General features: G+C 44.9%; 13 protein-coding genes across 39 annotated transcripts; 5 read left to right on the top strand and 8 right to left on the bottom strand.

Annotated features, from left to right (window-relative positions):
* The first annotated feature begins 6,524 nt into the window (after positions 1–6,524).
* Positions 6,525–10,859, top strand: AP5S1 (adaptor related protein complex 5 subunit sigma 1). The gene is made up of 3 exons (XM_083571975.1): positions 6,525–6,616; positions 7,928–8,116; positions 9,176–10,859. Exons 2-3 carry the CDS (start codon positions 7,944–7,946, stop codon positions 9,600–9,602), a joined length of 600 nt encoding a protein of 199 aa, XP_083428101.1. The 5' UTR covers positions 6,525–6,616; positions 7,928–7,943; the 3' UTR covers positions 9,603–10,859.
* Positions 10,678–32,146, bottom strand: LOC310742420 (C-type lectin domain family 4 member F-like). The gene is made up of 7 exons (XM_083571918.1): positions 31,909–32,146; positions 23,152–23,259; positions 19,281–19,388; positions 18,006–18,104; positions 16,619–16,770; positions 15,283–15,395; positions 10,678–12,447 (listed from the first exon to the last, which is right to left on the bottom strand). The coding sequence occupies exons 1-7, from the start codon at positions 31,955–31,957 to the stop codon at positions 12,309–12,311; spliced, it is 768 nt and encodes a 255-aa protein (XP_083428044.1). The 5' UTR covers positions 31,958–32,146; the 3' UTR covers positions 10,678–12,308.
* LOC310742391 (uncharacterized protein) lies at positions 30,545–47,181 on the top strand. 2 transcript variants are annotated; one of them, XM_083571825.1, is made up of 7 exons: positions 30,545–30,717; positions 35,269–35,442; positions 37,410–37,517; positions 39,111–39,197; positions 44,091–44,257; positions 46,318–46,421; positions 46,910–47,181. In XM_083571825.1, the coding sequence occupies exons 1-7, from the start codon at positions 30,648–30,650 to the stop codon at positions 47,064–47,066; spliced, it is 867 nt and encodes a 288-aa protein (XP_083427951.1). In that variant the 5' UTR covers positions 30,545–30,647; the 3' UTR covers positions 47,067–47,181. The 2 variants fall into 2 exon arrangements, with proteins under 2 accessions (XP_083427951.1, XP_083427952.1); XM_083571826.1 differs by lacking the exon at positions 30,545–30,717 and adding an exon at positions 33,586–33,763.
* A 6,710-nt stretch (positions 47,182–53,891) lies between these two features.
* On the top strand, positions 53,892–65,181 carry LOC310742397 (C-type lectin domain family 4 member F-like). 3 transcript variants are annotated; one of them, XM_083571866.1, is made up of 8 exons: positions 53,892–54,037; positions 54,119–54,243; positions 55,852–56,070; positions 58,293–58,400; positions 60,178–60,264; positions 62,273–62,433; positions 63,754–63,857; positions 64,875–65,181. In XM_083571866.1, exons 3-8 carry the CDS (start codon positions 55,854–55,856, stop codon positions 65,038–65,040), a joined length of 843 nt encoding a protein of 280 aa, XP_083427992.1. In that variant the 5' UTR covers positions 53,892–54,037; positions 54,119–54,243; positions 55,852–55,853; the 3' UTR covers positions 65,041–65,181. The 3 variants fall into 3 exon arrangements, with proteins under 3 accessions (XP_083427992.1, XP_083427993.1, XP_083427994.1); XM_083571867.1 differs by lacking the exon at positions 54,119–54,243; XM_083571868.1 differs by lacking the exon at positions 54,119–54,243 and having other exon boundaries at positions 53,892–54,046; positions 55,873–56,070.
* A 4,737-nt stretch (positions 65,182–69,918) lies between these two features.
* Positions 69,919–85,190, top strand: LOC310742421 (C-type lectin domain family 4 member F-like). 4 transcript variants are annotated; one of them, XM_083571921.1, is made up of 7 exons: positions 69,919–70,049; positions 71,968–72,105; positions 74,272–74,379; positions 76,374–76,460; positions 81,284–81,444; positions 83,836–83,939; positions 84,651–85,190. In XM_083571921.1, the coding sequence occupies exons 2-7, from the start codon at positions 71,970–71,972 to the stop codon at positions 84,814–84,816; spliced, it is 762 nt and encodes a 253-aa protein (XP_083428047.1). In that variant the 5' UTR covers positions 69,919–70,049; positions 71,968–71,969; the 3' UTR covers positions 84,817–85,190. The 4 variants fall into 4 exon arrangements, with proteins under 4 accessions (XP_083428047.1, XP_083428045.1, XP_083428048.1 ...); XM_083571919.1 differs by having other exon boundaries at positions 81,281–81,444; XM_083571920.1 differs by lacking the exon at positions 69,919–70,049 and adding an exon at positions 70,056–70,264 and having other exon boundaries at positions 81,281–81,444.
* Positions 85,191–92,934: 7,744 nt separating this feature from the next.
* On the top strand, positions 92,935–109,586 carry LOC310742393 (uncharacterized protein). 3 transcript variants are annotated; one of them, XM_083571854.1, is made up of 7 exons: positions 92,935–93,128; positions 96,611–96,838; positions 100,573–100,680; positions 103,711–103,797; positions 107,095–107,255; positions 108,496–108,599; positions 109,299–109,586. In XM_083571854.1, the coding sequence occupies exons 2-7, from the start codon at positions 96,613–96,615 to the stop codon at positions 109,462–109,464; spliced, it is 852 nt and encodes a 283-aa protein (XP_083427980.1). In that variant the 5' UTR covers positions 92,935–93,128; positions 96,611–96,612; the 3' UTR covers positions 109,465–109,586. The 3 variants fall into 3 exon arrangements, with proteins under 3 accessions (XP_083427980.1, XP_083427979.1, XP_083427981.1); XM_083571853.1 differs by having other exon boundaries at positions 92,937–93,186; XM_083571855.1 differs by lacking the exon at positions 92,935–93,128 and having other exon boundaries at positions 96,592–96,838.
* Positions 109,587–113,927: 4,341 nt separating this feature from the next.
* On the bottom strand, positions 113,928–141,227 carry LOC310742426 (CD209 antigen-like protein C). 2 transcript variants are annotated; one of them, XM_083571929.1, is made up of 8 exons: positions 141,073–141,207; positions 139,615–139,688; positions 128,527–128,625; positions 128,010–128,108; positions 124,971–125,057; positions 117,329–117,480; positions 115,002–115,111; positions 113,928–114,433 (listed from the first exon to the last, which is right to left on the bottom strand). In XM_083571929.1, the coding sequence occupies exons 2-8, from the start codon at positions 139,643–139,645 to the stop codon at positions 114,268–114,270; spliced, it is 744 nt and encodes a 247-aa protein (XP_083428055.1). In that variant the 5' UTR covers positions 139,646–139,688; positions 141,073–141,207; the 3' UTR covers positions 113,928–114,267. The 2 variants fall into 2 exon arrangements, with proteins under 2 accessions (XP_083428055.1, XP_083428056.1); XM_083571930.1 differs by having other exon boundaries at positions 114,230–114,433; positions 115,002–115,139; positions 141,073–141,227.
* Positions 141,228–143,902: 2,675 nt separating this feature from the next.
* LOC310742383 (secretory phospholipase A2 receptor-like) lies at positions 143,903–166,493 on the bottom strand. Of its 3 annotated transcripts, none has more exons than XM_083571810.1 (10): positions 165,670–166,493; positions 164,773–164,851; positions 164,607–164,670; positions 163,199–163,354; positions 162,605–162,724; positions 161,908–162,009; positions 150,424–150,510; positions 149,367–149,518; positions 146,694–146,800; positions 143,903–144,256 (listed from the first exon to the last, which is right to left on the bottom strand). In XM_083571810.1, exons 3-10 carry the CDS (start codon positions 164,632–164,634, stop codon positions 144,097–144,099), a joined length of 912 nt encoding a protein of 303 aa, XP_083427936.1. In that variant the 5' UTR covers positions 164,635–164,670; positions 164,773–164,851; positions 165,670–166,493; the 3' UTR covers positions 143,903–144,096. The 3 variants fall into 3 exon arrangements, with proteins under 3 accessions (XP_083427936.1, XP_083427937.1, XP_083427938.1); XM_083571811.1 differs by having other exon boundaries at positions 146,694–146,797; positions 165,670–166,490; XM_083571812.1 differs by lacking the exon at positions 162,605–162,724 and having other exon boundaries at positions 165,670–166,485.
* A 522-nt stretch (positions 166,494–167,015) lies between these two features.
* Positions 167,016–178,014, bottom strand: LOC310742382 (uncharacterized protein). 5 transcript variants are annotated; one of them, XM_083571808.1, is made up of 10 exons: positions 177,841–178,014; positions 177,305–177,383; positions 177,139–177,202; positions 175,733–175,888; positions 174,690–174,740; positions 173,262–173,363; positions 172,602–172,688; positions 170,578–170,729; positions 168,171–168,277; positions 167,016–167,369 (listed from the first exon to the last, which is right to left on the bottom strand). In XM_083571808.1, exons 3-10 carry the CDS (start codon positions 177,164–177,166, stop codon positions 167,210–167,212), a joined length of 843 nt encoding a protein of 280 aa, XP_083427934.1. In that variant the 5' UTR covers positions 177,167–177,202; positions 177,305–177,383; positions 177,841–178,014; the 3' UTR covers positions 167,016–167,209. The 5 variants fall into 5 exon arrangements, with proteins under 5 accessions (XP_083427934.1, XP_083427932.1, XP_083427931.1 ...); XM_083571806.1 differs by having other exon boundaries at positions 174,690–174,809; positions 177,305–177,408; positions 177,841–178,009; XM_083571805.1 differs by having other exon boundaries at positions 174,690–174,809; positions 177,841–178,008.
* A 3,059-nt stretch (positions 178,015–181,073) lies between these two features.
* Positions 181,074–206,530, bottom strand: LOC310742365 (uncharacterized protein). Of its 3 annotated transcripts, none has more exons than XM_083571767.1 (10): positions 206,378–206,530; positions 205,840–205,918; positions 205,675–205,738; positions 204,038–204,211; positions 202,322–202,441; positions 200,718–200,816; positions 190,333–190,419; positions 183,659–183,810; positions 182,085–182,218; positions 181,074–181,513 (listed from the first exon to the last, which is right to left on the bottom strand). In XM_083571767.1, the coding sequence occupies exons 3-10, from the start codon at positions 205,700–205,702 to the stop codon at positions 181,345–181,347; spliced, it is 963 nt and encodes a 320-aa protein (XP_083427893.1). In that variant the 5' UTR covers positions 205,703–205,738; positions 205,840–205,918; positions 206,378–206,530; the 3' UTR covers positions 181,074–181,344. The 3 variants fall into 3 exon arrangements, with proteins under 3 accessions (XP_083427893.1, XP_083427895.1, XP_083427894.1); XM_083571769.1 differs by having other exon boundaries at positions 182,085–182,191; positions 206,378–206,529; XM_083571768.1 differs by having other exon boundaries at positions 206,369–206,435.
* An 8,587-nt stretch (positions 206,531–215,117) lies between these two features.
* On the bottom strand, positions 215,118–229,178 carry LOC310742370 (CD209 antigen-like protein 2). 8 transcript variants are annotated; one of them, XM_083571782.1, is made up of 11 exons: positions 228,786–229,171; positions 227,884–227,944; positions 227,719–227,782; positions 225,588–225,621; positions 225,430–225,551; positions 223,352–223,471; positions 221,605–221,703; positions 220,020–220,106; positions 219,133–219,284; positions 217,219–217,325; positions 215,118–215,553 (listed from the first exon to the last, which is right to left on the bottom strand). In XM_083571782.1, the coding sequence occupies exons 3-11, from the start codon at positions 227,744–227,746 to the stop codon at positions 215,385–215,387; spliced, it is 918 nt and encodes a 305-aa protein (XP_083427908.1). In that variant the 5' UTR covers positions 227,747–227,782; positions 227,884–227,944; positions 228,786–229,171; the 3' UTR covers positions 215,118–215,384. The 8 variants fall into 8 exon arrangements, with proteins under 8 accessions (XP_083427908.1, XP_083427905.1, XP_083427909.1 ...); XM_083571779.1 differs by having other exon boundaries at positions 225,430–225,621; positions 229,075–229,178; XM_083571783.1 differs by lacking the exon at positions 225,588–225,621 and having other exon boundaries at positions 225,430–225,578; positions 227,712–227,782.
* A 3,842-nt stretch (positions 229,179–233,020) lies between these two features.
* LOC310742390 (C-type lectin domain family 10 member A-like) lies at positions 233,021–251,903 on the bottom strand. Of its 3 annotated transcripts, none has more exons than XM_083571822.1 (10): positions 251,772–251,903; positions 250,854–250,958; positions 250,674–250,737; positions 248,869–249,033; positions 245,788–245,883; positions 243,615–243,713; positions 242,605–242,691; positions 241,568–241,719; positions 237,685–237,788; positions 233,021–233,462 (listed from the first exon to the last, which is right to left on the bottom strand). In XM_083571822.1, the coding sequence occupies exons 3-10, from the start codon at positions 250,699–250,701 to the stop codon at positions 233,303–233,305; spliced, it is 891 nt and encodes a 296-aa protein (XP_083427948.1). In that variant the 5' UTR covers positions 250,702–250,737; positions 250,854–250,958; positions 251,772–251,903; the 3' UTR covers positions 233,021–233,302. The 3 variants fall into 3 exon arrangements, with proteins under 3 accessions (XP_083427948.1, XP_083427950.1, XP_083427949.1); XM_083571824.1 differs by having other exon boundaries at positions 233,021–233,403; XM_083571823.1 differs by having other exon boundaries at positions 251,782–251,880.
* A 3,040-nt stretch (positions 251,904–254,943) lies between these two features.
* On the bottom strand, positions 254,944–271,045 carry LOC310742396 (CD209 antigen-like protein D). The gene is made up of 9 exons (XM_083571865.1): positions 271,022–271,045; positions 269,375–269,458; positions 266,623–266,700; positions 265,675–265,785; positions 264,464–264,562; positions 263,501–263,587; positions 258,765–258,916; positions 257,592–257,701; positions 254,944–255,316 (listed from the first exon to the last, which is right to left on the bottom strand). The coding sequence occupies exons 2-9, from the start codon at positions 269,427–269,429 to the stop codon at positions 255,166–255,168; spliced, it is 843 nt and encodes a 280-aa protein (XP_083427991.1). The 5' UTR covers positions 269,430–269,458; positions 271,022–271,045; the 3' UTR covers positions 254,944–255,165.
* Between the last annotated feature and the right edge of the window lie 7,955 nt (positions 271,046–279,000).

Below are 279,000 nucleotides of genomic sequence, written 5' to 3'. Positions count from 1 at the left end.
CATTTTATACACTGACGGAAGCTCCAAGATTGTAGATGGCGAGCGGAAAACTGGATATGCTGTAGTGACTGACAGCGAGACCCTAGAGGCACGACCTGTGCACCCAAAATACAGCGCACAGGCCGCCGAACTTATCGCCCTAATCAGAGCTTGTGAATTAGGCGCAGGGCAACGAATCAATATCTACACAGACTCAAAGTATTGTTTTGGATTAGTGCATGCCACTGGGCAAATCTGGCTACAGAGAGGCTTCCTGACGGCAGCCGGTACCCAAATTGCACACGCTCCCTTAGTGCAGCGACTTATGAACTCCATACACCTACCCGAAGCCATCGCGGTAGTCCACTGTAAAGCACATACTAAGGGGCGAGACCAGGTCTCCATAGGGAATCGATGTGCCGACCGGGCAGCGCAAGAAGCAGCCCTCCTACCCCTCACTACAGACAACGAATTCCAAGGACCCCAAGTCCCATCAGATATAGACTTTACCGAGATGTACGAAACAGCGACCCCAGAAGAGATTACAGGTTGGGAAGAGCAAGGAGCCCACTTACAAAATGGTGTTTGGTATTTCCCAGACAAGAGACTCATAATGCCCAGATTGTGGGTACCCAAGCATTTGAGAATATTACACCAACGTACACATTGGGGAAGAGACAAACTTATTGATACAATGCAGCGCTGTTGGTATGCGCCTGGGCTCACCCAGGCTGCTAAAGCTGCCGTCAAAAATTGCCATACTTGCCAAGCCTTTAACCCAAAACACGCCGCTAGGTGCCCTCCGGGAGCCAGGCCATGGGCTTTCGTCCCTTTCGAAAGTCTCCAAGTAGATTTCATAGATCTACCCCCCTGCCACGGCTACAAACACGCTCTGGTCATCATCGATCAATTAACAGGGTGGGTAGAGTGCTTCCCTACCCGCAGAACAACTGCCCAGATAGTCGCAAAGATCCTATTACAAGAAATAATACCAAGGTTCGGTGTCCCCAGACATATAGACAGCGACAGGGGTTCACATTTCACATCCGATATAATTCAACAGGTAGCCACCGCTCTAGGAGTAAAATGGAAGCTCCATACCCCATACCACCCCCCTTCTTCCGGGCAGGTGGAGAGAATGAACCAACAACTAAAGTCCCAATTAGGAAAACTCTGTACGGACACAGGGATTAAATGGTTAAATGCTCTTCCCTTAGTCCTACATAATTTAAGGGCATGCCCCCGCGGTAGCCTTAAACTATCACCATATGAATTACTGTTTGGCAGACCCTCTCCCGTATACAACACTCAATTCCCTACCTCAGAATTGGAGGTCGGTGAATCTGAACTAACCAAATATGTAACGCAACTCCAGAAGCAACTAACCCTTCTTCACAAATATGCAGCTGCAAGCCAGAACATCCCACTGGATGAGAATGTTCACCCATACCAGCCAGGTGACTGGATACTAGCCAAAACCTATCAAAAGGTACCCCTGCAGCCCACCTGGGAGGGCCCCTACCAAGTACTTTTAACCACCCCAACTTCTGTTAAGGTAGCGGAAAAGACAGCTTGGATACACCATACCCGCTGCAAGCCCGCGTTGCCACCCGAGCCTTCCACGGACGACTCACCCTACTGCACCCCAACTACACCGGGGGACGGCGATACCGACTCAGAGGAACAACAGACCGGACCTGATCGGGGCACGAATCGGGCCCAACAGACCGGACCTGATCGGGGCACGAATCGGGCCCAACAGACCGGACCTGATCGGGGCACGAATCGGGCCCAACAGACCGGACCTGATCGGGGCACGAATCGGGCCCAACAGACCGGACCCGAACCACCAACTTCACCCGCCCATTGGTCTTCTGAACTCATCACGACTACAGAAAACGCAGAGCAACCTTCAATCCGCCTCCGACTCCGTAAAATCCCCACAGCTCCATCTGACAGCTCCATTTGACAGCTCCATTTGACAGCTTTATTTGACAGCTCCATTTGACAGCTTCATCTGACAGCTCCATTTGACAGCTCCATTTGACAGCTTTATTTGACAGCTCCATTTGACAGCTTCATCTGACAGCTCCATTTGACAGCCCCGTCTGACAGCTTCACCAACTGACACGCTATGGACACCAACGCACCCAAACTCCTCCTCTTCTCCATCCTCATCGCAACCACTCTTTCCCATCCCACCACCGCCTCACATGCATCATGCCCTGGATTACAAACTCAATACAAATATCTTCATTTCGGGATTATTGACATGGTGAAACCCGGAACATTGGATCGCTTGGGGGACTTCGACTTCTGTCTACCTGAGACCCGCACCCTTCTCCGACACTCCGTACTACCGACTCTTGCTACACACCAATCCTGGGAACTCTTTATTCGCTCTACCTCCTACACGCCACTCGGAAAACTCATCCTCACCCGAGATGGCCCGTGGTACCGCGCCCACTGCATCAATGGCTCTTATACAACCTTTTCCGACGGCACCCCCCAACAAACAATTAACTGGACACTTCTGGACAATGGTGGCGGTGAGTCGGTCTATACTGACAAAAATCACCCCACAGACCACCTAATCTACGGCTTCTATTGCCAGAGAGTCGACACTGCCCCCCGTCACACCACCTTACAAGGAGTCTGTCTCCGACGATATTGTTGCATTTGGGACATTGGCACCGCTGCCACCTGGGACGGCAAGGCATACCTAGAAGGCTGGCATCACTCCACTGCACCACCAGCTCAATGGGATACCACCGGGCCACAAAGATGCGGAGGTTTGACCACAAACCTCACCTACTTGCTCCGACAAGATCCACTTCACCCTGCTGGGACCGCACCTCGACAAAGGGGGGAACTGTCAATATCTGAAAACCCCACCACCCATAATGACCTTCTGTCCACCTGGCATTCAAATACCTACGTAAAACTAATCTCTCAAATTGGGGGGAACTGTCAATATCTGAAAACCCCACCACCCATAATGACCTTCTGTCCACCTGGCATTCAAACACCTACGTAAAACTAATCTCTCAAATTGCCAAACAAACTACCACGGACAATTGCTGGATCTGTGCCAATGCCCCCGCACACCTCCACAGTGGCATACCATTCCTCGGAATACCCCTTACTCTGCAACAACACCTCTCCGCGGACATACGGTCTTGGAACCTGACCGCTGTGAATCTGACCCACCAGTACATCTACCTCAACGGACCCACTAAAGGCGACCTCTGCCGGAAGTTCAGCGGCAAAGACAAAGTCATTGGCGAGAGCACCTGTAAGTACACCATTGATATTACTTTGACTGGCAGAATCACCCTATGGCAACAAGGCAACCCCTCCACCCATCCCAGCCTGCTGTCTGCGTGGAGGCGCGTTATGAGTTTGCCCGACTCCTGGGACCCCTCCCCCGTCTCCCAATGCTTCTTTCGCACCTTCCTTACCGGTCGTATAGACTCGTGCCTGCAAGGGTTGTTCTGGGTATGTGGCCACCGTGGCTATGTATGGGCCAGCCCCCATTCCCAAGGAACTTGCTACCTCGGACTGATCTTGCCTGGGATCCGAGTCACCCGCGATCTCCCTCCCGGAAGAAGGCGAAACAAAAGGGCTAAGGACTTGTCGAAACTCTCCGACGTGACAGCCAATGGAGAAACTTATGGCCGGGCCCTTTTTCCCGCCTACGGGGCTGGTTCCAACCATGTTGACATTCTCAAGCTAACGGACATTCTCCTAAATTTTATGGAAGAGTCAAATGCTGCCACCCAATCTATCCTAACGGAATTAACAGAGGTCAGACAAACGGCGATCCAGAACCGGTTGGCTTTGGACTATGTTCTTGCTTCGACCGGAGGAGTATGTGCCCTTGTGGGAACCGAATGCTGCACATACATCTCCGATCAAACCCTAAATATTACTGGACACCTCAACAATATTCATAAACTAACAGATGAACTAAAGGACATTCAGCATGAGGGACTGTCGGATGCTCAGTTCTGGAATTGGCTGCCGGGGTCCGCGTGGATAAAACAACTCATGGGAAACGGACTCCTGATTCTGATCACTGTTACCATCTGCATTGCTGTTTTTTGCTGCGCCATTCACTGCTTCCCGATGTGCTGTCAAAACTGCGGCTCTTGCGCTTCAGCTCTCCGTCCGCGAACATCCATGCCTGCCCCAAGGACCTCATCAACCCTCATCGAAATGGGACCCCTGAAGAACACGCAGAGCCTAAGTCCTAGGTATGATTTGTCAGACTTTTATTGATTTGTGCGGAGAGAAGGATTGCGCGGTCTTGCACCTTCGCAATCTTATCTCCGAAGGGGGGAACTGTGGCCGGAAACCCCCCCCCCGTCCTTTCCACACGCTCACCCGTAATGCACAAGCACCACACGCACACACACACACCTATCCCCATCCAGGAGACGGCCCTTTAGAGGGTTGTCTTCCTTAAACAAAGCCTTCCGTAAATAAGGAAGCGCTATTTTGACAAAACTATATAGAATCCCGATCTTCCTTCTTGCATTTCCCTTCAGTAGACCGGGCGAACGAACTCGAGGTCAGCCGGCTGCCGTCTCGACCAATCAGCGTTAGCGAACAGCGCCCCTAGCGGCGGCTACGCTGGTACTGCAGCCGGCATCCACCGCTTCCCTACTTTGACAGCTCACTAATACAATGTTTCCGGACTCAATTGACCGTGACTGATCTAATCAAATGTTGCTACATTGTATCTAAATTTGGGAAGTGCTTTGAACTTCAACAACCCTTTCTTCGGAAATTCACCAAAAATCAACGGTACCTTGGATTTTCATCGGACCACTTTTATTCGGCTCCAAATCACAAGGACTATCAAAGGGGGGTGGCTTGATACCAACCAGCCATAATCCCCCGACCGAGCAGGCACGTACACAGCGCTCCACCCGGATGACCTGAACACCTTGATAGCCGGCTTGATGGGCTTAGACGGCCAACCGACGGAAGACACAATAGCCTGCATATGATCGTGTATTCGGCTTCGGTCATAACAAAAGGACTATGACCGGGTTCCCTCCAGGGGGCAGGAAGCGGCGCCCTTTCCCTTTGTTTCTCCACTAGTAAGGGGGACGGGGGCATTCGCCAGGTGTGAAGATGCTCGAGTTACCTGCCCGACTCCTCCCTTGACTCCTCCTGTTCTCTATGTAATCATGATGTAAATATGATGTAATTTGAGGGTGTATCCAAGGGGATTAGCAAGTAATAAAAGTGAAGGTCTCCCTTTGTTCGGGGCTTCCATCTTGCTTCACCTCGTGGGCGGTGGGGGCCCTGTCGCGACAGTCTTTTGCTAATAAAGACCAAGCCTACTGGCTGCTGTTTTGCTCTGATTTTGCTCTGGTTGGTGTCTTCATTTCGTCCAAGAGAGCCCTCTGCGTTTCCGTTAACAACAACAACAACAACAACAACATGTGCTTTATGTGTGTTCAATGTGTGGTGTGTGTGGATGTGACCTGGGTCACTTAGATCTTACAAATTAGTTAGAATAATAGAATTGTAGAGTTGGAAGAGACCTGGAGGGTCATCTAGGCCAACCCCCTGCAATGCAGGAATCTCAACATACTGTCTCCCATCCACTTTGAAACCATACAGGACCCTGCTTAGCTTTGCAAATGTGCTAGCCGTTTTATTGCTGGGTGCTGTGGGTCATTTAGATAGCACAAACAAGTTGTTATATATATATAAAATTTATCAGATCCCCCCCCCTCCCCGACGGATAAATTTTGATTAAAGCAGGAGAGAGAGGGAAAGGCTGGGATTTGGATGATTCTGAGCCATCTGGCTCAGGGGAGGGTCTCCTGCTGCTCTTGCAAACCTATTCCCTTGCAAGAGTTCATTTTGGGGAGGAATTTACTTCAAAATGCATCCAAAACCCACCCAAAGCTGTGAAAAGGAAAAGATCAAAGGCAGGCATAGCCAAACTCGGCCTTCCAGATGTTTTGGGACTACAACTCCCATCATCCCTAGCTAACAGGACCAGTGGTCAGAGATGATGGGAGTAGTAGTCCCAAAACATCTGGAAGGCAGAGTTCGCCTATGCCTGATCAAAAGGCTCAAACCCATCAAAGGGGCAGACCGCTCCAAAATCCAGCCTAAATTTGCATTCTGAAGGACTAGCCAATCGTTGGAGGGTACAGCCTTGTCTATCAGAACCGCGGCCCAATCAGCGCCTGCTCCCTTTGGGAGACTTTCCCCGCCTCCTGCCCCCTAAGCCTCCCCTTTCCTCCTATTGGCCGAGCGCCTGCCACTCGCACTTGGGATACGCCCACCGCTCTGTGGACCCGGAAATTGTGAAGCCGCGCCTCCTTTAGCCCTTTAGCCAATCATAGTAAGAATAGCAGGCAGACGCATGCGCATTTGGCGAAAGGAAGCGGCAGTCAGGACGGGCGGCCAGCTTTGTGCCACAAAACTACATTTCCCAGAGTGCATAGCGGAACGTTCCAGCGGGCGGCTGCGCCCACTTTCAACCCGCGCGGCATGCTGGGAAATGTAGTTTCTCCAATTCCTCCCCTTTAGAAGCCGCTGTCTTGCAGCTTCGCCTTCGCTTCTCGGAGGGTCCGGGAGCCTCTGGCCGCTGCCGCCGGGAAGACGGGTCAGTGGGGGCGTCTTGGGGGGGGGGCTGGCAATGCTCCTGTGGCAGAAAGTTCCGCGGGCGGCTCTTCGCAGGAGAGGCAGTGTTGCTCAGTGGTTAGAGCTGAGAGGGAGCGGGGTCAGCCCCTGCGTCTCCCATTTCACAGTGTTACTGCTGTGGGGATCAGATCTAGTTCTGCAATGAAGGGATCTCAGCTACGGAATTCCCAGCAGATGGCCGCCCAGTGTCTGCCTCTGAACCTGGAGAGGAAAAGGTGCATGTCAGTGGATATTTAGCCAAGGTTGCTGCAAGGAACCTCCTAGTTCAGAAACAAATTCATGGAGCATAAGGCTGTGACTGGAATCATAGAGTTGGAAGAAGCCTGAGGGTCCTCTAGTCCAACCCCCTGCCATGCAGAAATCTTTTCCCCAACGTAGGACTCGAACTAGTGATGTATGGAAGTGAGAGCTGGACCATCAAGAAGGCTGATCGCCGAAGAATGGATGCTTTTGAACTCTGGTGCTGGAGGAGACTCTTGAGAGTCCCATGGACTGCAAGAAGATCAAACCTATCAAACCTATCAATTCTTAAGGAAATCAGCCCTGAGTGCTCACTGGAAGGACAGATCCTGAAGCCAATACTTTGGCCACCTCATGAGAAGACTCCCTGGAAAAGACCCTGATGTTGGGAAAGATGGAGGGCGCAAGGAGAAGGGGACGACAGAGGACGAGATGGTGGGACAGTGTTCTCGAAGCTATGAACATGAGTTTGACCAAACTGGGAGGCAGTGGAAGACAGGAGTGCCTGGCGTGCTCTGGTCCAGGGGGTCACGAAGAGTCGGTCACAACTAAACGACTGAAGAACAACAACCATACATTCTTCAACATATAGACTCAGGGAGTCTTCTCTTCTCATGAGGTGGCCAAAGTCTTGGAGCCTCAGCTTCAGGATCTGTCCTTCCAGTCAGCACTCAGGGCTGGTTTCCTTCAGAATGGAGAGGTTTGATCTTCTTGCAGTCCATGGGACTCTCAAGAGTCTCCTCCAGCACCATAATTCAAAAGCATCAATTCTTCGGCGATCAGCCTTCTTTGTGGTCCAGCTCTCACTTCCATACATCACTAGTGGAAAAACCATAGCTTTTGTTATATGGACCTTTGTTGGCAAGGTGATGTCTCTGCTTTTTAAGATGCTGTCTAGGTTTGTCATTGCTTTTCTCCCAAGAAGCAGGTGTCTTTTAATGTATGGTAAGAAAGCATATGCAAAGAAAACAATAAAAAATTATTGGAAAAAGAGTCTACTTTACCGACTGAGCTATCCTGTGTTCTCTCCCAGTGACCAGCCTCCTGCCATGGTCCATGCCTTCTTCATCCAGACGTTACGCTGCCGACCCGGGGAAGAGGCTGGCTGCTGCCGAGTGCTCTATTCCAGGGTCTTCGGCCCTGAAGGGTTGGAAGATGCTGGTCCCCAGGATCGCGAGAAGGAGCGGCTGCGCAAGAAGGAGCAGATCCTGGCCGTCGCCAGGTAACACAACTCTCGTGCTGTGCTCTAGAAGAGTGTACGTGATTCTGACCAAACTCAGCCTCCTAGGGGAAAATGTACACCAGGCGGCTTAGTTTGGTCAGAATGGAATATAAACTTCCAGAATTAATGTTAAATACGTCACTTCTGGTGAATGAGCCACCATAGCCGCTAGAGGGCCATGAAAATTTGTGTCCCGGGCTTTTAAGACTCGTCTACGCATGTACTGTCTGGAACCAAAGGGGCGCATTGGTTGACAGTGGTACCTTGGTTCTGGTTTTCGAACGTTTTTCCGAAGCCAGACGTCCAACGCGGCTGTTGGCTATTGTTTCCAGGGTGCCTGCACCAATCAGAAGCTGCACCTTGGTTTTGACATTTTGGAAGTCAAACGGACTTCCGGAATGGATTAAGTTTGGCGTTGTTGGGGTTTTTTTGCTATTTATTTTGCGTTTTTGTTTTTGAGGCTTTTTCGGTTCATTTGTTTTTGTGACTGTGTGTAACCCAGTTCAGCTATTGATTGATTGATTGTATGACTGTGGAAATGGATAAAAGCCCCCCATCCAAACAATGTCTATCATCAGAGCAGGTAAGAAAAAAATAATAATTTTAATTTTTATCATCTACAATACTGTCTTATTTATTTTATAGTACAGTACATTGATTATTCCTTTCAGTTTATGGATCAATGGTCTCATTAGATAGTAAAATTCATGTTAACGCTGTTTTAGGGGTTCTTTTTAAAAGTCTGGAACGCATTAATCCGTTTTGCATTACTTTCTATGGGAAAGCGCACCTTGGCTTTGGAACGCTTTGGTTTTGGAACGGACTTCCGGAACGGATTAAGTTTGAGAACCAAGGTACCACTGTAGTGGTTTGTTGGTTTCCCACAGGTCAGCCCCTGTGAGAACAGGATGCTGGACAAGGTGGGCCATTGGCCTGATCCACCAGTGCTCTTTTTATGCACACCACTTTTCTGCGTCTCTCTCTCTCCCCGCAAGCTCCTTCATGGAAGGAAAGCTCCCTCCGATAAACTTCAAAACTCTGCATCCTCTCTATTCGCAGGCAAGTGGAGTCAGCCTGCAAACTCCACCAGCAAGCCTCCGGGAAGCTTCAGTCCGAGCACCTAGCCCAGCTCCCTGACGAACCCGTTTCTCTCCAGGATGCCCCGTCGGGGGTCTTCCGCCTCCCCATGGGGGACCCCTTTTCTGAGGACAAGACCGTTCTGTGGCTGGGCATCCAGTGCCTGGGCTTCGCTCTGGTCTGCGACCCCCACGAGAACCTCCTGCTGGCCGAGAGCACCTTGAAGCACCTCGCCAAGACTCTCGTCGACCACCTCAAGCTGCTGAGCTCAGGGAGCGACGTCGTCCTCAAGGCCGACAGGACAGAGGTCCTTCTCCACAAGTTCCTGCCGCACGGGCAGCTGCTCTTCCTGAACGACCAGTTTGTGCTGGGCCTGGAGAGAGAGGCGAGCGCGGCGCTTTGCAAATGAAGGATCTCCAAAGGGATGGAGGCTTGAACGGCCGCGGGCAGCTGTGGATGGGTCAGCTGGTGTGCTGCGTACTGCGTATGCCAGCCTGGACCTGCCTGCAGCCCCTCCGAGCGCTTGGGACTACAATTCCCATCGTCCACAGCCAGCACTGGACGATGGGATTTGTAGTCCCAAGCACCCAGAGGGGCTGCAGGTGGGTGAAATGTGCTCTGTGCGACAGCAACGGCACATGGCACACTGCATGATGGAGAAGAAACAGGAGGAAGAAGAGGAGATGCGGCTTCAGAGACTTATTACCGCTTCTCTGCCAAAAAACTTGAGTTCTTTCTCCCCCTTTTTAATTGGTTTTCACATATTACATTACAATACAGATGTACCAAAGCCAACACCATTTCCTCCCCATTACATTTATATTTCCTCCGTCATATTATTCTTTTCTACTTTCTCCCACTTCCCTCCGCCCCCACTCGATTTCCTCCACATTATACAATTTACAATAATCTTTGCATTCTACAACCTTCTCAAATCATCTACATATTCTTATTATCTTTCCTTACTAATTTTTCTTCCATCCAGTACTTCACGTTTTAATCTAGGCATATTAGCGTATATTTTTTTGAGCAATATTTTGCCATATATTCATCAAAACACTTCCACTCCTTTTTAAATTTTTGATTTGACTGATTTCTTATTATAGCAGTTAGTTTTGCCAAAATTAAATATTCATTTAGTTTACATATCCATTCCTCCATTGTGGGTATAGTTTGTGACTTCCACCTAGTAGCAATCACTATTCTAGCAGCTGTACTTGCATATAGAAAAATTCTTTCTTCCCCCTGTGGTATCTCTTCATCTATCAATCCAAGGAGATATGTCTCTGGTTTCTTTGTTACTGATATTTTCAACATCTTCTTTAGTTCTTCATGTACTACTACCCAAAATTTCTTAATTTCCTCACACCTCCACCACATATGTCTTGTTGTTCCTATTTCTCCACCACATCTCCAACAGAGGTTGGATTTCAATTTGTATATCTTTGCCAACTTAACTGGCGTTAAGTACCACCTATAGAACATCTTTACAAAATTTTCTTTAATTGTATATGAGGCAGTAAATTGTATATCCTTTCGCCAGAGTTTCTCCCATTGCTCTAGATGGATTGTATGTCCGAGATCCTGAGACCATTTAATCATCGTTTCTTTCGCTTCTTCCTCCATCAGTTCCCAGTCCAATAAAATATTACATGACAAAACTCGAGTTCTGATTTCCTCTCTGCTCCCTTGAAACAGGCCCTGACTGGGGAAATTGTAATTGCCTCGAATAATAAAACATAGCTGTGGTTTTTCAGTGTTCAAAGCATATGGCATAAATCAGGGATGGAGAACCATCAGGTCTCAGGGCTGGGGGGCTAGGTGAGGAAATGCGGCCCTCCGAGCCTTTCTGCCTGGCCCTCGAGACTCTGCCACACCCATCTCCAGCCCTGCTTCGTGCCTCCTTGAGGGATTTTGCCTGGCTGCAATTGGTCCTTGAGCTCTGATCATGCTGCTTGGTTGCCTGTGTGGAGGACAGAGAAGTAGAATCGTAGAATTGGGACCCCAGCAAGGGTCATCTAGTCCAACCCCCTGCAATGCAGGAATCTCAGCTAAAGCATCCTGGACAGATGGCCATGTGTGTGAGAAGAAACTAGACTGGTGGTTTGCAGAGTGGTTGGCACCGCCCCCCTGGGCAGGAGGGGTTATCTGATGATGATGATGATGATGATAATGATAATAATAATAATAATAATAATAATAATAATAATAATAATAATTTATTATCTTTACCCTGCCCATCTGGCTGAGTTTCCCCAGCCACTCTGGGCGGCTGCCAGTCGAGTGTTAAAAACAATACAGCATTAAATATTAAAAACTTCCCTAAACAGGGCTGCCTTCAGATGTCTTTTAAAGATAGCTACTTATTTCCTTCACATCTGAAGGGAGGGTGTTCCACAGGGTGGGCGCCACCACCGAGAAGGCCCTCTGCCTGGTTCCCTGTAACCTTACTTCTCACAATGAGGGAACCGCCGGAAGGCCCTCGGCGCTGGATTTTAGTGTCCGGGTTGGATGATGGGGGTGGAGATGCTCCTTCAGGTATACAGGAGCGAGGCCGTTTAGGGGGGCAATAAGGTAGCAGGTGGGTGCGGGAGCTGTAAATCAGACTTTGCAAAGCTGGTCTCCCTGGATCAAGTTTGTTGAATTAATCAAACTAAATAGCTTTATTTGGGTTTCGGATAAATTGCCGCTGTATTGAATTCTGTTGTGTTATTGTCTTCCTTCGTGGGCTGTGCAAAGTGCTCTTCTGAATAATCCTTTTTATGGGGTAGGGGGCTCAGTGGGCACTAAAAGTTTGGGACTTTGGTACAAAGGCAACTCTCAAATTGATTGCTCGACCTGCTTTTTCCGTCTGGCAAAAGTCCATCAAAGGCAGCCTTGCCTCCTCCAGGCCTTTAAAATTCTGACATGCGGATTGGGGGAAAGGAAGAGGGTGGAGGGTTTTCCTGCAGTGTTCCCATCGATTAAGAAAATCCGGCAGTCATGGGGCTAGGCCTCTCCTGGAGTGACAGCTGCTTATGAGCTTCCGGAGACCTTTGGCTGTCCTCTGCTGGATCCAGAACACTGGGTTTGGTGGCCCCTTAGTCCTGTCCTGGAAAGGCAGTGGGGCATCTGCTCAGGAGAAGACCTTCTTACAGAACCATTTATAGTTGTATGTGCAGCTGATGTCGTTCCAGTGTGTTGTGAAGTGAACACAGTCTTCCTCGTGTTGTGGTGCTCCATGCCAGTTGTCTGGTTGTCCTTGTCCCCAGAAACTGGAAAAGAAGGCGAGAGGCTGTGATTATATAGCTGGCATGCTTTAAAAAAAATATATATATATATATATATATATATATATATATATATATATATATATCTTAGGGACGCGGGTGGCGCTGTGGGTTAAACCACAGAGCCTAGGAGTTGCCGATCAGAAGGTCGGTGGTTCGAATCCCCGTGACAGGGTGAGCTCCCGTTGCTCAGTCCCTGCTCCTGCCAACCTAGCAGTTCGAAAGCACGTCAAAGTGCAAGTAGATAAATAGGTACCACTTCAGCGGGAAGGCAAACGGTGTTTCCGTGCGCTGCTCTGGTTTGCCAGAAGTGGCTTAGTTATGCTAGCCACATGACCCGGAAGCTGTACGCCGGCTCCCTTGATAAATAGAGCGAGATGAGCGCTGCAACCCCAGAGTCGGCCACGACTGGACCTAACGGTCAGGGGTCCCTTTACCTTTATGCATGCAGGGCAACAGATTCCTTGTTGGCCTCTGTCTGTCTCGAGAGACAACGGAGTGCACCTCTCCGGGTGAAGTCAAACTGCTATGTTAGCAACACCAAAGTGACCCCCCAGGATGCAAGCCTGGGCCGCGTGTTTGGAGGTCCTGGGCTGCCCAGACGACAAGGGAACGCAGTGGTTGTCGCCTACCTTGATTTCAGCAAGGCATTTGACAAGGTGGCCCATGATATTCTTGTAAAGAAGCTGGTAAAATGCGGTCTTGACTATGCTACCACTCAGTGGATTTGTAACTGGCTGACTGACCGAACCCAAAGGGTGCTCATCAATGGTTCCTCTTCATCCTGGAGAAGAGTGACTAGTGGGGTGCCACAGGGTTCTGTCTTGGGCCCGGTCTTATTCAACATCTTTATCAACGACTTGGATGATGGACTCAAGGGCATCCTGATCAAATTTGCAGATGACACCAAACTGGGAGGGGTGGCTAACACCCCAGAGGACAGGATCACACTTCAAAACGACCTTGACAGATTAGAGAACTGGGCCAAAACAAACAAGATGAATTTTAACAGGGAGAAATGTAAAGTATTGCACTTGGGCAAAAAAAATGAGAGGCACAAATACAAGATGGGTGACACCTGGCTTGAGAGCAGTACATGTGAAAAGGATCTAGGAGTCTTGGTTGACCACAAACTTGACATGAGCCAACAGTGTGACGCGGCAGCTAAAAAAGCCAATGCACTTCTGGGCTGCATCAATAGGAGTATAGCATCTAGATCAAGGGAAGTAATAGTGCCACTGTATTCTGCTCTGGTCAGACCTCACCTGGAGTACAGTGTCCAGTTCTGGGCACCACAGTTCAAGAAGGACACTGACAAACTGGAACGTGTCCAGAGGAGGGCAACCCAAATGGTCAAAGGCCTGGAAACGACGCCTTATGAGGAACGGCTAAGGGAGCTGGGCATGTTTAGCCTGGAGAAGAGGAGGTTAAGGGGTGATATGATAGCCATGTTCAAATATATAAAAGGATGTCACATAGAGGAGGGAGAAAGGTTGTTTTCTGCTGCTCCAGAGAAGCGGACACGGAGCAATGGATCCAAACTACAAGAAAGAAGATTCCACCTAAACATTAGGAAGAACTTCCTGACAGTAAGAGCTGTTCGACAGTGGACTTTCCTGCCAAGGAGTGTGGTGGAGTCTCCTTCTTTGGAGGTCTTTAAGCAGAGGCTTGACAACCATATGTCAGGAGTGCTCTGATGGTGTTTCCTGCTTGGCAGGGGGTTGGACTCGATGGCCCTTGTGGTCTCTTCCAACTCTATGATTCTATGATTCTATGATTCTATGATTCTAAGACCCCTCTCTCGGCCCTGCTGATGGGGTCCAAAGGAAAGCACAGCAATGCTTTTGGCACCCACTTGGCTGTAGCATTTGCTGGAAGGAGGCGTGCAAGGCGCCAGCCAACCGTCTTAGGGACTCCACTCTGGAATTGTGTAGAGTTTACTCCTTGGCCTTTTCTTTTCTGGAAGATGTCCCACAAGGCACCAGAAGTTTAGAATCAGAGTTTTCCTTCTCCTAGATGGGCTGCCTTCCCAGATGGATGAGCCCCATCTGCCCCTCTCCTCCCTCTACAGCAGGGGTCAGCAAACATTTTCAGCAGTCCACTGTCCCTCAGACCTTGTGGGGGGCCGGACTATATTTGGGAAAAAAAACTATGAACGAATTCCTATGCCCCACAAATAACCCAGAGATGCATTTTAAATAATAGGACACATTCTACTCATGTAAAAACATGCTGATTCCTGGACCGCCCGTGGGCCGGATTGAGAAGGCGGCTGGGCCGGATCCGGCCCCCAGGTCTTACTTTGCCTACCCATGCTCTACAGCATGTGCAGAAACCGCCTTCTTGACCGTTGGACTCACTATTAGCCTCGTCCGCTCAATTCCCAGAGCCTGTCTTTGCATGCAGGGGAAGTCCCTAACTCACGGAGGGCTGGAGACCCATCAGCTCCCCTCTCCTTGTTTAGCCGGCCAGTCAAAGCCATTCCTGGGGTGTGTCCGCTGTCGCATGCTAACACATTCTAGGAGCCACAGGTGAGAGCTGAGTGCGACCAAAGGTGGTCAAACTATCCCAGAAGAAGGAGCATGATGTGTTCCTATTAGTCAGGGTCCCTATTACTCAAAGATCCCTATTGGTCAGGGATTATCTTTCCTGATTTCGGTTTGTTTTAGGAAATCACAGAGTAGCACTTTTCCAGGGGTCTCCAGGGACGGAGGCGAGGACTATATGAAAAAGTCTGTTTTGTAGGGGCACCTGAAGTGAAAGAATACAGAAAGCCACACACTGTGTTTTCTTCTTTTTTAAAGAGCTGATCAGACCCACCTAAGCTTTTCGTTGTACTTTGTGCCGTCCACCCAGGTCCAAACGCCTTCTGTATTTCGGTCAGAGAGTCCGATCCAAAACTGCTGATTTCTGGCTTCCCTGACAAGGTATTCCTGCAAAACAGTTTGTTCAGGGTTGCAGAGAGAGAGAGAGAGAGAGAGAGAGAGAGAGAGAACGAACCAGGCTCAGGGACGGGATACCATTCTCAAATCCTGGCTCAGCAGCAAATGGCCTTTGGATTTGCAGCTGGGCAGCTTGATCCTGCGCACATTTACTCAGAAGTAAGCCCCACCAGTTCCCAGAGGCAGTCTGGGACTTCAGGAATCAGCGAGTTGTGCCTAACCCCTTCTGTGCAAAGGACCCTCAACTCTAGAAATGCCAACTGACCAAGAAAACAAACCCTTGTGTCTCTAGCAGCTGCTTGATGCGTAGAGAGCAGCAGCAGCTGGTTTTCCCAGGAAGGGGACTGGCCTGGTAATATTGGCAGGCTAAGTTGCTGGCAAAGGCGCAGGAGCAGAGGCCAGCAAAGAAGGTGGCAGTGCTGTCTTGAGGCAGCTGCTTGGGCCAGGAAAATGTTTCGGGCCGGCCCAGGTGTTGGTGTTTTCGTTAGCTGAGCAGGTAAATCCAGGTGTTTTGAAGTGTGTGTGCAGGGCTGTCTTAAGCATATGTGGCTCTGGGGTGCAAAGATCCGCCCAGCGTCTCCCCCAGGTTGCCCAGTCCCAGGTGCGCAGGAGGGTAGAGCCGGCTGGCCGCCTCAGCGTCTTGCTGGCTTGGTTGTCCCTGAACTCGCGGCGCAGAGCCACCTACAGAAGAGCCCACTGTAGCGCTCTGACCGACAGACGGGCTCTTCCCTGGACTCAACTCTCGGATCCCGGACTCTCAGCCTGGTGCCCGGGTGCCCCATGTCAGCATCTCCGCTCGGCCAAGCTGATAAAGCTCATCTTCCTCCGGCCGAGTCCTTCGGAATCGCCTCCATCAAATAATTAACGACCTGAGCCTTTGATGAGGCCTCAGGCACATTCCCGTTCAGCAGAGTTTTCAGCACACGGAAGTGATGAGATTTATGGCTACATCGCTATGCTTTATTTCTTACTGCACAGACAGCAAAGAAAAATACACCCTCCCTCTATGAAAGCAGAGAGCAACTGGAACAAAGGAACAGGAAGCCGGTAAACATCACATCCGTCTCCTGCCTCCGTGAGACTTCCAACAGCCTGGAAGGTCTCTGGAATGTAAACAGAGCCTTTGACTCTAAGCAGCTGCTCAGTGGCAAACAGAAACTAACACCCTGCACTCCTAGCGCCTATGGGTAAGACGGCCCTGTGTGTGTGCTCACCATCTCTTCCTTTGACGTGATGGAGACCAGGTGTGCCCCCTGGGCTCTACAGGTGTCCTCAGCTTCCTGCCAGGGCTTTGCCTTTTGGGAAAGGAAATAGACGCTGCCGTTGTAAAACTTCCAGCCTGTGGAGAGGAATGCCAGGAGTTCCCCTTTGGGAGAAAAAACGGGAGTGGGTCTCAGGAACCCTGAACTGCGGGAAAGGCTGATTGGAGGGGCTGGATCTGAGCATCGTCTGTTCGAGGATGTAGCATGGGCATCTCAAAAAAGGGAATGGATGTGTGCTAGAGAAGGGATGGGGGCTCAAGCATGGTGTGTGTGCATAAATATTATTTATGTATTGCATTAAAGCCAACTTTCCCCCCCCCCCCATTCAGTTCAAGAAGGAGCTTGTCATGCAGAGGCATGAAAAACCACAGTTCTTGAACATTCTTACGTGTTCATTACATGTACAAGGTGTGACCGGAAAGTTTGGTGAATGGTCACGGAAATCGGACAGTGAGAAATATTTGAACATACATATCTTAAAGGTAAAGGGACCCCTGACCATTAGGTCCAGTCACGGACGACTCTGGGGTTGCGGCACTCATCTCGCTTTATTGGCCGAGGGAGCCGGCGTACAGCTTCTGGGTCATGTGGCCAGCATGACTAAGCCGCTTCTGGCGAACCAGAGCAGTGCATGGAAACGCCGTTTGCCTTCCCGCCAGAGCGGTACCTATTTATCTACTTGCACTTTGATGGCTTTTAAAGATAAGATAGCTGCTTATTTCCTTCACATCTGATGGGAGAGTCTTCCACAGGGCAGGCGCCACTACCGAGAAGGCCCTCTGTCTGGTTCCCTGTAACCTCATTTCTCGCAATGAGGGAACCGCCAGAAGGCCCTCGGAGCTGGACCTCAGTGTCCGGGCAGAATGATGGGGATGGAGACGCTCCTTCAGGTATACTGAACCGAGGCCATTTAGGGCTTTAAAGGTCAGCGCCAACACTTTGAATTGTGCTCGGAAATGTACTGGTTACAAGAAGGAGATTCTGACTAAACATCAGAAAGAACTTTCTGATGTTAAGAGCTGTTCAACAGAGGAACAGACTCCCTTGGGAGGTGGTTGCCCCAGGTCTGGCCAGGAGGATCGCCATAACTTAAGTTGGGGTGGGGACTTGGTTTTGCCCCTGCAACTTTAACTGGATCGTGATATGCAGAAATCATGTGGCAAAGTCCTTTAATTGAATAAGGACCAACATTGCCACCTCCTAATATGTTTCAATTACAGGAGCAGTAGGCGTTTAAGAAGTTGGCAACGCTTATGTCCAGAACCGGAGATGGTTTGGGATGCTGAAGGAAAGGTGGGATTGGAAGAGGTCTTCGTCACTGATTTTGACCCCTACTTACTGTGACGATTCTGGATAGCGGTTTTTGACGCACTGACGTTCCCCAGGCGGGTTTGGATCTTGTAGAAAGCCTCAGAGATGTTTTGGAGCAGCTGAACACCTGGAAGGGCAGAGTTCGGTGTAGTGTCAGACCAAAGTGAGCTTTGTGAAATGGGAGACTAGGAGAAAAGTGTCAGGAGCTCGTCCTACACTCGAGTAGGACCCTGGCAGAGACACATGCCCGACTGCATGTTCTCTCCCTCCTGGTCGATCGTTCGGGAGCTTCAAAGCTTTCTTCAGCCCGAACATCACAGCGACTGATGTGAACAGATACCAGCACACTTAGGGATCCACAGAGTTTGTGCAGCTTGCATAACAGACCTCAGCAACTCAGCATTTTGGCTAATCTACTTTATTTACATATAAACACACATGGAGCACTGCAACATGGCTCCCTCTCTCTCTAGCATCAGACAGCAAAGAGAAAAAGAACAAAGGACAACAGGCTTGACAACCATATGTCAGGAGTGCTCTGATGGTGTTTCCTGCTTGGCAGGGGGTTGGACTCGATGGCCCTTGTGGTCTCTTCCAACTCTATGATTCTATGATTCTAGTCCCACTTCACGGAGCACAGTAACACAAACATCCTGCCTCTGTCACTTCCCACTCTGTGGAGTCAAAACATATACCGTCATGTGACAGACAACAATCCCATGACTGCAGTCACGGAGCAGGAATTCTAACAAAAAGTAACATTTTCATAAACTTCTCTCTGGCTAAGAAAATCACTGAGATGCAGTGATTGGGGCAGCTGCATCTGTTGGGTTTCTGTTTAAAGGCACAGGGTACTCTAATCAGAGAAACAGGTGTTCCTTATCCCTGAAGGAGGTATTTAAAATCTGCCAGTTGCTGGAAACTACAGGAGAGGAGAGTGTTTCTCTTGTGGTCGGATCCTGCTTGCTGCTTTCCCATAGGGGCATTGGTTGGCCACTGTGAGAAGAGGATGCTGGACTAGGTGGGCCATTGGCCTGATCCTGCTAGATCCACTTCTTATGCCATAGACGCATTGTGTGGCCTATTATCACAGCCTCAGTTTCCCAACTGTAAAATGGGCACAACAATAACCCACCGTACTTTCCTAGCTTGGCTGTGAGAACAAACACTTTTCATTATGCAAATTAAATGATGAAGAGCACAAATCATCTGGAGGAAAGGAAGGGAAACGATTAAAAATCTGAACCCTTCCCATGCTCACATACTCTGAGGGTTTTCCTCATTTCTGGGTTTTGCAACTTACTCTCAGATGCTTCCGCTGGTGAAAGAGAGATATTGCTCAGAAAGAGGGAGGTTCTGATCTTCTCCATCGCTCCTTCGATTTCCTGGCGTTTCTTCTCCTTCTGGGAATCTACAAACCATATGAACATCATAAGAGCATGCTGGATCGAGCCAATGGCCGACCTGTGGGAAACCCACAAGCAGGATTCGAACACAAGAGCAGCACTCCCCCTTCTTGTGGTTTGTCTAATATTATTAGACAATTATTTTTAAAAGCCATCCAAATTGGTGGCCATCACTCTGTCCTGTGGCAGGGGGTTCCACAGGTTATCTGTGCGCTGCATGAAGAAGGACTTTCTTTTATCTGCCCTGACATGGCAGACATGCAGGATTAACTTCCAAATAAAAGTGCCAGTGAAGGAAAGAAGTGTGAAGGGGGCGTGCAAAGTAGGAAATCCAAAAATCTGAAAATGCTGAACAGATTTCAGAGTTTGGAGTTTTGCTCAGAACTCCCTGCTACCCCTTTTCTTTTTAACAGGGTCGGAACTTTTTTTTGTTCTCCTCCCAACTGCAGCGGAGGCACAAACGGAACTGCGTCGGCCCACAATCCATTTGAGTATCCTTGCCTCTCCTACCTGCCCTGCCAAATTCTAGATTTTGTAAGCTCCACGGGGCAGGGACCTATCATTCATGTTCTCCTGCAAATTCCCATGTACTTCTAGGGCAGGCATAGGCAAACTCTGGCCCTCCAGATGTTTGGGACTACAATTCCCATCATCCCTAGCTAACAGGACCGGTGATCAGGGATGATGGGAATTGTAGTCCCAAACACCTGGAGGGCCAGAGTTTGCCTTTGCCTGATCTAGGGAGCCTTGCAGTATCTTCTGGGATGTTACAGGCCATCCTTGATCATGCCTCTTGAATACCAATGGCACTTTGGCCCTTCCAAGATTTTGTTCTGCTGGTCTTCCTGGCAATGGGGCCGGTGGCATTTTCTGCAGGCCAGCCAACTCTTCCCTATTTAGATCAAATCCCTTCCTTCCCCACCATTGCTTTTCAAGGCTAATTTCCCTCCCACTTGGAAAAACCTCACCTTTGCTCTGGTTCTCTCATTTTTGAGGGGTATTTTCAGGGGTGGGCAGTGACCAGCATTTAGCTTTTAATTGTCGTAAACAAAACCTGCCCTTATTCCCTTATGGGGGACACAAGAGCCCTTATAGAGTCCGTTGTAGGTTCTCCATCAGTAGGAGACAATAACAGAGGCCAACCAGAGAAAGCCCTAAACGGCCTCGGTCCAGTATACCTGAAGGAGCATCTCCACCTCCATCTTTCTGCCCGGACACTGAAGTCCAGCGCCGAGGGCCTTCTGGCGGTTCCCTCACTGCGAGAAGCAAAGCTACAGGGAACCAGGCAGAGGGCCTTCTCGATGGTGGCACCCGCCCTGTGGAACGCCCTCCCATCAGATGTCAAAGAGAACCACAACTACCAGACTTTTAGAAGACATCTGAAGGCAGCCCTGTTTAGGGAAGCTTTTAATGTTTGACAGACTATTGTATTTTAATATTTTGTTGGAAGCTGCCCATCTGGCTGGGGAAACCCAGCCAGATGGGCAGGGTATAAATAAATAAATAAATAAATAAATAAATAAATAATAATAATAATAATAATAATAATTACTATTACTACTATTTTGAGAAGCAAAGCAGTTCATAAGCCTGATCTTTATTGAACTATTGCAACAGGGTGCTCCCCTCACATGCAGAAAAGGAGGAGGAACCCCGAACCAAGGTGTGCCTGCCTTTATATAGACATTTTAAATTGCCCGCCCTGGAGTCCAAGACCACCCCCAGAAACATCATCTATACATCACAGAAGGGGTGTAGCTGAAGACCACCCTCCCGATATATCATCCATTTCAGTCCGGTTTCCGTCCTGGTTTTGGGACCGAGACGGCTCTGGTTGCCCTCACAGATGATCTCCGTAGACAACTGGATCGAGGCGGGTCAGGACTGCTGATCCTTTTAGATTTGTCAGCAGCCTTTGACATGGTCGATCATGATCTTCTGGACCACCACCTCACAGATGTGGGGATACAGGGCATAGCCCGTAACTGGCTGTGCTCTTTTATCTCTGGTCGGGGACAGAGGGTGGCACTAGGGAGGGAAATGTCGTCGCGCCACTCCTTGGTGTGTGGAGTGCCGCAGGGCGCAATTCTCTCCCCGATGCTTTTTAACATCTTTATGCGCCCCCTTGCCCACATTGTCCGGAGCTTTGGGCTGGGCTGTCACCAATATGCTGATGACACTCAGCTCTATCTGCTGATGGATGGCCACACCGACTCGGCCCCGAACACACTGACCAGATGCTTGGAAGCTGTGGCTGGATGGTTTCGTGGGAGCTGATTGAAACTAAATCCTTCGAAGACAGAGGTCCTATGGCTGGGTCGGGATGGCATGGGGATGAGGGACCAACTCCCTTCTTTTGCATGGGCCCAATTAGTGCCATTGCCTTCCATTAAGAGTTTGGGTGTAATCCTTGACACCTCCCTTTCCATGGAGGCGCAAGTTGCAGCAACAGCTAAGGCAACATTTTTTCACCTTCGCCGCATCAAGCAGTTGGTCCCTTACCTTTCCCGCCCCGACCTGGCCACAGTGATCCATGCGACGGTCATCTCCAGGCTTGACTACTGTAATTCGCTCTACGCGGGGCTGCCCTTGAAGCTGTCCCAGAAACTCCAGCGGGTACAGAATGCTGCAGCGAGGCTCCTCACGGGGTCTCTGCCATGGGAGCATATTCACCCAGTGCTTTTCAAGCTGCACTGGCTCCCGGTGGAGTACAGGGTCAGATTTAAGGTGCTGCTTTTGACCTTTAAAGCCCTTCACGGCCTTGGACCCTCGTACCTACGGGACCGCCTCTCCTGGTATGCCCCACGGAGAGCCTCAAGGTCCATAAATAACAACACCCTTGTGGTCCCAGGCCCTAAGGAAGTTAGATTAGCCTCAACCAGAGCCAGGGCCTTTTCAACACTGGCCCCGGCCTGGTGGAACGCTCTGCCTCACGAGACCAGGGCCCTGCAGGATCTGATTTCTTTCCGCAGGGCCTGTAAGACAGAGTTGTTCCGCTTGGAACCAATTTGATTCCCTCCCTCCCTTTCTTTCTTTTTTCCTTTCCTTCTCCTCCTGCGATGAGGCTACATTTTAATATTTTAATGTTTCCATATTTTAATGTTGCATTTTAATTTTGTTTTTAAGTTGTAATCATTCAATTTGTTTTTATTATTGCTTGTAAGCCGCTCTGAGCCCGGCCTTGGCTGGGGAGGGCGGGGTATAAATTATTATTATTATTATTATTATTATTATTATTATTATTATTATTATTATTATTATAATATTATTATTATTATTATTATTATTATTATTATTATTATTATTATACCTACATCACAGAAAGGGCGGTCTACAACAGAAATCTGAGTGCGTTGTTTATCTCCTGTCTGGCAGGTTATCTGATAATGCCTTTATCAGATGGTAGTCTGGCCATTCCTTTGAGATGGTGATTACCCAATCCCTGAGACAATGGGAAGGTTCCCTCATCCCCTCCCTCCTTGCAGAGAAAACATTTGGTCAGTTTGGGAGTCAAAATAGTTTCCGGGCGGTCTTCCTGTGCTGCTCCAGACATGTGGTCCACACATCTATGTACGTGCTTGGTTGGTACATTTATGAACATTTAAAAGACCTTAAATTTTTTATTACATAATGGAAGCCTGTGTGTGATCGCCCGAAGCAGCAAAATGGTTGCGTCGTTCTGCACGTCCTCAGAGGCACTCTCACCACCCATTGGGGCCTGGACAGATGTAATTGAGATCAAAGTAGGAAACGTGTGGTTGTACTTACAGAGAAGGGCCATTGCAATGAGGGAGGTGGCCAGCAGTAGCAGCAGCAGAGTCAGGAGCGTCACGATGATGGGGGTGGAGATGTCTCTCTTGCGAGATGGAGAAGAAGCTGAAAGAGGCAGAGGATGGTGGGAAAGATTAAAATTTCATCCCCCCCCCCGCTTTCTCTTAAACGTGAGGCTCCAGGGGACTACGACCCCCTTAGGCAGGTAAGGTTTCTTGCCTGCCCTCCATCAACAGGTCTCAGGCAGGGCAGGTTAGAACCATACTATTAAAAACAAGCAAAGCAGTTTACATAAAACTCGATGGAAAAAAACCTGAGGGGCTGAGTAGCACTGAGTGGTGCCCCAGTGAAGAATAGGGATTGGGGCGGGGAGAGAAATCCATGTATGGTCTTGCTGAGATTCCTCCATTGCAGGAGGTTGGACTAGACGACTCTCAGGGTCCAATTCTACAATAATAATAATATAATAATAATTTATTATTTATACCCCGCCCATCTGGCTGGGTTTCCCCAGCCACTCTGGGCGGCTTCCAACAAAATATTAAAATACCGTAATGCATCGAACATTAAAAGCTTCCCTGAACAGGGCTGCCTTCAGATGTCTTCTAAAAGTCTGGTAGTTGTTGTTCTGTTTGACATGTGGTGGGAGGGTGTTCCACAAGACATGTGCCACCACCAAGAAGGCCCTCTGCCTGGTTCCCTGTAACTTGGGTTCTCGCAATGAGGGAACCGCCAGAAGGTCCTCGGCGCTGGACCTCAGTGTCCGGGTAGAACGATGGGGGTGGAGATGCTCCTTCAGGTATACTGGACTGAGGCTGTTTCGGGCTTTAAAGGTCAGCACCAACACTTTGAATTCAGCCCGGAAACGTACTGGGAGCCAATGTAGGTCTTTCAAGACCGGTCTCGGCAGCCGCTCCCCATCATCAGTCTAGCTGCCGCATTCTGGATTAATTGCTGTTTCCAGGTTACCTTCAAAGGTAGCCCCACATAGAGCACATTGCAGTAGTCCAAGCGGGAGATAACTAGAGCATGCACCACTCTTGCGAGACAGTCCGTGGCCAGGGAGGGTCTCATCCTGCATACCAGATGGAGCTGGGAGACAGCTGCCCTGGACACAGAATGGATCTGCACCTCCATGGACAGCTGTGAGTCCAAAATGTCTCCCAGGCTGTGCACCTGGTCCTTCAGGGGCACAGTTACCCCATTCAGGACCAGAGAGTCCTCCATACCTGCCCACCTCCTGTCCCCCAGAAACAGTACTTCTGTCTTGTCAGGGTTCAACCTCAATCTGTTAGCCGCCATCCATCCTCCAACTGCCTCCAGGCACTCATAATTCTATGATACTATGATTCTAGTTCACATCCAGAGGAGGGCAACCAAAATGGTCAAAGGCCTGGAAACGATGCCTTATGAGGAACGGCTAAGGGAGCTGGGCATGTTTAGCCTGGAGAAGAGGAGGTTAAGGGGTGATATGATAGCCATGTTCAAATATATAAAAGGATGTCACATAGAGGAGGGAGAAAGGTTGTTTTCTGCTGCTCCAGAGAAGCGGACACGGAGCAATGCATCCAAACTACAAGAAAGAAGATTCCCCCTTTAAATCCATATCAACGAAAAGAAAAGAACTCACACTGAAACTCACCTACAGGTGGTACCTAACACCAAGGAAACTAGCGCTAATACACCCAGGAACCTCACCCAAATGCTGGAGAGGGTGCACCTCCACAGGCACATACCTCCACATGTGGTGGGAGTGTCCCAAAATCCAACTATTCTGGACAACAGCCATACAAGAAATATGTAAAATAACTAAACAAGTATTAGACGTCACCCCAGAATTGGCCCTACTAAACATCTTCCAAGACAACAATGCCCATTTACACCACAAAGAACTCATAACCCACCTACTTTCAGCAGCCAGAAACACCATAACCAGACACTGGAGAGACCTGTCAGGAGTAAGCATGGACCAATGGTACCAAATAGTATGGGAAACAGCCCTACTAGAAAAATTAACTAATAAACTGAAACTGACACGGGGACAAACAGAAGAAGACACCTTCACCCCGGTATGGCTCCCCTTTATCACATACACAGCCCAAAAGGACAACGACAATAATCCACCAACAGCATACAAATCAGTATGGCTAACCTGATCCAAAACACCCACCCACCTCACTCACACACGAAAACAAAGATCACCACAGCCAATCACAAACAAACAATCACACCCTAGGCCAACCCCAACCTCTCTCACCACCAAAGGAACACAAGTGAACCACACAAGCACGCTGACACCAAACTCTACATACATTAAGCATAATAGAAACACCGCTACCCGACCCCACCCCCATCCATCTCCCCCCCTCCACCCCATTTCTTTTTCTTTCTTTCTTTTTTCTTCTCTCCCTAATGCCTCATCAAATGAAACAGATTTGTAAAAATGTTACATGGAAGAAAAAAAAATACGAGGCATTACACTTACACTGTAAAACAAGAAAACCCTTAATAAAATATTTCTTAAAAAAAAAGAAAAAAAGAAAGAAGATTCCACCTAAACATTAGGAAGAACTTCCTGACAGTAAGAGCTGTTCGACAGTGGAATTTGCTGCCAAGGAGTGTGGTGGAGTCTCCTTCTTTGGAGGTCTTTAAGCAGAGGCTTGACAACCATATGTCAGGAGTGCTCTGATGGTGTTTCCTGCTTGGCAGGGGGTTGGACTCGATGGCCCTTGTGGTCTCTTCCAACTCTATGATTCTATGATTTAAAGCCAATTTACCCCCCCCCCCATCTAATTCACACTTCCCAAAACAATATGAGAAGTGAAAGGAGGGAAGAGTGTTCTTGGGCTCAGATCCTGCTTGCATGTTTCCCACGGGCAGCTGCTTGACTGCTGTGAGGACAGGATGCTAGGCTGAGGGGGGGGGAACCCCCCTTGGGCCTGATCCTGCAGGGCTCTCCTTATGTGCTCTTATGAGATGCGTTTGAAATGGAGTTGCTCTGGTCCATTGTGGGATTGCACTTCATTCTGCTTTTAGGTTCATACGCTATGCAAATCGGCAGTCTATAAGTATATATTTTTGAATAGAAACAAATAATAAATTCCCCACTAAAAAAGAGAGTAAAAAAACCCGCTCTGGTGCCTTTGCAAAACACAATGCAAAGGAATACAGAGAGATAAAGAAACACAGCTCACACAACTATGCAGTCAATTATATAGAACTTCCCAAAGACAAAAAATGTCAAAAATATAACATAATATAAATGTCTTATTTTTTACATTTTGTCTCTAGTCCATTTGCAGGTGTGTTCTGCAGTGTGTCTCGCTTGATGCCTGGTTTGGGTGGGGTACACGAGTTGGTGTGGGAATCAGGAGGGAGGGATGTTTCTTAAGAGCTTATTTATTTTCATCTGTGAAACTCTGCAAGCTCTGCAGTTTCACAAGAGCTTTATTGCAGATGTTGAGTTCCACCCCATCGTTTCCGGCCATCTTTTCAGAGGAGGATGAGAGTCCAGCAACTGCATCCCGCAGGAGGACCGTAGGTGTGTGTTTGGTCCCTCACCTCACCCCCAGCCCCATATTATGGATTAAATTCAACTACAACATTATTATGATGGGAGATATGAATGGAGTGGTATCTACAAGTATGGATAAGTCGCAGAGACAGGTTGTAACTAAAGATGGCAGACTACCAAAAACCTTTTTTGAACTGACTGACAATATGGACTTGATTGACATTTGGAGAACCAAGAACCCCCTTGGAAGAGAGGGAACATTCTTCTCTGAAGATAACATGACATGGACAAGAATTGACCAAATATGGATAACTAGAGGACTGGCACCTAAGACTCGAAAAGTGGAAATTTGCCCAAAAACTTGCTCCGACCATAATGCGGTGAAGTTGGAGATGAAACTAACACCAATCGGTTCCTTCAGATGGAGGATGAATGACACCTTATTTAGAGATCAAGAGGTTACCAAGAAGGCCCAAAAAATCTTGAGAGATTATTTTGAGATAAATTTGAATACCACGGTTGAAAAAAGAGTAATCTGCGACGCAAGCAAAGCGGTCATGAGAGGGTTTCTGATTCAACAGAATGCAATAAAGAAGAGAATTCAAAATGAGAAAAAAGATAAAATCTTGGAAAAAATAAAAGAAGGAGAGAAGAAATTAAGAGCGAAACCAAAGTCGCAAGAGATTCTGAGAGAAATAAAGCTATATCAAGTACAATACATGAAAATGATAAATCAGGAAGTAGAATGGAAAATTAAGCAGATGAGACAAAAGACATTTGAATCGGCTAATAAATGCGGGAAACTGCTAGCCTGGCAGATGAAAAAAAGACAAAAATTAAACACCATCACAAATTCGGAGGTGGAAGGAAAGAACATACAGAATCCATTGGAGATTAGAAAGTGCTTCCAGAGATATTTTAAACAACTATACACACAAGGGCCACAGAAAGAGACTGATTTAGACCAATTTTTAAGAACAAATGGATTATAAAAAATCTCTCAAGAAAATAAGATAATGTTGAATTACAAAATTACAGAACAGGAGGTTGAAGGTGCCATCCAGAACATGCAGTTGGGTAAATCTCCAGGGCCGGATGGTCTAACCTCCAAATACTATAGATCTCTGAAAGACTGGTTAATTCAGCCACTAAAGGAGGTCTGTAATGAAATTTTGGAGGGGAAAAAGGCGCCAGAGTCATGGAAGGAAGCTTACATTACACTTATACCGAAAACTGAAAAGACACAACTTAAGAACTACCGCCCCATATCCCTGCTTAATGTGGATTACAAAATTTTTGCTGATATCTTGGCTAATAGATTAAAAAAGGTATTAGCTGAAGAGATACATAAAGATCAAGCCGGCTTTCTCCCAGGTAGACATTTGTCTGACAATACGAGGAATATAATTAACATTTTGGAGAAGCTGCAAGTGAACATCAATACCAAAGCAGTTTTAATTTTTATAGATGCGGAAAAAGCTTTTGATAATATTTCTTGGAATTTTATGAAGAAAAATCTTCAGGGAATGGGGGTGGGCCAAGGGTTTGAAAATGGTATAAGTGCAATTTACTCAGAACAAAAGGCTAAGTTAATAGTTAATAATGTGATGACAGAGGAATTTAAGATAGAGAAAGGGACACAACAAGGCTGCCCAATTTCCCCATTGCTTTTTATTTCGGTTCTGGAGGTTTTGCTGAATATGATTAGAAGGGACCGTCTGATTAAAGGTATTCAGGTCGGTGCTAAACAATATAAATTGAAAGCTTTTGCAGATGACCTAGTTTTGACGTTACAGGAGCCAGAATCTAGTACGAAAAGAGTATTAGAATTGATTCAAGAATTTGGTCATGTGGCAGGATTTAAGCTCAACAAGTCAAAAACTAAAGTGCTTGAGAAAAACTTAACACCGATTGAGAAAGAGAGGTTTCAGAAGGAGACTGGTTTAACATTAGTTAAGAAAGTAAAATATTTGGGGGTTAATATGACTGCTAAGAACTTAAACTTATTTAAAGATAACTATGAGAAATGTTGGATAGAAGTGAAAAAAGACTTGGAAATATGGTCAAATTTGAAGCTTTCCTTGTTGGGTCGAATTGCAGCTATAAAGATGAATGTATTGCCAAAAATGTTATTTCTGTTTCAATCATTGTAAATATTGGACAAGATGGACTGTTTCAAGAAGTGGCAGAGAGACATTTCCAGATTTGTCTGGCAGGGCAAGAAGCCTAGAATAGAATTTAAAATATTAACTGACGCAAAGGAAAGAGGTGGATTTGCCCTGCCAGACCTTAAACTTTACTATGAATCAGCAGCATTCTGCTGGTTGAAAGACTGGCTGCTTCTTGAGAACACAGACATTTTGGACCTAGAAGGATTTAACAACGTTTTTGGTTGGCATGCATATTTGTGGTACGACAAGGTTAAAGCACATAAAGCATTTAAAAACCATATTGTCAGGAAAGCATTGTTCAATGTCTGGATAAGATACAAAGATTTACTGGAAAATAAAACCCCAAGGTGGTTGTCACCAATGGAAGCGAAGGCTCAGAAAAAGCTCAATATGGAGGTCAAATGGCCGAAATATTGGGAAATATTGGAACAAGAAGGTGACAAACTGAAATTACAGTGTTTTGAGAAATTAAAAGATAAAGTGCGAGACTGGCTTCATTATTATCAAATAAGAGAGGCCTATAATTTGGATAAAAAAATTGGCTTCCAGGTGGAAAAATCAAAATTGGAAACAGAACTGTTAGATCCCAAAACTAAGATACTTTCAAGAATGTATAACTTGCTGTTAAAATGGAATACGCAGGATGAAACGGTTAAATCTGCTATGATTAAATGGACACAAGATATTGGTTATAACATTATGTTTGCTGACTGGGAACAGTTGTGGACCACCATTATGAAATTTACGGCATGTAATGCCTTAAGAGAGAATATTATGAAAATGATGTACAGGTGGTACATGACACCAGTCAAGCTTGCAAAAATTTATCATTTGCCCGATAATAAATGTTGGAAATGCAAAGAAAATGAAGGTACATTCTTTCACCTTTGGTGGACGTGCCCAAAGATTAAGGCTTTCTGGGAGATGATCTATAATGAAATGAAAAAGGTATTTAAATATACCTTCCTGAAGAAACCAGAGGCCTTTCTCCTGGGCATAGTCGGCCAATTGGTGCCAAAGAAGGATAGAACTTTCTTTATGTATGCAAGAACAGCAGCAAGAATACTTATTGCAAAGTATTGGAAGACACAAGAGTTACCCACCCTGGAAGAGTGGCAGATGAAGGTGACGGATTATATGGAATTGGTGGAAATGACTGGCAGAATCCGAGACCTGGGAGAAGAGTTGGTGGAAGAAAACTGGAAGAAATTTAAAGACTATCTTCAGAAATACTGTAAAATTAATGAATGTTAAAATGATGTTGGATTGAAAATAAGTGGCATTAGCAAGAAAGTTAATAAGAATATGCAAAAATGAATTGATAATGGATGAAAATATAGAGTTATAATATGTTAAGATACAGAGTTAAGATAAACGAAAGAGGGTAAGGATTTGCTGATTTGATTATTTAAATGGGAATACAAAAAGGGGAGGTGTGAGGAGGCCAAGGAAATAAGCTAATGAGTTCAAAGTTACAAAAAACGGATTTGTTTTTAATTCTTTTTTAGCTATTTGTCTTTTGTATTTTGTCTTTTTATTCTTCTTTTTTCTTTTTCATGTATTTTTCTATGTTCTCTTTTTTGTATCTTTTTCTTTTTATATGACCTTTTTTATTTTGTAAACTTATGTTTTTGTAAAACTTCAATAAGTATCTTTTTTTTAAAAAAATGAAATAAATAAATAAATTCAACCTTCACAGAACAGGAAGCCACTGTGGACTCTGGGGATAAGCAGAGAGGAAGCAGGATGTTGACAAGCCCATTCTTGCAAAAGATGCCTTGCACCAGACTTCACATCGGGCACCAGCAATGGACCTTACGACTCTTTACGTTCCTGGTACCGGACCCAGGACTGGCTCTCAGGATTGCGTTGCCACAGGTAAGAGCAATTGCTCAGGTAAGGCAATTGTCCTCCACAAGGAAAGCCACTCCCCTCAAATTTACCAGATGGATGGCCTGATCCAGCAGGGTCTTCTGATATTCTGGTGCCTGGGGAATTTCAAACACTGCAAGGGGCAAAGAGGAGCAGACAGACCTCCTCCCCAATACCCCCCACTTTGATATTCACTTTGGACAAAGGTGCATTACAATTCCTGCTGGATCAGGCCAGAGGGCTCCCATTCATCCTGGTCTCACGATGCCCCAAAGGGACGTGGGTGCAGCAGCAACACTCCCCAGAAACTGGTGCTATTCAGAAGCACTACTGCACCCCAGAGCGCAGTGATAACATAGCCATTGCAGACCCTCCAAGTGTCCCTATTTCCCAGGGACCATGTCAGATTTACAGAAGCCTTCCACATTTCTGATTTGATCCCAGAATGCCCTGCTTTTCCCTAAAAAAAGGTAAAGGGACCCCTGAGCATAAGGTCCAGTTGTGTCCAACTCTGGGGTTGCAGCGCTCATCTCGCTTTATTGGCCGAGGGAGCTGGCGTACAGCTTCTGGGTCATGTGGCCAGCATGACTAAGCCACTTCTGGCGAACCAGAGCAGCGCACGGAAATGCCGTTTGCCTTCCCGCTGGAGCAGTACCTATTTATCTACTTGCAATTTGACGTGCTTTCGAACTGCTAGGTTGGCAGGAGCAGGGATTGAGCAACGGGAGCTCACCCCGTCGTGGGGATTCGAACCGCCGACCTTCTGACCGGCAAGTCCTAGGCTCTGTGGTTTAACCCACAGCACCACCCGCGTCCCCTAGGACGTCCCTATTTTCGTCAGAGAAATGTTGGAGGGCATGGAATAGGATGTCCCCAAGGATTCCCCCCAAGCTGGAACTCGCTGGAACTGAGTTCCAGCACCTCTCAGATGGGCACCATTGCCATTCAAAGAGAACGAGAGAGTCCATGAGTTCCAGCCCCGTTTTCCCCCTAGAAAAATAGCACTGGACGTCCTTATTTTCATTGGAGAAACTCTGGAGGGGATGCAATTGTGGTTAGTAGCCATTGATAGCACCTTTCCTCATGAAACTATCTAATCCGCTGCTGTAATGCCTTTGCTCCTCAACCAAGCCCCGATTCAAAATGTGAGACATTTCTTAAAAGGGAAGGGAGCCTGTCATTAAAGTGTGCCCTTACCACCGACTTCAAACTTCGTTGTATTCGCATAGATGATCTCTTGCGCCATCCTTCTCTGGGTGCTGCCAGCCTTGCCTGTTCTTCTGTAGCTGCTCCCTCTAAGACAAACGCCTTTCTATTAAGCCTTTTGTTCCGGCCTCCTGCTCAGCTGTCCCGGCTGCCACGCCCCCTGGCAGCCAACCAATTGGGCAGAGGCTTGGGGGCGGGGTTTAGCTGCTCAAATGCGGCCACGGCAGCACTGCCCTCTCATTCTGCTGCTGGTTTTCGTTGGATCACGCACGCACCCTCCCTTTAGTTCATTGCTATGTTTTTGACCTTGCCATGGACCTGCAGTTGGTCGCCTTGGTTGTCCAAGGGGCCTGGTAGGAACTGGCAAATTGGCACTGGCCACTTGGTTTTTTGCCTAAAAGGTAAAGGGACCCCTGACCATTAGGTCCAGTCGTGGCCGACTCTGGGGTTGCGGCGCTCATCTCTCTTTACTGGCAGAGGGAGCCGGCGTACAGCTTCCGGGTCATGTGGCCAGCAGGACTAAGCCGCTTCTGGCCAACCAGAGCAGCGCACGGAAACGCCGTTTACCTTCCCGCCGGAGTGGTACCTATTTATTTACTTGCACTTTGACGTGTTTTCGAACTGCTAGGTTGGCAGGAGCAGGGACCGAGCAACAGGAGCTCACCCCGTCGTGGGGATTCGAACTGCCGACCTTCTGATCGGCAAGACCTAGGCTCTGTGGTTTAACCCACAGCGCCACCCGCGTCCTGGTTTTTCGCCTACCTTGTAGCAAATCGTCACAACTTTTTGGGTATTGGCGGTTAGGCATTGGAATATGTTTGTGTATTGGAGGGCAGGATGTGGCCATCCCCTACCCCTCCACTTTTTGGGTATTCCGTTAAAGGAATCCGGTGGTTTGTGGATCCTGTCCAACGCCCTTGTTGTATTTGCATCAACAGGCTCCTTCTACTGGTGGTTAACCCTTGATAGACTCACCCCTTCCTGAGGGTATGGAGTCAAGCTCTGTTGTTTTATCCAATGCCTAAGCCAATATCACTCACATGCTGTAATCAATAAAGTTGTGGCCTTTTTTTAGCCTATTAACCTAATATACAGCGTCCTTGTGTCTTTCTTATCGTCAAGTGGGTGGCGGGTCCTCGACTCACAACTGTCATGCTGCCAGAGAGAGGCTTTGTGGTTAAAAACCCAGTGACTTTGCAACTTTGCCGTATTGTTTTTAATATTCGGTTGGAAGCCGCCCAGAGTGGCTGTGGAAACCCAGCCAGATGGGCAGGGTATAAATAATAATAATAATAATAATAATAATTATTATTATTATTATTATTATTATTGGATTTCCCTTGCCAGCTCTGCTCACTTGGCACAAGGCTGGAAGTAGCATTCAGGGACACCTGGCTTACTAGCAGTGTGTGTGAAAAGGATCTAGGGGTCTTGGTGGACCACAAGCTGAACACAAGTCGGAGGATCACAGCTGGGGTCAGAAAGTTGATGAGGAGTTTCCTGGTACCTTCACCTACTTAGATGCCAAAGTCTGCTGCCTCACAGGCCCAGCGCCATCACAATCTGCCTTACCTTTCAGCCACAGGTGTGCTTGTGATGGTGAATGGTGGCAGGGCAGGGCAGGCAGCCAATCAGCAAGCGGCTTGTGTCACAGGGCTGCTGCTTGCACCATCTTGGGAGGACAAAGAAAGCGAGTATAAGGCCGTGGGAGGGAGGCATAAGAATCCATGGGAAATACAGAGCAGAAATAGCGTAGGGTTCAGGAGAATCAAACTCGGAAGAAGAGCAAGCGAAATCCTTGAAAAATACTCTGGAAGGGAATCCTAAAGTGAACAACAAGCAGAAGGTACAGTAGTTGCCTCGACACTACAGCAGATTATCCAATGTTGGGAAGATTTTCTTATGCCAGGGTTGCCATCCGTCCAGAATTTTCTGGACATAGCCGGAATACCGCAGGCAGAAGCAATGTCCGGGCAAAGAATCACAAAAAAACGTCCGGGAAAATCTGATCATATGGCAACCTATGTCGCTAGTGTTGTTTTCGGCTATTTTCCTTTAAAAATAGCTCAGAAACCTCTCTCTTTTTTGGGGTGGGGGTGTCAATTTTGCCCAAAAAGCTCAACAACCTTTGTGTACAGATGTTCACTTTTTGAAATATGGCAACCCTAATTTAGGCAATCCCTGATTTTTTTTAACCTCAGCTCTCCATTATTGGAGGGACGCGGGTGGTGCTGTGGTGTAAACCACTGAGCCTAGGGCTTGCCGATTGGAAGGTTGGCAGTTCAAATCCCCGCGACAGGGTGAGCTCCCGTTGCTCGGTCCCCGCTCCGTCCAACCTAGCAGTTCTAAAGCGCGTCAAAGTGCAAGTGGATAAATAGGTACCTGTTATGTACTGAGTTGAATAGGATCCAAACTGCAGCAGTCTGATTGGTCCTAGAACAATAGGATCCAAAAGGCAGCAGTCTGATTGGTCCTAGAACAATAGGATTCAGAATGCAGCAGTCTGATTGGTCCTAGAACAATGCAGCAGTATGATTGGTTGGCAGGAACCACCCAATCATGCTCCAGATAGAAGTGAATCCACAACCTGATTGGCTTACAGTAGAATTCCGGAATTAGCCAATCATGTGCAGCCCATTGTGTAAATAATGTATATAAAGCAGATACTTTGAGGGGACATTCATTCATTCCTCCTCACCACTATGAGCTGAATAAAGAGCATGAAATCACTTTGCGACTTTGAGTATATTTCAGTACCGCTCCGGCGGGAAGGTAAACGGCGTTTCCGTGCGCTGCTCTGGTTGGCCAGAAGCGGCTTAGTCATGCTGGCCACATGACCCGGAAGCTGTCTGCAGACAAACGCCGGCTCCCTTGGCCTATAGAAAGAGATGAGCATGCAACCCTAGAGTCGTCCGCAACTGGACCTGACGGTCAGGGGCACCTTTACCTTTACCCCATTACTGGAGCTTAAACTGTTCCCATTCCGCAGTGAATGTCATTATTTGAGAACTTAAAAGAACAGTTAAAATCTGTTGGGCAACTGGCCCTCCTTTCCCACCTTCTCCAGATGATTCTGAGCCCCCCGCCCTAAGATTTGCCTCCTTTGAGACCCCCGTGGTCTCCATTGCATCGCGACAGATTTGTCTGAATTTGAAATGCAGTATCAGCCATGAATCGCAGGTGTGACTGCCTGTCGCTCAGCTACCTCCAAATGCTAGGGGGTCCCTCTGCCTATTGGGTCCTGAGTGCAGCGCCCAAATCCCTGAATAGGCAAAAGGCAGGGGGCCTGATGATGAACTTGCCCCTCAATTTGTTGTCTTCATGGGTCTTTCTTCCTTCTTGTCATTGCAGCCATGGCCCCCAAGAAACCACCACCACCACCTGCAAAGGCGGCGGCGGCAGCACCACCACCACCCGCACCAGAACATTCTGGCATGACACCGCAACGTTTAAAGATGATATGGATGTGCATTGGTGGGACGGTATTGGTCTTCGGTACCATAGCTGCAGTGATGGGCTATCTCTGTAAGTTCAACTCTGTCTGCTGACACACACCTTCCCCAATCTGCTCCTGAACAAACTGTGCCGCTTGGTTTCTCCTGCCGAAGAAGGACAGAGGGTTGAACAAGGTGCCCTCGCGCAGTGAACAGGCGAGGAGGGCTGGGCACAGCTAAGATGCGTCTGTTGGCACCCCGCACCTGGCGGCAGGCTTGTTGAAGGGCCCCTTAGCATGTACAGACACTCCAAGCACCCTTGTTTTCCAGGGCTGGATCTACGCTGAACTTTTAAACGTTATTAGAACGATATTAGATACTTTGTTCTAAAACATCACAGGACATACTGGTACAGTCATACCTCGGGTTGAAGTAGCTCCGCGGTGACCCGGAAGTAATGGAGCGCGTTACTTCCGGGTTTCGCCGCTTGCGCATGCGCAGACTCTCAAAATGACGTCATGCGCATGCGTGGAAGTGGTGAAACGCGACCCGCGCATGCGCAGATGCGCAGTCGCATCTTATGTTTACTTCAGGATGCGAACAGGGCTCCGGAACGGATCCCGTTCGTATCCAGAGGCACCACTGTACATTAAATAATATCCCTTACCTGTTTTTTGTTGGTAACAATGCAGTTTGCCTATTGCCTGGTTCCTGGTTGCTCTGCAGAAACCTCTGGCATCAAATTTTAATAACATATTGTTAACATTACAAGCAACACGTAATGTGTCCATCTATGTTATGAAAAGCATTCCTTAATTCTTCCTATTTTTATAAACCATGAGTGTATATCAATCACGGGGACAATCACAGATTTACAGAAGCTGTCCCGATTTCTGATTTGATCCTGGAATGTCCCATTTTCCCTTAGGACGTCTTTATTTTCATTGGAGAAATGTTGGAGGGTGTGCCGTTCTGTGACCCCCCCAAGCCAAGCAGATAAGTAACTATACAGCATTCCATCAGCTTTGGCTGGTGTCCCAGCTACGCCCCTATCTGGACAGGGATAGCCTAACTACTGTTGTCTAAGCTCTGGTAACCTCAAGGTTAGATTACAGTGGTACCTCGGGTTAAGAACTTAATTTGTTCCGGAGGTCTGTTCTTAACCTGAACTGTTCTTAACATGAGGTACCACTTTAGCTAATGGGGCCTCCCGCTGCTGCCACGCCACCACCACACAATTTCTGTTCTCATCCTGAAGCAAAGTTCTTAACTTGAGGTACTATTTCTGGGTTAGCGGAGTCTGTAACCTGAAGCGTCTGTAACCTGAGGTACCACTGTACTGCAATGCGTTATACGTCAGGCTGCCTCTGAAGACGGCTCGGAAACTTCAGCTGGTGCAGAATTCAGCGGCCAGGTTGCTCACCGGAGCAAGATGGTTTGAACATATTACACCAATCCTGGTCCGACTGCACTGGCTACCGATTAGTTTCTGGGCCCAATTCAAAGTGCTGGTTTTGACCTATAAAGCCTTAAATGGCTTGACCACAGTACCTCAAGGACCGCCTCTTTCCATATGAACCTACCTGGACCCTGAGATCATCTTCTGAGGCCCTCATTCGTGTGCCTCCTCCTCGAGAGATACAGAGGGTGGCAACATGAAAACGGGGCCTTCTCTGCAGTGGCTCCCCGTCTATGGAATGCTCTCCCCAGGGAAGTTCGCCTGGACTCTCCTTCCTTGGAGGTTTTAAAGCAGAGGTTGGATAGCCATCTGTCATGGATGCTTTAGCTGAGATTCCTGCAATGCAGGGGGTTGGACTAGATGGCCATTGGGGTCCCTTCCAACTCTATGATTCTGTGATCTCAGGCTGGGTAGCTGGTAGAGGGCTTTGCAGGAGTCTCTGAAGAGCTACTACCTGTTGAGAAGACAGTCCAAGGCTTGGTGGAACACGGCTCAACCTCTGAATATGGCAGTTTCATGTGCTTATTATGGGGTTATTGAGGGGGCAGTTGTTTGGCAGCTGGAAATCTGAGTTCCCGTCCTTGTCTTAATACCTTTAGATAGCAATATGCTAGCGGAACCACCCCATCACCTCGAACCGTCGTTGAACAGACTCAGAAGCTCAATGGCCGCTTCGTACAGACGCCCTAAGCTCAATTACGGAAATGGTAAGTGGGATAGGAATAACTCTTTATTTCCAATTCCGGTTTCGAAATGCGGGGCGCGGCACAGTTTCCATAGCTCTGAGGACTGAAAAGAAAAGGCGGAAATCTCCTGAAGATTGTTTTTATTTAGTCGTTTAGTCGTGTCCGACTCTTTGTGACCCCCTGGACCAGAGCACGCCAGGCACTCCTGTCTTCCACTGCCTCCCACAGTTTGGTCAAACTCATGTTCGTAGCTTCCAGAACACTGTCCCACCATCTCATCCTCTGTCGTCCCCTTCTCCTTGTGCCCTTCATCTTTCCCAACATCAGGGTCTTTTCCAGGGAGTCTTCTCTTCTCATGAGGCGGCCAAAGTCTTGGAACCTCAGCTTCACGATCTGTCCTTCCAGTGAGCACTCAGGGCTGATTTCGTTCAGAATGGATAGGTTTGATCTTCTTGCAGTCCATGGGACTCTCAAGAGTCTCCTCCAGACCATAATTCAAAAGCATCAATTCTTCGGTGATCAGCCTTCTTTATGGTCCAGCTCTCACTTCCATACATCACTACTGGGAAAACCATTCCTTTATCTATATGGACCTTTGTTGGCAACTCCTGAAGATACAGATGTGGACGTTTGGCTAGCCTTTATAGGAAGTTTGTGGGTTCTTTGTATATAGAAATACCCACCATAATATCAAATCATGATAGGATGTCCCCAGGGCTTTCCCCCCCAGCTGGAACTCACTAGAACTGAGTTCCGCCACCTCTCAGGTGGGCACCATTGCCATTCTAAGAGAACGAGGGGAAAGTTGATGGTGAGTTCCGGTAACCCTTTCCCTAGAAAAATAGCACTTATTCTTATAATTTACATATAGACCCCCCAGCTTCCTCCAAAGGAGGTCAGAGCAGCGAACATGCCAGCACTAATATTTATTGACAATGCTAGCACAACTGAAACTTCTTAATAACAGTTTAAAACAACTTTCTAAGGAAGGAATGTTGCATTCGATTACATCCCACAATTGTAACCTAGTTATCCTGGAAAAGGTTTAAGTTCTTTGCTGATATCCATTTTCCCAAATATTTAACCCCCCTGTTTTAATTCTCGTAATATTCTCAAGTCTTTCTTTCGCCTGTGAGTCTAGATTTTTAACTATCATTCCCCCCTTCCCCTTATTTATATAGAATCCTGCTAAGTTGCCAAATTTTGTTATAGTTTCTACTGTCCTTGGGACACTTTCCATCAGATTTTCCAATGTCGACGCAACGTTGTCCGCAAGGCTTTGACTTCATAGTCTCTCAGCCCAACCTTAATTCCTGTTATTTCATCATTTCCCCGTATTTCTCTAGTTAACACTTCCAATGTTGGGATTAACAACAGTGGAGACAGGGGGCATCCCTGCCTTGTCCTTATTACTGGGATTTCAGTCTGGGGAGAGGGGAATTTCCGAAAGGCAGCACTTTGGATCTTAGGCAAATCAATTAAAAATTTGTGGGGTTTTATTGGCGTTTTTCTCAAATAAAAATATGGCAACCCTATAACATGTTTAAATGTGTCTGGGTCTGGGTTGGGCTGGTGCTAAAGAAACTCTCATTCTAATTTTGGGAATACTTTCAGCCATAAAGGTATCAGATTTTGCTTTGACGTTGATGGACACATTGAAAAGCAACCAGCATGAATATGCAGAGCAGAAGAAAAACTACCGTAAGTACCTGCATGTCTAAATACGGGGCACACTTTGAGAACGCAAGGGGGCAAATGGATATGACGGTGAGCCAGAAACTGAAAGGGTGGTGAAATATTCTTGGAGTCGAGAGTGGATTTCATGCTCTTGATTCAGCTCATAGTGGTGAGGAGGAATGGAAGTTCCCCCAGAATGTCTGCTTTATATACATTATTTACACAATGGGCCCCATGTGATTGGCTAATTCCGGGATTCACCTGTAGGCTAATCAGGTTGCGGATTCACTTCCACCTGGAGCTGGATTGGGTGGCTCCTGTGGATCAATCAGACTGCTGCATTCTGGACCCTATTGTTCTAGGACCAATCAGAATGCTGCATTCTGAATCTTATTGTTCTAGGACCAATCAGACTGCTGCATTCTGGATCCTATTGTTCTAGGACCAATCAGACTGCTGCCTTTTGGATCCTATTCAACTCAGTACATAACGCCTGGAATGCTGGAATTACAAAAAAGGGGGGGCACACCCTTAGCTTCCACAAAGATTAAAGGCCACCCTGAATGAACATTAAATGCTGGCACAGAGCACTGGCTAAGGGAAGGAGCTGGGACATATCAGTGTTCAATCTCAGCCATTCGGCAGCTTTCTCTTGTGTTTTACTCAGGCCCTGCTCTGTCAGTTTTGGTTTCTTTCTTCATCTTCTCAGTTTCCCACATTTCCACAGCAGTTTGCATTTATTTAAAATAGGTTGTCATGAAAATGCACGAGCATTTCAGCGCACGTTTCTCCTCAGTAATGCCCAGTTTTGCTTGCAATTTTGCTTCAGATGCAATTATTATTATTATTTTTTGCAAAGTAATTTCCTCTTAAGAGGATGCGGTCCCCGCCGTCCCCCGTTGTCATCACAGACATAGGCATTTCAACACTCCCTTCACCCTAGTCTATGCCTTTTTCCAAAGTTCCTTGGCTGGTGAACTGCATTTCAAAACCCAGAGGAGTGTAACTTTTGAGGAATGGTCGTGTTTCAGGTCATTTCGGAGAGTGCAAATCGGGCAGGTTGGCCTTTAAATCAAATTCCCTCCTCCAGAAAGATGGACTTATGAAGATCTGTTAGTAAAAACAGAAAAAGGATGGAAGATTAGACCATATGGAGAGATAAAAAACAAGCTAACAGGTTGGATTCAATTTCATCAAATTAACGCTTTATGGACCGAAGACAAAAAGATTGGGATAAATGAAAAAAAATCCAGATTCCAGGTAGAAATGTTGGAAAGTAAATCAAAACTCCTATCCAAAATGTACAATCAATTGTTAGAATGGGACACTGAAGATGAAGAAGTAAAAGAAGTAATGGTGAAATGGGCGATAGACTTTGGATACAATATAGAATTTGATAGTTGGAGGAAACTTTGGAATAAAGGTATGAAATTCTCAGCTTGTACAACACTTAGAGAGAACATGGAAAAAATGATGTATAGGTGGTACATCACGCCTGTAAAATTAGAAAAAATGTATAAAACCGGAGACAAAACATGCTGGAAATGTAAAATTAAGGAAGGCAACTTTTACCATATGTGGTGGACTTGTGAGGTAATCAAAAAGTTCTGGGAGCTTATTTACAATGAATTAAAAAAATACTTAAATATACAAAAAAAAAAATTTCCTTCCAGTAGCACCTTAAAGACCAACTAAGTTAGTTCTTGGTATGAGCTTTCGTGTGCATGCACACTTCTTCAGATACCCACCATGCACACGAAAGCTCATACCAAGAACTAACTTAGTTGGTCTTTAAGGTGCTACTGGAAGGAAAAAAAATTTTTTGTTTTGACTATGGCAGACCAACACGGCTACCTATCTGTAACTTAAATATACCTTCACAAAAAAACCTGAGGCCTTCCTCTTGGGGATAATTGGAGGAGAAATCAAAAAGGAGGACCAAATATTTTTCCAGTACGCAACAGTGGCTGCTAGAATATTAATAGTACAAAATTGGAAGACACCAAAAATCCCAACGGTAAATGATTGGCGAATTAAATTATTTGAATACATAGAATTGGCAAAAATGACACAAAAAATAAGAAACCAAAAAGGTACAAAGTTTAATAATGAATGGAATAAATTTATGACATATATTGAAACAGATGTAAGAAATTTAAAAATCACAGCAGGCTCGATATAGCGCCTGCGACGTAAAGAGATTTAAGAAAGTGAAACTGCAGATAGAAAACTTTTTGTAACATATTCCAAAACCGAGTTGAAGGGAAGTCAATCATTGTTGTGTTATTTAGTTACTGTAAGTTTAATTTGTTGGTGTGTTTTTTTGTTATGTAATGTTTTTCGTTACTTTTTTGTTTTTTTATTTTGTCTTTTTTGTTGTATTAGTGTTTGGTGTTGTATGGTGAATTGAAACTAATAAAAAAGATATTTTTTTTTAAAAAAATAAATAAATCAAATCCCCTCCTCCATTGAAGCAACCACTTGTGGAGCCACAGGTCAGCAGAAAAGCCCAAGCGTTGCAGGGAAATAATCTTTGGGCGAAACAGGGAGTCCAGGAATCCTTGTCTTGTCTGCCTGGGCCAGCATCCATCAGTGCCATTAATTTACCGTATTTTTCGCTCTATAAGACGCACCAGACCACAAGACGCACCTAGTTTTGGAGGAGGAAAACAAGAAAAAAGATATTCTGAATCTCAGAAGCCAGAATAGCAAGAGGGATCGCTGCGTAGTGAAAGCAGCAATCCCTTTTGCTGTTCTGGCTTCTGCATTTGCTCCATAAGACGCACACGCATTCCCCCTTACTTTTTAGGAGGGAAAAAGTGAGTCTTATAGAGCAAAAAATACAGTAATTTGATTTTGAATTGATTTTAAAATGAATTGATTTTAGAATGCTGTGTTACTTTTATTGTTGTTAGGCGCTCTAAGCCAGGCTTCGGCTGGGGAGGGCGGAATATAAATTTTTATTATTATTATTTTTTTATTTTGTCTGCCAACCCAATCATCTTCATTAGACACTTCAAAGATTATTTCACGCCACTCTTCTAAGGAATACAACAGACAGAAAAATACAAGAGAAGATGAATAAATTAGAATGTAGAATGTAGCATGGAAGTGACAATATAGGACTTGTATTTTGTACATAATGAACTTGGTGGTCAACTGGAAAGCTACATTTTAATATATTATATGTTGATTTTGACATTATAAGAAGCTGTGTTGAATTTTTGAGAAGTAGTTTCTACTAACTAACTTTGTAATTGTTACTATACGGCCTATTACGTTTACGTGTTTTTTCAATTGGATTTGCGTAATATAGGCATTCTGGTGGTTTGTGGTTTGTGGTGCCCCCTGCAGGACACCTAGTGTGACTGCACCGGGCACACTAACCTCAAACCACCTCTGTGTGCTCGATGCATATGATTTCTTCAGTCAAGAACCAGTCCTAGCCACTTGGCAAAACTTGTGCATGAGGCTGATCCTGATAAACTTTACTGTCATAATAGTGATAATCTATGCTGGAAATGTAAAGAAAAAGAGGGTACCTTTTATCACATGTGGTGGACCTGCCCCAAGGTGAAAGACTTCTGGGAGACGATTTATAATGAATTGAAAAAAATGTTGAAATATACATTTATTAAGAAACCAGAGGCCTTTCTTCTTGGAATAACAGGTCTGGAACTGCCCAAGAAAGATGTTAGATTGCTTTTGCATGCCACAACTGCAGCTAGAATTTTGTTAGCTAAGAATTGGAAAACAAAAGAAGTCCCAACAGTGGAGGAATGGCAGATGAAGATGATGGACTTTTCGGAGCTAGCCGACCTCACCGGAAGAGTCTGCAACCAGACGGAGGAGTACCAGGAGGAATGGATGAAATTCAAAGACTATTTAGTTAAATATGCCAAGATAACTTAATTGGAAAAACTTGCAAATACCAGATAGGCCTAGGATTTAAATATGCGATGTTAGAGAATAATATGTTTAAAGTTAAAATGAAAAGAAAGAAAGATGTTAAGTGATTAAGTTAATTTTATGAGAAAAACAGTCACAATGAAATACACTGAAACTCAGCTAGGGGGGATTTGAGGAAGTCACTTAACGATGTTACTAAGATTGGATTAAGTACAGTTAAGATGTATGTGTGTTTGTTTGTTTAATTTTTTTGGGAAAATCAATAATTTTTTTTGGGAAAAAAAAGAGCGAATGAAGCGCCCCACATCACACATGGGATGGACAGGGTTTTGAACACAACTTGTGCTGGTCCTGGGGGCTAACAGAGAGGCGAGGTCTGAGTCCAGTCCGAGGTTGATGGTGCAGTATGGAGGCTGTCCGTCAAAGCTGTAGCTGCGTCCAAGGCAGGGAGTTGGGTGGAGTCAGGAACTCTGGCAGAAGAGCAGGACAGGGCCCAGGCAGGAACTGGCAACCAACAATGTTGCTCCTGCAACCTGGGACTGGGGCTGGCTAGCTTTTATCTGCCCCGAGGCACAGGGCGACCCCTGTCCACAGGTGACTCGCCTCTCCTGGCCTGGAGGCGAGCACTCCTCCTGCAGGAACTTAGTTCCCTCCGCCTCTCTGCCCTGAGCCTCTGCAGCTCAGGAGAGGCTGGAGGGTTCCTGGACCCAGAGGCAACCTCCGCTTCCCCTGACGGGGCTGAGAGTGGAGCACCTGCAGGCAATGGATCCTCCATCACCTCAGGGGCCAGAGCAGACTCAACTGGTGCCTGCACCTGAGGATCCAGCACAGGTGAGGACCCTTCAGGCTCAGGCCCCAGTCCCAGCTCAGCTCGTTCTGGAGGTGGGGACTCCTGCGCAGGCTGGGATTCCTCAGGTTCAACCTCTGAGTCTGAATCCCAGGCCGTCACACAACTGCTTGCAGTCCATGCGCCATGCAATAGCAGCATTTTTTCTCTCTCACTCATAGAAAGTCTCTACAAGAAAGATACTAAAGCCAGATCTGCTGGTACCTGGGATACTTTTGGGAGGAATCTCTACTATGTTTCAAAAGGAAGAAAGACCTGGTATGATGCGGAGAACTTCTGTGTGTCCAGAGATTCCCACCTGGCCTCTGTCTTAAGTGATGAAGAACAGGTTATATATATTTTTCTTTCTCTCTTCCACAAAGTGGTCAACCTCTCTAGTGCCCAATCCTCCTTTCAACCTTGGTTGTTCTTGCCCTCGCCTGCAAATGTGTTATGATTTCTTGCAGCTATTGCCATGGCTGCCTCGTTTTTTGTTTTTGTTTTCAATAATTTCTATTCATTTTCAATTACGAAAATCCAATATGCGTCAAATTATATTAATTTGTTGTTGTTGTTGTTTAGTCGTTTAGTCGTGTCCGACTCTTCGTGACCCCATGGACCAGAGCACGCCAGGCACTTCTGTCTACCACTGCCTCCCGCAGTTTGGTCAGACTCATGTTTGTAGCTTCGAAGACACTATCCAACCATCTCGTCCTCTGTCGTCCCCTTCTTCTTGTGCCCTTCATCTTTCCCAACATCAGGGTCTTTTCCAGGGAGTCTTCTCTTCTCATGAGGTGGCCAAAGTATTGGAGCCTCAGCTTCACGATCTGTCCTTCCAGTGAGCACTCAGGGCTGATTTCCTTAAGAATGGATAGGTTTGATCTTCTTGCAGTCCATGGGACTCTCAAGAGTCTCCTCCAGCACCATAATTCAAAAGCATCAATTCTTCGACGATCAGCCTTCTTTATGGTCCAGCTCTCACTTCCATACATCACTACTGGGAAAACCATAGCTTTTACTATACGGACCTTTGTTGGCAAGGTGATGTCTCTACTTTTTAAGATGCTGTCTAGGTTGGTCATTGCTTTCCTCCCAAGAAGCAGGCGTCTCTTAATTTCGTGGCTGCTGTCACCATCTGCAGTGATCATGGAGCCCAAGAAAGTAAAATCTCTCACTGCCTCCATTTCTTCTCCTTCTATTTGCCAGGAGGTGATGGGCCCAGTGGCCATGATCTTCGTTTTTTTTATGTATCCAATAGTAATACCAATTCAGATACAAATCAATTACATAGCCAATTATAAATTTTGTATGGCTTCCCATGTGCTGTACTTCAGGGTCTGGTTCTCTTTAGTTCTGACTCCAGACTATTGCTCAAACCAAATGCAATCCATTCTTGATAAAATCCCTTATACCACAGCTACAATGATTAACTTCAGTTCGTATTATCACATATAGTAGTTTGTAAATTTGCAAACAAAGTTCTCTTTTCTACTTCCTGTGTGAGGTTTTAAGTTCCATCAATTGTTCCGTTATCAAATATTATGTCCATATTAATTAGTTCCTGATCTCCTTTGATGACTCGGAGTTACTCTGGAGAGGTACTGTATTTTTTGCCCCATAGGACACACTTTTCCCCCCTCCAAAAATGAAGGGGAAATGTGTGTGCGTCCTATGGGGCAAATGCAGGCTTTTGCTGAAGACTGGAGAGTGAGAGGGGTCGGTGCGCACCGATGCCTCTCGCTCTCCAGGTTTCAAGAAGCTATCCGCAAGCCTTGCAAGCTCGGCGGGAGTTCCCGCGGGCTCACAAGGCTTGCGGGCAGGGCAGCAGCCTGCAGCCCGAAGCACAGGGAGCCCTCCAGAGGGCGCCCCGTGTTTCGGGCAGGTGTGCGCAAGGCTTGGGGCTGCAGCCGCGGCTGGGGGGGAAATAATTTTTTTTATTCATTTCCCCCCCAAAAAACAAGGTGCGTCCTATGGGCCGGTGCGCCCTATAGGACAAAAAATACGGTATCTCCCTTTGTTCTCATCTCTTCTGATGTGGCTGTAAAATTCCACTTTCAATTTCTAGCCGGGAGTCACCCAATGTTTTGCCAAAGTCCTGCCTGGCTGGCCTCCAGGTTCTCCCCTCCACGTCCAGTCAAAGCAATTAATTATAATTATAATTATGCCCCACCAGAGCCCCGGCAAGTCTTCGAAGTCCAGTCCCTCCTACCCTCAATGAGGGGGCAAGTGAAAAAATTAACTCCGCAGAGGTTCCAAGCCATTTTTATTATCTCCCTCGAAGTACATGTTTCCGTCTGCCTCGCAGCAAGTCACAGCATTCAATGTGCAGTTCCTTACTGCCACATTGCTCAGGCTTAGGTAGCTGAATTTGGGCATTTTGTCAGCTGAGGTCGTTCCTTCTTTCCTCAGAATTACATCACTTCTCAGCTCAAATACCCCGCCTGGATTGGTTTTACAGATGAAAAGGAGGAAGGCAAATGGGAATGGACAGATGGCTCCAGGGTAACAAAACAGTAAGTCTTTTTTAAAAAGGGGGGTGTTATTTCAAGAGGTGTTGGGCAACTGTTCTTGGGCATGTAAGGGAGTTAAGTTATCTTTACAACATAATCTAATCTACAACATAATTTACATGCATATGTGATGCACCCCCAAACTAACCAGGCCAGCTGACCCCTGATTTACACAATGGGTCCTGCGTGATTGGCTATTCAACTCCCCTCCTGGAGCCTGATTGGACTGCTCCTGCAGGCCAATCCGGTTGCTGATTCACTTCCTCCTGGAGCTGGATTGGGCGGCTCCTGCAGACCAATCAGGTGGCTGCCTTCTAGGATCCTACTTGCCTATTGTTCTAGGATCCAAGCTCAGTACATAACAGTGTCACAGCCCATTTTGCCTCAACAGGTCTTGCCACCTCTCACATCCTCCTCATTCTGTTGCCTTGGTAGACCCAGCCTCTCTGTATGTCTTCGATTTAATGGAAGTCTTTCCTCTCTGGTCCCAGGTATTGGCACGAGGAAAACACTTACTTCACAGAAAGCAAGAGAAGACTGGAGAAGGACTGCACATCCATAGTGCCTTCGCTGGCTGGAAACAATTGGCGAGATACCTATTGCCACGAACTACGGAACTGGGTTTGTAAGGAGAGCGTAGAAATTTAAGTTGGCAAAACCTGGGCCAACGCTTGACTGAAGACAGAATGGGTTCCATCCCATGGTTCAACTTCAGGAGACGTCTGCTTAGAAAGAATGAACAGAAATATACTATTCCACGCAAGCCTTGTTCTTTGTGCTCCCTGAAACCAAGAGAGTTGAGAGGTTGTTTCAGGGGCGTCTTACCCATAGACGTTAGTGGCACAGGGTGCCAGGGCGCCAGATTTTGGAGGGCACCACAGGCTCAGTGTCCAGGAAGGAGAGTCGGGGCTCGCTCCCTTCCCTGCTGTGGGGCAGCCCGCTCTTCTCCTCTCAGCCACCCATCGGAGCACGCTGCATCCGGCTCAGGGAAGCCCCTTCACGTCCCCTCTTGCCATGGCTGCCTGGGTATCTGACGGGCGTGATCGGGAGCGGTTGTGGGGCACCCCTTTCTGGCCGAGTCGCTGCCTGCACGCCTCCCTGCGGAGTCTGTGAGCGGAGCAGGGAAGCGCCCTGTGCGATCCTGGCGCCAAGCAAGGATGGCACAGCCTGCAAGCCACCTGATCTGCTTGCTGGCACTCCTGTGGCGCAGACTTCCCCGGATGGGGGCAGGTAAAGGGCACCGGGCGCTTAGAGGGAGGCTTCGCAGGAGGCCATCTGGGCTGTGATCTGGGCGCCTCTTACTTATGTGCAGTGCCGAGCACACGCCGGACCACGCGATGTAAACGAGCCGGGCCAAAGTCTGTCCCCCCACTTAAAAATTACAGTTATTATTTGTTGTTCCCTAATACAATTTTTTCCCAAATTCTTAGCCTCCTCTTTCTTTATCCTTTTTAAAGACATCACTTAGTTGAAAATATTGAAACCAATCTATAATCCAATTTGGAATCCCTTCCTTATTTTATTTTTTTAAATCTCTTAAAATTAAGGAAATCCTTATAAGTACCCCAATTCTTATCCAAATTTACTTTTTTCACTGCCACAGCCCCAGTAGCGGATATCCAATCAAGGGTCTTCCTTTCTAGAAGGTCTTTGTGTCTTGCCAAAACACTACATTAATTCTTCCTTATTATGTGGTTTAGGAATCCCTTATGCAGCTTAGTTTTTCCATAGTAAAGGTAAGCATGCCATCCAAAAGATAGGTTGAACCCCTCTACATCTGGGATGTTGGCATTTTTTAGTTCCACCCATTCCTTCATCCAACACAAACATGCCGCCTCGTTATACAATTTCAGGTCTGGGAGAGCAAACCCCTCTCTTTGGAGAGGAGAAAGCAATAGAAAAAGAAATAAATAAACAAAGAGTAGAAAAGAGGTTACAAGATAAAGATAAGACAAATAAGATGCCAAAGTAAAGGGTTTTCGATTCTTCATATGTCCACTATATAAAACCAATATTTGCTTCATCCAATCAAATATAACACCCAACAAAGCCACTTTTTATAAACAAACATGTTCAATCCTCAAATGGCGCTGGACACTTTCTGCAGTTTTAAAAGTTGTTCCTGGCTTTGTTGAGGGCTCTTTCTCTTCCTTTTGTTGGGGGCGGGGGGTGACTTTGTTGCAGCAGATCAATAAAGATGAATCTTAAAGAGCCTGCCTTGCTTTATTTTACCTGGTTGTCATCTCTGATTTATTTCTCTGACCGAGAGCAGACCTGTCATTCCTCCTCAATGATTCCTTATCATTTGCAGTAGTAACTTTTTGTTGGTAAGCTGGATCAATTCATTTCAGGCTTCGCTTCCCTGTTTCCTCTTCTCCTGCTTAGCTAGTTCAAGGGTGTCTGAGCATGTGTGTTAACCTCTTCACTCCATATTGGCCATTAGGGCTGGGCGATATATCGTCCAAAACTGGTTTGAAGTCCATATTGTGGCATTGGTTTTTGGCCTGGCAATATATTGCGAATCATGACGTGTGTGCCATGCGAAAATCACAAGGTGGGGAAAACTGTGAAGCCAGTCAATGTTTCTCTCAGTTCCTGCAGCCCCTGTGAACTCTGCTGGCTCAGCTCTCCCTGCCTTTTGCAGCGGGGCAGCAAATCCCTAGAATTGACACCGGCAAAAATCACAATGTAGGAAAAACTGTGAAGCCAGGCAATGCCTCTACATTGCTCCCTCCTTACTTCAGACGTTGTGATATATCGGTATATCGCAATGCTTAGCTGGTGATATACCACGATGATGAAAACCAGATATTGCCCAGTCCTACTGGCCATATGCCAAGTCTGTTCTCAGAATGGCTTTGTCTGCCAGGAATAATAAAACTTAAGTTTCTTCATTCTTTCATCCAGCACTCATACCAGACTCCTTATGTCTGCACAGTATATATATACCAAACTTCAGCAGAACGCACAATAAAAATAAATTCTGGGGCCACCCCAAGACATGTGCTGGTAGCGTCCATTGCGAAGTGACCATTTTAAACCTGTACAAAGTCACCTCCTAGGAAGTGACCTCGAGATTCCTAATAATTTGTCCCCAGAGAGGAGCACTTTGGAACGGCAGAGGGTTCTATTTCATTCTATTTCTGCAGCTATTTCCACAGGATTGCTTCCTTTTCTAATGCTTTGCTGAGCTAATCAGTGTACAGGATCCAGCATGAAATTCAATTGCCTACCAGGAAATGGCACAAATAGATGTGCTCAAAGTATTGATCTGAGGGGCACCTGGTCAAGTAGACTTCTGGCTCCCCAAGAATACTTATCCCTTCTATATCTATCATGGATGCTTTAGCAGAGATTCCCACATTGCACAGGATTGGACCAGAGGACCCTTGGGGTTCCGACTCTACAATTCTATGATTCTATATGGCATATAGCAAAAGTACATTCTCAACTCCCTTTTATTTCACCAGCTTAATTGCTTTTGCTGCTCACATTACAGTTCTAACATTTTCTGCATGCCACTCTAATCTCAGAGCGGTGCAAAATCCCAGGGGTTCTAGGCTCTCATCCAGGGTCCAGATTCCTTAGAATGAGCAACAGCTGAGACTGCGGTGTCTTTATATTATGTGGTTTATTTACACATACACACAATCTGAGCCTAGGATGGAGGGGGTCACAGCATCAACACCCCAAAAGATCTTGCTGTTGGGATATTCCGTTCCACCTTAAGGACAGACGTGTGGAATTGTGTGTCACATGTCTGTTTACACTCCAGCACAGCTTGCTGGGAACTTCCGTTTGTGTATAGCTTTTGCTTTTAGCTGCTTGCTTTGGACACGAAGGAGATCAGACATGTTTCCTTTTGTCCTGATGTATGCTGAATAAAAGGGACGTGGGAGGTGCTGTGGGTTAAACCACAGAGCCTAGGGCTTGCTGTTCAGAAGGTCGGCGGTTCGAATCCCCGCGACAGGGTGAGCTCTCGTTGCTCGGTCCCTGCTGCTGCCAACCTAGCAGTTCGAAAGCACACCCAAGTGCAAGTAGATAAATAGGTACCGCTCTGGCGGGAAGGTAAATGGCTTTTCCGTGCGCTGCTCTGGTTCGCCAGAAGCGGCTTACTCATGCTGGCCACATGACCCGGAAGCTGTATGCTGGTTCCCTCGGCCAATAAAGTGAGATGAGCGCCGCAACCCCAGAGTCGGTCACAACTGGACCTAACGGTCAGGGGTCCCTTTGCCCTATCTATGCTGAATAAACTGCTTGTAAATATGCTCACACAACTTCTCCTGCCACTTCTGTTGTGTAGCGTTTACTCTGTTGAGTAGCGTGCCCTAGCTTTTGAAGCTCGGGTCGCTGATGCTGCACCAAGGACTGGAGATCTCCTGGCACACCGGCCGGTGGGCTGGAGCCAGCTGGGGGCCTGCCAATTGCCCCTGTTTCCTTGGTTGCATGCCAACACTTGCTTCCCCCCTAGTCAAAGCCTTGGAATCCCACAGAAAGCAAACATGGCTCTCACACCCTGGCTTCTGCCTGCAGCCTTCTTCCAGCTCTCTCACAACCCCTGCACCCACTGTTGCGCTTCTCGCTACTTGCCAGGGGAGGGAGGGGGCCCACCCATTTGTCCTCTGGCACAGAGCAACTTCCTTTGTTATACTAATGATGGCACTTAGGGCCATAATCTCAGCGAGAAACCTGCCCGGCTCCTTCAACAGTGGGATCCTCTATTAGGTTTTAACCCTTGCTTCATCCAGGACCCCAGGGACTGGGAGGAACTCAGGCACCATGCAGGACCCCCCAAACTCACAACAATATTGATATGCTGTTGTCGTTATGGTGGCAATTTAGGCAAAATTCCATGATGCTTATTGGGGCAGCAGTGTAGCTGACCACTTGCAACTTCTAGACCAAGGGAAGTTCCACAAAGACTGCAAGGTAGTAATCCATTCTAGAAGCTACCAGTTCCAGGTTCATTATATTTATTTATTTATTGTTTGTTTGTTTCATAAATATACCACAAAGTTTTACAGTGAAGCAAAATATACAAGAAGTTAGGCACAACAGGTGCTGTCACTCTCCAGTGGTTTGACTTCACCTTTGAAGGTGAGCTCTTCTGTTGTCCCCCAAGACAGATGGGATGCCAGCAGTAAAATACTTAAAAAGTTCAAGCTGCCATGGCCAAGCTATCTTGGTCCATAAGTGCCCTAGGAACCAGTGGCGTAGCGTGGGTTGTCAGCACCCGGGGCAAGGCAAGTAATTTGCGCCCCCTAACCCGTGGATTTGCGCCCCCTAACCTGTGGATTTGCGCCCCCTAACCCGTGGATTTGCCCTAACCCCAGATGTTGCGCCCTGTGCGGCCGGCCCCCCCTGCACCCCCCACGCTACGCCACTGCTAGGAACTGAAGCTGGAAGAAGGCACTCCCAGCTACTGATAGTTGGTTAGAATATGGTGTTGACAAAGCCAAGGTTGCAGGTTCGATTCTCATAAGGGGCAGCTGCATGTTACTGTTAGATTTCTGTTATGCCACTGTGCAGTTTTTGGAGTCACAAGACTCTACTGACATTCCAGACATTCCAGACTGCTGGAGGTCGCACGGGAGGTGGGAGACGGATGTTGATGTTACTGGTTTCCTGTTCCTTTGTTCCAGTTGTTCACTGTCTCTTACAGCTCACAGAGAGCAGATGTATATTCTTTTCTATCCTGCGTAGTTAGGAATAAACGTAGCAATGGAGCACATTTCTCGGCTCCTTCTGCTGTTTGGATACTCTGCGTAACAGGGGAGCGTGCCTGAGCCTCATCAAAGGCTTAGGTCATTAATCATCATTGGAGGAGAGCCTGGATGGATTCCGAAGATACAACGAGGAGGAGAGCCATTACAGCTCGGTCGTATGGAACCTCCGACAATTCCTGCATTGGGCTAGCTGATTCTCAGGGCCCCGTCCTACTCTACAATTCTATGATTCATTGTCCCTCAAGTGACAGAGATGTTAGTTTCTGTTATCACTGTGCAGCTGCGTGGAGTCACAGGACTCTGTTTACATTCCAGAGACCTTGCAGTCTCACGAAAGGGAGACGGGGTGTGACGTTAGTGGTTTCCTGTTTCCTTTGTTCCTTTGTTCAGTTGCTCTCTGCTTTCATAGAGAGAGGATGTCTTTTCTGTTCTGCGTAGTTTAGAAATAAAACTCTTTACAATGTAGCCCAAACCTCTTGTCTCTTCTGCATGCTGCTGGGAACTCTGCTGATTGAAGAATGTGCCTTGGAGCCTTATCAAAGGCTTGGCTCGGAGGAAGGTGAGGCCTTATCAGCTTGTTTGAACGGAGATTCCAACAAGGGATGGATCTAGAAGTATCTGCAGACTACATGCTTCTCTCTTCTGAAGCAGTTCAACCCTGTCCAAAAAAGGTTACTAACCTATCTCTGTGGGATGCAGCCAAGGAATTGGGGGCAATTGGCAGGCCCCCAGCAGGCCCCAGCCCACCGGCCGGTGTGCCGAGCGATCTCTAGTCCTTGGATCAGCATGAAACTGCGACCCGAGCTTCAGAAGCCTTCAGAAGCTGGGCACGCACACTCAGCAGAGTACATAACACTGCGCAACAGAAGTGGCAGGAGATGGCTGTGTGAGCATATTTGCAAGCAGTTTATTCAGCGGACAGCAGGACAAAAGGAAAACATGTCCGATCCCTTTTGTGTCCAAAAGCAAGCAGCATAAGCAAAAGCTCTACACAAACGGAAGTTCCCAGCAAGCTGTGCTGGAGTGTGAACAGGCATGTGACACACAACAGTCATGCCCCTGGTGGAACGGAATATCCTAACAATCTCCAGGACACAGGAGCCATTAACCCACAGAGCCAGGATTTAAAACCAGTTGGTTGAATATGAGTATGTAAGGAAAGAAAAATAGATTATGGATGCAATTGTAAAGAGAAAAGATGTTGTAAGATCTGTAAAGTTTTTAAATGGCAATAAAAATCATTTAAAAAAATTAAAACCAGTTGATTGACCTCCATCCGGTCCACCACTGCACTCAGGTATCAATGCAGAACCAACCAACTTCACTTCCACTTCCAATTCAGATGGTGCAAAGAAAGAGCAGAGTGTCATCAACATACAGATGAAACTTTGCTTCAGATCCCCCAATGACTGCTCCCCAACTGTCTCATACACCCACAAACCTCATCTCAGCCCCAAAATATTTCCGGAGACTAGGAAGATGGGAGACGGCTAGTTTCACCAAGCAGGTGAGGAGCTTGTTGATACCATTGCCCATGATGGGTGGGGATGGTCTTGCCCCACTTTCTTTGACATGGGATGCCAAAGACTGCTGCCTCACCCTGCCTCCCCACCCCCAAATGCCATCACAATTCACCTTACCTTTCAGCTACAGGTGAGATTGTGAATGGTGGGAGGGGAGAGCAGGCAGCCAATCAGCAAGCAGCTGGACTCCCAGGGCTGTCGCATGCACCACATTGAGAAAACAAAGGAAGTTAGTAAGGCAGGAGGAGGGAGTTGTGATGGGCAATGCGGATGAGAAGTATTGCAGGAATCAATTGCATCAAACTCGGAGGAAGAACAAGTGATAGCCTTTAATGGTATCCTGGCAGGGAATCCTAAGATAAAGGAGAAGGTACAGTATGTGGCCCCCAGAGTATTTCACTTCAGCCTCCAGTTACTAGAGTTTAGACAGTTTCTTTCTGGCCCTTTGCAGAGAGAACAATTTCATCAGATAACTTTTTAAATTGCTAAAAGCAGCCGCTCTTTTCCAGGCTTCTGCAGCTTAACGATGTTTCCCTTCTAAGATCTGCCTCCCGTGAACCACCCTGAGACCCCTGGGTACAGGGCGGTATATGAATTCAAATCATCATCATCATCATCATCACCTTTGCACATGCAACCGGCCACTGCTTAGTGAGTGACCACCCAATGTTGACACAGTTCCCACTGCTGATTGGGTGTTGTGCACAGTGCCAATTTCCCCGTTGTTCCCCGACCCCGTGTTAGCCGTGCAGTCAGTGGAAAGCCATATCAATCCAAATGTTAAGCGTAAAGAGTTGATCTTCTTTCTTATGACAGCAGCGAGACAAATAGTTGCTTCCAACTGGGGGAGAAAAGCACCACCGAAACTTGGACCCAATGTATGTGGAATATAGCACTTACGGAACGCTGAACTGAGCATCGGAGGGTGATAACAAGAATAACAAAGAAAGATGGTTTTGTCTTCCTAGGGTCTCGATTTATATCGTTTTGTAACAATGATACAGTAATCTGTCTTCTGTCTGATGGCTCATTCACACATGTTCCACCTGCAACTTTCCCCCTGGGCAAACTGTGGTTTACCTCTGAATCAGAACCAGCAGCAAGCAGGTTCCCCAAAGGGTGCCGTTTATTCCGATTCAGTGTTAAATCGGAAAGCAGCAGGGCAAAGGGGAAACCACTCAGACCTGTATCTAGAAATCAGGGAACAAGCAGAAGTGTGTGCCATGACTTGTAGAAGCCAACTGGCCCAGAAAATGTTAGCCTTGGGCCCACTGTTGGTTGTTGATACCACACCATCCTTTGACCAGTGCGACCAGTGGAGTATGCACTGCTCCAGAACACCAAAGTCTGTAGTCGTCCTTTTACAGAGTTCCCGGCTAAGGGAGCTGGGCATGTTTAGCTTGGAGAAGAGGAGGTTAAGGGGTGATATGATAGCCATGTTCAAATATATAAAAGGATGTCACATAGAGGAGGGAGAAAGGTTGTTTTCTGCTGCTCCAGAGAAGCGGACACGGAGCAATGGTTCCAAACTACAAGAAAGAAGATTCCACCTAAACATTAGGAAGAACTTCCTGACAGTAAGAGCTGTTCGACAGTGGAATTTGCTGCCAAGGAGTGTGGTGGAGTCTCCTTCTTTGGAGGTCTTTAAGCAGAGGCTTGACAACCATATGTCAGGAGTGCTCTGGTGGTGTTTCCTGCTTGGCAGGGGGTTGGACTCGATGGCCCTTGTGGTCTCTTCCAACTCTATGATTCTATGATTCTATGATTCTATGATTCTAACTCAGTCCAGTTTAGAGTATGAAATGAAGTCTCCGGCCTTCTATCTGTCAGCCTTCCTAACAAGGCTAGAGAGGCTAGCAAATAGAAGGCTGGAGAGCCTCTTTCTGTTCTTCCCTTGAGAGATATGCATTTGGGCTGATCTGCCCATTTTTCCAAACTATTGATTGTATACCGCTTAGACTTCACTGTACAGCCCGATGATTACAAGGTTTAACATCTGTACACGCGTTTGTCGCAGAAGGCAACACTTTACATTTGCTATGGGTTTTTTTTTAATTCAAAAAAAGTTTGTAAATAAGTAAATAAACCCCAGATGGGCAAAAGTGAACCTGATGGTAAATCTTTCCCTCGATGAGTCATCTTCACACTCAGTTTTTTTGGTTTAATTTCTTCTTGTCATTCAAGCTATGGCACCTAAACCGAAAGCAAAACCGAAAGCAAAACCAAAAGCAAAAGCCCCTCCAAAGAAAAAAGCACCCACACCAGGATCGCCACCGCCACCGCCACCGCCACGAAAACCTATCGTTCTTCTCATGAATGAAACCCGTGTGAAAGTCGTGTGGACTGTCATCACTATCGCTATAATAACCTTAATTGCCGTGGCAATCGGGATGGGTGTTTCCTGTAAGTTCAGCTCCCCCTGATCATGCACTCCCCTGAACAATCCTGAATAAATTGTCCTGCTTGGGTTTTCCTGCTTAAGGGGGACTAGATTCTCATTGCAGGGTTTGGTGCTCGATGACCCTTTCATAGCTGTCAACGTTTCCCTTTTTTAAAGGGAAATTCCCTTATTCTGAATAGGATTCCTCACAAGAAAAGGGAAAAGTTGACAGCTATGGACCCTTTGGGTCCTTTCCAACTCTACAGTCACTATGAGTATATAGGCCAGACTGTTACCTAGGGCTGGGCGATGTCTGGTTTCCAACATTGTGATATTGTATATCGCTAGCTAAGCATTTCGATATACCAATATATCACAATGTCTGAAATAAAGATGGCGCATTGGCTGGCTTCATGGTTTCCCTGACATTGTGATTTTTGCATACCACACACATCATGGTTCGCAATATATGTTAGGACCGTCCTACCCTCGTGTAGAACCCTGGCAGAGACTGGCATGCCTGACTGGCATGTTCTCTCCCTCCTGGTTGATCATTCGGAAGCTTCAAAAGCTTTCTTCAGCCTGAACATCACAGCGACTGATACCATGAAGCATCAGCACACTTAGGGATCCACAGAGTATTCACAGTTTCCGTAACAGACCTCAGTAGCACAGCATTTTGGCTAATCTACATTTATTTACATATAATACACTCGGAGCATTCTGATTTAGTTCCTTCTTCTTTCTCATCAGACAGCAAAGAGAGGAAGGACAAAGGACAATAGTCCCACTTCACGGAACACAGTAACATTAACATCCTGTCTCCGTCACTTCCCACACTGTGGAATGAAAACATACACCGTCATGGGATATATTACAATCCCATGACTGCAAACATGGAGCAAGAATCCTAACAAGGTCAAAAATTATGAAACCGATATCACGATATGGACTTCAAACTGGTTTTGGACAGTATATCAATATATCTCCCAGCCCTAGTGAGCAAGGAAGCGCAGGGTTGGGCCTGAAGGCCACTCCACATCTAGAATGCATCTGTTGGCTGTGCCCTTGGTGAATATGAGAAGGGACGGTTGGCAGGATCCCTGGTCATGTGGCCAGAAGAGCTGGGTGTTCTTCATGCACCAGAGATGAGGCTTTCCCAAGTGGCCCCCTCAAGCCCTTTGCACTTTGAGGGGTTCAAACCCAAGTCCCCACTGCTGGCCTCTACAGCTGATGTTGCATGGAGAGAGTTGCCATATGTCTGGAATTTCCTGGACGTAGCCGGCAAAACTAAAGGTGATTTGAGATTTTGCAAACAAAACACACCAACCTTTTGTATCCAGATTTCCACTTTTTGAAATATGGCAACCTTATGCATGGATCAACGGCAGATGAGAGCCATGGAGCCATCGCTTTGCAGACTTCAGTGCTAAACAGGTGGACATGGGGAGGGGACGGGGCAGTGAGAGTCACAACCCCTGGAGGGGGTGAGTGGCAGACAGTGCTTCCCTTCAAGCTGTAGAACTCCTTCACACATGCAATGCACCAAGAGAACTTCATTTAAGACCTCGTGCTGGGTTTAAAACCCAACCAGTAATACAAATATTCTTTGTTGGGTCCAGCGATGGGGGAGAAACTCAGTCCAAGTAACATTTGACACTGAATCTATCTGCACCAACATACAGCCGCTCTCAGAAATTAGCACATCTCTGAATTTTTCGATGCCAGCATTTATGAAAATGTATAGAACACAGGAAATGTGCATAAAAATGAATGTCCCATTTAAAAGTCATTGTAGGAGAAATTTGTAAGATATTAGGAGAAAAAATGTGTGTGCATTACTCAAAACAGCATACACAAATGTGCTTATTATGAGCGATTCACAGGAGAAAGCTGAAGAATTTTCATGAGTCTTTAAAAATAATAATAATAATTGCAAAATGCGTCAGAGAGATGGAGCATTGCATTTAAGATTAGAAAAATGGAGGGTATTGAAATGAAGATGATGCAAATAATAATAATAATAATAATAATAATAATAATAATAATAATAATATAATGCTCCCATCTGACTGGGTTGCTGCAGCCACTTTGGGCAGGGCAAGAGGTCCTCAGTGGGGTATTCTCCTTTGCCTCCTGGAAGTGAAAAGTCCTTTGTAGGCTCCTAGGTATCAAATGAAGCAGACTGGGGCAGAAATTGGGCACCTGCAAATCTTAGCGCTCATCCTTGTCTTTATAACTTTAGATCACAAGCTGAAAAGAGCACCTAAAGATCCTCGCACAGATCCATTGATCACGCTGAGGAGCACAATGGCTGCCTCACTAAACCGTCCTAAGATCAATTCCGAAAATGGTAAGTGGAAAAGCAAGGATGGCTTGTTCCTGACTGGGTTTTAAAAGGGGATGGGGGCTGCTTCCATTCCACTGAAGCAAATATGAAGGACTGCCTTGAAGGCATCGCAGATAAGACACAGATGTAGACTTTTGGTCAGGCTTTATGGGAAATGTCACTTCTTCTGTGTACTCCAGGTATACAAGTAATTTGCAACTTACAAGCATTTAACTTGCAAGATTTCAAATTTATGTGCTGGATTGGCCAGTCAGTTGAAATTACATGAATTGAATGCGTGTAAGGCATAGCGCTTAAAAACTCTTTTTGCACTGAGTTTTCCTGGCACAAGAATAGCTTTTAACCTCTCTACTTTGCTTACTGGGCTCTGGGCATCTTCTCCCATGTGCTCTAGAGTCTCTTTTGAGATCTCTCATGGCCCTGTGAGATCTCATGAGAGCCTCCAGAGACAGCAGGAGAGGCTTCTACAGCCTGATAATCAAAGTGAAGAGCCTAATAGTTATCCATCTTGTGTGTGTTCACAGGGAGTAAGGTCCACAATGTGGGAATGTTCAGGGATGCAGGAGAGGATATATTGTTTGATTATAGCCTTTCCAACTTGTGTAAACAAGTTCACAATTTAGCAGAGTAACATTCCCCTTTTTAAACTTGCAGCGGATGCGTTTGCTCAGGCTCGCTAAAGCCTCTATAATAACTGTTCTGGTATTTCCCCCTTATTCCCTCATAAAAGATAAGGCACAACACAGTCTTCTATAAAAGTATAAAAAGAGTTTACTCACATTCTGTTCACAATGGGATCCCAGAAGGCAGACTTAGCTTAGAAAAGTAAGCTAAACTATCTCATAAGGAGACAGTCCCTTTGTCCTCTTTTGGCTGGAGGCCAAGAGAGCATCTTTGGCTAAGCAGATGTTGCTTCTTCGATGCATGTGGTGAAAGAGAGAGAGATGGCTGCCCTGCCCTGTGCTTTTGTCGTTATCTGCACAGGTGAGGCCACGCCCACCTCTAGTCACATGCAGAGGAAGGCTGGGCTGGGTGGGTTCTGTTATCTATATCTATATCTATATCTATATCTATATCTATATCTATATCTATATCTATATCTATATCTATCTATCTATCTATCATCTATCTATCTATCTATCATCTATCATCTATCTATCTTTTAAAAAATATATATTTATTAATTTTTAAACATATAAGTTCCAACAATCATTTAACATAACTTCTTATTCAATGTTTTAGACTTCCATCAACAACCTCTGATGATTTTCCGTTCTTTATCACTTATTCTCCATTTCTTAATTTCTCTTTTACTTTTAATTGTCCTTAACTAATAATTCTTTTCAAAGCCTTCCTTGCAATATTTCAAAAAGTCCTCCTTGCAGAACTTCTTGCAGTCCTACTAGCGTAATCTGTTTATCACAATTGCTTTTCAAATAATTCAAATATTTACTCCAGTCCTCTAAGAATCTCTGATCCCACAAGTTTCGAATCCTTCCTGTTAATTTATCTAATTCTGCATAGCCCATTAATTTCATTTGCCATTCTTCTTTTGTCAGTAATTCTTCTTGATTCCATTTTTCTGACAATAATATTCTACCATCTATCTATCTATCTATCTATCTATCTATCTATCTATCTATCATCTATCATCTATCTATCTAGTTTTGTTCTCACACCAGACTTCCCTGGTTGTAAGGCTAAGATGTAAATAACAAGCAAATGTGTCTGTGGTGGTGAAGGTGAAGAAGAAACCTTCTAACTGTGGGAATGCGTATAGCCATGCAGGTAGCAGAAGAAGTGAAGACATTGCCAGACCTTTTAGAAGAGGCTGAACAGGCCTACAAGAAACGGAAACTGAAGTACCGTAAGTAGCTGCATGCCTGAACTCAGCACTTTTTGAGAATGCAAGGGCGATCAAATGGCAAGAGGCGCATGCTTAAATTGCAAAAAGGACACCCCCCCCCCCCGGCTGGCAGGCACAAAGATTAGAGGCCACTTTGGTTGAACGCCAGATGTGGCACAGAGAGGAAGTTATGAAACACATCTGTTGGCTCTTGCGCAAACAGATTGCACAAACAGGCAGAAGCGCCTGCGTTTGAATATTTGATGGCATTTTATTGAAAGACAGAAAACTATATACAAAACAGAATCCTTTTCTTTGTTGCTTTTCTCTCTGTTGCATCCACCACCCCTACTGTTCACCTTGAACTGCCTGCCACGCAGGAGTGCAATCTTGGCCCCACAACTGTGGGTGCCCAGGGCCATGGGTGCCATGCAGTGTGCATGGCTCTGGCACCGAAATTTGTGAGTGCCCAGCCGCTTTGTGGGGAATTTTGTGGGTGCCCGGGCACTCAGGGCCCCAAGGAGTTGGCACCTTTGCTGCCACTTACTGCACCAAGGCCAAACTGTATTTACGGCTTCTGAGCTCCAGTGTCCTTGAGCTTAATAATAATAATAATAATAATAATAATAATAATAATTTTTATTTATACCCCGCCCTCCCCAGCCAAGGCCAGGCTCAGAGCGGCTTACAAGCAATAATAAAAACAAGTTGAATGATTACAACTTAAAAACAAAATTAAAATACAACATTAAAATATTGAAACATTAAAATAATAAAATGTAGCCTCATTGCAGGAGGATAAGGAAAAGAAAAAAGAAAGAGGGGGAGGGAATCAAATTGGTTCCAAGCCAAAGGCCAGGCGGAACAACTCTGTCTCACAGGCCCTGCAGAAAGAAATCAGATCCCGCAGGGCCCTGGTCTCATGAGGCAGAGCGTTCCACCAGGCTGGAGCCAGAGTTGAAAAGGCCCTGGCTCTGGTTGAGGCTAATCTGACTTCCTTAGGGCCCGGGACCTCTAGGGTGTTGCTATTTATGGACCTTGAGGCTCTCCGTGGGGCAGACCAGGAGAGGCGGTCCCGTAGGTACGAGACAGACCATGTGCATGGCCCTGACCAGGGTATTTCAATTAAATGTTGCAGAGTGCATAAATTACTGACAATATCAGCATTCAGATCCCTGGGCAGATGTATGCAAAACCCTCTCTCTCACGGTCAGACCTCTCTCAGCTTCTGCCCTCTGGGGATGGAAGCATGTGTCAGTTTTGGTTTGTCTCAGCTTCTCATTTTTCTTGTCTTCTCAAGATTTCCACATCCACTTGCGATTTGTTTTTTGTTTTGTTTTTTAAAGAAAAGGTTCTCACGAAAACAAACCAGCATTTTGGAGCAAGCTTCTTCCTCATATGCACATAGTCATATGAAATTGTGCTATATATATATATATATATATACTTTGGCAAAATGATTTCAGCTCACAAGATGCATTCTTGTGTGCTACCTCCGCAAGACATAAGCATTTAACACAAACTTCACTTTAGTATATGCATTTTTGCGAAATTCCTTGGCTGGAGAACTGAAATTCAAAATTCAGAAAATTCGGGGAATGGTTGTGTTTCAGGTCATGCATTATTTCAGAAAGTGATGGCTGGGAGGGTTCTGGATCTGCTGCAAGAGGACCTTGGCTCCACCTCACTGTGGAGCAGAGCTCTAGATTTTAAGCATGTGCTGAAGTGATCGGTTGGTGTTCCCGGGCTCACAGAAAATGGGGAGATATGAATTCAGTTCTAATGGGACCCAGAAGTGGGTTCTGCAGCAATTCCCAATATTTCTTATATTTGGGGTCCCTCCCTTCCCATAAGGAGCTCAGAGCAGCGTGGATTGGGTTATCCAATTTATCGGCGCAAGAACCCTTGGAGGTAGGCTAAGCTGCAAGAATTACCCCACGTCACCCATTGTTCCTCAGGGATGAGCTTGAATTCAACTATGTACAGAAGAGAATACATTATCCTCTTCTTCCTACTTATTTCTTCTTAGAATCCTTCTTCATTAAAGGTGGGAAGTCTTCTGGTAGGTGGGATGCTTTTGGGAGGAATCTCTACTACATTTCAAAAGGAAAAAAGAGCTGGTATGATGCTGAGAATTTCTGCGAGTCCAGAGATGCCCACTTGGCCTCCATCCTGACGGATGAAGAACAGGTTATAGACATCTGCTTCTCTTTTTTCTGTTCTCGCATGCAAATATTGTACGATTTCTTGCCTGCTTCCTATCCACACATCCCAGCTGGATAGCTCGGTTGGTTAGAGTGTGGTGCTAATAACGCCAAGGTTGCAGGTTTGATCCCCGTAAGGGACAGCTGCTTATTCCTTCATTGCAGGGGGTTGGGCTAGAAAATCCACAGGGTATCTTCCAACTCGATGATTTTGCTACTATTCTGCCTTTGTAGCATCAATGCAATGGCTTGAAAATTCTGTCCCAAATAGTCCCGGGCCTCCATGAAAGCTTACAAGAGGCTCCTCAATTGTTAGAAATGACAGGCAGGCTTCACTGAAAGGCATTTGTCCCTCCACGTCTGACCTTTCTGGAACAGGAGAACATGGTGCTTTGGCACAATCCCATTGCACATGCAGCGATGGTGAAGCCCATTAGGCAATGGTAGAATCTCAATGTAAAGTCATTATAGAACACAGCCCAGAATATTTTGCAACCTGCAGAGGCTCCATTACAGTTGTGTAAGCAGTTTCTTGGCTCAGAACCTGAGGCGGAGAATTTTTTAAAATGAAAATTGTTTATGTGGGTTACACTGAACCTGTTGCAGATATTAACGTTGCGCAGTTTGAAGCGACTGGAAACATAAGAACTGAGGCCTTTGGCAATGAAACCTTGTGCAGGCCCATAAAAATGTTATTCAAAGTTTTACTGGCAGAACTCTTCAAAAACAGAACACAAGCATCAAAGATACAATCAAAATATCTATACATTGTCTTGTGCTGTCCAGCACAGGCTTAGCATCTTAGAAAAGGTGAAATGATCCAAGCAGACCGAGAAGCAGAGGTCTGTTTCTCCCTACAGCCTTCATTCTGGCCTACATTGGCTTTAGGCTGCTTATTCTCCCTTCAGAAGAGCTTCATTTGCAGCCTCATTCCATAGAGTTTAGGAGACAAAGGAAGCTTTCAAGATGGAAAATTTGCAACCCAACACCTCTCACATGATCTAAGGTTACAACACTCACATGTTAGCTACCAGTTAATCAGTTAATTCTCAACTCAGCAAGAGCTCAGAGTGCTCTTCTTGGCTTTAATATAGCCCCATGTTAAACCTTTCAGCAATATACTTTAGCCATTCTCCATCTCTGTGACAATTAAACCAATTATACTTAACAGAACCTAACTTTTCTTACCACACATTTAGGGTTACGTTGGCAAATCTGTGAAGGCTTACCCCAGGCAGGCTGTTGTCTCTTTCTTGCCGCGATGACCTGACCCAATGTCAAGTGAGGTTGTTCCTTCTTTCTACAGAACTTTGTCACTTCCCTGCTCAGTGACCCCACTTGGATAGGCCTTACAGATGAAATGGAGGAAGGCAAATGGGAATGGACAGATGGCTCCCGATTTAAAAATGAGTAAGTCTGAAATAGGCGGTGTCAAGGAATTGTTCCCAAATGCTAGAGGAAAAGTCAAGTCATCTTGCAGAATTTGCTACAGCATTTCACACAGGAGTGTTTCCTGTGTCACGGACATTCGTGGACCAGGGTGCGTGTATATATGGGGAGGGGGGAGGCACATAATGGAGTAAACCCCTGAATACCTCCTTTCCATGTTCTAAGATATGCACTGTATTATGGTCTTCAGATGGTTCTTTCCCAGGTATAGACGAGCACACTTACGTGCCTGTCAAATGTCCTGCACTATTCAGAATCTTAAAAGGTAAAGGTAAAGGGACCCCTGACCATTAGGTCCAGTCGTGGCCGACTCAGGGGTTGCGGTGCTCATCTCGCTTTACTGGCCGAGGGAGCCGGCGTACAGCTTCCGGGTCATGTGGCCAGCATGACAAAGCCGCTTCTGGCGAACCAGAGCAGCGCACGGAAATGCCGTTTACCTTCCCGCCGGAGCGGTACCTATTTGTCTACTTGCACTTGGGTGTGCTTTCGAACTGCTAGGTTGGCAGGAGCTGGGACCGAGCAACGGGAGCTCACCCCATCACAGGGATTCAAACCGCCGACCTTCTGATCGGCAAGCCCTAGGCTCTGTGGTTTAACCCACAGCGCCACCCATGTCCCTATTCAGAATCTTGCAAGGGTCCAAATACAGTCTGATGCAGCCTCTCCTCTTCCTGGGAAAAGGAGACACCCATCCCATAGTTATTTTGAGGTGTGGTTAAGTTTCTGTGTTACGCTTCCCAACTTGCAGGGATTTCTTTTTTATAATAATAATAATAATAATAATAATAATAATAATAATAATAATAATGATGATGATGATGTTGGGGAGCGTCTAAAAATGTGGCCCTCCTGCCTCCCGCAATCCAAGGGGGCTGCATCCCATTCTCACCCCACAGGTCTCAGCACGCCTTGCTTCCTCCTCATTGGTAGACCCAGCCTGTCTCTATCTTTCCTGTTTAATGGGAAGTCTTTCTGCAGGTACTGGTCTCACAATGAGCCTCCCCACAGACAGCAAAACAGAGAAATAGAGGAGGACTGTGTCTCCATCGTGCCTGCAAGTAACAAATATAACTGGAACGATGCCTACTGTCATGAACAGCGCAGATGGGTTTGCAAGGAAAACCTGGATATCGAAGAACTGTAAAGTTGGGGGAACCAATGCTTGTGTGAAGACAGAATGCTTTGCATTTCACCATCCAACCCCATGGAAAGCCTTCAGAGCTACAGAATAAACATAAACGTCCGATTCCATCCAAGCACCGTTCCTTCAGCTGCCTGAAACCAAGAGAGATTAGAGTGTGCTTTGTTACTACCTGTTGGCTGTGGGGATCTGTTTCTCAGGTGATGGGTACCTGGAAACTGGCACCTACTGGACCTTGCAGGCCTGCTAGCAAGTCACAGAGCATGACCAGTTGTTCTGGTGCTCTTCTCAGATACGATGGACACTTAACATACCCTCCAACATTTCTCTGATAAAAATAGAGACAATCCCTCAATATATCTCTGATGAAAATAGGGATGCCCTAAGGAAAAGTGGGACGTTCTGGGGTCAAATCAGAAACTGGGACAGCTTCTGTAAATCCGGGACTGTCTTTGGAAAACAGGGGCACTTGGAGGGTCTCCGTTTAAGCACTGCAGTTGCACTAATACCTAACTAAATTAAGAAATGTCTTAGTTTTCTTGGGAAGGGATCCCTGCTGTCACAGTTGCTTCCTTGCTGCTTCTACGGGACCGCCTCTCCTGGTCTGCCCCGCAGAGGACCTTAAGGTCAATGAACAACCATAGTTTAGAGGTCCCGGGCCCTAAGGAAGTCAGACTATCCTCCACCAGGGCCAGGGCCTTCTCAGTGATGGCTCCGACCTGGTGGAATGCTATGTCCCATGAGACTAGGGCCCTTCAGGATTTAAGCTCCTTCCATCGGGCCTGTAAGATAGAGCTATTCCGTCTGGCCTTTAATTTGAATTCAGCCTGATCTTTTATTTCCCTTCTCTTCCCTCCCCCTCCCCTTTTATGAAGATTACCGTATTTTTCGCCCTATAGGACGCACCATCCCATAAGGTGCACCTAGTTTTTTTTGGGGGGGAAATAAAGGGGAAAAATTATTTCCCCCCCAGGCACGGGGCTGGGGCGGGGGAAGCCTGAGCTTCCCCCGACCCCAGCCCCCAGAACAGGCAACTCTCCGCAAGCCGTGGGAGCCGGCGCCGGGCTCCCGCGCCTTGCGGAGAGCCGCACGAAGTCTGGGCGCGCTGAGTTCAGCGCGCCCAGCCTTCGGCATGCAGGCAACTCTCCGCAAGCCGTGGGAGCCCAGCGCACCGATCCCTCTCGCTCTCGAGGCTTCAGCGAATGCCTGCATTCGCCCCATAGGACGCACACACATTTCCCCTTCATTTTTGGAGTCCTCCAATGGCTGCGCTCGTTTCTCTCTGGTCGGGGACAGAGGGTGGCGCTTGGGGGAGGAATTGTCATCGCGCCACTCCTTGGTGTGTGGAGTGCCTCAGGGTGCGATTCTCTCCCCGATGCTTTTTAACATCTTTATGCGCCCCCTCGCCCAGCTTGCTCGGAGTTTTGGGCTGGGTTGCCATCAGTATGCCGATGACACCCAACTCTATCTGTTGATGGATGGCCATCCTGACTCGGCCCCAGACACACTGACCAGATGTCTGGAAGCTGTGGCTGGATGGTTACGTGGGAGCCGGTTGAAGTTAAATCCTTCGAAGACAGAGGTCCTCTGGCTGGGATGGGGCGATATGGGATTGAGGGGGCAACTCCCATCTCTTGCGAGGGTGCAATTAGTGCCAGCATCGTCCGTTAAGAGTTTGGGTGTAATCTTCGATACCTCCCTCTCTATGGAGGCGCAGATTACAGCTATAACAAAGGCGGCATTTTTTCATCTCCGCCAAGCTAAGCAGTTGGCCCCTTATCTCTCTCGCCCTGACCTAGCCACTGTGATCCATGCAACGGTCACCTCCAGACTGGATTATTGTAACTCGCTCTACGTGGGGCTGCCCTTGAGGCTGACCCAGAAACTCCAGCGGGTGCAGAATGCCGCGGCGAGACTCCTTATGGGGTCTTCGCTGCGAGACCACATTCATCCGGTGCTATATCAGCTGCACTGGCTCCCGGTGGAGTACAGGATCAGGTTTAAGGTGCTGGTTTTAACCTTTAAAGCCCTATACGGCCTAGGACCCTCGTACCTACGGGACCGCCTCTCCTGGTATGCCCCACAAAGAAACCTACGGTCTGCAAATAACAACACCCTGAAGGTCCCAGGCCTCAGAGAGGTTAGGCTGGCCTCAACTAGAGCCAGGGCCTTCTCGGCTGCGGCTCCAATCTGGTGGAACGCTCTGTCACAAGAGACTAGGGCCCTGCGGGACCTGACATCTTTCCGCAGGGCCTGCAAGACAGAGTTGTTCTACCAGGCCTTTGGTCAGGGCGCAGCCTGACTCCCTCCTCTGGCAACCTGCACAGAGTTTTGCTTAATGGTTGCCATTAACTTGATTTTAATTAACTTTTATAATGAAATATTTTTATAATGTGGGTTTATCTGATTGTTTGATTATTTGATTGTTGTTAGCCGCCCTGAGCCCGGCTTCGGCTGGGGAGGGCGGGATATAAATAAAATTTATTATTATTATTATTATTACAAACACAACAAAATTAGTCATAAACAATAAAAAATACACTAACAGAACACAACCAATAATAATAAGGTCTAAAATGAAGATACAAAAATTAAGTGCCGCCTGTCTCAGAGGACAATGGAGGAGTGTGCCTTTGGGGGGTGAAGTCAAACCGTTGGAGCGTTACAGCTGTGGCCATAGAGATCAATATAGGAGAGACATGTTTTGTTGCAGCTGGGGCAGATGAAGGCCTCCGGCTGTGGTGCTGCAGATGTACCATGGTGTTTCTTCTCTCTGTGTTTCTCCCAGCAGTCATTTGTTCTCTGATCACTGCACAGCTGACCATTGAGACACAATGATCTCTCCTACTGGTGGAGGCAAACCATGGTGCTCATATCTTATGCCAATCAGGTTGAGCTTATAACTCGTAACTGCTGCCTCCTGTGTTGTTTTTGATGTGTTTGCAGCACCCAAGTGACCTCTCTGGAGCCCAAGCCTGGGCAGTTTGTCTGGAGGTCCTGGGCGGCCGAGACGACAAGGCCTCCCTCTCGGCCTCGCTGATGGGGGTCCAAAGGAAAGCAGAGCAATTAATCTGGCTCCACCTTGGCTGCAGGAATTGCTGGAATGAGGCGTTCAAAGCGCCGTCCAATTGCTGTAGAGACTCCACTCCAGGTTTGTGTTGGGTTTACTCCTTCGTCTTTTCTTCTCATGACGATGTCCTGCAAGGCACGTATTAATATTGATATTAATATCAATAATACCAACAGCTCCCTCCCCCAACAGAACCTGCTAAATGGTTCCCTAACCCAAGAGGTGCATTTGATAGAGCTTTAAAAGAACGTGTGGCTCTCCAGCTGTTGCTGAACTGCAGCTTCCATCAACCCTGATTTTTGGCCATGATGGCTGGGGGTGGTGGGATTGATAGCCCTCCAATATTTGGAAAGGCATAGCCCCCATCCGTGTCCCAAATCTGCTCCACTTCCCCGTGGGGAGGAGTTGCGGTGGACCGCATGACCACCCACTCCCCTCTGGGGGCGGGGGACTTAGTCCCCCGTTGCCTGGGGGATCCCGGCCATGTCAGAGCCTGGCCAGCCAATCCACTGGCCAGGGGTGTGTGGCCGGGACCATTTAACCAGAGGCGTGAACTGGAAGGCTTCCTCTTTGGCTCGCTTCTTCTGTCCATAGGGACAGATGTAAGGTTCTGCACTTAGGCAGGAAGAACCTGCTTCACAAATATAAGATGGAGGACACCTGACTTGCCAGTAGTGCATGTGAAAAGGTTCTAGGTGTCTTAGTAGACTATAAGCTTAACGTAAGTCAACAGTGTGATGCTGCAGCAAAAAAGGAGCCAATGCTATTCTAGGCAGCATCAACAGAAGTCTAGTATCCCAATCAAGGGAAGTAATTATTATTGAGGAGAAGTGCGTGGAACAGGTCTCGGTGTTTCGATTTCTGGGAATGGAGTTGAGAGATGACCTAACCTGGGGAGAAAACAGCAAAGACCTGATGAAGAGAGCACAGCAGAGGTGATATTTTCTGAGAATCCTCCGGAAAAACAATCTCTCAAAGGACCTACTGATGGCATTTTACCATTGTACTGTGGAGAGTGTATTAACTTGTGTGGTTTGGGAGCTGCACGGTCAGGGGAAAAACAATGCTGTCCAGGGTTGTAAAGACTGCGGAAAGAGTAATTGGGTGCACTCTTCCCACCTTGGTCAAATCTATGCTTCCAGGTGTCACAAGAAAGCTGCAGAGATAGTGCAGGATAGTGCGCACTCTGGAAATGATCTCTTTCAGCTTCTGCCTTCTGGAAGAAGGTCCAGGGTTATAAAGACTAGGACTAGACGCCTGAGAAACAGTTTCTATCCAAATGCGATTTGGTTTTAAATGCAGTGTAAGGAGTCTCTATGGGAGTATATTGTATTTTAAAATGGGGTATCAGAGTTTTTAGGGGGTTAACCAGGTTGGGATAGCAGGGATAGCAGTCTTGTTGGTTTTTGAATGTCTTATTTGGATATTTTCAATTTCGTTGTTCTGTATGGGACAATGACAATAAAGATTATCGTATTGTATTGTATCGTAATAGTCCCACTCTATTTTGCCTTTGTGAGACCACACCTGGAATACTGTGTCCAGTTCTGGGTGCCACAATTTAAGAAGGATGTTGGCAAGCTGGAACATGTGCAGAGGAGGGCAACCAAATTGACCAAGGGTCTGGAAACCAAGCCTGGTGAGGAACAGTTGAGGGAGTCGGGTATGTTTTGGCTGGAAAAGAAGAGACAGAGAAGAGAAACTTGCTGGTATCTACACCCACAATGGGTGAGGATCCTCTTGCCCTGCTTTGTTTGACACGGGATGCCAAGGTCTGCAGCCTCACCCCCCTCAGTGACATCACAATGCATTTTACCTTTCAGCTACAGGTGTGCTTGTGATTGTGTATGGTGGAAGAGGAGAGCAGGCAGCCAATCAGCAAGCAGCTGGACTCACACAGCTGCTGCTTGCACTATGTTGGGAAGATAGGAAAGTGAGAAAGGTAGGTGGGGAAAGGTGAAATAGGCCTCGCCAAAGACTCATGAGAAAACTTAGAAGTCATGAACTGAGAGGAGACTTCCTCTTGTGGACCAGGAATTGGTTAAGTAGCATAAAGTAGAGAGGGGGAAGAAATGACCTGCTCCCCGAATGGAGAAATGGAGAAAGTGGAGGCCCCAAAGGATCAGTGTTGGGATCTATGCTTTTAAACGATCTAGAGTAAGCAGTGAGGTGTATGAAGCATGTTGATGTCAACCAATTGTTCGGGGGCAATTACAACAAAAAGACACTGTGACGTGCTCCAAACAGACCTCTCCCATTCGAGTGAATGGTGGTAAAATGGCAAATGTAATTCAGTGAAAGCAGGTTGATAGACACTGGGGTCAAAACCCCTTAGTTTCACATATGTGCTGTGAAAAAGACAAATTCCATACTAGGGATCGTTAGGAAAGGAAGTGAAAACAAAACTGCCAGGACTCAGGAGGATCATAATGTCATTATACAAATCTATGATGTGAAAGCACTTAAGAGTACTGGGCACAGTTCTGGCCGCCACACCTTAATAATAATAATAATAATAATAATAATAATAATAATAATAATTTATTATTTATACCCTGTCCATCTGGCTGAGTTTCCCCAGCCACTCTGGGCGGCTTCCAATCAAGTGTTAAAAACAATACAGCATTAAATATTAAAAACTTCCCTAAACACCTAAAAGGTGTTGTAGGGTTGGAAAAGGCTCAGAAAAGGGCGACCCAAAATGAGTAAAGGCTGCAGCATTTGGGACTTTCTAATTTAGAGAAAAGGTGATTGAGTTGTGACGTGATAGAAGTTCATAACATTTTGCATGGCATGGAGAAAGTGGATAGAAAAAAGTTTTCCAACTCGCTCTCTCATAATGCTAAAACTCCTGGGCATTTTATTTTTTTAAAAAATATGTACTGCCCTTCATTGAAGGATCTCAGAGTGGTTCATGGAATAAAATACAAGATGAAACACAATAAAGAATTAAAGCAAAACAACAACACAACAATCGCCCCTTCTCACAGATAAATTTAAAAGGCTGAAGAATATTATTATTATTATATTATTATTATTATTATATTTGCATTACAATGCAAGAAAAAAACAAAACAAAACCTGAAAATAATTACATATTACATATTCTATTACATTTTTAAAAATTCAGTTATTGTCAGACTTCCCTTCCTCTCAATACATGGTTCCTTTTAACTTCCACTTCCTCTCATGTCTTCTTAGTTTCCCCAGTCTTTCTCTGCTCTTCCCATTAACTCTAGTTCTAACTTACACTGCTGAAAATATTACCATCCTGCTAGGCTAATTGTCTGCTTATAATATTTCTTCATATAATCAGTAGATAGTGTCCAGACCTTGTGGGCATTCAATGAAGCTAAATGTTTGAAGATTAAAAGGAAGTTCTTCTTCACACAGTGCATAGCTAAACTATGGAACTCCCTGCCACAGCAGGCAGTGATGGCCACAGTGATGACTTGAAAAGAGGATCAGAGAAATTCATGGAAGAGAGGGCTATTGATGGCCAGGGGCGTCACAAGGGAGGTGCAGGGAGTGCGGTTGACCCCGGGTGTCATGCTGGGGTGTGTATGTGACAAAATCCCCTGGGCGGACTGGCGTGGTGGTGCTCACACCCCTGGCGGGTGGATTTTCACAATCGTCACGAAAATCTGCTCACTGATTGCGCAAATACGCCCAGCGTGTGGTACTGGCTGCCAGAGATGCACCTCCCGGAGGCCGCGTGCATGCCCTGGGATGTAGAACTTTGCGGGTGCCTGGGCACCCATGGCTCTGCATAGATGGCGCCTATGTGTTCGAGGCTTGATGGTGAGCTTGTCTCTTGAGCTAGTCTCTTCGTGGGTGTTTCCTTCTGCTTGTCTCTCTAGCCATGGCCCCAAAGAAACCTGCAGCGCCGGAAAAGCCAGAGGAGCCACCAAAACCACCTCCCGGGAAGCTCAAATGGACATTCTATTCCACCTTTGGAACCATCTGCGTTATCAGCTTCTTCACTATGCTTGTTCTCTGTAAGTCTAGCTCGAGCTGCTGTTGTGCAACCTCTGTTGAATAAGCTGCGCTGCCTGCTTTCTCTTGCCACGCACTAGAATAACCGCAGGAGGATTAAACAAACCAACCTGCGTTTGGCACGCACAAAAACCGTGGACCAGTTTGCCTGAGGCATTGCTTCACTCTGTACATGCCGACACCAGTTTACTTCCATCTTCATAACTTGCACGTTTCCAAATGCCACACGGTGCCCCTTCTGCACTTCTAAGAAGCCACTCGTTTAGTGTGGTGGCACCTGAACTTTGGAAATCCTTGCCTATTAATATTAGGCAGGTACCATCTTCTTTGAGGGATGCGGGTGGCGCTGTGGGTTAAACCACAGAGCCTAGGGCTTGCCAATCAGAAGGTCGTGGTTCGAATCCCCGTGACGGGGTGAGCTCCCGTTGCTCGGTCCCAGCTCCTGCCAACCTAGCAGTTCGAAAGCATGTCAAAGTGCAAGTAGATAAATAGGTACCACTCTGGCGAGAAGGTAAATGGCGTTTCCGTGCACTGCTCTGGTTCACCAGAAGCGGCTTAGTCATGCTGGCCACGACCCGGAAGCTGTACGCCAGCTCCCTTGGCCAATAAAGTGAGATGAGCGCCACAACCCCAGAGTCGTCCACAACTGGACCTAATGGTCAGGGGTCCCTTTACCTTTACCATCTTCTTTGAGACACCTGGCAAAAACACAGTGGCGTAGTGTGGGGTGGAGAGAGGTGACATGGCCCCGGGTGCAGAATTCTGAGGGGGCGCAACCTGGCTCCCTCACCAAGGCTGTGTGACTGTTGCCTTCTGGAGCCATGGGGAGGTGAGCTGCACCTAGGCCAGGTCTTTGGGGCTGTGAAGGTGCCTTCTTCTCCTCATGGCTGGTGAATGGACACCTGTCCCTGGGTGGAACTTCCACTGGCCGGAGCCCAGACTTTTCCCAGCTTGTGCCAGTCTTTCCGTAGGGCCTCCATCTTAGCATGTGTCCTTGGGGAGGCAAGTACCTTGCAGTGGGAGCATAGTGGTGAGGGAACTGTGTGTATATTGCTTTTGATCGTTGCTTTATTCATCAAACCTTTTATTGGCATCACATACAACATCCAAAACAAATCAGTACAGAATTACCACTTCCCCAGTGGCACAAAACATTTGCTAAAACAAAGGAGGCAGAGCAGTCTATCGTCACATCTCTTGGTCTCCAGGGAGATCAGACGTCTGCAGTGTATTTCGACGACAAAAAACCAAATAGAGATATTTAGCCACTAACTTGGTGAGCTCCTGATCATTCCTCAGTAATAGAAAATGTATGACCTCTGACTCTGGTTTCCATTTGGGGATACAGAGTTGATCTAGAAATTGCTGACGGAGATCAGCATATAGTTTACAATTGAGAACCATATGTGTGAGGGTTTCCACCAGGTGGTCTTCACCTGGGCAAGTTCTTTCTCCTTCCACCCTGCCTGAGAACCTTTCCCAAAGGAGGTTTGATGGATTTGAATTAAACCTGGCCAGCAAAAATGCCCTTCTTTCTTGAGGGTTAAGCAGAGGTTCAAGGTAATTGTGGTTAGTTTTATGTGCCCAAGAAAGTTGGAAATAAAGAGGGGGACATGTGTTCTCTGCTGCTACTGTTAGTTCTTGGCGTTCAGTATCCCACAACCTAGTTTTTATTATAGCCTTGGCAGATGGTAGGGACATCGATCACAAAAGTTCCACTGACAACCCAAGTTGCTGTACCTCCTTGCTAAACTGTTGTAGCCCTGGGGAAAGAAAGGGGTCTGACAAAACTTTGCTGAGGAGAGGATATTTATCTGATGTAAGGCAGATGTTTAACCAGCATAGAAGAAATCTCAACCAGGCGACAGTCTCTACCTTGTGTTGACCTCCCTCCAGACACAAGGCTGCATAGGGTACACAGCGTGAGACAGTAAAAATCTTGAAGAGGAAAACTGCCTGCACTTGTTCTACCAACTGGGTAAACCCTGGCAGCCAGACTGGAATACCATAGAGCTTTATTGAGATTGCTTCATTCTTATTTTTTATAAGCCAGCCTGAACATTTTGTCATGGGAATTTTGTCATAATAATGTACAGACATTATTAGTAAGTAAGCAGATATTAGGCAGCTGGAAATCTAAGCACCCTCCCATGTTTCAACAACTTTAGATATCAGGTTGATCACAGATTCCGAAAACCCGCTTCTATTACCAATGAAAAAACTGAGGATCAATATGGCAGATGGGCTCAGGAATCCGAAGATCGCTCACACGTCTCGTAAGTGGAACAGAAAGACTGGTTAATTTCTCATTGGTTTAAAAATAGCTGCCCACTTTTAAAATCTCAGAAGAAAGAAAGTAAAATGGAAGAATCTTCTGAAGGTGGAGAGGATGTAATCTTAAAGGCACAATCCTCCACATGTGCTGAGACTGTCTGCTGCTTAAAGGTTTCAGGATCCAATTTTTTTCATTGTCATCCTTAAGGGGCAACATCTTGTACCCGATCCCATGTTAGCCCTGCTTTCAAAAGAAAACAATATCAATGCAAGTGTCAAACATAAAGAGTTAGTCTTTTTTCTTATGACAGCAGTGAGACAAGTTGCTTCCAGCTGAGGGGAAAAACACCCTCTCCCACCACAGAAACTTGCAACCAGTATGTGTGAAATAGAACAGTTATGGAATGCCAAACTCACCATCAGAGGGTGATAAAAGGAATAACATAGAAGGATAGGTTTGGCTCCCTATGGTCTCAGTTTATATTGTTTAGTAACAATCAGTCACAGAAGCCACTAGGGAGAAATTATCCTAACCCTTAAAATTGAAGTGCACGATGTGGATTTAATAGAATAGAATAGGATAGAATAGAATTTATTATTTATAACCTGCCCATCTGGCTGGGTTTCCCCAGCCACTCTGGGCGGCTTCCAACAAAGTATTAAAATACAGTGGTCTAAAAAATGTATATATATATATAAAATACAGTGGTCTGTTACACATTAAAAGCTTCCCTTAACAGGGCTGCCTTCAGATGTCTTCTAAAAGTCTGGTAGTTGTTCTTCTCTTTGACATCTGGTGGGTGGGCTTTCCACAGGGCAGGCGCCACCACCGAGAAGGCCCTCTGCCTGGATCCCTGTAACTTGACTTCTCGCAATGAGGGAGCCACCAGAAGGCCCTCGGCGCTGGACCTCAGCGTCTGGGCAGAACGATGGGGGTGGAGACGCTCCTTCAGGTATACCGTATTTTTCGCCCTATAGGACGCACCGGCCCATAGGACGCACCTAGTTTTTTTTTTGGGGGGGGGAATAAAGGAAAAAAAATTATTCCCCTCCCGCGCTCTGGCCAGCAGGCTGCTATCCACAGCCTAGGGAGCCCTGCGGGAACTCCTGCGGGCTCCCCAGGCTTGCTGATAGCTTCCTGAAGCCTGGAGAGCGAGAGGGGTCGGTGCGCACCGACCCCTCTCTCTCTCCAAGCTTCAGCGAAAGCCTGCATTCGCCCCATAGGACGCACACAGATTTCCCCTTCATTTTTGGAGGGGGAAAAGTGCGTCCTATAGGGCGAAAAATACGGTAATCAGTAATATAAAAGATTTCCCATGGTGACATGTGGGTCAAGGCTTAGCACCTGCATTCATCCTGGAAGGCAGCACTTTATGCTTGGTAATTGTTTAAATATTGTTTATAAAACATTCTATAAAGTTTGTAATTTAAAGAAGAAAAGAACAACTTGCTTGCTCCCCTTATCTAATATTCATTCTGGCTTCTTTCATAATTTTCTTGCTGTTTTCTTGCTGTTGCAGACATTGCTTTCAGCACTTAATGGTTCAGGTAGGTAGCCGTGTTGGTCTGACGCAGTCGAAATAAAGATTTTTATTAAAAAAATTGTCCAGGAGCACCTTAGAGACAAACTAAGTTTGTTCTGGATATAAGCTTTCGTGTGCATGCACTGAAGTGTACCTGAAGAAGTGTGCATGCACACGAAAGCTTATACCCAGAACAAACTTAGTTTGTCTCTAAGGTGCTACTGGACAATTTTTTAATTTTAGCACTTAATGGTTTTAGTTTTATGAGGAGGGGGGAAGGTTGTGCATTGTTGTTGTTTTTTCGGGGGGGCGGGGAATATGGTGTTTTGTTTTATACCTGACTTGTTGACTCCCTTGGGCACCCTACATTGTGAGATAGGAAGACAGGTTATTTAAATAAACTAGCAAATGCATCTATGTATATAGGTTGGTGATAGCAAAAAATAAACTCCTAACTCTAAGAATGTTTTTAGCCATAGCTTTAGCAGAAGAAGTGGCAAAGTTGCCAGCAAAAATAGAACAATCGGAAAAGACCTTCCAGGCACGGAAAGGGAAGTACAGTAAGTATCTAAATGTCTAAATACGGATGAATTGAAAAAGATGTTTACGATAACTTTTATTAAGAACCCAGAGGCCTTGCTTTTGGGAATTATGGGACTAGTGTTACCTAAATAATATAAAAATGTACTTATGTGTGCAACCACAGCCGCTTGAATGATATTTGCCCAAAGATGGAAAGAAGAAAATGTTCTGACTAAAGAGGAATAGAAACAGAAACTACTGGACTATGCAGAAATGGAAAAACTTTCTGGAAGAATAAGAAACCAAGATGACAAAGTTTTTTTTTAAATAAAGAATGGAAATAGTTTATTGAATATTTTACAAGATTATTGTAAACAGATCAAGACATTAGCAGGATTAATGTAAAAACGTGCAGTGAAATGAAACATACATTGGATATATTGGATAAATAATAAATAGGTTTAATTTGGAAATGCAGTAAAAATATCATAAACATAAGGAACCGCAGAAAGAGGGGGTGTCAAAATAGGACACATGTAATAAGTTGCTTTTTAAGGGATTTCGCTTTTGTTTGTTATAAAATGAAAATTATAATTTAACAAATAAATGTCTAAATCTGACACATCTTGAAAATACAAAGGCGAGCAAATATATGTGAGTTGAAGTTTGTCTGTCACACGCTCTGATTACAGCATGGGAAATTGGCAGTCCATTAACTGTCACCAAAATCAAAGAATACCTTAAATGAAAGTTAAATGCTGATAATCAGAGTTTACGGTGGGCTCGGGAACCAAACTCTATTGGGAATTAATAACTAGAAGATTTGAAACAGCCCTGTATAGTCTTCAGTCCAGTTCACAGTGATATTTTCTCCCCCATGGGCCTTCTAAGATGCTCAGGAAAGGAACTGTTCCAAGGTCTCATCTGTTTATTTTTTGTTGCAGGGGTTTGTTTGTTTGCTTTGTGTGTCTGTCAATCTGAATTATGCCAAGTCTCTTCTGATACTTCGGGTGTTGCAGCCAGTGAGGTTAGAATATGACAAGAGGAGTTTGTTGAACGGGTCAGACATTGGCCTTACCTGGCCACATAAGTGTCCTTATCAGCATCCCAAAAGAATGGGCTATGCTGCCAGAGCTACAACTAAGTGATAGTGCCCCCCATTAATGGGTGGGTTCCCCCTCCCCAATTGTCAGGTGGAGAGAACAACAGGAGTGTAGTGTGTGTGACTGAGGAAAAAGCAGACTAGAAGCTAGAGATGCAGAAGAGGCAAGAGATTTTGCACTAGAATAATAGAACTGTAGAGCTGGAAGGGACCATCAGGGTCATCTAGTCAATGTAGGAATCTTTTGCCCAACGTGGGGCTCAAACCCACAACCCGGAGAGTAAGAGTCTCATGCTCTACAGGCTGAGCCGTCTTAGTACTAATGCTGCGAGCCCCTCAGCCTCGTGCTCAGGTTGTTGTTGTTTAGTCGTTTAGTCGTGTCCGACTCTTCGTGACCCCCTGGACCAGAGCACGCCAGGCACTCCTGTCTTCCACTGCCTCCCGCAGTTTGGTCAAACTCATGCTGGTAGCTTCGAGAACACTGTCCAACCATCTCGTCCTCTGTCGTCCCCTTCTCCTTGTGCCCTCCATCTTTCCCAACATCAGGGTCTTTTCCAGGGAGTCTTCTCTTCTCATAAGGTGGCCAAAGTCTTGGAGCCTCAGCTTCAGGATCTGTCCTTCCAGTGAGCACTCAGGGCTGATTTCCTTAAGAATGGAGAGGTTGGATCTTCTTGCAGTCCATGGGACTCTCAAGAGTCTCCTCCAGCACCAGAATTCAAAAGCATCAATTCTTCGGCGATCAGCCTTCTTTATGGTCCAGCTTTCACTTCCATACATCAGTACTGGGAAAACCATAGCTTTAACTACGGTACATGGACCTTTGTTGTATATATGTGTAAATAAAACTATATGCCATAAAGATAGAGCAGTCTCCCCTAACCTTCGTTTCAGGAGATCCAAACCCTGGGTAACCTCTCCTACTCTTTCACCCTTAAATGGCCCCTTACTCCCATCCACCCCATACTGCCCGTTTGTTTCATTCTTCCTTCCTGGTCCTTTCACTTTCACTTTGTCCTGTAGCAACTTCCCTCTCTTAGCTCATTTCTCTCTATCTCCCGTGGTACCTTGGTTTACAAACAGTCTGGTTTGCATACGTTTTGGATTACAAACACGTCAAACCCAGAAGTGCGTGTTAGTTTCTGTGTGTTGCCACTGTGCAGTGCTCTTGGAGTCACAAGACTCTGTTTTGCATTCCAAAGATTCCAGGCTGTTGGAATTATCACGGAAGACAGGAGACGGATGTGATGTTGCTGGTTTCCTGTTCCTTTGTTGTTCGGTTGCTCTCTGCTCTCACAGAGAGAGGATGTATTTTATTTTCTGTCTGCGTAGTTAGGAATAAAACGCTCTTTAGCCATGTAGCTTATGCTATCTTGGCTCCTTCCCTGTGCTGGATACTCTGCATAAAGGGGAAACATGCTTGAAGCCTCATCAAAGGCTCAAGTCGTTAATCACGTCGGAGGAGCTCGGGTGAACGCAAGTCCGACAGTGCGTGTCCCAGTTTGCAAACTTTTTTTTATTACAACCCATTTTTTTTTGGATTATGAACAATTTTTTTTGGGAGGCCCCATTAGCGAAAGCGCGCCTTGGGTTACAACCTGTTTTGGTTTACAAAAGGACATCCGGAAAGGATTATGGTTGTAAACCAAGGTACTACTGTATTAATACCACCAGCGCCTACTTTCAGCTCACTTTCTAATTTCCTTCAACACTTCCTCTGGCCTTTTCCCCTCCGATGAGGTAGACCTTCTTTCCATCCTTGAACGTCTCTGTCTCCCAGCCACCTTCACAGCGAGATAGGGAGCTGTTGGTGCTGGCTTGGTCCAGACTATGAGTGGAGCAGGTGAGTGAGGAGGCACTGGGCAGACTTTGGCAGAGAGGTCCACCTAAGAGTGGTCCAAGTTCTACTGGTGGGCCCCAGCCCACAGTTTGAGAAGCCTTGACCTAAGAACACCAGGGAGACATTCTTCACCAATCTCAGAATAGAATGGAAGAATAGAATTTATTATTTATACCCCGCCCATCTGGCTGGGTTTCCCCAGCCACTCTGGGCGGCTTCCAACAAAGTATTAAAATACAGTGGTCTGTTAAACATTAAAAACTTCCCTGAACAGGGCTGCCTTCAGATGTCTTCTAAAAGTCTGGTAGTTGTTCTTCTCTTTGACATCTGGTGGGGGGGTGTTCCACAGGGTGGGTGCCACCACCAAGAAGGCCCTCTGCCTGGTTCCCTGTAACTTGGCTTCTCGCAGTGAGGGAACCGCCAGAAGTCCCTCGGCGCTGGACCTCAGTGTCCGGTCTGAACGATGGGGGTGGAGATGCTCCTTCAGGTATACTGGGCCTTTGAGGCCATTTAGGGCTTTCAAGGTCAGCACCAACACTTTGAATTGTACTCGGAAACGTACTGGGAGCCAGTGTAATAATAATAATAATAATAATAATAATAATAATAATAATAATAATAATAATAATTTTTTATTTATACCCCGCCCTCCCCAGCTAAGGCCAGGCTCAGAGCGGCTCAGAGTGTAGGTATTTCAAGACCGGTGTTATGTGGTCTCAGCAGCCGCTCCCAGTCACCAGTCTAACTGCCACATTCTGGATTAGTTGTAGTTTCTGGGTCACCTTCAAAGGTAGCCCCACATAGAGCGCATTGCAGTAGTCCAAGCAGGAGATAACTAGAGCATGCACCACTCTGGTGAGACAGTCTGCAGGCAGGTAGGGTCTCATCCTGCGTGCCAGGTGAAGCTGGGAGACAGCCGCCCTGGACACAGAATTGACCTGCGACTCCATGGACAGCTGTGAGTCCAGAATGACTCCCAGGCTGCGCACCTGGTCCTTCAGGGGCACAGTTACCCCATTCAGGACCAGGGAGTCCTCTACACCTGCCCGCCTCCTGTCCCCCCAAAACAGTACTTCTGTCTTGTCAGGATTCAACCTCAATCTCAGGATTCAACTTCAACCTCAGCACCCTTCCTGGCCTACAGAACCTCTTCCAATGCAGAGGGTTCCATTATCCACCCTAACCTCAAATATGGTGATGATAAACAGCCCTGAAGTGCTTATCAAAAACTACTCACTTGATCCTTTGCAATGGAAACACTATTGATATAATGTTTATTCTCACTGGGGTTCTTTCCTTCCTCCAAGAAGCTCAGAACAGCATGCATTAGATCCCCCATTTTGTCCCTGCAACAATCCCATGAAGTACAGAAAGGAATATGAGAATAACCTCAGGTAACCCAGAATGCCTAAGGCCTGAGCAGGGATGTCAACCCCTTGCTCAAATATTTTTTTATTTGTTTTTAAACCCAAACAAAAATACAATAACCACGAAACACTTATCTAGTAGCCTATCTCACTGGGTCTGTTTTATCCATGGACTGAGAGGAGATATGATAGACACCTTCAAATATCTGAAGGTCTGACACATGGAAGAGGGAGCATGCTCTGGAGGGTAGGACTTGAACCCAGGGCTTCAAGTTACAAAAAAGGAGATCCTGGCTAAACATGAGGAAGAACTTTCTGACAGTAAGAGCTGTTAGAAAGTGGAACAGTCTCCCTTGGGTGGTGGTGGACTCTCCTTCCTTTGAGGTTTCAAAGCAGAGGTTGACTGGCCATCGGTCATGGATTATTTAGCATTGCAGGGGGTTGGACTAGATGACCCTGGGGGTCCCTTCCAACTCTACAATTCTATGATTCTATGAATGAATCAACTCAATTCAATGCCTGCTATTTCAAAAGCCTTTCTTTTCCTCCCAGAAGACCTCTTCAAGAAAGGTAAACCGAAGACTGCTGGTGGCTGGGATTTTTTTGGGAAGAGTTTCTACTACATTTCTAATGAGGAAAAGACCTGGCATGATGCCGAGAGCTTCTGCCTGACTAGAGACTCCCACTTGGCCTCCATCCTAAGTGACGAAGAGCAGGTCTTATATGTTTCTTCCCCCCCCTCCTCACCCCTTGATATTTGGGATTCAAAGTGTATTGTTCCGTCCACCTCTGTTCTTCTTCCTTTCACATGCAAATATTTCATGACCCACAAAGTGCAACTCCTTGCATTATCTGTGCTTTATTTATGATGCTTGAATGCTAACTCATAATGTAAAGCTCACTTTATATTCCAGTTATTTTTTACTTGATGGAAGACATGGAACTAGTGCTTTTCCCCCCTAAAAAATGTTTAGGGTTATTCTCATTTTCCTACTCGTATTGAATACTGCCCCTCAATGAGGCCAAACTTTGATTCATCATCATCATCATCAAACCTTTATTGCATTAGCATACAGCCATAGCAGGATAAGACAAAAATGCTAGAGAGAAGCAACCTAACAAGATTCAAACGATATTACTGGCATTGTGACATTTAAATTACCCTAAAACAATAATGTAAAAATTTAGTTGCCAGCGCCGGGAATCTAAAACTTTGATTCACAAAATGTTTAGGGGTATGCGTAACCCCCAGAAAAAAGTACTGCACAAAACTATTAAAAAAAGAAATGTATCTATATAAATACAATACACCACACACACTCCAGAAGCCCAGAAACAAAACAGAACACCCCCAGAGGTTAAAAAACAGAGGCCCAGATTCAGCAGTGTCATGTGCCTGGTTGGCACCTTGGGTGAGCAGGCACAGGGGCGTAGGAATTGGGGGAGGTGGGGGCGGTCTGCCAAAATCCCCCATGGGCAGATTGCCGCAGCACTGATCGCACCCCCCAGCGGATCGCCCAGCTCCTGGGTGCATCACATGTGTGCCACTCCGGGTGCCCGAGCGGCTAGCTCTGCCGCTGGGCAGGCAAGCACCCCAGGGCAATACCTTGAGCTTCCTGTTCTGGGTGCATGTATGTTACATCTTCCTCACACAGCCCTAGAACATCGCAAAGCGGCAACAAGCATGCTGCCCTGCCAGGCCCGTGCCGCTTTGCGATGCTCTAGGGCTGTGTGAGGAAGATGTAACACACATGCACCCAGAACAGGAAGGTCAAGGTATTTCACATCTGGCAACCAAGGAGCCCCTTTGGTTACGGATAGTAGAGGAGTAGTTGAGTCTTAAAAGTCTAAAATGTGTATACAGTGGTACCTCTGGTTGCAAATGGGATCTGTTCCGGAGGCCCGTTTGCAACATGAGCAGAACGCAACCCATGTCTGCACGTCTGCACGTGCGCGGGTCGTGATTCGCCGCTTCTGCGCCTGAGCGTGACGTCATTTTGCACGTCTGTGCATGTGCGAGTGGCAAAACCCAGAAGTAACCCTTTCTGGTACTTCCGGGTCACCGCAGGATGCAACCCTAAAACGCGCAACCTGAAGCAAATGTAACATGAGGTATGACTGTACTCGATTTTGACCAAACTCAGTCTCCCAGAGCAAAACATACATCAGGAGGCTTACTTTGGTCCAAATCGTTTTTACACCTCCAGAGTTAACGCTAAATACATTGCTTCTGGTAGATGAGTCCCCCAAGCCACCATTTCTCCAATGAAAATAGGGACGACCCGTTCCATAAAGAAAATTTTCCTATTCATACCCCTCCCATCTGACTGAGTTTCCCCAGCCACTCTGGGCAGCTTCCAACATATATAAGGTAAAGGTACCCCTGACCATTAGGTCCAGTTGCCGACGACTCTGGGGTTGCGGTTCTTGGAGAACTGCAAATGGATGACAGTGAGGTAGCAGATGGTGGTGGTGACAGAATTAATGCAGTATCTGTGCAGTGGCTTTCAAATTGTGTCCTCGAGAACCTGAGTTCCATGGCAGCTTAAGACGGGACCTTCAGTTGGAAGATGAAAAAGAGGCTTTTGTGAAATTCACTTCTCCACCACTACTGAAATTTCTTGCAGTGAGTCACCACAAGAAAATGTCAGGGAAATTCTCTAGCATGTTCCCACTTAACGTAGGGTGAAATTAAACAGGTTCCTGGCAAGAAAGGTTGAGGTGATTCCTGAAGTGTGTTATTTATGCAATTCAGATTGCTTTGCCAATATACACAATACTGTATTGGCCCAAATATAAGCCTCAAGCAAAAATAACCCGCACATTTAAAATTCATGGAGGGGGAATAAAAGACAGTACCCAAATATTAGCAGCTCCTTTAAAATTCACTCACACCTGTTCCGTTCTACTGCATGTCTGTTTCAGCAGCGATATCGTAAAAGCCAATTTTAGTAAGGTCGCAAATTTAAGCCGTACTTTAACTTTTCATGGTCAGAATTTGAGAAGGGGGGAGGAAGTGCAACTTATATTCAGACCAATAGGGTACTTATGCTTCAGTAGCTGAGTTTGGGCATTTTGTCATGCGAGGTTGTTCCTTCCTCCTGCAGAACTACCTCACCTCTCAGCTCAGTGATCCTACCTGGATTGGCCTTACAGATGAAAACGAGGAAGGCAACTGGAAATGGACAGATGGCTCCAGAACTAAAGCACAGTGAGTCTTCAAAAGTTTGCTCAAGTTCAAAAGTGCTGCAGGACCCTCATTCTTCTGCTTTGGTAGACCTAGCTTCTCTCTGTCTCTCCAGTTTAATGGCCTAGGACCCTCGTACCTACGGGACCGCCTCTCCCTGTATGCCCTACGGAGGACCTTAAGGTCCATAAATAGCAACACCCTAGAGGTCCCAGGCCCTAAGGAAGTCAGATTAGCCTCAACCAGGGCCAGGGCCTTTTCAGCACTGGCTCCAGCCTGGTGGAACGCTCTGTCTCATGAGACCAGGGCCCTGCAGGATCTGATTTCTTTCCGCAGGGCCTGTAGGACAGAGTTGTTCCACCTGGCCTTTGGCTTGGAATCAACTTGATCCCCTCCCCCTCTTTCCTTTTTCCTTTCTCCTTCTGTGATGGAACTTCTATTTGGGGACTTCCCTGGCCTTTTTCTGGCCCACGTAGGACCAGCCTTGGTGAAGACTTGATGTTTTCATCCCCCCAAAAGTTTTTGATTTGAGTTTCTATTGAAATGAGGCTGCATTTTACTGTTGTATTTTAATCTTGTTTTTAAGTTGTATCTTAATCAATTTTTTTATATCTGGTGTTAGCCGCCCTGAGCCTGGTCTTGGCTGGGGAGGCCGGGGTATAAATAATGATGATGATGATGATGATGATGATGATGATGATAATAATAATAAGTCTTTCCACCTTTTGCCCCCAGATATTGGTCTCTCGGCAACCCCAGCTACTCAGAGCATGATGGAGCGCTGGAGAAAGACTGCACATCCATTGTGCCGTCATCTGGCGGATATAACTGGAATAACGACTACTGCCACAAACTACATAAATGGGTGTGTAAGGAGAACATAGACATTGAAGAACCATAAAGTTGGGGAAAACTGGGCCAATACCTTACTGAAGGCAGAATGGTTTTCATTCCATTGTTCAACTCCAGGAGAAGTCGGCTTAGCCACAGAACGAACAGAAACATCCAATTCCACCCAAGCCTTGTTCTTTGTGCTCCGTGAAACAAAGAGAGTTTGAGAGGTTGTTTGCTATTATCAATTGGTTAGAGAGATTTGTGTCCCCGGTGATGGGTGCCTAGGAAGAGTTGCCATTTTCCTTCAGGGCAGAGTTGATAACGGCTGCTGTCTTATCAAGGCAGATCCTTGGGATGGGAATAGCTGCCCTTGGCAGAGCTCTTAAAGGAAGGAAACTCATGTCCTGAATTAAAGATGGCAGCTCTGTTGTGGTTAGCAAACAGGCCTTTTCATTTCTTTCATCGCGCCCGCCAGTTATCTCTTCCAAGAGAGGGGAGGACGTGAAATAGCCAAATTACAGCCTTCTGACAACTGCAGGATAGCCCGTGCCCAGAACCCATTTACCGTACCTCCTGCCACTGTTCCTGAAGAGGCATCAACGGGTTTAGAAAGGAAAGTGCATGGGGGAGAGTCTGTTCTGATTGTGACTTCCCTGATGCATGCATTAAAAGGAAGAAAGAAAAAAGATTTAAGACACCCAAAAAGTGCCCCAGTTAATAAAACAGCAGATAGCAGGCTTGTCTTAAGAATGGTGTTCCTTTATTTTTAACCATTGCATGCAGGTTGGCACGCCTATTTTAAGATAGGCTTGCTGTGACACACATGTGTAATAAATAGTGGAAATCAGACATTTTTTTCTGGGGGTACTCAAGGGTTCGCAGCACCAGCAAAACCTGCCCCCCCCAATTAAAAGTGTGGCCCTTACTGTAACAACTAAATCATAGAATCATAGAATCATAGAATCATAGAGTTGGAAGAGACCACAAGGGCCATCGAGTCCAACCCCCTGCCAAGCAGGAAACACCATCAGAGCACTCCTGACATATGGTTGTCAAGCCTCTGCTTAAAGACCTCCAAAGAAGGAGACTCCACCACACTCCTTGGCAGCAAATTCCACTGTCGAACAGCTCTTACTGTCAGGAAGTTCTTCCTAATGTTTAGGTGGAATCTTCTTTCTTGTAGTTTGGATCCATTGCTCCGTGTCCGCTTCTCTGGAGCAGCAGAAAACAACCTTTCTCCCTCCTCTATGTGACATCCTTTTATATATTTGAACATGGCTATCATATCACCCCTTAACCTCCTCTTCTCCAGGCTAAACATGCCCAGCTCCCTTAGCCGTTCCTCATAAGGCATCGTTTCCAGGCCTTTGACCATTTTGGTTGCCCTCCTCTGGACACGTTCCAGTTTGTCAATGTTTCTTTCTAAACTAAATGCTGAGTGCAGGCAGCTTCCCCCCCTTTTTCTTCCTAACTAAATGTTATTAGAGTTTATAAAGAGAAATACAAAACTTAATCTCAAATATCTTTTTTGTCCAACATTCATCCGAGAAAGATAAAAACATGGCAAAAAGGGAAAAAAAGAAGAGAAGAAGAAAAAAGAGACTGAAAAGAGTTTTTAAGAGGCAATAGAAAAAATACAGTTCAGAGATGAAAGAACTTCCAATTCTTCATCTGTCTGCTATAAATAAATACTAATCACTTCATCCACTCCGATATAACACTTAAAAAAACCACTTTCTATAAACATTATCTTCAATCCCCAGATCCAAATGTCATTATTTCATATTCTTTTTCACAAAAATAGTCTATGGGAGGTTTCCAGTATTTAGTCAATGTTAACAATGACCTTTTCCTGTCAATATTGTCATCTCAGCTGAGTCCGTTAATTTTAGCAACCATTCTTCCGTTTTGGTGTCAGGGAACTGCCATCAGCTCAGAGGTGAGAGGTGGAAGGGCAGTTGGGTTACAGGGAGCCTCCGAAGATCGTGAGAAGCAGCTCTTCTTCCGGGGAGGAAGGAAGCCCCGCTGTTAAGTTGTGGGTGAACATATCAGACGACACAGCGATTCTCCAAACAGCTCTTGTTTATTCACAGGCCAGGACAGAACTGAACTGAAGGGTTCAGCCAGCCTGCTTATATAGAGCTGCAGTACAACGTAACTGTAACAATTTTCTAAAACTGTCCAATCACTGAACGTCACTTTCGATCCCTTATTTGCATAACTATCTACAGTATCCCCCTGCTGGCCCAGGGTGAGAACTTCAGTACATAACACCCGCCTCCAGTGGGGAAAGGATGCAGGGCTTGGAAGATGCTAGAGAGAGCCACAACACGGAGCCTGAGCATAGCGGGGGGGGGGGCGGGGGGAGGCAGGTCCCCCTTTGCCCACGCCCTCTCTGTGCAGTCGGTTTACGCACAGAGAGGGGAGGCGTAGGATGGGGGTCATGAGACTGCTCTGCTGGGGAAAGTTTAAGGACCGCCCACTCCCAGATTCTGCTAGTGACTGAGCAGACATGGAATTGAGTCGTTCTGCACTGTGAATGCTTTTGCACCGATAATAAAGCCTTCAAAAGGCCAGTGGGGGGTCATGCCTGTTCGCTCTCGAGCAACCACACCGGCATACACCTAACAGTTGGTAATGAGGAAGCTTTCTATCTTTGTTCATATAATCGTCTCGGTCAAAGGAATGCTCTGGTAGAAATGTTATTCTTGCTTCAGGAATAGCTCCACTCCACCCCAATATGTAAATATGGGAAAATCAAATTAATCTACAAAACCTCTGATACATACATACATATATATATATATATATATATATATATATATATATATGTATGTATATATATATGTATATATATATTCCATATAACCCAAATAACAAAACAGAGCTTCACATAACTAAGACATAAAAACTAAGACATAAAAACTAACCCAAAACGAAGGCTGACGAGATGTTAGTTTCACAAGAAGAAATGCTAAAGCTGGTTGCCTGGATATTTGCCATGAGATACAAGACAGGTCAGTGGAGAGTACCGCTGAAATATACTCGGAGTCGAGTGTGGATTTCATGCTCTTTATTCAGCTCACAGTAGTGAGGAATGGAAGTTCCCCCAAAATATCTGCTTTATATACATTATTTAGACAATGGGCCGCACATGATTGGCTAATTCCGGGATTCTCCTGTAGGCCAATCAGGTTGCGGATTCACTTCCACCTGGAGCTGGATTGGGTGGCTCCTGCAGACCAATCATACTGCTGCATTGTTCTAGGACAGGGGTCTGCAACCTTTAAGACAAAAAGAGCCACTTGGACCCGTTTCCGAAGAAAAAAAAACTGGGAGCCGCAAAACTCGTCATTATAAAAATAACTTTTTTGTCACTTTTTTATTATTTCTTTGTTTGACCCCTCAGAATTACTCCTCCTCATAGAAATAAATGTTAAATTAACAAGTTACCTTTTTTGTGTGTGTGTGTTCTTCACTCCCCTTCAAAACAGTGACCAGCGTACATGCCCCCTTTCAATGCAGTGACCAGCGTACATGCCCCTTACAATGTAGCGGGCGGGCGGGAAGGTGACGTCGGGACGGTGCGTGACTAACGCATGCACCGCCCCCATGCGACGTCACAGCCAGTACAGCACCTGCCACAGTGGGGAGTGTCGGGGCGCACAATGCGCCTCCTCCCCTCGCTAGTATCCGCCCCGGAGCCGCGGCAAAGGTGTAAAAGAGCCACATGCGGCTCCGGAGCCGCGGGTTGCAGACCCCTGTTCTAGGACCAATCAGACTGCTGCATTCTGAATCCTATTGTTCTAGCACCAATCAGACTGCAGCATTTTGGATCCTATTCAGCTCAGTACATAACAACCGCCATAGGAATTGAAGAGAACACAAGGTGTGGCACACATGACTTAAAAGATATGCAGAAACTGTTACCAGAAAATAAGGGCCTGCTCTTCGATGGCCCAACTCCCCAAGTTCTCTATCAGTCAGAGATTAATGAGCTGAGGCAGAAATCCTGTGAAAGCAAGGCTGATTTTTATTATCTGTTGCAACAGAGTCCCCCCCTGCCCCCGCTGTGAAGAAAGACCCAGAGCCAAGAAAAAAACACTCTTTTAAAAGGTTTGCCTTTCCTCCTGGAGAAGGACATCCCCTTTTGCAAACGTCAGAAATGCGTCACACATAAAGTGGGGTTACAGTGGTTCAGGCGTTAGGAGTATAGCATCTAGATCAAGGGAAGTAATAGTGCCACTGTATTCTGCTCTGGTCAGACCTCACCTGGAGTACTGTGTCCAGTTCTGGGCACCACAGTTCAAGAAGGACACTGACAAACTGGAACGTGTCCAGAGGAGGGCAACCAAAATGGTCAAAGGCCTGGAAACGATGCCTTATGAGGAACGGCTAAGGGAGCTGGGCATGTTTAGCCTGGAGAAGAGGAGGTTAAGGGGTGATATGATAGCCATGTTCAAATATATAAAAGGATGTCACATAGAGGAGGGAGAAAGATTGTTTTCTGCTGCTCCAGAGAAGCGGACACGGAGCAATGGATCCAAACTACAAGAAAGAAGATTCCACCTAAACATTAGGAAGAACTTCCTGACAGTAAGAGCTGTTTGACAGTGGAATTTGCGGCCAAGGAGTGCGGTGGAGTCTCCTTCTTTGGAGGTCTTTAAGCAGAGGCTTGACAACCATATGTCAGGAGTGCTCTGATGGTGTTTCCTGCTTGGCAGGGGGTTGGACTCGATGGCCCTTGTGGTCTCTTCCAACTCTATGATTCTATGATTCTATGAATCATGGAGGATTTCCCACAATGCAAAGAGGCAAGAATACATTGTTCCACGGGGAAACTCAGTTCTTCCTTGTTTTCACAGGCTAGAGTGAAAGTATCTGGCATAAGTATACAGTGGTACCAAGCTTAATCCGTTCTGGAAGTCTGTTCCAAAATCAAAGCGTTCCAAAACCAAGGTGTTCTTTCCCATAGAAAGTAATGCAAAACAGATTAATCCATTCCAGACTTTTAAAAACAACTCCTAAAACAGCAATTTAACATGAATTTTACTATCTTAACGAGACCATTGATCCATAAAATGAAAGCAATAATCAATGTACTGGACTATAAAATAAATGAGACAGTATTGTAGATGATAAAAATAAAAATTATTATTATTTTCTTACCTGCACTGATGATAGTCATTGTTTGGATGGGGGGCTTTTATCCATTTCCACAGTCACACAATCAATCAATCAATCAATCAATCAATTAGCTGAACTGGGATCCACACAGTCACAAAAACAAATTAACTGAAAAAGCCTCAAAACAAAAAAGGCAAAATAGGTAGCAAAAACAAAAGAACCAAATATAAGCTCCAAATATCACCTCAGAACACTGCAATTGGAAATGGAAGGCTTGAATTACAATGGGGGGATGCAAATGAGCAGCGCAACAAGAAACACAGGGGGACGCAAATGAGCATATACTTCTGGGAGTGAGACCCCTTCCACCAACCCACTCGTCTCCACCCAAGATGGGACCATGTGATGAGCAAATGGGTATCTGAGTCTCTGTGTCCCCCCAGTCTCTCCTCTGCCCTGCAGCTGTCCCTTTGGCATCTGTGCTTCTGCCCCCCGCCCCGAGTTCTCAGTCCACCTTCTAACTGATCCTCCTCTCTCCCCTCCCACATTTTTGGTCCCTCTACCTCAGAGCATTTCCTATCTGAAGAAGGGTGAGTTCTACCACCACCAGACCAATGGGACACAGCACAATGCCCTCCACTGTTCTGAGAAAACCCTTAATTCTGATTTTATTTTATTCTTTGGTAGATTTACAAAAAGAAACACATACACCAATAAATACATTTTAGAAAGGGGCAAGATTGGACACTGAATTTATTTATTTTAAAAAAATCAAGACTCCTTGCACTCTGTCCTTTTTCCCTGCCCCCCACCCTTTGACAATATAGGCTCTTAGTCTCCCTTTCTGCTCAGAAGTTCTGTCTCCCTTCTGCTCTTCAGAAATACGCTATCCATGAGTTGCAGATGCAAGGTGTGGGCTTATCTCTGCATATTTTCTGCCTAGCCTTTCCTAACAACACCCTTAGCAAGAAGCAGAGAGGTCATGCAGACCCTCATAACAGCCAACTTAGAGAATGCTTATTTATTTTGCCAATTAAAAGACTGACTGGAATCAGCTAGAGGGTGATGACACCTGGGTAAGATCGGTGAGTTCCAAGGTAAAAACAACAGTTCCGTAGTTGGAACATCCAATTGAAAGTTAACTCGAAGGGCCCATAAGCTGTTCATGAGTTCAGATAACCAATCATATTATTAGGAAGGCCTGTGCACAAGGCCATCATTTATAGAGAATGTTATGAAGGTGCCTTGAATGTTGTATTCTAAGCCCAGCTTTTGGAGAAATCCTCTGGACCACTGAATAAAGTTTAATTATTTCCACGTTCTGTCTGTCTTCTTTTGGCTTGAAGAACCGGTGAAACCAAGATCCTCCTTTGTAGGGTAACAGTGTTCCACTCCTCCTTTCTCCCCACCTGGGGCGTGTTAGGATGCAGTTCTGTTCCACCTTAAAAGGAACAGGCATGACTGTTGTGTGTCACATGCTTGTTTACTTCCAGCACAGTTCTGCTGGGAACTTCCGTTTTGTATATTGCTTTTGCATCGCTGTTTTGCTGGACACGAAGGGAAGCAGACATGTTTTTTCCTTTGTTCCTGAACTATACTGAATAAATGCTGTAAATATGCTTACACATGACTCTGTCCGCCACTTCCGTTGTGGAGATTTATTCACTCTGCTAATTAGCGTGCTCAGTAGGTTCAGAAGGCTACTGAGGCTCGAGTCACTGATTGATTGATGCTGTTCCGTGACCTGGAGATCGCCCGGCTGCTGGCCGGTGACTGGAGCCAGCTGGGAGCCTGCCTGATGCCCCTGTCTCCCTGGCAGCATCCCAACAGGGCGGCCCTGCCCTCTGCCTGCCCTTCAGAACCAGCATGTCATGCAGTGCTGGGCCTCATTGGTGGCAGCCCCTCTCCTTCCCCGCCTGCTCTTCAGCCGCCGCTATGAGCTGCCCAAAGAGGAGGCTGGCAGCAGCAGCCATGGAGAGGTCATGGAGAGGCAATGGGATGTTGCCTTGCCTCCACCGCTTGAGACAAGTGCCTGCTCACCCTCCTCTCTGAGGTCAGTGTCAGCAGTACTGGCAGGGAAAATAGGGACATTCCAGGATCAAACCAGATGCCAGGACGGCTTTCGTAATTCCAGGGCTGTCCCTGGAAAACTGGGACACTTGGAGGGTATGAAATCTGAATCACTTTGTAGGTTACAAAGCTCTAGTACTGCAGAGCTGAAATACAAGATGAGAAATGCTGCAGCCCGTGGCTTCTTGGGCCTTGCTTTTTGCCCTGGTTTGTCTTAGTCCTCACCCAAAGTGTAGGAGGTGGTTCTTCAGTGGTAAGAGAAACACACCACGCCAATATTAATCTCGGTAGTGGCCTTCTCGGTGGTGGTGCCTGCACTGTGGAAAACTCTCCTATCATATGTCAAGGAAATAAGCAACTATCTGACTTTTAGAAGACACCTGAAGGCAGCCCTGTTTAAGGAAGTTTTTAATGTTTGATGCTTTATTGTATTTTTAATATTTTGTTGGGAGCCGCTCAGAGTGGCTGGAGAAACCCAGCCGGATGGGCAGGGTATAAATAATAACTTGGCTCAGAGCTGTCCAGCAAAAGCCAGCTGCGGACAGGACAGATTGGATAGTGCCCCTGTAGTCACCAAGAAGCCTTCCCATTATTCCTAAAAGTTTTGAAAGTATTCCTCTTTCAACACACACACACACACACCCTAACACATGCATAAATAGCTTAATGTATGAAAATAAAACCACACAGTGGCTGATAGTAATAGTGGCATTCTAGGAACAGTGCTGGGTCAAATTTCATCTGAGCCGCAGACTCCTTCTAGGAGATTCTGAAGGTGGGAGACAGCTAGGCTCACAGAGCCAGTGAAGGACCTTTCTTTAGCCACAAGGGTCTTGCCCCGCTTGGATTGACCTGGGATGTCAAAGACTGCTGCCTCACAGGCCCAGCGCCATCACAATCTGCCTTACCTTTCAGCCACAGGTGTGCTTGTGATGGTGAATGGTGGCAGGGCAGGGCAGGCAGCCAATCAGCAAGCGGCTTGTGTCACAGGACTGCTGCTTGCACCATCTTGGGAGGACAAAGGAAGCGAGTATAAGGCCGTGGGAGGGAGGCATAAGAATCCATGGGAAATATAGAGCAGAAATAGCGCAGGGTTCAGGAGAATCAGACTCGGAAGAAGAGCAAGCGAAATCCTTGAAAAATACTCTGGAAGGGAATCCTAAAGTGAACCACAAGCAGAAGGTACAGTAGTTGCCTCGACACTACAGCAGATTATCCAATGTTGGGAAGATCTACTTAGGTAATCCTTGAATTTTTAACCTCAACCTCCCATTAATGGAGCTTAAACTGTTCCCTTTTCACAGTGAATGCTTTTATTTGAGAATTTAAAAGATAGTTTAAATCTGTTAGGCGACTGCTCCTTCTTTCCCACCTCCTCCAGATATTTCTGAGTTTCTTCCTAACCTTTGTCTCCTTTGCATCACGGCAGATTTGCCTTAATTTGATGCAGCGCCAGCCACGAATCGCAGGTGCAACTGCCTTTTGCTTGGTGGCCACCAAATGCTGCTGGTTCCCGCTGCTTATCGGGCCTTGAACGCAGCACCAGAATCCCTGAAGAGGCAAAGCTCTTCACACAGTGTGTAGTTAAGCTATGGAACTCATTCCTAAAGGGGCCAGTGATAGCCAGCAACCTTGAAGGTCTCAAAAGAGAATTAGCAAAATTCACGGAGGAGGAGGGCTATCGATGGCTCCTAGCCAGGATGACTATGCTTCTGAAGGACAGTGGCTGGAAACCGCAGGAGGGGAGTGCTGCTCTTGAGTTCGAATCCTGTTTGCAGGTTTCCCAGGGCATCTGGTTGGCCCCTGTGAGAAAAGGATGCTGTGCTAGATGGGTCATTGGTCTGACCCAGCAGCCTCTTCTTAGGTCCTTGTGTTGCAGGAGGGTATTCAGTGTTGGGTAGATACACACAGGTAATTCCTGAATAGTTAACCTTAGCCACCAATTCAAAGTGTTGGTGCTGACCTTTAAAGCCCTAAATGGCCTTGGTCCTGTATACCTGAAGGAGCGTCTCCACCTCCATCGTTCTGCCAGGACACTGAGATCCAGTGCTGAGGTCCTTCTGGCGGTTCCCTCACTGCGAGAAGCCAAGTTACAGGGAACCAGGCAGAGGGCCTTGTTGGTGGTGGCATCCGCACTGTGGAACGCCCTCCCATCAAGATGTCAAAGAGAAAAACAACTACCAGACTTTTAGAAGACACCTGTTTTGTTGTTGTTTAGTCGTGTCCGACTCTTCGTGACCCCATGGACCAGAGCACATCAGGCACTCCTGTCTTCCACTGCCTCCCGCAGTTTGGTCAAACTCATGCTGGTAGCTTCAAGAACACTGTCCCACCATCTCGTCCTCTGTCATCCCCTTCTCCTTGTGCCCTCCATCTTTCCCAACATCAGGGTCTTTTCCAGGGAGTCTTCTCTTCTCATGAGGTGGCTAAAGTCTTGGAGCCTCAGCTTCAGGATCTGTCCTTCCAGTGAGCACTCAGGGCTGATTTCCTTCAGAATGGATACGTTTGATCTTCTTGCAGTCCATGGGACTCTCCAGAGTCTCCTCCAGCACCAGAATTCAAAAGCATCAATTCTTCGGCGATCAGCCTTCTTTATGGACCAGCTCTCACTTCCATACATCACTACTGGGAAAACCATTGCTTTAAGTATACGGACCTTTGTTGGCAAGGTGATGTCTCTGCCCTGTTTAGGAAAGCTTTAATGTTTAATATATTATTGTATTTTAATATTCTGTTGGAAGCCACCCAGAGTGGCTAGGGAAACCCAGCCGGATGGGCTGGGTACAAATAATAAATTATTATTATTATTATTATTAGCCTCCTGTTGATGGAGCTTAAATTACTTCCTTCTTTTTCTTTCCCTAATTATCAATTTTATCTGAGAGCTTTAAAAAAATGGTTAAAAGCTATTAGCAGCTGCTCTTTCTCAGCTTTGAAGATGTTTCTGATCACCTGAATGTAATAGAATCATAGAATTGTAGAGCTGGAAGGGACCCCGAGGGCCATCTAGTCCAACCCCCTACACTGCAGGAATTTCACATAAAGCATCTGTGACAGACATCCAACCTCTGCTTAAAAACCTTCAAGGAAGGAGAATCCACCACCTTCTGAGGGTGTCTGCTGATCAGACCATAAGAAGAGCCTGCAGGATCAGGCCAAGGGCCCATCTAGTCCAGCGTTCTGTTCTCACAGGGGCCAACCAGGTGCCCTGGCAAACCAAGGAGCATGACATGAGTGCAAGACCCCTCTCCCCTCCCGTGGATTCCAGCAGCTGGTATTCAGAAACACTGCTGCCTCAAACTGTGGAGGTGGAGCGTAGCCATTGTGGCCAGTAGTTGTCGGTAGCCCTCTCCTCCGTGAATTGGATTAACCCTTCTTTTAAAGCCACCCAAGTTGGTGGCCATTGCTGCCTCCTGTGGCAGGGAGTTCCACAGTCCTTTTGTTTCTCCCGAATCTTCCAACACTCAGCTTCATTGGATGCCCATGGGTTCTAGTGCTAGGAGAGAGGAAGAACATTTCTCTGCCTACTATCTACATGCCATGTGTAATTTTTACAAACTTCTGAGTTTCCTCCTAAGATTCCACCCCCCCTTTTTGAATCTCCCTCTTTGCTGGCCGAATCCCCAGAATTAGATGCTGCCTCAGCCATGAATAACAGTGCAATGGGCTGATTCTTAGCAATCACAGTGTGCCAGTGCTTCCTGCTACCTGTTGGGTCTTTGGTACCATGACAAAATTGGCAAATGGGGAGATGTTAGAGGCCTCGGAACGAGTCTGCCCCTGCGGCTTGATGGAGGTAGAAACTGTATCCCATGCCTTGTTATGCTGCCGTTTCTACGGGGATATACGCTCGGTATTTATTACCCCTGCTATGCAAAAATCTCCAAATGAATCCGAACTTCAATGTCTAAAATCCCTGGTAGAGGACAAGGATCCTGAGATCACGTTAAAAGGTAAAGGTGAAGGGACCCCTGACCATTAGGTCCAGCCGTGGCCGACTCTGGGGTTGCGGCGCTCATCTCGCTTTATTGGCCGAGGGAGCCGCGTACAGCTTCCAGTTCATGTGGGCAGCATGACTAAGCCGCTTCTGGCGAACCAGAGTAACGCACGGAAACGCCGTTTACCTTCCCGCTGGAGCGGTACCTATTTATCTACTTGCAATTTGACGTGCTTTCGAACTGCTAGGTTGGCAGGAGCAGGGACCGAGCAACGGGAGGTCACCCCGTCGCGGGGATTCGAACTGCCGACCTTCTGATCAGCAAGTCCTAGGCTCTGTGGTTTAACCCACAGCGCCACCAACGTCATCATGTTAAGATCACGTTAAGGGTAGCCAGATTCTGTGTGTTTGCCATAAAACTTAGGGAACAAGCTGTGCTATTATAATGATTAAGGCCTTAAATGATAATTTTAGGTGATATGTTAGTGAGTACCGTAAGTTTTAACTTATATATATTTTTAACTGTTGCTATATCTGTAGTGTCCCTGTTATACCTAATTGCAAATTCAAATGTATCCCTATTGTGTTTTATGACTTCCTTGATATTGTATGTGGGCTGGAACTGGTCTGTGACCGACATAATAAATTCAGTTCAATGTTAGAGGCCTGATGGTGAGCTTGTCCTTTGATCCATTGTCTTCATGGGTGTTTCTTCTTGTCATTTGAGCCATGGCCCCCAAGCCGGCGGCGGCAGCGGCGGCACCAACACCACCAGCAGCAGGAGCAGCGCCACCAGCAGGAGCAGCGGCGGCAGCGGCGGCCAAAGGGAAACCCGGTGCTGCTCCTCCGACCAAACCGAAACCACGCTGGCGAATTCCTCTCAAGGTTGGATGGATATTTCTCGGGATTTTCGCCTTCATCTGCTTTTGTGTCTTGGTCACCACGGCTTTCCTCTGTAAGTTCACTCAAATCACCTCTTGACCAATCTGCACTGCCTGCGTTCTTGTTGACTTTACCTTGTGCTGTATATTGGTGTGTGTGCTGGTCCCGGGGGGGTTACCGTGCGGCATGGTCTGAGTCCGGTCCTAGGTCGAGGGTAAGGAGGTTGTTCATCAGGGGCGAAGCGAGGTCCAAAGCGAGGAGTTGGGCATGGTCAGGAACTCAGGAGAGCAGGTCAGGGTGCTGGCAGGAACAGGTTACCAGTGATGTTGCTCCCGCAACCTGGAACTGGGCTGACTGGCCTTTATCTCCTCTGAGGCATAGGGCGGTCCTGGCCCACAGGTGACTCGCCTCTCCTGGCCTGGAGGTGAGCACTCCTCCTGTGAGAACTTAGTTCCCTCCGCCTCTCTGCCTTGTGCCTCTGCAGCTCCGGAGAGGCTGGAGGGTTACTGGACCCAGAGGCAACCTCACCTTCCCCTGAACAGGGCTGGGAGAGGAGCACCTGCAGGCAATGGGTCCTCGATCACCTCCGAAGCCAGAGCAGATTCAGCTGGTGTCTGCTCCTGAGGATCCGGCACAGGTGAGGGCCCTTCAGGTTCAAGCCCCAGCCCCGGCTCAGCCGGCCCAGGAGGCGGGGACTCCTGTGCAGGCTGGGATTCCTCAGGTTCAGCCTCTGAATCCGATTCCCAGGCCATAACAGTGTGTTAGCAAGTGGGCGCCGCACTTTCTTCCTGGCTGACGTTGCGCACGTCAGCGATGCCCTCCATAAACCGTGCGGCTGATCAAGCACATATTGATCCCTCCTTGTGCGGAGGAGCTCTGCGTGACCACGAGAGTCTGAGCAGAACAGTTCAGGCATTGGTGACCAAGGCTGGATTGCTACAATGCAATCTATCTGGGGCTTCCCTTGTGCTTGATCCGGAAACTGCAGTGAGTTCGGAAGACTGTAGCCGCACTTGCTGATAGGAGTGAGTTCCGTTTGGATGTAAACCCTCTGCTCAGAGATTTGCACTGTTTGCTGTGTTGTTATTATGCCAGATGCAGAGATGTAGCTTTAGGGGCGAGGAGCTAGCCATGTTTTTTTGCCCTGGGTGAAGTCTTCAGATGGGTGCCATTGAGGCTCCCAGACTCTCTCTCTCTGTGTGTACTAAACTGGGTCTTTGATCCATGTGAAAGAAGCCTAGTTTTGCCCGCCAAGTGCAAAGTTTTACTTATGGTATGAAAAGCCCTTAACAGCTTGGGATGGGTTTACTGGTGGGATATGTGGCCTAGGACCCACGTACCTATGGGACCGCCTCTCCTGGTATGCCCCGCGGAGGACCTTAAGGTCCACAAAGGACAACACTTTGGAGGTCCCAAGTTGCAAGGTGGTTAGATTGGTTTCAACTAGGGCCAGGGCCTTTTCAGCACTGGCCCCGATGTGGTTGAATGCTCTGGCACAAGAGACTAGGGCCCTGCAGGACTTGACATCTTTCCGCAGGGCCTGCAAGACAGGGCTGTTCCTCCTGGCCTTTGGTTTGGACTCAGTCTGACCCTTCTGTTTCCCTCACCTTATGGTTTTGAACTATGGGCTACTATTAAAATGAGGCTGCATTTTAAATTGTATTTTAACCCCTATTTTAAATTGTTTCTTTCCCCCTCCCCTATTATGTTTTTATTGTGATTTCACTGGTGTTAGCCGCCCTGAGCCCGGCTCTGGCCGGGGAGGGTGGGGTATAAATAAATTATTATTATTATTATTATTATTATTATTATTATTATTATTATTATTATCGTACCCAATATATGCCAATTCTGCTGCTTTGAATGGAAGAACATACACTTTACAGGTGCTAAACTAGGGTTACCAGACGTCCCCCTTTCCTGGGGACAGTCCCCGGATTTGCGAATAAGTCCCCGGACAAATTCCATCCCCGGAATGTCCCCGGATTTCATCTAATGTCCCCAGGAAACACAGCAGCGGCAGTCTCAGCAGCCCGGAGCAGTTGGCTCTGGCTGGCTTCAGGAGCTGCTCAGAAGTCCCCATCTGATGGCGGTGCAGGGGCTCCAAGATGCAGCTTCCGGGCTGCCTCCACCTTCCCTGACCCCAGCAACTAAGCTGCGAAGGGAGGCTTCATGCTGCCTAACGGAGCAGCCTCCCAGCTCCTACTTGCGTGCAAGCAGGAGGGGGCAGGGATCTCTCAGCTGGGAAGGGAAGCTTCACACTGCCTATCAGAGCTTGCGTGCAAGCAGGAGGGGACAGGATCTCTCAGTTAGGCAAAGGGAAGCCTCCCTTCCCAGCTGAGGGATCTCCGCCCCCTCCTGCTTGCACGCAAGTAAGAATGGGATTGGAGCTACTCCGATGGGAAGGGAGGCATTGCACTGCCTGAGAGATCCCTGCCCCCTCCTGCTTGCACGCGAGTAGGAGTTGGGATGGGGCTGCTCCGACAGGCAGTATGAAGTCTCCCTTCCCTCTGCCACCACCATCGCTGCAGCATCAACATCCTGAACGTTAGTATGCATGCATGCATGCATTTATTTATATATTTAAAGTGTCCCCGGATTCATTGAAAAAAATCTGGTAACCTTATTGTTATGTACTGAGTTGAATAGGATCCAAACTGCAGCAGTCTGATTGGTCCTAGAACAATAGGATTCAGAATGCAGCAGTCTGATTGGTCCTAGAACAATAGGATTCAGAATGCAGCAGTCTGATTGGTCCTAGAACAATGCAGCAGTATGATTGGTTGGCAGGAACCACCCAATCATGCTCCAGATAGAAGTGAATCCACAACCTGATTGGCTTACAGTAGAATTCCGGAATTAGCCAATCATGTGCAGCCCATTGTGTAAATAATGTATATAAAGCAGATGCTTTGAGGGGACTTTCATTCATTCCTCCTCACCACTATGAGCTGAATAAAGAGCATGAAATCACTTTGCGACTCTGAGTATATTTCACTTATGCTAAACAATACTCTTTCCATATTTTTAAGAAATCATTATTTTAGTGTGGCAGCACCTGCACTTTGGAATTCCCTGCCCATTGATATCGGGCAAGCTCCTTCGCTGTATTCTTTTTGCTGCCCACTTACAACATTTTTGTTTAGGCAAATGTAGATGCTGATGTTTCTTGATTTCTTTTTGGCTTTTGGCTGATTTTAATTATTTTTAAAAAATGTTTTAATTTACTTGTTTTGAACTGTTTTCATTGACAGTCTTAACATTTCTTGCAAACCACTAAAGTGTTTGGTTACAATCATGTCGTATATAAATTCTATTTATTTATTTAATTAAAAAGGGTCTTTTTAAAAGGATATTGGGTAAAGATCCCTGTTTGAGACCTTTCTCCCTATGTAACAACAACAACAACAACAACAATGTACTATTTATATCCCGCCCCTCTAGCTGGGTTTCCCCAGCCACTCTGGGCAGCTCCCAGCAGAATATTAAAAACACGATAAAACATCAAACATTAAAAACTTCCCTGTACAGGGCTGCCTTCAGATGTCTTCTAAAAGTCAGATAGTTGTTTATTTCCTCGATGGGAGGGCGTTCCACAGGGCAGGGGCCACCACTGAGAAGGCCCTCTGCCTGGTTCCCTGTAACCTCACTTAGGCAGTCCTGGGCATAGTGAAGCAAACTCTGAAGAAGGTATCTTCACTTTTTTTGGGGGGGGTGTGTATGCAGGGAGATGGGGAAAGGTTATTTAGGTGTAAGCTTTTAACAGCTTCACATTAAAATTACCTGCATTTGTTTCAATGCCTTTAGTTTATAAGATGAATAAAGAAAAGGAGAGCCCACTTGATCAGCCAATGGACAAACTGAGGACCGCAATGGCAACTGGGCTAAGAAATAACGATCTCATGACTGAAAATCGTAAGTGGAAGGACAATAATCATCTGTTTCTGGTTGTTTTAGAACACCCCCTGCCCCCCCAAAAGCCCCAACAGAAGATAGAGAACAAGAGAGAAGCTAGAAAGAACACTGAACATCTTGACCTGGCTGTGTGGGAACTATGCCACAAGACATCCAGTACAAACTTAAAAGAAGCTTAGGATCTCACCTTCCATCAATAGGAAATATGGAAGACATCTTTGGAATGAATACTGAAGAAATGGACCTCTGCTGCCAATTCTCGTAGTAGACCAGTATGAAGCAAGCAGCACATAAGCAGCACACAAAACCATTCTACGTTCTAAATCTGATATTAATAATCCAAAAATTGAGAGAACAAGGTACAAGATCTACTACAGAAGCCACAAACAGAAAACTCATTCAAATTGTGTCCAAAAGGAAAATTCAGTCTTTAAATTCCGGCATTTGTCACCTGTTTCGCCCATGAAGAGTCTTGGGCTTCGTCAGTAAATTCTCTTTCACGGTTTTGATATATTTGTAGACATACATTTACATACATTGGCTTAGCAAATGAATAAATGCTTAAGTCAAGAAAGAACAGGCTTCCAGGTGGAAAAATCTAAATTAGAAACAGAAGTGCTAGAACCTAAAACTAAAATTATGTCAAAAATGTATAACTTGCTGCTGAAATGGAACACACAGGATGAAACGGTTAAGACAGCTATGATTAAATGGGCACAAGATCTTGGACATAACATCATGTTTGCTGACTGGGAACAGTTATGGACCACAGGTATGAAATTTACGGCATGTAATGCCTTAAGAGAGAATATTATGAAAATGATATACAGGTGGTACATGACCCCAGTCAAGCTTGCAAAAATATATCATTTGCCCGATAATAAATGTTGGAAATGCAAGGAGGTTGAAGGTACATTCTTTCACCTTTGGTGGACGTGCCCAAAGATTAAGGCTTTCTGGGAAATGATTTATAATGAAATGAAAAAGGTATTTAAGTATACCTTCTTGAAAAAACCAGAGGCTTTTCTCTTGGGCATAGTCGGCCATTTGGTGCCAAAGAAGGATAGAACTTTTTTTATGTATGCTACAACGGCAGCAAGAATACTTATAGCAAAGCACTGGAAGACTCAAGATCTACCCACTCTGGAAGAATGGCAGATGAAGTTGATTGACTGTATGGGACTGGCAGAAATGACTGGCAGAATCCGCGACCAGGGAGAAGAGTCAGCAGAAGAAGATTGGAAGAAATTTAAGGACTATTTACAGAAATATTACAAAATTAATGAACTCTGAAAAGATGTTGGATTGAACTTTTGTGGTCTCTAGCTGTTATGACAAAGATAATAGGGATTAAAATTGTTTAAGTCATTAAATTTAAAAAAAAAGTTGAGTGGAAAATAAGGTGTTATTATAAAAGGAATGTTAAGAGATTAGGATTTGCTGGATTAACAAGTTGAATTAGAAAACAAGAAGGGGAGGTATGAGGAAGTCAAAGAATCATGTTATTGAAAAACTGTTATTGAAATTGACTTGTTTTTAATATTTTTCTTTTTCTTTTTCTTTTGTGTTTATATAAAATTGGAAAATCTAATAAATATTCATATAAAAAAAAGAGTTATAATCGGAAAAAAAGAAAGAACTTAGCATATGAAGTTGAATGTATGTAAATACACCAAAATCTTGAGGGAGAATTTCCTGAAGAAAGAAACTAAATTTTGCAGCTTAAGCCAAGAAGGAATGTAACATATGGACTTGAATGTTTATAAATATATCAAAACCGTGAGAGAGAATTTACTGAAGAAGCCCAAGACTCTTCATGGGCGATACAGATGACAAACGCTGGCACCCTGTCTAACTCTCGTGCGTAACATCGCTGACGCTTCGTTTGATCAAACGTACCTTTGTTGATATCTACAGGAGCGTGGCTAAAGGAACTTTAAAGACTGAATCTTCCTTTTGGACACAATTTGAATGAGTTTTCTATTTGTGGCTTCTGTAGTAGATCTTGTACCTTGTTCTCTCAATTTTTGGATTGTTAATTTAAGATTTAGAATGTGGAATGGCTTGGTAGTGTTTTGTGTGTCACTTATGTGCTGCTTACTTCATGCTGATCTTTTGAATGAGGGCTCACCCACAATTCCACTTGCCTCGCCATTTCCCCCCAAGGGAAACTGGCTGTTTGCCACTGAATCAGAGCAAACGTCAATCTGGTTTTCTCCAGACTGATGTTTGCACCGATTTAACACTTGGGTGGGTTTCCTGGGGGAAAGCGGTGCGCCAAAGGCAAAATTGCTTGGACCCAAGGGGAAAAAAAACACTCAGAGCAGTGTTTTTTAGGCACGACTCACATGGATGTGTGGATGAGCTCTACGTCTGTATAAAGGCCCCTTCCTTCTTGTGCTTTGGCTCTGCTTCAGGATTCTAGTCCTTAGTGCTGATTATTGGTGGATACAGTGAACTATCTTCTTTAGGATAACTATCTTTTCCTTTAGCTTTCTGCATGTTGCGGATGGAAACAGGGCAGATGCAGATTTAGTCTAGGTAGAGAAATTGTATCTGTAATATTTAGACAGCAAGGTGAAATCAGTGCAAACTCTGTTCATATTTGGGGGTAGGAATCACACAATCATATTTTCTAGTCTTTGTCTAATGATCTTAATAAGGAGTAAGGTGAATATCTAAAGTATCATCCTCTGACACATGATTCTGATTGGCCTATGACTTCAGAACAGCTGAAGAACTTATTTGTCCACCTTAAAAACCACCACCACCAATTTTATTATTTGTACCTCACCCATCTGGCTAGGTTGACCCATCCACTCTGGGGATCCTTATTTTGATTTTGGAGGCTATTTTGGGTTTTTGCTAATGTTCTTTAAGCTATCAACTGTTTTAGCTTTGGGGGAGTTTTTACACTTGATTTGTTTGTTTCCTTGGGTGAGATAGGAAGGTGGGAGACAGTTATTTAAATAAATGGAAGTGTTGGGTGGGAGAAAAGAAACCCTCATCTAAGTTTGGGGATGCTTTCAGCCATGAAGGTAGCTGAAGAAGTCACGAACCTGCCACAGCACATAGCAGATGCCGAAAACCTCTACAATGAGCGGAAAGTAAAGTACCGTAAGTGCCTTCAACCCTCAATATGGTGCCGTGGCACATTTTGGGAATATAAAGGCGAGCAAACTTAGATGAGCTGAAATGTGATACTGTGGGTTATATTGCAGATATTAACCGTGTGCAGTTTGAAGTGACTGGATGCATAAAAACTGACTCTTTTTTGCCCAGACCCATTAGATATTATTCAAAAACTTTACTTGCAGAACTGTCTTCAAAACAGATAAAAAGCATCAAAGATACACCCACATAATTCCATTAATGTCTTGTGCTGTGCAGCAAAGACCAAGCATTTTAGAAATAAAATATAATTCCAAACAGAACTATTTTTAAAAAGGTCTCTCTCCTTACGGCCTCCATTTTGCCTGGAGTTGTTTTCCTGCAGAGACATTTAAACCTCCTTACTTCCTCAGAGATCTGGAAATGAAGACTAAAGGCAACTCCCTTTCAAAATGGAGATTTTCAGCCAAATACCTTTGTCACCTGATCTAAGGTTAAACACTCACGTGTTAGCTAGCAGAAAACAACAGTGCTTAACATCTTGAAGCTGTTGGGCGAGGTCTTTAGGGGATTAGGGTCATGGTGTTACCAGTATGCTGATGATACCCAGCTCTATTCATCCTTGTCATTTGAGTCAGGTGGAGCAGTGCATGTGCTTGATTAGTGTTTGGAGACAGTGATGGGCTACATGGATAGCGACCAGTAAATGGAGGCTGAATTTTGGCAAGATGAAGGTGCTATGGGATGATAGTTCCTCAGTGTGGGAATTGAGTAGGCAGCCTGTTCTGAAAGTATGCCCCTCCACCCCTGGGAAGGATTAGGTCTGTAGTCTCGGGATACTATTAGAATCCAGCTTGTTACCAGAAGCTCAGATGTCTTCAGTTGTGTGGAGCCTGGTTGTTCCAGGATGGGGATGGTTCACCCTCTAGTAACCTCCAGGACAGACTTTTTCAATGTGTTCTATGTGGGGCTGTCCCATAGCTGTCAACCGTCCCTTATTTGGTGGGAAACTCCCTTATCCCAGGGCCGTGTCCCTTATTGATGATGTCCCTTAAATTTCCCGGGTTTCAAAGGAAGCAACTCCTCTCCCGCCCTCCCTGCCAGCCAGGGAGGAGGGAGGTTCCAACTGTGTTGCTTGGCTGCGTTGCTCACCCAATAAGGAGTCTAAGAACTACTGGGGGGTGGAGCTTGCATGCCTTGTGCCGATCAAATCGGCCACGTTGCCTGGGGACTCGCCTTTTGCTCAGCGCTTCCCAGCAGAGAGGTGACGGTGGTTTTCCTTGCTGCATCCCCTTTGCTGGGTTGCTGCGCTGTGGGAACCACCGCTTGAGGCTTCGTTTGGCTGCTGGCTGGGCTTTCTGCCTTTGGCTCGGAGGGGCTCAGAAGTTGAACATACCTGTGCCAGGAAAATCCCTTATTTTGGCTGCTGATCCCTTATTTTCGAGGCTGCTGGTCCCTTATTTTCAAATCTGTAAGTTGACAGCTATGGGCTGTCCTTCAAGGTTCAAAGGTTGCAGCTAATCTCACATGCAGCCATCAAAGATCATATAGCTCAAGCAGCCAGGGCAACTCTTTTAGAGTCTATTTAATATTCAAGGTTTTGGTTTGACATAAATCCTCTAAACCAGTAGCAGGGAACCCACTGGCCTATTTATTTCAACAATGTATATACTGCTTAGAATCATAGAACTGTAGTGTTGGAATGGATCCTAAGGAATCTCAACTAAAGCATCCACTGTAGTCTCTAAGCAGGCTACGAAAAGGTTATAATATTGATACGATAGAGGTAAAAATAGTTAAAATTAGCTTTAAAATCAGTAAGATGCTTGCTGAAATAAAAAAGGTCTTCATTGATAAGGGCTGATATGGGTCCCAGTGAGGTCATTCTCCACAAACAACTTCTACCTGCCTCACAGCTGATGTCATACACAACACCAGAAACTTAAAGTGAGCTCCCGGTTGTTCCTTTAAAGGCAAGGCACCTGGTCAGTGCCAAGCAGCTGAAATTGGGAGTGTGCCTTCTCTGAAAACAGTGTGATGATAGACATGGGATTCTAGAAGCTTCTAGTGAGCAGGCCGTGGTGTTCAGTAATCTGAACTGGGTCAGGTTGTTGCAATCAAAGCTTGCCCTGTCTTGTTGATATACCAAATATCACATGAGTCAGTGGGTGGAGAAGGCGTTGTATTTGTATTTTATTTCTGTGCAGAAAGTACCAGCAGGGATGTTTCCCCAAATTAACTGGCCCCAGACAAAGCGTTCCAAACAGTTTTATACATTTGGCACAAATTCCACACATTCCATTAAGTTTAAACTTCCTATCCAATAGTTTCCCTCACCCCAGCTGTCTCCCTATGAGCAGTCCAAATTACAAACAGTGTGAGCATGCGTGCTGACTACCATTTTAAACAAAGGAGCTTCCTCATGGTCTGCTAGACTTTTACTGCAGGATTAGATTTCACCTCAGTACAGTGGATGCTCGGGTTGCGAACGTGATCTGTGCGGGATGCACATTCGCAACTTGCAGCATTCGCAACCTGCAGCACCACGTCTGTGCACGCATGGGTTGTGATTCGGTGATTCTGCGCATGTGCAAAGCAAAATTTAGTGCTTCTGCGCATGCACGACCACCGAAACCCGGAAATAACCTGTTCCGGTACTTCTGGGTTTCGGCAGGTCTGTAACCCAAAAAAACGGAACCTGAAGCTTCTGTAACCCGAGGTATGACTGTATAGTATTTCATTCCAGTTACTGAGCATAGTCTGACCACAGTCCAAGCATGCTCAGTAGGTCAAAACCTTACATGGTATGGTTTTCTTTATTTCATTACTACAAGGTGATGAAGGAAGCATGGGGCCCGTGATCTTATCACTGCTGTCGCAGGAGAGGTTTCTTCAGCAATTCCCCAACACAAGAGCTCTAGGGAATGTGTTTCCACCAGTCTTTAAACTCTTTCTGGGATAGAGTCTTCTATTGCTGAGGATTCTGAATCCATATCCTGGGTCATGACCATCCCCAGCCTCATAGACAATGATTATAAGTGCCCCTCAAGTTTGCTCAAAATCTTCCCACCTGAACCTTTCAAACGAAAACATTTTGAGACAATGTTTATTGTCTTGGGGGTCATTTCCTTCCTCCTAAAAGCTCCAAGCATGTGTTGGGTCAACCGAGTCCATTCCCCAAGCAAAATGTTTTGAGGTAAGCCAGGCTGAGAGGGTGACTCTTCCCCAAATCCCAGAACTGTCCTTAGTCTACATGCAACACAGTGCCGGGTATGTTAAAGTCTTTGCATTAATTCCTCCTAGAAAACCTCTTCAAGAAAGGTGCAAAGTCTTCTGGTGGCTGGAAGCTTTTTGGGAAGAATCTCTACTACGTTTCAAAAGGGAAAAAGACCTGGTATGATGCCGAGAACTTCTGCATGTCCAGAGATGCCCATTTGGCCTCCATCCTGACTGATGAAGAACAGGTTATATAATAATAATAATAATAATAATAATAATAATAATAATAATAATAATAATGTATTCCCCTGCCACTCTGGGCAGCTCCCAACAGAATATTAAAAACAATGAAATACCAAACATTAAAAACTTCCCTTAACAGGGCTGCTTTCAGATGTCTTCTATAAGTCAGATAGTTGTTTATTTCCTTGACATCTGATGGGAGGGCATTCCACAGGGCGGGCACCACTACCAAGAAGGCCCTCTGCCTGGTTCCCTGTAGCTTCACTTCTCACAGGGAGGGAACCGCCAGAAGATTCTCAGAGGAGGACCTCAGTGCCCAGACTGAATGATGGGGGTGGTGATGCTTCTTCTTCAGGAATACTGTTATATCTCATGTATACTGAACAATATATATATTGTTCTTCTTTCTCTCTTGCTGTTTGGGGTTTATTAGCATCTTCTCCAATGCCTGTATTTTTCTGACTGTCTTTTAACTGTCACATGCAAATACCTCATGACCTCTTGCAAATACTACTGTACCTTCTTCCTATCCACACACCACAAACCCTGGTCTGCCAGAGATCCTGTCCTGAAATGTATCACCACAAAAGAATGTGGTCTTGAGCACGATCCCATTTGCGCATGAAGTGATGGTGAATCTTAGCAGGTGATGGTGGGGCTTCATTGCTTGGGCGCCCTAGAACAGGGGCCAGCAAACTTTTTCAGCAAGGGGACGATCCACTGTCCCTCAGACCTTGTGGGGCGGACGGCGGACTCCATTTTGGAAAAAAATAATGAACAAATTCCTGTGCCCCACAAATAACCCAGAGATGCATTTTAAATAAAAGCACGCATTCTACTCATGTAAAAACACCAGGCAGGCCCCACCAATAACCTAGAGATGCATTTTAAATAAAAGGACACATTCTACTTATGTAAAAACACGCTGATTCCTGGACCGTCCATTGGCAGGATTGGCAGAAGGTGATTGGGCCGGATCCGTCCCCTGGGCCTTAGTTTGCCTACACTACATTCTCCCTAATTTTTTGGCAATTCCGAGATTTGGTGATGGATGTGCAAGTGGTGTGAATTGTTCATGCAGGTCATGGAGCCCATTTAATTGCTTACCACATAACGTGGGTTTACTTGTCAAGGATTATGAACTTTGCAAAGACATCATGGAGCAAAGGACATATGGAAGCCCAGGAATGCTTGTATCTCTTTATTGCCACGATGCTGAATTTCAGTTCCCTCTTTCTGCAGACCTACATCACTTCTCAACTCACCACTCCTGCCTGGATTGGCCTTACAGATGAAAGTGAGGAAGGCAACTGGGAGTGGACAGATGGCTCCAGATTAATAACACAGTGAGTCTACAAAAACCATACCCCAGGAGGTGATGCTTCTGCATGTCTGAGACGACTGCACCATTTATTGCAAACTCTGTAGCAGAACTTAGGGTCCCCTTCATTTGGGGTGCCGGTCCCAAGTGCTCCGGCCCCAGCAAGAGAAGAAGTTACCTTTAGAATTTGCTGTAGGATCTCATTGACACAAAAGAGAGTGTTCTTTGCTGGGGAGGGTTGTGGATGGGAGATCTCTGAGCATTACCTCCCTAGGACCACCATTTTACTGTCTCCTTCAAAGTCTACATGGCTCCTCCACAGGGAGTGGACATAACGCAGAGATCAGGTGTAGAAGAAATGTACACTTGCCTGCCACAATATGGGCATAGACAGGATTTATGTTGGGGGTGTCTGTCACGCACCTGTGCTGTTCCAGAACTGAGCTACCTACGATGTGATTGGTCAGTTTGTGGAAGTCACACCTATCATTCAGTTGGGTTGCCAGTTGCAATGCTTTGGCTAAACTTCGGGGGGGGGGGGTGGAATAAAAACCAAAAACATGGACATTTTGCAAATTTTAAAAAACCCACCCGGACAAAAAAATTAACCATGAGAAAGAGGATGTGTCCAGGAAAATCTGGACATATAGCAACCCTAGCTTTGTTAGGCTCAGCCTCTTTTTTCCGACTTTCCTATATAATACAAGCCCTCCTGCACCCCCAGGTACTGGTCTGCTGGCAATCCCAACAGCTGGGAGAACTATGGAGACTCAGAGGAAGATTGTGCTTCCATTATTCCTTCATCTAGAGAAAAAAATTGGAGCGAGTGTAACTGCCACGAACTTCACAGTTGGGTTTGTAAGGAGAGCCTAGATACGGGAGAATTGTAAAATTTGACAAACCCGTTGCCTGGAGCCACACTGGAGTGAAGATGGAACGTGTTTCATTTCACTTCATGGGAAGTCTGCTCAGCCACAGAATGAACAAGAGCGAACAAGAAAATTCTATCTCATTCAAGGACCAGTCCTTCAGTTGCCTGACGCCAAGAGAGATGGGAGTATGTGTGCTATTATCAGCTGATTGTGGATATCTGTGCCCTGAGTGATGGGTGTTGAGGAAGGGTTGCAATTTTCCTCCCCGGGAAGGCTGGCTGGGTCTACTCTGTTGGCAAGGCAGAGCTCTGGAGCAGGGCAACATTCAGCAGATGTGTTGTGTTTCCTTCCTCCAGATGTAGCCTGGGTCAGGGGCATAGTGTGATGGGGGCAGGGGGACCACAGCCTTGGGCACATAATTTTAGGGGCTATGACCAGGTGCCCCCACGCAGGGATCCCCCATCCTGCTCTGCCCTGGCCCCCTCACTGAATGTCTGCCTGGCCATCATCGGAGGGCGTGAGATTTGCCTGCCAGGTTCCTCCCTGCATGGGTGGCCAGGGCTAAGCTGGTATGCGGGCTCCAGGAATCCTCCAAGCCTTGTGCGTGGGCACCTGGCAGCATTGGAGGCAAGGTTCAGTGGGTTCTGTTGACCCTCTGTGCCCCTTCCCTGCTGGGCTCATGTGCCAGAAATTTATGCACATTCCAGCCAATGAAAAACTGGGGGTACAAAGTAGGAGAATAAAGGATTCCAAGGGCCAGGTAGAGAAGGCTTAAGGGCCACATGTGGTCCCTGGGCCTAAGGTCTCCCATCGCTTTAAGAAGCAGAAATCTGCTCCCAAGCTTCCAGATTTGATTGCTTTTGCAACATCGTGTGCTTCACCACTGAGCTATGGTTCCTTCCCCTTCTTTTTCAAGCAACCCCTGCAAGAAAGGAATCAGAAGCAAAAACTTTCACGCACTGGACAAGCGGAAGTGCAGACAAGCCCTCTGCCTTTGGCAGAGCTCTAATGCATGGGTGCAGTGGCGTAGCGTGGGGGGTGCAGGGGGGGCCGGCCGCACCGGGCGCAACATCTGGGGTTAGGGCAAATCCATGGGTTAGGGGGCGCAAATCCACGGGTTAGGGGGCGCAAATTACTTGCCTTGCCCCGGGTGCTGACAACCCACGCTACGCCACTGCATGGGTGGGAACTTGTGGCTTTCCAGATGTTGCTGCACTGCACAGAATCGCAGAATCATAGAATTGTAGAGTTGGAAGGGACCCTAAGAGTCATTTAGTCCAAATCCTTGCAACACAGGAATCACAGGTAAAGAATCTGTGACTGATGGCCATCCAACCTCTGCTTCAAAACCTTCATGGAAGCTGCCACCATCTCTGACCGTTGCCCATGCTGGCTGGGGCTGATGTGAGTTGTAGCCCTCCAACATCTGGAGGGTCACAGGTCACTCATACTTGTCCTAAAGGAAGGAAACCCACATCCTGGACAGAGCATGTAGGAGCTCTGTTTTAGAGGATTTTATGTGGTCAGAAAATGGGAATTTTAATTTGCTCAATCACATCTGCCAGTCATTTTCCTAGGGCGGAAAGGGACCAAGTTACAGCATCCTAGCAATTGTAGCATGAAGTTCCCAAGCACTGCCTTGGGAACATTTTTAACAGCTGCTGTTGTTCATGCAGAGATGTACCAGGGAAAGAAGTGTTTGCCCTTCAGGTACAGAACGGCAAAACGTGGATACTCTCTTCCGATGGTGGCTTCTCTAACTCAGGCACACGTGGTAAGAAAGGGTTAGGCATGGATATTTGGGCTGCAAGCCACTTTGAACGCAACCGTCAGATTAGACGAGAAGGTTGTCTGAGTTAATTGAGCAGAGGATTTAAAACAATGCTAGTCCTATTCAGAGTAGATGCATTGAAGTTAATGGACATGACTGGCAGTTTCATTCATTTCAATGTATCTATCAATGTATAGGACTTAGTGGACTACAACCCAATATATTATTTGTAAGTGCTTATATTCAGGTAGCAAAGCCCCTTCTTAAGAGAGGCCTCCCCTTTCCCACATCTTGTCTTGGATGGAATGTCTTTTCTAAAGCACCTGTGTGACATCTAAAAACAGAGGAACCATAAAGCTATGGGACCAGTTTAAAACAGTTTGAACAGCTGGCCACGAGAGCAAATGAAAACATCATTGGAAAATGCATCTATCTAAACCTGGCCCATTTTTCTACTCAAGCCAACACTGGGCAATAATTTGGTTTCAGTAATCAGAATCAGAGTTGCAGAGTTGACCCCTAAGGGTCATCTGGTCCAGCCCCTGCAATGCAGTAATATGCAGCCATTCCATATGCGGATCGAACCTGCAACCTTGGTGTTATTCCGCTTCTCAGAGTGTAAGGGCCCCTCCAGGCAGAGTTTTCAGGCAAGTGCATTATGCAACATGTTATTAACACAAAGATAGCGCAATAGTGGTGGTTTTATTCTGCCTCGTTAGCAGTTCAGGGATCCTTCCTCAAAAATATTATATTATTGCTGTCAGGAGGGACTACAGATGCACGTTTTTTACCCTGGTCTTTGACTCATGAGATGTGTGCTTTCAGGCTGCATCCTATTCTTGTGACTGCAATCTGTTTTAACTGATTTTAATTCTCAATTTTAAGTTTTTATAACCCGCCCTGGGACCTGCTGTGGCGAAGGGCAGTTGTTGTTGTTGTTTGTTATTTCAACAACAATAAAGAACAGCAAACACAGGGCAACACACACACACACACACACACACACACACACACACACAGGAATGTTTGTAGTATGAAAAGTTGTAGGATATGCACTGATTGGACATGAAGCAGAGTCTGTAGGCCCTGGCTGGCGATGCCACACAAAGATGGAAGGAATGGGTGCTGGAATCACTTGGGTCCATATACTTGGCCACTCCAATGAATGGGTCTGGGGATGGGGCAGTTGTGTGGGGTGCCAGGATGGACGCACAGAATATATAACAACTACACACAGACACACACACTAAAACACGGGTCAGCAAACTTTTTCAGCAGGGGGCCGGTCCACTGTCCCTCAGACCTTGTGGGGGGCCGGACTATATTTTTTTGTGGGGAAATGAACGAATTCCTATGCCCCACAAAAAACCCAGAGATGCATTTTAAATAAAAGGACACATTCTACTCATGTAAAAACACACTGGTTCCCGGACTGTCCGTGGGCCAGATTGAGAGGGCGATTGGGCCAGATCTGGCCCCCTGGGCCTTAGTTTGCCTACCCATGCTCTAAAACTTAGCTTCTCATCTTCAGCCATGGCAGCAGGTATGGAGCGTGGCCTCTCCTGCCTGTCATGGACTGGTTGGATGCAGAAAAGTGGTCGGAGGCATCAGTCAGGAAACCCCCCAGGGAACCATCAAGGGAAGAGGGCTCAGAGCCAGGGGATTGGTGTTGGGCTGACGATGAGTGGTCAGCGGGAGAAGACTGGGGGGAAGAGGCATGGAAGCTGGAAGGGCAACAGAGTTTAGTGAGCAGGAAGAGGTGGTGGCAGACTGCAGTCCAGACTCTGAGGCTGAAGCAGAGGCTGGAGAGGAGGGCGGCCAAGAGGCTGTTGAAGAATCCAGGGAGTCTCCGCCTCCTGCTGCGACCAGCTACTCTCCCCTCTGGCCTATGAGAATGTGCAGAGAAATATGAAAAGAGCAGAACAGAGATTAGTTGTGTGCAGGTGCAGTTTGAGACTGCGTGGGGAAAACCCAGAAGAGGAGGAGCCCTAGAGGGGTGGGAAGTTGGGGACCTTCAGTTGCTGAAACCACTGGGCCTGAGCTGTGGTTTGTTTCTTTGGATAAAGATTTAACTTCATTGGCCTTGGGTGATTTATTGCTTTTTGTTGCTGACCTGCGCCAGGCTCAAGCCCCGACATTGCCTGTCCCAAACACCCGAATGAACGAGGACAAGCGACTGGTTCTTTAATTTGTTATTGGTGAAGCACTCTGTTACATCAGATCCTAATGTGCAAGTAATACACAAGAACACTCCCTGCTAACTAGCTGTCTAGGCAACCTATGGCCTCAGACCTATACCCCACATTGGATATTTGGGACAGCAGCCTAGCTCTGCCCCCTATTCCTTCTTAAACCTCCTTGGCTGACATGGTTCCCTTCCCTTCAGTACTTGGCCCCACAATCAGGACCGATAGCAACTGTGGGATACAGTGGTACCTCGGGTTAAGAACTTAATTCGTTCCCAAGGTCTGTTCTTAACCTGAAACTGTTCTTAACCTGAAGCACCACTTTAGCTAATGGGGCCTCCCGCTGCCGCCGCACAATTTCTGTTCTCATCCTGAAGCAAAGTTCTTAACCCGAGGTATTATTTCTGGGTTAGCGGAGTCTGTAACCTGAAGCGTATGTAACCTGAAGCGTATGTAACCCGAGGTACCACTGTATTTTGTTCAGCCCCCGTAGGGCTGCCATAATCGATGCCAACAACAAAGCATTGCTTTTTCACAACTTTTAATGCATGGATTCTCCAGATCTGAAGGAAAAGTCAATATCCAGGGAAGGGGAATGTTCATGAATACTCACTCTGCACTGATTTGTTGCCATGGAGAGTGGGATATGACTGATGTAATTCATGCATTATTTTTTGGTGTCCATCTTTGTGGGATTCAAAATAAGTTCTATTTTTCCAGCCTTGAGGAAGCAGGGTTAACTAGGAGTGGAGTTTTTTCACACACCGTTTTCATAAGGTGGTAAGCTGACTTTTGCAGTGAAATGGCGCCCTGTCCATTCCCCCCCCCTTTTGCCTGTAGATCAGGGAGAGCAGCACTCAAGACTTACGCCATCCACCTTTCATCTGGACTCACCCTACAAACTGCAGCTTTTCTCTCATCGCAGCTAACATTGTTCCAGCAGTTTCCTGGGGTTGCACAATTCATTCGAATTTCAACACAATCTTCGCTTAAGGGACCCCACGAGTCTGGCTGACCTGGCTCCCAAAAGCTGAAAAGAAGAGGCAATACAAATCAATCCAGAATGGGGCTCTACTTTTGCTATGGGGAAAAAAAAAGCTCTGTGCAGTGTGCAGACTCTTAGCACTAAAGTAGAAGCAGACTTCTCACATTAAGTAGATGGTTTGAGAATTTGAATTTGAACCAATGGATTCAAGTTACAAGAGATTGCAGCTCAACATCAGGAAGAACTTTCTGGAAGTAAGAGCTGTTCAACAGTGGAACTGTCTCCCTTTGGAGATTGTCAACTTCCTTGGAGGGGTTAAGCAGAGGCTGGATGGCCACCTGTCAGGGATGTTAGGGGGTTGGACTAGATGACCCTCAGGGTCCCTTCCAACTCTACAATTCCATGATTCTATGTTACCGCAAGCAAGCGTTATCAAACACTTTCCTTATTACAGAAGTCCATTTCAAGGAGAAACAGGTTGAATTGCACAACCTGAATTTGTCAATTGAATGCCACCCGAAAATAGTGACAGCCTGGAAGAGCTCTTATTAACATTATTTTTGAGAAAGTCTATACAATAAAAGGCTGCAGAGAAGGTTTCTCATGGACCCACCTGGTTTTGAATGGCGTCTTACCATCAATCCACTTCCAGCTTTCGCCATCTTTTATGAGTCCAATCCATACACTTTGTTTGGATGCCTTGGACAGTGATTCCACAAAAGTCTGCAAGACAGAAATAGAGTGTCTTCACCTGGAATAAGGGGTAAGGGGGAAATTCAACTGAGTTCACATTTAAAGGCAAATCAATCTGATTCACAGTTTCTGATACAACACATCAACCAAAACACAGCCGTTCAACAGTGACCAACCTAGGTCCATAGCAAGGCCACTGAAGAAAAACCTGTAAAACGAGGGAGGGAGTTTGAAGAAACGAGCCAAGAGGAAGCCCTCTGGCTCGCGCCTGATTTTAAATGTTCCCAGCCACGCCCCCACCAGCTGCTGGATTAGCTGGCTGGTCAATGACATGACCGGGATCCCCTGGGCAACGCGGGACTTCGTTCCCTGCCCCCGGAGGAGAGTGGGTGGCTACATGGTCCACCGCAACTCCTCCCCACAGGGAAGTGGAGCGGATTTGCTGGGGCAGAAGCACCGCATTGGTTTTTCTACTTCAGCATCTTTCTGAGAAACCAACCATCCATGCTGACGTGTGACAGGGAGCATTTCCCAGATTGTACCACTTCAGGTTGCAGGGAAGGGGCTGTGTGTCTTGAGTGGCGCATCTCCACATGCAAGGTGGATTTCAAGTAAGGCAAGGGTGACCAACTCCCAAGAGACTGCAATCTACTCACAGAGTTAAGAACTGGCAGTGATCTACCCCATTTTTTAGGGGTTCGGGTCAAAGTTGTTGAGTTTTTTCAAGGAGGAGATTGAGCTTTTTTAAGGGGAGCCACAGTTGTTCAGCTTCTTTGGGGGGGGGGGGAGCCAATGATCTACCAGTTTGTCAGAAAGACACTGACAAACTGGAACGTGTCCAGAGGAGGGCAACCAAAATGGTCAAAGGCCTGGAAACGATGCCTTATGAGGAACGGCTAAGGGAGCTGGGCATGTTTAGCCTGGAGAAGAGGAGGTTAAGGGGTGATATGATAGCCATGTTCAAATATATCAAAGGATGTCACATAGAGGAGGGAGAAAGGTTGTTTTCTGCTGCTCCAGAGAAGCGGACACGGAGCAATGGTTCCAAACTACAAGAAAGAAGATTCCACCTAAACATTAGGAAGAACTTCCTGACAGTAAGAGCTGTTCGACAGTGGAATTTGCTGCCAAGGAGTGTGGTGGAGTCTCCTTCTTTGGAGGTCTTTAAGCAGAGGCTTGACAACCATATGTCAGGAGTGCTCTGATGGTGTTTCCTGCTTGGCAGGGGGTTGGACTCGATGGCCCTTGCGGTCTCTTCCAACTCTATGATTCTATGATTCTATGATTCTATACCAGTGATCTACTGCAGACATCCAGTGATCATGATCTACCTGTTGGGCATGCCTGAAGTAAGGCAATAAAGGCTTTCTGGGAAATGATATACAATGAATTGGAAAAAAAAAGTTTAAAATAACTTTTGGAAAAAAACAACAACCCAGAAGCCTTCTTCTTAGGAATTGTAGGTACCAACATCCCAAAGGAACAGAAAAGACTCTTCATGTATGCGACAAAAGCAGCACGGATGCTACTAGCCCAGAGATGGAAAGAAGAAAGAGTCTCTATCAGAGAAGAATAGCAAACCAAGACTACGCTGAAATGGCAAAACTGACCGGAAAGCTCAGGAACTAAGAAGAGAAAAACTTCAAGAAAGAATGGGGAAAATTTAGAATTTATTTAGGAGACCCTGGAAACAGATGAAAACATTAGCAGGATTTTAATCTCGCTTGTAGTGTAACAAATACTATGGACAATATGGATAGATATAAAATATAGACTAGGAAATAATATGCAGTTGAAAACGTTCACAATAAGACCCATGGAGGGGATGGGGGAAGTCTCGAGATTCAGAGAAATCTCTACATGGATATGTATTTGGTTTTGTTATAAATTTATATCTGTAAAATCAAATACAAAAGATCAAAACAAAACAAAACAAGGTGGCTTCAGAGTAAAGCACCACCATGCTAAGGCATCATAAAAGCACTCAGAAGCACAAAACATAAGTGCGAATATAACCCAGCAGAGGAGCTACTCTGCTTGGCTTCTGTCAAATAGTACCATTCAGAGGGTGCCCCTCTGATAAGCACACTGTGCTTATCTGTTTGTCCAGTTGGTCCCCCCTCTATGGTCCTCCTCAGCGACATGGAAGGGTGTTTTGGGCCCCCCACTTCACTCAAAGGGTCAGGTTGTAAAATCAGGTTGTGTTATGAATGCATTTGCCTTCTAGCATCCCATTGTTCGGCTTACCTCCTCGCTAGCAGTGGTGATGGGAGTCAAAGTAGCATTTCTGTTTTTACATGCCCTTCGGGCATAAAAAAATGCCGTTTCAAAAGCGTCGAGGTAATAGAGGTGGCCATCATGTTGCTTCCACCCAGTGGATATCCTTTCAATGAAGGCGTCTTTGAGCCAACGTGGCCGGATCATAAAAGGAACCCACCGAGAACAAGAAGGGCAGACATTAGGAACCAGCTTTTAGATCTCTTCAGATTTTAATATGCATCTCAGAAGTACATATACTTCATTAAGTGCCAATATGATACAAGACAGAGTTTTGACGTAATCCAACCCTGCAACATTCCAGTACATTCCCAAGAACATTTGTGATGTCTCAAAACAGGGAATCAAACCTGGTCAAAACATTATAGATTTATTGTTTACATCTAATTAGGAAATGCTGTAACAGACACAGTTGGGAGGGGGCAAAGGGACGTTAGCCCCCGGAAGTTGGCTTCTATCCTGCACCAGTCGTTAGAGCTGGTGAGGAAGAGGAGCAACATTATCATCTTTGAATCTCACAACCAGCTTGAGGTTCTAGGGCTCTCCCAGTTTGTTTCGGGCCCCACACATCAAGCAGGCCTCACGCTGGATTTGATCTTTGGTGCAGGCGTAGATGTGATCATGTCCCCCTCGATGGAGGTGCCATGGTCTGATCACTATGCCCTGAAAGCCAGGATTGACTCCCCCACCTCCTTAGGTGGCGAGCCTATTTGGGCTCACCCGCGGAGGCTGATGGACCCTGATGGATTCTGTCAGGGCTTGCAGGACCCTGCTCCCCCTGGCGACTCATTGACTGAGCTTGGCGGCCATCGATGAGATCGCACCTAGGTGTCCTCTGAGACCCCGCAGAAACCGGGTTCCCCGGTTTACCGAGGAGCTCCGGAAAATGAAGCGGGAGCTCAGACGGCTAGAGCAAGTATGGCAGGGTGCCTGCGATGGAGCCACAAGAACATCTTATAGGGCGTTTATGAAAACCTATGAGATGGCAGTGAAGGCTGCGAAGAAGTCTTACTTCTCAGCCTCCATTGCATCCACTAGCTCTTGCCCGGCACAACTTTTTAGTTTGGAAGCCGTGGCTGGATGGTTACGTGGGAGCCGGTTGAAGTTAAATCCTTCGAAGACAGAGGTCCTTTGGCCGAGTCGAGATGATATGGGGTTGGTGAGCCAAATCCCATCCCTTGTGGGGGTACAATTAGTGCCGGCGCCTTCCCTCAGGAGTTTGGGTATAATCTTTGACGCCTCCCTTTCTATAGAGGCGCAGGTCACAGCTATTACACAGGTGGCATTTTTTCATCTCCGACAAGCTAAGCAGTTGGTCCCTTACCTCTCTCGCCCTGACCTCGCCACTGTGATCCATGCTATGGTCACCTCCAGGCTTGATTATTGTAACTCATTCTATGTGGGGCTGCCCTTATGGGATCCTCACTGCGGGATTACATTCACCCAGTGCTATACCAGCTGCACTGGCTCCCGGTGGAGTACAGGATCAAGTTTAAGGTGCTGGTTTTAACCTTTAAAGCCCTGTACGGCCTAGGACCCTCGTACCTACGGATCCACCTCTCCTGGTATGCCCCACAGGGGACCTTACGGTCTGCAAATATCAACATCCTAAAGATTCTGGGCCCCAGAGAGATCAGACTGGCCTCAACCAGAGCCAGGGCCTTTTTGGCTGTGGCCCCGGCGTGGTGGAACGCTCTCTCACAAGAGACAAGGGCCCTGTGGGATTTGACATCTTTTTGCTGGGCCTGCAAGACAGAGCTGTTCTGCCAGGCCTTTAGTCAGGGTTCAGTCTGACTCATTTTCTCCTTGTATAAGAACAAGCACGAAGGAGGGTCCCAGCCCACTCACAGGTACTTATAATATCAGTGGAAACAGTTGGTAACCACCTTCAATTTTAAACTGAAGATTGCCACTTGTCCAGTTTGTTTGAATTAATTGTGGGATGTATCTCAATTTATTGATTGCAGTGGTGCTCCGCAAGACGAATGCCTCGTAAGACGAAAAACTCGCTAGACAAAAGAGTTTTTCGTTTTTTGAGGTGCTTCGCAAGACGAATTTCCCTATGGGCTTGCTTCGCAAGACGAAAACGTCTTGCAAGTTTGTTTCCTTTTTCGTAAAACCGTTAATACCCAGGGTGCATTGCTTGAAGAGGTGCAGTTGCGACTTGACTTTGAGGAGCAACTCATAGCACGCGGTGTGGTAGCCTTTTTTGAGGTTTTTGAAGACTTTGGTGATTTTTGAAGCTTTCCCAAAACTTCTTTTGCAGCCATTTGGTAAGTTAAACTTTTAAAACTTTTTTGGGGTTTTTTGGATTTTGGGTTGGGGTGTTTGGAATTCAAGGACTTGGTGTTGGGGAGGGGTTTGCAAGAATCTGGAAGCTTGTGTGTTTTTTCCTGCATTTTTATGATTTTTTGTGACCATTGGGCCACTCTGCTGTTTTTTTTAAAAAAAATTCTGGGTTTGAATTTCTGTGTGGTGGGTGGATGGGGGAACAGTTGAGGAGGGGTTTGCAACAGTTGGGGAGGGGCTGGGGGAACAGTTGGGGAGGGGTTTGCAACAGTTGGGGAGGGGCTGGGGGAACAGTTGGGGAGGGGTTTGCAACAGTTGGGGAGGGGGTTGCAATTTCTGTGTGGTGGGTGGCTGGGGGAATAGTTGAGGTTTTTGAAGACTTTGGTCATTTTTGAAGCTTTTCCAAACCTCTTTTGCAGCCATTTGGTAAGTTAAACTTTTAAAACTTTTTTGAGGGTTTTTGGATTTTGGGTTGGGGTGTTTGGAATTTAAGGATTTGGTTCTGGGTTTGAATTTCTGTGTGGTGGGTGGCTGGGTGCTTTTGAATTTTTTGGATGTGAAGCACTGATTATTTTTTTGGGGGGGGTTGTGAAGGTAGGAGCTGTGCTGCCATGGGGCCCAAAAAGACTGCTGCTGCAGAGGCCAGCGAGAGGAAGAAGGAGAAGGTTACGCTGGAAATGAAGAAGGAGATCATCCAGAAGCACAACGGTGGAATGCGTGTGACAGACCTCGCCAGGGAGTACGGGAGGAATCCATCGACCATCGGGACCATCCTGAAGATGAGGGAGAAGATCCTTGTGACTGATGCAGCCAAGGGAGTCACCAGGATCGTGAAGAACCGCCCAGCTGTTCTGGAGGAGGTGGAGAAGTTGCTGCTCATCTGGTTAGAAGAGAAGCAGCGTGCAGGGGACACAGTGACTGAGGCCGTCATTTGTAAGAAGGCCAAGGCCTTGCACGCAGACCTCGTCCGGGAACAGCCAGGAACCTCAGGCGAGCCAGAAGTCTTCAAGGCAAGCAGAGGCTGGTTTGACCGGTTCAAGACAAGATCTGGAATCCACAGCATGGTCAGGCATGGAGAGGCTGCCAGTTCTGATGTTCCTGCGGCTGAAGACTTTGCAGCAGAGTTCCTGGAGGTTGTGAAGACGGAGGGCTACGTTCCACAGCAGGTCTTCAACTGCGACGAGACCGGGCTGTTTTGGAAGAGGGTGCCCAAAAGGACTTTCATCACACAGGAGGAGGCCAAGTTGCCTGGCCACAAGCCCATGAAGGACCGTCTGACCCTGCTCTTCTGTGCCAATGCAAGCGGCGACCTGAAGATCAAGCCCCTGCTGGTGTACCACTCGGAGAACCCACGGGCCTTCAAGAAACACAAGGTCAACAAGGAGCAGCTGAGTGTCATGTGGCGATCCAACAGCAAGGCTTGGGTCACACGTGTGCTGTTTGTGGACTGGGTCAATCTTGCTTTTGGCCCTGCTGTCAAACAGTACCTGCTGGACAACGACCTGCCACTGAAGGCTTTGCTTCTGATGGACAATGCTCCTGCTCATCCTAAAGGCCTTGAGGAGGACTTGGAGGAGTTCAGTTTCTTTTTTTTTTTTTTTTTAAATATTTTTATTTTTCCATAAAACACAATACAACAAACATAAACATACAAAAACAAAAACAAAACAAAAAACATGTATCATTTCATATCCTAATTTCATATCCTATCTTCCCCGACTTCCTCATGCTTCCCCTTTCTGTATTCCAAATTCTTATCGATTGTTCAGCAAATCTTCCCTTGTTTTAATTTAAATTTAGACTAATCTTCCTTATTTTCCTTGTCTTAACCATTGCTAATAGTAACCATTTACTTTCCAGTCCAACATCATTCTAACTTTCATTAACTTTATGATATTTCTTTAAATAGTCCTTGAATTTTTTCCATTCTTCTTGCGCTGCTTCTCTTCCCTGGTTTCGGATTCTGCTCGTCATTTCTGCCAAGCCCATATAGTCTATCACCTTCATCTGCCATTCTTCCAGTGTGGGTAGTTCTTGCGTCTTCCAGTACTTCGCAATGAGTATTCTAGCTGCTGTTGTAGCATACATAAAGAAAGTTATATCCGTCTTTAACACCCCTTGGCCGACAATACCCAAGAGAAAGGCCTCTGGTTTCTTGGTGAAAGTATATTTAAATACCTTTTTAAGTTCATTATAGATCATTTCCCAGAATGCCTTAATCTTCGGGCAGGTCCACCAAAGATGAAAAAATGTACCTTCAGTTTCTTTACATTTCCAACATTTATTGTCAGGCACATGGTAAATCTTTGCAAGCTTGACTGGGGTTATGTACCACCTATATATCATTTTCATAATGTTTTCTCTTAAGGCATTACATGCCGTAAATTTTATCCTGGTGGTCCACAACTTTTCCCAATCAGCAAACAAAATATTATGACCAATGTCCTGAGCCCATTTAATCATGACCGATTTGACCGTTTCATCTTGTGTATTCCATTTCAGCAGCAGATTGTACATTTTGGACAAGTTCTTAGTACTGGGTTCTAACAGTTCTGTCTCCAATTTTGATTTTTCCACCTGGAAGCCAATTTTACTGTCTAGTTTAAATGCTTCATTAATTTGGTGGTAGTGAAACCAATCTCTCACCTTCCCTTTTAATTTCTCAAAACTCTGCAATCTCATTTTGTCCCCTTCCTTTTCCAAAATTTCCCAGTATCTTGGCCACTTGGGCTCCATATTTAACTTTTTAACTGCCTTAGCTTCCATTGGCGACAGCCACCTTGGAGTTTTATTTTCCAGCAAGTCTTTATATCTGTCCCAGACATTTAGTAGTGCTTTTCTGACAATATGATTTTTAAAACTTTTATGTGCTTTAACCTTGTCATACCACAAATATGCATGCCACCCAAAAATGTTATTAAAACCTTCCAAATCCAAAATGTCTGTGTTTTCAAGAAGTAGCCATTCTTTCAGCCAGCAGAAAGCTGCCGCTTCATAATAAAGTTTAAAGTCTGGCAGGGCAAACCCCCCTCTTTCCTTTGAATCCGTTAGTATCTTAAATTTAATTCTGGGCTTTTTGCCCTGCCAGACAAATTTAGATATGTCTTTTTGCCACCTCTTGAAACAATCCATTTTATCAATTATTTGCAATGCTTGGAACAAAAACAACATTCTTGGCAATACATTCATCTTTATAGCTGCAATACGGCCTAACAAGGAAAGCTTCAAGTTGGACCAAATCTCCAAATCTTTTTTCACTTCTCTCCAAGTTTTTTCATAATTATCTTTAAACAAATTCACATTTTTAGCTGTCATATTTATACCCAAATATTTCACTTTTTTAACCACAGTCAACCCTGTCTCATTCTGGAACCTTTCCTTTTCTATCTGTGTCAAATTTTTCTCCAAAACCTTTGTCTTAGACTTATTCAATTTAAATCCTGCCATTTGACCAAACTCTTGAATTATTTCCAAAACTCTTTTCGTGCTAGCTTCTGGCTCTTGCAATGTAAGTACTAAGTCATCTGCAAATGCTCTCAGTTTATATTGTTTGGCTCCGACCTGAATCCCTTTAACCAACTGGTCCCTCCTAATCATATTAAGCAAAACCTCCAGGACCGATATAAAAAGTAATGGGGAGATAGGGCATCCCTGACGTGTCCCTTTTTCAATCTTGAACTCTTCTGTAGCCACATTATTTACAATTAGTTTGGCTTTCTGTTCAGAGTATATTGCACCTATACCATTTTCAAACCCTTGGCCTACCCCCATCCCCCGGAGGTTCTTCAACATAAAACTCCAAGAAATGTTGTCAAAGGCTTTCTCGGCATCCACAAATATCAAAACAGCTTTAGTGTTTATGTTCACTTCCAGCTTTTCCAAAATGTCAATTATATTCCTTACATTGTTCGACAAGTGCCTTTTTGGGAGAAAACCCGCTTGGTCCCCGTGAATCTCTTGGAGGAGTTCAGTTTCATCAGCATCATGTTCCTGCCGTCTAACACCACGCCACTGCTCCAGCCGATGGATCAGCAGGTCATCGCCAATTTTAAAAAACTCTACACCAAGGAGCTTTTCAGGCGATGCTTCGAGGTGACAGATTGCACCACCATCACCCTGCGGGAATTCTGGAAGGACCACTTCGACATCGTCACCTGCTTGAAGATGATCACCACGGCCTGGAACGGGATCAGCCAGAGAAATTTGAATTGCGCTTGGCGCAGCCTGTGGCTGGACTGTGTGGCACCAAGTGACTCTGATGCACCAGAGTCAACAGTGGTGCAGGACATTGTTGCCTTGGGGAGGACCATGGGCCTGGAGGTCACAGAGGAGGACGTCAGCGAGCTGGTGGAGGAGCACGACCACGAGCTGACCACCCAGGAGCTGGTCGAACTGCAGGCAGAGGCTGCGCAGGAGCAGGCCTTGCTGGAAGAGGAGGAAGCAACTGAGGAACGGCTGTCCTCCAAAGAACTGAGGGACATTTGCCTGAAGTGGAAAGATGTGCAGGCTTTTGCACAGTGGCACCACCCTGACAAGCACGTGGCACGTGACCTTGCGAACACTTTTGATACGAGGGTCATGTCGCCTTTCAGGGAGGTGCTGAAAAGGCGGATGAAGCAGCAGACCATGGACAGGTTCTTCAGCAAGAAGCAAAGAGTGGAAGAGGAACCTTCTTCGAGTTGTCCCCCAGAGTCTTAGAAAATGTACTGTACACTTCGTTGATTTTTAAATGTTTTTCTGTCATGTTTAGAAACTTAATTTATTGTTCCTTCAATTTTTGAAATGCTCTTTACAGTATGTGTGACTTTAAAGAGCACTTAATAAACTCTTGTTGTACCAAATTTGGCTTTGTTTGGACTTTTTTTGACCATAGGAATGCATTAATTGAATTTCAATGCATTCCTATGGGATTTCGTGCTTCGTAAGACGAAAAATTCGCTAGACAAAAAAAAAACTCGCAGAACGAATTAATTTCGTCTTGCGAGGCACCACTGTGCTTGTTTTTATGCATTGACTTACTTGTATGATGTTAGCTGCTCTGAGCCCGGCTTTCGCTGGGTAGGGCGGGATATAAATAAAATTTATTTATATCCTTACCCAGCCTGGTAAGCTCCTATGCTGGCTGAAGCTGATGGGAGTTTTGCTCCACGTGCTTTGGACTACATGGGAAGGGACGTGGTAGAGCCTCAAGAGTGGCCAGATGCAAAGAGGGGCCACCACCATGTTCAGAGGCTGTGGGACTTTCAGGAGGTACAGATTCAGCTGGGCGAGGTTCTCCTTGTGCTCTGATTTGTTTGCATCACAGTCGCATGGAGTAACTTACCAATTGATAGCTGTAATTCAAAAATTTTAGAATCTATCTTGACCACTTCCTGCAGTAACTTCTGAGCTTCATTGAGTATTGCCGAATCTAAAGAGTTGTAGTGGATCAAGTCAGGGAGATCTCAAACACACACACACACACACACACGTAAAGTGCTGTATTTTTCTGGGTATAACACACCCCCATGTATAAGACGACCCATATTTTTGGGGACAAAAAATAAAATTTTGGAGGGGGAGACTGCCCAGAGTTGTTGAGTTTTTGGGGGGGGTGGCATGCCCACCTGCACACTCAACGAAACCACAGCAGATGGCACACACGCCACAAATCAAATGCCCAATTGCTGCAGCCGCAGCCAATCATCAGCAAGCCTTGCCTCAGCAACCAAATACGCGCCAAATCGCCCATCACCCCTCAGCTTTCCATGTATAAGAAGACACACAGTTTTAGCCAATTGTTTCTACAGAAAAAAATCACCTTAGGATCAGAAAATTACGGTAATTGCATTACATTCTGTTGCGCTCTGGCATAAGACAAGAAGCAGATCCCAAGGTTATGCTGAGGGGAGCAGTCCTGATTCTCTGCAGCAGGGATCACCAAGAGGGAGGGATCCTGGTTAGACTATGCCATTATATCAGTATCCCTTTGTCTCAACCCCCAAGATTGTGTGTGGGAAATGGCTCTTATGGACATGGCACATACATGTTAGTTATATCTATCCCTAGTCCCCCCCACCTGCAACTCTGCTTGGTGAAGCTCTCACCCCTCCAACTCTGCCCCCAAACCCTAGAGATCACCTTGCAGTGACTACAGCTATGATCCTATAGATCAGGGGTAGTCAACCTTTTTATACCTACCACCCACTAATGCATCTTTCTTGATGGTAAAATTTCCTTACCACCCGCCAGTGCTTGATGGAAGGAGGATTCTGCTTGTGCCATAGAACCCCCTACTGCCCACCTAGAATCTTGAAATGCCCACTAGTGGGCAGTACGGACCAGGTTGACAACCCCTGCTATAGATCTTCCAGATGCAATGGGATTTACTCCCAAGTAAGAGAGAAAAAGTATATATAAATGCATCACTGAATTGAAGTTTAAACTGTTTATTAGCAATTCTAGCCCTTCCTTAAAAAGGGACGTGGGTGGCGCTGTGGGTTAAACCACAGAGCCTAGGACTTGCTGATCAGAAGGTCGGCGGTTCGAATGCCCACGATGGGGTGAGCTCCCGTTGCTCAGTCCCTGCTTCTGCCAATCTAGCAGTTCGAAAGCACGTCAAAGTGCAAATAGATAAATAGGTACTGCTCAGGCGGGAAGGCAAACAGCATTTCCGTGCGCTGCTCTGGTTCGCCAGAAGTGGCTTAGTCATGCTGGTCACATGACCCGGAAGCTGTACGCCGGCTCCCTCGGCCAGTAAAGCGAGATGAGCGCTGCAACTCCAGAGTCGGCCACACCTGGACCTAATGGGCAGGGGTCCCTTTACCTTTACTTAGCCCTTCCTTACACAAACACACACTTCCCTCCATGTCCCTTTTGAAAAAGCCAGCAATAATTAAAAATGGGCTGTCTAAGAGGAACCCTACCCAGTAACTGGCCACTACATTTTGGACCAGTTGAAGTTTCTTCCAAGGGCAGCCGCGCATAGAGCACATTGCAGTGCTCTGTGTGAGAAGTTTTGATGAGTTCAAACAAAATGGACCAAAGAAAGGGGAATCAGCTAGTGAACTTCTGCTGCAATTCATCAGGACTAAACTTTATCAGATTCTTCAGCAAAGAGGTATGTTGGACTTACTGTGAACTTCCTTTCTCTTCAATAGATGGAAGTTACCCAGGAATGACTTGCTCCTCCCACTTGCCTCAGAAGCAGGGCTATGCAAATGACTTTGGGATTGGTCTAAGCCAGTAGGAGAACTCTCCCCTGGTTTCAGGACACAATGCAGCTGAATGAAAAAAGGCATTATGGAATATTTCTTGCAGTTCAAGAAACCATTACCTTCTGTTCCCGTAAACACAAATAAGTGGGCATATAAATAACCCCTGCCTGAAGAAGATTAGACAGAATGTCACCCCCCGACCTTAATCTATCCTAATAATTGGCTCCTGAAGTCAACCCTAACCCTAACCTCTTGTACTGTGGCAGGGAGACAATTCTTGGGTGATTCATCTACTGAAGAGAATTAACATTCATGGGAAACCCAGTCTTCCCGGCTTGGAGTAATCTAGGAACAGCATGTTTAAAAAAATGGCAAAGCAGTATACTGTACAGTGTTCGCAACCCGCAGCGCCGCATCTGCGCACGCGTGGGTTGAAATTCAGCACTTCTGCGCATGTGCAAAGTGTGATTTAGTGTTCCTGCGCATGCGTGAGCGCTGAAACCTGGAAGTAACCCATTCTGGTACTTCCAGGTTTGGCGCAGTGCACAACTTGAAAACGCACAACCTGAAGCGTCTGTAACCCGAGGTATGACTGTACACCCGCCCTGGAGAGCTGTCCAATTCAGACAACAGACAGAGCCTCACAAATTACATTATGTCTTGGTCTGGGTGGAGTTGTAGGACCTTGGACAGCTCTAATAACAAGAGGAAGAAAGTCTGACGTTAACCTGTGCCGTCTCTGGCTGGCAATGCAGAGTTTGGCTGCCATTTACATTTCTGTTGTTCGTTTGTATATATAGGTTAATGGGAGGGTTTTGCAGAGGAAATGGAACGAATTGGCCTCTAACTATAGACTGGCATTTAAAGGTACTGAGCCCAAAGTCATTTGATAGCCCTGCCTCTGGAGCAAGTGAGGAAAATGGCCTGCTCCTAAGTGCTCTCCAAAACTGAAGGGGGAATCTTGCGTTCCATATGGGGTTACACAACTGCTGAATATTGGGAATGGAATAGAAGGGTATTCTTAGAGAAGAGGCATTGGAAGACAGGTGGGCAATAAAACACTCCCTCTTTACATGACTGTAAGCCCTCCTTCAGGTATGGGATGATGACCCAGCGTGGGAGAGAGGGAAAGGACTTGAGCATCAACACTGCAACTCATTACTTACCGTTCATGTGTTCAAAGGACTGATTTCGACTGACCATGAATTCCCGAATCCTCTGCATAGCATTGATCTTTACAGCTACTTCTTGTGATTCCAAATAATCTAATACCAAGGAAGGTAGAAAAGGAGTACTGTTTAGACACAACATGCTTATACCTAGTGAGATGGTCATTTTGAGCATAGCACACACCTGCCTCCCTCTACCATGGTCACAAGGACTCAATTTCTAATGCCATTGCTCAGCCCTGGAACAGGCGATGCCATACGAAAGGAGACAGTGCACTGGAGCGCATGTGGAAATCTATACAATCTATACTTGGGGCATCAGCTACCTCTTTGCGCAGAGCTTAGTTGGTGGGGTTTTTCCCCCACATAGATGGAATCAAATCAATGGGGAGTACAAGGACTTAATGGAGGTCGGGTTGTGCCTCCCCTCTTTTTGAAAGGGTTCTTCATATTGAAGGAAGGCTATCCTTATCACATCTGATGGGCTTTCTTTGCTAGAAGAGTAGGAACTTACACAGAACAAGCAGCACAGTTGAGATAGAAAGCATGAGGACACACAGGAACCCAACAGCCCATTCACCATAGTAAGATTCCTCCTCATCAGGCAGTGTCTCTGGAAGGAAAAAAAGGAACAAAAATTGTCCTTGGACCACCCATAGAAAGCATCCTGGCATCATCCCAGTGGATAAGCTTGTTCATATATTCTGGCTGGAGCCAGCAGCACCTAAAGCATAAAAGCTTTGAAAGCTGCTGCTCAATAAACCTGCACTGGACTGAAAGCTTGATAACTTGATAACTATGGGCTTGTCACAAATCTTCCCTCTGTCTTCCAAGGAGCACCCTGTTGGGATTTTTGCCTATCTGATGCAGCTTCCCACAGAAGCAATTAAGGAAGACTGAGCAGAGGGAGTTATTCTGCCTAGAGATATGGGACCTTGGCTACAACTCTGCTATTGGACGAGGTCACTCACATAGGCATGATGACACATGACCTTCCTGTTGGTTAGTGGTTGGTTGGTCAGTGTTGTTCTGAGAGTTAGTTGGAGTTTGTTCAGAGAGAGTTAAGATCCGTGTCTGTATCCTGTATATAGTAACTTGTGAGTCTGCTGTAAATAATAAACCTATAAGTAACCAAGTTACTAGTAGCAGTGTCTTGTTCCTGCTTCATCCTGCCAGCTAGCAACCGACTGCTTCTGGACAGTCTGCGTATGCTCTGCAATATTCAACAGGTTATGGTTGAGATCCTTCAACAGGTTATGGTTGAGATCCTTCAATACACCCTGCCATCATTGCTGCCACTGCAGCACCAGCAGGTGTAGTGAATGGTATAGTTTGCATGGGCTGAAAAGATGGCTGAAGAACATTACAAAATGGATGCAATGCCTTTGAACTGGTCACGAACTGTGTTGCAGAAGCACTAATGGAATGTGGAAAACATCACAATGTTTTCTCAAAAACAGTGTGTGCCGGGAACGGTACGCAGACGGAGGCTTGGAGGTGGGCTGTACAACTTTACACAACGTTCAGATAAGATAAGAGTTGTAAGATGATGCTAAGGACAAGGATGTGAGATGCCAAAAGCATGCCAAGAACAAGGAGTAAGGAGTTGTGTAACGGAACACCAAGGTGTATAAATGGCAAAGCCTTACAGCCTCAGTTGTGTGCCAGACATTGACAGCTGTCGTCCGGTCACTTGTGTCTCTTACTGAGTCTGATCAATCCAGTGTAGAGTGGTGAGTATGGGAGATGTATGGATGTGTGTGTGATTCAGTGCATGCTCCTGTCTTGTCATGCTTGTTAATCAATAAAGCAATGTTACAGAGAAAATCCAATGCTGGTTGTCTGAAGTTTACTTGCGCTTTCCTAGAGTGTACTACTGGTCTCATTTATGCTAAACATCTAGCATAATTAGATGTTATGCTAAACATCTAAACAGATTAAAAGGACCTATTGGTCATAACACAGGCTGGATCCTTAGAGGCTGGATCTGCTGCCTTCGTGGATTCCACCACCTGAGGGAATCACCTCAGCTTGTGAGTTGGGTGTGAGGATACTGCCAGGGAGATAAAGTCCATCTGAGGCCCAAGCTCGGATGCCGGACGATCCATCGACCTCCCGTAGTCAGGCAATATCAGCAATTCAGCGACACTAAGCCTCTGGCTTAGAGCACACTCTTTCAGCAGAATTCACACAACAGAAGTTGCACAGCATGAGAGCAGAACTGCATATTTACAGTTTATTAGGCATTGGTCAGAACAAAGAAATCATGACCGTCTCCTCCGACTGCTCAGGCAAGACAGGCAGAATCGAAAGGAACATATAGCATAAACATCCTGTGAGACAGGAACTTACGCAGGCTGTTATATAAACATCCTGCTCCCTTTTAAGGTGGAACGGAAATATCCTAACATCCTCCCCCTTTCCGTGTAACCTGTAGTACCTGTGGTTCAACCCAATTGCAACCTTTGTGCGTAAACCTTCAGTTGTTCTCTGTTAACAACCTTAGACAACAGATCAGCAGGAATTTCATTTCCTGGCATGTAGGACACCTGAATAAGTCCTTTCTGAATACACTCTCTTGCACGATGTAGCTTAATCTGCAAGTACTTGGTCCTTTGCTTGCAACTCTCCGAGTTCAGCAAAGCCAAACAAGATCTATTGTCTTGATACACTTGTATAGGACATTTCACAGAAACCCCAATGTCCTTAAACAGTTGCATCAACCATTCACAATCCATGAGTGAAAATGACAGAGCATTGAGTTCTGCTTCACAGGAACTTAGGCTAACTGTTGTCTGCTTTTTGCACAACCAGTCAAACAGGCAGTGGTTGTACATGTAGCATACTCCAGAAGTGCTTGTACCATCCGTGGTGTCACTTCCAAAACTTGCATCTGCAAAGATTTCAAGACCTCCAGTCTTCTGACTGGTGAACCTCAGCCTGTAGTGCATAGTCCCTTTCAAATACCGGGCTATGCGCTTCAGAGCTTTCCAATCCTGAACAGTAGGATTGTTAGCATGTCTGCTAAGCAGGTTAGTGCTTACAGCAATGTCAGGTCTCGAACATCTAGCAATGAAATTCAACTTGCCTAGAATGCATCTGTACAGCGTTGTGTCAGAAAACGCTTCAGCAGTACTGTCTACCTGGTAACCTGTCACCATCGGTGTGTCTGCTGGGTTTGCATCAACCAAATTCAACCTGGTTAATACATCAGCAATTTTCTGTGTTTGGTGTACCAGAAAATTACCTGCTTGGTCCCTCTCCACCTGCAGAGAAAGATAGTTGGATACCTCACCAAGATCCTTCATGTCAAAGTGCTCCTTCAGCTGAGCTAGGGTGCTTTGGTAAAAAGCCTGATTCTTCCAAAACATCAGAAGATCATCAACAAAACATAAACAATACAGTTTGTTTTGCCCCTCCTCCTTGACAAACACACACGGATCAGCTTTGCCCTGGTGAAAACCTAGAGAAAGCAACGTTTCAGTGAGTTTTGTGTTCCAACACCTGGCACTCTGCTTGAGACCATACAAGGATTTCCGCAGTTTACAGACCATACCCTTCTGTATCTGCATCCCGTCAGGTGGAAGCATGTACAGCTCCTCCCCCAGAATCCCGTACAAAAAAGCTGTATTAATGTCATGATGGGAAACATGCAGTTTCTCCTCCGCAGCGATCTTGAGCATCAGCCGAATGCTCTCATATTTGACCGTGGGTGAGTAGGTCTCGTGGTAATCCTGCCCTGGTACCTGTGAAAAACCTCTGGCAACCAACCTGGCTTTGTGTCTGACAATCTTGCCATTCTGGTCTGTCTTGGCCTTGAAGACCCATTTGCTGCCAACCAGTCTCATCCCTGGGACTACCGGTACCAGTTCCCAAGTTTGGTTCCTGTTCAAGGAATCAACTTCAGCCTTCATGGCATTAAGCCAAGGCTCAGCATCTTTAGAGGTTAACTCCTGGACCTCTTTGAAGCTAGAAGGTTCCCACACCTTCTCCGAGCTACTAAGAACAGCAGTTGCCATCTTAGCAAACTCATCAGCAAATCTCTTTGGAGGTTTGCCTTTGGTCGCCCTTTCAGACCTGCGAACCAGACGCAAGTCTTCTGGACTCATCTCCTCTTTCTTAGGAGAAAAGTGACCAATGGTGAACAGTGGTTCTTCCAGTTCATTGTCAGACTCATCAGATGGTCTGACTGAGGCCTTTGCGCTCTTGTAGTCTGCTGTGTCATCACTGTCACTGACAGCAGCAGCAGCGCCGCCCACTGAACTGGAACCCGAACTCTGATCATCATCATCATCATCATCATCCTCAGTTTCCTCAGCTTTCTCAGCATGATCTGCTTTCTTCACATCACCTTCATCCTCCTCTGGGTAACTCTGGAAAATTCCCACATTTTCCCCCCACTTAGGATTGTACTCAACACTCCTTGTGAACTTTATGGATTTAGAGTTAGTCATCCATACTCTGTACGCACCTTTATCGTACCCCATGAACAAACCATGTGCCCCACGCTTCCCAAGCTTGTTGCTTTGTGGGGTGTGCACCCACATGTCAGAACCAAAGATTCTCAAGTGCTTGACATTAGGTTTCCTCCCATACATCTTCTCATAGGGAGTGCAGCCAATAGGTGATGACAGTCTGCGATTAAAAGTGTAAACCAAATTCGAGAGAGCCTCCCCCCAAAACTTCTCAGGGAGGTTGGCATCATGCAACAAGGTTTTTATCCCTTGCAGCAACGTTTGATTTGCTCTCTCCGCAAGCCCATTCATCCATGGCGATCTAGGCGTTGACAAGTCATGCTGGATTCCCTTCTCAGTCAGGAAAGCTTCAAACTGCTGAGAAGTGAATTCCCCGCCTCGATCAGTAAACAGACAACCAATACGTTTACCGTGAGCATTCTCCAACCAAGCACAGAATGCCTTGAACTTAGGAAATGCTTGCGATTTCTGCTCGAGCATAAACACATGAATGTACCTGGAAAAAGAATCAATTAGAACCATGAAGTACCTTGCTCCACCCAAAGAGGGCGCTAGAGGACCTACCAGGTCTGCGTGAACTAGCTGGTAGGGTTTGGAAGCCTGCCTGCTAGACTCCTTGCCTTTTGGAGCAACCTTCACCTTGTTCTCTGCACAAGAGACACATTTCATGTGAAATTTGCAAGGTTTGATGTCCAAACCTTCAACCAACTCAGGCATCTTGGCTAGCGCTTGCCAAGAGAGGTGACAAAACCTTCGATGTGCATCATGAATGCAACCTGCATGAAGAACCTTGTTAGTTTGTGCAACACAACAAGAATCAGCATTAGACACAGCAACATCATCATAAGTTAGACAGAACAAACCATCCAACAATTTTGCATGCCACATGTCCTCTTTGCCTTTTCTTATGACACAAACAGTCCTCTTGAAGGAAATTTCAAAACCACGCCTAGTCAGCTGTGGTACACTTATCAAATTGTCCACAGCTCCTGGAACAAAAAGAACATTACTAATCGTCGTATTCAGACTTTCAAGTTTCACAGTCCCAACTCCTGTAGCTTGCAAAGTCCTTCCATCAGCCAGCTGGACCTCTCCATCTTGAGGTGTGAAGGAGATAAACAGATGGCGGTCTTTGCTGAGATGGCGCGTCGCCGCAGAGTCCACAATAAACCTGGCCTTCCCCTTCGAAGCAGATTTGCTGGCAAACAAAACCTTGTTTTCCACCAGCGTGGGCTTTTGCAGCTTGCCTTTAGCCTTTGGTGAAGCTGTGCCAGCAAACATAGCCGTGTTTTCCACTGGCGAGGGCTTTTGCAACTTGCCCCCCTGCTCCTGGCCACCTGCAAGCATCTTGCTCTGTTTACGTCTGGTCTTCCGGCCTCTGCAAAGGCTCTGACCTTGGTTCTCACGAGAAACAGAGCTCTCAGCTGCCGACTCCTTGGCTCCCCCTGGAGGCTGGAATGCTGCCTGGGATGACGTGGCAGTCTTCTCCCCCTGCAGCTTGCAACCGGTGCCCTCAGCATCCCTGCATTCACTAGCATTCTGGGAAACAGCCAGGACCTCCGATGCATTCAAACACTGGGCTGGGATTATTGGCTGGTGGGCCTTTTTCAAAGCATCCCACATGTCACGTGCCGTGAGATTTCCAGCAAGCGTCTTTATTTCCTCCAGAGAGACGGATAAGACAATAACATCCACGGCCCTCAAATTCTGGCTCTGCCATTTCTCTGTCCGAGGAACTGGAGGGGCTTCAGACACAGTATGCCACACTCCAAACTGACGCAGCAAACTCTCACACCATTTAGCCCAGGTCTCATAATTGTCCCGATTTAACTTTGGACACTCAGCAGCTTCAGAGGCTTGGAAAAACTCCATTCCACCTCTTAACGCCAGCCGTGAGCCTTTATGCCTCCAAAGACTTCTTATCTTGGCAGCTCATAAATCACGATGCCTCTGGCTCGGCTCCCAGGCCAATTAATTGTGCCGGACATCAAAGACTTCTTCCGCGGCAACGAAAAGCCTTTACTTTCGCTTTTCCCACATACCTTTCAGCAGTCTGGCGCAGTCTTACTCTCCTGCAAGTGCCGTGAATCTGGGCCCGAAACCTGTTGTTGGGATACTGCCAGGGAGATAAAGTCCATCTGAGGCCCAAGCTCGGATGCCGGACGATCCATCGACCTCCCGTAGTCAGGCAATATCAGCAATTCAGCGACACTAAGCCTCTGGCTTAGAGCACACTCTTTCAGCAGAATTCACACAACAGAAGTTGCACAGCATGAGAGCAGAACTGCATATTTACAGTTTATTAGGCATTGGTCAGAACAAAGAAATCATGACCGTCTCCTCCGACTGCTCAGGCAAGACAGGCAGAATCGAAAGGAACATATAGCATAAACATCCTGTGAGACAGGAACTTACGCAGGCTGTTATATAAACATCCTGCTCCCTTTTAAGGTGGAACGGAAATATCCTAACAGATTTCACCCCTCCCATATCCAAGAATCTCCTGATGAGTCTGGTGATTTTCCAGAGAGGAGGGGGCGGTGTTCTGCTCTCTACTTATTCTGCTCCAGCACCACATCAAAGAATCAGTCAGTCAGTCAGTGACTCGGAGAGAGAGATCGTGTGTAGGGATAAGGTTGCTGCTAAGAGCAGCTGCAGGCACTCAGTGCAGTTCAGCATTCATTTTGCTTAGACCTCATTGTGAGATTTTGACCAGCTTCAGCCCATCTGAAGCTGATACAGGCTCGTCTTATCTTGAGCCCAAGCAGAGTAGTCCACACAGCAGAAGGATAAGCAGTATGTGCCACATTCTTAAATTTATTTATACTCTATGCTGAGAGAATACAAACATGCATCTTGCCTCTGTGAGAGCAGAGAAGCAACTGTCTCTCTAACAAAGAAACTGAGAGAAGACTGAAAAACAGGAAACCAGTGTACGTCACATCCAGTCTCCCATTCCCGTGGGAATCCAACAGTAACTTGGACTGTGGAATGCAAAACAATGTCTTGTGACTGCAGTTGCTGCTCAGTGAGGGAAATAGAAACCAGCACTCATATAGCTCTGTACATAGTTGTGTATTATAGTTGTAGATAGAATAAAGAAGATATTCTACAGAGCCCTGTCGGGGCTGAAGTGGATGAGTCCAGTTGGTGACACTGGCTCAATGGCGATGCTGACAGGGTGGGGCCAGCCTTGGCTTCTTGTTTCCCCAAGCCTTTCCCCCTGTAAATCAACAATGTCAGTATAAAATAAACATGATGATCAATAGAAGGCAATAGTCAATAACACCTAACTTGCTCCATGTAGGCACAACAACAACAAAACCTTGTTAAGCATTGCAAAATATAAAGGCTTATATTCAGAGAGATAGGCAGAGTCCCACTGATTTTAACTAGACATTTTCATCTGAATTCTACAGATGTATAAATTACTGAATTTCTTAAACACTTGGAGGAGTTCTTCTTTCTCTTTTTTTATAATATATTTATTGAAATTTTCAAAAAGTTTAAAGAAAAACAAAAAAACAAAAAAAGAACAAAAAACAGACATATAACTTTCAATCACATATTTCCTTGACTTCCCCACATCTCCCCTTCTTATATTCCAATTCAGTTTTTAATTCAACAAGTTCCTGTCCCCAAATTTTACCTTATTATATTTAAATCCTTTTACTTAACCAATTTTAACATAAACCTCAATCTTTATACATCAAAACTTATTCTTAATACCTTTTTCTAAAGTCAACCCCAATTCCATTTCACGAATTCCCCATTTTAATCTAAGTAACAAAACAAAATATTTACAAAAAAAAAAAAAACCAAATATATTTGTACTGCCTTTGGATACCCAAAACCCCACTCCCCGCCTTTCCCGGTTTCAATCTCCAACCGATGTCCATCAATCCATCTGGTGTCAGCCTGGTGACCTCACGTCCGAGGCCCTTAAATCTCTCTCCTTTCCTCTCTGCCGGTTTTTTTGATAGTCCTTTATGATAAACACAAAATGTCGGAGAAGCTCTGTCCCAATAAGGTCCATGTTTCTTCCTGCCAGGCCTCCATATTTAGAATTGTAATCCAAGTCTTGTTTTTTACTTCTTTTAAGTCCAAAAGTCCCAAAAACTCCTGCTTCCACTTTAATCAGATTTGTCTTTTTTTTTGAATCCATCTTTACAGGCCTTTGGCCTGCCAGGCCTCCATATTTAGAATTGTAATCCAAATCTTGTTTTTTACTTCTTTTAAGTCCAAGTGTCTCAGAAACTCCTGCTTCCACTTTAATCAGGTTTGTCTTTTCCTTTATATCCATCTTTGCAGGCCTTTGGCTCTCTTTAATCCTCTGCTGCATTGTAGCTCCTCCTTCCTTTCCCTCTAAATTGTCATGTGTATCTTCTCCCACTTTTTCAAGTTTCTCACATTTCTTTTCTTGTTCAGCTGCAAGAGTTTTTAGCTCAGATGCAAAGTCTTTTTGTTCTGGTACAAAGGCTTGAGTCAGGTCCCTTCCAATTTCCGCAAGTTTATTTGCTTTTTCATTCAATGTTGTAGCATTTCTAGCCAAAACAATGCTTTGTTCTTGAAATTTTCCCAGACGAAGAAAGATTTTCTCCAGTTCCATCTGTATTTTTCCACTTACAGCCATTCTGTAATGTCCCAGAGCCCCCTCTAGGGGAGTACTGGTTACTTAGTATTCCTTCCAGTTCTAATCCAAAAGTCCTTTATTTTCCTTTGTTTTCGACAATTTGTTGCCTAAATGTAACAAATATAGCCAGCCGAGGCAATAGAAACAAAGTTCTCTCTCTTTTTTTTCCTCTCAGCTTTGACAGCTAGTTTGACAGCTGTCAAAGTCTTCTATATCTCTTCAACAGGCTCCCTCACGGATCGCTCCTGGGTCCTGGGGGGGGGGGGTGGTGGTGGCAATTTCACTCTCAAAATTAACTCTTATCCTCCAGCACATTCACTTATACTGCCAAAACGTGAAATTAATTACTTTTAACTTCTCACGAACAAGACGTTCTTTTCAACCTTAGTTATCTAGTCCTTGCTTTAAGATATTTACAAAAGGGGGAGACGGACTTCCTCTTTGCGCCTTCCCCGCTCGTGCCGAATCAAAAAAGAAGTTTTTAATATCCAATTTCCGTATTACTCACGGGTTGTTACTTTTAGTCCAAATGTTCAAAGGAAGAAGTCAGCACTCTCCAACCATGGCATGCGGCTTCGCTTCGCGGAGACGGGTAGACAGCTCTCAGCTCCGCGCCGCTCACCCCCGGTCTGTTCCGGAGCCTTTAAAAAGGCTCCTTTGCAGCGGGGGGGGGGGGGGACGCAAATGGAGCCCGCCGAGCCTTCAGTTCACAGGCTTCCCCGCCTGTGATTTTTTTCGGGTCCCCGCTTCGCCGTAGCGGTAGAACCCTAGCTCCACGAAGCAGATTTCCTCCGGAGATCGGAGGAAATCCGCCATTACCGTTGCTGGCGCTGACCGGAAGCCTCGAGTTCTTCTTTCTCTTCATGTTCCTGCCTGGAAGTTAAGATCTATATATTTGGCAGTGATTCGCTAATGGAATTTTTCTGCCATGATGCCCCATTTTTGGAATTTTCTACCCACTGAAATTTTTCTGGCACTTTTGTTGTTGACATTTATACACCAAGTCAATACGTGGCTACTTCTCTGAGCTTTTAGAGACCAAGAACTAAGCCATGGGTTGGAAAACTTAGGCCCGGGGGCCGTATCCAGCCCAATCGCCTTCAAAATCCTGCCTGCGGACGGTCTGGGAATCTGTGTGTTTTTACATGAGTAGAATGTGTGCTATTATTAAAAATGCATCTCTGAGATGACTGGCAGAATCCGAGACCAGGGAGAAGAATTGGTGGAAGAAGATTGGAGGAAATTTAAAATTTATTTACAGAAGTATTGTAAAATGTATGAATGTGATGATATTAAATTAAAAAGAAGAAGTTCTAGTAACAAGAGATAAAAATTTGGAAACTATAAATTTGGGAGGTAAACATTTAAGGACAAAGTAGACGATATGAATTTGCTGACCTAATTGTTAGAGAGGGATACAAAAAAGGGAGGTGCGAGGAAGTCAGGAAAATAAGTTAACTAAAGATGAAAAATTAGAAAAGAGTGATTTGTGTTTGTTATATGTTATTTTTGTCATTTGTGGTGTTTTTGATTGTTTTTTTCCCCTTTTTGTGAAAGATTGTATTGTTGATTTTTATTTTTCTGTGTGTTTTATGTATCTTTTTATTGTTAAACTTAATAAAATATTATTATAAAAAATAAAAAAAATAAAAATGCATCTCTGGGTTATTTGTGGGGCATAGGAATTCGTTCACCCCCCCAAATATAATCCTGCCCCCCACAAGGTCTGAGGGACAGTGGACCAGGCCCCTGCTGAAAAAGTTTGCTGACCCCTGTAGCAAGCCATAGTACGCAGCGTGTGACAGGGGGCAGGGATGAAAAAGAAAGAGGAAGCAGAGGGCTTGCAGAAGACCAGGTAAGATTTTTTGCTCATTGGGGATGGGCAAAGATGTCAATTTCTCATTTTTTCCAATCCTTAATTCAGTTCTCCACATTTCCAGAGTAGATTGTGATTATTTTTTTCAAAAAAACACATTCTAATGAAAATTCGCCAGTGTTTTAGTGCGAATTTCTCTTAATATGCACATATTTTATTGCAATTTGCCTAATCTACACATTTGCAAAGGAATTTCCTTACTCTAAAGGTTTTTTGGTATGTTATTTTTATCAATGCATGCATTTTTATGCACACCTACTGCTAATTTATGTGTGTGTGTTTTTAAATAAGCATTGCTTGGCTGGACAAACACTTGCAAATTTTGGAGAAGTGTGAGTTTCAGAGTATGGCTCTGTTTCAGTTTGCATGTTGTTCTGGAAAGGAGAATCAGGTAAGTACACCTTTAAATGTGAACTGAGCTGAGTTTCTCCCCATCCCTAATTCTTAAATGGAGAAAGAAGCCCAAACTGGGAGTAGCTGTGTCTCTCACATCCCCTCTCCAGTTAAAGAGAAGTAAGCAAGGAAAGCGGACAGTATGGAGGCCCCTGGGTCTTGCTCCAAATATAAAAATATGGTTTGTTTTCCTGTGAACTGAAAATAAAATTAGAAACAACTTACCTCTTGATGGGAGACTACTGCCATTCTTCATTTTGCCTACTCATTTTCCCTGGCTTCTCCACCTGGATTGTTCTCTATGGAAATATATAATGGCCTTTGTTTCTTTTTAAATTTTTTATTATTATTATTATTATTATTATTATTATTATTATTATTATTATTATTATCACTTTTAGCAAATCAATTTATAAATCAATATATCCAATTACGTTTTCCCATTTCCCCCTTCCCTCCCACTCCCACCCTCCAGAGACTTCCCTCAGCTCCTCTCTCTGATTTGTTTATACGTATTATTCTCTGCATGCTATAAAATTGTACATATCATTGCCTTATCTGTCATATGTTCTACTAATGAATTTGTGGATGTTTATTCAAAACCTGCCAAGGAGTCCAAATCCTTTTGTGGTCTTTTTAAATAGTTTGTAAATAGTTCCTATTCTTCCTTGAAATCACAATTGTCCTTCTCACGCAGTTTATATGTCAACTTTGCCAACTCCGCATAGCCCATCAGTTTTGCTTGCCATTGTTCTTTCGTCGGGACTTCCTTATTCTTCCATACTTGTGCTAACAAGACTCTTGTCGCTGTTGTAGCATACATAAATAGGTTTGTAGGCCGCTTAAACTGTAGCTCAAAGACATCCTTCACAAACCTGGCATTCTCCTAATGGCTATTTTGGCAGGGGCTGATGGGAATTGTAATCCACAACCACCTGCAACAGACCTGGTTGATGAAGGCTACATTAAGACGAATGAAGTACTTAAGGAGCACTCATAGCATTCATTGTTATGCTCCTCCTGCTTTGTATGATAGGGTGGCTGGAGTTTTGTGGCACATAGTTGACAGAGTATTTGCACCCAGAAAGCCTCTGGGATCTCCAGCAGCAGCAAAGCAATGCCTGAGATTTTGAAGTGTGGGTGACCGTGTCAGATGACGCAGCACTGGGCAAGGCAGGGAATTCTCTGAATCAGTGAAAAGAGGGACAGAGATTTTTGTTTTGTCTGCTTTCTTAAGCAGACTGGCCTAATTTGCACCTCCTGAGCAAATAAGCAGCTCGAAATGTAATTATCATTTGGGCTTTGCACTTTTCCACATTTTGTGATATAGTCCTTGGCTCGAAATAAATACAAATGCATTTTTTAAAAAACAACAAGACACACACCTGTGTACTTTGTGATAAATACATTCAGAAACGTGTGTGCCAAAATAAAAATATATATCTAAATACTTATTTTGTGTTTAAAACTCATATTTGAATACAATTTTTCTACCGAATTTTCTTTCTTGTTGAAACTCACACCTCAGCATAGAAATGGGATGGAATGGACTCAAGAATAAACACATGTGAAACACATGTGAAAGTGACATGGATGAGAAACAAACTGATCTACCCATCCTTAAGTATAAGGCAGTTTCATACGAATAACATCCCCCACCCAATTCTGCCCCTATTTGGATACCGTGGTGCTCCCATCAGCTGATCCTCTGTTGGCCTCAGCTTCTTCCTGCAGACAGATGTTCCTTCCTTCAACAGCTCCAACCACCTCCTACTTTGATGCAGAACATTCTAGAACTCTTCCCATTCAGCTTCTGCTGCTCCCTAACTGGGACTGGCAGCCAGCCAATCAGCATTCCACACAGAGCAGAAAGTCCGGGAGCCAGCATGGTGTAGTGGTTAAGAGCAGTGGACTCGTAATCTGGTGAACCAGGTTCGATTCCCCGCTCCTCCACATGCAGCTGCTGGGTGACCTTGGGCCAGTCACACTTCTCTGAAGTCTCTCAGCCTCATTCACCTCACAGAGTGTTTGTTGTGGGGGAGGAAGGGAAAGGAGAATGTCAGCCGCTTTGAGACTCCTTAGGGTAGTGATAAAGCGGGATATCAAATCCAAACTCTTCTTCTTCTTCTTCTTCTTCTTCTTCTTCTTCTTCTTCTTCTTCTTCTTCTTCGAAAATACTTAGTTTACATATTTGCTAGAAGCCTTATAGCTGGGCTGGAAGATTGGGAAAATATTGCCTAACAGAAAAAGATCATTTGGATGTCATTCTGGAGTGAATATTTTGAATATCGAATAGACCCCTTATTTCCTCTATTAAGGACCAACTGGTTTGATGGTTCCGTTTTCCAATAGATGATGCAGTAAAATATTATAAAAGCAAGGAACTGCAGAAAGAGTGGGGAGGGGAGCCGAAATAAAATATATATGATACATTGTTTGCTTTCCAAGTTTTTCTTTTTTAAATTTTGGTATGTTGTAAAATTAATTATATAAAGAATATATATGTGTGTGTGTCTGTGTATTTGTTGTTGTTTAGTCTTGTCCAACTCTTCGTGACCCCTTGGACCAAAGCACGCCAGGCACTCCTGTCTTCCACTGCCTCCCGCAGTTTGGTCAAACTCATGCTGGTAGCTTCGAGAACACTGTCCAACCAGCTCGTCCTCTGTCGTCCCCTTCTCCTTGCGCCCTCCATCTTTCCCAACACCAGGGTCTTTTCCAGGGAGTCTTCTCTTCTCATGAGGTGGCCAAAGTCTTGGAGCCTCAGCTTCAGGATCTGTCCTTCCAGTGAGCACTCAGGGCTGATTTCCTTCAGAATGGAGAGGTTTGATCTTCTTGCAGTCCATGGGACTCTCAAGAGTCTCCTCCAGACCATAATTCATTCTTCGGTGATCAGCCTTCTTTATTGGTCCAGCTCTCACTTCACACACACACACACACACACACACACTTCCAGGAGATGATTTATAGCCACCAAAAATTCTGGTGCTTCTCCAGAACCTGGGAACAAGGTGTTGGGACAAAAATGCCTCAAGGATGAGATGCAAACTCTAGAGCTTATCCCTGTGTTACTGTCTCCATCACCTACCTGTCTGAGCTGACACACATCCTTCCAACGGTGTGTGAAAGCCAACAGCCTCACCCCCACTGGACGTGAAAGCAGACTTGATTCCGAGTCAGGAGGAGGAAGTCTCCTACCTACCTTCTGAAACTTTTTTGTATAGAAAACAAAGTGTCCCTGCTCTGTGTGAGAGAAGTGGGAAGTCCCTGGCCTGATCACACTTAAGTGAGCCTCTCTGGAACTCCACAGCCCTGCTGGGCTCACACTAATACCCCCATACTCCCTCCTCAGTCATATTCAAGATGATAGGGAGGAATACACAAGAGGATTTTTTTTTACATTTTTTAAAGCACAAAATGGTGGAAACCACAGAAGGGAAGAGGAGAAGACACAGGAGATGGACCAAAACAACTCTTAAGGACAGGAGAACACTATGGGACTAATCCAGGCATTCAAAGAAGTTAAGCAAAGAAGGTGTAATTGGAAGAAGGAGTGAAATTGCTTGTTTGGATCTCAATATCTTGTTTAGAGATAGGATGCCAGGTGCACAGGGTTGCCTAGCAACAGTACACCACCAAAAGTCAGGCTTGCTGACTTATCCAACCTCACTTTTTCTCAGGAATGTGCATATGAGCAGAAACTGGTATAGAAGTCAAGTCTGCATTGCATTCTGTAATCTGGGGGCAACAAGGCGACAGTCTGTGAGCAACTGTGTTTGGTGGGTTTTACACAGCGTAGTGTGAGCTAGCGTGGTAAAGAGCTGGTGGATCTCTCTGTATATTTGTTTCTTTACTTCTAAGACCAGAACTGTATTACAGTAGTTAGTACATTTATCTTTGTCTTGTGCCATGAGGCAATAAACACTTTATACTTAGAACTGAACTGAGTGGGACAGAGGTTTTTTTTAACCAGGAACTCTAGAAAAAGATGACTGCTGGAAAACAGGAAAACTCTGATGTTCAGCTGGAAGACCCCTGGAGCTGTGGATTCTCTGTTGACCCCATTGGTCAAAGTGTGGTGAAGTACTAACTGATAGCGGGCCCATGCCTGGCAGGTTATGAGCCAACAGATGTCTGGAAGTCGTAATATAGAACAAGACAATGGAAACTGTCACACTCACAGGAAGACCAATTCTCTCAGAAACAAAGAGGAGAGAGAAGCCACTGCTCTGACTGCAGGCAGGGTTGGTCTGGGTGAAGTGGGGCGACTCCTCCCCTAGAGAGGCCATGAAGACCCTTCCTGTTGCCAATAGGGGGAGTCATCCCTAAAGACAAGTGTGTTGTGTTCCCCTCCCCGCCCCCTCCCCCAATCTGGTAAAATGTTCCCCTCTAGCAGGTATAGTAAATCAATTTTCCTCCAACGCAACCTGTTGGTTAGGGCTGATGGCACCTAGAAGGCACTGGGTTGGGGAAGGCTGTATTGAATTAATTATTGCAACAGAACGTGGGCTACGACTGAGTCCTCCTTGCTTTATTTTCCAGGAGTTTCCATTATCTGAGGTTGCAAAATCAGGTCACCTGAGGATTGACAAAGGGCTTTTGAGTGCTGGTGTCAGAGACCTAATCTCTTCCATGCCCTTGATTCCATAATCGGGAAAATTGACCATGGCTTCTATTAAAGGTGGGTCGATTCACTGTCCACGAAGAGTTTTAATTGAACCATCGTTTATCGGGCTTCTTCTTACATATGCTTCTTTTTTGATCAAGACGGGGAAAGTTCTCCCAACATTGCAGTGGTGTTGCACACTTTGCTTTTATTGCACCGACTGGTCTATAAAGGTGGTTGTCTGGCTTACCGACTACCCAATAACTGAAAAGTAAAGGAAGCACAAATCAATGAGTCAGTGAGAAGCAAATTATCATCATCATTATTATTGTTGTTGTTGCTGTTATTGTTATTATTATTAATTTATTTATACCCCGCACATCTGGCTTGGTGTCCCTATCCATCAACATGGGGTGTGTACTTTATTTCAGCATTAAGAGATCTCCCCCTCTCAGAATCCTCAGATTCCAGGGCATTAAATGAAGCTGGTCTGAAAAAAGAAAAGGCTTCTTCACACAGCATGGAGTTAACCTGTGGAACTCACTTCAACAGGAGGTGTGATGGCCACCAACGTGGAAGGCTTTAAAGCAGAGGGTCCCAAATCTATGTGGCCTACCACCTCCTTTCAGAAAAAGAAAAAAAATACTCAGCACCCCCCAGGAACCAACCTTTTTTACGCAAACAAATAAAAGATGCAGTGACAAATTTGCATTCTTTTATGTGTCTGTATTTCTACCCAGTGCTATTTTTCTAGAAAAAAAGATGCCAGAACTCACCATGAATGCCTCCCTCTTTCTCTTTGAATTGCACCCACCTGGGAGGTTCCAGAACTGAGTTCCTGTGAGTTCCCCCTGAAAAGCCCTGTTTCTACCTATATCCTACAACCTAATAAAGAAAGATTAAAATTCCATGGAGTGGACCAGAGTTAAGACTGCCGGTTCAGTCCAATCCATCCCAGGGGCGGAGCTGGTTCCGCATCCTGCCTGCCATGGGCCAAATAGGCAGGCAATCTGCGATCCACTTCCTGGGTCTGGGTGAAGACAAAAAGGGTTCACCCTAACCTGGGAAAACATCTCCCCTCCAGCACAATTGCCGGATCCAGGGGAACTTTTGTTGCCAACCCACAACGGAGCCCACCCTGGCAGTAAGCATCATTACATAACAGATGAATCTTCTCTTCTCTTCTCTTCCACCCCACTTATTTTTATTCAACGCCCCCTTGGATCGTTCCAGTGCCCCCCAGGAGGCGGTATCGCACACTAAGGAAAAGTGGCTTTTAAGAAAGATGACGTCTAGTGTAATGAGAGTAGGAGAAAACCTTTTCTCTATCCTCTTTCTCCACACTCATTAGTTCTGAGTGGATATAGGATCCTGCAGTTCCAGTAGATTCTTCATTAAGTAGTGCCAGAGCTAATAATTAACTGGGGTGATGATGGTGGAAAGCAACAATAACCACTGAATGATACTATGGAACAATGCAAGCCTTGTGTACCTGCATTCCTACACTTTAGAAAACATTTAAGAAGCAGTGGAATTCCTCACACTTACGTTTTCTTCTCTGTTCAAAGAGACAAACTATCATATTTTAACAAGGTGAGGTCAAAAAGCATTGCTTGGTCTTCCAAAGAATGGAGAGGATCAAAACTGAGGTGGAGGCAAAGGGGACATGCTGTCGCCACCCTGCTCTAGCCATGGACTGGTCATGTTGTTTGGATGCCTGATTATCATCTTCCAAAGTAACTACTCTATTCCGAATTTTAAAATGGAAAGTGTAATGCTGGTGGCCAACAAAAGAGGTTTAAAGACTCTCTCAAGGCAAATATTAAAGAATGTAGTATAAACACCGACAATTGGGAATCACTGGCCTGTGAGCACTCCAGTTGAACAGCCTTTACTAAAGGTGTCATGGACTTTGAAGGCACTCAAACTCAGGACAAAAGGGAGAAACGTGCTAAGAGGAAGGCACATTTGGCAAACCCTCACCGTGATCAACTCCCACCAGGAAACCTACATCCTCACTGTGGAAGGACGTGTGGATCCACTTATGGACTCACTGTTAAGACTGTGTTCATGGAAGACAATCTTACATGGCTACAAGTGATCGTCGAAGAAGAAGATGAAGAACTGGGGTGATTTGAAGGACTACAGTGTCCATGTACATGGTGAGGGTGGAGAGAGACTGTGAGAAGGCAAGGGTGAGGGGGCATTTGGCTATGTGGAGTCCTAGGTGGCTGGTGCCCATAAGTAGTGGCAGAGTGGAAGGCAAGGAGACAAACCATATGTGGAGCCAATGACTGGAAGAACCAGTCCACTCCACCCAAGATTGGTTGTAGGTATAAGAAGGCTGAGGACAGACTGAGGTTGGTGAGGCACGTTCGCCCTACTGGACCAGCCCCTGCCATGTGGGGTGATTTCTTGTCTCAGTGTAGAAGCCCTTCATTGTTGAGCATGAAACTACTATCAAGCCCCGTCAAACTACTCAGCATTATCATTTCTGATGAAGCTGGACAATATAATATTGCTTCCATCCTACAAAACTGCATTTCTGACATGGAACATAAAATGCAATGGAAATAAAATACTGTGCTGGGTTCTAGATGCAGGCAAAGGACAGGAAGAGCTTTCAATGAAGAGCAAAAAACAAATTCTTAGCAAAGTTTCTACAATACAATAAACAGAGAAACGTTGCTTCAAGACTCACTATCGTGGTGGGTAAGTGTTATCTATCCATTTCCATCCAACGAAATGACGGAGCCCAATCCAGAAGTCATGTTGTTCATTTTTAATTGCATTTTCCAGGAACTCCTGCTAAAAGCACAATCAGAAAGTCTTTCCTAGGAATGAGAGGCCAGAATCCCCTCTCAGATCATCCCCAGAATGTGGCCCCATCTGCACTGTGAAGTATCATACCACTTTAAATAGTCAATGATTCCTCCAAAGCATCCTGGGAACTGTAGGATTTTTTTTGGGGGGGCAATTTTTTTATTGATTTTCATTTTTTCTTTACAAATTAGTACTAATTAAAACAAATTTAACATTTTTCCAAATCTGACTTCCCATAAGTCTTCCTAGACATGTTAATGATTCTCCTTCATGCTGCATCATATTTCCCGATTACTTCTAGTTTATCTTCAGACATTACAAATAACCTTACAAAATACAATATTTTTACTTTTCAAACAGCTCTCTAGCAATCAATTCCTGCACATACATTATTTAACATTTCCAGTTTTGACAAGTGAGGCTACTTATCAGATTGTCAATCCCTACTAAATCATTAATTAATGTTAATTAAAATAAAACTTCCTCTCCTTCCATATGCATATATAGTAACATAGCAATCCAGTCCAATAATGAGTCTTCTTGCTGCTCAGCTCCTCTGTCCCACATCACATGTAGTCTGAAGTCTTTTTCTTTAAGATAGAAACTCCAAGGTCAACCATCTTGCTTGGTGTAATTTCCCACCAGTAAGATCATAGCAACCAGCCCATAATATTTTTTTTTTGGGGGGGGGGGAGGATGACGACGACACTAACCACATTCTCCTAGATATTTCACAGTTCAATAGCCTCTCCCCCAATCTGAGATTCTCAAATGGATATATCCCACCAATAGAAATCCCAGTTCTTCTAGAAATCTGCTCCTTTCTAGCCCAGAATCCCAGAATTGTAGAGTTGGAAGGGACCCCAAGGGTTGAACCCCCTGCAATGCAGGAATGTCCTGTCTAAACTCACCGGTGGGGTTTGCTGTTAGCATGTGCAACAAGGCTTCCTCTATCAAGTTGGATCACTTGGGGTTCACTAAGTTCTTATTGTCTGCTCTGTGGGATGTAACCCACTGGTGCAGTCAAATGCAATATTCTTATTTCCCTAGCGTGGGCACAAGTGGGGACATCCAGTCAGTGTAACTTCCTGTTCCGCTGGTCTGGAGCATCCTCCCCCTGGATGTGACCTGGGAGATGGGCATGGCCCTGGCTGACTCCATAAAAGAGCAGTCACGCAGCCATCCTCCCTCTCTTGCCGATCTCTTGCTTGCTGCTCTCATGCAGCCATGTTGTTCTCTTAATGTAAATTTTGCTGTCTGCTGGCTTTCAGCCAGCAGCACATGAGCTCAATCTCCATGCGAGATGAACTCACAGATTGTTATGTAACTACTAAAGTAAAGCTTGCCTTTCAGGGATCGAATCGTGAACTGAAATGTGAGTAAACCTCTTGTTATTTCGAAAGAAAAGACTTGTTTCTTTATTCTTCTAAGAGGGATAAAAGGGGACACCAGGAATAATCCATCTGGGCAAGCCAGATTGGATTACTTAACTAAAGAGATTCTGTTATGTACTGAGTTGAAAAGGATCCAAAATGCAGCAGTCTGATTGGTCCTAGAACAATAGGATCCAAAATGCAGCAGTCTGATTGGTCCTAGAACAATGCAGGAGTATGATTGGTCTGCAGGAGCTACCCAATCCAGCTCCAGATGGAAGTGAAACCACAACCTGATTGGCCTACAGGAGAATTCCGGAATTAGCCAATCACGTGGGGCCTATTGTGTAAATAATGCATATAAAGCAGATACTTTGGGGAAACTTTCATTCCTCCTCACCACTATGAGCTGAATAAAGAGCATGAAATCCACTCTCGACTCTGAGTATATTTCAGATTCAAACAAATCTGCAAACTAGCTTCCTGCTATATTGAAGGGAATCTGTTCTGCTACATCACTCACTATGCAGGGTAACACCAACACAATCCAAGAGTCCAAATTTTAATCTGCGTCGCATCTTCATCTTCTTTGAATCCCTTCAGTTTAGGAGGGGAAAAGGCACAGTGGACTTAGAGACTGCTTCAATTGCAGAGGGCTTAGCACCCAGCGCCTCACACACCTCTGCTTCCATGGAGACATGGAACGGGTTCAGGAGATGATCTTTTCTCCTTTATATCCCTCAAGGAAGTACGGGAGGCAATCAGCCTCAGGTTACCCCTCTCCCCTGTGCCAGAGTCTTTCTCACGAATGGGAGAGACGCCACTATTGGCACAGACTAGAACAGGAAGTTAGGAGCTGTAATTTCTTGTTTGGTGCTGATTGTTAGTTGTTAGGAGGGCTCTTTTCCCCCCCTCAGATTCCAAAGTGGGTTATCTATCCATCCCACTTCCCACAGAACTCTGGGAATTGTAACACTGTGAGGGGAATAGGAGGTCTGCTAAAAAGCTCTCAGTATCTTTAACAAACTTCCCAGGATCCTTTGGGGGATGCCATGACCGTCATGCTTTAAATGTATACTGCAGCTATGGCCAAAGTATCTTGCCCAGGAAGGCTTAAAACCATCAAATTGAAAAGGTTTATTCATACCATTTATATATACAGTGTTCAGCTAGCTTACCTCCTCTTTTTCGTTTTCAATAATAACCAGTTTGGATTTTTGACTCTCGCAAAAGCTGTCTGCCTGACTCCAGTCTACTAGTCCTTCATCAAATAAATAGAGAGCCTCTTTATATATCTGCCACTTTTGAGGATGATTTGAAGTGAGGTCATCTTTGAATACAGCCAGAAATTGGGAAGGGGAGGGGGGCGGAGAGAAAGAGGAAAACAAACAAACCAGTTTTAGCTGGACTGAAGGTCTTACAGGTTTTATTATTATTATTATTATTATTATTATTATTATTATTATTATTATTATTATTATTAATATTATTATTATAGTGGTACCTCGGTTTAAGAACAGTCCGGTTTAAGAACGATTTGGTTTACAAACTCCGCAAAAATGGAATTAGTGTCCTGGTTTGAGAACTTTAACTTGGTCAAAGAACGGAATCCAAACGGTAGAAGGGCACCAGTGGTGGGAGGCCTCATTAGGGAAAGCACGCCTTGGTTTAAGAATGGTTTTGGTTTAAGAACGGACTTCCGGAACGGATTAAGTTTGTAAACCGAAGTACCACTGTATTTTAAATAAAGTCATTATGAATTACATACTGATATTTTATTACAATCCAGCAAAAGACATGGTAGCTAACACTCTGAAAGATTTGTTCTAATAAAGGACACTTTTAGCCAGGTCATTTGTCCTCCTTTTCCTTCCCTGTTCCAATGTTTGCATTCATCAACAGATTGGTAATGCTATGAAGATTGTGTGGCACCCCCAATCTCTGCCAAGCAGTAGCAAGATTCAGGGATGTTCCAGTTGCTTGCCCAGGGTTGTGTTTCCATTGAGAAAATCGAGGAATAGTGGAGGTGAGTGTCGTTAAGAAGTATAGTTTATTTGACACATATTTAGACAAGATACTTCAGATAAGATTCTTGCATAGCAGCGGGTTGGACTAGATTACGCTTGGGGTTCCTTCCAACTCTACAATTCTATGATTCTGCTTGCAGATAAAGTCTTCAATGGAGGAGGTACAGAACATTATACCCTCAACATCACCATCTTAAGAATAACTTACTGATTGCAGACTGGACTTCATTTGCTCTGTCTGCCCATATAAGCAATTCACCTGCTAACTTCTCAGCTTCAGCAAGTATTTCAGAATCTGAAAGGTTTGGATAATTCAGGTCAGTGAGATCTCAAGCAGCTATTCAACTCTATAAAAAGGCTGTTTCCCTATAACTTGTGACTGGCCACATTCTAGCATTCAGGGTGGTCTGTAATCTGCTGAGCATTGATCTGATTAACTGTGCTCTGGAGATCTTAGAGAGGCGTTGTGATTCTATTGCTTGTGTGCTAAGAATTCACCTCTGCACCACTTCTGTTTGTTACCTAGGTGTGGGACCACCTTTTAAATAAACCACAGAACCACAGAACTAAGGAAATTATTTCGAGTCCAGCATCCAGATTTAGAAACTCTGTATCCAGATTTAGAAACTCTGAAGGGAAGGGGCTGCTTAGCAAAGGTTCTTGGGAAGGAGAAAGGAGGGGCCAGAACTTCATATGGGGACTGGAGGGCAGAAGCATCTTGGAAGGCTGGCTGAAGGCAGGCTGGGACAGCGGCAAGGAGCTGTCTTGCAGTCTGATGCTGCACTGCTGTGGGGAACAAGCCACTCTTGAGATGTGCATGCTATAACCTTTGCACTCCCTCCATCTACACCCTGGTGTTAATATGTGTCAAATAAATCATATTTCTCAGATGCATGACAGTCTCTGCTGCGTCTTTTTTATATCATTTTTATTAAGTCTCCAACAATATTCTAAAGCATTGGTCATCATATACAATTTTTTAACGTACAAATTTGCTTCCTGACTTCCCTCCCATCCTTTCCTGATGTTCATTTTTTGACTCCTTTTCATTAGCTGCTTTACAATACATGTATTTTTATTCTCTAAACCCCGCTACCGTTAAATCTTTCATTAATCCACTGCTTATATTTTTAAATCCTGCCCGCAACTTCATCTATTGGTGATATTTTGAAAGGTAACCCATCCAGGGTCTCCATTCTTCCTTAAACACTTCGTCATTATGTCCTCTTAATTTGGCAGTTAATTTCACAATTTCAGCATATTCCATCCATTTCATAAGCCATTCTTCCTTAGTTAGTAATTTTTTCTCTTTCCACTTCTGTGCATATAAACTTCTAGCTGCTGTTGCCACATACATAAATAAACTACTCAGCTTTCTTGGGACCTATGTCCCCATTATTCCTACTAAAAAGGCTTTGGGGTTGTTGTTGTTGTTTTTTTAGGGATTATTAATTTAAACTTCCTTTTCAATTCGTTATAATTTTCCAAAAGTCCTTCAACTTTCTACAGTACCACCATATGTGATAAAATGACCCTTCCTCCTCTTGGCCTTTCCAGCAAATACCTGGTATATATTTTTACATTTTTGCTCGTTTTTGTATAAATCATTTTTATACAGTTTTCTTTCAACACCCTGGTGTAAATATGTGTAAAATAAACCATATTTCTTAAAGACATGACAGTCTTCCCTGAGTCTTGTCTCCCAATGGAAACACATCCCTGAGTAACTGCCTAAAACTCTCTGGAATCTTGCTACCACCTCGTAGCAATTCAGGGTGGCATGCAACCTCTTGGTGGCTTAGCCCAGATGCTGAAGATGTGATGTGTGCACAGCAAAGAAGGACCCTGATGCAGCAATTCCTGGTGGGCGCTCCAGTGGAGCGGGTGATGGTGGGTGTACTAGGAATCTTGCCTGAAAAGGGACTGGCAACCATTATATTTGGGTTGCCATGGATTTTTTCACACAATGGTTGGAGCCTTATATGATTTAAAAAACAAAAAACCAGTGTGGTAAGAATTCACCTCTACACCACCGTGTTTGTCCTCAGAGGAGAGGACAATGCTCGCACCATTACCAGGAAGAGTCACCATTGTTTGGTCAGAACAATGATCCTCCTCCTGGTCTAGGTCTGTTGTTTTGGATAATACCAAACCAGCAATTCTCTCCACATCCTGTTCCCTAAGGAAAGATCATGGCGGGTCATGGGAGGCTTTAATGTGGGGCAAAACCTGGGGATGGAGCAATTTACAAAAATGTATCAAAAGATGTCATAAACCCTCCCAAGGCTCTGAGGTGGAGACTTCCGGAGGCGGCGCGACCGGTAATGGCTGCCTTCTCCGAGTAAGGAGAAGGGAGCTCCGCTGTAAACGGGTCGTCCGCTACGGCGAAGCGGAGACCCATTCAGGAAAACCACAGGTGGCAGAAGCCTGTGGTCTCGGGACCCGGCGGGCGCCAGAAGCAGCCCCCAAAACGCTGAAGGGACCCCGTAAGGGGCTCCGGATCGCGGAGGGGGTAGCGGCGCTGTGGGTCGTTGCGCAAACAGCGAAGTGAAGCCGCGTTGCTGTTGCCGGTCAGCGCTGTCCTTTCTTCCTGCAACTTTTCTGAACTTTGGAAACTACAACCCGTGAGTAAATTTGGACATTGAAAACTTCCTGAAACTTTTGTCAACTTTCTGAAACTTTTTGAGAACTTTATGAAACTTTTAAAACTTTTTTAAAAAGTTGAAATCTGGCTGAAAACGGAGTGAGGATAAGCAGGAAGCCCATCTCCCGCTATACTGAACTTTAAGCAAAGAGCAGGAGGAGTGGAGACAAAAAGTTATGCGTTAACTAAATGCTGGCACCCTGTTAAAGCAGTTTTCTGAGTGAAAGACTTTGAGCTATTGACTTTTGCTGGTCATATTCGGGGTGCATTGATATCCTTCTTCTGTGGCACCAGTGGATTATAAAATAAATAAGAATCTCTGGTGCTGGAGCTGCCTGGATGAGCACCAGTTTGCAACTTTGGATACATTGAATTCAGGTTTTGAAACATTCTGAGTTGGAACTGGATACTTTGAAACTGTTGCAGTCAAGGCACTGTAAGAAACACTGTTTTGTTTTAAGTTTTACTCTGCTAAAAATAATACATTGTGGAGGCGATAGACATGGATTTAAATTTATAAGTCTAACTTGGATTTGATCTTTTCCCTGAAGACGTATTAAGCTCCCTCTAGAGGATTTTGGACTTACAGCAGTGACTTTGTTTTACTTTCCCTTTCCCGGCCTCTGTTTGACTATTGTATCTGGGACTCTGCTTTCTCATGGGAACAACTTGGATTGACCTTGGATTACAGATAACTTTGGAATGAGTGGCGCAAGGAGAAGAGGAAGGACTAAACAAACAACTCTAACTTTATCTGCAGCCTCACAGCGTAGATCTTCTGTGCCGGCCTTGCCTTCCACTTTGCCTCCAGACATAGAGGCGGCCTCCCTAATACAGGCAGGGGAGGGTGAGACAGAGGAGCTGCACCTGGGAGATATGGCTTCAGGGACAAGTAGCTCTGTCTTGGAGAAAATTTTGGAGAAACTGGAGGCTCTGGACAAGAAGGCTGATTTGCATACAGCTAAAATTGAACAGAACACAGAAAGCTTGAATAAGCTGACTGGACAAGTTGCACAGAATGCCCAGTCTATTGGAGAATTAAAGGAGGCTGTAGGTGAAAATCGTAAACTGGCTGAAGATACTAGTCAAAGATTGGAAGAACTTGAGAAAGAAGTAAGACCACTCAGCAAACAAGTTGGAGAACATCAGATTTACTTTTTGATGACAGAACTGCGAAACAGGGAGACCAACTTGAGGATACGGTCAATACCAGAGGTGGAAGAAGATAATTTTATTGAATTTCTAACTAAGGAATTTGCCAAGTTTTGGAAGTTAGAGGAAAAAGACTTTAAAATTGTATCTGCTTTCAGGCTTGGCAGAGTCAGAAGGACAGAGAAGCCCAGAGATTGTTTGATAACACTGAGATCAAAGGAGGAAAGGGACAAGATTTTGGGCCTGCACTACGAAAAGTCACTAGACATTTTGGGCAAGAGAATTGAAATCTACAAGGACATTCCTAAGCAGTTGCTGGACCTTAGATCTAACTACACGGAATTGGCAAGACTGTTGAGAAGCAACGCAATTATCTTCAGGTGGGAGTTTCCACAAGGATTATCCTTTACCTACAGAGGGAGAAAGATCAAAATCAAAACAGTGGAAGATAGAGACAAGTTTTTGGGAGCACACGGAGAAGACCTCCACAAAGGACTTGGATTGCCAGCGCCAGAACTTCCAGGGGAGCCCGCCCCCTCGGATCCTCAAGGACCGGAGAACAAGGTACCACCCCAGAAAGAATAACCAGACCTATCCAGGATGTCTCTGCAGCTTTTGAGCTGGAACATAAATGGCTGTAACAGTCCCGAAAAAAGGTCTAAAATTTTTCATATTTTAAAAAAGGAACAATTGGACATTATATGCTTACAAGAAACACATGTGATTAGGCTCCATAGAAAGGTGTTAATAAATAAAAGGCTTGGTCAAGAATTTATATCATCGGATACAGTTAAAAAGAGAGGTGTAGTGATCTATGCAAAAGAGAGCCTTTCACCAAAATTTCTCTTTAAAGATGAAAGTGGAAGAATCCTCGCAATAGAAGTACAGTATCAAGGAGAAAAAATTTTGATATTAGGAATTTATGCTCCAAATGAAGGAAAATCGGATTTTTATAAGAAGTTGCACGAGACCATGCTGGATTATCTGGATTACAACAACGTCATCATGATGGGGGACATGAACGGGGTCGTATCAACAAATATGGATAAGTCACAGAACCAGAACATTACTAAAGAGGGAAGACTACCTAAGACCTTTTTTGAAATGACTGACAATATGGACTGGGTTGACATCTGGAGAGTTAGAAACCCCCTGGGAAGAGAAGGAACATTCTTTTCTGAAGCTCAACTGACTTGGACACGAATCGACCAAATATGGATAACTAGAAGTCTGGCACCTAAGGTGAGGAAGGTGGAAATCTGCCCCAAAACATGCTCCGACCATAACGCCTTGAGAATGGATATGACATTGATCCCAATCGGCTCCTTTAGATGGAAGATGAATGATGGCCTGTTTAGAGACCAAAGAATTGTAAAGAAGGCCCAAAAAACCTTAAAGGACTATTTTGAGATTAATTTGAACACTACGGTGGAAAAAAGAACTATCTGGGATGCAAGTAAAGCTGTGATGAGAGGGTTCTTGATTCAACAGAATTCCTTAAAGAAAAGACTGCAAAATGAAAAGAAAGATAAAATTCTGGAAAGTATCAAAGAGTTGGAGAAGAAGTTAAGATCTAACCCGAAGTCCCAACCGATTCTGAGAGAAATTAAACTTTATCAGGCGCAATATTCCAAGCTGATAAATCAGGAAATAGAATGGAAGATTAAAACAATGAAACAAAAAACTTTTGAATCGGCAAATAAATGTGGGAAACTGCTAGCTTGGCAGTTGAAAAGGAGACAAAGATTAAATACAGTAACAAACTTAGAGGTTGAAGGAAGGAACATTCAGAACCCGGGAGAGATTAGAAAGTGCTTCCAGAGGTATTTTAAAAAGTTATATACTCAAGGGCCACAAGATGAAATAGAGATTACACAATTTTTGGAGAGAAATGGATTAGCAAAGCTGTCAGAAGAAAATAGAACAATTTTAAATGGCAAAATAACACGACAAGAGATTGAACAGGCCATCCTGAGTCTGAAACAGGGCAAATCACCAGGGCCAGATGGACTGACCTCTAACTACTATAAGACATTGAAGGATTATTTGATACAACCTTTGTTGGAGGTCAGTAATGAAATAATGGAGGGGAAGAAGGCGCCTGAATCGTGGAAAGAAGCATTTATCACATTGATTCCAAAGTCAGAAACTGAAAAGACACAACTCAAGAATTACCGTCCCATCTCCCTTTTAAATGTGGATTACAAAATATTTGCAGATGTTTTGGCACGAAGATTTAAGAAAGTTTTAAGTGAGATAATCCATAAAGACCAGGCAGGCTTTCTCCCGGGCAGACATATGTTTACTAACACAAGGAACATCATAGACATATTGGAACTTTTACAAACAAACATAAACACTAAAGCAGTTTTAATTTTTATAGACGCGGAGAAAGCCTTTGACAACATATCTTGGAAATTTATGAAGGGGAATTTAAAAGAAATGGGAGTGGGACGGGGGTTTGAGAACGGGATTGAGGCAATATATTCAGAACAAAAGGCTAAACTGATAGTTAACAATGTGGTTACAGAAGAGTTTAAAATTGAAAAAGGTACACGACAAGGCTGCCCGATTTCCCCATTACTGTTTATTTCGGTTCTGGAAGTGCTCCTGAATATGATTAGGGGGGACCGGTTGGTGGAAGGGATTCAGGTCGGAGCGAAACAATATAAACTTAAAGCTTTTGCAGATGACCTAGTTCTGACATTACAGGAGCCGGAGTCTAGTTTGAAAAGAGTACTACAACTGATTCAAAACTTTGGTCGAGTGGCAGGATTTAAGTTAAATAAGCAAAAAACTAAAGTTTTGGGGAAAAACGTGACAGATATTGAGTTGGAACAGCTTCAGAAAGAGACAGAACTAAATGTGGTTAAAAAAGTTAAATACCTAGGGGTAAACATAACAGCAAAAAATCTGAGTTTATTTAAAGATAATTATGAAAAATGTTGGTCAGAGATTAAGAGAGACTTGGATAGTTGGTCAAGACTAAAACTTTCTTTGTTAGGCCGAATAGCTGCCATCAAGATGAATGTATTGCCAAAAATGTTATTTTTGTTTCAGACACTGCAGATTGTAGACAAGACAGAGTGCTTCCGGAAGTGGCAGAAAGATATTTCTAAATTTGTCTGGCAGGGCAAAAAGCCCAGAATCAAATTTAAAATATTAACAGATGCGAAAGAAAGAGGGGGCTTTGCCCTGCCAGATTTAAAGTTGTATTATGAAGCTGCAGCTTTCTGCTGGTTAAAAGATTGGTTACTTCTTGAAGATACGGATGTCTTGGATTTGGAAGGTTTTAATAATGCGTTTGGATGGCATGCATATTTATGGTATGATAAAGCTAAGATAAATAAGGCCTTCAAGAACCATATTGTCAGAAAATCAGTTTTTAATGTCTGGACAAAATATAAAGACTTACTGGAGAATAAAACTCCGAGGTGGCTGTCACCCCTGGAGGCTAAGGCTCGGAAAAGAGCCAATATGGAGGCCAACTGGCCAAAATATTGGGAGATAATAGAAAAGGATGGTGACAACTGGAAATTGCAGAGTTTAGAAAAGATGAGAGACAAAGTGCGAGACTGGTTACACTATGCTCAGATTAAAGAAGTGTTTAAAAATGACAAAAAGCTAGGATTCCAAGTGGAAAAGTCAAAGTTAGAAACTGAACTGTTAGAACCTAAGACTAAGGTACTTTCAAGAATGTATAACTTGCTGCTGAAATGGAACACACATGACGAAATGGTAAAATCAACAATGATAAAATGGGCGCAGGATATTGGGTATAATATTATGTTTGAAGATTGGGAAAGGTTGTGGACCTCTGGGCTGAACTTCACTGCATGTAATGCGTTGAAGGAAAATGTGATGAAAATGATGTATAGATGGTACATGACCCCTGTTAAACTGGCTAAAATATACCATTCGTCTGATAGCAAATGTTGGAAATGTAAGGAAAATGAAGGAACATTTTTTCACCTCTGGTGGACCTGCCCTAGAGTGAAGGCCTTTTGGGAGAAGATATATAATGAATTAAAAAAGGTGTTTAAATACACCTTTACTAAGAAATCAGAGGCCTTTCTCCTGGGTATTGTCGGCCAGAGTGTGTTAAAAAAGGACAGAACATTCTTTTTGTACGCAACAACAGCAGCAAGAATATTAATTGCCAAGAATTGGAAAACTCAGGAGCTACCCACTGTGGAAGAATGGCAGATGCAACTGATGGACTATATGCAATTAGCCGAGATGACCGGCAGAATTCGAGACCAGGGAGAAGAAAGGATGGAAGAAGACTGGAGGAAATTTAAGATTTATTTACAAAAATATTGTAATTTGGCTGAGTGCTGAATTGGATGCCAGTGCAGACAATTGTCTACCATTAAATTAGATTTAAGGCTGAATTATATGTCAAACCAAATTAAGATTATTAATTAAGATGAGTTAAATGATAATTTGTTTGAAATTAATTTAATAATGATGTAAGTGTATGCGGGAGGTGTGGGGGAGTCCCATGTAACAATTGAGAGATGTTAAATGGACAATGATAAGTGGTGTTTATCTAATATATGCTTTATTTGAAAACTTCAATAAATATATTATAAAAAAAAAAAAAAAAAAATAGAAACTCTGTATTTTCATTTAGTTGTACCTTGGATCTCAAACGCCTTGGCTCCTGACCAAATCGGTTCCCAAATGATCAAATCAGAAGCCGCGCTTTGGTTTCCGAATGTTTTGGAAGTTGAACAGACTTCCGGAACAGATTCCAATCGACTTCCAAGATACGTTTGTATTTTATTTATCTATTGCAATAGGTCAGAGCTCAACCCAAGGTGCTAGTTGAGAAGGTCTGTCCCGAGGCGCTTCAGAACAAAAGCTTATATAGTATTTCAAACACAGCAAACAAAGAGTCACCAAACATCTTCTCATACGTCAGGAAAGGTTACAAGCCATGGGATAGAAAACATGTATAGTGTCTTCCTGCTCTCCACTTCCCCCACTATCACCTTGGGGTTGCCCAGAAGTGCCTAGGCCTTTTGCTCTTTTTAGGTATTGAATGTCCCACTTTGCTCTGGCCACCTAGTCTATGATCAGTCTTTAATAACACTCCTCCATCTATCTTTCAGGAAACTTCCAAGGATTTCTGCTTAACACCCTGGTAATAACTCATAGGAAAACATCCTGCCATTTCTGCTGCTTTCAGGGTCAGATAAAGAGACTCACAAATGCAGAACTCACAGAAATCAAGCCTCATATATTTTAAAAGGTTAAATGCAATTAATATGAAACACTGAAACATTATTTAAATAAAATATATACACCCGGGGTCTTTAATTCTTATATCAATTAGTACTGCGAATAAAATTGCTTGCCTCTGCAATTACTTTGATGTGACATTGTTTATATATTATCTATTTTTAAAATTTCTATACCGCTTTACATTTTTAAGAAAATATCAAAGCGGTTTACAGCATATTGAATCAATAAAACATAAATAAAACAATCTGAAGAAAGTAAAATATAGAGTATACAGTCAAAGCAACGTGACAGAAAAGTAAAATATTATCTTAAAGATTTCAGAATAAAACATTACAAAGGAGGTCAACTACAGAATACATATTTAACATAGTAGGGCTGGTGAGTGTGGGCCCTGCCCCCTAGGCCAGGTGGAAAGGGCCTTGAGGGAGTGGCCTCCAAGCCCCACACCCAGGCAATGTTCCTCCGGCCTCATGAGGAGCCTCTTCAGTGGGGCTGGTGAGTGTGGGCCCAGCCCCCTAGGCCAGGTGGAAAGGGCCTTAGAGAGGTGTTGTCAGTCATCCAACACTGCTTCCTGCCCTGTACTTTGGGGTTAGTTTTGGATGAAGACATGAGCAATATGCTTGCACTAACACACTCAGCGATATGCTCTCTTTACTGCTCTCCTTTCTGGCTTTTTAAAGCTGGGGGGTGGGGGCGTGGCATATGACTCCAGGGTGTGCACATTGTGGTCTTCTTGTTGGGCTAAGTGCAGTTCAGGTTGGTTGTTGGGTGTCATGGCACTTGGATCATTTTGCAGGTCTTAGAATGGAGTCTTGCTGATGTTCTGGTTTGGGGCTGAACCATTGTCTTCTGGGTACGAGAACTCCAGCATTGCTAAGAATTGGCAAGTGGGCCAAAGTTCAACTCGTAAGCAGGACCTAGGTGCAAGAGAACCCTGCCCTTCTGTGGTTTTCAGCAACTGGTATTCAAAGACATACTTCCATTAAGAGTGGAAGAACCTAGTCATTGTGGCTGGTGCCAAAATTATTAGCTGTGCTGCTGGCCTAGTGTGGACAGTGTTAGGATATTTCCGTTCCACCTTAAAAGGGAGCAGGATGTTTGTGTCACAGCGTGCGCATTTCCTGTTCACAGGATGTTTATGTTTTCTGTTGCTTTCGTTTCTCTCTTGGTGTCGAAGACACTGAAGCAGGCAGTCATGTTTTTTTGTTCTGATCAACGCTGAATTAAACCTGTAAATATGCTCTCCTGCTGTGCATCCTTCGCTGTGTGAATTCTGCTAATAGAGTGTGCATGAGCTCCGGAATGTGGCAAGATAGTTCTGCGAGCTCGTGTCGCTAATAGCTGAAACTGCGTATCTACGGGAGATCGGTGGACGTCCGGAGTCGACGTGGAGGCAGTGATGGCCTTTGTCTCCCTGGCAGTATCCCAACAACAGGAACATCTGGGATAGATTGTGGAGGCATAAAATTGAAAAAAAGCTTGTGTTTGGCTGAAGATGCAGAAACAGTGTCTCCACATACACATGAACACTCTAATGCAGACACAGCCTACATGTCTCTTCAGCAAATATGGGCTCCCAGTTTTGTTCCTTTGAATGCTATTGTCAGGGGCTCAGGAGCAGGAGCACAGGGGAGAGAGGAAATGGAGAGCGAAGGGGAAGAATCCGAGGGCAGCGTAGGGGAGTATGACAGTGGCCCGAGAGATTCCATGAGCTTCTCCAGCGAATCAGAAGATTCCCAGAAGGGGGCGCCGATGGTCAGGGCAAGGGGGGTCCCAGGGGGGACGCACCAGAAACAAGGAGCCAGAGGGGAACCCCAAAGCAGCAGCGGGGGATCAGGACCAGTTTCCCCACCAGAGCGTAGTGGGGGGGAAGAGTCACATGTGTCAGGGCCAGCGTCTCCTCCAGCGGGGAGAGAAAGTGAGTCAGGGCTGACCACGCCTCCAACGGAGGGGAGGTCAGTAGCAGCTAGCCCCCCCAGAGGGGGAAGCAGTGACAGCAGCAGTGAAACGGTCAGGAGGAAAGTTACTGGCTGGGTGCGCGCGCCAAGTTCAAATGTACAGGCGCGAGGGACAGCAGGAGACCCGGATGGGGAACCAGCTCCTAAAGCCCGCCGGAGGGAGGGGGAAGGCTCAGGGGATGCAGCGTCAGAAGAGTCTAGAAAGGATGAGACCCCAACGGACAGGCGGAACCAGAGGCGGAAGGAGCAGCGGAAAAGGTGGAGCAAGGCTAGAATCTTAAATTGGTGTCAGGGGGGAGGAGACTCAGATGGAGCATCAGCGGTCTGATAGTTGAGACGTAGAGCTGCACGCTGCGGCTCTGGAAGTGAAACTGAACTTCAATAAAGACTTTTGTACTTAACAACGAGGCAGCGTTGGTCCTTTGTGAGCTGGGACCTCGGGCAGCTCTGACAGCTATGAATGGGGATATGAGCCTGGGGCCCCAGCATTTCCAGAGGGCAAGTGGTAAGTGAGAGGATGGAACTTCTTCCACCTACTACTATCCTACTGTAGTCCAGCCACTTCACAGTGACTTTTCTTCCTGCTGAGTCAAGGGGCTGGGAAGAAGCTCTGCTATGGGGCAATACCCCTTGCTGGAGCTGGGGCAAGGAGTGGCCCTAAGTGTATGGACTATAACACCTTACTTACCACTCCTTCCTTGGAGGGATGGTTTCTGTTTGATCATGAAGTCCCTTATAGTTTTCATTGCTAAATCCATATCAGGTGTTTTGTGATCCCGTTTATGAATATCTATGGAAGAGTTAGGAGGGAAAGAAATGGTGAGTCAGCTGATGCGACAGTACCTCCACCCCAGAATTGCTGCGGCTGATTTGGAATCAAGGCTCCCCGTGTGTTAGCAATTTTTTAAGGCTATTCCCATCTCAAAGGAAAAGTGTTTAATGAAGCATCAGGCAGCAGAGTGGGCAACATTCCAGTAATAAAACTGCATTAAAATGAAACATGTAAATCACCCTGTGAAGGGTGGTCTATAAATTGAAGACCTCTTTTGTTTGAATTCAGCTGTTCCGACCACACAGTGAAGCAGACCGTACACTTGTTTTTCTAGGAGGAAAGTGGGACAGGGTGTTGTAAGGTAGGACAGGTGAGTGCACAGGTTGCTTCATAATGTTGGCCTAAGAAGTTGCAAAGCAGTTATTGAGGGGCAAGAAACAGGCATTCATTTCAATGGGTGAGATTTAGCCACTTCCTTACCTTACACACTGGAATCAATGGGAGGTAAAAGGGCTTAGCTGTGGTTGGATTATGGTGACACTTTTGAAAGTATTCTTCATACTGATGTAAAGCCAACCAGGATAATGCTAAAGGCTACACAGCCTAGACTTACACAGACTAACTGCTCCAAATGCAGCAAAAAACAGGACCAGGCACAGCATCACTACAATAAATGTACCAACGGAAGAGAGAAAGAACTCTTTTATCTCATGCAAAACAGCAGCAAGTTTTCCTTGATGGACAAAAAGAAAGAAAATCTGCTTAAGTATCATGGCTAACTTTTTTGCTTTTTCATTTCAAGTGACAGTAATGGATCCAGAAGTACTCCTTCAGAGGGAGTCTAACGCCATCCAGAGCAGGCCATATCCCACCCATCTTGTCTAGGGAACTACCCACTGACTGCACCTCAGTCTTGTCTGGATTAAACTTAAATTTAAAGGTTTGTTCCCTCACCTGGGCAAGGAGCAGTGGTAGAGAGGTAAATTCTTATCACATTGTGGATCAGCGGAGAACACAGTCTGAAGATGGCATAGCACTAGTTTGCTTGGCTAAACGAGCCTGCTGGACTGACAGAGCATGGCTGGCTTTTCTCCAGCCCTCTCCACTACGACTGGTCACACATGCCTCCTGTTGCTCTCCCACTTTTCCTTTCCAGTGTATTCCTTGTCTAGGCTATGAACCAGTTCTATGTGTGCTGCATACATACCCTTCCTGGGTGGTGGTTTTCGTCTGCGTTTTAGTATTGACCTGGATGCCACATTAGATCTGGAAGAGACATTGGATCTAGAAGCCACATTGGATCTGGAAGCCACATTGGATCTGGAAGCTGCGTTGGATCTGGAAGCCACACTGGTTCTTGAAGCTGCATTGTGGTGTTGGGTCACATAGTATGTAATTTACTTGAACATCAGCGAAAACTTGCAAAAAAGCCTTTGTGTGATAGCAGCTAAATCCCAGTAGGGTAAATTCTTGAAAAACTTGTAGCTCAGCAGCAAAATCGTAGGCAGTGATGATCCTGCAGGAATTCAGTTTTGAGCTCTACTCCGCCAGACAAATCTCATGTCTTTTTTTTTAATGGAGTAACAAGCTTGGTGGATCAGGGGAATGATGTGAACATAGTGTATCTTGATTTCAGTAAGGCTTTTGACAAAGTTCCCCATGTTATTCTTGTGAGAAAACTGGTAAAGTGTGGGTTGAATGAGGTAACTGTTAGGTGGATTTGTAGCCGGTTGACTGACTGAACCGAAATAGTGCTCACTAATGGTTCCCTGATTCAGGTAGGAAGCCGTGTTGGTCTGACACAGTCGAAATAAAAAAAATAAAATAGTGCAGTAGCGCCTTAGAGACCAACTAAGTTTGCTCTGGGTATAAGCTTTCATGTGCATGCACACTTCTTCAGATACACTGAAGCAGAAGTCACCAGACCCTTATATACAGTGGGAGGGTGGGGTGGGGTTTTTCTCAGAAGGGTAGTGGGAGATGGGTGATTGACTTAATGGGTATGGAAAAACTGTTGATGACTGTTAATGACTGCAATTAGTTCTACAGGAAAAAGCAAGGGATAGTATGCAGATATATAAGGGTCTGGTGACTTCTGCTTCAGTGTATCTGAAGAAGTGTGCATGCACACAAAAGCTTATATCCAGTACAAACTTAGTTGGTCTCTAAGGTACTACTGGACTATTTTTTAATGGTTCCTTGTCATTCTGGGGAAAAGTGACAAGGGGGGTGCCACAGGGTTCTGTCCTGGGCCCGTTGTTGTTCAACAATTTTATAAACGACTTGGATGAAGGAATTGAGGAGATGCTCATCAAATTGGCAGATGACACCAAACTGGGAGGGGTAGCTAATGCCATGGGATTTACAGAATTGGGATTTACATAGGTTTTGCCATTTCTTGAAACATTGTTGCCAAACTTGGCACAAATGTTCCCAGGATGGGGGTGGGGAATGGTCTTCACCACCATTTAGATACCAGGTTCCATTTTTGTGCCACTTGAGATATCATCCCCAAACTCTGCAGAAAGGAAGGCTCAGGGTCTCCCTCCCAAGATGGGTACAGGAACTCTGCCTTCCTGTATGGCACTGAAGAAGAAATAGTAAAAACAACTTACGTTCTGTGAATGTCAGGCCTCCCACCATTTTAACTGCTCATTTGGATTGGTGCCTTATGTCATCCTGCGTTCAGAACCATATAAAGGAGTAGACAGTTAGCACAACTTCTATGAAAGAATTTAGTGGTCAAAAACCAAATCAGAGTAGCAGTCTGCAGAAGCTCACCTCTTTTTGTTGACAGGACCTTATTCTTAGCTGCCATCTTATCTCCTCATTTTGAGTGGTGTCTCATCCTGGAGTTCTTCTAAGTGACCATTTAATGGATTAGTCTGTTAAAATGATATCTTAAGACAAACCTAGTGTTTAAAGATTGGATGCGGGTGGCGCTGTGGGTTAAACCACAGAGTCTAGGGCTTGCCAATCAGAGGGTCGGCGGTTCGAATCCCCACGATGGGATGAGCCCTGTTGTTTGGTCCCTGCTTCTGCCAACCTAGCAGATTGAAAGCACGTCAAAGTGCAAGTAGATAAATAGGTACCGCTCTGGCGGGAAGGTAAACGGCATTTCCATGTGCTGCTCTGGTTTTCCAGAAGTGGCTTAGTCATGCTGGCCACATGACCCAGAAGCTGTACGCCGGCTCCATTGGCCAATAAAGCGAGATGAGCACTGCAACCCCATCCACGACTGGACCTAATGATCAGGGGTCCCTTTACCTTTACCTTTACTGTTTAAAGAGCAGTCATATCAAGCTCTTCATTATACAAGGAAGTAGACATGAAAAGCTCTCTGACATCCTGTCCCCACTTCATTTATAGACATGGAATCTCCTATTCCCCGAGAAGCAGGGGAGAGAAGCAGACTGCTTTTCTCCCACTGTAAATGGGCAGCTGGGGCCTTCTGAATTCTAGCTTAGTGACATACTTCATGCAAACGGCTACAGTTCAATCCACAGTATTTCCCACCAGAAGCATCTCCAGCAGGAAGCCTAGAAAGACCTCTCTTTTCCAGGGATCCTGGGCAGCTGTTGCCAGTTGGGCTAAACAGCACATGGGGCAAGACAATCAATGGCCTTCGAAAAAGGCAGCTGACTACGAGCGACTTATCCCCTTTCCCCTTTTGGATACCGTGGTGCCTCCTGGAGTCCTTTGTCTTCTCTCCGCCTCAGCTTCTTCCTGCTGATGTTCCTTCCATCAACGGCTCCAACCACCTTCCGCTTTGATGCAGAACATTCCAGAGTTCCCATTCAGCTTCTGCTCCTCCCTGATTGGGACTGGCAGGCAGCCAATCAGCATTCCACATATAGCAGAAGTCCAGGAAAATATCTAGTTTAGTTATTGCTTACTCCACTTCCATAGTACTCTCATGCACAAAAATGACTTTCATGAGTATCTTTGGAACGCTGCAAAGGACAGGCATGTTCTGTCCCCTTTAACCACAGGGCTTAATGACTCCTGGGGAACTTCTTCAGTTAAGTGGATGAGCGCCCCCACCCCTCAAATTGTTGTATTTTTCTTCTTCTGAGACTAAATTTGGAACATGGACTGTTATCTCACAGTTTCCCGCTTAACCCTAGGCATTAAATATTTATTCAGGTCCAGCAGAATTCCACCCACCATGTCAACTACAGGCAAGCAATTGAAATTTAAAAGTATAATTTAATGGACCAAAATAACTCTTAAGGGCAGGAGAACACTATGAGACTAATCCAGGATTTCAAAGAAATTAAGCAAAGAAGGTGTAATTAGAAAAAGGAGTGAAATTGCTTGGCCTATGTTTGGATCTTGTTTATCTTGTTTAGAGATAGGATGCCAGGTGCACCGGGTTGCCTAGCAACAGTACAACACCGAAAGTCAGGCTTTCTGACTTATGCACCCTCACTTTAGAACTAAACTGAGTGGGACAGAGGTTTTTCTTAACCAGGAACTCTGGAAGAAGATGACTACTGGAAAGCAGGGGAACTCTGATGTTCAGCTGGAAGATTGCTGGAGCTGTGGATTCTCTGTTGACCCTACTGTTTGAAGTGTGGTGAAGTACTAACTGATAGTGGGCCCATGTCTGGCAGGTTATGAGCCAACTGACATCTGGAAGTGGTAATATAGAACAAGACAAAGGAAACTGACACACTCACAGGAAGACCAATTCTCTCAGAAATAAAGAGACACCACTGCTCTGACTGCAGGCAGGGTTGGTCTGGGTGAAGTGGGGCGACTCCTCCCCTAGAGAGGCCATGAAGACCCTTCCTGTTGCCAATTGGGAGAGTCATCCCTAAAGACAAGTGTGTTGTGTTCCCCTCCCCGCCCCCTCCCCCAATCTGGTAAAATGTTCCCCTCTAGCAGGTATAGTAAATCAATTTTCCTCCACTTGGTGCCCGCCAACGCAACCTGTTGGTTAGGGCTGATGGCACCTAGAAGGCACTTGGTTGGGGAAGGCTGTATTGAATTAATTATTGCAACAGAACGTGGGCTACGACTGAGTCCTCCTTGCTTTATTTTCCAGGAGTTTCCATTATCTGAGGTTGCAAAATCAGGTCACCTGAGGATTGACAAAGGGCTTTTGAGTGCTGGTGTCAGAGACCTAATCTCTTCCATGCCCTTGATTCCATAATCTGGAAAATTGACCATGGCTTCTATTAAAGGTGGGTCGATTCACTGTCCACGAAGAGTTTTAATTGAACCATCGTTTATCGGGCTTCTTCTTACATATGCTTCTTTTTTGATCAAGACGGGGAAAGTTCTCCCAACATCGCAGTGGTGTTGCACACTTTGCTTTTATTCCACAAGCCCGTTTATTATGCAGGTCGTCTGGCTTGCCGACTACCCAGTAACTGAAAAGAAAAGGAAGCACAAATCAATGAGTCAGTGAGAAGCAAATTATCCACATGGGATGTGTACTTTATTTCAGCATTAAGAGATTCCCATCTCTCAGAACCTCAGATTACAGGGCATTCAATGAAGCTGGATTGACAAAAGAAAAGAAGAAAAGGCTTCTTCACACAGCATGAAATTAACCTGTGGAACTCACTTCAACAGGAGGTGGTGATGGCCATGAACTTGGAAGGCTTTAAAGCAGAGCCTCCCAAACCTATGTGGCCTACCACCTCCTTTCAGGAAAAAATATATATATATATATATATATACTCAGCACCCGCCCTGGAAACCAACCTTCTTTAACTGAACAAATAAAAGATGCAGTGACAAATTTGCATTCTTTTATGTATCTGTATTTCTACCCAGTGCTATTTTTCTAGAAAAAAGATGCCAGAACTCACCATGAACGCCTCCCTCTTTCTCTTTGAATGGCAATTGCACTGTGTACCTGCATTCCTACACTTTAGGAAACATTTAAGAAGCAGTAGAATTCCTCAAACTATCATAGTTTAACAAGGTGAGGTCAAAAAGCATTGCTTGGTCTTCTAAAGAATGATGGGGAGCAGAGCTGAGTGGGAGGCAAAGGGGACACACTGTTGCCACGGACATGGAAAATAAAATGCAATGGAAATAAAATACTCTGCTGGGTTCTGGATGCAGGCAAAGGACAGGAAGAGCTTTCAATAAAGAACAAAAAATGAATTCCTAACAAAGTTTCTACAGTGTAATAAACAGAGAAAGTTTGCTTCCAGACTCACCCTCGGAGAAGGGCAGTTTCATCTATCCATTTCCATCTGCCTGTATAATATAGCCCAATCCAGAAGTCATGTTGTTCATTTTTAATTGCATTTTCCAGGAACTCCTGCTAAAAGCACAAAAAGAAAGTCTTTCCTAGGAATAAGAGGCCAGAATCTCCTCTCAGGTCATCCCCAGATTGTGGCCCCATCTGCACTGTGAAGTATCATACGACTTTAGTTACAGATAGGTAGCCGTGTTGGTCTGCCATAGTCAAAACAAAAACAAAATTTTTTTTCCATTCCAGTAGCACCTTAAAGACCAACTAAGTTAGTTCTTGGTATGAGCTTTCGTGTGCATGCACACTTCTTCAGATACACTGAAACAGAAGTTGCCAGATCCTTCTATATAGTGAGAAGGTGGTGAGGGGTATTACTCAGAAGGGTGGTGGGAATGGGTGATTGGCAGATAGCTGTGATGAGCCTGTTGACGACTCTTACAGGCTCAATAGGTCTTACAGGAAAAAGCAAGGGGTGAGAAGGTGAAAAATGGCTTTGTCATGTATAATGAGAGATTGGCTATCTGCCAATCACCCATTCCCACCACCCTTCTGAGTAATACCCCTCCCCACCTTCTCACTATATAGAAGGATCTGGCAACTTCTGTTTCAGTGTATCTGAAGAAGTGTGCATGCACACGAAAGCTCATACCAAGAACTAACTTAGTTGGTCTTTAAGGTGCTACTGAAAGGAATTTTTTTGTTTTTGTTTTCATACCACTTTAAACACTCAGTGCTTCCTCCAAAGTTTAAGAGACTGTAGAGAGGCCTCCGGGACACTGCTGCAAATGCTAAAAATGGTTTTAAACACTTAAATGTTTTAAAAGCGTTTTTAATTTGTTGCACTTTGATTGGTGTTTTTTCCCCTGTCATTCATTCATTCATTCATTCATTCATTCATTCTCCTTTCTCTCTGTTGGGGTGGGCCAACTGCTTAGCTGGGGTGGGGATTAGTTTAATTTTAGCATAATTATTTTTGGCTTTGTTTTTACTTTTACTATCTTGTTAGGCTGTTGTATTGTTTGTATTTTGCTTTTTAAGGGGAAAGGGTCAGGGCTGCCTGGGAGTGGGCCTCAGCCAACAGAATGGCTGGGGCAGGTTCCACAGGGGCAGAAGCACCGGGACATACATGACATGTACAGCATTGAAAATGACAAGTATATCTTTGTACAGTTGAAGGTATGCAAAAAAAAATGTATTCCCTTGGGATACACAGTACGCTGGGGAACAATTTGTTTTCCATTTTCTGTTGCATGAGATTTTTCAACTGTTCTTATATGTTCTTTCAAAGCTGATTTCAAATCTGAAATCGATTTTCATGTACGTGCTATAGTTATTGTCAGGGAACTGACATCGGAGCCCAGAGTGGAGGTAGGGCTTCCCTTGGGGAAGGAAATCGGCGTGACACCAGGAAAGAAGGGGAGGAGGGAAGGTCTTCGGAGAGAGGGCTCCAAGACCCTTCCACAGGGTCCAGCGGGGAGAGCCCAGGACCTCCGCTGGCCACGCCCACTCTGCGCAGGAGACTTCCGCGCAGGGAGGCTAGGCGGAGACTTGGCGTCAAACAGCTTTTATGTTGGAAGAAGTTCAGGGAACGCCCACTGACGGATTCTGCCAGTGACTGAGACAGTCGCCTTGTAAGGGCTGTCAAATCAGGGAAAGGTTTAGCTACCCCAACAGCTGGGAGCAGTTTGGAATTTATGCACAAGCAACCCCAATTCCCATTACAGTTATCTTTCAATTTCCGACTTTTGCCGATATGCCATATTTACACTGGGGATAAGTGGACACTGACATGTTGATCTACCCTAACCACATGGTAATTATTGTTTTGCAAACTTAATTTTTCTTTATTTTTATAGTTTTGTAACCTAAATATTTGTATTTTTCTGATCGGACCATGGCTTCTTCTTTAAGTAGACAAAAATGTGTAAACAAGCCTGTTTGAGTGTTCACATATCTTGGGATATGTGCTGCTGCTGTGCACTGGGGCTGAAGAGTTACAGAATGTCCTGTGCTGTGCTCCAGAGGGAAGATGCCCAGAGAGGTTTCAAGTGCGGGGGCTTTGCATCATCGCCCCCCTGGTGTTTCCCACAATCCCTTCCCCCCTCAGATTCCAAAGTGGGTTATCTATCCACAGAACTCTGGGAATTGTAACACTGTGAGGGGAATAGGAGGTCTGCTAAAAAGCTCTCAGTATCTTTAACAAACTTCCCAGGATTCTTTGGGGGATGCCATGACCGTAAAGTGGTACAATCATGCTTTAAATGTATGGTGCAGCTATGGCCAAAGTATCTTGCCCAGGAAGGCTTAAAACCATCAAATTGCAAAGGATTATTCATGCTATTTCTATATACAGTGTTCAGCTAGCTTACCTCCTCTTTGTCGTTTTGAATAATAATCAGTTTGGATTTTTTATTCTCACAAAGCCTTTCTGCATCATGCCAGTAAACTAGTCCATCATCAAATAAATAGAGAGCCTCTTTGTATGGCTGCCACTTTTGACGATGATTTGAAGTGAGGTCATCTTTGAACCAAGCCAGAAAGTGGGAAGGTGGGGGCAGAAAAGCAGATTTAGCAGGAGCTGGGCTGAAGGTCTAACAGAACCTGCCCCCCATAAAGTCATTATGAATTACATACTGATATTTCATTACAATCCAGCAAAAGACATGGTAGCTAATACTCTGAAAGATTTGTTCTAATAAAGGACACATTTAGCCAGGTCATTTGTACTCCATTTCCTTCCTTGTTCCACTGTTTCCATTCATCAACAGATTGGTAATGCTATGAAGATTGTGTGGCACCCCCCAATCTCTTCCTGAGCAGTAGCAAGATTCTGGGAGGTTCCAGTTGCTTGCCCAGGGTTGTGTTTCCATTGAGAAAATTGAGGAATAGTGGAGGTGAGTGTCGTTAAGAAGTATAGTTTATTTGACACATATTTAGACAAGATACTTCAGATGAGATTCTTGCATGTCAGTGCAGCCTCCTCCAGCCACATTGAATTCTACCTCTTTCCCCTTTCTTGTTCCCAGAACACCTTGCTCTAAGCAACTCTCCCCCCCCCGCCTCGTTTTTAAAGGTGGCATTTTCCTTGTAACCTATGTAATCATTCAGCATAACCTTGGCAACCTCCCCTCCCCGGAAATAGCCTGTCAGAAGTGCTTCACTATAGGGCATCCAGGACCAGGTGTATTCCAGGTGAGAAAAACCACATTTTGAGAGAGAGCTCAAATTCAATGGGATGCAGCGATCTTCTCAGTGTTTCCCAAACTTGGGTCTCCAGCTGTTTTTGAACTACAATTCCCATCATCCCTGACCACTGGTCCTGCTAGCAAGGGATGATGGGAGTTGTAGTCCAACAACAGCTGGGGACCCAAGTTTGCGAAACACTCTTCTAACTCCCTAACTTATTCTCTGATACCTCTTTGAATTCTCCCAGTCTTAACAAACAGTGGAACAGTAACAGAAAGGTATTCTATTTCTTTCACAGAGACCTTACTGTGGGTGTCTGCTATAGGAGAGATATAGTAGTTATGGGAGATTTCAGCTACATTGATATCTGCTGGAACTCACCCTGTCAAGAGTGTAAAGGTAAAGGGTAAAGGGACCCCTGACCATTAGGTCCAGTTGTGGCTGACTCTGGGGTTGTGGCGCTCATCTCGCTTTATTGGCCAAGGGAGCCGGTGTACAGCTTCCGGCTCATGGGGCCAGCATGACTAAGCCGCTTCTGGCGAACCAGAGCAGCGCACGGAAATGCTGTTTACCTTCCTGCCGGAGCGGTACCTATTTATCTAATTTGACGTGCTTTCGAACTGCTAGGTTGGCAGGAGCAGGGACCAAGCAATGGGAGCTCACCCTGTCGCGGGGATTCGAACCACTGACCTTCTGGTCGGCAAGTCCTAGGCTCTGTGGTTTAACCCACAGTGCCACCCATGTCCGTGTCAAGAGTGTAAGGTCCAGCAAATTCCTCATTTGCCTTGCTAACAATGGTTGGCAGGGGAGAGTCACAGTGGTTGGGTGATAATGAGCAAATCCCAATTTGAGGCACAATGACCCGAGGTCTAAGCTTGGAGGGGTCCCTGTTCACCTCATATGGAGGGTGAGGCACTTCAGTCTTCATATCCCAAACTCCCAGAATTCAGCCAACTTCCGCCACCAATTAGGAATCCATTCAAGGAGGAGTTTATCAATTCCCACAGCCACAAAAATCCAAAGTCACAAAACTCTAATCCAAATTTCTCCCTCGAGTTGCTTGGTCTTTTTCTCAAAGAGGAATTGATAGATTCTAGAGGATGGTGGGACCTTTATACCTTCAACAGCTGTGCAGATGAGGGGCTTTCAGTACATGGGTCCCCCTATCCTCTGATTTCTTAGCATCACCATCTTAAGAATAACTTACTGATTGCAGACTGGACTTCATTTGCTCTGTCTGCCCATACAAGCAATTCACCTGCTAACTTCTCAGCTTCAGCAAGTATTTCAGAATCTGAAAGGTTAGGATAATTCAGGTCAGTGAGATCTCAAACAGCTATTCAACTCTATAAAAAGGCTGTTTCCCTATAACTTGTGACTGGCCACATTCTAGCATTCAGGGTGGTCTGTAATCTGCTGAGTATTGATCTGACCCCCCCTCCATAACGCTTTGTATTTTTAAGAAAAATCTCAAGTGGTTTACAGCATATTAAATCAATAAAACATAAATCAAACAATCTGAAGAAAGTCAAATATAGAGTATACAGTCAAAGCAACATAGCAGAAAACTAAAATATTATCTTAAAGATTTCAAAATAAAACATTACAAAGGAGGTCAACTACAGACCACATATTTAACATAGTAGGGCTGGTGAATGTGGGCCCAGCCCCCTAGGCCTGGTGGAAAGGGTCTTGCAGGGAGTGGCCTTCATGCCCCACAGCCGGGCAATGTTCCTCCGGCCTCTTCAGTGGGGCTGGTGAGTCTGGCCAGGTGGAAAGCAAAGAAGCTCTTCTATGGGGAAATACCTCCTGCTGGAGCAGGGGCAAGGAGTGGCCCTAAGTGTATGGACTATGACACCTTCCTTACCATTCCTTCCTTGGAGGGATGGTTTCTCTTTGATCATGAAGTCCCTTATAGTTTTCATTGCTAAATCTATTTCAGGTGTTTTGTGATCCCGTTTATGAATATCTATGGAAGAGTTAGAAGGGAAAGAAATGGTGAGTCAGCTGATGCGACAGTACCTCCACCCCAGAATTGCTGCGGCTGATTTGGAATCAAGGCTCCCCGTGTGTTAGCAATTTTTTAAGGCTATTCCCATCTCAAAGCAAAAGTGTTTAATGAAGCATCAGGGAGTAGAGTGGGTACCATTCCAGTAATAAAACTGCATTAAAATGAAACCTGTAGATCACCCTGTGAAGGGTGGTCTATAAATTGAATAAAATCAATGTGGATAAATAAAGGCCAGGTTACAACATCTCGTAACAACATTAAATAAATGAGATAAAGTAAAAGCTCAGAGTTAGGGTCATATCCAGTGCCGCAGTGCCACTGGTGAAATGGACTTCTGTATGGACAAGGAAGCTTTCCTGTCCCCTCCAGCCCAGCCCACCACGTGCCCTCAAAATTCTCACTGGAAGCAGAAAACCTAATATTCCTCACCAATACCCAGAAAATGCCTAATATTCCCACCAGTATATCTGGAAAACAAACAGATATTAACCAGGTGCCAAAATGGCAAGTGTTGATGCATTATATAATTCCAGAGCTAGGACATTTCACAATCAGGGTGCTACCACACAGAAGGCTCTTTTCTGTCATGCCACCTAATGGACAGTGGGACAATGAGACAATCCACTCCTATGTCCAAGATTTGGGACCTGAGCAGGTTGTACAAGACAATGTGTCCTTCAGACCCAAGTCAGTGAAGACTTCCTAGGTCAATACCAGACCCTTAAATTCATCCCACAAATGAATAAGTAACACATGAAGGGCTTAGACTTTTAAAAGGAGACACACACAAACATCTGATTGCACTCAGAAATCAATATGATTTCCCTGTCCTTTGACAACTTTCTTCTACTCATCTAGGGCTAGGGAGAAGGTCAGAGAGGGAGGATGGCTTCCTAGATGACTTGAAGACCTCTTTTGTTTGCCCGTGAGATATCCTGCAGAACCTGTGACAGTCTCTTTAAGAGAAGCAAGCTCTTACCCAGCATGCAAAGATAGAAAGAAAGACTAACAGGGAGTTGCAAGGTAGGACAAGTGACTGCACAGGTTGCTTCATAATGTTGGCCTAAAAAGTCTCTGGAGCAGCTAAGCAGTTATTGAGGGGCAAGAAAAAGGCATTTATTTGAATGGGTGAGATTTAGCCACATCCTTACCTTACGCATTGGAATCAATGGGAGGTAAAAAGGCTTAGCTGTGGTTGGATTATGGTGACACTTTTGAAAGTGTTCTTTATACTGATGTAAAGCCAACCAGGATAATGCTAAAGGCTACACAGCCTAGACTTACACAGACTAACTGCTCCAAATGCAGCAAAAAACAGGACCAGGCACAGCATCACTACAATAAATGTACCAATGGAAGAGAGAAAGAACTCTTTTATCTCATGCAAAACAGCAGCAAGTTTTCCTTGATGGACAAAAAGAAAGAAAGAAAATCTGCTTTAAGTTTCATTTCAAGTGACAGTAATGGATCCAGAAGTACTCCTTCAGAGGGAGTCTAACCCCATCCAGAGCAGGCCATATCCCACGCATCCTGTCTAGGGAACCACCCACTGACTGCACCTCAGTCTTGTCTGGATTAAACTTCTGTTTATTGGCTCTCATCTAGTCCATTACTGAGGCCAGGCATCGGTCTAGTATGTCAACTGCCAAAGCTGCAAATGTAAAGGGGAGATAGAGCTGTGTGTCATCAGCATTTCTCACAACACACTCCAAAATCTGGATGACTCTACTCCGCATGGGGGAATGAAACTGAACTTTGAGGAACCCCGCGTTGAAGGCTCCATGGTGCTGAACAGAACTCCCCAAGCACAGTCACCCAAGCAGGACTAGAACCATTGAATAGCAGTGCCACTCAATCCCAGCTCAGTCAGTCCCTCCGGAAGAATACCATAGTTGATGGTAGTGAAAAGCAGTGCAAGATCAATGAGGATCAACAGAGCACACTTCTCCTCCCTTTCTCCCAGCAGAGCGAAGGCTGTCCTATTGCCAAATAGCTTTAATAAACGAGGTCCCTACAGGATGCTTGGCTTGATATTCTCTTTGTTGCATGTTTATTTAAAGGTTTGTTCCCTCACCTGGGCGAGGAGCAGTGGTAGAGAGGTAAATCCTTACCACATTGTGGATCAGGGGAGAACACAGCCTGAGGCTGGCATAGCACTAGTTTGCTTGGCTAAACGAGCCTGCTGGACTGACAGAGCATGGCTGGCTTTTCTCCAGCCCTCTCCACTACGACTGGTCACACATGCCTCCTGTTGCTCTCCCACTTTTCCTTTCCAGTGTGTTCCTTGTCTAGGCTATGAACCAGTTCTATGTGTGCTGCATACATACCTTTTCTGGGAGGTGGTTTTCGTCTGCGTTTTAGTATTGACCTGGATGCCACATTAGATCTGGAAGAGACATTGGATCTAGAAGCCACATTGGATTTGGAAGCCACATTGGATCTGGAAGCTGCATTGGATCTGGAAGCCACACTGGTTCTTGAAGCTGCATTGTGGTGTTGGGTCACATAGTATGTAATTTACTTGAACATCAGTGAAAACTTGCAAAAAAGCCTTTGTGTGATAGCAGCTAAATCCCAGTAGGGTAAATTCCTGAAAAACTTGTAGCTCAGGAGCAAAATCGTAGTGAGTGATGATCCTGCAGGAATTCAGTTTTCAGCTCTACTCCGCCAGACAAATCTCATGTCTTTTTTTTTAATGGAGTAACAAGCTTGGTGGATCAGGGGAATGATGTGAACATGGTGTATCTTGATTTCAGTAAGGCTTTTGACAAAGTTCCCCATGTTATTCTTGTGAGAAAACTGGTAAAGTGTGGGTTGAATGAGGTAACTGTTAGGGGGATTTGTAGCCGGTTGACTGACTGAACCGAAATAGTGCTCACTAATGGTTCCCTGATTCAGGTAGGTAGCCATGTTGGTCTGACACTGTCGAAATAAAAAATTAAAAAATAGTCCAGTAGCACCTTAGAGACCAACTAAGTTTGTTCTGGGTATAAGCTTTTGTGTGCATGCATACTTCTTCAGATACACTGAAGCAGAAGTCACCAGACCCTTATATACAGTGGGAGGGTGGGGTGGGGTTTTTCTCAGAAGGGTAGTGGGAGATGGGTGATTGACTTAATGGGTATGGAAAAACTGTTGATGACTGTTAACGACTGCAATTAGTTCTACAGGAAAAAGCAAGGGATAGTATGCAGATATATAAGGATCTAGTGACTTCTGCTTCAGTGTATCTGAAGAAGTGTGCATGCACACAAAAGCTTATATCCAGTACAAACTTAGTTGGTCTCTAAGGTACTACTGGACTATTTTTTAATGGTTCCTTGTCATCCTGGGGAAAAGTGACAAGGGGGGGTGCCACGGGATTCTGTCCTGGGCCCGTTGTTGTTCAACAACTTTATAAACAACTTGGCTGAAGGAATTGAGGAGATGCTCATCAAATTGGCAGATGACACCAAACTGGGAGGGGTAGCTAACGCCATGGAAGACAGAATTGGGATTTACATAGGTTTTGCCATTTCTTGAAACATTGTTGCCAAACTTGGCACAAATGTTCCCAGGGTAGGGGTGGGGAATGGTCTTCACCACCATTTAGATACCAGGTTCCATTTTTCTGCCACTTGAGATATCATCCCCAAACTCTGCAGAAAGGAAGGCTCAGGGTCTCCCTTCTAAGACGTACAGAAACTCTGCCTTCCGGTATTGCATTGAAGAGGAAAAAGTAGGAACAACTTACGTTCTGTGAATGTCAGGCCTCTCACCATTTTAACTGCTCATTTGGATTGGTGCCTTATGTCATCCTGCGTTCAGAACCATATAAAGGAGTAGACAGTTAGCACAACTTCTATGAAAGAATTTAGTGGTCAAAAACCAAATCAGAGTAGCAGTCTGCAGAAGCTCACCTCTTTTTGTTGACAGGACCTTATTCTTAGCTGCCATCTTATCTCCTCATTTTGAGTGGTGTCTCATCCTGGAGTTCTTCTAAGTGACCATTTAATGGATTAGGCTGTTAAAATAATGTCTTGAGACAAACCTACCGTTTACAGAGCAGTCATATCAAGCTCTTCATTATACAAGGGAGTAGACATGAAAAGTTCTCTGGCATCCTGTCCTCACTTCATTTATAGACATGGAATCTCCTATTCCCTGGATATACAGTGGGAGAGAAGCAGACTGCTTTTGTCCCACTGTAATGGGGCAGCTGGGGCCTTCTGAATTCTAGCTTAGTGACATACTTCATGCAAAAGGCTCTAGTTCAATCCACAGTATTTCTCACCAGAAGCATCTCCAGCAGGAAGCCTAGAAAGACCTCTCTTTTCCAGGGATCCTGGGCAGCTGTTGCCAGTTGGGCTAAACAGCACATGGGGCAAGACAACCAATGGCCTTAGAAAAAGGCAGCTGACTACGGGCGACTTATCCCCTTTCCCCTTTTGGATACCGTGGTGCCTCCCGGAGTCCTTTGTCTTCTCTCCGCCTCAGCTTCTTCCTGCTGATGTTCCTTCCTTCAACGGCTCCAACCACCTTCCGCTTTGATGCAGAACATTCCAGAGTTCCCATTCAGCTTCTGCTCCTCCCTGATTGGGACTGGCAGGCAGCCAATCAGCATTCCACATATAGCAGAAGTCCAGGAAAATATCTAGTTTAGTTATTGCTTACTCCACTTCCATAATACTCTCATGCACAAAAATGACTTTCATGAGTATCTTTGGAATTCTACAAATGACAATCATGTTCTGTCCCCTTTAAGCCCTGGGCTAAATGACTTCTGGGGAACTTCTTCAGTTAAGTGGATGAGCACCCCATCCCTCAAATTATTGGATTTTTCTTCTTCTGAGACTAAATTTGGAACATGGACTGCTATCTCGCAGTTATTCAAATCCAGCAGTTCCACCCAGAATAATAATAATAATTTATTATTTATACCCTGCCCATCTGGCTGAGTTTCCCCAGCCACTCTGGGCGGCTTCCAATGGAGTGTTAAAAACAATACAGCATTAAATATAAAAAACTTCCCTAAACAGGGTTGCCTTCAGATGTCTTTTAAAGAGAAGATAGCTGCTTATTTCCTTCACATCTGAAGGGATGGTGTTCCACAGGGCGGGCGCCACTACCAAGACCATGTCAACTACAGGCAAGCAATTGAAATTTAAAAGCACAATTTAATTCTGAATATTTTTTAGCCTTCTACAGTGGTACCTCAGGTTACAGATGCTTCAGGTTACAGACACTTCAGGTTATAGACTCTGCTAACCCAGAAATAGTACCTCAGGTTAAGAACTTTGCTTCAGGATGAGAACATAAATCGTGCGGTGGCGGCAGCAGCAATGGCAGCGGCAGCGGGAGGCCCCATTAGCTAAAGTGGTACCTCAGGTTAAGAACAGTTTCAGGTTAAGAACAGACCTCCAGAACGAATTAAGTTATTAACCTGAGGTACCACTGTATTTGGAAAGCTGAGGTACAAAATATAATGGATCCAAAATACAAAAGGTATATGATATTATTTGCATAGCACATTTCTGCTAGCAGCAGGTCATCTTCTGTCCACTGGGCATGTGGTCTTTTTGTACCGAAGATCAAGGAGTGACCCCCAGTTACAAGTTAAGCGTCTTTCATTTTGATTTAGTTGTTGTAAGACAAGTGTGAGGTTGACATTTAATCTTGAACTGCGATTGGTCTTTATCCTATTGATACCTGGATTTTATGACGGCAGTTTGGAGATCCCATGCATTGTGTTATGTTGTACCAAGGATGCTTCCTTCACTACATCTCTACACCACCCACTGCTTTCCCTAACTAGCATAGGTGTTACATCTTGTGCTTCAGACCTACGCTATACATTCACAGTTTTAAAACTCCTAACTACAGTGCTACCTTGGTTCTCGAACGTAATCCGTTCCTGAAGACCATTTGAGTTCCAAGGTGCAAAGGGCTGTCTGTAAATTCAACTGAGAAATTTGAAAAAACACACAACAGAATCCATTTGACCTCTGAGGCACGTTAAAAAATGGAAGCATTTACTTCTGGGTTTTCAGCGTTCGGGTTCCAAAACGTTCATCAACAGAGACATTCCAGAATCGAGGTACAACTGTATTTGCTTTCATTGCTTTCATTTGCTTTTGTTCATTATATGTTGTGCGTCTGTTAATTGATTATCGGACATATATTGTCCAACACCAGGGACAGTCCCTGTCAGAACATGTGTTGGGGCATCCTTCAGGAACGATGGGCGGGTGAGTTGTTGGACACGACCGCTTAAAGTCCTTGAGGGACCTTCCAGTGGTGGCATCAACATGGCACACTCCAGTCTTGACTAACCCTCCCTGGAGAGAGGCAAGTGTGGTTATGGCTCTGTGAAAGTTCTAAGGGTTCATCCAAGTAGTGGCAGCTATTGTGGCAACTTTACGATGGCAACTTCCTCCCAAAAAGTCTGTGGTTTTGGACAACACCATCTGAAGTGATGGTTGGACTCCACCAAACCAGCAACCCTCTCCACATTCTGTTCTCCAGGAAAAGATCATGGCAGGTCATGAGAGGCTTGGCTGGATAAGGACTGTGGGACAAAATAGGGACTGCACTTGGGCAGGAAGAACCAGCTACATAAATATAAGGTGGGGGACACCTGGCTAACTAGTGGTATATGGGAAAAAGATCCAGGGAGTTTGGTGGACCACAAGCTGAACATGTGTCAACAGGGTGATCCAGCAGCAAAAAAAAGTGAATGGTATTTAGGCTGCATCAACAGAAGTATAGTATCCAGATCAAGGGAAGTTATAGTCCTGCTCTGTTCTGCCTTGGTCAGATTCCACCTGGAGGACTGTGCCAATTTAAGAAAGATATTGACAAGCTGGAAGGTGTGCAGAGGAGAGTGACCAAGATGACCAAGGGTCTGGAAACCAAGCCTTACGAGGAGTGGTTGAAGGAGTTGGGTATGTTTATCCTGGAAAAGATGAGACTGAGAGCAGATACGATAGCCATCTTCAAATATCTCAAGGTGGAGCAAGCTTGTTTTCTCCTGCTCTACAGGGTAGGTCTCAAACCAATGACTTCAAGTTACAAGAAAGGAGATTCAACAGTGGAACGGTCTCCCTTGGGAGGTAGTGGGCACTTTTTGACGCTTTAATTGAGATTCTTGCATAGCAGGGGATTAGACTAGATGACCTTTGGGGGTACCTTTGAACCCCACAATCCTGCGATTCCATGATTCTGTGAAACTCTGGTGACTACAGTGTTTGGCTTTCCTAGTAAGGCCAACCAAATATCATAGACTCCTAATCAGCCATAAAAATGAACACTACATAATAGATAAACCCAAACAACACAACAAGAGAGAAGGAAAAAGTATGGCATGCAAGAGAGTTACCGTAATTTTAGGAAAGGGCTGGTTTGGAATAAAGAAGGAAGGAACAGAAAGATAGAACATATGAACCTCAGAAAGCAAAAAACACAGCCAATTGTCTACTCCAAGAACTCTGACAAACAGGCAGCTGTTGGTAGAGAAATCACTGAGGCTGCTACACTTTGCCCATTTTCCTGGGAATTAGCGCCACTGAGCAGAACTGACTATCCCAGCCAACCCACTTCACCACAGATTTGAAGGTGGTCTGAATATCTTCAGAGCAGACATCCTTGACTTGAAGTGGTGCCTTGTGCAAGGAGAATACAAAGCAACGATTATAGCAAATTAATTTATTGGAAGTACAGAAGCTGGTTTTGACCGAACTATCCCATGCTTCATTTTCTTGGAGGTTCAAATCTTTGAGGTTGCAAATTAAGGTCTCTTTTTTCCAGTCTTGAGGAAACAGGACTGCTAAGGTGCTTTCAGTTGTTGATGGCAGAGAGTTGAGCTCTTCCATGCCCCAATTCCATAACCTGGATTGCTGATTTTTTTAAGGGGGAGATTAATCCATTGCTTTTAGCATAGAGATCACAGAATCCAGTTTTATCAAGGTTTTACCGTATACCATCTTTTATCAGGCATCTTCTTACATATCCACCGTTTTTCTACATTGCAGGGAATGTTTTCCCAACATTTAGTTGTTCTGGAACAATGTGATTTTAATATAACACAGGGTTCTTCTTTTATTTTGTCAGGCTGACCATGCATCCAATAACTGAAAGCAAAAAGCAGTAGTCAGAAATCCATCAACTGAAACTAATGAATGCATGCTGGATGTCTACTTTTTTCTAGCATTAATGAGATATTTAGCTCAGTTCTGTCTCTCTCTTGCTTTCTACCTCAAGATTGCCAGCTACTCATAATTGTAGTGCATTGTTTGTATTTTTCAGATTTTGTCCATCAGCAGAAAAGAAAAGTATTATGGGGGGTAGTTTCCCTCTCTATTGTTTGCTCCTGCAAGTTATTTCTCACACAAAACGGCAAAGAATGAGTGCATTGCTTGGAATACACAATGCCATGCGCAGGAAACTGCAATGAAGTCCATCTGCTTATTTAAGAATTTTACAATGCTATATTTCAACCCCAACATTTTCAAAATAGTTTATTAATCCTGGCTCCATCTGAAAAAAGTGGGTTTTTTTGGAAAGAGTCAGAGAAACTGAGGTCCACTGACTCTGAATATAGTGAACTTGCTTCTCCATCATACCTATGATTAATCTGTCACCCGTGAATTCCCGACAAAGTTTCTACAATACGAAAAGAAAAGAATTTTTGTTCACACTTACGTGTCTACTACATTTGGGCCATGATGCCATTTCCATTTTCCATTCTCATGATGGAGTCCAATCCAGGAATCTTCATGTGCAAATTCTGTTTCTTTTTCTAGAAACTCCTGCAGAAAGCACAACCAGAGTCTTTCCTAGAAATGAGGAACCAGAACCCCCTTTCAAATTATTTCCAGACAATGTATCTTCTCTGGAAGACAAGAGGCTCCTCCAGATGTTTAACAGGAGTGAAATGTGAATTGACAGCAGGAAGTTGCACCACAGAGATGGGATCTGCCTCCTACACCTTGCAACTAAATCAAGGATGGGCAAACCCCAACCCAAGGGCAAAAGTCAGCCTGACATGAGTTTCAATTTAGGAACCATTGCTTCACAGCCTAGAAGGAGAGCCCCCGAGTTCTAGAATACTAAAGCTCAGTTTAAAACCCCCACACAACTTGCTAAAAACATGGTAACAGTAAAAACTCAGCTAGAGAAGGAACAGAAGGATAATCAGTCAGCCTAGAATCTGAACCCTTAAGCTGAGTGCACACAGGAGAGTACTCTCTCAAGATGCCAAGGATCTTCAGAGTCCTTTACTCTGTGAGGTTGGGTACTCCTTTCATCATTAGATCCTGTCTCTTAACAACAGAGCTTGCAATATAACCCCCTTCCGGCAAGCCCTTTCTCCCTCCTTTCTTGACTCACCACTGGGCCTGCAAATCCCAGATCCTCTTCTGTGCCTTTTGCTGGCCTAAAACCTCCTCATTTGTGGGGACTGATACAATTTAAAGACTGCCTCTCTAGTGCCATGCCTGATGGTTTCCACCTGCTTTACTTGTACATTTCTTAATAGATACTACCTCCCCTGCTAGAAAAAAAAGCAAAACAAGCATCCAGTACTCTCCCTTCACTAGATCACAATTCATTCAAGAGTGCCCCATGACATCTTTCTGCTCATGGAGAAAGAGGGGGAAGTAAGATGTTCATGCACTAGTACTGTATGTGGAGGTTGCCAGAGAACTTTTATAGGCACCCAAAAGGCTTCAAATCAATTAATTTCAAGAGAGTGTCAGGAATGTGCCCCCCCAAAAGCACAGTGGAAGAGTCAGCCTCACAAATTGAGCTGAGTGAGCAAAGGGCTGACTCTGCAGATGGGAGCTGTCTGTCTGATTTTAGACAGAACAGCCCGGCCCCCCTCCTTTCCTGGGAAGAAGCAGTTAGCTCCCAAGGAGAGGAAGAGTGAGAAGTTGACCAAAGCATTGCCATGCAACCACCAGATAAGCCAGTGTTGGAGGCTGAGTCTTCTGGGGAAGAGCCAGCCCTGCAGTCCTCAAACGAGGACATTGGAGAAGATCGGATAGCAATGGAAGGAAAGGAGACGAAAGGCGGGATTTTGGCGTTCTTCCTGTTGGGCAAGGGACAATGAGTCAGACTGAGCAACTAAGGTTAATGAGAGCAGGCAGAACACCATGCTCTGGATGTGTGTGTGCTTATATATAAACTTATATAAAATTGATGGAGAGTCCTTGCTGCTTATCAGGCTGCTTGCCTGCTAGAGATCATTATAGCAAGTTTCCTGGTGTTGTACCTACCTCCACACGAACATCTTCCACAAATGTCAGCCAGGACTTTTCCTCCTCACAAAACTCTTTTGCGCCGAACCATGACTTTCTTCGAACTTCAAACAAATAGAGAAGCCCAGCATGTGGCATCCACTTTAGACGAAATTTTCTAATAAGGTCCTCTTTCAACCCAGCAAGGAATTCGCAGGGAAAAGAGAGGGGGCAGAATTTGAGAGATGCCAAGTTGAAGGCCTGTGGATCACTTTAAAATACACACACAAACTCAAAGTGAATGACATAATGATATTTCATTATCATCCAGCACAATTTACTAATGTAACAGGATAGCCAGCCTTCTGCCCTCTGAAACGTTTGTTCCTGTAATGAACATATTTAGAGGCTGGTTTCAATGAGAAGGTGTCATTGATTTCCCTCCCTATTACCATCTTTGCATTCACCAATTGATTTGCAAATAATTTTCTCATACATTTATCTAGACAGCCTATTAGAAAGCTATATACTAGGTCTGCACTAAAATGGGTACCATCCTTACTAATTTTTACTGATAATGTTTGGAATTTCAGTAAAAATATGCAAAAAAAGGAGGCCACCCCATTGGTGTAGAACTTTCCTCGTCCCTCCCCCACTGTCAAATGTGCACACCGAGGTACTCAGGTGTGTCTCATGACATAAAACCCACAACAATTAGAGTCCACTTATAGTCTCAGTTTAGTGGGATTTTCTGACTCCTAAACTAACAATGAAATCCCTTCCCTGATACACCTCTGTCTTCTCCCAAACTTACATGACAGTGGAACAGCAGCATAAAGGTCTCTCATTCCCACTCACACCTGAAGTACTGCAACAGCAGCGTCCCAGGTGCAAGGGGACCTGGTAAAGGTAAAGGGACCCCTGACTGTTAGGTCCAGTTGTGGACAACTCTGGGGTTGTGGCACTCATCTCGCTTTAGTGGCCGAGGGAGCCGGCGTACAGCTTCCGGGTCATGTGGCCAACATGACTAAGCCACTTCTGGCGAACCAGAGGGGTGCATGGAAACGCCGTTAACCTTCCCGCCAGAGCAGTACCTATTTATCTACTTGCACTTAGACGTGCTTTCGAACTGCTAGGTTGGCAGAAGCAGGGACCGAGCAACGGGAGCTCACCCTCTCGCGGGGATTTGAACCGCCGGCCTTCTGATCGGCAAGCCCTAGGCTCTGTGTTAAAAACATAAACACCTGCTGGATCAGGATCAGGAGAGAACCCATGTATTCCATCATCCTGTTCTCACAGTGGCCCATTGGAACTCTTGCAAGTAGGATCTGAGCACAACAGCACTCTCTGATTTGCAGTGGTAGCGGTCATGAAGAAATATGATCTCAAGACTAAATCTGGAAGGGTCCTGGCTCACCTCATATTGGATGTTAGGATATTTCCGTTCCACCTTAAAAGGAAGCAGGATGTTTGTATAACAGCCTGCGTAAGTTCCTGTCTCACAGGATGTTTATGCTATATGTTCCTTTCGATTTTTCTGTCTTGCCTGAGCAGTCGGAGGAGACGGTCATGATTTCTTTGTTCTGACCTACGCTGAATAAAACTGTAAATATGCAGTTCTGCTCTCATGCTGTGCAACTTCTGTTGTGTGAATTCTGCTGAAAGAGTGTGCTCTAAGCCAGAGGCTTAGTGTCGCTATAAATAGCTGATGCTGCCTGACTACGGGAGGTCGATGGATCGTCCGGCACCGAGCTTGGGCTCAGATGGACCTTATCTCCCTGGCAGTATCCCAACAACAGGTTTCGGGCCCAGATTCACGGCACTTGCAGGAGAGTAAGGCTGCGACAGACTGCTGAGGTATGTGTGGGAAAAGCGAAAGTAAAGGCTTTTCTGTTGCCGCGGCAGCCCTTTGATGTCCGGCAAGGCCTAATTGGCCTGGGAGTCGAGCCAAGCAAGCTTCGTGATTTATGAGCTGCCAAGATAAGAAGTCTTTGGAGGCATAAAGGCTCACGGCTGGCGTTAAGAGGTGGAATGGAGTTTTTCCAAGCCTCTGAAGCTGCTGAGTGTCCAAAGTTAAATCGGGACAATTATGAGACCTGGGCAACATGGTGTGAGAGTTTGCTGCGTCAGTTTGGAGTCTGGCATACTGTATGTGAAGCCCCTCCAGTTCCTCGGACAGAGAAATGGCAGAGCCAGAATTTGAGGGCCGTGGATGTTATTGTCTTATCCGTCTCTCTGGAGGAAATAAAGACGCTTGCTGGAAATCTCACGGCACGTGACATGTGGGATGCTTTGAAAAAGGCCCACCAGCCAATAATCCCAGCCCAGTGTTTGAATGCATCGGAGGTCCTGGCTGTTTCCCAGAATGCTAGTGAATGCAGGGATGCTGAGGGCACCGATTGCAAGCTGCAGGGGGAGCTGACTGCGACGTCATCCAAGGCAGCATTCCAGCCTCCAGGGGGAGCCAAGGAGTCGGCAGCTGAGAGCTCTGTTTCTCGTGAGAACCAAGGTCAGAGCCTTTGCAGAGGCCGGAAGACCAGATGTAAACAGAGCAAGATGCTTGCAGGTGGCCAGGAGCGGGGGGGCAAGTTGCAAAAGCCCACGCCAGTGGAAAACAAGGCTATGTTAGCTGGCACAGCTCCACCAAAGGCTAAAGGCACGTCTGATGGCCAGGAGCAGGGGGGCAAGTTGCAAAAGCCCTCGCCAGTGGAAAACACGGCTATGTTTGCTGGCACAGCTTCACCAAAGGCTAAAGGCAAGCTGCAAAAGCCCACGCTGGTGGAAAACAAGGTTTTGTTTGCCAGCAAATCTGCTTCGAAGGGGAAGGCCAGGTTTATTGTTGACTCTGCGGCGACGCGCCATCTCTCCAAAGACCGCCATCTGTTTGTCTCCTTCACACCTCAAGATGGAGAGGTCCAGCTGGCTGATGGAAGGACTTTGCAAGCTACAGGAGTTGGGACTGTGAAACTTAAAAGTCTGCATACTACCATTAGAAATGTTCTTTTTGTTCCAGGAGCTGTGGACAATTTGATTAGTGTACCACAGCTGACTAGGCGTGGTTTTGAAGTTTCCTTCAAGAGGACTGTTTGTGTCATCAGAAAAGGCAAAGAGGACATGTGGCATGCAAAGTTGATGGATGGTTTGTTCTGTCTAACTTATGATGATGTTGCTGTGTCTAATGCTGATACTTGTTGTGTTGCACAAACTAACAAGGTTCTTCATGCAGGTTGCATTCATGATGCACATCGAAGATTTTGTCACCTCTCTTGGCAAGCGCTAACCAAGATGCCTGAGTTGGTTGAAGGTTTGGACATCAAACCTTGCAAATTTCACATGAAATGTGTCTCTTGTGCAGAGAACAAGGTGAAGGTTGCTCCAAAAGGCAAGGAGTCTAGCAGGCAGGCTTCCAAACCCTACCAGCTAGTTCACGCAGACCTGGTAGGCCCTCTAGCGCCCTCTTTGGGAGGAGCAAGGTACTTCATGGTTCTAATTGATTCTTTTTCCAGGTACATTCATGTGTTTATGCTCGAGCAGAAATCGCAAGCATTTCCTAAGTTCAAGGCATTCTGTGCTTGGTTGGAGAATGCTCACGGTAAACGTATTGGTTGTCTGTTTACTGATCGAGGCGGGGAATTCACTTCTCAGCAGTTTGAAGCTTTCCTGACTGAGAAGGGAATCCAGCATGACTTGTCAACGCCTAGATCGCCATGGATGAATGGGCTTGCGGAGAGAGCAAATCAAACGTTGCTGCAAGGGATAAAAACCTTGTTGCATGATGCCAATCTCCCTGAGAAGTTTTGGGGGGAGGCTTTGGCGAATTTGGTTTACACTTTTAATCGCAGACTGTCATCACCTATTGGCTGCACTCCCTATGAGAAAATGTTTGGTAAGAAACCTAACACCAAACACTTGAAAATCTTTGGTTCTGACATGTGGGTACACACCCCACAAAGCAACAAGCTTGGGAAGCGTGGGGCACATGGTTTGTTCATGGGGTACGAAAAAGGCGCATACAGAGTATGGATGACTAATTCTAAATCCATCAAGTTCACGAGGAGTGTTGAGTACAATCCTAAGTGGGGGGAAAATGTGGGAATTTTCCAGAGTTACCCAGAGGAGGATGAAGGTGATGTGAAGAAAGCAGATCATGCTGAGAAAGCTGAGGAAACTGAGGATGAGGATGATGATGATGATGATCAGAGTTCGGATTCCAGTTCAGCGGGCGGCGCTGCTGCTGCTGTCAGTGACAGTGATGACACAGCAGACTACAAGAGCGCAAAGGCCTCAGTCAGACCATCTGATGAGTCTGACAATGAACTGGAAGAACCACTGTTCACCATTGGTCACTTTTCTCCTAAGAAGGAGGAGATGAGTCCAGAAGACTTGCGTCTGGTTCGCAGGTCTGAAAGGGCGACCAAAGGCAAACCTCCAAAGAGATTTGCTGATGAGTTTGCTAAGATGGCAACTGCTGTTCTTAGTAGCTCAGAGAAGGTGTGGGAACCTTCAAGCTTCAAAGAGGTCCAGGAGTTAACCTCTAAAGATGCTGAGCCTTGGCTTAATGCCATGAAGGCTGAAGTTGATTCCTTAAACAGGAACCAGACTTGGGAACTGGTACCGGTAGTCCCAGGAATGAGACTGGTTGGCAGCAAATGGGTCTTCAAGGCCAAGACAGACCAGAATGGCAAGATTGTCAGACACAAAGCCAGGTTAGTTGCCAGAGGTTTTTCACAGGTACCAGGGCAGGATTACCACGAGACCTACTCACCCACGGTCAAATATGAGAGCATTCGGCTGATGCTCAAGATCGCTGCGGAGGAGAAACTGCATGTTTCCCATCATGATATAAATACAGCTTTTTTGTACGGGATTTTGGGGGAGGAGCTGTACATGCTTCCACCTGACGGGATGCAGATACAGAAGGGAATGGTCTGTAAACTGCGGAAATCCTTGTATGGTCTCAAGCAGAGTGCCAGGTGTTGGAATACAAAACTCACTGAAACGTTGCTTTCTCTAGGTTTTCACCAGGGCAAAGCTGATCCATGTGTGTTTGTCAAGGAGGAGGGGCAAAACAAACTGTATTGTTTATGTTTTGTTGATGATCTTCTGATGTTTTGGAAGAATCAGGCTTTCTACCAAAGCACCCTAGCTCAGCTGAAGGAGCACTTTGACATGAAGGATCTTGGTGAGGTATCCAACTATCTTTCTCTGCAGGTGGAGAGGGACCAAGCAGGTAATTTTCTGGTACACCAAACACAGAAAATTGCTGATGTGTTAACCAGGTTGAATTTGGTTGATGCAAACCCAGCAGACACACCGATGGTGACAGGTTACCAGGTAGACAGTACTGCTGAAGCGTTTTCTGACACAACGCTGTACAGATGCATTCTAGGCAAGTTGAATTTCATTGCTAGATGTTCAAGACCTGACATTGCTGTAAGCACTAACCTGCTTAGCAGACATGCTAACAATCCTACTGTTCAGGATTGGAAAGCTCTGAAGCGCATAGCCCGGTATTTGAAAGGGACTATGCACTACAGGCTGAGGTTCACCAGTCAGAAGACTGGAGATCTTGAAATCTTTGCTGATGCAAGTTTTGGAAGTGACACCACGGATGGTACAAGCACTTCTGGAGTATGCTACATGTACAACCACTGCCTGTTTGACTGGTTGTGCAAAAAGCAGACAACAGTTAGCCTAAGTTCCTGTGAAGCAGAACTCAATGCTCTGTCATTTTCACTCATGGATTGTGAATGGTTGATGCAACTGTTTAAGGACATTGGGGTTTCTGTGAAATGTCCTATACAAGTGTATCAAGACAATAGATCTTGTTTGGCTTTGCTGAACTCAGAGAGTTGCAAGCAAAGGACCAAGTACTTGCAGATTAAGCTACATCGTGCAAGGGAGTGTATTCAGAAAGGACTCATTCAGGTGTCCTACATGCCAGGAAATGAAATTCCTGCTGATCTGTTGTCTAAGGTTGTTAACAGAGAACAACTGAAGGTTTACGCACAAAGGTTGCAATTGGGTTGAACCACAGGTACTACAGGTTACACGGAAAGGGGGAGGATGTTAGGATATTTCCGTTCCACCTTAAAAGGAAGCAGGATGTTTGTATAACAGCCTGCGTAAGTTCCTGTCTCACAGGATGTTTATGCTATATGTTCCTTTCGATTTTTCTGTCTTGCCTGAGCAGTCGGAGGAGACGGTCATGATTTCTTTGTTCTGACCTACGCTGAATAAAACTGTAAATATGCAGTTCTGCTCTCATGCTGTGCAACTTCTGTTGTGTGAATTCTGCTGAAAGAGTGTGCTCTAAGCCAGAGGCTTAGTGTCGCTATAAATAGCTGATGCTGCCTGACTACGGGAGGTCGATGGATCGTCCGGCACCGAGCTTGGGCTCAGATGGACCTTATCTCCCTGGCAGTATCCCAACAATATTGGGGGTGAGACATTCTTGTATCCCAAACTCTCACAATTCCAACCAATTTCCACCATTAATTAGGAAGTCATTCAAGAAGGAGCTCATCAACTTGCAGAGCCACAAAAATCCAAAGGCACAAGGTTCTTCCTGGATTGTGAAGGTCTGAATTGCTCAATCTGTTTTATCAAAGTAGTGTGTGAGAGGCAGAGGGCAGCTGGGCCCCTGAACCTTCAAAAGCTGTGCAGACAAATCAATTTCAATACTTGAGTATCATTGTCTCAAAGGAACTCACCAATTGCAACTTGTACTTCATACACTTTGAAGTTCCATGCAACCAATTCATCTGCCAACTTCTGAGCTCCACGAAATATTTCAGAATCTAAAAGGTTTGAACAATTCAAGTCAGTGGTAATGCAAACATCCATCTATGTATATAAAAAAGTCATTTTCCAAAATCTGATGTACAATCACATTCTAGCGTGAAAAGAAGAAGCAGAACCCTGCTATGGAGCCTAGATAGGAGGAGTCCTGGTTCTCAGTGTCTGGGATGACCAAGATTTACTCCACACTTGCCCCAACTGGGTCAGCTGTTAACATCCATTTCCTTTCTACTGAGAGATATTGGTATACTGATGGTAAAACTTGTCCTATCTCCTGGAGAAGGCCATTTTGTGGCTTGACCTTCATGGTTCTTGAAAGGGAGTGGGTTGTGTGTCTTTTTTGTGAAGAGCACACAAGGACACACTGGATGGAGATTGCCCTATTCAAGTGGAATTTTCAGTGTACGAGCTCCAGACACATATCCCTTTACCGTTTTGCTAGTACTGAATAAAAGTTCAAGCTTCCTTAAGGGTAACTTAGGTCCTCAAAGTAGTATTCATGGTGCCAGCAATAGATATGTGCTTTCTGCAACTGAAAATGTTCTCGGGCAAGTTCTCCACGTTCAAACTTACAGTTTGCTGCAAAATGTTCAGTACACAAAATTCTCAAGTTGAATGTCATAGGATTAAATAAAAGTTTTAGAAGAGCCATGAGAATATTGAGTTGGAACCTCAACTGAGGAGGTGCCAGAGGTTAGCGGTGAGACCCATGTTTTACACTCGCACAAGTCCAGCCACCAATGTTCCAAAGTACATGGCTGAAACTGGCATCACTTGGCAATGTTCACTTGCCTGCTTCTCAAAATAGCCAAACAGAATGATTTGTGTGGGGCCAATGTTGAATTAAGCCATTTAATGTGGTCTGAGTCACAACAATTTCCATTTTATTAAATCAGTTCTATGCATGTCGATTCCGTAGCTATTAACCATTTATCAATAAATTCAAAATAAAAGTGGGGAATAGCTTGGCACGAGAGGTGAGCACTTTTCAGAAGAATAGTGGTATCTCGGGTTAAGTACTAAATTTGTTCCGGAGGTCTGTTCTTAACCTGAAGCACCACTTTAGCTAATGGAGCCTCCTGCTGCTGCCGCGCCGCCAGAGTACGATTTCTGCTCTTATCCTGAAGCAAAGTTCTTAACCTGAGGTACTATTTCTGGGTTAGCAGAGTATGCAACCTGAAGCCTATATAACCTGAAGCGTATGTAACACAAGGTACCACTGTACTGGAGACTTGCACAGAGACCTGCAGGACCTGGGGGCAAAATATAATTTTGGAGACTAACCTGTGCCATTCCCATGGAGTTAGGGGGCATCCAGTAGACATGAATCAGGAAAGCCTTCCTCCTCAACTGAAGGGGAAGTGTCATGGGCAGAGGAGAGGGACGATGGAATTAAAGCCACCTTTCCTCTTTACAGGGCAAAGGTAAAGGTACCCCGTACTGTTTGGTCCAGTTGCGGATGACTCTGGGGTTGCGGTGCTCATCTCGCTTTACTGGCCGAGGGAGCTGGCGTACAGCTTCCAGGTCATGTGGCCAGCATGACTAAGCCGCTTCTGGCAAACCAGAGCAGCACACGGAAAAATTGTTTACCTTCCCGCCGGAGCAGTACCTATTTATCTACTTGCACTTTGATGTGCTTTTGCACTGCTAGGTGGGCAGGAGCAGGGATCGAGCAACAGGAGCTCACCCCGTCGCAGGGATTTGAACCGTCGACCTTCTGATCGGCAAGCCCTAGGCTCTGTGGTTTAACCCACAGCACCACCCAATTATAACTGGTTTAGGAGATCAACAGTTTGGGAATACTTACGGCCCATTGGCCTTCCCTTTGAACCAAGAACTTAAAATCTTAAGCTGTAATTGATAAAATGGGCCTAATTTAAACCCACACTTCATGTCTTACATGCTTATTTCTAGAAACCTCACACCATGTGTGATACTGTAGCATATGGGAACTGCATACACATGGTGCAGATATTAAGATGGGCAACTTAACATAGAATTTTAGGACTTTCTGGTGCATGTGTCAGTTTGTAAGCATGTTGAGTCTTCTCTTACAATGATAGGTTTTTCAATATTAAAATTGTCCATGCAGTACCTCAATTCCTACCCCCCCATGGGTTTTGTTTTTTCTGGGATTTGTAAATTCACTATTATTATAGTAATATTTATTTGTATCTCACTTTTCCCCAAGACTGGGACTCAAGGAAGTTTACAGATAAAAAATGCAAAACACAGATAAAATAGAAAAGCTAAAATCATAGCAAAGTCAATCATTAAAAAGTTATTAAACATTAATAAAAACAAAACAACATAAGAAACAAATCTTTTAAAAATACAAATTACAACAATAAAAAACATCACGGTGCCAGCCCTTTCCTTAAAAAACAGCCAGTTCCTAGAGGCCTGTTGGAATAAAAAATGTTGCCACTTGCTGAAGGAAGGGCAACAAGGAGGCAATCCAGCTTTTCTAGCCAGTCCCATAGCAAAGTCAACCAATTCAGGGAAATCATAACAAAATGGATGTGGAGTGTGTAAGGTTAAACCTCCTGAATGTCCTACATCTGGGGAGGAGCTTCCTACATAACGGAAGCTGCAGTTTCTTTGTCTGTGTGAAAGTAGTTTCACTTTTAGTTGGAGCGAGAGAGACACAGCATGTGTCCGAGTTCTGGTTGAATCGTTTGTTCTTTTACTTAGAATCATAGAATCATAGAGTTGGAAGAGACCACAAGGGCCATCGAGTCCAACCCCCTGCCAAGCAGGAAACACCATCAGAGCACTCCTGACATATGGTTGTCAAGCCTCTGCTTAAAGACCTCCAAAGAAGGAGACTCCACCACACTCCTTGGCAGCAAATTCCACTGTCGAACAGCTCTTACTGTCAGGAAGTTCTTCCTAATGTTTAGGTGGAATCTTCTTTCTTGTAGTTTGGATCCATTGCTCCGTGTCCGCTTCTCTGGAGCAGCAGAAAACAACCTTTCTCCCTCCGCTATGTGACATCCTTTTATATATTTGAACATGGCTATCATATCACCCCTTAACCTCCTCTTCTCCAGGCTAAACATGTCCAGCTCCCTTAGCCGTTCCTCATAAGGCATCGTTTCCAGGCCTTTGCTGATGTAAATAAAACTTGCTGACGTAAATAAAACGCTGTTTAGATAGAAGAAACAGTGTGTGGATTTTTTCCTTCTCACACGAAAGCAACTGCTGCTAGCTCTGCTACTGCCTGGAAGAATTTATGCACAGAGGAAACGTGCCGGACAGGCAGCAATTCCACAATGGACAGATATACAAAGGAACTGGGTGATGATTGGTTCTGATTTAACAGTTCCAGGCTTCCGCAGACACAGCAGGCTCCCAACTCTGCATATTTTGAAAGTGGTTGTTTGTGGGAAGAGGAGCATTTTCAGAGGACCAGGAGGAAAGGTGGGCTCTTAGTTCTTCCTCTTCCAATCACCCTCCACTCTCCAGCTACTTTCACCTGGAAAAAGGTAAAAGGCGGATCTAGACTGATCCTCGTGAATTCATATGATTTTTTCATTCAAATTAAATAAAACCACCATGATACTGTAGACCATGTCTTACTCTGTAGACAGCATCAAAAAAATCATGCATCCACTATTTCGTGGGGCCGCAGGGGCGCAAAAACATGGTTAAAAAACACGGATCCTCATGGATCCTCATGATTTTTGCACAAGACCAGCTCAAAGTCACCATCAGATCAAACATCATGGCCAGGGGCACAGCATCCACCACAAAAATCACGGATCCACGGCTTCCTGGCCATACTGTGGCCCAAAAACGTGGTTTTGAAGCACGGATCCTCATGGATCCTCACGCTTTTTGCATTGGGCCAACACAAACTCAATGTCAAATCACATATCATAGCCAGGGGCACAGCCTGCACCACAAAAATCACGGATCCACGCCTGCCTGGCCCTACCGTGGCCCAAAAACGTGGTTCCGAAGCATGGATCCTCATGGATACTCATGATTTTTGCACAAGACCAGCCCAAAGTCACCATCAGATCAAACATCATGGCCATGGGCACAGCATCCACCACAAAAATCACGGATCCACGGCTTCCTGGCCATACTGTGGCCCAAAAACGTGGTTTTGAAGCACGGATCCTCATGGATCCTCACGCTTTTTGCATTGGGCCAACACAAACTCAATGTCAAATCACATATCATAGCCAGGGGCACAGCCTGCACCACAAAAAACTCGGATCCACGGCTTCCTGGCAAATCCATAGCCCAAAAACGTGGTTTTGAAGGTCGGATCCTCACGGATCCTAACGCTGTTTGCATTGGGCCACCCCAAATACACTGTCAAATCACACATCGTGTCCAGGGGCACAGCCTGCACCACAGAAAACTAGGATCCACGGTTATCTGGCAACGGCATGGCCCAAAAACGTGGTTTTGAAGAACGGATCCTCATGGATCCTCACACTTTTCGCATTGGGCCAACCCAAACGCACCGTTAAATCACACATCATCTCCAGGGGCACAGCCTGCACTATGAAAATCACGGATCCATCGCTTCCTGGACACTCCGTGGCCCAAAAACGTGGTTTTGAATCACGGATCCTCATGGATCCTCACGCTTTTTGCATTGGGCCAACCCAAACGCACCGTTAAATCACACATCATCTCCAGGGGCACAGCCTGCACCATGAAAATCACGGATCCATGGCTTCCTGGCTACTCCGTAGCCCAAAAACGTGGTTTTGAATCACGGATCCTCATGGATCCTCACGCTTTTCGCATTGGGCCAACCCAAACGCACCGTCAGATCACATGTCGTAGCCAGGGGCACAGCCTGCACCACAAAAATCACGGATCCGCAGCATCCTGGCCACACCATGACCCAAAAACGTGGTTTTGAATCACAGATCCTCATGGATCCTCACACTTTTTGCATTGGGCCAACCCAAACTCACTGTCAAATCACATATCATAGCCTGGGGCACAGCATCCACCACAAAAATCACGGATCCACGGCTTCCTGGCCATACTGTGGCCCAAAAACGTGGTTCCGAACCACGGATCCTGATGGATCCTAACGCTTTTTGCATTGGGCCACCCCAAATTCACTGTCAAATCACACATCATGGCCATGGGCACAGCCTGCACCACAAAAAACTGAGATCCACGGTTTCTTGGCCACTCCATGGCCCAAAAACATGGTTTTGAAGCACGGATCCTCATGGATCATCACACTTTTTGCATTGGGGAACCCAAAATTCACCCTTTATTCAAATATTTTGTACATAACCACAAACATCATGGATCTACTGCTTCATGGCCTGGCCAGATGCTACCCTGGATATATTGGCCAATTTTTAGGTGGGTGTGTCTGGATGGAGGAAACGGAGTCAGCTGAATCTCTATCCATTAAAGATGGGCGCCCAATGGCTGGGCCAGAATGATTTCAGTTCGGTTTGCCAGCTCCCAGCTTTTCATGGGGCGCAATAGTCACCTGTAGCTGCCATCAGGAGTCCCTTTGTGATCCTGGATGCTTCTGTCTCAATAGAGGCATTGGTCACAAATGTAGCCAAACTGGAATTTTTGAATCTATGTCAGGTTAGGCAATCGGTACTGTACCTGTCCCTTTCCAACCTAGCCATGGTGATCCATGCAGTAGTCACCTGCAGACTAGACTACTTTAACTTGCTGTACACCTGAGCCAAGAAGTCCTCAACGGCAGAACAGGTGGGTGATAACAAGCAGTGTGTTACAACAGCTCTGAAGGCGGATGAAGGCTGCAGCAGATAGGATCCACCAGTTCGTTGTGACTACTCATGCCATCAGAACAGAGCCCTACTGTGAAGGCTGTGTGTTGGTCAGCGTGCAGTGATCTACACACATAAAACAAATTCACGCACAGGCGTGTTCCAAAAACCCAACCCAACCCCCCCAAACCCTCCCCCCATGGCGATCACTAAATGGCTACAGGGGCAGGAATGTGAAGTCCCTAGTCATGAACAGACACATGGGCGGTCAGTCGTTCTGACTCAAGGAATGAGGCAGTTGAGCAGCTCAGCAGCTGTATCCATGACTGAGCAGCCCTTTTTAGGATCCACTATGCTCACCCCGAAAAGGGGAAGGGGCTGGAAATGGTGCCCTAAACATAGTATGCCTCCCTTTTTCCCTGACTGGATTACCGCGCCCAGGTGGAATCTCTTTTCCCATAGTTTGAATCCATTATTCTGCATCCTAGTCTCTAGAACAGCAGAAAACAAGCTTGCTCCCTCTTCAACATGACATCCCTTCAAATATTTAAACATGGCTATCCTGGAGAGCGAGAGGGGTCGGTGCGCACCGACCCCTCTCGCTCTCCAGGCTTTAGCGAAAGCAACACGTAGCCTCTGGAGCGCGGAGGGAGCGCTCCCTCTGCACTTCGGAGGCTTCGTGTTGCTATTGCTGAAGCCAAGGAGCCTGCATTCGCTCCATAGGACGCACACACATTTCCCCTTAATTTTTAGAGGGTAAAAAGTGTGTCCTATAGAGCGAAAAATACGGTATTCATATATTCTCCTATCGGCTCTAATAATAATATTGCAGTGGTGACATTAACAGTGCATTTTTGTGATTTTTGTAGTGCAACTCATGATTTTTGTGGTGCAGGCTGTGCCCCTGGCTATGATGTGTGATTTGACGGTGAGTTTGGGGAGCCCCAATGTGAAAAGAGTGAGGATCCTTGAGGATCCGTGCTTCAAAACCACGTTTTTGGTCCACGACGTCGCTAGGAAGCCATGGATCCTTGATTTTTGTGGTGCAGGCTGTGCCCCTGGCCATGATGTGTGATCTGACGGTGAATTTGGGTTGGCCCAATGCAAAAAGTGTGAGGATCCATGAGGATCCGTGCTTCAAAACCACGTTTTTGGGCCACGGTAAGGCCAGGAAGCCGTGGATCTCAGTTTTTTGTGGTGCAGGCTGTGCCCCTGGACATGATGTGTGATCTGACATTGAGTTTGTGTTGGCCCAATGCAAAAAGCATGAGGATCCGTGAGGATCTGTGCTTCAAAACCAAGTTTTTGGGCCACAGTATGGCCAGGAAGCCGTGGATCCGTGATTTTTGTGGTGGATGCTGTGCCCCTGGTCATGATGTTTGATCTGATGATGACTTTGGGCTGATCTTGTGCAAAAATCATGAAGATCCATGAGGATCCATGCTTCGGAAGAGTTTTTTGTGGTGCAGGCTGTGCCCATGGACATGATGTGTGATTTGACAGTGAGTTTGGGGTGGCCCAATGCAAGAACTGTGAGGATCCGTGAGGATCCATGCTTCGAAACCACTTTTTTGGGCCATGGTGTGGCCAGGAAACCGTGGATCTGTGATATTTGTGATGGATGCTGTGCCCATGGCCATGATGTTTGATCTGATGATGACTTTGGGCTGGTCTTGTGCAAAAATCATGAGTATCCATACTTCAAAACCACGTTTTTGGGCCACGGTATGGCCAGGAAGCTGTGGATCCGTGATTTTTGTGGTGGATGCTGTGCCGATGGCCATGATGTTTGATCTGATGATGACTTTGGGCTCATCTTGTGCAAAAATCATGAGGATCCATGAGGATCTGTGCTTCAAAACCACGTTTTTGGGCCATGGCGTTGCCAGATAACCATTGATCCGAGTTTTTTGTGGTGTAGGCTGTGCCGCTCGTTATGATATGTGATTTGACGGTGAGTTTTGGTTGGCCCAATGAAAAAAGCATTAGGATCCGTGAGGATCCATGCTTCAAAACCATGTTTTTGGGCCATGGCGTTGCCAGATAACCATGGATCCTAGTCTTTTGTGGTGCAGGCTGTGCCCCTGGACATGATGTGTGATTTGACAGTGAATTTGGGGTGTCCCAATGCAAAAAGTGTTAGGATCCATGAGGATCCGTGGTTCGGAACCACGTTTTTGGGCCACGGTATGGCCAGGAAGCCGTGGATCCGTGATTTTTGTGGTGGATGCTGTGCCCATGGCCATGATGTTTGATCTGATGATGACTTTGGGCTTATCTTGTGCAAAAATCATGAGGATCCATGAGGATCCATGCTTCAGAAGAGTTTTTTGTGGTGCAGGCTGTGCCCATGGACATGATGTGTGATTTGACAGTGAGTTTGGGGTGGCCCAATGTAAGAACTGTGAGGATCCGTGAGGATCCATGCTTCGAAACCACGTTTTTGGGCCATGGTGTGGCCAGGAAACCGTGGATCTCAGTTTTTTGTGGTGCAGGCTGTGCCCATGGACATGATGTGTGATTTGACAGTGAGTTTGGGGTGGTCCAATGCAAGAACTGTGAGGATCCGTGAGGATCCATGCTTCAAAACCACGTTTTTGGGCCACGGTATGGCCAGGAAGCCGTGGATCCGTGATTTTTGTGGTGGATGCTGTGCCCATGGCCATGATGTTTGATCTGATGATGACTTTGGGCTCATCTTGTGCAAAAATCATGAGGATCCATGAGGATCCGTGCTTCAAAACCACGTTTTTGGGCCATGGCGTTGCCAGATAACCATTGATCCAAGTTTTTTGTGGTGTAGGCTGTGCCCCTCGTTATGATATGTGATTTGACGGTGAGTTTTGGTTGGCCCAATGAGAAAAGCGTTAGGATCCGTGAGGATCCGTGCTTCAAAACCATGTTTTTGGGCCATGGCGTTGCCAGATAACCGTGGATCCTAGTCTTTTGTGGTGCAGGCTGTGCCCCTGGACATGATGTGTGATTTGACAGTGAGTTTGGGTTGGCCCAATGCAAAAAGCGTGAGGATCCGTGAGGATCCGTGAGGACCCGTGCTTCAAAACCATGTTTTTGGGCCACGGTATGGCCAGGAAGCCGTGGATCCGTGATTTTTGTGGTGTAGGCTGTGCCCCTGGCCATGATGTTTGATCTGATGATGACTTTGGGCCGGTCTTGTGCAAAAATCATGAGGATCCATGCTTCAAAACCACGTTTTTGGGCCATGGTATGGCCAGGAAGCCCTGGATCCGTGATTTTTGTGGTGTAGGCTGTGCCCCTGGCTATGATATGTGATTTGACAGTGATTTAGGGGTGGCCCAATGCAAAAAGCGTGAGGATCCATGAGGATCCGTGCTTCAAAACCACGTTTTTGGGCCACGGTATGGCCAGGAAGCCGTGGATCCGTGATTTTTGTGGTGCAGGCTGTGCCCACGGCCATGATGTGTAATTTGACGGTGAGTTTGGGCTGATCTAGTGCAAAAATCATGAGGATTCATGAGGATCCGTGTTTTTTAACCATGTTTTTGCGCCACTGCGGCACCACGAAACAGTGGATGCGTGATTTTTTTGGTTCTGCCTAAAGACTAAGATGTGGTCTACAGTATCATGGTGTTTTTATTTTGTTTCAATATAAAAATCATATGAATTCATGAGGATCTGTGCCTCAGATCCATGTTTTTGTGGTGCTGCAGCGCGGCAAAGTGTTGGATGCACGTTTTTTATAGTCCAGTTTGTAGGCGTGCCTTCTAGGTGTGATTTGACACTGCATTTGTTGGAGTTATTTTTTAAAAAGTGGAGGATCCATGAGGATCCGTGTAGATCCGCCTTTTACCCAGACCCCTTTCACCTTTCTACATAAGAGACTTGAAACAAGTTCTACTGTGGGGCAATACCCCTTGATGGGATGTAGGGCTGGGGAGCAGTGTTCATCATCATCATCATCATCATCATCATCATCATCATCATCATCAATTTTTATACCCTCCCGAACCAGAGCCAGGCTCAGGGCGGCTAACACCAATAAAATTACAATAAAACATAATAGGGGGAAACAAACAAACCAAAAACAAAAAAAAAACCAGTTTATTAAAATACGGGTTAAAATACAATTTAAAATGCAGCCTCATTTTAATAGTAGCCCATAGATCAAAACCATAAGGGGAGGGAAACATAAGGGTCAGACTGAGTCCAAACCAAAGGCCAGGTGGAACAGCTCTGTCTTGCAGGCCCTGCAGAAAGATGTCAAGTCCCGCAGGGCCCTAGTCTCTTGTGACAGAGCGTTCCACCACGTCAGGGCCAGGGCTGAAAGGGCCCTGGCCCTAGCTGAAACCAATCTAACCTCCTTGAGGCTCGGGACCAAGGATCTCATGGCAAGGACCCCGTAAGGAGCCTCGCCCTGGCATTCTGCACCCGCTGGAGTTTCTGGGTCAGCTTCAAGGGCAGCCCCGCATAGAGCGAGTTACAATAATCAAGTCTGGAGGTGACCTTCGCATGGATCACTGTGGTCAGATTAGGGCGCGAAAGGTAAGGGTTCATGAATATACTGATGGAAACTTATTGCTTACCATTCTTGTTCTGAAGGGACGGTTCCCTTTTTATCATAAAGTCTCTGATAGTTTTCATTGCTCTCTTTTCTAGATGCATTTTGTTCTGCTCGTAGATATCTAGAAGGGATTAAAGAGAATAAGAAATGGTATTCCAACACACTAGTCTGGGCATGAGTGTGCTACACCCCTCACCCCAAAATAATAATAATTGCTTAGAATGATTTTTGAATCAAGACTCCCTGTGCCTTCGCTGTGAAACCTGCTTTTTGTATGACAGTCATAGTTTCTAGCAGGCGATCTGCAGTCTTGTATACCTGGTGAACTGGTTCTCCCAGCCCTGCTGAATCCATTGTGATTTGATGACTTCCTTGGAATATAGTCATGAAAAGATCATGGGCACATTGGGTGATGACATCATAACTGACTAGGGATGCAACACCTTCCTCCCATTTTATCTTGCCAGTGGAAAAGGCTTTCTGCCACCACACGAGCAGTAAGGAACAAGGCGGACAGACTGCAGAGGAGGAGGCACAGCCAGCAAATGTGTTCAACAGAGATCCCCTGTACAACTTAGGAGAGTCGCTTTAAGAGAAGGAATCTCTCATTCAGCAGACAAAGATTAGAAGAAATAGGAGCAGAGAATTGCATGCTGGGAGAGAGATCTCTGCAGGATGCTCCAAAATGTTGTCTTTCCAATGGCAGGTGAAGACTTTCTTATCTCAACAGACTTTTAGGAACTGACTGTTTTGAATGAAAGGACTGGTGCTGTGATGTTTTTCTTGTAGTTGTTATTTTTAATAGTTCTTTATATATATTATTTTAATTCCATTTTTAGCTTTCTCTGTTTTATCTGTAATAATAATAATAATAATAATAATAATAATAATAATAATAATATTTTTATTATTTATACCCCACCCATCTGTCTGGGTTTCCCCAGCAACTCTGGGCAGCTTCCAGCACATACAAAACACAATAAAACATCAAACATTAAAAACTCCCTGATACAGGGCTGCCTTCAGATGTCTTCTAAAAGTCAGGTAGTTGTTTATTTCCTTGACATCTGGTGGGAGGGCGTTCCACAGGGCAGGCGCCACTACTGAGAAGGCCCTCTGCCTGGTTCCCTGTAACCTCACTTCTCACAGGGTGGGAACTGCCAGAAGGCCCTTGGAGCTGGACCTCAGTGTCTGGACTGAACGATGGGAGTGAAGATGCTCCTTCAGGTATACTGAGCCAAGGTCGTTTAGGGTTTTAAAGATCAGTACCAACACTTTGAATTGTGCTCGGAAATGTACTGGGAGCCAGTGAAGATCCTTTAGGACCCGTGTTAAATGGTCCCAGTGGCTACTGTAAGCTGTGTTGAGTCCCAGTCTGGGGAAAAGGTGGGATATAAACAAACAAACAAAGTTGGCCTATGAAGTCTCTGGAGTATTCAGGGACAAGAAACAGAAGCATTTGTTTCAATGGGTGAGATTCAACCACTGCCTTACCTCACACACTGGGAGGTAAAAGGGATTAGCTGAGGCTGGATGATGCCCCCACTTTTGAAAGCGTTCTTCAAAATGATGCAAAGCCAACCAGGATAACTCTATAGCACCCCCCCCCCCCCGAGTTGAACTTACACAGATTAATTACTCCAACTGCAGCACAAAACAGGACCAGGCACAGCACCATCGCAGTAGTTGCAGCAAGGGAAGGTGCAGAGCACTCTGTTATGTGCTGCAAAAGTGCAGCGTATTTTCCTTGAAGTGCAAAAAGAAAGAAAATTATGCTTTAACAATCACGTATGAACATCCCGCCATTATCCCATTAAGGTAGGGTTCATTTTGCTGTGTTTTTTGAATTCTTGCTGACACATAAAGCTATTAACATATATACAAGAAAATAAGGCGAGACGGAGCACATAGTTGAACTATGGAATTTACTCCTACAAGGAGTAGTGATGTCCATCAACCCAGGTGGCTTTTAAAGAAGGTTAGACAGACTCATGGAGGTGAGGTTGACCAATGGCTACCAGCTACAGCGGCTATGTTCTGCATTCGCTGTTAGAGTATGCCTCTCAAAAGCCATTGCTGGGTATTGCAAATAAGGACTATGTTGTTGCATTCAGGTCCAACTTGCAGGCTTCCTGTAGGCATCCGTTTGGCCACTGTGAGAACAGGGTTTTGGACTACATGAGCCTTTTGCCTGACCCAGTGGAGCTTTAAAACACAATCTATATCAAACAAATCTATAAATTGTTAGGGGTGTTTTCTAGATATGTAAGTTGTCTCTTAAGAAGTCTGCACTAAACAAACAACTAAGACATTCCAAACATCAAAACACACACACTGTCCTTTCTTATAACAATCTGAAACAAGGATGCAGACTTGGGAACAAAAGATTATATGAACAGCACCTCAATAAGCAATCCCCAGTGGAAGCCACCAGAGCATGGCCTTGGCACCAGCTGGCCTCACCATAAAGAGGTCCAAGAAGTCCCTCTTCATACATAGCTTTAGCTTCTCCCCAGGAGTGGTCCATTCTGCTTTGCCACCTGAGGCAAAATGGGAAGGTGGCACCATGTTTGCATGCCGTTGACCCCACCTTGCTGCCCCTGCTGAAGTCTGGCTTACAAGGGTCATGCAGCTGCAGTTTTCGGGTTCTGGCAAGATCTCACAAGAGCTCCATGAGATCGGACAGAGGCCTTGCGTGATCTTCCCAAGATCCTGGTGAGGCCACATAAGACATGAGGTCTTCAGGCAATTTCATGGAGCTCTCACCCAGAAACCACCTCAACCACTTCTCCCGTGATGGAGGAGCATGTGCCCATTAAATTCTACAGCCTGAGGCAGTTTCCACAGTCTGCCTCATGGATGGGTTGCCCCTGCTTCTCCCGCTCCACTCTGTGATGGAGCATTAAGGCCACACTTAAATGACCACACCTGCCAAGTTTTCTTTTCCCTGCCATAGGGATCTCAGGATAAGCAAGCCAAAGCTGGTTTTCTTAGCCTGTCTCCCATGTCAACTGTCAGGCTAAGTGAATGGAGAAGTCTTTCTTGCCTGCCATTTCTTTCTGCCTGAGGTTTCCTGTTTAAATAAGTAGAGAGGAGAGAACATAGGCTGAAGCTTGGTGCTTCACACCACCGCTGCCATAGCCAGCAGAGGACGTTGGACTCAAACCTTGGTTGGTTGGTTTGACTAAGTGAGCCTGTTGGGTTGACAGAGCACTGCTAGCTTTTCTCCAGCCCTTCCCACCACGACTGGTCACATATGCCTCCTGTTGCTCTCCCACCTTTCCTTTCCAGTGTGTTCCTCATCTATGCTATGAACCACTTCTGTGTGTGCTGCATACAAACCCTTTCTAGGTGGTGGTTTTCGTCTGCGTTTTAGTCTTGTTCTGGATGCCACACTGGATCTAGAAGAGACATTTGATCTAGAAGCCACATTGGATCTGGAAGCCACATTGGATCTGGAAGCCACATTGGATCTGGAAGCCGCATTCGATCTAGAAGCCACACTGGTTTTTGAAGCTGCATTGTGGTGTTGGATCACATAATACATAATTTATTAGAACATCAGCTCGTAAAAAAGGGAATAGAAAAGGCGCTGTGTACTAGGAGCTAAACCCCAGTAGGGTAAGCCCCTCCAAAACTTGAGATGTCTTCACCAAACTCTGCATGAGGTTTCCTGGGGTGAGGTTGGGCGTCTGTCAGGGATTGGCTGGTTGAGGAAGAGTGGGGGCAGCCAGTAGTCCAGGAGGCACCTGAGCGGGGAGGCGACTTTGAGCCAGGTTCAGACTGGTGGGACAGGGAGGAATCAGCAACAGAAAGTGAGGGTGAAGGGGACATGCTTGAGGTAGCCACAGAAAGAAGGGTTGAGAAAAGGCTAGAACAATTAGAAGAGTTTGGATTTGATATCCCGCTTTATCACTACCCTTTAAGGAGTCTCAAAGTGGCTCACATTCTCCTTTCCCTTCCTCCCCCACAACAAACACTCTGTGAGGTGAGTGGGGCTGAGAGACTTCAGAGAAGTGTGACTGGCCCAAGGTCACCCAGCAGCTGCATGTGGAGGAGCGGGGAATCGAACCCGGTTCACCAGATTGCAAGTCCACTGCTCTTAACCACTACACCAAGCTGGCTCTCTTAAGAGAGAGAATTAATTAAGAGAAGCTGTGTCACAGCGAAAAAACACATGGAGGGAGGTATAAATAAGGGAGAGAGAGAGGATGGAACTGTAGCTTCTGCAACTGACTTGCTTAGCTGATGTATGTGGAGTGCGCTGTCTCCTTGGTTACTGAGCAATAAAGTTAATTATGGCCAAGCCCTTCCGGTTTCTGCTTACAGCGTTGGACCCCAGACGGAAGGGCTTTTCTGACAGCCTGACAGGGTCTCACCACAAGTGCCATTTTGAATCAAATATGGCTTTGGCATGACTTCACCCAATTGATGGCACAATGGGTCCAAACTCATATATTACAGTATCCATTTAAAAAAACCACAACATTCTGAGATCCCAGGCAGCATCAAGCGCTACCTGCTAGTAAGGTATAAAAGGCAGTTAATCCAGGGGATTGATTAGGTGAAATATATAGCAATGCTATTTAAATGCATCATTAATCAAGCTGAATAAAGATACGACTATATGAATCTAGGACTAAATGTCAGTTCATATGTGCTGACGGCGGAGTAACAAAGTAAAAGATAAATCATCAAATGATTGTTTCAATTAATGAACAGTATGGTTCATTTCTTTTATTAAATTTAATAAAATGTCAGAAGGTGGAAAAAAAGGCAGGCGCTCAACCTGAGAGTAGTGTTGCCCAGAGATAAATCTCTGCCCTGTCCCTCAATTTCACACAGAAATTGTGTGAAATTGGCAGAAGAAAGGAAAGGAAGCAGGAATCAGAAGGACAGAAGGAAGGCTCAGAGGTGAGTAGAGTAACTCTGCCTTCCTGTATTGCTCTGAAGAGGAAATAACAGCGGGGAAAACCTACCTTCCGAGAATGTCAGGCCTCCCACCATTTTAACTGCTCATTCAGATTGGCACCTTATGTCATCCTGTGTTCGGAACCATATGACAGAGTAGACAGTTAGCACAACTTCTATCAAAGAATTTAGCAGGCAAAGACAAATCAGAATAACAACCTACAAAAACTTGCCTCTTTCTGTTGACAAGATCTTTTTCTTGGCTTCCATCTTATCTCCTCATGTTGAGTGTTGTCTCATCCTGGAGTTCTTCTGTGTGACCATTTAATGGAGTAAACTATTAAAATAATGTATTGAGACAAAGCTACCATTTACAGAGCAGTCACACCATGCTATTCATATACAAGGGAGCTGGCATGAAAAACTTGCATGCATCCAACCAACCCGCACTTTGTTTTCAAACATGGAGTTGTCTATTCCCTGGAGAACTACAGGAATCTTCTCATCTCCCACTATAATAGGGCAACTGGGGCCTTCTGAGTTCTAGCTCAGTGACAGAGCACATACTTCATTCAGAAGGCCCTGATACAATCTGCAGCATCTCCCATCATAAGGAACTCCAGCAATAGGTCTGGGAAAGACCTATCTTTGCCAGAGATCCTGGGCAGCTGTTGCCCGTTGGCTAGATAGCACATGGGGCAAGACAACCAATGGCTGGACTTAGAAAAAGGCAGCTGATTATGAATGATTTGTTCCCCCCACTTTGGATACCGTGGTGCCTCACTGAATCCTTTATCTTCTCTCTGCCTCAGCGTCTTCCTGCAGATGTTCCTTCCTTCAACGGCTTCAACCACCTTCCACTTTGATGCAGAACATTCCAGAACTCTTCCCATTCTGCTCCTTCCTGATTGGGACTGGCAGGCAGCCAATCAGCATTCCACAAATAGCAGAAGTCACTTACTCTACTTTCAAGGCACTCTCACACATGAAAGGGCTGCTCATGAATGTCTTTGGAACACTATAAAATGCAAAATGTTCACTTGCCGCAACCTGCTGGGGAATCTCTTCATTGTGTTCCATCATGCTGCTCTTGGAAATCTGCAGTCTTTTGAATGCTACTGGACTACAATTCCCATCATCCATTTCCATTGTCCATGCTAATTTTGTTTGATGGGTGTTCATAGAATTGTAGAGTTGGAAGGGAAGCCAAAGTCCATCTAGTTCAACCCTGTGCAATGAAGGAATCTCAACTAAAGCATCCATGACAGATGGCCATCCAACCTCTGCTTAAAAACCTCCAACCTTCCGAGGCACCACTCCAAGTGGAGATTCCCCGTTCTGGACTTATTTGGATCAATCTGGAATCTGTCGTGACGTGGGCTGGCTCTGATACTTTGAAACCACCTCAGAGCCTTTTTTTTTTTTTTTTATAATATATTTATTGAAGTTTTCAAATAAAGCATATATTAGATAAGCACCACTTATCATTGTCCATTTAACATCTCTCAATTGTTACATGGGACTCCCCCACACCTCCCGCATACACTTACATCATTATTAAATTAATTTCAAACAAATTATCATTTAACTCATCTTAATTAATAATCTTAATTTGGTTTGACATATAATTCAGCCTTAAATCTAATTTAATGGTAGACAATTGTCTGCACTGGCATCCAATTCAGCACTCAGCCAAATTACAATATTTTTGTAAATAAATCTTAAATTTCCTCCAGTCTTCTTCCATCCTTTCTTCTCCCTGGTCTCGAATTCTGCCGGTCATCTCGGCTAATTGCATATAGTCCATCAGTTGCATCTGCCATTCTTCCACAGTGGGTAGCTCCTGAGTTTTCCAATTCTTGGCAATTAATATTCTTGCTGCTGTTGTTGCGTACAAAAAGAATGTTCTGTCCTTTTTTAACACACTCTGGCCGACAATACCCAGGAGAAAGGCCTCTGATTTCTTAGTAAAGGTGTATTTAAACACCTTTTTTAATTCATTATATATCTTCTCCCAAAAGGCCTTCACTCTAGGGCAGGTCCACCAGAGGTGAAAAAATGTTCCTTCATTTTCCTTACATTTCCAACATTTGCTATCAGACGAATGGTATATTTTAGCCAGTTTAACAGGGGTCATGTACCATCTATACATCATTTTCATCACATTTTCCTTCAACGCATTACATGCAGTGAAGTTCAGCCCAGAGGTCCACAACCTTTCCCAATCTTCAAACATAATATTATACCCAATATCCTGCGCCCATTTTATCATTGTTGATTTTACCATTTCGTCATGTGTGTTCCATTTCAGCAGCAAGTTATACATTCTTGAAAGTACCTTAGTCTTAGGTTCTAACAGTTCAGTTTCTAACTTTGACTTTTCCACTTGGAATCCTAGCTTTTTGTCATTTTTAAACACTTCTTTAATCTGAGCATAGTGTAACCAGTCTCGCACTTTGTCTCTCATCTTTTCTAAACTCTGCAATTTCCAGTTGTCACCATCCTTTTCTATTATCTCCCAATATTTTGGCCAGTTGGCCTCCATATTGGCTCTTTTCCGAGCCTTAGCCTCCAGGGGTGACAGCCACCTCGGAGTTTTATTCTCCAGTAAGTCTTTATATTTTGTCCAGACATTAAAAACTGATTTTCTGACAATATGGTTCTTGAAGGCCTTATTTATCTTAGCTTTATCATACCATAAATATGCATGCCATCCAAACGCATTATTAAAACCTTCCAAATCCAAGACATCCGTATCTTCAAGAAGTAACCAATCTTTTAACCAGCAGAAAGCTGCAGCTTCATAATACAACTTTAAATCTGGCAGGGCAAAGCCCCCTCTTTCTTTCGCATCTGTTAATATTTTAAATTTGATTCTGGGCTTTTTGCCCTGCCAGACAAATTTAGAAATATCTTTCTGCCACTTCCGGAAGCACTCTGTCTTGTCTACAATCTGCAGTGTCTGAAACAAAAATAACATTTTTGGCAATACATTCATCTTGATGGCAGCTATTCGGCCTAACAAAGAAAGTTTTAGTCTTGACCAACTATCCAAGTCTCTCTTAATCTCTGACCAACATTTTTCATAATTATCTTTAAATAAACTCAGATTTTTTGCTGTTATGTTTACCCCTAGGTATTTAACTTTTTTAACCACATTTAGTTCTGTCTCTTTCTGAAGCTGTTCCAACTCAATATCTGTCACGTTTTTCCCCAAAACTTTAGTTTTTTGCTTATTTAACTTAAATCCTGCCACTCGACCAAAGTTTTGAATCAGTTGTAGTACTCTTTTCAAACTAGACTCCGGCTCCTGTAATGTCAGAACTAGGTCATCTGCAAAAGCTTTAAGTTTATATTGTTTCGCTCCGACCTGAATCCCTTCCACCAACCGGTCCCCCCTAATCATATTCAGGAGCACTTCCAGAACCGAAATAAACAGTAATGGGGAAATCGGGCAGCCTTGTCGTGTACCTTTTTCAATTTTAAACTCTTCTGTAACCACATTGTTAACTATCAGTTTAGCCTTTTGTTCTGAATATATTGCCTCAATCCCGTTCTCAAACCCCCGTCCCACTCCCATTTCTTTTAAATTCCCCTTCATAAATTTCCAAGATATGTTGTCAAAGGCTTTCTCCGCGTCTATAAAAATTAAAACTGCTTTAGTGTTTATGTTTGTTTGTAAAAGTTCCAATATGTCTATGATGTTCCTTGTGTTAGTAAACATATGTCTGCCCGGGAGAAAGCCTGCCTGGTCTTTATGGATTATCTCACTTAAAACTTTCTTAAATCTTCGTGCCAAAACATCTGCAAATATTTTGTAATCCACATTTAAAAGGGAGATGGGACGGTAATTCTTGAGTTGTGTCTTTTCAGTTTCTGACTTTGGAATCAATGTGATAAATGCTTCTTTCCACGATTCAGGCGCCTTCTTCCCCTCCATTATTTCATTACTGACCTCCAACAAAGGTTGTATCAAATAATCCTTCAATGTCTTATAGTAGTTAGAGGTCAGTCCATCTGGCCCTGGTGATTTGCCCTGTTTCAGACTCAGGATGGCCTGTTCAATCTCTTGTCGTGTTATTTTGCCATTTAAAATTGTTCTATTTTCTTCTGACAGCTTTGCTAATCCATTTCTCTCCAAAAATTGTGTAATCTCTATTTCATCTTGTGGCCCTTGAGTATATAACTTTTTAAAATACCTCTGGAAGCACTTTCTAATCTCTCCCGGGTTCTGAATGTTCCTTCCTTCAACCTCTAAGTTTGTTACTGTATTTAATCTTTGTCTCCTTTTCAACTGCCAAGCTAGCAGTTTCCCACATTTATTTGCCGATTCAAAAGTTTTTTGTTTCATTGTTTTAATCTTCCATTCTATTTCCTGATTTATCAGCTTGGAATATTGCGCCTGATAAAGTTTAATTTCTCTCAGAATCGGTTGGGACTTCGGGTTAGATCTTAACTTCTTCTCCAACTCTTTGATACTTTCCAGAATTTTATCTTTCTTTTCATTTTGCAGTCTTTTCTTTAAGGAATTCTGTTGAATCAAGAACCCTCTCATCACAGCTTTACTTGCATCCCAGATAGTTCTTTTTTCCACCGTAGTGTTCAAATTAATCTCAAAATAGTCCTTTAAGGTTTTTTGGGCCTTCTTTACAATTCTTTGGTCTCTAAACAGGCCATCATTCATCTTCCATCTAAAGGAGCCGATTGGGATCAATGTCATATCCATTCTCAAGGCGTTATGGTCGGAGCATGTTTTGGGGCAGATTTCCACCTTCCTCACCTTAGGTGCCAGACTTCTAGTTATCCATATTTGGTCGATTCGTGTCCAAGTCAGTTGAGCTTCAGAAAAGAATGTTCCTTCTCTTCCCAGGGGGTTTCTAACTCTCCAGATGTCAACCCAGTCCATATTGTCAGTCATTTCAAAAAAGGTCTTAGGTAGTCTTCCCTCTTTAGTAATGTTCTGGTTCTGTGACTTATCCATATTTGTTGATACGACCCCGTTCATGTCCCCCATCATGATGACGTTGTTGTAATCCAGATAATCCAGCATGGTCTCGTGCAACTTCTTATAAAAATCCGATTTTCCTTCATTTGGAGCATAAATTCCTAATATCAAAATTTTTTCTCCTTGATACTGTACTTCTATTGCGAGGATTCTTCCACTTTCATCTTTAAAGAGAAATTTTGGTGAAAGGCTCTCTTTTGCATAGATCACTACACCTCTCTTTTTAACTGTATCCGATGATATAAATTCTTGACCAAGCCTTTTATTTATTAACACCTTTCTATGGAGCCTAATCACATGTGTTTCTTGTAAGCATATAATGTCCAATTGTTCCTTTTTTAAAATATGAAAAATTTTAGACCTTTTTTCGGGACTGTTACAGCCATTTATGTTCCAGCTCAAAAGCTGCAGAGACATCCTGGATAGGTCTGGTTATTCTTTCTGGGGTGGTACCTTGTTCTCCGGTCCTTGAGGATCCGAGGGGGCGGGCTCCCCTGGAAGTTCTGGCGCTGGCAATCCAAGTCCTTTGTGGAGGTCTTCTCCGTGTGCTCCCAAAAACTTGTCTCTATCTTCCACTGTTTTGATTTTGATCTTTCTCCCTCTGTAGGTAAAGGATAATCCTTGTGGAAACTCCCACCTGAAGATAATTGCGTTGCTTCTCAACAGTCTTGCCAATTCCGTGTAGTTAGATCTAAGGTCCAGCAACTGCTTAGGAATGTCCTTGTAGATTTCAATTCTCTTGCCCAAAATGTCTAGTGACTTTTCGTAGTGCAGGCCCAAAATCTTGTCCCTTTCCTCCTTTGATCTCAGTGTTATCAAACAATCTCTGGGCTTCTCTGTCCTTCTGACTCTGCCAAGCCTGAAAGCAGATACAATTTTAAAGTCTTTTTCCTCTAACTTCCAAAACTTGGCAAATTCCTTAGTTAGAAATTCAATAAAATTATCTTCTTCCACCTCTGGTATTGACCGTATCCTCAAGTTGGTCTCCCTGTTTCGCAGTTCTGTCATCAAAAAGTAAATCTGATGTTCTCCAACTTGTTTGCTGAGTGGTCTTACTTCTTTCTCAAGTTCTTCCAATCTTTGACTAGTATCTTCAGCCAGTTTACGATTTTCACCTACAGCCTCCTTTAATTCTCCAATAGACTGGGCATTCTGTGCAACTTGTCCAGTCAGCTTATTCAAGCTTTCTGTGTTCTGTTCAATTTTAGCTGTATGCAAATCAGCCTTCTTGTCCAGAGCCTCCAGTTTCTCCAAAATTTTCTCCAAGACAGAGCTACTTGTCCCTGAAGCCATATCTCCCAGGTGCAGCTCCTCTGTCTCACCCTCCCCTGCCTGTATTAGGGAGGCCGCCTCTATGTCTGGAGGCAAAGTGGAAGGCAAGGCCGGCACAGAAGATCTACGCTGTGAGGCTGCAGATAAAGTTAGAGTTGTTTGTTTAGTCCTTCCTCTTCTCCTTGCGCCACTCATTCCAAAGTTATCTGTAATCCAAGGTCAATCCAAGTTGTTCCCATGAGAAAGCAGAGTCCCAGATACAATAGTCAAACAGAGGCCGGGAAAGGGAAAGTAAAACAAAGTCACTGCTGTAAGTCCAAAATCCTCTAGAGGGAGCTTAATACGTCTTCAGGGAAAAGATCAAATCCAAGTTAGACTTATAAATTTAAATCCATGTCTATCGCCTCCACAATGTATTATTTTTAGCAGAGTAAAACTTAAAACAAAACAGTGTTTCTTACAGTGCCTTGACTGCAACAGTTTCAAAGTATCCAGTTCCAACTCAGAATGTTTCAAAACCTGAATTCAATGTATCCAAAGTTGCAAACTGGTGCTCATCCAGGCAGCTCCAGCACCAGAGATTCTTATTTATTTTATAATCCACTGGTGCCACAGAAGAAGGATATCAATGCACCCCGAATATGACCAGCAAAAGTCAATAGCTCAAAGTCTTTCACTCAGAAAACTGCTTTAACAGGGTGCCAGCATTTAGTTAACGCATAACTTTTTGTCTCCACTCCTCCTGCTCTTTGCTTAAAGTTCAGTATAGCGGGAGATGGGCTTCCTGCTTATCCTCACTCCGTTTTCAGCCAGATTTCAACTTTTTAAAAAAGTTTTAAAAGTTTCATAAAGTTCTCAAAAAGTTTCAGAAAGTTGACAAAAGTTTCAGGAAGTTTTCAATGTCCAAATTTACTCACGGGTTGTAGTTTCCAAAGTTCAGAAAAGTTGCAGGAAGAAAGGACAGCGCTGACCGGCAACAGCAACGCGGCTTCACTTCGCTGTTTGCGCAACGACCCACAGCGCCGCTACCCCCTCCGCGATCCAGAGCCCCTTACGGGGTCCCTTCAGCGTTTTGGGGGCTGCTTCTGGCGCCCGCCGGGTCCCGAGACCACAGGCTTCTGCCACCTGTGGTTTTCCTGAATGGGTCTCCGCTTCGCCGTAGCGGACGACCCGTTTACAGCGGAGCTCCCTTCTCCTTACTCGGAGAAGGCAGCCATTACCGGTCGCGCCGCCTCCGGAAGTCTCCACCTCAGAGCCTTGGGAGGGTTTATGACATCTTTTGATACATTTTTGTAAATTGCTCCATCCCCAGGTTTTGCCCCACATTAAAGCCTCCCATGACCCGCCATGATCTTTCCTTAGGGAACAGGATGTGGAGAGAATTGCTGGTTTGGTATTATCCAAAACAACAGACCTAGACCAGGAGGAGGATCATTGTTCTGACCAAACAATGGTGACTCTTCCTGGTAATGGTGCGAGCATTGTCCTCTCCTCTGAGGACAAACACGGTGGTGTAGAGGTGAATTCTTACCACACTGGTTTTTTGTTTTTTAAATCATATAAGGCTCCAACCATTGTGTGAAAAAATCCATGGCAACCCAAATATAATGGTTGCCAGTCCCTTTTCAGGCAAGATTCCTAGTACACCCACCATCACCCGCTCCACTGGAGCGCCCACCAGGAATTGCTGCATCAGGGTCCTTCTTTGCTGTGCACACATCACATCTTCAGCATCTGGGCTAAGCCACCAAGAGGTTGCATGCCACCCTGAATTGCTACGAGGTGGTAGCAAGATTCCAGAGAGTTTTAGGCAGTTACTCAGGGATGTGTTTCCATTGGGAGACAAGACTCAGGGAAGACTGTCATGTCTTTAAGAAATATGGTTTATTTTACACATATTTACACCAGGGTGTTGAAAGAAAACTGTATAAAAATGATTTATACAAAAACGAGCAAAAATGTAAAAATATATACCAGGTATTTGCTGGAAAGGCCAAGAGGAGGAAGGGTCATTTTATCACATATGGTGGTACTGTAGAAAGTTGAAGGACTTTTGGAAAATTATAACGAATTGAAAAGGAAGTTTAAATTAATAATCCCTAAAAAAACAACAACAACAACCCCAAAGCCTTTTTAGTAGGAATAATGGGGACATAGGTCCCAAGAAAGCTGAGTAGTTTATTTATGTATGTGGCAACAGCAGCTAGAAGTTTATATGCACAGAAGTGGAAAGAGAAAAAATTACTAACTAAGGAAGAATGGCTTATGAAATGGATGGAATATGCTGAAATTGTGAAATTAACTGCCAAATTAAGAGGACATAATGACGAAGTGTTTAAGGAAGAATGGAGACCCTGGATGGGTTACCTTTCAAAATATCACCAATAGATGAAGTTGCGGGCAGGATTTAAAAATATAAGCAGTGGATTAATGAAAGATTTAACGGTAGCGGGGTTTAGAGAATAAAAATACATGTATTGTAAAGCAGCTAATGAAAAGGAGTCAAAAAATGAACATCAGGAAAGGATGGGAGGGAAGTCAGGAAGCAAATTTGTACGTTAAAAAATTGTATATGATGACCAATGCTTTAGAATATTGTTGGAGACTTAATAAAAATGATATAAAAAAGACGCAGCAGAGACTGTCATGCATCTGAGAAATATGATTTATTTGACACATATTAACACCAGGGTGTAGATGGAGGGAGTGCAAAGGTTATAGCATGCACATCTCAAGAGTGGCTTGTTCCCCACAGCAGTGCAGCATCAGACTGCAAGACAGCTCCTTGCCGCTGTCCCAGCCTGCCTTCAGCCAGCCTTCCAAGATGCTTCTGCCCTCCAGTCCCCATATGAAGTTCTGGCCCCTCCTTTCTCCTTCCCAAGAACCTTTGCTAAGCAGCCCCTTCCCTTCTCCAAATCTCTCAGTTTTAAAAGGGATACGTTTTTCCTATGTAGCATCATGCTCTCATCATGCTCTTGGCAACCCCTGCTGTGCACAGACCCAAGGGTGTTTCTTTGACATTTTGATGACTGCCGCTGTTTCATAATAGCTTGCACTCAACTAGCCTGGCCAGAACTTCAGGCCAGGCTAGTTTGCATAGGCTAAACCCAGGAATTTCTGTGTTTGGCACAGTTCAGGAGACCTGCTGCAGCCTGTGTTTCCCCCTCAATGTCCCCAATATTACCTGAATTCCACCATTTTATTAATTTTTAACATTCACTAACTCTAGACCTGTAACATTATACAAAATTAATTTATTGGAAGTACAGAAGCCAGTTAGGACTGAATTCTTCCATGCGGTCCAAGTCTTTGAGGTTGCAAAATAAGATCTCTTCTTCCAGTTCTGAGGAAGGAATACTGACAAGGTGCTTTTGATTGTTGACAGCAGAGGGTTGAGCTCTCCCATGCCCTGATTCCATAACCCGGACAGCTGACTTTTAAAAGCGGGGATGGATCCACTGTGGTCTGTTTTTAGCATAGAGCTCATGCAATCCAGTTTCATCAAGGGTTTAACGTGTACCACCTTTTATCAGGCATCTTCTTACATATCCATCTTTTTTGTCTATCACAGGGAATGTTTTCCCAGCATTTTTGGGGGGTAGAGCAATGTGCTTTTAGGATGGCGCAGCGTTTGTTATCTAAATCATGCGGCATACCTGCCTTCCAGTAACTGAAAACAAAAGGCAGCACCAGAAATAAGTGAATCAAAAGTAATGAATCCACATTGGATATTTACTTTATTTAGGGATGTTAAGGAAATGTTCAGCTCAGTTCTCTCACACTCCTGTTTTCTGTCTCAGGGTTGCCACCTACTCATAACTGCAATGCATAGATTTATTTTTTAATTTTTTTAAAAGATTCTGTCCACCAGCAGAAAATATATTATGGAGGAAGTTTCTTTTTGCCACTGTGAGCTGTCTCTCACAGTATACACCCCACGGTACATTATCTGATGCCTTTTTCACACTATATAATTTTATTGTATTTTATTTCTCACAGTTATACTGCAATTAGTGCAGAAGGCACCCCCCTACTAAAGAGCAGGTAATAAATTGTAGAATAAAACAAAACACCCCCATTTGATACACGAGAATTGGGTGGTGGATTGGGGGAGAGGCACTCATTTTGTTAAGCCTCATGGAAATTTAACTCTAGAGATGAATAGGGTGTCTCATTAAGGGAAAGCCACAGAACCACAACAAAACCCAATCGATTTTTTTCTTTTTTCTTAAAAAACCTCATGATAACAAACATTTTAATATATATTGTTTTGGGGGGGGGGATAGTTGGAGCAGAAAAATTAAACAAGACCTGAAAAGCAGATGAGAAGGCAGGTTGGAAAAACTGTTGCTTAAAATACTACTCTAGCAATGAAGCTCAGCAGTGGAGAGTCCCCCTCCTGTACCCAGGGTGCTTAGGCATGTGATCTGGCCCTGTAAGCCCAGTGCTGCTTTTGCGAGCGGTGCTGGGCTTGCAGGAAGGATGCCGTGAACTGTTACATCCTTCTCACGGTGCCCTCCAATTGGAGGGTGGCTGAGAAGGATGCAACAGGCCTGCGCCCTGGTCCCTGTGAGCCCAGCACTATGGACTTACTTGCAGGGTCCAGGGTGCATGCCTCCTTCTCAGTTGCCAACAGAAGGACGCAACAGGCCACAATGCCCTCCCTGAACAATGCCCTTCAGAAAAGCATCACTGAGCTTGCAGGGCCAGGGCCCATCCTGTTGTGTCCTTCTCAACTGCTCTCCAGCTGGAGGGCACTGAGAAGGACGCAACTGCTCATGATGAGGCAGGGTGCCACGGTGTGCCACCCCCAAAAAAATTGTGTCTGGGGTGACAATCCCCTCATCCTCCCTACACACTACACCACCGATGAACCTCATTTGGTGGAGCCAGAAAAAATGGATAGCAGAGCAACAACCAATGATAGACAGAGCCAACTAATCCTTCTTTTGTTCCCATTATCCTTTCTGTTGAGCTCTATGGTGGCAACATTGAGTCCAAGTAGGCATGGGGCTGACAGCCATTGCAACCCTCTGGACTGTTTGTAAATAAGGTGGTAATGACGGGTCCCCCATGGCTGGCTTGCTAAAGATGAGATAACAAAACTATCAAGACTTTTTAAATACTCAAGATCACTGCATGTCAACTTTTGATTAAAATGGACTAGAGATGGTTGTTTGCCTTCTGCTAAACTCCTATGGAGCTCAAAAAGAAACATAAAACCACAGCCTGTGTGAATTCCTGATGCAGGTAAAGCAGAACAAGTGTGCTCAGAGATGAATGCCTAACAAAGTTTCTACAATACAATAAGCAGAGAAATTTTGTTTACACTCACGTGGTTCCAACATTAATACCGTTATACCATTGCCATTTCCCATCCTTATAAGGGAGACCAATCCACGAGTCTTGATGTGCAGTATTGGTTTCTCTTTCTAGAAACTCCTGCAAAGAGCACAATCAGAAGGTCTTTCCTAGGAATGAGGAACCAGAATCCTCTTTCAAATCAATTTCAGATTACATATCTTTCTTAGGAGGAAAACAGGCTCTTCCAGTGGTGAAACAAACGTGAAATGTGCATGGGCAGGAGAATGTTTCATCACAGAAACAAGCTTGGTTTCTTTTCCCACCTACATGTACTCATTTGAATGTCTGATGAAAGGAATAATGGGGGGGGGGGGGGAACGACTCAAAACAAATGGTATCAATTAGTTAATGAAACCATCAGAGGTGAATTAATTCAGGTTGGGCACCTATGTACTTACAGTGGTACCTCGGGTTACATACGCTTCAGGTTACATACACTTCAGGTTACAGACTCCGCTAACCCAGAAATAGTACCTCGGGTTAAGAACTTTGCTTCAGGATGAGAACAGAAATTGTGCTCTGGCCCCATTAGCTAAAGTGGTGCTTCAGGTTAAGAACAGCTTCAGGTTAAGAACGGACCTCTAGAACAAATTAAGTACTTAACCCAAGGTACCACTGTATTAACATTCCCCCCCTCTCATTTCTCATACCAGGAGGTGTAAGGAAATTGACATTGTACTATGTCCAGTCTGCAACTCAAAACACATTCTAGCAAAGTGCCCAGCAATCTGATACTTTTAGCTTGGTTCATAAACTCTGCAGTAGGATTTTGATTATTTGAAGTATTGAAGGGAAGATTGCAGTAGAAAAACACAGGCTAAACTTCCCTTCCAAGCCAAGGCCTCACCTGGGATAGAGGTATTAACATGACAAAAGTTGTTGATGGCCCATCTAAAAGGAATCTTGGGCCTGGGCAGACAGAAGGTGGCCAAGGTGTGAAGTGACGGGAAAAGAAAGTCTTCAGTAAGGTGTGCTGGGAAGAATAAAGAAGAGAAGAAAGACTGGAATCTATCTTGGGTAGGCTGCCTGCAGTCTGGCTGGGAGATGCCTTTGACTCCAGGGCTGCACGGCTGTGGGATACAAACCCCTTTTGAAATGACTATGCTGTAGGATCTGGACTCCATGCAGACTGAAGGTGTAAATAGGCAAATAAATCATATTTCTTAAAGCTACGGCAGTCTCTGCCGTGTCTCAGTTCTCTAAAGGAACACAGACCCTGGGTGAGTGCTGGGAACCTACTGAGATCTTGCTGTTGAGGTTTGTGAGAAACATTTGAAGTGGACAATTAGTGAGTTGGCAAGAAGTTAAGCAAAAGTATGTGAGAAAGTCTGCTTGGAGATAGGGAAGCCTAGCAGCAGGCGATGCTTGGGTAAAAGTTTTCCCTTATAAGCAGCATGACACAGTAGTTTGGTGTTGGAGTTCAGAGGTTGACGTGTAGAGTTTGAATTGAGTCTGGGCATATAGTAACTTGTACAAAGCTGTGCTATACTCTGTATATAATAAAAGCAAATACAAATCAAGTTGCTGTTCAGCACATTATGTTCCTAAGTTGTCATCTTGGACTACACAGACTAAGCAGCCAGTAGCAGAGAGTTTTACTTGAGATCCATCAACACTTGCCACCGCTCGGCAGAGAGTGGGGGTGGCACCCAACTTTTGTAACACTATTTTAAAAAATAACTCCCCCCCCCCAAATCTCCAGAACTTTTTGATTATTGGAGCACAGTTTATATAATTTTGCCCCATGATTTTTTTCTGCTTGTGGAGGAAAGGAGTAGGAAGTAGTTGAGATGCTACAGAAGTTTCATAAGAACCCAAAATACATAAAACAATCAAATTGTGAAGGAATAGTCTTGGTGTTCATGTATTCCAGTGTTCTGCTCACCTCCTCTTCAAGACTTCCAATAGTAATCAGCATGGATTTTTCATCCTCACAAGCTGTTATTGCTTTGTGCCATGGCTTCGTTCTGTCTTCAAATAAATATAAGACTTCCTTGTACGGCACCCATTGCTGACGAAGCTTTTTGCTAATATCCTCTTTGAAACAAGCCGGGAATTTGCAGTGAAAAGAGAAGGGAGGGAAATAGGGAAATAAGAGAAGCCAAACTGAAGGTATCTCTCTCTTTCTGTTTACAAACAAACACACACACCCCCACACCCCCATTACGTACTCCTATTATAAGGTAAAGGTAAAGGGACCCCTGGCCATTTGGTCCAGTCGTGACCGACTCTGGGGTTGCGGCTCTCATCTCGCTTTATTGGCCGAGGGAGCCGGCGTACAGCTTCCGGGTCATGTGGCCAGCATGACTAAGCCGCTTCTGGAGAACCAGAGCAGCGCACGGAAACGCTGTTTACCTTCCCGCCAGAGTGGTACCTATTTATTTACTTGCACTTTGACGTGCTTTCAAACTGCTAGGTTGGCAGGAGCAGGGACCGAGCAACGGGAGCTCACCCCATCGCGGGGAATCGAACCGCCAACCTTCTGATCGGCAAGTCCTAGGCTCTGTGGTTTAGACCACAGCACCACTTGTGTCCCGCTCCTATTATAATCCATCATAATTTATTGAAACGACTGGATAGCCAACCCTCTAAAACGTTTGTCCGTATAATGAAAACATTTAGGCTCGTTTCATGGAGAAGTGTCTGTGAAGGGATTCCAACAGACTAGCACTGCCCTCTTGATCCAGCAGTTGAGCCACCATGGTGCTGAGAAATGGAAGGTGGAAGCAGATAACCATGATTCTCCAGCATCACCGTCTCAAAGAAACTTACCAATTTCATCTTCTATTTCAGTCACATTGATGATCAAGTCAACCAGTTTGTCTGCTAACTTCTGAGTTTCACGAAATATTTCAGCATCTAAAAGGTTTGAATAATTCAAGCCAGTGGGATCTCAAACATCCATCAATGCATATTAAAAGCCACTTTCCAAAAATCCAGTGAACGGTCACATTCTAGCATGGAAAGAAGAAGAAGAAGAAGCAGAACCCAAATATAGGACCCAGAAAGAACAGTCCTGATTTTCAGCGTCTGGCATCATCGAGGGGAAAGAGCAGGCTTAACCCAAATCATGTCCTCATGTGAATAAAATAAAAGCCTAAGCTTGTAGGTTCCATTTCTTATGGGACCTGCAGGTTCACTCCCTAGTTTTTCTTGAGTTTCACAGCAAAACCAATCACAAGTGATTTCATACCAAAACAGACAAGCATATAAAGAGTATGTATTATGTTTGAGTCTGATTTATCAGATCTAAACTACATCTTTTCAGCAAACGCAAGGTTCTCTGTTCTGGCTGAATACTATGAATGAAGGGATAGCATTTCCTGAAAGTAAGTAGTAGATGATAAAAGGGTGTTTAATTTTTCTTCCACCTACTGCAGTGCATCCAGTTCCCTGCATTTCCCCCCTCCCTGCTGAGAATAAGTTCTTATGGGAGAAGCAGCCTCATATAACCAACATGAAGTATAATTAATGCATGAAGGGGTTAACACCATAGAATAAGCTGTCCTGCCAGGCTTAGCTAGGTCACTTTCCCTCACCTTGGGATGAAGCTAATCAAGGCCTTTGTTTACTTTCAGTCTACCCAAGAAGCTCAGCATGTGAAGAGTTTTTGAGCTGGTTGTTGCAGCCCAGACCGCAGGGCTCTTACAAGTCATTCTTGTGTTCTTATACCAATAATTTAGGAACTTCCACTACTGTAACTTAAGCCAAGTTTACTGCCTGTGTTTTCTGGCTGATGTATGGAAAAGCACATGAACCCAGAGGTGAAGCAACCTGCTCCGGTACTCGGAGAAGCGCTCGTCCCGGGGTGTGTGGCGTGTATCCCTAGGGTCATGGCGCACGTCCCAGGGGGCATGGCACGCCACCCGCGGAGGCGTGGCGTGCATCCTTGGGGGTGACTGGCGCGTCATGGGGATTGCCGCCAATCGGGGGTCAGCATTTTGTCACCCCCTTTTGGAATGGCACCCAGGGCGAGCCGCCTCCCCCCCAACCTCGGAATGCCTCTGCATGAACCTGACCTTTGAGGAGTCTGTAAGTAAATCAATTTTTAACTTACCAAATGTTGGGTCTTTTTCTATGCTAGGAGAAGACATGAAGTTTGGAAGGGCATATTTTAAAAGCCTCAGAGCCTATCTTTCCATGCTTTACTCTGCTGCATATTTTGTGGTTTTAAATCTCCGCTGGGGTTCTCTCACCAAAGTGTCGTTGCCCCAAACCTGGATCTTTGCATCCAGGGAATTCTCCTTTTTAAACCTTTTTTTCCTTGTCACAAACAGTTTTGCTGTGGTGTGATATCCCTGGGTTGGGCAGGGGGGAGGCGTGGTCTTGAATGCACAGACTGAAACCCATTGCTTACCATTCTTGCCTTTGAGAGAGGGTTCCTTTTTTATCATAAAATCCTTAATGTTCTTAAATGCTTTTACTACAGCAGATGACTTTCCTGATCCCTGAATATCTAGAAATGAGTTAAGAATAAAAGAAATTGTATTCTAACACACTTGTCTGGGCATGGCTGAACCCCCACTTTGGAATTTCTGAGTCTGGTTTTGAATCAAGGCTCCCCATGCCTTAGCTATGGAACCTGCTTTCCTTGTAGGGAAGTCATATTTTCTGGCATGAAATCTATGCTTTTGTATACTGCATGAACTGCTTTCCCCAACCCTGCCTACTAAATCCATTGTGTCCTACCTAGAATGCGGTTCTGCAAGCATCATGGGCACATTGGGTAATGACATAATAACTGACGAGGGATGTGATGTACCTGCATTTTTAGGAGACACTGCCAGCACAGGCAAAGCCACTTTATCCCCTCCATACATAGCGGGGTGTGTGTGTGTGTAAAATGGGATCTGACCAGTGGACTAGATTCTTATTTCCCACACACCCACTGTGGGCCAACTTTGACAGGTGGATGGGATCACTCACCTGTCACTCACCTTACATCATTATGACATCAGGTGGCAACTTCAACAGGGCTTGTTCTTAGCACCAATCAACTGATTGGTGTTTAGAGCAAATACATTTGATTGTGTTTTGTTAACACCAATCAGCTGATAAGATATGGATTCCCATGGGGCATGCAAATAGACATTTTTCCTCTGTAGACTGATAGAGGAAAGAGGTCTGATGGTGAGTTTATTAAAACTCACAAAGCACTTTCTAAAGCATGGGTCAGCAAACTAAGGCCTGTGGCCTGGATTAGGCCCAACTGCCCTCTGGATCCGGCCCGTGGACGGTCCTGGAATCACCGCTTGGATCGGCATGATCGTATAGGCTAAGCCATTTTTTGCAAAAAAAGTTGGGCACCATTCCCCCCCCCCACACCGCGGTGGCACCCCCTCTCCCCCTTCCTCCTCCTGGCTTCTCCCTGCCCTGCGGAGGAAGGGAGCTGGGCTTTGACTGGTGCCAGCCAATCCGAAGCTTCGCCGCGCGTGCGCTGAGGCGCGGCCCAGACTCGCCACCCACCCCCTGGCGCCTCTGTCCATGGCCACGCTATGCGCATAGTGATGGGTGCATCTTGGGACTTCAACTGGAGCTTGGCACACCTGCTGGCCCTGCACCTGGTGCCCAGGAAAGCTGGCCCGGAAAGGAGAGGCGACGCCACTGCTGCTGGCTCCCAACCTCAGGCAGAACAGTGGAGGAGGTAGGAAAGCAGGGGGAGAGAGGGGGAAAGAGAGAAGCCCCCCTCCACCGCTTGGGTGTGCATGCGTGCGCACACAGTCTGGCCTGCCACAAGGTCTGAGGGGTGGTGAATCAGCCCCCTCCTAAAAAGGTTTGCTGACCCCTGTTCTAAAGGCTGTGTCTTCAAAGAGGCTCAGCTGATTTGTTCTGTCAGTGAGCCTTGCTCACCAAGGAAAAATTCACAGCACACTTTAAGCTCCCAGCGTTGCTAGGTAGCCATGTCTTTACCTGCCCAATTGATTGACTGGATGAATATACTTGTAGGCTGCTTTCCCACAATGAGCTGTGCCCACAGCAGGTGCCGGGTAGGTCAGCGTTGTTTCAGGGAAATGGCTTAACTGAGGCGCACTCTGTTTGAAAGTCTACATCACACTGAAGTGAAACCAGCCCAGAGGATTTAATGGGTTTTCTTTGCTACTTACACAAAATAGTTGTCCCGAGTGCGGCAAAAAATAGGATCAGGCACAGCGTTACTGCAGTAAATATACCAATGGAAGATGGAAACAAGTCTCGTATATTATGCAAAAAAGCAGCTAGCTTTCCTTGAAGGACAAAAAGAAAGAAAACTCTGCATTAACCACCATGAGCCAACATCCTACTATTATCCCAGTAAGGGGGGGTTGGGATAGAGCTGTTTTTACAATACTTGCTTATACACACAGAGATATTTGCATATATACAAGAAATGTGTTTTAAAGCATAACCCGCATTGAATAAACCTATAAATCATTAGCGGTGTTTTCAAAACATATAATAGGCTGCCATAAGTCCATAATTTCCTGAACATATTTGGGATTTGTCCGTCGAAAACCTGGGCGTATGGCAGCCCATATCAGAAATGTTATTTTTTTGGTGAATTTCCTAAAACTTTGGCAAAAATAAAAATAAAAATAATGGCAGCCCTGACATATAAGATATTTATCCTAAAGAATCTATACTTGTCAAGACCCATTGTTTTCTGGTTTCACCCCTCACAAGGTCCTCAGGATGAGCAAGCCATGGACAGTTTGTGAGGAGAACCTGAGCTTACAGGGTTAAACAGCTCAGAGTGTACGCCCTGCCTACAAATTGGGAGGAGGGGGGAGACACGTCATATCCGAGAGTCTCCAGCCTTTGTTTTTTTCTCTCTACTTTCGCTTTTGAGGAGAGAGGACGTGTTTTCACGATGCTGTTCGCTGTGATAGACAATGGATAGTCTGCTGTAAATAAAAACTGCTTCTAGCTGCTAAGATCCTGAGTGGATTTTATTTAAGCACACTGAAGAACGCATTGGAGCTTGCAGCTTTCTCTGGCCGCTGTGCTTATCTCTGCGTTTGCTCAGAGCCTTTGGAATGTGGCCTTTGAAGTCTGGAGGCCCAGCAGAACTGCGCAACCGAAGCGGGCTGGACGCCAAGGCTTATCTGAGCAATAAACATTCTTCTGATTTTTTTCTCTCCTGTCAACTGCCAGGGCCAGTGAATGATGGAATCTCTCTTACCTGCCATTGAGATTCCCTGTTTAAATGGTTAGATATGCTGTTGAAATGCTTCTGGGAGATGATATATAATGAGATGAAAAAAATGTTGAAATATGCATTCATAAAGAAACCAGAAGCATTTTTACTGGGCATTGTGGGGAGTGATATAAATAGAAAGGAATGTAAGCTCTTTTTATATGCAATAACAGCAGCAAGAATATTACTGGCCCAAAAATGGAAGCAAGAAGAATTACCGACGATTGAAGAATGGAGAATGAAGTTAATGGACTATGCAGAACTAGATAAACTAACAGGAAGGATTCGAAACCGGCAGGACCATAAATTCACGGAAGACTGGAGTAAATTTACGGACTACTTGAAAAGTATTTGTGAAGATCAGATGACGTTTGTAGGTTTGCAAGAAGTTTTGTGAGGAGTATTATTGGAAGTATTGCAAAAATGGAGAAGGGGGAGGATGATTTGTTAAGAGACATAAAGGCAGTATAAAGTGAAGAAATGCATAAGAAGTGGTTAAAATAGTGGATCATCAGAGGTGCTGATGGAAGTCTAAAAAGATTGTATAAGTGATAAGTTTTGTGGTACATTTTATAATTTATATGTTAAAATTAATATATATATATATATATATATATATATATACACACACACACACACACACACACACACACACACATATATATATATATATATATATATATATATATGGTTAGATATGCTGAATCTTGTGAAGCCTTTTCCACGTATGTTAGCACAGTGTGGATCAGGAGAGAACACAGGCAGAAACTTGAGACTTCTCACCATCACTGTCATAGCCAGAAGCTGATGACTGACTCAAACCCTCAACCTCTGCTGTTTGTTGAGCTAAGTGAACCTGTTTGGCTGGCAAAGCATTGCAGGCTTTTCTCCAGCCCTCCCCACCACGACTGGTCACAGAGGCCTCCTGTTACTCTTCCATCTTCCCCTTCAAGTATGTTCCTCCTCTATGCTATGAACAACTTCTCTGTGTGCTGCATGCATACATACCCCTTGCAGGGGCCTGTTTTCTTCTTCTTTTTAGTCTTGTTCTGGATGCCACACTGGATCTGGATGACACATTCGATCTGGAAGCCACATTGGATCTGGATGACACATTAGATCTGGAAGCCACATTGGATCTGGATGACACATTAGATCTAGAAGCCGCATTCGATCTAGAAGCCACACTGGTTCTTGAAGCTGCATTGTGGGGTTGGGTCACATAATATGTAATTTATTAGAACATCAGCTAAAACTTGCAACAACGGCACAGAGAAGCCATTGTGTGCTAGCAGCTAAATCCCAGTAGGGTAAATTCTTGAAAAACTTGTAGCTCAGGAACGATGATCCTGCAGAAATTCAGTTTTCAGCTCAGCTCTAGCAGGGGGGCCTTTCGGGACACAGTAAAATGCAGCCAGAAACCTAGAATAAATCCTATACTTGGAGAGAGGTTAAAAAAACCAAAACAACCCAGCATAGCCCCACAGATTACAGACCTAATTAGTGGAAAAAGCAGCTCATGATGGAAAAAATGTAGGCTTCATTCTCTGCTCAACCTCAATTCAGGCTTCAATTTCAGTTTCAAAAGTACTACATATAAGCTAAAAGGTAAAGGTGAAGGTACCCCTGCCCGTACGGGCCAGTCGTGTCCAACTCTAAGGTTGTGCGCCCATCTCACTTAAGAGGCTGGGGGCCAGCGCTGTCCGGAGACACTTCTGGGTCACGTGGCCAGCGTGACGAAGCTGCTCTGGCGAGCCTGCACCAGCGCAGCACGCGGAAACGCAGTTTACCTTCTCGCTATAAAGCGGTACCTATTTATCGACTTGCACTTAAGGGTGCTTTCGAACTGCTAGGTGGGCAGGACCTGGGACCGTACGACGGGAGCTCACCCCGCCGCGAGGATTCGAACCACTGACCATACGATCGGCAAGTCCTAGGTGCTGAGGTTTTACCCACAGCGCCACCCGCGTCCCCTACATATAAGCTAGGAGTTACTAATTTCAGCATTCATTTCAGTTTAAAGCAAACTCAACTCAAACTAGTTCAGGTAATGAAAATCCCCTCAGGTCCAAATTATAACCCCACCATGTTTACAACAATAAATGAGACTGGTCATTTATTGTAGTAACACAAGGGGTGGAATGAACGAATTGCGGTTCCCATATTTAGGAAGGTGACAAGACTGACCTAGCAAATTATAGACCGATTTCCCCATTGTTACCAGTGAGCAAACTGTATTCACGGTACCTATTGTCAAGAAAGAAGCATTGAATTAAAGGAAGCAAATATATTGCCCCAGGAGTAAATAGAATTTCAAGAAGGAAATTCAGTAGTTGATCATTCTTTTTTAATAACTCAGTTGATTCCCCAGTATGGCAGAGTAAAGAAATGCTCCTTGTATTCTGCATTTGTTTATTCGAAGACTGCTTTTGGTCTGGTTAGTAGGGTAAATTTGTGGGATGAATTGTCTCAAGCAAGTATTGATGTCAGATTATGGCATCGTACCCAAAAAGATTCAAGTAGAACATTCTGGAGAATAGGGCAGCATAGCACATACAGTTAAATTATTAAATTATAGCAGCATTAGCGAAGGATGACAATTGGAAACTAAATTTGTGGAAAGATGGAGTTTATTCATTATGCATGGAAATAAACTACTGTATACAGTAATACCTTGGTTCTTGGACTTAATCCTTTCCGGAGGTCCATTCGACTCCCGAAACCATTCGAAAATCAAGGCACGGCTTCCGTTTGGCTGCAGGAGCTTCCTGCACTCAAGCACAAGTAATATCAGACGTTCGGTTTCCGAAAAATGTTCGCAAACCGGAACATCCAGGTTTGCGGCGCTCGGGAGTTGATTTGTTTGGCAACTAAGCCATTCGAGAACCAGGGTATTACTGTATTCTGGAAAGTGGTTTGTCTGTTTGTCATTTTTTTAACATCCTCTTGAGACATCAGCCGTCCAGAGCGGCTGGCTGGGGCAACTCAGTCAGATGGGCAGGGTACAAATAATTAAATTAACATCATCACAACCACCAAACTCAGCATGAGGTGGCGGCACATTTTGTTGACGTTTGGATGCCAGGCACCATCTTGAAATATTGTTTCCACACTTGGCACAGGAGTTCCTAAGGTGGCGGCAGTGGTCCTCATCACCATTTAGATACCAGACACTATTTTGAATCAAGAGTGCAGATTGAAACATAACTTTGGCCTGACCTCCTCACCCAATTTTCCACATGATGGAAATCTGTCTTTCTGAATTGCACTGAAGAGGAAATATTAGAAACAACTTACGTTCTGCGAATGTTAAGCCTCCCGCCATTTTAACTGCTCATTTGAATTGGCACCTTATGTCATCCTGTGTTCAGAACCATATAATGAAGTAGACAGTTAGCACAATTTCCAGCAAATAATTTAGCAGTCAAAAACCAGTCAAAATAGCAGGCTGCAGAAACTTACCTTCCTTTGTTGACAGGACCATCTTATCTCATTTTGAGTGGTGTTTCATCTTGGAGTCCTTCTATATAACTATGAAATGAAGTGGACAATTAAAATAATATCTCAAGACCTACCTATTTCAGTTATTAATTTATAAGATCTTTTATCTGTCCTTTACCCACATGGTTCCGGGGCAGGTTACAAAGACAGAATATATAAAATTATAAATTGCAGATAAAACTATTCTAATATAAAGCAAATAAAACCATTCAGACCAAAACAGAACAAAAGAGGTGGGTCTCTCAAGACACATCAGTTGTCAAAGGGCAGGTAATGAAGTGTGCCAGGAGAGGCTGGTGCAGCAACTGTACTCTCATTCTGTCAATTCGATGGTCAACTGCAGATGCAAGTCAGATAGACCCAAGAGATGCTTCAGCAGCCAGAGGATAAAAACACAAGGGGCAGCTCCAAGCAGCGAGGGATCAAGGGTGAAGAAGAAGTAAGAACTAGGCTATTGGCAAGTCTTGCCACAGTGGATTAGGATACAGTTATGGGAGGAAAGAGAAGGGACGTGGGTGGCACTGTGGGTTAAACCACAGAACCTAGGACTTGCCGATCAGAAGGTCGGTGGTTCGAATCCCCGCGACGGGGTGAGCTCCCGTTGCTCGGTCCCTGCTCCTGCCAACCTAGCAGTTCGAAAGCACGTCAAAGTGCAAGTAGATAAATAGGTACCGCTCTGGCGGGAAGGTAAACAGCGTTTCCGTGCGCTGCTCTGGTTCGCCAGAAGCGGCTTAGTTATGCTGGCCACATGACCCGGAAGCTGTATGCCAGATACCATGGCCAATAAAGCGAGATGAGCGCTGCAACCCCAGAGTCGGTCATGACTGGATCTAATGGTCAGGGGTCCCTTTACCTTTACTTACTGTAAATAAGGGCTTGTATCCAGCCAACTTTTACTCGGAGCAGATCCAGTGGAACTAATGATCACAAGAAACTTAAGCCCATTAACTTTAGTGGGACTACTCTCAGCAAATGTTAGTGGACTACAAGTTTTTTATACTGGGCATATCTTTTAAAGTGGCATTGATAGAAAGCGGAGGGCAGCCCTGGCACAGAAGCTCTTGAACCTCGTCTGATACTTTCAATTCAAGAACAGTCATAAAGGATCCGGGCAAACATTAAGTGCCAATACATTTGAGTAATGTTCCCCACCCAGCAGTGCCCTGTATGGATACCGTGGTGCCTTAGTCAGTTTTTATTCTCTCTGCCTCTGTTTGTTCCTGCAGTTGTTCCTTCCTTCAGTAGCTCAACCACCTACCCCTTTGATGCAGAACATTCCAGAACTCTTCCCATTCAGGTTCTACTGTTGCCTGATTGGCTGACTGCCATGCCAAATCAGCATTCAACATAGTGCATAAGCCCAGGAAAACATTTCACAGAATTTTTTAATGGACTCGTTCATTATGTAGATATAGATATACTGGATTTAGAGAGCAGTAGCTGTGTGAGGCAGACACAACATTAAGGAGGACTGAATAGCACCTGCAGTCCCAGATATCTCGTTTCCTGCACCAGGCAGAGCAGGGGCAATTGCCAAGCAATGGCATTTACAGTTAGTGAGAGGAGACTGTCAAGGAACTGTCAGGCGAGCACAGGTCATCCACAGGGCAGGAAAGAACACGAGGCAAGAAATGCAACCAGCTTTTATTCATAGAAAGTAACATCATAGCAGAGTTCTTCTGGCTCGACTTAATTCAGCTGGAGATATTGCTGAAACTGACCACTGACCCCGCTGTGATGGCCTGGGATTCGGACTCAGACTCGGAACCAGAGGAGACCCAGTCTGCACCGGATCCTTTGCCTCAGGCATCATCTGAACCAAGTCTGGGGCCTGATCCTGAAGAGTCCCAGTCTGCACAGGTTCCCCTGCCACAAGCACCAGCTGGGCCGAGTCAGGGGCCTGGGCCTGCCCTGGCTCCAGATGTGGGGATGACCTCCTTGCCTTCAGCTGGGCCATCACTTACAGCTGCTCCACTACCAGTTTGGTCAGGGGAGGCTGAGGTGGCCCCTGGGTCTAGTAACCCACCAACATCTCCCGAGCTCAGACTAAGGTCTGAGGGAAGGAGAGACCTGAGTTCTTGCAGGAGGAGTGCTCGCCTTCGGGTAAAACAGGGAGGTGAGTCGCTGGGGGATCAAGACCGGCCTCTACCCTGACAAAGATAAAAGGCTGTCGGACCCTGCCCCGGGTTGCAGGAGCAACATTGCTGTATGCTAGATCCTGCCTGAGATCCTGTACCTGTCCTTGCCTGGTTTCCTGCCTCATGTCCTCCCTTGGCCCTGACTCCCAGCAGAACCTTTGGATTCTGGTCCAGTCCTGGACCGCATTTCATGGGTTACCCCAAGGCACAGCACACCCACCTTTTCACTCTAGCCACTCACTCTGGATCCCCCCCAAGCAGACAAAGGCTGTGTTGAGGGGGTGGGCTCCTCCTCTGGGCCTATCTGGCCCATTGCTCAGCAGTGTGCAGACTCTCCTTGAGTGGGGTGTCAGAAAGGAAAGAGAACCAGGAGGACTGGGACTATCCTGCTGTTGGGTAGCAAAGGCAACCTCTGATTCCTTTCTGTCCGAATCAGTGCTCACACTGCGACTCTCAGCCTCTAACCCTGTCCTGGAAGGGCCTCCTTTTCCTGACACCCCTGTACCCCCAAAAAATCACTCAACCCCCCTGCTTCTAGCACCTCCCAGCTCCTTCCTTCCCCAGACTGCTCCTCAGTGTTCCACCACCATGATCTGGGGTCAAAGTCTTCTTCTTCCTTGGGCACTCACTGCCCACCAGTCTTCTTCATTCAACCAGTCCCTGACAGACTGCCTTGAGGAAAGGATAATCTCCAGCATTATTCTACTTCCAGCAGTGGTGGGTAAGAAATGTCAACAGGCAAGTTGATCCCAAAGTGGTCACCCACTGGACCAGCGTCAAGGATCAGGCAACTGTTGAGAGCTCCCTCACCCAGTGAAGGCAGGCACTGGGTACTTCTTGTCTTCACTGTTGAAACCTGCATGCTTGTTCACCTGCCTCTCACTCTGGCTCAGACAACAGAGCTGTTGAGAAGGAAGAGCAATATTTGCCACTGCCAGCTTGCCCTTTGGATCTCTGCATGGCAAGCAAGCGGGTGGTAGCAATGAGGAAGAATAAGAGCAGGGGTTGGTGCTAATGGGAGTCGGGAGGTAGACTCAGTGTGGGAGGGAGCAGAGGGTCCATGGAAAGTGCCTGGCTCAGGACTCCTCCAAAACATGGCACTGATAGTGGTCACCCCTTTGGGGCTTAAGAGCATAGGAAGAGCCCTGCTGGATGAGACCAAAGACCCATCTGGTCCAGCATCCTGTGCCCACAATGGCTAACCAGATGCTTATTAGCAGCCCAGAAGCAGACTCTGAATGTGACACCACTCTCCCCACCTGTGATTCCCAGCAATGACTGTTCAGAGGCATACTGCCTTCAGCTGCCTTCAGCATACCAAAGACATGGCTACTATTCTGCCTGGCTGCTCTGTCATAAGGGGAAATAGAAATCAAATGCAAGACATTTTCTGAACTCTTCCTGGCAGGGTGGAAGGGAGGCAAAAAAACACCTGTAATAATCACCCTGTTGAAGATTCATTCCCCGTGATTGCAGTCATGGGATTGTTGTCTTTCACATGACGGTGTATGTTTTGACTCCACAGAGTGGGAAGTGATGGAGACAGGATGTTTGTGTTCCTGTGTTCCGTGAAGTGGGACTATTATCCTTTGTTCTTTTTTCTCTTTGCTGTCTGATGCTAGAGAGAGAGGGAGCCATGTTGCAGTGCCCTGTGTGTGTTTATATGTAAATAAAGTAGATTAGCCAAAATGCTAAGTTGCTGAGGTCTGTTACGCAAGCTGCAAAGACTCTGTGGATCCCTAAGTGTGCCGGTGTCTGTTGGCATCGGTTGCTGTGATGTTCAGACTGAAGAAAGCTTTGAAGCTCCCGAATGATCAACCAGGAGGGAGAGAACATGCCAGTCGGGCAGGTGTCTCTGCCAGGGTCCTACTCGAGTGTAGGATGAGCTCCTGACACCCAACCCAGAAAACGACCAATGTAAACAGCAAATTGTCTTATGTCAGAGGTGGGAAAACCTTTTGGCCCCAAAGAACAGGTCCTTATCATGCTCAACCTTGTGGGCCAAATTTGTGGGCAGGACCACCCACCTGTCAATCACATGCCATTATGAGACAACCATTCTCTTTGCTAAGATAATGGCACTGGCAGGTCTGTTAAGCATCCTATTTCAGTAACTAACGGGTTGACCATGTTGCCATGGAAACAATTAAGCTAATGGTGCTCCCCAAAGGAGGTGGTAATTTTCTCATCTCATCACCTGTCTGAAGACCACATCCTCTTGTAGGGAGGAGAACAGGAGAAAAATTAGCTTTTGTTTAGTCAGGGAAAAAGCTGGAAAAAGAGACAGAGAAGCTTGACTTTGGTCTGCGCTGAGACTAAAGCTATGGCTTTGGAGATTTCCTTGGAAACCTAATGGGGAAGCAAGATGTCTTGGGGTGCTGATGCTAAATATTCCTAGGTTTAGACCATCTGCTTGGAGACACTAGTATAAATTTGGACCATATCTTGGTCTAGGATTATCAAATTTCAATTTTCCCGTGCTGAAGTCTGTACTGGAAACAAAAGGGTATAATTTTATTACTGGCTCTCATCATAAACTACCAGGCTATTTCATATCAGGATGTGGTAAATGGATACAGAGCTCCATAATTTAAATACTTTCAGTTAAGGCACATTATAAATTATATATATATATATATATATATATATATATATATATATATATAATGCATCTCTGCAAAAAGTCTCAATCGGAATGATTAATGCCTTCACCTTCTTCAAAGATTCTCATAAGCAATGTTTATATTTGTAACATTCAATTAGAACACAATGATATCTTAATTTTAAAGGGTGTGGGACAACCAGTGCTCGCTACCTTGTTTTGTTTTGATTTATAAATCACCTTAGAATCCTTCCCAAGGCTCTGGAGCCATAGAGCCAGTCAACTTCACCTCAGATTCCAAAGTAGTTTGAGTACCTCCAAGACCCGTGCCTTGTTTAAGAATGATGCAAAGCCATGGTAGATTTACCAAATTAATTTATTGCAACTCGAAGCAGGCTATGACTGAACTCTTCCACACTTTATTTTATTGGAGGTCCAAGTCTTTGTGGTTGCAAAATAAAGTGTCTTTTTTCCAGCATGGAGGAACCAGATTTGACAAAGTGCTTTTGACTGCTGATGTAAAAGACTTGAGCTCTTAAATGTCCTAATTCCACAACCTGGATAGTTGACTCTTTAAAGGAGGGATTGATGCATTGTCTTTGTTTTAGTGGAGAGATTGTGGAATCCAGTTTCAAGGGCTTCATGTGTACCATCTTTTATCAGGCTTCTTCTTACATATGCTCCGTTTTCGGACCCTGCAGTTGGTGTCTTCCCAACAGCCTCTTGAATCCCGGCAGAAACCTATTATATAGACACAGGGATTTGGCACGGTCAGGCTTGGCATACCAGTCCTCCAGAATCTAAAAACAAATGGCAGCACTAATCAGTAGTCAATTCAGACTGGATGTCTGCTCTCTCCTAGCCTAAAATCACCTTCCGTACCTGCAGACTGGAAAGGAGCCAACGCAGGGACAATTTCTTAAATGGGATCAACAGGGGAACTTTGAAAAATGGAATTTTTACATACTGCAAATCCCTATCTGATGAAACGAACAGAGGACTTTCCTGGTGCCGATGACGATTCCTCCTGGCTGTGACAGACAGGGTCTTGAGTTCTTCAGCTCCTCTCTGGTAGGCAAGGAGAATCATGCTGCCATCCCTCTCAACTGGCAAAGCAAAGGCAAACTCCTTGACCCCCAAAAAACCACAACTTGAAAAATGGAATCTATCCACCCAGAGGTGTAACTTCAAAGAAAGAGCACTGAGAGACACAGAGGAAAGAAGAAACAGCCCTGAAAACATTTGAGGAGGAAAGGCAAACAAGGCAAGACAAGACACTAATATTCTAAACAACGTTTGAAAGCTATAAGGCACTGACAGAAGCCCTAAGCCATGAAAACCTTCTGGGGGTGGGGCACAGAGGAAGGAGAGGCAGGCAGAATGTCCTCATCCTTATCATCAAATAGAAATTAATGCTAAGTAAAATTTCCATTTTTGCTTCATAAGGATGGAAGACACTTCTGGTAGGCAAACATCAGGGTAGTGTTCCTCAGTCCAAGGAGGCCTTCCTTGGCATCCACCTATTGTGGCAAGGCTCTCTGGAGGGCCTTATCCTCAAATACTGCATCAGCAGATGAAAGTGAGCCTATTTTATAAAAGGTAAAGATAAAGGACCCCTGACAGTTAAGTCTAGTCACAGACGACTCTGGGGTTGCGGTGCTCATCTCGCTTTGCAGGCTGAGGGAGCCGGTGCTTATCCGCAGACAGTTTTTCTGGGTCATGTGGCCAGCATGACTAAGTCGCTTCTGGCGAAACCAGAGCAGTGCACAGAAACGCCGTTCACCTTCCCGCCGGAGCGGTACCTATTTATCTACTTGCACTGACGTGCTTTCGAACTGCTAGGTTGGCAGGAGCTGGGACCGAGCAACGGGAGCTCTACCCGTCTCAGGGATTTGAACCACGACCTTCTGATTGGCAAGCCCAAGAGGCTCAGTGGTTTAGACCACAGCGCCACCCGCATCCCTGAGCCTATTTTATAGTGCTTTACAAAGCTTCACGGAGAAGGCCATGTTGTCACCCTACAAAGATCCACAATGGGAAAATTACCATTACAGGTAGCTGAGGTGGCTACCTTGATGAAAAATGCAGACTTGGAGGTCAGAAGACTAGGCCTCCTACTCTGAAACTCTTTGTGCTAAAGTGAGTGCCACCAGCAACACAGCCCTAAACATCAAAATGTTATAAGGGCAGGTAAACTAGGGCTCAAAGGGGAGAGCAGTCATAAAAACGCTCAAACTGGCAGCTGCATGCTAAGAGACATGAGGTATACCAAAGTCCAATCTCAGAAAAAGCCACTGATAAACCTCCCATCATTAAAGTGATTGATTTAGTGCTCAGATAAATCCAGGCGTCCAGCCTGCTTCAAAGGAGACATTCCGATGCTCTGAGCAACACGCAGAGATCAGCAGCAGCGGTCAGAGAAAGCTGTAAGCTCCAGTGCTTACTCTAGTGTGCTTAGATAAAGTCCACTCAGGATCTTAGCAGCTAAAAGCAGCTTTATTTAAGCAGAAACTATCCATTGTCGAACAGCATCATGAAAACACGTCCACTCTCCTCAAAAGCGAAAGTAGAGAGAAAGAACAAAGGCTGGAGACTCTCGGATATGACGCAGAATCTCCCCCCTCCCAAATAGTAGGCAGGGCGTACACTCTGAGCTGTTTAACCCTGTAAGCTCAGGTTCTTCTCACAGAGACCAGTCATAAAAACGCTCAAACTGGCAGCTGCATGCTAAGAGACATGAGGTATACCAAAGTCCAATCTCAGAAAAAGTCACTAATAAACCTCCCATGCCCAGCCAGGTGAAAGCAAAGTCAAAACATTCCTGTCTCTGTGGTGGAGATGGGATGGAGAAGGGAGAAGATGAAGACCCCAGGGAGCAGAGAGAACAGCAAAGGGAAATCAAAGTGGGAGACAGCGCTGAAATTAAGGCAGGGGAAGAAAACCTGCGCCATGAAAGATAACAGTAATAGAACAGAAATAGGCAGTGAACAAAGCAAAATTCAGAAGAAGGAAGGTGAAAAAACTTCACAAATTCAAGGAGGATGAATTTTTCAAAAAAAGGCCCTGTTGTAGACCACAGGCAGGGTTGTTCTGGAGAATGGATGACTCTTCCCCCAGTAGAGCAGCTGAAGAATTCAAGACACAGTCTGTCATGGCCAGCAGGGGGAACTCATTCCTACCAGGATTTTCTCCATCCCTATCAAGCAAATTACAGGTGAGTTAGTTTAACACCTATTCTAGGAAAATGGGGGGAGCAGGATGGATGGATAGATAGATAGATAGATAGATAGATAGATAGATAGATAGATGATAGACAGATAGATAGACAAATGATAGATAGATAGATAATCTATACTGTACATTGCAGTTACAACTCAGGAAAAAGGATCAATAGAATCTTCCTCCTATTCCCTCCTCCGCAAGTGAGATGAAGACAGTCCCATCAGCAAAATGCATTGCACTATAGTTGTTTGTGTGAATGTGGTAGGGACCTAATTGTCTTATCAGTTGAAAAAGTCATAAATGGACACTAGAGGACCATGGAATCATGAGTGACATGAGTTTTGAGTGACATTCATTGCTTTTACAGTGGTACCTCGGGTTAAGAACTTAATTTGTTCTGGAGGTCCATTCTTAACCTGAAACTGTTCTTAACCTGAAGCACCACTTTAGCTAATGGGGCCTCCCATTATTATTATTATTATTATTATTATTATTATTATTATTATTATATATAGCAAATGGTATGGTTTGCATGGGCCAAAAAGATCGCTGAAGAACACCACAAAATGGATGCAATGTCTTTGAACTGTCAGTGAACTGATCACGAACTGTGTTGTATAAGAGCTAATGGAATGTGGGAAACATCATAATGTTTTGGCAAAAACAGTGTGTGCCGGGAACGGTACGCGAAAGGAGGCTTGGAGGTGGGCTTTACAACTTTACACAACATTCAGATCAGATAAGAACTGTGAAATGATGCCAAGGACAAGGATGTGAGATGCCAAAAACATACCAACAACAAGGAGTAAGGAGTTGTGTAAGCTTCAGGAGTTGCCAAGCATCAGATGGACAACATTGTGTATAAATTGCAAAGCCCTCCAGCCTCGGTTGTGTGCCAGACATTGACAGCTGTTATCAACAGGCTCATCACAGCTATCTGCCAATCACCCATTCCCACCACCCTTCTGAGTAATACCCCTCCCCACCTTCTCACTATATAGAAGGATCTGGCAACTTCTGTTTCAGTGTATCTGAAGAAGTGTGCATGCACACGAAAGCTCATACCAAGAACTAACTTAGTTGGTCTTTAAGGTGCTACTGGAAGAAAAAAAAATTTTTTTTGTTTTGACTATGGCAGACCAACACGGCTACCTATCTGTAGCTGTTATCCAGTCACTCGTGACTCTTACTGGGTCTGATCAATCCAGTGTAGAGTGGTGAGTATGGGAAATGTATGAATGTGTGTGTGATTGAGTGCATGTTCCCTGTCTTGTCATGTTTGTTAATCAATAAAGCAATGTTATAGAGAAAATCCAACGTTGGTTGTGTGAGGTCTACTTGAGCCTTCCTAGAGTGTACTGGATCTCATATATGCTAAACACCTAAACAGATTAAAAGGACGTATTTATATCAATGTTTTTGACAATACAATAGAATGCAATACAATAAAATTTAATAGAAATTTTAAATTGACTTCCACCCTGTTTTTGCAGTGTTTCCCTTCTCCTCACGTCTTACTGCATCAAAATACACACTTTTCTCTACATCCCAATCCTTTACTTAAAATAGTTTATAATTTTATCATTCATTATTTTTTCCTTTATCCTTTTGCATCGGCTGTTCATATTTCAGTTACTGCTCATACTATTACTTAACTATAATGTATTTCTGATTAATCAAATACAATAAGAGGAAGGGGATCAAGGCAACACCACCCACACTGGGCTCATTTGGAAGACTGCAGAATGTGAGTGCAGAGAAGGAAAGGGTGCTACAATATAATTTTATTCAGAGACTCACGTGCTTTTAGGTGCCTGGTCATCAATACATTTCCATCCCCCAGTATTATAGACTCCAACCCAATGGTCTTTGTATGTAGGAAAGACTTGTTTCTCTATGAATTCCTACAAAGAGAACAGAAAGTATTTCCTAGAAATAAGGGGTCAGAATCTTTTTGCAAATCCTTTCATACTGCATATTTTACCTAGGAACACAATAGCACCTTCCAGACATTCTGCAGGAGTGAAAATTGCATGGAAAGGGAGAAAGTTGCATCAGAGACAGGCTCTCCTCTCCTATATTCATGTAAATAAATGTCTGAACAAGCTATACATACCGCTTGTGCAACATAAAAATATGCAAGGCCAATTTGTTTCATTTATTAGTTAACAGAACCATCAGAGACAAATTTATTCAGAATAGGTATCTCTGCAATCACTGCCATTCATTTCTTTCTGCCTCTTTCAACTCTCCTCACAGCAGTTTCTAAATCAGCTTGAGTTTGCAAAGAGGCAGGGAGTGAATAACGAATTGAAAGGGCATTCTGTGTCTGTCTGCTCTTGGGGTCTATAAACAGGGAATACTGGTGCTGACTGACAGCTGTATAACATCCTTTCCCAGTACAGTCAGGCACTCTAACTATGAAATAGATCATTATAATCAATCACCTGTTTGGCCAACACAACCCTCTGACTCAGAATGGTGCTGCACCAAGTACCCAGGTGGACACAGCTGGGGCGGCATAGGGCCACCGAGCTCATCCACCCAGCTCTCAGGTATACATGCTAAGTTCTTGACCCCTCTGCTTTGCCTGCTGTATTTCAGAATTTGGAGATGCCAGGCAACCAACCCAATGGCCAGGTGGTGGTGTTATGAAATGCAAGGTCAGATTTGAAATTGTATTATGAGGCTTCATGCTTTTGTTGGTTGAGGGATTGGATATTATTAGAGAATACAGATCTCTTAGATCTGAAAGGATTCGATTCAGATGGCATGCATATCTATGGTATGATAAAGTCAATGTTCATAAAGGATTTGGAAACCACATATTTCGTAAGTCACTGTATGAAGTATGGGATACATATAAAAATCTATTGGGAACGTAAAACACCATGGTGGCTCTCACCATTAGAGGCAATGAATGTGAAAAAGATAAATATGAATACAAATTGGGCCACCTATGAACAGTTAATGATGGAGATGGAAAACCAATGGAAATTAAAGCCGCGTGAAGAGGTTGAAATTTTTGTGAATGATTGGTTGCATTATCATCAAGTCAATGAAATGTTTAAAGAAGATAAAAGGAAAAATGGATTTGGATATATTAAATCGAGATTTGAATTGGAACTGTTAAACAATAAGTTTAAAATATTATCTAAAATGTATAAATTACTATTGGAATGGCATCTAAAAGATGAAGAAGTCAAATCAGTAATTATACATTGGGCTAAAGATATAGGGCATAATATACCAATGGATGGTTGGGGGAGGTTATGGAGAGAGGGAATAAACTTTACTGCCTGCAGTGCATTAAAAGAAAATATAATGAAAATGATGTACAGATGGTATATATCACCGGTGAAACTAGCCAAAATGTATAAAACGAATAATAAATGTTGGAAATGTAACAATAAAGAATGCATGTTTTACCATAGGTATTGGGAATGTAAAAAAGTGAAAGACTTCTGGGAAATGATTTATAACGAAATCAAAAAAATGTTGAAATATACATTTCCAAAAAAACCAGAAGCTCTTTTATTGGGTATCGTAGGTACAGAAATTTAAAAAAATGGTAAAAAACAACTGTTCTTATACGTGACCACTGCAGCAAGAATATTATTAGCCCAAAGATGGAAGCAAGAAGAAATGCCAACAAAAGAAGTGTGGCAAATAAAATTGATGGACAACGTTGAGCTGGCAAGATTTACAGGGAAAATTCGAAACCAACGGGACCAGCCTTTCCTAAAGGACTGGAAGAAATTTATGTTATATTTGAAAGACAACTGTAACTACTTGACATCGCTTGTAGGATTGCAAAAAGTTTTGTAAGGAGGAGTATTGTAAGGAGGACTATCCAGATTATTGTGAGAAGTATCAAGATTAGCTGATGTAAGATTGGGTCTAAAACAATAAGCATAGTAATAAAATGCATAATTAGAAAGGAATTCAGAAAACCATTAGAAGGGGTTGATGGAAGTCCTAGGCTATGACAGCCAAGGATTGTTATGTTGTGTTGGAGATGCTGTGCTGGAAAAAATGTGTAAAATTTAATAAAAATTATATTTAAAAGAAGAAGAAATGCAAGGCCTGTTCAGAATAAAACACTAGCAGTAAAACACCAGGGTGCTTGTTAATGCATATGTTACAGAAAATAGCATACAAAAACATTAAGGGAAATGCTTTGCAAATTGTGTACGTTTGGGCAAAATTGCATACAAAAATGTGTATATCGGAGAAGTACACACTACCATGTGAATAAACTGAATGATTATTCTTTTGTGAAAGTACGGAACTGAATTTAAGACTAGGGGTAAAAAGATTTGCCTGTCGTTATGGCATAGCCATGATCACCTAGGGATGCTACTTCTAGACATGTGAGCTGGAAATAGACATTGGATTTTAAACTGTGAAAGTGGCCCAAGAAAGGATTTTTGTGTGTGTACATACTTTTAAATAGATTTGGCATTTTCAGTGAGATTTTTGAAAAACAGGCTCATGTGTTTAATTCATTGTTTGTTTTTAGTTGTATCTGTATTAATTCTTGCCATGAGCCACCTTGGGACTGCACAAAGTGAAAGGCAGGATGAAAATAAACAAAACAGAACAAGAAGAGGAGTTATAGGTCTGGAGCTGGCAGAAGTTCACCACAATTTCTTTACATCTGCTGGATAGTAACTGCACCTTTCACTTGTGTGGCGGCCTTCCTTCCCAGCTGTCAACTGGATCTCCTCTTTCAACCACTTCCCCACCTGTCACCTGAGGAGGTAAAAATTGCCACTCCACCTTCAAGCCCAAGTGTGAGATTGCACTTAGAAACCCCTAATGCACTGCCTCTTTGCCCCTTGGCCAAGTCCTCCTCCTCATTTTCCTCCACTACAGTGGTACCTCGGGTTACATACTCTTCAGCTTACTTATGCTTCAGGTTACAGACTCCGCTAACCCAGAAACAGTACCTCGGGTTAAGAACTTTGCTTCAGGATGAGAACAGAAATCGTGGGGCGGCGGCAGGAGGCCCCATTAGCTAAAGTGGTGCTTCAGGTTAAGAACAGTTTCAGGTTAAGAACGGACCGCCAGAACGAATTAAGTACTTAACCCGAGATACCACTGTACTTCATACCATTTCCAATCCACTATGAAATCCACTAGCATTAGCAACATACAGTGGTACCTCTGGTTAAGTACTTAATTCTTTCCGGAGGTCCATTCTTAATCTGAAACTGTTCTTAACCTGAAGCACCACTTTAGCTAATGGGGCCTACCACTGCCGCTGTGCCACCGGAGCACGATTTCTGTTCTCATCCTGAAGCAAAGTTCTTAACCCGAGGTACTATTTCTGGGTTAGCGGAGTCTGTAACCTGAAGCGTATGTAACCCGAGGTACCACTGTAATAGAAAATGCCATCACCCTCAAGGCTTTGCCCATCACCTTGCTGCAGATGATGTAGTTTGGATCAGAGAGTCAGTCTTCAGACACCCATGGGCTTCACCTCATCTTTTATCTGGGTAGTGTAGACTCCGGTGCAAGGAGACGTTATGTCCCGTGTTGTGAACTCTCACCTCACACAGCAGCTCATAATCTCCTCCCACACTCTTCAACCAATCAACATACATTTATCCAGGCTTGAGACTGTACCATCTCAGAAGATTGTGCCCTTGGTTTTACTGCATTTCAGTGTTCTACTCACCTCCTCAGCTTGAGTTTCAATACAAATCAACATGGCTTTTTCATCTTCACAAAAGTCTCTTGCACCTTCCCACGTCCTTTCATTGTTTTCAAGGAAATAGAGGGCCCCTTTGTGGTGGATCCACTTTAACTGCATTTTTGCTTGAATCTCATCTTTAAATCAAAGCAGGAATAGGGAAGGAAAATAGGGTTGGGAGAGGTTATACTCATTATACTCCAGCATAATTTATAGAGATCTGACTTTCTGAAATGTTCGTTCTGATAACAAATACACTTATTTAAATGAAGTGCCATTTATTTATTTCCATTTCCATCTTTGCCTTCATCAATAGATTTGCAACCATTTTTCTCATTTATTTAACAAGATTAATATATTGCTCAATCAAAAAATGTCTCTAAGTGTTTTACATACAAATAGTACCTGATATTCATTAAAATAGCACATAAAACAGATTTTATAAATAGCAGGCATATTCAAATTATCAAAATATATAAAACCACAATTTTTTAAATACTCCCCCATACATAATAAAATTGCACAACTTGCCTAAACAAAACTGTTTTTATAGGCATAGAAAACAACACAGGAGAGGTGCCTGTCTAGTATCAATGGGCAGACAGTTCCATTTGTACAGGCTGCCAGATTGAAGGATCAGTTCTTGCAAGTGAGGAACAAACATTATGTGACACTTGTATAAATGTCAGTTCCAAAGACTTAAGCAGGCAAGAGAGAACATATGGGGTGAAGTGATCCTTCAAGTAACCTGGTCCCAAAGTGTTGAGGGCTTCATATACTAATAGTTACACCTTGAATTTTCCTCAGTAATAGAGTGGCAGCCAGTGCAGATGTCTGAGTGGGGGTACAACGGACTCCCCCTCCATACATCTTCTCTAGGAGGTGGGTATTTGAGACTGATTGGCAGTTTAGTCGAAACTGCACCTTCAAGAAATATGCAGATGAGGGAATCTAAGTTCAGTTTCAAGGCGGGTTCTCTCCATACTATGAAATTTAAGCATTGCTGTTCCAGAATAACTTACCAATTCCAGCTTGTACTTCACGTGCTTTGGCATCCCATACAAGCAATTCTTCTGCCAACTTCTGAGCTGCTTTAAGTATTACAGAATCTAAAGGATGCAAACAATTCAAGGCCGTTGTATCTCAACAGCTATACAGATATATTAGAAAGCCATTTCCCAGATTCTGGTGGCTTGTCATATTCTACCTCATGTAAGAAGATCAGAATTCTAATACAGTACCCATATAAGAGCAATCCTGGCTCACATCACCAAGGACAGAAAGCAGCTCAAACTTCTACCCAAATGGAACCCCCAAGTGTATACTTTTGCTTTTAACTGAGCCCATGCCAAAATACTTATGTCATAAGGTGGGAAAGATTTAGCTGTCTAAACTACTGACAAAAGTTGTGGTATCTGCAAAATTTCTAGTCCTATGAGCAACTGCAGGGGGAACAGCTGCCCCTCTTTCTGGGGAAGGGGTTGCACATGGATACTGCGCCTAACTCAGTCCCACCACAACCCATCCACTATGCTCCTTGCTGAGACAAGACTGGAAATAAGTTCTGTTGCAGAAGAATAACCCTGGGTGTGGTAGGAATGGTTCTGAATTTACTAACTAATCCATTGCCTCCTTGGATACCCAAAGATGTACTCTACATGGAGCTGGCTTCAGGCACCAGGCCTATTGGCATACCAACTCTGCGCTACAAAGATGTGACATTAAGACCGGCACCATGAACCCAACTGTGTGGGAATCCCTTGCAGACGACTGCAGTGGCTGGAGACAGGTTGTGCATCCATAGCAATGGCCAGAGGAGGAATGAGTGCTGGGAGGAGTGCAGAGAGAAGAAGCTCCATGGTGCATCTACAATAGTACAACCGGACACCTTCATCTGCCCCAACTACAGCAAAACACGTCTCTCCTGTATCAATCTCTACAGCTACAGCACGTGCTGTAACCTTCCAACAATTTGACTTCACTCTTTCGTTGTCTCCCAAGACAGACGGACACCAAGCAACTCATTGCTTACCGTTTTTGCGTTTGAGGGATGGTTGCTTTTTGATCATAAACTCCCTAATCTTCGCAACTGCTGTTCGTAGGGAGACTATTTTTTTTGATCGCTCATGATCTAGAAAAGAGGAAAAGAAATGGTGTTCCAGCACACTAGTACGTGTATGGCTGCACTCCTACCTTGGGATTACCAGGGCTAATATTGAATCAACATTCCCTGTGCCTTATCCCTGAGCCTCTTTTCAACACCAAATAAAGCAGTCCCTTCACAACCAGATCTTCAGACTAGAAGAGCAGGCAGCATTCCAGCAAAAAATGCTTTAAATTTACAAGGCTTGGACGAGTAAAAAGGTCTTCACTACACAATTTGTATTAATCAAAACTACCTCTCTTTTGCTTGGAGCCTAAAAAACAAGGTGAGCTCTCTCTGGTTCCAACAATGCTGAGCTCAATGGACCCACATTTTCACTCTGTACAGGTGAGTTTCTGAAGCCCAAAAGCTATGTTGGCTTAAAAGGTAAAGGGACCCCTGATCATTAGGTCCAGTCGTGGCCGACTCTGGGGTTGCAGCGCTCATCTCGCTTTACTGGCCGAGGGAGCCGGCGTACAGCTTCCGGATCATGTGGCCAGCATGACTAAACCGCTTCTGGCGAACCAGAGCAGCGCACGGAAATGCCGTTTACCTTCCCGCCAGAGCAGTACCTATTTATCTACTTGCACTTTGACTTGCTTTCAAACTGCTTGGTTGGCAGGAGCATGGACCGAGCCGCGGGAGCTCACCCCGTCGTGGGGATTTGATCCGCCGACCTCCTGATTGGCAAGTCCTAGGCTCTGTGGTTTAACCCACAGCGCCACCCGTGTCCCATTATGTTGGCTTAGGAAGTATCTAAAGAAGTGGTTTTCAACCAGTGTGCCGTGGCACTCTGGAGTGCCTTGAATGATGGTCAGGGGTGCCATGGACAGCACTGGCCTCTGTCCCTCTTTCCTTCCTTCCCCCCTCTGATGCCATCTTTCGTCTTCCAAAGCAACTACTCTATCCCAAACTTAAAAATGGAAAGCATAATGCTGGTGGACAATGAAAGAGGTTTAAAGACTTTCTCAAAGACAAATCTAAAAAAAGATTATATAAACACTGACAGTTGGGCAATACTGGCCTGTGAGAGCTTCAATTGGAGAACAGTCTTTACCAAAGGTGTCATGGACTTGGTAGATGCTTGAACTCAGGAAGAAAGGGAGAAATGTGCTAAGACGAAGGCACATTTGCCAAACCCTCACCATGATCAACTTCTTCCCGGAAACCTATGTCCCCACTGTGGAAGGATGTGTGGATCCAGAATTGGCCTCTACAGTCACTTATGGACTCACTGTTAAGACTGTATTCATGGAAGACAATCTTACTTGACTATGAGTGAGCGCTGAAGAAGTAGAAGCAGCAGCTTTCCAGGCCCCTGTGGGGCATTTAGAAGAGGCACCTCTCTTTGGGGCAAGGGGGTGGGGCAGCTCAGAGACCAAGGGCAGCAGCAGCGGCTGCCCAGAGGACTCCCAAGGAGAGAAGAAGAAGAGTTTGGACTTGATATAGAAGAAGAGTTTGCACTTGATATCCTGCCTTTCACTCCCCTTAAGGAGTCTCAAAGTGGCTAACATTCTCCTTTCCCTTCCTCCCCCACAACAAACACTCTGTGAGGTGAGTGGGGCTGAGAGACTTCAGAGAAGTGTGACTGGCCCAAGGTCACCCAGCAGCTGCAGGTGGAGGAGCGGGGAAGTAAACCTGGTTCACCAGATTACGAGTCCACTGCTCTTAACCACTACACCATGCTGGCTGGGGAGAAGGGGAGAAGAGAGGAGGGAATACTCCTTAAAGGAGGGTGTTTGAAAAGGGGTGAGGGGCTGCCAGCTCTGCAGGCAAGGGATGACCTAACTGGGCTCCTGAGCCCCACAGAGGAGCTGCAGAAAGAATGTAGTAGGTCAAGGGAGCCGTGGTTGAAAACCTCTGATCTAAAGTGTCTAGGGACAAGATTTCAGGGGTGTTTATTTCAACAGGCAAGATTTAACCACACCCTTAGCTCACTCTTTGAAATTAAGAGGATGTAAAAGGTCTTAGAAGAGGTTAGATTGATAGTCTTATTCACAATGAAATAAACCAAGTCAGGATAACACTAAAGGCTTTTCTTTGCAAAAGGAGTTGAACTTACAAAAAGCAACAGCTCCAATGGTGGCGAAAAAAAGGATCAGGCACATCATTATTGTAATAAATGTACCAACAGGAGATTGAAGAGCAGCTAGCTTCCCTTGAAAGACAAAAAAGAAAGAAAATTTGGCTTTAACTACAATGAGCCAACGTAAGACTTTTGCTTCAGTTAGTAATATAGCTTGGTCCTTGTGTGTGTGTGTGTGTGTGTGTGTGTGTGTGTGTGTTGCAGTACTTGCTTATATATACTATTATTTGCATATATACAACTATATAATGCTTTAAGAAACAATAGATATTAAATGAATCCATACATCATCAGGGGCGTTTTCCAAATGTATCTGTCTCAAATAATCTATATTTTCCCCAAACCATGCCCACATTCCCCACACCTGAAATCATATGCGGCTGCTTCTCTGCAGCAGAAGCCTGGGAACAACCAGTTAATTTGGATTGGCAGTAGTATCAACTGAGTCAAGAAAATGCAAATAAACAGATGAAGTTAATTAAAGTTCTTGAAGCCAGGTAACAAAACTATTTTAAGATGAGAAACATTTGGGTCGACAGTAGTTCCTAAGTAGAAGGGTATATTTCTATAAAGGAATTTATCACCCCCCACCCCCCACTATTTATTTATTTAATTTCATTCGTAGATCTCAGGATGACTCATAACATAAAAATAACAGTACAAAATACATAATTAAAACAAGAACAAGAGCAAATCAAAGCCGTAGCCTCCCCCCTCCCCCAAGCACATTTAGAAGTACAAAGAAAATTAATCAGACAAAGGCCAAGGTTGAAGAGGAACATTTTCGCCTGGCTCCTAAAGATATATAATGAAGGCGCCAGATGAGACTCCCTGGGGAAAGCATTCTACTACTGAGGCATCTGATCAAGGCCTGTATTTTAAAATGAGCTTAAAAGATATATTTGCAAATGTTTGTATGTTTCATGCCAGGCAGAAAAGCAGCTGGCTAAGTACTTTGGCAGTTGTTTATCCTCCTGAACAGGGCCCCCCTGATTTATAGCAGTAGCAGGAGACAAATTTCTCAAAGTTTTAAAAGGGAATTACAGGCTGGGAGCAAAGGTTATACTGACCCTACATATTACAGAATACAATCAAGCTGCAAAAACACTAATTAAGAGTTGGTAAATAGTAAGATTTATTGTTTAACAGAAAATAATACCATGTGACTCTAGCCATATTTTCCTAAAGTTAAAGGGCAAGAGCTAATGGGAAAAGCAGCTGGCTGGGAAAGGGGGGGTGTAAACTGAAGAGGCTTCTTTGAAGCTGTTTTTACTGAGTTCCTTTTTACTTTGAAAAGGCCTTTTCTTCTAAAAAGCTATCTATGTTATGTATGAGATTTTGTTGGCTTAATGTAATTATGCAAAGGATTTAGAAAGTAAGAAATGTTAGATTCTTATGTTAGATTATTATTTCATTGATGGTGTGTGAGAATGTGAACCCAAGATCTCTGTTTAGATAGAATGTAATAACATGAGCCATCTGTTTTAGCCATTTGTTTTGGAATGCAGGGGCAACAGGGGCAAAAGGTGATCTGGTAATTAAGGTGCCTTGTCGAGGCAAATGTAAGATATATGGCTACTTGTCTGCCATTTATGGATAGAAGGAAATATAGCTCTTTGTCTCCCATAAAAGGTAATAGGAAATGGGCGTATCTTTTATGATTGGTTCTAGCAAACAGCCAATAGGAATTTCAACCAGGCTGATTGGACAGAGGCAGCCAAAGGAGGAGCAAGGAGGCTGGGCTGAGGAAATATAAGTGCTGGCCATCAGGGCTGGAGTGGGCAGAGCTTTGGTAACCATATACCACTGTGCCTATCATTTATTTGTCTGACAAATAAATTATTAATTTAATTTCTCTATTGCTGCGTTGAATATTTCATTCCAGCTAAGCGTTAACCATGAACAGGGTGCTACACTACAGCAACCTTTGCCAACCTGATGTTCTCTACATGTTTCTGACTAATGCTTAAAAAATAATTATTATTTGTGTACTGTCCTTTATCCGCATATCTCAGGATAGTTCACAACATAGAAAATGTAGCATGAAAAAGACAAAATACATAATCAAAACAAGAACAAAAAAACCTAACCAATAACCACACCTCCCACAACACATTTCAGTGGCGCTGACCTGGGCCCGCCCACATCGTGATGTCATGACGCACACTGTCAGGGACTGGACTGAACAGGGAAGCTGGGAAGTATCCCCTCAGTCTGCTCAGCTTCTCTCAGAAGAGGAGGGAGAGTGGGAAGGTTTTCCCCCTTGTCTCCAACAGTTTCAAGAGGAGAAGAAAACAGAGCTGAATTATAGCTGAAGGTAGTGGTGGAGGAGGAGGGAGTGAGAGAGCAGACGGCAGAGACCTCCTTGGAAGGTTTGGGAGATCCTCCTTCTCCAAGGGCTCGTAGGTCCCTACACATTCAAGAACAAATAATACGAAGGAGTATGACTCCTGGGACTTCCTGTAAACTTTCAGGATGTTGTTGGGGATGTTTTGCCTCTGATGCTACTGGGGAAGAGAGGATTCTCCATGCCTGACACATGCTGTGGCATCATGATGTCAAAGCACATGGTGGGGCATGAGATCCAGCAGCGCGGTAGTGACCCCTCCCACCTGAACTCCTCTCCCCCCCCCCAATTCCACACTCCCTCTTCCCTTTTTGTGCTTCTCATTACAGGATGAATAATAATAATAATAATGACAATAATAATAATTTATTATTTATACCCTGCCCATCTGGCTGAGTTTCCCCAGCCACTCTGGGCGGCTTCCAATCGAGTGTTAAAAACAATGCAGCATTAAATATTAAAAACTTCCCTAAACAGGGCTGCCTTCAGATGTCTTTTAAAGATAAGATAGCTGCTTATTTCCTTGACATCTGAAGGGAGGGCGTTCCACAGGGCGGGCGCCACCACCAAGAAGGCCCTCTGCCTGGTTCCCTGTAACTTGGCTTCTCGCTGTGAGGGAACCACCAGAAGGCCCTCGGCGCTGGACCTCAGTGTCCGGGCTCAACAATGGGGGTGGAGATGAACCACTGCTAGGTGTGCAATGTACATACCTGCCATATTTTGCTGTCGCTTTCTCATTCCTATTTTTGATCTGGAACTCACATTGGATCTAGACCCCACATTGGATCGGGACCCTATGTTACTTTTTGATTCCATATTAGTTCTGGAACTAAACTGGGACTTGGAAGCTCTTTCTTTAGCTGCATCCTGTGGCACTGTAAAATAACAACTTCTCTTTAAAATAAATATAAAGAAATTACACAGCACTAAGTAATGTACATACATAACAGACTACTTCCTAAATATTGCAAGGTGTGGGGGAGAGACTTCTGATAGCGAGTGATCTGATCAATATGACCAGGAATACAATGGGTTGGATATAAGTGTATAGACTGCATGGTGACCTCTTTTTGTTGCATGGATTACCTGTTTCCTAAAGTGGTTTATTTTATTTTATTTTATTTTAACCCCACTTTTTACTCCAATGAGCTCAAGGTGGCATACATGGTTCTCCCCCCTCCTCATTTGATCCCCCAAACAGCCCTGTGAGGTAGGTTAGGCTGAGAAGCAGTGACTAGCCCAGTGTCACCCAATGAGTTTAATGGCCGAGTGGGGATCTGAACCCTGGTCTCTCAGGTCCTAGTTCCTTAGCCTTTTCTTGGTTAGGATCTTGAGGGTTCTTACTGCTGAACTCACAATGCTTCTGATCTAGATATGTATAGTAGTCTTATGCATCCAAATCCAAATTTCTGCTGGCGTCATGATGGCAGGGCAGAAAATGGGACCTGGCTGCTCTCCTCCTCCTCTCCTCCCATAGGCATTTTTTAAAACAACAACAACAAACCTCCCATTGATATGGTTGGAGAGCGGGGGCGTTGGAAGAAGCGGAAATTTTTTGGATCAAGAAGATCCAAAGTCTTAGTGATATTTTTATTTTTTAAAAAAACTTGTTCTATTTCACCATCCCCTTTCCCCCCTTTTACTGCAAAGGAAGGACAGCGGCTAAAGTTCCTGCAGATGCAACAAGGAAAGGAAAGGAATGTCCACAAAATCCTATGGCTGTTGGATAACCTCACAAGGACCATAAAATTAGGCACTTGGCTGGGCACTGTGAGAACAGAATGCTGAACTAGATAGGCCTTTGGTTTGGTCCAGCAGGGTTCTAATGACCTTCAAAATACTCTGCCAGGTGGTTCGCATCCTGAAAGCAGAAAGGTGGGGCAGGAGCTCAAAAAGGGATAAATAATAATAATAATAATAATAATAATAATAATAATAATAATTTATTTATACCCCGCCCATCTGGCTGGGTTGCCGCAGTCACTCTGGGCAGCTTCCAACAGAACACTAAAATACAATAACCTATTAAACATTAAAAGCTTCCCTAAACAGGGCTGCCTTCAGATGTCTTCTAAAAGTCTGGTAGTTGTTTTTCTCTTTGGCATCTGGTGGGAGGGCGTTCCACAGGGTGGGTGCCACTATCGAGAAGGCCCTCTGCCTGGTTCCCTGTAACTTGGCTTCTCACAGTGAGGGAACTGCCAGAAGGCCCTCGGCACTGGACCTCAGTGTCCGGGCAGAATGATGGGGGTGGAGATGCTCCTTCAGGTATACTGGACCGAGGCCATTTAGGGCTTTAAAGATCAGCACCAAGACTTTGAATTGTGCTCGGAAACGTACAGTAACCAAGACATAACCTTCTGCCCCCCTCCTTGATATCATACTCCCAAGACAAAAGGAAGGAAGGAGGAGTCAGAGGGGCAGAAGGGACATATTTGGGCCTCACTCCCAAGAGGAGAGTGTGGGTCCTGTTGTCCTGGGTTCCTCTGAAGAGAAAATACAAACAGAAACAACTTGCCTTCTGCGAATGTCAGACCTCCTGCCATTTTAACTGCTCATTCGGATTGGCTCCTCACGTCATCCTATGTTCAGAACCATATAATGGAGTAGACCGTTAACACAGCTTTTAATTAAGAATGTAGTGGTTAATGAGCAGTTGGAAAAGCAGTGAGCATAAATAAAAGTGGAAAGTGCTTACATTGCTTCATTGATGGGGACTTTTCCTTGGCTGCCATTTTACCTCTTCATTTTAAGTGGTATTTCATCTTGGGTTCCTTCATGTGACAATGTAGTGGAGCGAACTCTTAAAATAATAAGGAAAAAATAGAATTTAAAGATAATATCACCTTGCCAACAAAGGTCCGTATAGTTAAAGCTATGGTTTTCCCAGTAGTGGTATATGGAAGTGAGAGCTGGACCATCAAGAAGGCTGACTGCTGAAGAACTGATTCTTTTGAATTATGGTGCTGGAGGAGACTCTTGAGAGTCCCATGGACTGCAAGAAGATCAAACCTCTCCATTCTGAAGGAAATCAGCCCTGAGTGCTCACTGGAAGGACAGATCCTGAAGCTGAGACTCCAATACTTTGGCCACCTCATGAGAAGAGAAGACTCCCTGGAAAAGACCCTGATGTTGGGAAAGATGGAGGGCACAAGGAGAAGGGGACGACAGAGGACGAGATGGTTGGACAGTGTTCTCGAAGCTACCAGCATGAGTTTGACCAAACTGCTGGAGGCAGTGGAAGACAGGAGTGCCTGGCGTGCTCTGGTCCATGGGGTCACAAAGAGTCGGACACGACTAAAGGACTAAACAACAACAACATCCTGCCCCCCACCCTCAGTATTTAAGCAAAATTTTTACTGCCACCAGGGTACCTCTATGAGATTACATCTCTCCCAGCAGAACAGGAGAACTGGAACTTTGCGAGTGACACCTAAATGATAGACCAGATGCTCTGCAGGATAAGACCCAGTTGAACTGGTAAAGGACTTCTTCCTGCTTGAGAGCTAAGGAAGCTGCTGGAAATTGTACTAGCTGGGCAAAATACCCAACAAACTGATGCAGTGGGTATAAAGTAGTTTCATATGAATAACATTTATAACATTCACTGTGATACCGTGGGATACCGCTGGGATATTGTTGTGCCTCAGTCAGTTCTTCTTCTCTTTGCCTTTCCGTTTGTTCCTGCAGCTGTTCGTTCCTTCAGCGGCTCAACCACCTAGCCCTTTGATGCAGAACATTCCAGAACTCTTCTTGTTCAGGTTCTGCTTCTCCCTGATTGGGCATGACAAGCAGCCAATCAAGATTCCACACAGAGCATATACCTAGGAAAGCTATCTTATGGAATTATTATTATTATTATTATTATTATTATTATTATTATTATTAAAATTCCTTCTGAATTCAGGCAGCAGTAGCTGCGTGAGGCAGACACAACAGCAAGGAGGACTGAATAGCAGTTGCAGTCACAGGTTCCTCACTGGCTGCACCAGGGAGAGCAGAGGGGAAATGCCAAGCGATGGCATCTACAGTTGCAGAGAGGAGAGAGGCTGCCTCGGGGAAAGGACTATACCTAGGCTTATTCTAGCTCCAACTGTGGTGAGCAAGAACTGCCACAGGCAAGTGGATCCCAAAGTGATCACTCACTGGACCAGCATCAAGGACCAGCATGGCTGGGCAACTGCTGAGGGCTCCATCACCCAGTGGAGGAAGCCACTGACAAAAGCCTCCTTGCCTTGCTCTGGTGACAGAGGGGGCCTGGGGCTGCACGACATCACTGTGACGTTTGCACGTGACGTTCGACATGTAATGCAGACTGCCTGCAGCGTGGGCGCATGGCCGCGTAGAACCTTTTTTGGGGGGCGGCCCCTTCATTGAAAATTTATGGGTGCCTGGGCCCACATGGCCCCATATAGAGGACTCCTATGCCTCCTTGTCTTCACTGTTGAAACTTGCATGCTTGTTCACCTGCTTCTCACTATGTCTCAGACAACAGTGGTAGTGAGAAGGAATCGCAGCAACGAAAAGGGAAAGCCCACACAAATGAGTTGAGGGAAGCAAGGAAGTAGTGGAAATAATGCAATCCCCCATGAGTATCCAGAGAAGGAGGACATATTCTAGTTAGAAGATTGAGTGCACTATATTGCCAACTGCCCTGTGTGTTGTGGTCTTGCTCCAGAGGAAGCCTCAACGAAGTGAAAGCAGAGTAAAAATGCTTAAACACTGAAGGCAATATAAGCATCTAGTTTGAAATCCATATGTCTGGATTTTTAAGGACATTACAGGGATGTCAATGGCGGAAGTGATGTCCAGGGGGAAAAGCAGCGATTCCACATACAAATCACCACTCAAATGAGAGAAAAAACACACAGAAACAAAGTCCAGTGGTACCTCTGGTTGCAAACGGGATCCGTTCCGGAGGCCCGTTTGCAACCTGAAAAGAATGCAACCAGCCTCTGCGGGTCGCGATTCACCGCTTCTGCGCACACATTTGACATCATTTTGCACGTCTGCGCATGTGCGAGTGGTGAAACCCGGGAATGACCCTTTCCGGTACTTCCGGGTTGCCGCGGGACGCAACCTGAAAACGCTCAACCTGAAGCAAACGTAACATGAGGTATGACTGTAGAGAGAAAACCAAGAAAGAAAAAGAGAATGAAACCAGGCTCCTTCTGTCCTGTTATTAAAAGACACAATGACCTTGGGAAAAAGATTATAGGATCAGTTCATTCTTCTTCTTTTTTTAATATATTTTTTATTGGTTTTTACACATATTTTCCAAACATAACATCCCATCTTATACAACATAACAAACCTTTGGCTACCACATCACAGCCTGAGAATTCCTTCAACCTCGACTAATGGTTTTCTAACTTTCTTTTGGCTTCCATCCCCAACAACATCCTGAAAGTTTACAGGAAGTCCCAGGAGTCATACTCCTTCACATTCTTTGTTCTTGAATGTGTAGGGACCTACGAGCCCTTGGAGAAGGAGGATCTCCCAAACTTTCCAGGGAGGTCTCTGCAGTCTGCTCTCTCTCCCCCCCCCTCCAATATCTCGTAACTAGGCATTTCTTCCTTCAGCTATAATTCAGCTCTGTTTTCTTCTCCTCGTGAAACTGTTGGAGACAAGGGGGAAAACCTTCCCACTCTCCCTCCTCTTCTGAGAGGAGCCAAACAGACTGAGTGGACACTTCTGAGTCTTCCTGTTCAGTTCATTCCCTGACAATGAAGAATTAAAACATCAGTTCTCCTTGGCTGGGTATACAGGACAGATTGAAGCAACCACAACCACTTCCAGCCTTCAATCATGCAAGATGTGGCAGGAGAGGTCCCCAGCTAGATTCCTGGGGTGCTAGTCCTCAACACTTGAGAGCCAGTGTGGTGTAGTGGTTAAGAGCGGTAGTCTCGTAATCTGGGGAACCGGGTTCACGTCTCCGCTCCTCCACATGCAGCTGCTGGGTGACCTTGGGCCAGTCACACTTCTTTGAAGTCTCTCAGCCCCACTCACCTCACAGAGTGTTTGTTGTGGGGGAGGAAGGGAAAGGAGAATGTTAGCCACTTTGAGACTCCTTCGGGTAGTGATAGAGCGGGATATCAAATCCAAACTCTTCTTCTTCTTCTTCTTCTTCTTCAACAACACAGACCAAGCTATTCACACCTTGTAAAGGTCTGATTCAGGACAGCAGAGTCTAATTGGTTACTTAACTCAGTTGACGGCCACTGTACATTTGAGCCAACTTCAAGAGGTAAAGGCCCCCATAAAATATTTTAGGGGGCCGCCTCCCCAAAGTTCATGGGCATTGCCATTCAAATGATGTGTGTGCACTGTCTTGTGATCAATTATGCAGGGGGGAGCTTACCTGCTCAACCCCCAATATTTTATTCAAGTTGGCATCCCTGTTACCATGAATGCCATGAAAGCACCAGCACATGCTGCCAGTGCTGTGCCCACACTGGTGTGGGCCCCAGTCTTGCCCCCTGCCAAGTTCTGAATAAATCGAGAGCAGTTCACTGTGTTTATTTCCCAATGTTAGCTCTACATGAGATTAAGGGCGCCAGAGTTTCCAGTGATGAAGCCAAAGTTGTATTTGTGATTAGTCTGCTAGAAGGGGACACCAAACGCTGGGTGGCCCCCATTCTCATTGCCTGGCATGCAGGGTTGTCCTTATGTGCCTTGTAAGGTAGCGACCATGGAGATCAGAAGGGGCAATGGGGCATCAAACACACAGAATAAGGAAACAAATATTGGTGTGCATTGCAAATAAATACATTAAACAGAAAACAGGCTATGACTGGATGCTTCCATTCTTTATTTTCGTAGCCATCTACGTTTGAGCTTGCAGAATAAGGTCTTTTCAAGGTGTTTTTGAGGGCTGATGCCAAAGAGTCCCATAATCTAGATGGCAGAGTGTGGATTGTGCATTAAAACAGCAGGGTGGGGTGATCTCTTGGTTTTGGTTTTGTGTAGTGATCATGAGATCCAGTTTTGTTCATCTTGAAAGTGTCTTCTTAGAGCCAAGCATCATTCGGCACCTTCTTGCAAATATACTGTGTCATTTGCTCACAGTTTAATGCTGCCCAGCAATTTCCGCGGCAATTAAAGGCCATTGCACCACAGTCGTGCTTCGCGGCTCTATTTGGCTCACCCCATTTCCAGAAGCTGAAAAGAAGAGAAATAGCAGCCTTGATCAATCAAGATTGGATGTCTACTTCTTCACCCGCTCCCCTTGCCTTCTATCATTAAAAAGATGTTCAGCTCTTTCTCTCTTAACATCCACTCACAAGTGTGATGGATTTTTCTTCCCATATTTTATAATTCTAACCATGTAAGGAAAACAACAACAACAACTATTGGTATTTCGCAACTTTCTAACTTGTTGCAGGACCTTAGCAGAGTATACGCAGAGTTCACGAAAGCAATCGGTTGCAAGCAGGATGGACGAAGCAGGAATCAGTTGCTTGTTACTTATAGGTGTTTATTATGTACAGTGGACTTCAAGTTACTATTTACAGGAACAGAGCACAACATGGATCTTTAGCTCTCTCACCACATGATTCTTACACTAACACTCAACTCTCAACACTCTACTAACACATTCCAGTCAATAGGCCATAAATCATTATTCCCATGAGTGAGCTTGACCAATGAGGGAACTGTCTCCAGGCCTCTATATCTCCAGGCAGATTTTACTCCTTTACATTGCCTTGGCTGTTGGCCAACTTCTAATTGACTCTGTGTGAAGCTGCACGTATTCAAAATCCCAACAACAACTGTGGGTTAAGACTGTCTCTTTTCTTTTCACATGAAGTGATTTCTCATAGTAACCTACAAAAAACTGAGGGTGTGACTGGAAGGCTCAGTGGTACACACAAGAACTTTCAGTCAATTTAGTTTGGGCAGCATCCAATGCAGTACTTCTGCTATTGCCAGGATTTCAATTTCTGCAACAGAACTGGCCCTCTCTCCTGTCCATATGCACCCACATCCTCCTCAGATCTGCTCTGGACCGTTGTGGGTGTTGGAGAGAGGGTTTTGAAAGAGAGATCCTTACTTTCTGATAGCAGAGTTAGCACAGTAATGATTGTTCTGAGCATATTAAAACCTTGTTAGATTTGCATCCACCTTCATCCACCTCCTTTCACATCCATCACCCACCCCATGCATGAGGAGAGCAATGACACAGTGCAGAAACAATAATAGCTATGTCCTCAAATGAATTGCAAAATATAATCTATAACCACAAAGCCATTATAGCGTTGATTGAAATGATATGATATTTCTCACATATATATCTTATCTAAATCTAACATGATGGTTCTAAGTTTACTTTAATCAATTATCCATAGTTGACAAAGGTATCACCCTAGCCTAACTCTTATTGTCACTTGCATTTTCCAGTGTCCATTGTGTACTGAATCAAGTCCCACTACACAGCACTAAAATTCTGTGATAAATGTATTCTATAACTCCCTCATTTTTAGCTCTCTGTGAATCTATTAAATTGATATTACTAGTAATGGTGCAGTAGGTGGATTTTTTACTCCCATGAGATGTTCGGGTGAGATCTGCCCTTTGATCAAGTCTAAGATCACAAACAGCAGAGGTTCCCAATTGGTGGTCCACAGACCACCCACCCAGGGGCTCCATGGTGTCATTCACATAACAAAAACTGCCACAGATATATTAAAATGTTCAAAGGTAGGGTGGCCCATGGTGTGGCTTTTGAAAAACAATGGGTCTGCAGTACTTAGCTAACTGGGAACCACTGGCATACAGGGTTTAATTTCCCAGCTAGTATTATACAACCCCATTGCCCGTTTGTAAATTTTACTCAATACCTTTGCCAAAAAGGATTAGTGGTTGGTATTGGGTGCATCAATAGAGATGAATGTCATTGGATTTTGTTCCAGGAGACCTTGCAAAATTGAAAGCAGCCCTCTGTTAATGCAGTCTTGGTAATAAATGCCAGTCCAGTTCTCTGTTCTACTACCAAGCTGTGGATGAGTGAGATCTTACTCTGACCTTGTACATCCATCAACACAAGCTGAAAAGAGTTGTTAGATACTTAAAGGGAACCATGAACTGTCTTAAACTGCTAGCTGACAGTGTTGCTCAGCTAAAGGTTCCTGCAAGTCCTTTTGCAGCTGAACTAAGCAGCACAAACCATTTAAAAGCATGCCTTCTTCCTCTTCCAAATCACCACATTCATTAGGTTAGAGAAGCAGGAAGAGTAGCCTTCCTGCCTCTCCAACCTAGTGAGAAGCAGCAGCCGCTCATCTGGGCAATGATGTGGAGGAGTACATATGCAGATCTTTGGTAGTAGAGAAAAGTGCATGGCAAAATATATTTGGAGAGGGAAAGGGTCAATTACGTAAACAGAATCTGCAACTTCTTGGAATGCATGCCATTAGCAAATATTTCTTCAAAAACCTACGTGATTAAAGCCTCTACTCCTGACAGCCATCTCCATTTCGCTCGGCTGTCTTTAAAGAGTCCAATCCAAAAAAGGTTTCTTCGGGCTTTTACTTGATTCACCACAAATTGCTGGGGTAGGGGTGGGGAGAAAGAAAAACAAGAAAATTTTCAGTAGGAATGAGGAGCAAGGCAGTTCTCTCAAAGCCTTTCTAGACAATGTTCCATTCTCTGAGCTACTATAGCCCTTTACAAACATCCAACAGGCATAAAACAAACACATTTCAAAAGACACAGGTGTCACCTTTGAAAGCCAAATCCATATTTTTGGAGGAAGCCGTGATCAAAACGATGGTATTCCAAGCATGGTTGCATCAAACACCAAGAATAATTTTGTACTGAGGATGTGCTATTGTCTCCCTGATCCAAGTTATGATGCTGCTGCTGATGGAATCAAGGAAGCATCCCAAAGAGAAAATATTGTAGTGAAGGGTAACTTCACCTGCCCTCACCAAGACTGACTACATGTGTGTTCCAGTCATGACACAGAGTTAAAATTTCCAGATACTGTAAATGACTGTGCCATAAAACAGTTGGTCTTGGAACCATCTAGAGGGACAGTGACCCTGTGTGGCAAATACTCCAATATCTGTATCCATGTTTGTTTGTTGGTTCCAGAGCTATTGGAATCAGTCTGGTTGTGGTATACTTGATGGGATGACAATGGGGTCTCACCTATGTCTGTGCCCTGCAGCATCCCAGTAGCCCCTCTGCCAGGGTTAAGGGGCTGGGAGAGGGATACACCTTGCAAGCTCCTCTAGAGTCATCTCCATGATCCCCTCATGCCAGAGGGTTAGGGTGGTGAGGGAAGCCTTTTTTTCTGAGCACTCAGTACATCTCAAAGAGCAGAGGAAGAATCTACAAGATTTCCCTCAAGTATCTACTCCTCCTCCTTCAAGACCTCCTTCCTGACTGCCAGCTTCATTCTATTAGAGCTCAGCAGCACCATGAAACCTTAGTTAGCCCCAGATGGTAGCAGCAGTTCCCTGCGCCACCCACCCCTTGGCTTGACTGATGGAGTTGCTGTATTGCCTGCATACAGGTGGATTGTACCTTCTTAAATGGATAGTGATGATAGGAGCCCTTTGACTCAAGGAGACCCCCTACCTTTTCAATACTCGGCTTTGATGCTCACCTGTTCTACTGCTGTTTGCAGAGAAATTAGCTTGGCGCCTTCCCTCTCACACGCTTTTTGGGAATTCATCCATGATTGTGGCCCATGAGAAAACCAATAGTATGCCGTTGCGAATAAAACCCAACCATCATTCACATTTTTAGAGATGATGTCTTTGAGTCAGCCAGGTATGGAGGAAGAAGAGAAAGAGAAAACAAGATAAGGAATTGTATGCCTGTGCAGATTTCAATTACCTTTTGTGAAGTTCATTTCTCTGGCCACATGATAACATATATTAATCTAGGAAGCTCAGGAATCTTTAAAAAAAGAACAACATTAACTCATCAACCCATGCTGATGCTGCAGTAAATAGCTGGGTGGGCATAGCTGGAACAGGGAGCACAGTCAAGAACCTCACCTACTTGTTTCCACCTGGATACTTCGGGCAGCATTAGGGCAGACTTGAAGGATGGAGAGGGGGAGTAGCTGTGGTTTATCAAAATTATCTTTCTCTCTCTAGGCTAACTGTCCAGTTGCGGAGGTGGGGAGGGCAATCTAGAGTGGGCAACTGGGACAGATGAGGGATTCTGCTGGTTTACCACCTGGTTTGCTGCCCAGCAGTCTCCCTGCCTGAGCTGACAGGATGGTTCCAGTGGGCCTCCAAATGCCTCTGGGGGATTTTCCAGCTCATCTGAAAGTGGGTGGTGCTCCTGCCAAGTTTTGGCCAAGCTGTGGAACAACTGAATAAAGATGATGATGATGATGACAACGACAATGATACTTTATAATATGCTGCCCATCTAACTGGGTTTTCCTCAGCTACTCTGGGTGAATTCCAACAAAATAAAACACAACTGGAGTCCAACCATTAAAAACTTCCCTGAATAGATGTCTTCTGAAAGTCAGATAGTTGTTTTTTCCCCTTTACATCTTGGCTTGGGCCATTGACACTATTGGTCCTGAGCTCCCTCTCCCGCTTCATTCAGCCTGTTTGGCCCCCTGGTATACTGCAGAGGTTAGGGCCAGTGGCGTAGCATGGGTTGTCAGCACCCGGGGCAAGGCAAGTAATTTGCGCCCCCAACCCGTGGATTTGCGCCCCCTAACCCGTGGATTTGCGCCCCCTAACCCGTGGATTTGCCCTAACCCCAGATGTTGCGCCCGGTGCGGCCCGCCCCCCTGCACCCCCCACGCTACGCCACTGGTTAGGGCAAAGAAAGAAGCTGGGAAATGGCTTGAACGTGTGTGGAGGTAAAATCTGGTTGAATGCAATTGAACACTGGTGAGGGCTCATCCTTGAGCCTACCAAGTGGCAGTGAAGGCTACAAAGAAGTGTTGCTTAGCTTCCTCCATTGTGCCATGCAGCAGAGCTTTCTTGGGTGGAGTAGGGCCTGCTACAGTCTGGCCTGAAGGAGATAGTAGAACTGAAAGCAGCTTTCCGTGATTTGTTTGCAAAGTATTTTGAGGATAAAATTGACCCTTCATGACCCTTCAGTTAAAGCAGATAAATCTTAAAGGGTGTCCAGAGCAGAGGCAGTGGTAAAATCACTCCTTAAGAAACCCAGCCTGATGGGCAGAATATAAATAAATTATTATTATTATTATTATTATTATTATTATTATTATTATTATTATTCTTCTCTGGGCTCAGAAAAATCTAAGTAACAGTCCATCAGTTGCTAATCTCACCTTCCTGGGCAAGGTTCTTGAGTGGGTGGTGTTGGACCAGATCCAGGTGCTCTTGGAGCAAACTGATTTTCTAGATCCATTTCAATCAGGGTTTAGGTCTGGTTTTGGCATAATGTCTTTAAAGGCAATCATATTTCCCAAGGTCAAAGAGGGGAAATGGCATTATACAACTTCCACAAAATGTATGTTTTCGTGCTGACCATCCTTCGCTTGTTTTTATGCACAAGTGATGCAATTTGCATTCGTTCCCCGTCTCTGCTTTCGTATCTAAAGCTTTATACACAATTTTATAATCACTTTAGCTAATATGTATTCAGTGCTTTGTGTTTGCCTGCCTTGAGTCTGAACTAAGGATTCTGAACCCCTGGATTCTGATTCAATACATGCTATCCAGTCACACCATTCCTTTCTTCCATACAAGGCTGCAATCGTGGAGGACCTGCACTGGCTTTTGGACAAGAAATCTCCTTGGATCTGGGGCCATGCTCAAAAGGCTGCTTTCAATGCTGTCAAACAGCTGCTCTTCCCTGAATGAGTCCTAACCCATTTTGATGAGACCAAGCTTGTTGTGCTTGCCTGTCACACCTCCCCATATGAAATTGGCGCAGTCCTCAGCCACCAGTAGCCCGATGGGTGATAGGCCCCCAATGCATTCTACTCCAGAACTTTGTCATCTACGGGATGCAATTATGTCCAGATTGACACGGAGGCCCTTGCTATCGTAGCAGAAGTAAAGAAGTTGCATGACTACATCTATGGCCACCACTTCATTATCATAAGTGACCACATGCCTCTGCTGGGCCTCTTTGCTGCTGATTAGAAGATGCCCCAGGTCCTGTCCCTGAGGATGCTAAGGTGGTCCATCTTTCTCAATGCATATGACTACATGCTGCACAACATTCCTGGCAAGAGCCAGGGCCACGCAGATGCCCTAAGCTACCTACCATTACCAGACATAGATGTTGACCTGTCCCCAGCCCACAGTGTGATGCTGCTGTAGACGCTTCCCCAGCTGCCGCTCCATGCCATGGATGTCACCACACACTTGGTGAAGCGTCGCACCATCTCTCGAGTGCTCAACTGGGTGTGGAGGGGGTGCCCAGCGGGTCATCTTGATTCAGAATTCTCCCCATTTGTCTCCCAGCAGCATGAGCTGTCAGTTCACAAGGGATGCCTGCTGTGGGGAAACTGGGTCATGATCCCTGCTAAGCTGTAGACCAGAGTGCTGGAGGCTCTCCATGTGAGTCACCCAGGCATTGTCCATATGAAAGCTCTGGCCAGTAGCTACATCTGGTGGCCAGGCAGTAATGCAGCAGTAGAAGAGTGGGTCCAGCACTGCCAGGCCTGACAAGAGACCTGAGCAGCCATGCCTCAGGCCCCAATCCAAAGGTAGATGACACGCACACCATGGTTAAGACTCCACATCAATTTTGCTGGTCCATGCCAAGGTCAGACATTCTTGATCAATGTGGACTCCTTGTCAAAGTGGCTCGAGGTGGTGCCAGTCTCAGCAATGACCTCCCGGATCGTCATCTATGCCCTGCTGCGGGTCTTTCTTCACCATACATGGCCTGCCAGACACCATCATGTCTGATCATGGAGTACAGTTCATGTCAGCCGAGTTACAGAAGTTCATGGCCAACAACCTCATCCAGCATGTCCCAGCAGCACCGTTCCACCCATCAACGAATGGACAGGCTTAGAGAATGGTGAGGACCACCAAGGAATCCCTCACCCAGATTGCCCAGGGGGACTGGAACAAGAGCCTAGTTGATTTCCTGCTGCAGCAGCACATCAAACCCTGCATTGCCACAGGTTGAAGCGCAGCAGAGCTCCTTATAAACCAGAAGCTGGCATCACTCCTGGATTGCCTGCACCCAAATCTTGCATCTGATCGGCCTCCTGGCCAAGGGGCTCCAGCGGCCCCCAGGTCCTTCACACTTGTTGACCCTGTCTACATCCCAAACTACGGAGATCACCCTGCGTTTATCTCCACTGCTGTTACCGGGGTGACAAGCTTGCCACACCAGATGTTCAGGTCCACTGCCGGCATGTGGACTAAATACGTTGGCGCCTGTCCGATGCCCCAGCGCCAGCCACTGCTACCATGCCAGAACACAAGGTGAATGATCAGCCTGACTCACAGGCTGATGTACCTGATGAGAACCTGCAGCCCAGGGTAGAGCTGAGGAATGGGGCCCCAACACTTCAACACCAAACAGTGTGAACGCAATGATACCAGTTTCACCCATGACACCAGCTCCAGCTCCATCAGGATCCCCAACAACCCAAGGGGATGAGCTTCACCCATCTCAGTGGGTGAGGCACTGCCCACACCACTTTGATGAATATTTGTGTTGACAGGGATGAGTGCTCATGTCTAAGGGAGAAGGGTGTTATGTATTCAGTGGTCTGGGTTTTCCTGAGCTTGAGTCCGGACTAAGGATTCTGAGCAGCTGTGTTCTGATTTGATACATGATATCCAATCATAGAATATTTCAGAACTCATTCCCCTTCTCTGCTTTTTCATAAAAAGCTTTATAAACATCATTATAATCTCTCTACCTATAAAGCAAGTGTTTCCAGTGAAGGAAAGCCCACCTTAGAGACCTGTGCAGATAAATGGAGGATCCTATCCTGACCTAGGTTTGGCCGTCTGGGTACTTGCCGTGGCACCAAAACAGGCCTGTGGGTAGAGTGAGAGTTGCTATGGTCTGCAGGTCTTTTATCCCACATGCCAATGAGCCAATTCACTATGTGACGGGGCTTGAGGGCTTCTTTCTGATGATGGGCTTGTGAAACAAGAGAGATTTTGTTGTTGCACCAATCACCCCACAGCCCAGCAGTCTCTCTGACCAAGTTGTCAGAGGTTGCCTCAGATGTGCTGTTCAAGAATCTCTCTTCCATGGATGAGTATAGTAAAGGACAGGTCTTTTAGCTGACCTGAAAAGGAGGACAGCTCTCTGCTCTGGCTCTAAGAGTTTTCAGCTAGAGGAGGGGCTTTCAGCTGGGGCAGAATCAGGGCAGGATCCCACTGCACTACAATTCTTCAGCATCATAGGGTAGCTTACCAATTTCCCTTTGCAGTTGATCATTTTTGATGGCAAAATGTCGCACTTCCTCTGATAAGTTTTGAACTACAGCAAGTATTTGGAAGTCTAAAAGATTTGAAACAGTTTAAGGCAGGAGTATCTGAAATAACAATCTGCAAATATTAAGAAACCATTTCCAAACATTTTAAAACACTTTAGCCTGAAACAAGAAGCAGAGCTCCAGGATGGGGTTCTTATGAATATGAGGGCAGACTTGATTCTCTGTGGCTGAGATCACCAATGAAAAGCCTCAGAAGAATCCTGCAGCTGGATCAGACCAAACACCCATGCAATCCACTATCCTATTCTCATATTGAAAGTGGCTCATGAAGTATCTCTAATGTTCCCTTCCTATGTCCTTCTTTTCTGCTGGGAATCACAGGGTCACAAAACAATTCCCCACTGAGTCACACAGTAAAGCCAAATTTGCAAAGATTACTTTACAGTTTTCTATTATGCTTTCTGAAATCTAAGAAAATACAGGCACCCAAACTCTTTTCCTGATGAATATTGGGTTGCATTCCACATAGTTCTAAAGAGGGTGTTCTGTAAGCTCAGGAATTTCTCCTTGCGCAATGCAATCTTCAGCCCCTTTCCCTCCAATCTGTTCCCCACCCTGCAGAGCAGCTTTGGTGATGGCATGCAGGGAGAAGTGGGGGCAAAGTTCCTTTGCACTAGTGCTAAAATCTAGCACTAGCACAAACATTGTGAATTACAGTGTGATGGGGAAGAACAGCATTTCTAGTGGGGAGATGTGAGAATCACAACCACCTGCTTTTCTTTATGCTGAGCAGTGAAAAAGTGATAAACTCTATTGGGTGATGAGTTTCACTGAATGTTTTGCTCACACAATATGAATCTCAAAGGGAACTACAGGAATTGAAGTCCATTTAAATTAAACATGTTCTAGCAAAAGTGAGGATTTGTATATAAAATGCTTACCATCCTTGTCCTTATAGGTTGAATCAATCCCAACAACAATGCTTCGAATCATTCCCAATCCCACTTGAAAATCAGCTCTTTTTTTAATTTCCTTCTGATCTAAGGAGGAGGTAGGTAGAAAAGAAATGAAGAAATTCTGTTCTAGCTTACTAGTCTGGTGACCTGGGGGAGGGGGATACTGGTTTCAAACTGCTTTTAACATTGAATTTTAAATGCTGACTTATAACGTGCCCTGGGAGCTTAGGGAGAAGAGTGAATAAAAAATCAAATCAACAAAAACATGAATATGACTTCTATTAATATTTTCTCCTCTCAGGCCTTATATTGATGTTTCCTGTGCCTTGATTGTGGCTGCCCTGCTGGTCTGAAGTCCTGTTTCCATTTGGCCTGTTGCTTCTGTCATCAGATGGTTGGCCTTCCTTTGAAAGCTCTAGATTTTTTGGTGTCTAGATGCACCTGTCCTCTTTGTCCTAGAGACTTCCATTTGCCAAGCTGCCTCATGCCCTGCCATATGCTTAAAATATGTAAATTCTTGGATCATTTGGTTTCCTCCCCCGAAGCTTTGCTTACTTTGAGTGCCCTTTAAATATGAACTAGGTTTACAAATAGGTCATGTGTTCATTTATCCAGTGCTATTTTTCTGGAGAAAGAGGTGACAAACTCACCTTGAATATCTCCCTTGTTCTCTTAGATTAGCAACGGAGCCCACCTGAGAGGGCCTGGAACTGATGAATTCCGGCTGAAAAAGGCCCTGCATATATCTTGATATTTAGGTAGGCTCTGGACCCACCCACTTTGGCCATGGCCTTTTCCTCTGCAGCCTGTTTTCCCCAAGCACTTTCCTTCAGGGGACTGGAGCCCTGGCAGAGGGCAGGGTGGCGAGGATCAAGAATGGGGGCTCTCCCCCAGCAAATGAGGATTAGTTGGGAAAGGAGCAAAGAATTGCAGCTGGGAAAGGGAATTGTCCAGGGTGTCCCAGGGACTTGTACAAGCCTGTGCTTCTGTTCCAAGTGCTGGAACTCACTTATTCAGGGAGAACAAAACAGTGTCATTGCTCTCAATGAATGACAGCTGTAACTCAACCCCTGATATCAAAGAGAGATGAAAGGGATAAATGGAAGGTGGATTCTGCCATCTCTTTTTGGAAATGCTATTGGCATTTAAGCAAAGCACATGACATTAGTTGCAAAGTATGCTAATTATGTACTTACATAGAAGGAAAAGCAGCAGTGTCATGGCAGTAAGGATGAACATCTCAAGTATGATAAATCTTTCGCCCGTTGGAGATTTTAAGAAGGTAACCATGTCCTGAAAAGTAGATGCTTGAAGAAAGAAAATTCTGATTTAGCCATCAGTAGCCAACAGTGTTCTCGAAGCTACCAGCATGAGTTTGACCAAACTGTGGGAGGCAGTGGGAGACAAGAGTGCCTGGCGTGCTCTGGTCCATGGGGTCACAAAGAGTCAGACACAACTCAATGACTAAATAGCAACAAGCCAACATACCACTGCCACTCCAGGAAAAAGGGTTTCCATATGCTGTGGTAGCCATCAGCCAGAGACAGTCAACTGTTCAAGGGGTGGTAATCTGGGTGGGTAAGCAGGTGGAGGAAGCAAGGAGGGATACCTTGCTGCTTGAGGAAGCTTTTCTGACCAATGTCTGGATCAGAAGACAGTAGCCTTTGATACTAAAGGACTTTCTGCTTCCCAAACAAATGACAAGATTCTCCCTCTGTACACATAATTCCACATACAAAAGCTGGGCTGAACTGGCCATTGGCTCTTATTTTGATGCTGCTGATGGGACAGCAGACTAACTGAGGAGGTGCAGGGCAGCTTGTGTGGTCTTCATATCTCTGCCCACCCCAGCACCTGCTACCTGAGGCAACTGCCTCATTCTGCCTAATGGTAGAGCCATTCTGGACTCCATACAGTAAAGGAACACCACAGCCAGCAGCAAAGAGTGGGCTGAATCCTGGGATTTCTATGGGGCTTCGTGGATCTGTGGCACCCAAAGAGCTGTGTGTGCTTTTCTCTGCACTCCTCCCTGGCACAATATGACTGGTTCCACTCCCTGCCTGTCTCTCCATCAACTTCCCTTTCCCATGCATTCCTCTACTTTATGAGAAATCTCATCCAATATGACTGTGCTGTATACAGACCACGAGTTTCTTTTGCTGCTACTGAATCCTTTCTGGATGCTCCATCAGTTCTGGACTTTTCCATCCTCTCAGTTGCATCTGTGAAACAACAAGCTATTATAATGACTATGAACACATTGGTTGTATGGTGGGTGTTTTCCCTTCCAAGCTCAGAGTATTAGTCTCTTGTCAAGCATTAAAGCTCACAAAATTTGCTTTTGTTGTCCTGCACTTAATCTCCCTATTACAGGAGCATAATTTTTAAAATAGATGCACATCTACAAATGTCAAGGATTTCATCGGTACAAAGTTGAAATGGACAACATCAGGCCAAAAATATGTCTCAATGAGGCATTTACAACATTAAACTTTGGCGTCTATCAGTATTAGACTATCATTTCTTGTAAAGACATTGTTGAGTCCAATATAACTGAAATGTCTTTCTTTTTCTTTTGCTGGATTAGTCTCCATCTTATACCAAAAAGATGTTCCATATGGATTCAAAGGTATTGAAAAATGTTTTAGATAATATAGCATTCTCTCTCTCTCCACATTTTTATTAGTTTTTTTAACATATCATTTCCAACAATCATTTAACATAAATTCTTATCTTATACAAAGTTTTAGACTTCCATCAACAACCTCTGATGATTTTCCGTTCTTTATCACTTGTTCTGCATTCTTAATTTCTCTATTACTCTTAATTATCATTAACTAATAATTCTTTTCATAGTTTTTCTTGCAATATTTCAAATAATCCTCCTTACAGAACTTCTTGCAGTCCTACAAGCATAATCTGTTCATTACTGTTAGGTTTCCAAGGGGTTGCTCGTGCGCAAGCAGGCAAATCTCTCCCTGGCTGGCTGCTAATGTAAACTTTATCTGTCCAGAGAGCCACTCACCCGTGGCTGACTCAATCGCTGGCAGAATCCGTGAGTGGGCGTTTCTTAAACTTCTTCCAGCAAAGAAGCTCCTTGACACCCAGTCTCTGCCTTCCCTCTCTGCGTGAAAGCCTTCTGCGCAGAGAGGGCATGGGCAGCGGAGGACCCCTTCCTTCCCTGCTTGTCCCAGGCAAGGAGTCGTGGGACTGCCTCGCCACATCCGACTCCTGCACCCCCTCTCCACTGGAGCTGCGTTTATTCTCTTCCCCAGAAGAGGAGCTGCTTCTCCCGATCCCTGGAGGCTCTCTATAATCCCTCTGGCTTTTGCTCTCTCCCTTCGGCACTGATGGCAGTTCCCTGACAATTACAATTGCTTTTCAAATAATTCATATATTTACTGATAATATAGCATTCTCATTTGCATTCTATTCTTCTCTAAGCTCCTGGATATCTAGTTTATAGGACTTCAGTAAGCATTTGCAAACAACAGTTATGAACTGACGTTAAGAGGAGCAGCCAATTAAATTACAGTAATTTTTCCTTTCTTCAGCTGTGGACATCAATAATATTGTATTATCCTTTACTTATTGCCTAATTTTTAATAAGTTACCGTGTATATATTCCCAAACTGTTCCCTCATCCCCTAGTTGTCTACGGAAATCATCTGTTAGGGCAACCAGAGCTGTCTCGGTCCTGAAATCAGGACGGAACCCAGACTGAAATGGATCTAAAGCCGATGTTTCCTCCAGAAACCTACCAAGCTGTTCAGCAACCGCTCTCTCAATTACCTTACCCAGACATGGAAGATTTGAAACTGGGCAGTAATTGGATAGATCTAAAGGATCTAGCAAAGTTTTCTTTAAGAGCAGACATACCACTGCTTCCTTCAGCTCCCCTGGGAATGTCCCCATGCCAAGGGACAAATTAATAATTTCAACCAGGGGGATCCGGGCGACACCTGGGCATGCCCTAATCCGCCAATGATACACTGGGTGAAAGATTTTGGGTATAATATGCAACTTGCAACATGGGAGAACTTAGGGAATTGGAATTTAAAATTCACAGCATGTTGCACGCTGAAAGGAAATTATATGAAAATGATATATCGTTGGTATTTAACTCCCAGTCAATTAGCAAAAATGTATAAAACAGGGTCAAATATATGTTGGAAATATAAGGAAAAAGAAGGCACCTTTTATCAAATGTGGTGGACATGTAAGGTAGTAAAAGAATTTTGGGAATTGTTATTTAATAAATTGGGGAAAAAGTTTAACCCCCCCTTAAAAAACCTCAAATACTTTCTGTTAGGAATTCTAGGCGCTGAAATCCCAGAGGAGCAGAAAAGACAATGTACATGACCATGGCTGTGAGGATGTTATTGGCCCAGAGATGGAAATAAGATGAATTTCCTACCAGAGAAGAATGGCAGATAAAGTTGGTGGATTATGCCGAAATGGCAAAAATGAATCAGAAATCAGGAAAATTTTAAGGAATGGGGAAAGTTTATAATCTATTTTTAAAACCACTGTAAACAGCTAAAATTCTTAGTGTGGTTGGAATACCACTTGTAGTTTAATGGAGAATTTTGGACATAATAGAAATGTAAAAGATTTGGATTGTTATAAAAGATGCAGGAGGAAATGACTAACAATTGGACCCACAAAGGGGAGGAGGGAAGTCCAGGAGATTCTTTGGAACCTTGTTTTTATATTGTACGTTGATATTTGATTGTAAATTTTTAATTTGAAAAAAGAAATAAATAAATAATAATAAAAAGACTTTAGAGACCACAAGTTGGACATGGAAAAGAAGCAGACAGAACCTGTGCATTTCCCATGCATCCCTCTACTTTATGAGAAACCTCATCCCATATGACTGTGCAGTATACAGACCACCAGTTATAGTTGCCGATAGTGTTGGAGGCTCTGTGGGCGCTGGCTGCTCCATCCTCTCAGTTGTGTTTAGGAAACAACAAGCTAGAATAAGACAACAACAAATGGAGAATAAGATTATGAGCACATTAGGTAGAAAGTGGCATCAGTATTAGACCATCCTTTTCCGTAAAGACGTTGTTGAGTCCAATATACAGTATTTTTCACTCTATAAATCCAACTGAATCTAGCAAGACTTTGGAGACCATGAGTTGGACCTGGAAAAGAAGTAGAGGGGAAGCTGTTACACAGGCTCTCCAAGTGTGCCATTTTGTTTTCTTTTTGCAAAGACCCAACTTGACATCTGATGCTGTGGCTTAAAGAAAGAAGAGGACTGTTGTCATCTTTCATTTCAAAGCCATCTGATCTAGCAGCCTTTGATATGCAAGTAAATGGGTTTCCCAAAGACTTATATTTTCTGGATCATGATCATGATCTGGATCTGGATAAATAAACTGGGCCCATGAATCAGAGCAGGGCACCTGTATTGCCAGGGAATAAAACAGAATGTGATGCTCCTGGTTTGCAATGTAGCTGGAGCTTTAATATAAGGAACCTGGCTGTTTGAGAAGAAGCGAAAGGAACTTCATGGCTTGGCCAGCTATCAAACACCTGCCTGCATGGGGGAAGGAAGGAGGAAGCAGTTGACTGGGAACAAGGAAAGTAACCTTACAGTGACTGAACTGCACAGATAAAGAATGCAAATGAAGGCTCACGCTCACATGTGTCGACTCCCAGGCCAGATCAAAGGATGGGAACGGAATTACATCATGAATTACATCTGTTGCCAGCATGGCATGAGACCTACGCTACAGACTACCATATTTTTCCGTCTATAAGATGCCCCCACGTATAAGACACTCCCTATTTTGGGGGACTCCAAATTAACAAAACACCCCTCAGCACAACCCATGTATAAAACGAGCCCCAATTTTAAACCTAAATTTTTAGCTAAAAAACCCTAGTCTTATACAAGGAAAAATATGACATATAAGGGCCAGAAGCTGAAGGAGACAGGGAGATCTTGATACATTGTTCTATGCTCCATTCCAGAATGTGAAGAGAACAACCATCTACCAGTCTGAAGTATCCCAGATAAGCCTTCCAGATCTCCATCGGCTGGAGAGACATGAAGAACTAAACCTATTCTATCTGTTTTGTTGTTGTTGTTGCCTGAGATATTTTGCTTATTGGTTATATTGCTAGCTTTGTAGTTTATTCCAGTTGCTGTTGGCTTTATATTAGACTGCATTCCAGGTTGCTGATCAATTTCTTTCCTGATGTTTACCAGTTAATAAGAGTTTGTCTCTACCTAAGAGTCTGTCAATTCTCTGTCCAGTGGAATCCAAAGAACCTGTTGCTTGCCTGGTGGTTGCTATTGGCCAAACAGCCAGTAGGGGACGCTGGCAAGACAGCACCAGTGCATATCCTTATAATGTACCACCACTCAGTTTCATTGGATGACCCTGAGGTCTAGTATTTGAAAAAGAAAAACCATCTGTAGTTTATAAAAGCTCCCTATCATTTTCCCTCTTGGTGACCTTTCGGCCCTGGAATGAGACCCTGCAAATATCATAGCTTGTAAGGAAAGTGTTACACCCCTCAGACCTCTTTCTGTTTGGATACCTTGGTGTTGCCATGGAACAATCTTTTCCCTAATTTCCTCCTAAGGGTTTTTCATCCTTCCACTGGCTAAGAACCACCTCCCTTGTGATGTCAGGCATTCCAGAACTCCTCCCATTTAGGCTATACCATTTCCTGATTGGCTGCTCATCACATCCAATCAGCATTCCACATAAAGCATAAATACAGGAAAATGTTGGTTTCAGATTTGATATACTATTTATTTTTTTTCAAAAGTTATTAGTTTTATTTTTTATTTAGGCTGGGTATGGCAACCCTACCACAGGGTGGAGCCCAAGTGTATGTTCAAAGATAGTAGGGCTAAGGCAGGATTTGAAGAAAGATGGAACATCCTCTATAGAAGTGCCTTTGCCTATTTGGATGGTCTATTTCATGTATGCATAAAAACAATTCTATTAATCCCCCCCCCCCCAGTTTTCACATAATGCATGTTAAGAACATCATATGTTACCATTCTTATTTTTCTGTGGCTTCCCATATTGCTTTTATAAGACGTTATATCTTCACTCTCTGAACTGCTCATTTGTTTCTAACATTACACAAAGTATAAAATATAAACCTGAAGCTAACACATTCTTGTTCTTCTGTTGCTCAAAATAATTTCATTCTGAATTGAAAGCTCAGTCCTTGAGGGAACTCCCAACACGCTGGGTTTTCTCAAAGCATCTGCTAGGAATTTGTAGTCTTTCCTTTTATTTAGGAGTCTAGTTGGGATTTCCTTCACTTGTAATCCTTTGTAATCCTTTGGATGTCAGTCTGTAGGTTGTTCTGAGTTTGCAAAATCTAGCCCTGTATGGTTCTTGTAGAGAATTGAACTAAGCAATCTCCTGGAACTTTCCTTGCTCTTGCAGATGCTGATTTAGTGTTGTGTGCCCACTCAATTTGTTTCTCCATCTCATCTTCCTTGGTATCCAGAAATTTCTCCAATTCTTTAATCAGCGGTTGTTAAAAACCTTCCTCTCTTTATTCTGGAATCAATCAACATCTCAAATACATTTCCTTGTGCTGCATCTCTAGGAGAGCGACCAGTTCATCCAGTATTTCTGGGTTCTGCTGTATTGCAATCACCTGTTCTTGGGTTTATGTGATTTGTTCCTGCATCTCTTTCACTTGATTTCACGTCTCTGATTTCATTGACCAGTAGTGTGTTGTTGTTTTTTCAGTTTCTTCCAGAGAGCTAGGCCTTTAAAACAGATCACTTATTTCTTTGGAGGAATCGCTTAAATCGCTTGCAACTTCTGCAAGTGTTGCTGGCTTAGTGATACTCTCATTACTGTCAAAATATCACTTAAATATCCTTCTTGTTGAAGTTTATTTTTTATATCCTATTACTGTCATTTTGTACATTTACCCCTGCGTGTCAGTGCTGTATTATTTATACTTCAATTTATCTCACAATTCCAAGCGCTTGTTGCTAGTTTCCCACCATTTGATGCCGCTGTTGTATTATTTACAGCTCACTCACTGGATCATCCCCTTGTTGTGGTGAGTGGGCTTGCAATTCCTATGACCCTTGTGAGTGAAGCTGTCGGGAGCCTCATACTCCCAGCAGGGTCACCAAGGCGGTAAGGTCAAAGGAGAGGAGCTAGAGAAAGAATGATCCAAGAAGTTCTCAATGGCAGGACAGATGGACGATAACAAGTGGTATGTTACAGTGGCTGTGAAGGGTAGATTTGAACAATTTGGGGCAATCAAAATGTTAAATAAACCTTGTGGATGGAGGAGTGTTAATGTATATAAAATTGTACATATGGTTGATTTGAATATGCTATTATTGATTATGTAAACCCAATGTATCAGCCACCTGGGGGGTTTCACTGTGTTTTGGTTGTTGGTAAAAAATAAAAATTTTAAACATTAAAATAATAATAATACAATGGCTGTGAAGGCAGATGAAGGCTGGAGCAGATAAGAATCAACCAGTCATCATGATACTCTTGCCATCAGAATAGAGCCTTACTGAGAAGACTGTGCATTGGTCAGGGTGCACTGATCTACACACACAAAGCAAATTCAAGCACAGGTGTCTTCCAAAAACCCATCTCAAACCCCAACCCAAAAATTTCCATGGCAATCAACAAATAGTAACAGGGGCAGGACCATGAAATCTGGAAGCCCCAAATCCTTTTTTTAGATCTTTCCCCTCTGCCTGTGCCTTTCCTCTATATGGAATTTTATTTTTCAATGCATCTGTCAGTAATTTAGTTATTTGGTTTTCTAAGTAATCTACTAGGAATTTCCTTCGAAATGATTATATTCTGTTCTATTTGTAATCTTTTTTGGTAATCCGTTTGTAATATTGTGTCTTTTATCGCACGTGAATTGGAAACTACCAGGCAATCTCTTGGTAGTGTTTTGGTTTTTGCAAAACTTGATTTTATCTTAAACATTTTATCTTTCGAATTCTCCAAAAATTCTTCCTGAATCCCTTTCCATTCTGACAACTCTATGATTACCGTAATTTAAGTCTTATATCTTCTTATGATTCTTCTGGAATTCCCCAGAAGCAAAGATTTGTTTCTTCTGGCGCATTTCTAGAACAGCTATTGCATCCCAAGCTGATTCCTGCGAAGCACTCAATTCTGCTGATTCCTCCTTTAATTTCTCATGGTCCTTTTTTAGGTCTTTCCCCTCTGCTTGTGCTGGTTTTGTCTTTTCTTCTAGACTCTTTGTCTTAGTTTTAAGGTCCAGTACTGTTATTCCCATCAATTCTTTAATTTGTCCTGTTGAATCCAATACTAACTTTGTATTCTGGTCAAGTTTACTCCCCAATGCCTAAGCGTTTCCCCTATTTTTTCCCCTTAAGTCCATAATCATATCTGTGAGATCAGTTTTTGGTTCTAATTCCTGGGCCAAAATCCTTCTCCCCTGTGCTGGAGTGGTTGCAGAAGTTCCAGTCGGGACCAGTGGTTTTCTTGCAGCCATATTTTGAGATTTATAATTCAACAATTTAATTCTATTCGTTGACACAATCTATCCCAATTAAAACACAGATTTTACGAATATATATATTTCTATAACCACTATAACCACGTGTCACACTTCCTCTTTTTTAAAAAAATATTTTTTTTATTATGGATTTCAACAATTAACAATTTATCAAAAATACATCATCCTCATTTCTTCTCTCCCCATTTTCCCCTCCCTCCTCCTCTAAAAAGAAAAGTCCCTTCTTTTCCCTTAAATTTCCAACACAGATTTGAACCAGTTTTATACATTCTTCCTAACTGCACTGGTGTTATATACCATCTGTACATCATTTTCATATAGTTTTCTTTCAGCAAAGAACAATATGTGAATTTTAAATCTATTTCCCATAACCTTTCCCAATCTTCCAAGATGATGTTAGGGCCTATATCTTGTGTCCATTTAATCACAACTGATTTCACCTCTTCGTCTCCCATTCTAGCAGGATGCTATATGCACCTTTTAACAGTTTTACTTTCCCTTCTACCACTTCCTTTTGACATCTGGATGTTGTATAGCTAAATCCTTTCTTGTTGTCTTCTTTGTATGTTTCGTGTAATTGTCGATAATGTAACCAACTCTGAAAATGGTCTTTTATTCATCATAATCTCTTAGTTTCCATTTTCCATCTTGGTCCTTTAGCAAATCAGCCACTTTACTTTCTTTCCAAGTGGTTTGAGCAGTAAGGCTTCATGTGGTGAGAGCCACCAAGGGGACTTCTGTTCTAACAAGTCTTTATATCTCTCTCATACTCTCATTAGTGATTTCCTAATTATATGGTTATAAAAACTTCTATGTACCTTCCCTTTCCCATACCATAAATATGCGTGCCAGCCGAATCTGTTATCATGTCCTTCCAGTTCTAATGCTTCTTGCTTTTCCAACTTCATCCAGTCCCTGATCCATACCAGGCATGTTGCTTCGTAATATAATTTAAAGTCTGGGAAGGCAAACTCACCTCTATCTTTAGTATCTGTAAATATTTTATATTTTATCCTTGGCCTTTTGCCCCCCCCCCCCCATGAACTTAGAAATTTCCTTCTGCCATTTTTTAAAACGTTCATCTTTCAGGATTACTGGGACTGATTGAAAAAGGAATAACATTTTTGGCAGCACATTCATTTTAATCGCTGCTATTTTCCCTAGCAATAAGAGATTCATTCTGTTCCATATTTCTAAATTTACCTCAAGCCATTTTTTTTCATAATTATCTTTATATAAGTTTATATTTCATGATGTTAACCATATCCCTAAGTACTCAACCTTTTTTATGGACTTCTATCTCAATATTTTGCTCTGAATCCTTTTCTTCTTCTTCCTTCAAGTTTTTGACTAGTAGTTTAGTTTTGTTCCTATTTAGTTTAAATCCTGCCACTTCCCCAAATTTCTGAATCTTTTCTATTACTTTGGGGAGTGATGTTTTTGGGTCTTCCACTGTTATCACTAAATCATCAGCATATGCTTTTAATTTAAACTTGCTTTCCCCAGTTTTTATACCTATAATCTCTTTGTCTGCTTTTATGTTTTTGGCAAGTAGTTACAGTACCAGGATGAACAGCAATGGTGATTGTGGACACCCTTGTCTGGTTCCTTTTTGGATATTACATTCATCCGTGATCACCTGGTTTATAATTAGTTTTGCTTTTTGCTCTGAGTAGATTGCTAATATTCCTCAATATCATAACTTCCTTTTTAAAACAACAATTATTTTCCACATTCTCTTCAAATCTTTATATGTCTTTTCCCAGGCCTTTTTAATAATTTTACATTGCCACCACATAAGGTAGCCTCTTAAACCTTTTGCCCTCCCTTCTTGTTTCTTCTCTATCACAATCAAAGCCTCCCAGATCATTTCACGCATGGCAACATTCACAAGAAGGAGAGAGGAAAACCCGTAAGATGGCTTTGCTTTGTGGGCTTCTTCTCTTACACCAACTTCATGACATCTAGAAACAAAAAAGCAGGTCCATCCCAACACTGTCAGTTGGAGCTTTAGGCTTTTCCTCATTGGGTTGAGTTGTAGGGGGCAACTCAATCATGCCCCCCCAGCTTCTTTCAAAGCAGCAGGGAAGTGAGGGAGAGCTCACATTTCAGGTTGCAGGACCCTGAAGAGCCTAAAGAGATCCCTTAAGTTTTTGTAGGTGTGCACACTGCCTTAGTGCTTCCCCTACCCCCTCGCGAAGACCGAGCCCGTCAGACCGATCAGCCTCGCGCTCTATCTGCCATTCCCACGGCACCTGGAAGTCCAGTCCCATGGTTTCTGCTTTTAAAGCAGAGGTTAGATGGCAATCTGTCATGGAGACTTCAGTTTGAGGTTCCTGCATTGCAGAAGGTTGGACTAGATGACCCTCTGAGTCCCATCCAGCTCTACAATCCTATGATTCAATGATTCTAACTTTCAAGCATGTGGTAAAGCCACATGACAGGATGGAATCCACCCAGCAGTTCTGAAAGCCAGCTTCAGTTCTCCCCTCATGAAACACCCCCACGACCTCCTCTTTCAGAGTTAGGAAAAAGGATCCATGGCACAAGACACAAGTATCAAATATACCATCAAGATGATATACTTTTGTCAATAATTAATTAAAATATCAGTTCTCCTTGGCTGGGTATACAGGACAGATTGAAGCAACCACAACCACTTCCAGCCATCAATCATGCAAGATGTGGCAGGAGAGGTCTGTGAGGGGAATCAGAGCTTACAAGGTTAACAGCTCAGAGTCCTAGCGTCGTCCTGCCTGCTCTGGGGAGGAGCTTTCTCCACATCCGGAGAAGCTGGTTTCTTTGTTCTGTCTGACTTTCGGTTTTGTCCAGCGTGGAGGATGTTTTCACACCAGACACTGGCTGATTTAGTACTGCTGTAAATGGTGAAGGGTGGAGGTCCTGCAGGCTTCCGTTGCACATTTCTGCTCCTTCAGACCTCTGAGCACAGCAAAGTGACCTTCTGTGCGTGCAAAGTGTGCGTAAATCAGAGACTGCACTCAGCTTCTCTTCTACTCTAAAGGTAAAGGTAAAGGTACCCCTGCCCGTCAGGGCCAATCGTGACCGACTCTAGGGTTGCGCTCTCACCTCGCTCAAGAGGCTGGGAGCCGGCGCTGTCCGAAGACACTTCCGGGTCACGTAGCCAGCGTGACGAAGCTGCATCTGGCGAGCCAGCACCAGCGCCGCACACGGAAACACCGTTTATCTTCCCGCTATAAAGCGGTCCCTATTTATCTACTTGCACTTAGGGGTGCTTTCGAACTGCTAGGTTGACAGGAGCTGGGACTGAACGACGGTAGCTCACCCCGTCGCGGGGATTCGAACCACCGACCTTACGATCAATAAGTCCTAGGCACTGAGGTTTTACCCACAGCCCCACCCGCATCCCTCTCTTCTACTCTAGAAGTATTTATTTACAGCTGTCTGTACCTGAAAGGGTCAGGAGAGTCACAAGAACTGGTTTTGGTTTTTGTGGATGACATAATTCATGTCTCAAGGGCAGACAATCAGGTGCAGAAGTTTGCCAAAGAGCTTGGAAAATGTTTCCAACTCAAGAACCTGGGTTCAGTGAGTTTACCTAGGGGTACAGATAGACAGGTCTGAAGATGGAAGCTTCTTGCTCAGCCAGAAAGGCAAGATTGAGCAGTTGCTTGAGAAGTTCAGAATGTCTGATTGTGCAGGGGTTAGAACACCCATGGAGACAAGCTACGTGAAAGACAGTCAGCTAGCGGAACACACCAAATTTGAGAATGCTGAGATCTTTCAGTCAGCTCTGGGTAGTCTGCTGTATCTTTCCCAGTGGAGCAGGCTGGACATTGCTTGTGCTACCAGTCGGCTCAGCAGGGAAGCTACAAAGCCCAGTGTAAGTGCCTGGAATGGTATTAAGCGGGTGCTGAGATACCTGCAGGATACCAAGGACTTCCTTCTCAAACTGTCAGCTACAGGTGATGCCAAACTCATGTGCTGGACAGATAGTGACTGGGTGAATCTGGATGACAGGAAGTCTGTATCTGGGATGGTCATAAAGTTTGGGGAATATCTAGTTGGGAGGAAGTCCCGGAAGCAGAGTCTCATTGCGCTGTCCTCTACTGAAGCTGAGTTCAGCGCAATGTCAGAGCTGTGCTGGGAACAGGAGTTCTACAGATGTCTGGTTCAAGAAATCTGCGGGGAGTGTTGCTTGCCCATCACTGTTTGGGAGGACAATCAACCCTGTCTGAAGTCGGCAGAGTCTGGGCAGTTTAAGGCCAGAACCAAACTGTGAGGAGAATCAGAACTTACAGGGTTAAACAGTTCTGTGTGAAGTCTCACATTCTGAGGTGTGGTTTTGTTCACATACAGGAATCTTTCTTTGTGTGTGTGTTACTTTCGCTTTTAGCTGTTGAGCCAGAGAGGATGTCCGCTAGTCCTCCGGGCTGATATATGATGTTTTTCTGTACCTAATTAAAGCCTTCTTAGATAGCAAGGAGCCTGCGAACAGACTTTGATTTATCACCCACACAAGGCACTAACCGCTGTTGCGAAACTTTGCTTGGAGCCAGGAAGAAAGCTTAAGGCTCACATTTGGCACAGGGAACTGTGCCGGACACCATTACATCTGGACATACGGTTCCAGAATGTGTGTCAGAGTGTCCAGACAGGCTTGGTGAAGTTGCAGTACTTCCCTGGCAGAAGAACCTGGCAGATGGGTTCATAAAACCTTTGAGCTTCCAGCGTCATGGGGAGTTCTGTGAAGGTTTGGTTTTGGGGTAAGTGGTGATACTTACAAGTCCCCAGCAGCGCAGGACAAGAGGGAGTGTGAGGGGAATCAGAGCTTACAGGGTTAACAGCTCAGAGTCCTAGTGTCATCCTGCCTGTTCTGGGGAGGAGCTTTCTCCACTTCTGGAGAACCTGGTTTCTTTGTTCTGTCTGACTTTCGGTTTTGTCTGGCGCAGAGGATGTTTTTCGTGCCAGGCACTGGCTGATTTATTACTGCTGTAAATAAACGCTGATAGAGT

Source organism: Podarcis filfolensis (genome assembly GCF_964270895.1).
Source record: "Podarcis filfolensis genome assembly, chromosome: 9".
NCBI lineage: Eukaryota > Metazoa > Chordata > Lepidosauria > Squamata > Lacertidae > Podarcis > Podarcis filfolensis.
This window is presented reverse-complemented; position numbering and strand designations above follow the sequence as displayed.

Bases quoted from the DNA above. Each gene is read 5' to 3' on its own strand.
- AP5S1 (XM_083571975.1), top strand. From the start codon at position 7,944: ATGGTCCATGCCTTCTTCATCCAGACGTTACGCTGCCGACCCGGGGAA. The intron at 8,117-9,175 runs GTAACACAACTC...CTCTATTCGCAG, and splicing joins CAGATCCTGGCCGTCGCCAG to GCAAGTGGAGTCAGCCTGCA.
- LOC310742391 (XM_083571825.1), top strand. From the start codon at position 30,648: ATGGACCTTACGACTCTTTACGTTCCTGGTACCGGACCCAGGACTGGC. The intron at 39,198-44,090 runs GTAAGTACCTGC...TCTCACTCATAG, and splicing joins AGAGCAGAAGAAAAACTACC to AAAGTCTCTACAAGAAAGAT. The intron at 46,422-46,909 runs GTAAGTCTTTTT...CTCTGGTCCCAG, and splicing joins GGCTCCAGGGTAACAAAACA to GTATTGGCACGAGGAAAACA.
- LOC310742420 (XM_083571918.1), bottom strand. From the start codon at position 31,957: ATGGCGCAAGAGATCATCTATGCGAATACAACGAAGTTTGAAGTCGGT. The intron at 18,105-19,280 runs GTAAGTTGCAAA...CTGCCCTTCCAG, and splicing joins ACCAGCGGAAGCATCTGAGA to GTGTTCAGCTGCTCCAAAAC. The intron at 16,771-18,005 runs GTAAGTAGGGGT...TTTCTCCCAAAG, and splicing joins CGCTATCCAGAATCGTCACA to GGGAACTCCTGGCATTCCTC.
- LOC310742397 (XM_083571867.1), top strand. From the start codon at position 55,854: ATGGCACCTAAACCGAAAGCAAAACCGAAAGCAAAACCAAAAGCAAAA. The intron at 62,434-63,753 runs GTTATAGACATC...TTCTTTCTACAG, and splicing joins TCCTGACGGATGAAGAACAG to AACTTTGTCACTTCCCTGCT. The intron at 63,858-64,874 runs GTAAGTCTGAAA...GTCTTTCTGCAG, and splicing joins GGCTCCCGATTTAAAAATGA to GTACTGGTCTCACAATGAGC.
- LOC310742421 (XM_083571919.1), top strand. From the start codon at position 71,970: ATGGCCCCAAAGAAACCTGCAGCGCCGGAAAAGCCAGAGGAGCCACCA. The intron at 76,461-81,280 runs GTAAGTATCTAA...TTTTCCTCCCAG, and splicing joins GGCACGGAAAGGGAAGTACA to AAGACCTCTTCAAGAAAGGT. The intron at 83,940-84,650 runs GTGAGTCTTCAA...TTTTGCCCCCAG, and splicing joins GGCTCCAGAACTAAAGCACA to ATATTGGTCTCTCGGCAACC.
- LOC310742393 (XM_083571854.1), top strand. From the start codon at position 96,613: ATGGCCCCCAAGCCGGCGGCGGCAGCGGCGGCACCAACACCACCAGCA. The intron at 96,839-100,572 runs GTAAGTTCACTC...CAATGCCTTTAG, and splicing joins GGTCACCACGGCTTTCCTCT to TTTATAAGATGAATAAAGAA. The intron at 107,256-108,495 runs GTTATATAATAA...CTCTTTCTGCAG, and splicing joins TCCTGACTGATGAAGAACAG to ACCTACATCACTTCTCAACT.
- LOC310742426 (XM_083571929.1), bottom strand. From the start codon at position 139,645: ATGAAGAATGGCAGTAGTCTCCCATCAAGAG. The intron at 128,109-128,526 runs GTAAGTTCCTAC...CCTTGGTATTAG, and splicing joins AACTGTGCTGCTTGTTCTGT to ATTATTTGGAATCACAAGAA. The intron at 125,058-128,009 runs GTAAGTAATGAG...ACAACTCTTTAG, and splicing joins GTCCTTTGAACACATGAACG to ATTCGGCAATACTCAATGAA.
- LOC310742383 (XM_083571810.1), bottom strand. From the start codon at position 164,634: ATGGTGGGAGGCCTGACATTCACAGAAC. The intron at 163,355-164,606 runs GTAAGTTGTTTT...ACCACAATGCAG, and splicing joins AGGCCTGACATTCACAGAAC to CTTCAAGAACCAGTGTGGCT. The intron at 149,519-150,423 runs GTAAGTTATTCT...CTGTATTCAAAG, and splicing joins TGAAGTCCAGTCTGCAATCA to ATGACCTCACTTCAAATCAT.
- LOC310742382 (XM_083571806.1), bottom strand. From the start codon at position 177,166: ATGGTGAGAGGCCTGACATTCACAGAAC. The intron at 168,278-170,577 runs GTAAGCTAGCTG...TTGTGCTTTTAG, and splicing joins TTCAAAACGACAAAGAGGAG to CAGGAGTTCCTGGAAAATGC. The intron at 167,370-168,170 runs GTGAGTCTGGAA...TTTTCTTTTCAG, and splicing joins GAAACTGCCCTTCTCCGAGG to TTACTGGGTAGTCGGCAAGC.
- LOC310742365 (XM_083571767.1), bottom strand. From the start codon at position 205,702: ATGGTGGGAGGCCTGACATTCTCGGAAG. The intron at 183,811-190,332 runs GTGAGTTCCTTT...CTGGGTTGAAAG, and splicing joins TGAAGTACAAGTTGCAATTG to AGGACCTTATTAGAAAATTT. The intron at 181,514-182,084 runs GTAAGTGTGAAC...TTTTGCTTTCAG, and splicing joins GGCCCAAATGTAGTAGACAC to TTATTGGATGCATGGTCAGC.
- LOC310742370 (XM_083571779.1), bottom strand. From the start codon at position 227,746: ATGGCGGGAGGCTTAACATTCGCAGAAC. The intron at 220,107-221,604 runs GTAAGCAATGGG...CAAACCTTTTAG, and splicing joins CTCTCTCAAAGGCAAGAATG to ATGCTGAAATATTTCGTGAA. The intron at 215,554-217,218 runs GTGAGTGTAAAC...TTTTGTTTTCAG, and splicing joins GGTATTAATGTTGGAACCAC to TTACTGGAAGGCAGGTATGC.
- LOC310742390 (XM_083571822.1), bottom strand. From the start codon at position 250,701: ATGGCAGGAGGTCTGACATTCGCAGAAG. The intron at 249,034-250,673 runs GCAAGTTGTTTC...GTTATTTTACAG, and splicing joins AGGTCTGACATTCGCAGAAG to TGCCACAGGATGCAGCTAAA. The intron at 241,720-242,604 runs GTAAGTTATTCT...TTTGATTTAAAG, and splicing joins TGAAGTACAAGCTGGAATTG to ATGAGATTCAAGCAAAAATG.
- LOC310742396 (XM_083571865.1), bottom strand. From the start codon at position 269,429: ATGGAGCAGCCAGCGCCCACAGAGCCTCCAACACTATCGGCAACTATA. The intron at 266,701-269,374 runs GTCTGTATACTG...GTTGTTTCACAG, and splicing joins ATCGGCAACTATAACTGGTG to ATGCAACTGAGAGGATGGAA. The intron at 263,588-264,463 runs GTAAGCATTTTA...CAAATCTTTTAG, and splicing joins AACCTATAAGGACAAGGATG to ACTTCCAAATACTTGCTGTA.